Raw genomic sequence first — 281758 nt, forward strand, 5'->3', positions numbered from 1 at the left:
TGCCAGATAAAAATTATAAGGATCTGTTAATTAATTTATAAGACAGCTTGAGAGATTCCCACTCTGTAAATCCAATATGGCTTTTGAGTTGGAAATACACTGTGGGTGACTAATGCCTTGGGGTATATTTTAGAAAATTCAAGGATTCCCTAAATTTTGTCCATTGTAAGAATAAAAAAAAGCTGCCAAGCTCCTAGGGCAGAGAAGGTGAGCCAGTCCCAGCACCCGGAAGGGAGCTCCCCTGCCACCATCCCAGGCTCCTAGAGCAGAGAAGGTGAGTTGCTCGGGTGCCAGAAGCACCCCCCCCCCCCCGTGGAAATGAGAAGACATGTAAACAAGCCTCAGAAACAGACTTCTGGATCACCTACAGCAACCCCAAAGGGAAACGAGTTGTAACAATCTGATACTTAACCACCTGGACTCTCTGAACTGGCAACAAAGGAGGATCTGGGAAAAATGAAATCAGAAATAATTACTCAGATAACACCAAAGGTTGTGCTCATGGTGCAAGACATGATTAATAAATCTAGAGAGGACACAGGTAAAAAAATAGAGGAGCTGAGGAACATGATGGAATCCCAACATAGGAAACAAATGGAATCCATAAAACAGATGCAAACAGATCTCCAGGAGATTAAAAACGCCATCGAAAGTCTGCACAGCAGAATGAACCAATGTGAGAATAGAATTTCACATATAGAAGAGAAGATTGCAATTAGTGACCAGGAAAAGAAAAATTGCTTTAAAATTGTAAAGGAACACGAGAAATCAATCCAGCAGCTGCTAGACGATGCAAAGAAGATTAACATAAGACTGGGGTCAATGAAGAAACAGGAGAGAGTACAGATCACATAAAAAAACTCTTCGCAGAAGTAATGGCAGAAAACTTCCCAAGGAGGGGAAAAGAACTTGACATACAGATAAGTGAGGCATATAGGGCTCCAGCTAGCCTTGATCAAAAAAAATCTACACATAGGCATATAATAGTTAAGATTCCAGAAATCCAACAGAAGAACAAAATTCTACAAGCAGTGAGAGAAAAGAAACAAATCAGGACCTTATGCTTGTGAGGCAGGTGGCGGCACCACTGAGCTAAATCCCTGGCCGGGCTTCTAATGTCATTCTTGTTTTTTGGGTTATTTTTGTACTCGGGATCAAACTCAGGACCTTGTGATTTCGAGGCAGGTGTTGGAACCACTGAGCTAAATCCTGGGCCCCCTCTGTCATTCTTAAAAGCTGTTTGCTGCGTACATAACTGGACAAGACCCTGTGTGTAGAACCTCCTGGGTCATGAAGAATAGGACGATCTCCAGAAATCTATTTAACATTGACAACTTAGGGGAAAAACCTCTGTGATAGCTCCTGTATTATTCAGATCACTCAAGAAAAGTTGTCAACAGTGAAAGTTAAAATAAGTATTTTATTGAGAACTTGCTTTGTTAGTGAGAAAGTAACAGATACAAATATTTTCATTTAATAAAATTAGCACATCCTTAATCCTAAAAATATATCTTAAAACCCTTTATTATCTGAAACTGCAGATCATTCTAATTCAGGATTTTCTTTTTGTGTCTCCTATGGGAAAAAATGTAACAGATTCCATTCATGCAAATAACAGAACATATGTAGTAAGACCTGTTATAAGTCAAAAAATTCCCCACTTGAGTTTGTGTTGCCTGCATGCATGTGAATTACATGTCTTTACTGTAACTATAAAAGTTGCCTGGTATGGCAATGAGGCTTTATGTTTACTCCTGAGCATTTAGAATCAAAATGTGGTCATAATTTTAAAAGTTCTGCAGCAAGACAGTTCTGTTTAAAAACATCCCCATTCCCTAAGCATAACTTAAAATAGTTAATATTTTAGTAGTGTAGTTAGTATTTTAGTAGTGTTTAATAGTATACTAAAGTATAATTTACTTGTTAAATACATAAGGCTTCCATGCAGGTTTTTAAAAAATTATATATTTGTTGCATTAAAATGGCAATGGCACTAACCCTATAAATAATTTTCTAAATGGTTTTATATATTAAACACTAAAAAATGAGATAAAAAAAATCTGAACATGTTTTAAGTTAAACCAGCCTTGACACCTAATAGTTAAGTAGATGTTCAAATGTCATATAAGTAAGTCTCTAGTTTTCTGGAGATAAAGCTTATCTGAGGATGCTGTGGTCTGAATGCTTGTGTTCCTTCCCCAGTTCATGTGTAGCAGCCTAACCCTTAATGTGACAGGACTGGGAGGCCATGAGGATGAGATTAGTGCCCTGCAAGGGGCTGAAGAGACAAGAGCTCTTCCCCTCCACCATATGAGGACTTGGCAAGAAGCTTCCATCAGTGAACCAGGGGTCAGACCCTCACCACATGCTGAATCTGCTGATCCTTTATTTATTTCTTGGTACTGGGACTCGAACTCAGGATCTTGCGCTTCCCAGGCAAGCACTGTGCCACTGAGCTACATCCCTGGCCCATCTGCTGATACTTTAACATGGACTACCCCACCTGCAGACCTGTAAGAAATAAGATTCTGTTGTTGATAAGCTATCCAGTGTATGGTGTTTTGTTATAGCAGCCTTAGTATCAAGAGCAAACCTTAGTATTTTTAAATCTTACCAACTTTTATACATGGACACTTAAAAAACATTAAATTCAAAAGGCAGTGGTAGGAAAATTTTTAAATCTTAGCTTGAACTACATATATAGTCTTTCATTTTCACTTGCAGGCAATAAAGTAGTACAGTTACCCTCCTGTACTTACAATGCTTTGTGAAAATTTCAAAAATCACCCATCACATGGCAATAATTTTATAGCATTTAAATGAATATGCTCAAGTTATTTGTAGTACAAAAGTTAAAAGATCAGATTATACTTCTGTTGAAGGATTATGAAGATAATACTTAAGAAGGTTCTTATTCCCTTTTTAATGGTACAGATTAGTACTTTGGATACAAGAGCAAAAAAAGAGAAAAGAAAAAAGATAAACCTTTTTTAAAAAAGCATTAAGGGATGGGGATTTAGCTCAGTGGTGTCACTGCCTGCATTGCAAACGCAAGGTCCTGAGTTTGATCCCCAGTACCGAAAAAAAAAAAAGCATTGATTCTACTCTTAAATTAGTATTTGTCAAAGAAATGGAAAAAAATAAAAATAAGAACCTTTTATTAGAATCATTAAAATTCATTTTTAGGAAGTGCTATCAATAAATGCAAAGTTAAAAAAAATAAATGCAAAGTTGTCAAAAGCTAAGGTCCATTTCACCAGCAGTACACTGCTAAATTTGGCAGTTTAAAGCAATAGTCAATTGAATGTTGATTTTGAAATTACAGCAAACAGTTGCAGGAAGAAATTGTTTTAAAATGTTCGCATATTAGTATTATTTATAGTCATTACATTTATATTTTGGTTTGATTTCCTCTTTTTCTGATGGGTTTTTGTTTTTTTGAGACAGGGTCTTGCTATGTAGTTCAGGCTGGCCTTGAGCTCACTATGTAGCCCAGGCTGGCCTTAAATTCAAAGCGATCCTCCTGTCTCAGCCTCCTGAGTGCTGGGATCACAAGCGTGCACCACCATGCCTGGCTTTTTCTGATGTGTTTTACACTCACATAGAGTCGCAGAACGTTAGCATGGGGGTAGGGATGCATGTTGTCAGACTGTACAGAAGAGAAAACGGAGGCAGAGAGGTTGTAAGTTGCCCAAAGTCAAACAACTAAAAAGTAATTGATCTGGGGCTAGAATATGATTCCATACAGGGCTCTCTCCTTCATATTTAGGTCTTAGGGGACAGTGAGGATGGTGATGAATGCTCAATTTCTTTATAGCTTTCCTGATTGGGGTCACTTGCATTAATAGCTGGAGGAGACTGGTCAGGACTCTTTTGAAGAAACCTGTAAAACAAGTACTCATCCCGAAATTCGTATTCATTGGTGATATGCTGGATGACTCCTCCTTGCACCAGTCTGTCTCCATATAGCACAGCTTCACCACGGTCCGAGGCAAGGCCGACTTCGATTAGCCAGTTCACCAGGTCACAGCCACAGAAGGTCCCAGCAGAAGTCTTTGCACCACACCTGAATGTCAAAGGAATGATTCACCCAAATGTTCTGTAAATCTGGTATCAGTACTGCATGATAGAGGACAACCAAGGAAAAGTAGAAGGAAACAAGGAAAGACAGCATGGAGGTTAAACACATGGCAGGAATGGAACTGTTGTGAATATTAAGGAGGTGTTAACTTTCCTGATGCTAGAAAGACCCACTAGAGAGAAATAAAATATGCCAATAATGCTTGTGAAAACAAATGCTTAAACATGAAAACAAATGACACGATAATGTAAAGTCATCATCAAAGAAATATTTTTTATAGTAGCATGACCTCTTATCTTTTATGATCAAGTCTATCTTGTAGACAGCTGAATATTATATATTTTCTAATTTATATCCTTAGTTATACTGAGTTATTTAATTATCTCAGAAACATTAAGTATCTTTTGCAAGCTCTTAAGTGATTATTTTGACCAAGCTACTCAAATCAATTTTTATTTTCAGTTTCTAGTGCCCACAAATAGCTCTTCATACTGTTCTCAGAAGCCAAGACAATCATGCTGATATGCATATTAGGAATTTGCTTCATTAGGAAGCAAGGGAAGAATAAGTAAGATCTGTCTTGCTACAAATCAAAGATTTTTAAAATATACTTTATGAATCTACTTCTTATTTAAAATTTATCTTCCTCCAAAAATGTATAATAGAGCCAGGGATTTAGCTCAGTGGTTCCGCCGCCTGCCTTGCAAGCACAAGGTCCTGAGTTTGATCCCCAGCACCAAAAAAAAAAAAAGTATAATAGATAATATGAAATAGAAAGAAACTGTTCAAAAGGAAAGGGAAACTGAAGGGGGGAGGATGAAAAGGAAAGGAAAAAAATCAGAAAAAGAAAAAAATGGAAACAAAGCTTTTGTAAATAAGTGGGGAGGAGGGTTGGAGGGAAGGGAGGGGATTGGGAGAAAAGAGGAATCAAGATATATCATGTACAGGTACAAGTTTCCTTTGATGAATGTGATCGTTACATATATTTAAACTGTGGCAATAAAATTAATTTTAAAAATAAAATTTGTCTTCCTCATGCAAATGTAGGGTGTCTTAAGTATGATAAGGGAAGGAGAAATGTACAGGAAACCCTTAGTTACAGGAAATATGTCCAAATATGCAAGACAGTATCTGTCCAAAAGCATCAGTCAAGCTGTGAAATCTAAAGTGCTTGACAATAGAAAATAGTGGATGCAGATTGAGATGGAAAAAAATAGGTGACAAAAATTTTAAAATGTTTTCACATAAGTAAAATATACATTTGCATTTCATGTAAGAACAAAGGTTAATAGAACAAAGGTTAATAAAGCATTTTCTCAATATGTAAAATCACAATATTTTAAACATCAGTATTTTAATTAGTGATAAGATCTCTTAACTTAGGCTTTGCAATTGCAAACATCACTTTCAATAAAAACCTGAATATTGCAAGCTGTGTCTGGGTCGTATTCCTGCTTATTGACTTTTGATTTACAGCCTAATGCTTTCTGTCTTCAACACCAACTGAATAACATTTGTTTCTGGCTAGCTGTGATCAGGCAGCTCTGAAAGAGGCCCACGGAGTTGTGCAGGACGTCAGAACGTGATGCTGTGCAGGCTGTAGAGGCTGCAAGGGGCTAGGGAACAGGCCAGGACACTACCAGCTGGTGCCCATTCTGCCATCTGGGACCAGGGCAGCCTAGCATTCCTGCAAATGGTAAGAGCCACGCTTCCTGACAGTTGGCAAGCATAGCAGGCCTGACAGGTAAAAGGATTTTCTTTTTTCTTTTTCAATTTTAAAAAGCAGTTTTACATTGTTGAAACTATACATAGATGGTCTCTTGAAATAATAATGCTCAGGGCCAGGGATTTAGCTCAGTGGTTTCGCCACCTGCTGCACAAGCGCAAGGACCTGAGTTTTATCCCCAGTACCAAAAAAAAAAAAAAAAAAAAAACAAAGAAAAGAAATAGTAATGCTCAGCCCTTTAAGGGAGGAAAACTAAATTTTCTTCAGAGGTTACTATTGCCAGAAATTGGGCGAGGATCATCACAGAAATTTTGTCATCTACTTCAAACAACCTGAAGAGTTTTAAAAAGAAAACAAAAACCAAGATTTTCTAGGGAATTGAATTTGCCCAATGCCACACAGATGAGAAGTGACAGTTCAGGAGCTGAGTTCTAGTATTATTCCACGCTCAGTGAGTCCTCTTTCCACAACTTACACCACAGGTTGCCTTCTGATTATAATCATGTATGTTAAATATAGTGGCATATGTAACTAACCCAGCCCAAATAGAAACTTTCATTCATTTTCAAAATTTGATTGATACCTATAAAGGTATTACATTCTTTATGTTTTATTTTCTCTTTCATGACATCCAAAAACACTGGCACTATAACGTTTGTTTATTCAGAGTTCATCATTACTTGCTGCAGCACATCCCATACCTTGGGGATGAGAAGAATAAATATGATGTCACAGACTAAAGATTAGGACTTGAGGTGAAATATAAACAGCAGAATTAAGGGGCAGAACTTTCATTTCATTTTCCTAAGAACAGCATTAGTAATATAAAATAACAGCACTAGGAGGTGGGAATATAAAATCACTTCTAAATTCAATGTATTTCAAAGCTTCATGAGAGACACTAATGGCTAACATGAAGTGAATGTTAATATTCTACTACTACTATGCTCTGGTTTATTCTAAAGTCTTCATATTTTGTATAGAAATCAGAAGCAATAGGAAATTTAACAAATATTAAAATCAAAGTGATATGGCTATGGCTCTTTTATATACTATTTCTCAAACTATAAACTGACTCATAACTATTAGCCTATTAAAACCCCAAATTAATCATCTAAAATACAGTATAATTAGTATCCAGAACTGGTACTGGAGATTGCTTTACCTCCTCTCCTTGACGATGTTTCGGATGCAGAGGTCACGGTGATAGTGGATAAACTGTTGACAAGTCATTTTTATTTCCTCAGAAACAGGAGAATCTCTGTTGTCTGCTGTTTCTTTATTGTTCCACAGGAATTCAAGTCTGAAATACAAAATAAAAGAGGCTACCTCTAAGAGAGGAAAAACACACTGAGAGAGAATCCTTCCTGCCTTACCCCATCAAAATGGCTATTCCAAAGCTCATCACCAAAACTGTAGCTATACACCCAGACACCATCAGTCTCTAGCAGAAACATACTGATACTGCATCTGGCTTCTTACTCAAAGCAGGCTGGGATGAGGGCTTGATGATTTATAAACCCCTCCAGGAAAGTTGAGCCCATTTCAGTTTCCTCTTTTGAAACACAAAGATAACTTGGCTATCAAGTATCTTATTTTATCATCTTTCAATTTCAGAACGACAGAAACAAATACTGGGGTCTGGACCTGGAGCAACAGTTTTGTTTCTGCCCATCCAGACAATAGGACTGTTGACTCTTTGGCCTTGACATTATTAAGCTGACAGCTAAGTGTAATGACTTTCCTATTATGCTTTCCCTTTATGAAATGGTTCTGACCCTAGCAATGACACCTTAGTAAGATGATGATGGTGGTAATGATGACGGTGATGAAGGAGAACTAAGGAAGAAGAACAGATACTGTTTACTGGACACTTCATGTAGCAGGTGGGATGAATTCCATTAGCACTTTTAGTTTCTACTGATTTTGACATGGGAAGCAAATGAGGAATTACAAAGATTTGCAGCCTCAACTTCTTTCTCCCACTGCTAAGTTCAACTATTCCCACTTGTTATTTTTTTATAGAGAAATCTTTGATCTTAATTAAGAGAAATTCTTCACTAAGCCAATAAAGACTCAAAATTTAGAAAGAAAATTTGAGTCTCCTCTAAGTTGTCAGTTTAATAGAAAGAGGAATCCTGTTGTCAAAAGAGAAAGACAATCAAATATAGACCTTTGGGGGCACACCACCTACTACTTCCATTTCTAAAGACATTTTCAAGTTTCATTTAACTTTATGTACTTAATGGCATAGAAATCAGCGTCCATCAGTTCTTGTTAAAATGCAAATTACATTGCTGGATTTATAATAGTTCTAACATTTTCTCTGCAAGCATTTACAAAAAATATGTGAATCAACAGAAAACCTTTGTTGAGGTGTTTTGTGGTCTCTTAGTTACTAAAGGTATAAAATATCAGTATTTTAATAGAATGGCTTTGTTGTCACCTTTAGGAAGATAAATTTATTTCAAAACTAAATTTACCTTCTTTTGAAAGGTAGGATGATTAAATGTTTGTCCAATCCAAAGATTCCAAAGGAAATAAATCCCTAGAGAAGAAAACAAAGTTGTTTTTTTCTCAGTGCAACAATAAAATTTTAAGTTAGAGTGGGCCAGGAATTTAGCTCAATGGCGTTGCACCTGCCTGGCAAGCACAAGGTTCTAAGTTTGATACCTGGTACTGGAAGAAACAAAAACAAAAGGAGCCTATTAAAAAATTTTTTTTTAAGTCAGAGAAATAAGGCAGCCACTGAATTTAGTGCTTGAGGAAGCAAACCTGTAGTGATTCCAGTGACATTTTAAATGGAACCCACAAAGCAGGCTCCCTAAAATTGAATACCTGGAGGCAGATTTAATACTTTGTCACCTCTTTTCCAATCATTTTGTTCTACAAATTATGATGGGTGATACAAACCATTAGCATCATAGGGTACTGAAAAATGAAGGCATTTAAGGGCTGTCTTTGTTTCTCTCTTTTGAAAAGATTTCCCACTTTATTTATCTGTTGAAACTTCATAAATGATGTAAACAGTATCTAATTACAATACAGTAACTGGACAGAATTTCAGTAAAGGGTTACTGGCTAGTGGCTAGGGGAGGGGTTTGAAGGATCTGGGATGATAAGGCACAGATCAGGGCAACTTAGGACTACTTGGGAGAGGGGAGGTGGAAGCTGCCATTTGTCAGGCATACTGAGGTGCAGGTCTGTGGGATGTGGGCTGGGGAATGCAATATAGTGTTTCGTGAAGGGCCTGATTTTCTTCACCTCAAAACTATAAAGAGACAGAGGAAATATGTTACTAATAACCTCCCCAAGAGGAAAATGGGATGGGAGTAGGTTTGTGTCTCTCTCACTCCTTTGAACCACTTGGGACATAAGCTGTGTGGGCAGCATTTTAAGTGCAACATTCCTGGCATTAGCTCCATTCATGACAAAACCCAGCCAGAGAAGCTTTTTCAGTCCCAGTCCTGGGACAGCCTGGCTTGGAGTGGGCTTTCTGAATGTAAAACATTAAGGGAGACTGTGATTTTAAACCTAGTATTTTGTAGTTCTTGGATACAAAGACAGATCTTAAATAGTATTATAAAGTGAAATGGGTAGTAAGTAGCTCTTGGGATGCTCATGTCTGTAATAAACTGATTGAGGTCACTTGGGTCTTTAGCCCCATTTCTCCTACCACAATAATGGCAAAACAAATTGGAAAGTAATGTTAGGAAAGAAACTTACAGGAACATTTATTGAGAACCCATAAGAAACTCTAACAGCAAATTATTTCAGATTTAATAGGCAAACAGTGATTTCAAACAGTATTTTTTTCAACTTGATATCCAACCTATAAACATTCTCTATTTAAAAAGCAAAGGATTGGGCTGAGGCTCAGTAGTAGAACACTTGCCTAGTATGTGCAGGATCTTGGCAACGCAAAAAATTATAAATCAAAACATCAAAAATAAAAAGTAAAGGGTTGGTGAAAAGATCAAATAGTGAAAATTGCACATAAAATATTTCCAAATATGTAAACTCATTTATCATTAAATATCCATTGTAATGGTGACATGAACATACACAACAGCATCTATTACACTACTCTGTGGAATTTTATTTTTCTATTTTATTTATGGTTTTTTTTGGTACTGGGGATCAAACTCAGGACTTTGCTCTTGTGAGGCAGGCACTGTGCCACTGAGCTAAATCCCTGGCCCTCTAATTTTTTAACTGAAGATGAAAATATCTACTTTGTAGGTATTTTATGGCATTTAAATGAGATAATACAAAAATGCTTAACAATATTTGGCACATGGTAGGCTCCAAGGAATAGTAACTATTATCCCTGAACAAAATTTATTTATACACTGCATGATTTCTTAAGAAAGATTTAAATGTTCAGGAAGCAACAAAATGCAAATGGAAGGATGTTCATCATCTTAAGTGGTTAAAATAAGGGTTCAGGTAAGGTAAGTTATGTTCAAAGTGAGTTGTTATAATCACAAAAAGTTTTAAAAGAACTTAGGACATTTTGTCCCTGCTTAAATTATCATTCTTTATCTCAAAACCAAAGCAAAGAGCTGTTTTGTATTTCTGGTTGAAACACTCAGTATACATTCTGATGACTTTAACCAATATAATAATTCATCTCTACTAGAAGACAGGCAGCAGCTGTCAGCTGTCACGTATACCAGCAGCTGGCAAACCAACTAAACCCTGTTGATTTAAAAGAAGACAACAACATCCGTACACACACATCCTCCACTGCCCAATCAACTCATCCAAGCAAACAAAAACCCCTCAAAGTTCTTAGTAAATAAATACCTGACCAAAGTTAAACACTGCACAGAAAAACTGTAACTCAACATAGAGTCTTCCAGGTTCTTGGTTGAATAGCCACCATAAACAACTGGAAAGATTCTGTAAAGGAAGGAGAAAAGAGTACTGTAAAATGAACCACACTAATCATTTCTCTCCATCCAGAGTACAGTACAATAACTTGTCTACTTAATAATTAGGGGGAAAAGACTAAAGGGAAAAATAGTGAGAGAATACAGTCTTTGTCTTTCAAACAAGAGGTTTCAACCTCTCTTCCTGACAGGTGCCATTCAAACAGCATCTATTCTGATCAGATTTGAAGCAAGAAGACATGAGCCATAATACAGAAACTTACATAATACACTAGGACTGCCGACTAGCCTAAGACAGGACTGGTTTTAAAATTACCTCCACACAATGAACACAATTATATCACTAAGCAGCAATTCTTGGCAGCATTTCTTATTTTTTGATTTTTGTTCTTAAACAGCAGCAGTTGAGTGTTGCTGGCTGATATTGTACTACATAAAGAGAATCCCATTGTGAAAAGGTTTATGGGTTATATGTTCCATCTCTTGCTCTACGCAAGTTACACTTGAACCATCTTTAAAAAATTATATGATAACTGACAGTTTACAAAAAAATGGTTATATAATAACTATATAACTATATAATATGGTTGGGGATTTAGTTCAGTGGTTCTGCTGGCTGCCTCGCAAGCGCAAGGACCCGAGTTCGATCCCTGGTACCAAAAGAAAAACAAAACCCACAAAAAAACTATATAATATATAACTATAATAACTATAAAATAGTATATAACATATGATATATACTAATAATCCTTTATTAATTAAAAAATGCATACATTTAAAAAGTGTTGTATTACTAAATTATCAAATTAAAATTTTTATAGTTTCAATCCAGGTGAGTGTACTTTATAAATTTATATTCCCCCTTTGGAAAATAATTTAGTAAAGTGCATCTAAAGTCACAGAAATATTTATACTTTTTGATTGAGGTTTATCAAAATTTTTTTTTTGTACTGGGGATAGAACTCAGGACCTTGCGCTTGTGAGGCAGGCGCCAGAACCACTGAGCTAAATCCCCGGCCCGAGGTTTATCAAATTTGAGAATCCATCACTAGGAAATATAATGTATGGAGGTATTCATTAGAACATTTTGAAAATCTGGAAATAATTCATAAGGAACTGGTCAAGAAAATTATAATGTCCCCTATGGTTTACTCAGGAGCTGTTTGAAGTATGAACACTGTGTAGCCCCATGAAAATGCTTGAAAAAGCAGAAAAAAAGAAAGAAAGAAAAGAAACAGACAAAAAAAAAAGATATAAATCTGAATGCTCAGAACAACAAAAAAATGTATTAAAAAATTAGAAGGCAGGGACTGAGGGTGTAGCTCAGTGGTAAAGCATGTGCTTAGCAAGCACAATTCACTGGGTTTGATCTTCAGTAAAAATAAAGCAGTACTATAGTATGATGCATATTTTTCCTCTTTTCTCTGTTATATTTAGTTATGATATTTTCATAACTAAAATTATTTTAAAAGTTTTATTATCTGAGGAATATCTTCTGAGAGATAATTTAGACATTTATCCACTTTATAGTCAGTCAAGTAATCAGGAATAGTGGCCCTGCACACCGTCTAGTTTTTGCAAATTCTAGGTTCAGAGCATAGGATGAATAAGTGATTCTTTTTTGGGGGGGTACTGGGGATCAAACTCACTATCTTGCGCTTGTGAGGCAGGTACAGTGCCACTGAACTAAATCCCCAGCCCATTCTAATCAGAACAGGCTCTGGCAGCACTTAGGCAACTGAGTAAAATGTAATTCCCTACCCAAAACATTTAGCCCAAGACTAGAATTCAGGTGCTTTTGCTGCCATACCCCTAGAAAGTAAAACTAAGTTTCTTCCAGATGCCTGAATAAGACCTTTGCCAAACATTTAAAGAAATGACCTCCAAACAAAATTAGAAGAAAATTTACAGCAAACAGGCCAATGATGAGAAGTAAACACAGCAAGACATGTCGAGTCATTTGTGGGTCTCCAGTCTGCAGATACTGTTCCTCTTCCTGGACTAATATGCAGCTCTGGGAGTTACAGCGACTCACACAGTGATCATCTATAAAGCAGTAAGCACAACAATTTGTAATCAGAGCTTTTTATTTGAATGCATTTTAAATTTATAATGACTTCCTAAGAGAAACAACAAAAAAGCACATTCAGCTAAGAATCAGTATATAATTTTGACAAAATTGGAGGAGAGCTCCTTCATGTTGTTTTAAGAATTTCAGTTGTAGAGTGTTTTTAATCTGAAAAAGACACAAGTAGGTTGTAATAATTCCCTTTTACACCACTCAACAATGTTTTCTATCTATATAATTTATTCTATATAATTACATATTAATATACATTATAAATTATAATTATGTATATGATTTTTAAAGGCTAAATTAATAACTGAAGTTTCACCTGTGATAAATCTCCCTATTAGTCATAAATACTCTATTTTGGCTAACTGTAAAACAAATTTATTATTAACTTTTGTCTTTTCTGAAAGAGGTTAAAATTTGCCTTTTAAAAGGCTAGTAAGTTATCAAGTAAATATTATACACTACATTTTGTTCACATATGAAACTAAACCCAAATTACAGACATGACTCTTCTGGCCTAAAATAGACATGAGGAATCTTTTATAAAATTTTTTTTTAAATTCCTACTTCAGGTCCACTCTGTCTGTGGCAGCAAAAGGAAAGGAAAACATTTTTTACACAATTAATGACTAATCTAATGTACAGTATTATGGTTAATGTTTAAATCAGTCATTAAAAACCACAATTTTATAGCTCTTTCCCACAGGTTAAAAATAAAAATCTGTATTTTTAAAAAGCTGCTTTTTAAAAAAGGACATATACAACCATGAAGCATGGTCTAGCACAGTGGTGGCAGCCTATAGCACATGTGTTGCAGCAGGCTGTTCGTATCATTGAAAGCTCTAAAAGGTTCACCATCACTACTCTAGCATAATAGTTAATTTCAGGGGAAAGTTCACAATGTCACTAAGTGAAAATAAGCTACCAAACTATCTCTGTAGTACAATCTCATTTTAATAAAAATTATTTGGGAATATAGTATATCTGCTATAGTTTGGATACTAAATGTTCCCCAAAACCCCTTGTGTTTAAGGCTTGGTCCCTAGCCCAAGGCACTATTGGAAGGAGGTAAAATCTTAGGAGATGGGACCTGTTACAAAGATGTTAGGTTACAGGGGTGTGCCCTTCAAGGGGACGTTAGGACCCTCTCCTCTTCTGTCTCTCTTTGGTCACTGGTTGCCATAAGGTCAGCAGTTCCTTCACCATATGTTCCTTCCATGATGTTCTGTGTTACCATAGGCCAGAAGATCATGGAGTGAACCTCTGAAACCGTGAGCTAAAATAAGCTGATAATTTCAGGTACTTGTGATAGCAAGGGAAAGCTGGGTACTACAATGTCTACATGTAGAAAAATTCTAGAAGTATACATAATAAACCTAGTTTAAAATATGTACAGACATTACAAAAATGGATGCAAATCAGTTTTACTATTTTTCTTTTGCCTTTTTCACATACTGTTGCCATTCAGCAATCTGAATTGAATGCAATATTTATTTTGGCTTTGTGCTATGGTACAAAGTGGGGGATGAATTATATTGTTAAGCTCTAAACAATTTCATTTGTCCATGGTTTGATTTCCTTTAGACTTTTAAAAAATTATCCAGACTTAGTAATGATACTAAATTATATGTATAGATGAAGTCTATATCTGATGGCTCTCATTCTATATAATTTTTGAAAAAAGTCAGGAAATTAAAAAAACTCTGTAATTTAAAAGTTCTCAAGAATCAACATTAGTAATAAAGTAAATGACAGATAAGCAAATTCTAAGGCAATTTTGAGAGGCCAGAAAAAAAGGTTGCTAAATCAGATTATATATCGAAGTTGTTAATCACTTTACTTCCATGCCTGCTGTGTAAGGAGAAAAAAATAAAGAAAAGCCTTGGGAATTCTGATATAAAGAAACAGCTTTATAAAAGAAATATGTAACTAAAAACTGAAAGTTTAACTGAATTCCAGAAGGGGTTTCCTACCAGAAAAAATTAATGAAGCCTCTGAATCTGATATATTTTTTACTTCTTTCTATGGAAACATGAATATTATTAAGATTCATTCCTAACCAGCAGATATCTGCCAAACAAATGCCACCTAGACAACAACTTCTGCTGCCAGTATTATATTTGATGAGCATTTACTATGGGGACCATACACAGTGCTAATTAATTTTCATTCACCACAGCATTTTCATATAAAAACATAAGCCTTTAGCAATAATAGAGTTGACAGATGCCTCATTATAAAGAGCACTTTTAGGGGTTGGGTTTCCCTTTTTATTTTTATTATAAATAAGAGCAATCAACTAAAAGTACACTGCAGTTCTATATAAGAATGTTCAGTTTTAAATAATTTTTTTTTTTTGGTACTGGGGATCAAACTTGGGACCTTGCGCTTAGTTTTAAATAATTTTAAATTCAAATCAAACATGATTCAATCTTTTAGTTTACATGCCAAATGTTTATTGTTAAAGCTTTTAAAAAATAATTTTATAAAAAAGGGCATATTTAAGATGAGCAAGATGGGGCAACCCTGTACTCCCAGCACTCAGAAGGCTGGGGCAAGAGAGTGAAAAGTCTGAGGTAAGACCCTGTCTCAAAAAACCCTAAAAAAACAAAAAACCAAAGAAAGAAAGAAAGAAAAAAGGTGGGGGGATATTTAAAGCATAATGATTCAGAGTAATAAGCAGTAATTAACTAATTCTGGTATCCTAGGGGTTAGAGATGGTGGGGGAGCTTCAGTTTCTACAATAAGAAAAAGAAAAAAAAAAAAAAGCTGGGCGTGGTAGCACACACCTGTAATCCCAGCACTCTGAGGGGATGAGGCAGGAGGATTGCATGTTCAAGCCCAAGCCCAACCTGGGTAACTTTGCAACCCTGTCTCAAAAAAATAAAATCAATTAAAAAATAAAAAGATCTAGAGATATAGCTCCCAGCCCTGGGTTCAAACCCCAGGACTGCAGTGTATGCATACATACACAGAGGATGAAAAAAGTCCCACAAAGTAATAGCCCTTAGGATAAGCTTCTTAAATTTATCACTTCAGTTAAATTCATTGGAAAGTGTGTGTATGTATATAATACCACTTACTACTTTCTGGTAAGAACCTAATTTTTTAAAACAAGTATTCTCTGTGCATGATTATTATCCTATTAACATTTTCCCCCTTATTATTGGAGAATCTATATTCCCAGTGTTTGGTAATGTTAAAACATCTACAGAGATCCTACAACGAGTTCTTTTTTTTGGTACCAGGGATCGAACTCAGGACCTTGCACTTGCGAAGCAGGCGGCGGAACCACTGAGCTAAATCCCTGGCTCTACACAGAGCTCTTTTGAGGCATAAGGATAAGGAATCTTTTGTCCCTTCAACCTATTCTCATAGCCGGTGCACTTACTTTTCTCAAAGGAAGGAGTCACAGGCCTACTTGTGCTCGTGTTTGCTACAGGTTCTGCTGATGGGCACTGTAATTCACCATTTCCCATGGAGCAAGAGCAGCAACCTATATCAAGAAAATAACATGTGAGGGTAGAGCCCAACCAGAACAGAAATCAACAAATTCAAGAGATACCATACGAACCAAACTAAACAAGACCTTCTTGGGCATCCTCTGTGGAAACGTTTTCACATGTTATTTATCAGAAAGTAATGAAATGTGCTTAATATTTAAAGAGTGCCAGACAAATGACAGCTCCTTCCATATCATCTCATCGTATGAGACAAGGAAAAATATTCGTATCCATGTTGTTTTATTTCCACTGTGCTTTGGGAACTAAGAATTCAAATATTTTTCCTAAAACACAACTTTCATTTCATCCCTTTTATAAAACACACATTAATGCTCCATTGATTACTGTAGAAAATTCAAACTCATTGGGCTAACTTTGAAAGCTCCATAGGCAGCCACTCCTACTATTCAACAAAAAGTCTTCCCTTCTCTCAAGACAATTCTTTAGAGTCTTCCACAAGCCTCATTTAGGCCTAGGCTGATCAAATCCTCTTTTTCTCTAAGGTCAGCTCAAAATTCACTTCCTTCAAGAACCTGTGTCTTGAAAGATTCAGTAAAAACAATTACAACTTTTTTCTTTTCAAATAGATAACACTAAAAAAATCTCTTGCTAATTTATAGGCAGATTGGTTTACAGAAACTGCACTGAGACATCTGCATAGACCTGATGTTCCTTAACATGGATTATAACAGAATAATAACTTCAGCAATAAACTATTGAAATTTAATATGCTAGAAAAATGAGTAATTCTTAGGATTAACCTTTCATTGATATGTGCTTAAATTCTTTAGTGATGTTCTTAAAAACAAAAAAAAATCTCAAAGTATAAAAACTGCAATCTATGCTAAGCTATTATGAATGCCATTCCAAATTGAAGATAATGATGCCATTTCAAGGTTAAAATAGAACCACAGAATAATAGAAAAGAAAATAAACATTATCTGGCCCAACCCTCTTCAGAAACTTGAAGGTTTAAAGCAGCTAAGATAGAATTATTAAGAAATATATGTGTACATAGCCAGTCATCCCAATGACATACCTATAGGGAATGAACACATACATGTACACATACAAGCATGGGCACACACAAACATGTAATTATGGCCACAATTTAAAAGTGCTATAACAGTTTCTTCCTTAAAATGTAAAGACATATAAGTAGCCATCTGCCTTCTCTTAATTGAACCTCTGATCTTGTATTAAAATAGGTTATTTTTCCTTTCAATCATAATTCTGCCCTTAGGACATGTACAAATCATAGGTCTCTGACAAATGTATAGCAAGGGGCAGAGGTAAGTGAATTATTTTGAATTACCAAGATTGGGGAAGGCCAGGCTGGACATGGAAGGTGCTATGTGTTAATACTACTACCAAAGCAGAAGAGAGCAGGATTTAGGGAAGGAGAACAATAAGACAAGTTTAAAAGTATTTTCCTCAGGAACACTGGTGAGCATGCAAATAAATAAGTACTTTGTCCCAGCAGTTCGCATGTGGTTTCAGAGAATCGTGGCATAACTAACTCATCTACCCACTCATCTACCTATCCATTTAACAAATATTACTAAATATTTACATAAAGCCTGAAAGCATGCTAGGTGTCAAGGCTATAATAGGCAGGTCAGATATGACACTGTAGTTGGGTTATAGAACAACTTAAAAAGTAATTATAGCCAGGGATTTAGCTCAGTGGTTCCACCGCATGCCTCACAAACACAAGGACCCAAGTTCGATCCCCGGTACCAAAAAATATATATATAAAATAGTGAGATAAGGGGAGAGAAGTATAAATATTGCAGAAGTTGTCTTAGGGAGATAAGGGATACCTATCTTCTAGCTCTTACAGGTTTATTTACATTATATTACATTATTTACATTACAGGTTCAAGTTCATTTTCCGGCTAGAGATGATAATGATGGGATTTAAAGAACATGTATGGTACAGTTTATTTGGCATTTTCAGACAGTGAAGAGGTAGCCACAAGTCTCTGGGCTTTTGACCCTTAGGGTAGTACTTCCTGCAGATGATGTCAGGCTTTTGGTAGACAGTTCTGAAACACTCATGGAAGAAGACAGAGAGCCAGCTGGAGCCATCTTTTCAAGCTCCATCTCCCCAAAAACTGGTAGGCTGGTTTACAGGATAAATTCAGGAGTCTGTACACAGTGAGGAACGAAAGGGTGTTAAGCATGATCAGAGAGGTGCTCAAGGCTTAGGGAAAGCAGCTTTTAAATGTAGTGGAGATGTAACCCTTGAGCTTCAGTTTTAAAAAGGAAAAACAGCAGGAAGCTCAAAAGAATGAAATTCTGATGATATCATCCCCAATTTCCTAACAAGGAAATTAATGAGCTTGGGCTTCAAGGCCATGAAATAAAAGCATTAAGAGAAGTGTGACACCAGTTTAGGGCAAAGTGTTGAGAGTTAAGTAGCACAGAGAAGTGGGAGGAGCTGGCTCTGAGCAGGGTCCTGCCAGGCTGGAAGGAGCTGAGCACTAGGGGCAGGGCTCTCTCCATACAAGGCAGACTGCAACAAGAGCCTGATGGGCGGAGCTCCGTGGGAACATCATTTGGTGATTTCACATAAAACAAACTGGACCAGGGAGTGATGGGAGATGGGCAGCCCACTTAGGAAAGAATTACAAAAATCCAGTGGAGAGACTGGAGGCCACAGCAGGTAACAGAGGTCAGGGGCAAATGCAGGACCTCAGAAAGACTTGCTCCGAATGTCTAATTTGCCTCAGAGGGGAACAGAGGTTGTGCCTGGAAGTCTCGAAAAAAAAGAATTGTTAAAATTCAAGTATGCTTGTAAAAGGGAATAAATAAGTGCTAGCTACATAGTCAGAAAGAGATGTAAACTATATGCAGAAAGCAGGAAATCTGGGACTGGACCAATATAGAGGTCAGATTAGAGATACAACTTTGGGAAACATGTACTGAAGTCATGAGAATATATTTGTTGCCTATGACCTGGAATTACCATCCTAGGAACAATCTTGATGAGTACTCAAGGAGAGGTGAGATAATGATGCATCTAATATTGGCAAACACTTTCCATGAAGGGTATAAAATTACAGACATGAAATTTAAATTTCATATAATTTTCAAAAGTCACAAAATATTTATCCTTTAATTTTTCTTCCACCTTTTACAAATGTAAAAACCATTCTTTTTTTTTTTCTGTACTGAGGATCAAACTCAGGACCTTGTGCTTACAAGGCAGGCGCAGCACCACTGAGCTAAATTCTCAACCTATAAAAACCATTCTTAACTGGTAGAGCCTACGAAAACAAGTGGAAGGCCTGATTTGGTCTGTGGACTATAGTCTGTAAATGCGTGACTTCTACTATTGGCCTGCTTCAATTAGGCCTCCTTGAGTTTATTTATTAACAGTGCTTGCCTGATACACTGTTATTAAGTTAACAAATGTACAATGTGCTTTATATGTGCTTCCTTTCCTAGGAAAGATCTTTTCTTTCCACCATTACTTCTAGGTCCCTAGAAGTTCTAGAATTTAACAAATGATTAATCCTTACAAATAGAAAAATGTAATTAATGTAATAAATAAATTTTCAAGTTCTTCCTATTATTAAAGAACTATGATTCAAGTTCTTCATTTGACAAATACCTATGATATTCAGAATAGTCCAAAGAACTTCCCTTAAACAAAACACTAGGTACATACTAGAAAGGTACGTAGGTTTTGTTTTTTATATTTAAGGATCATACTTGTTTCTGGGATAGAAGTTGTAAAAAGTTCTGGTTCATTTGTTGGTGCTGGACTCTCCTCAAAAGCAGTGTTTCCAGGCTCCATTGCTTTGTGACTCTGAGACTGGCCAAAGCCTTCATAGTGGCCCGCATGGCTGGTACGGTTCATGCACATGAGTGCTATGCCAGCTATGAGAATGCTGCAGAACAGGGTGACTGCCGTGGTGATCATCTGCACATGTGAGAAAAAGACACCAGCACACTTTTCACAATCCCATCTGATTAGCACAAGTTAATGTTGATGGAAAATACATCTGTGCAGCTTTATGTACTCTAGAATAGAGCTTCTTAAAAATGGTAAGCGTATGTAAGGAATATAAATTGTAGAGAAACTAAGGTCTTCTTCATATGCATTTTCTAGATGCTTCATTTTACAGCAATTGGTTAACAATACAGCCATTGATTTATTTTACAAGTAATTGCAATAACTTCTTATAGGTTTTATCTTTCCTTCTAAATTTTCACTTGTCTTTCCTTGTTTTTCTATCTTCCTTAATACAAAGTCTCACTAAGTTACCCAGGCTGGCCCCAAACTTGCAGCACTTCCAACTCAGCCTCCCAGTGGTTGAGATGATAGGAATGGGCCACCAAATCCAGCTCTTGACGTTTTTAAGAATCAGTTAAGTTTCAAACATTTAGAATTTTTCAGCTAAAAGTAGACTTAGACATGTAAGATGTTCACCCTATTCTGAAGTGTGACAAAGTTACAGAGGATCACTGGTGTGATATGCAATATTCTACATTAATTTTAATGTAAGTACAGCAAGGTACATTAACAAACTAAAAAGACACGGTCTTGGGAACAGAACTGCCAATAGATTCCTCCCACCTGCTCTTTTCCATAAAAGAAGGCTGAGTCAATGCTGTCTTCATTGTGTTTTCCAGTTATCAAAAGAACACCAACAAGGAGAGCAGGAATTCTATAATAAAAGATTATTGAGAGAGAGAAAAAATGAATAGTAACTGCATATATGGAAACACATAAGGAAAAAGAAAAGTGCCAACTTACCCCCAGCCAGATATTATGATGATTCCAACAGGAATTTGTACACTCTCTCGCTTTTTCAAAAGGAACAAAGAAATTGCTAGAAGGCCTACGAACAAGAAACAAAGATGGAAAGAAAAGTAATAACTCTTGATGTTGATCAGACGCCATAGGACTTTATTTCCATTTTTTTAAAACCAAGCTTATTTCAGTACTAGAATAGTCCAACTTTTGCCCAAGAATTTACTCCTTTCTAAGTAAATGATGTTTCCAATATTTTGTAGCAAATTTTCTTAATTCAAAATCACTTGTGTTTTCCCTCCTATATTGTTTCTTTACCTAAATCTTATTTTATCCAGGATTTTTTTCAAAAGTCCCAATCATTTTATTCTTTTCCCTATGTGACTGGAATCTAAGTACAATTGAAAATAAATTTTTAACTGCATACAGAACAATGCTAAGAACAACCATACTCTGTTGGTGGTGGTTAAGAAGTTATTATAAGCATTTTTTTTCCATACAAATGGCCTCTCTTTTTTTTTTTTTGGTACCAGGGATTGAACTCAGGACCTTGCGTTTGCGAGGCAGGAGCTGGAACCACTGAGCTAAATCCCTGGCCCCTGGCCCCTCTTTTTTTGAGACAAGGTCTTACTTAATTTCTTGGCTGGACTTGAACTTCCTGCCTCAGCCTCCTTGGGTGCTAGCATTACAAGCATAATAAGCAATTTTTACACAGGTTATATCTTTTAAAAATTCTTAAAGTGTAGTGATGGAGCTTGATATAAACATGGTATGAACTTAATACAAACACAAATGTTTTCAAGTTCTTGAACATCATATCCAATCATTTATACAAGTAACATCTGTTTTAATAAAATTCTACAGAACTGTAGCATTGGAAAGGATTTCTGTTTCAAATCAACACCTTCATCCTATAGACATGAAAACAAGGGTTCACCCAAGTCCTATACCCAGCAGAGGGTAGACCCAACCTTGTGACATAAGGTAGGTTCTTCAACTCTCTTTCTCAAATTCAGATCTGTGCACCTCTATGGTTTCTTAGGCATATTCTTCGGGATCTGATAATATATAAAAATTTTAAAGTTGTTTTTGTTTTGTTTTTCAGTGATAATCCTTGTGTACCCACCATATAATCAAGCACAGTCTCATGATTTCAGAGCTTACGTTTGGCTTTATATTATGTTTGAGCCAAGTGAAAGCCAAATGGTATCAACAATACACAATCCAAACAAAGGTTCTGTGGTAGTTTGAAGAAAGAAAAGTAGTGAGGTAACCAGTTTATAACTCTATACCATATATGGAGGTACAGGCTAGCCAAACTTGAAAAGCAAGGGAAGTAATTCCATTTTACATGTTAAGCTATGATTTAAATTAGGTAAAAAAAGATCTTTTGTGATACTAATTAATGCTACTAATTAGAATTACTGGTTTTATAGTTTTGTTTGAAACTAATCTATGAATCTGCTTTCCTTTTATAGTTGGATATAAAGAATTCATATCTAGATGAGACTGTACAGATTAAATAACACCATCCTAAAATTAACATAAATCAGCACTTTGGCCCTTGAGAACTGTTTTTCTTTACACTGCTCCTCCCCTAATACATTTGTATACTCTCTAGTTTCAGGTTTTCAAGTGCCAGGGAAATAAATAACCTATTACAAAAGTATGCCCACTGAATTACAGCAGCAAGGGCACTGTACAATTGTTATAAAAGTACTGTGTGCTGATTATGCCACTGGTATGCCTACTCTTTAAAACTGTCATATTTATCAATCCTGCTCTGTGAAAAAACCTTATACAGTCAGGCAGGATCTAGCCCTGCATGCCTTCCTGATGAAGTTGTGGCACATACTGCGGTTTAACTTTTCAGGCCTGTTTTCCTAATGTGAAAAATGAAGGATTTAAACAAGACCAGCCCAAAGCTGAATTTTTAAAAACTAGTTATGCATTTGATATGCATTTGAAAATTTTAATTAGCACATGAAACTTGGGATCTCATTGATAAAAGGCCCAACTGATTAAAGTTTTTTAAAAATGTGTCAATTTTAAAGGAAAAAACCAAGTGGTAAGTTGGTAGGGCAAAAATTGTGAGAATGATATGCAAATGAATAAAATAAACAATGACTGAACAGGAGATTTAAAAATATAGTAAAATTCTGTTGTACCATAATAATCTGAAGGTTAAAGGGCACCATCATCAGGGTTAGGGAACTCAGAACAATTTCTCTGGATAGATTTTGGCAATGCATGCTTGAAATGGGTTTCTGAGAAAGAGTTTGAGCCTACCGATATACATATCTGCTGTTGTTTTATTCTTATCAATTTTACCTGAATAAACTCAGGTTTTAGAGATTAGACATTAGAATGGCACATCTATATTAGGAAATAAAGTCTCTAGGCTCTTTTAACTTGACATCTGATAAAAATTCTCATGCTATGCAAGGTGTACTTGCTTTTAAGGAGCACAAACCATCTTCTGTTTGCACTGAATTTCTCATTCTGTAATTCCTCACTACACTGTTGCCTCACTTCAAAAGGCTGTTGACTTACATGGAACTTCCTTTTGATCCTGAAAGCATGAAATCAAAGGTCTTTCACAGCGACTTTCTAACACTTGCCTCTTTTTCTTTCCTTTAAATTCTTTTATTGGTATATTTTAGGTATACAATACATTTACATTTATCATTGGGAACTTGTACCTGTACATGATGTATCTTGGTTCCTATTTTTTCCCCATTACCTGTGCGCCCTTCACCCCCTCCACCCTTCCCTATTTACATAGACTTCATTTGCATTTTTTTCTTTTCTCATAGTTTTTCTTTTCCCAGGAAAGAAGGGACACTTGCCTCTTAACCATTGTACAGTTTCCTTTTATGTACCAAATTTTAGTATGAATACAAAAGTCAGAATTTTTCAAACATACCAGAATGTCTCCATCCAAATAAATGTGCTTTTATTTTTGAATGTTCTTTGGATCCAGGTGAAATAAGAAATAGTCTTTCTCACTAGGTCCTCTTGTATGTCCATACTCTTTTATGCACTTACTTTTCTTGCTCTCATGTTACCTCTTTTCCCGCTACTTAATAACTAATATAGTTCATTTGTTGAATGTCTACCGTGTACCAGACATAAATACCCATACTTCATTTCACACTCAAAATGACTCAATGAGGTGCTGCAACCCATTTTTATAGGTAAGGAAACTGAGGGCATAAGGCAGAGTCACAATTTTTTAGTTTTGTAGGCCTCCAGTATGACCCCTGGGATGGACCCCTGCCCATTCTCTCCTTTCTCTACTTCCCTCTAGCACTTGCCCTCTTGTGTCTTCAAAAGGGAGAGGTGCTGACACTGGCTTGGAGTCAGACCCTGAGGAAAAGTGCCATGTGACTACAGAGGGCTCTGGGTTTAGGCAGAAATAGAGTGTGTCAGAAAGAGAACTCAGCTTTGCAGACTGCTTGTGTTGGTGGGTATGAAAGCCTAATCCTGTACTACCAGACTTCACATAGTTGACTAGAAGCTGGAGTGGGGGAGAGGGGAACAGACCTTAATGTCCTTTCGTGATGCAACTTACCTGTCCACAAGTAGGTGCTATACAAGGAGCTGTACAATAGAACAAACACCAAAATCTGTCCAACAAAATTTTTTTCTTTAACAAAATTCCATATCATCATTCCAGCACAGACAATAGACTAAAGAAAAAATTATTAAAAGACTTTGTAAATAGCTAGGAAAATCATATGATTCAATACCATCACAGAAAATAACTATTAAGCTAGTCACATTCATATACGTTTCATTCACAGCAAATACAATTATTCATTTTAAATTAACACTGATTAGTTATGGTTTAGTATTATATAAAACTTCAAGATTTATGATAAAAGCTCATTTTTATGCAAAACCTATAACATATTCACCTGAAAAAGATGATAATCACATTCTAAATACCAACCTCATTTTAGTAATGGTTTACATAGAAAACACTGAAGTTCTTTTTATTATAGTTTGAGATAAGCACAGATTTAACTAGAAAAGACAGACTGTGAGAGTCCAATTTTTCATGATTGCATTATTTCTATTTAAAAAGGAAGATGTTATTACCAACTGCCATTATTAGTCTCAACTTAAAGTTCAAAACCTATTGCAATATTTAATATATTAGGCATAAACTAATTATAATCAAATTACAATTGATTGTATTTGTTAATACTTTTGAGTTTATATTTGGGAACACCTAGAGAAATAAGTTTCCTATACAGAAGAAAAGTTCCTGAGAAAAGCATAGTTTTAAATAGCTATGGGTATACTAACCTGGGCAATAAGCAAATTAGTTGTAAGCATATGAGGAAGCTGTCTATATTTCTTACTTAAGAGAAGAATAGCCAGAGACCAGATCTGAAAGACAAAAATTTCCAAAGTTATTCATGTCTCTTAATCTTTATAATTACTTTAAATAGCACAGTGGTGTTGTGTGTGGTGATGAAGATCAAACACAGGGCCTCACTCGTGCTAGGCAAGTGCTTTACTACTGAGCTACACCCCCAGCACCATGATTAGTATCTTTAAAGAATCTCTTTATCTTGGTTCATAAAAAATTCTAATATTTTATTTACTAGTTCCAAAAATGGTTATTAAGGTAAGTTATTATATCCAAAGTAAAATAAAAAAACAGAGTGATCCCATAGTAAATTAGCTGTTCAAAAATTCCAGTCTTTAAGTACTAATGCCTCGCCCAGGGCCATATTATAACTACACCTACCTTTAGTGGCTGAGGTGGGACACGGACAGGTTCACAGCTAATTATTCAGGAAAGGGATTTTAGTAGGAGATGCAGTTATAATATACTATTCTACGTTTTTATCTTTCGATTTTCATTCTACTAGCTCATGAGGTATCTCAATTTGAGATTGTCCAATACTTTAAAACTCATACACTTACCTTAAGATTAATCTTGCATTCCTCATATTTGATTTTCTTTTTTCCTTCAGCACTAGGAACTGAATCCAGGACCTCATGGATGCTAAGCACATGCTCTACCACTGAGCAGTATCCCCAGCCCCAGGACTGGGTTTCTATTTTATCTACATAGTAGCCAGCTGATTTTCTTCTTTCTCATCTGTTATGGCTTGTGTCTAGAGTCCCCCCAAAGCCTCCTGTAGTCATAGGTCGGGCTTTTTCAGAGGTACCTGGATCTAGTGTGTGATGCTAGAATTGAGCATGGTGCAATGCTAGGATCAAGGGCACTAGGATTAAGGGTGTGAGTGCTACTCACCCTAAGTAGCCTGGATAAGATAGATAGAAAGAGCTGTGGTTGCCCCTTGTTGCTTTGCTACCTTCTGCCCACCATGAACTGTTTCTCCTCTGTGATGCCTCTCTGCCAAGCCACCCGGCCTTGGAGCCAGCCAATTATAGACTGAAACCTCTATAAATTGTGAGGTAAATAAACCTTTCCTCCTTTAACTTTGGGTGTCAGGTATTTTGTCTCAGCAACAAGAAAAGTATCTAAGACATCCCTTTATTGCCACAGAAGTCATATTGTCTCTTTCCCCTAACTTCCCTCTTATCAATGAGCACAGATTTTAAGAATATGTGGCAGATGTGAGATTCCATCCCTTTTCCTTCAATAGTGAACACTGTCTTTTAAAAATCTGGAACAATGCTTGAATTCAATAGGCAACTTAATCTACAAGATATGCAAGTTGTCAAATGCTTAATTATTTAAATTGAGCCAGATAAATCCAATTTGAGAAGTAGCTTTAAGTTTCATTAACATTAAATGGGTGATTGAACTTGATCTCAAAGAGCTCTTCTGAACCTATGATTCTACAACAGCTAGTATTTGTATAGTGATTCATCATTAAAGGATGCTTTTCACATTTATTATCTCATTTAATCCTTAAAATAATTGTATGGGAATAGGTAAAATTATTATCTTTATTTTCCAACTGAGAAAATTGAAGTTTAGAGAAGTTAACTCCACAGACACGCAATTAAACTATCATAGGGCCAGGAGTCAAACCTTGTTCTGACAAAATCTCATTCATGCCTTTCTATTTAACAAATCAAACTCCCAATTGGAGAGACAAAACTCAGTCAACTGGAATGTTGATATTATATTTTATAGACAGGCTTTGGTTTTCTCTATTTCATAAGAAAGTAGATTTTTCAATCCTTTACTATTAACAAGCTATTCTCAAACTCATTCTGTGGTTTCCACTCAACACTGAAACATACTTACCAAGGAGACCAGGCTAATAATACTTATATCAAAACTAACATTCTGGATGGCATATGCCAATGGCTTAGGGTCCATACCGGGAAAGGTCAGTAACCAGGCAGAAACATACATGATTGGAGCAGACACAAATGTGCTTATTACCATCCCCGAAGTTACCTGCAAAAATGAAGTCAAATTGAGATGTCACAATGTCACTTAAACAATTACCTTAGATAGTAAATACCCGCAACACACTAAAACATTCTAAAATAAAAACAAGTCAGTAAAAACACCATGGAATCCAGGCCTGTAGTCTAAACCTTACTCCTCCTCCTGAGAGTCCTTACAAGAAACCACAGGTAAGTTGCCCTGTCTCCTTCTGCAATCTGTGCTCAAGCAATATTTACATATAACTAATATTAAAAATTCCACTGTTGATTATGTTCTAGGTTCTAGAAAGTACACCCTTTGGTTGACCTAATTAAAAATATGAACAGTTTCCTTCCGTACTATTCATAAAATTTAGGGAAAGAAATCACAAAAAGAAAAATTACCAAACATTTTACAGATTAAATAATAGAACTGACCTTCATTAAATAATTTAATTTCTTCATACTATATTCAGAAATTCTTTAATAATATAGATAGTATGAACTTACAAACTGTTAATAATTTGGTGGTAATTGATTTTTGCTATTTGCTGCTATTGATTATGTGGTATTTTACATCTGGTGGTTGAATTATCAATGAAAGCTTTTTCCTCAAAATTTCAAAAGTTACAGTCCTGTAAATAACTTTCAGACTTAAATACAGGTACAAAATCAAAATACTTGGGCTGGGGATTTAGCTCAGTGGCACCACACCTGCCTGGTAAGTGCAAGGTCTTGAGTTTGATTCCTGGTACCAAAAAACAAAACAAAACAAAACAAAAATCAAAATACTTAAAACTTAAAAAAAAAAAACCATGATGAATAAAGATAAGATTAAATAACTGTTGTTACATAATGGTACATAATACCTCTTTATTTACAACAAGGTTGCTTAGAGTCTCAAATTCTCATAGAAAGAATGTTACTTTCTGTGTTTAAAATTTTCACTTTTCTATTAACCACAGAACAGTCAAACTTAGAAAGTAGTGTATACGCACAATCTCTACTTCCATGTTGAACTGTGTGGCAAAGATAGCCACTCCTGGTGCTACAGGAAAGACACCATACAAAAATGCATAGTTTGATAAGCTTGTATGGTTCACTACACTGTCATCCTTGTCCAAGAGTTCCACCATTTCTCTGCACAGAAGTGGCAGCACCAGGCTGAAGAAAGAAAAAATGCATAATTTACTTGACATCAAAACATGCTTGTCACATTCTCCCTTAATATGTGGAATTTTGAAAGATGACATGAAAGAAGGGAGACTATTATTAGATAAGAGGAAGGGAATAAAGGAGAGGGAAAGAAGGGTGTAAAGGAGGTTAATGGGGGATGGATAGAATCAAAATATATGCATTGAAACCCAACTTTTTGTAAAATTAATAATAAAAGGAAAAAAGATATAATGTATATGAAAGAGCATAAGCATTATAAGTCAGTATTATAATGGTAAAGTCCTTTTCTCCTGTATTATTATATAACCAACTATTTAAAGTAAACAAGAAAAAAAATCCTTGTCCCTAAACAGTAGCTTGCTCTAGTGAGCTCAGCATTAGGTTATTTTTCTGTTCTTGCTCAGAAGCTGTATGTATTTGTAGGCATTGTGGACATTTTGGTGAAATAACCAAGAGTTTAGCTTGGAGCATTTAAAGTGTAACAATATTCTGGAAATAGCTCAAATATCAGAGAGTATCAGGGGGAAATAGGTTTGTTTTGTTTGACAAATATTTTTCTTGCAAAAAACAGCCAAAGATGGTGGTGCGTGCCTGCATTTCCAGCACTCCTTCCAGGCTGAAGCAGGAAGATTGCGAGTTCAACTCTGAGAGACCCTGCCTCAAAATTAAAAAGCAGGGCTAAATTGATAATTTGAAATAGGAAGAAAAGGTCCAAAGGGGTAGGGGAAGTGGGAGGGGAAGGGGAAAGGAAAGAAGGGAAAGGAAAAATTATGAGAAAAGGACAAAATGGAAACAAAGTCTTTGTAAATAGGGAAGGGTGCATAGGGAATGGGGAAAATATAAGAACCAAGATACATCATGTACAGGTACAAGCACCCAATGATATACCTAAAATGTACCAATAAAAGAATTTAAGGAAAAAATAAAAAAATAAAAAAAAATATAATCAATCAATCAATCAGTCAATAAAAAGCAGGGCTGCAGATGTAGTTCAGTGCAAAGGCCCTGAGTTTAATAGCCAGTGCTGCTAAAAAAAAAAAAAAAAAAAGGTAAAAGTTGTAATTATAGCTGTTTTCTTGCTTCCTCTATTGGTTCACTGAAGTGTTGAGAGAAAACAAGCTTCTTAAAGAACTTCTTTAAGAAAACTAAACACTTTAAAATTTTTACTTTGATTCAAGATTTAATAACAATATGGCTGAAGAAAATTCTAAAAACCAGTAGAAAAATAGGTATCTTATACTTTGTTCTTTATCGTAAGTAAAAAAAAAAAGGTTTAGCAAAGGGAACTGGAACAACAAAGGTGGAACAGAAAATTAGTGAAACCCAGATCCAGTTAAGAGCCAACTATTAGACAAATTATTCAAGATTCCACAGAAAAAGCACAACACCAGTGCAGACCTAATGCAGCTTTCCTTTGAAACTATCCAGATTGTGCAGATACCTCCTCACAGCAGCACCTACAGATGCCCTGGGGTGGGGGCAACAAGTACTCCTATATGTACATTTTTCATTTAAAAAAGAACTAAATGGCCCAGCGGAGGTGCACGCTTGTAATCCCAGCACTTGGGAGGCTGAGGCAGGAGGGTCACTGTGCGTTCAAGGCCAGCCTGAACTACATAGTGAATTCAAGGCCAGTGCGAACTACATAGTGAGACTGTCTCAAAACAAACAAACAAAAAAAGCCCAACAAACTCTAAAAACTAAATTAAATATCTGATAAGAAACAAAGGCTGAAAAAAAATTTGAATAACTAATTCTACTTATAAGTTGAAGTTCATAATACCATTATTGTTAGAACTATATTACCTTGGCAATAGTAATTAGTATTTTGTTTCTGACGAATATAACAGCACCACAATTTTCAGAACTCATATATTTATTTATTTTGGAAATATAAATAGATATACTATTGCATATGATTCCATAAATTGACCTATAAAAGAGCTGGATTAATACTGCAGTAAAATTATGTCACTTACACTAAGAAGTATATCCTCAGGGCTAAGGAGCCAAGTAACCTGTAAAACTATTAACTAAGGAGCTATAAAGAACTTTTGGACAGGTTAGGATCAGATGTCTAATAACATTCATATTGACTTACCTATAGGAAGTTCAACCAAAGGCAAAATTGCAAAATATTTTCCCCAAATCCATGAAAAAAAGTTTATATTAAAAAGCATTTTTCTCAAGTATTTCCCTTTTGAACACTACTCATTCAGAGTAGCTCTTTTTTTCCCCTTTTGCCACCTTCACATAAATCTTTTATTTTTAAAAAAGTATTTTTCTCATATGACCAAGATGTTTTTGACTAAGTTTTAAATGGATTTAAATATGCTGGAAAATTTGCTGCAAAATTCCTTTAAAATATGATCTGAGACATTAGGAGATACTCAAGAAACTGTATAAAAGTTAGGTAAAAAGAGAAAAAAAGTGAAGGGAAACTGATGGCCTTTATCCTCTGATGGTAAAATGAAATAATTTATATGGAAAAGATTTTCTGCAATCCATCAACATCCCATTTTCCTATAAATCACAACTAACCTATAAGGAAGGTCTAATATTCAAACTCTTGCAGATACACTACATGAGTTGGCTAAATGAGGTTTCTACAAACTACAATTCCCGTGTTAATCAAAACTTACAGTTTAGCTGTGATGAGAAGAATTAGTACGACAAACGCTGACTTCTTCAGTCTCTTTATTTTTCCTACCATTGTAAGACCAAGATAAAACAGGGCTGATCCAGAAAAAGAATTTCCAAGTCCATCGAGAAAATTTTCCATATATACAGGCACCTTTTTATCAAGAATAAAATTGAAGGCAATACCAATGAAGACCATAAATACTATTGGGTTCTGTAAGACACGCAGAAATCCAAGTCCCACAATTTTTATCTTGTTTTGAGAAGCATTTTGAGTGTCTTTCCACTTCTGGATTTCACAGAAGATAAACCCTATAGGGTTTAACATCATAAGAGATATTGGTGCCACCAAATATATGTACTGAAGATATTCTGGGTATGTAGTTTGATATAAAGCTTCAACTGCAAAACAAAAATATTGATTTTAAAATAATTATATAAATATATAAATATGTACACAACATTTTCTATGCTTAATTATAACATGCTGCAAATTAATGTAAATAGTATCAAATATCCACATTAGCCTAGTTGTGGAAAAGTAAATTTTAGCAATAAAGCTAGAAAGGAAGAAAAATTTACTATAGAAAATATCTACTTTATAAAACAACAATCAACTCTAAAATTATTTGTAGTAAAAGCTAAATAATTTTTACTACCCAGGGGCTGTGATTAGTCCCCCAAAAGGGGCAGAGTTTCAAAGTTCAGAGTTTTCAAAGTAAAATATCTGGTAATGATCTAAATTTTAAAGTAGTAATAGCAGCAAGAGGGATGTTTGTACCCATGGAGGAGCAGCTTCATGGGAATGGTAAGGCAGATGTCAGATGACAGAGGGAGGACTGAGGAGAGAGGATAAACAAGGACCTAAGAGTGAGCACTGGAGAGATGGAGCCCACACTGTATAGGAAAGAAGCAAAGGTGGAAGAGGAATGACAGAAAGTAAGAAGGTCAGAGACTGGAGATCCCTGTGAAGTCCTAGAATTAAGTGCAGTTGGAAGTTTGGAGTAAGTCAGATAGTGAATTGTTGAGTTTAATATTTCCCAGATGGCTAGGTCTAGGATGTGGCCATAGGAGTCATGGCTGGAAGGAAGTAAATACATCATGGGAAATGAAGAGGCCAAGGAATCAAGAGGGCAGAGAATTTGATGGGTAGTTCCCGAGGATGCTGAGAGCAAACAAGAGAATGGTAAAATTGGAAATAAATATGACAAGAGAGCTGGACATTAAAGTCTTTGATGAACAAGGGGAAATGTCTAGAAGATGACAGCAATGAGGATCACCAGACTAGTCAGAAGGTATGAATTTCAAAGTAGTTGTTAACACCAGAGCAGAGAGTAAGGGCCTAGCAGTGGAACAAGGTAGCTATGAGGACAAAGTTTGCTGTCCCACCTTCTTTTGCTTATGTAGTATCTAGGATATGGGAAAAGGAGTAACTTCCGTTTGATAGGGATGAAAGGGAGTGGTTATATACAGTGAAGACTAGAAACATTGCTAAAGAAATAGGCATAGAAAATTGAGTTCTAGGAAATGCTTGGTAGGGGAATAGAATAGAATCTCGTAAATGTATATTTAACTATTGCAAATTCAAATACACCTTCTTGGGAAAAGAGAAGCCTCATTTTCTTTCTCACATACCATGTTCCCAAGAATAAACTAATTACTTCACATGTTGACTGAGGAATAACAATGCTCAAGAAAAAAAAGCAGGCTGTGTTAGATGAGAAACGGTCCAACACAAAGTATGTGTGCTGTGGTTTGTGGGTGACTTAAGAGATTTTTTTTTTGTGAATATACATGATGACTCTAGAATCAAGCCACTCACTGCATAAGACATTTCCTTGGAAGAAGATAAGTGGGTTGGGTCAAACTTCTAGAAGTCACCTGGAAGAAGTAAGGGTTGGTAGACTGGTCTGGGGCTGATCAGGGCAACCTAGAGATGGGGATTAAACAATTCAGTTTCCAGGCACATTTTTTGGCAATGGGTTCCAAAATTATCCAATCTAAAGCACTTAATCTGAAGCTGAGATAAAAAGATTAAAAAATGAAGAGACACAATCACAAGGAGAGATGCAATCATGTGAAAAAAAGAGTAAAGATTAAGCTTCTCAACTTACGTTAAGATAGAGTGACACAGGTAGGAAAATATATTTGCTTACCTACTCAGGATACGTAAGTTCAGACAGGAACATGACTGTTAAAGTTATGTAATTAGATTATATAATCTTTAGAAGTTCACCTTGATCTCAATTAAAACTCACTTTTAAAAAGATTTAATTTTTTTTCCAGCTAAGCACATGCAGAAGTCTATAATATCTCCTAATGGGAGGTTAAAACATATTTGATTACATAAAATTTCATAAATTCCTTTCACTGATTTCTAAGTTAAATATCCTAGCTTTATAGTTCTTAGTGGTTTTCTTTGATATTTCATAAGGTTTCACATTCTAAGTGAAACGCAGCACTTTTGATAACTATTCTTATATAGCTACACTTCTCATTAGATGGTCCATCTCAAAGAGAAAGGTAGTCTATACCTGATCAGCACTCAATTTGTAAATAGAGTGTGTATTTTGGAAATATCTTGAGTTTTCAGTCTGATTACTAAAGATATTTGATTTAGCAGTCAAAATACAGGGCAAAGGTGTTTCCTTTGACAACTCACAGCTATACTTCCATAATCTACTCAAAGCCTCTTCTATTCTTTTTTCTGGAAATTTACTTTCCCAGCACATAATCATTACATAATGAATTCTGCTCCCCCCCCCCTTTTCTGGTACCAGGATGGACCTCAGGACCTTGTGCTTAAGGGGCAGCACTGCGCTGCTGAACTATTTCCCTGGCCTGAATTCTGATTGTTTTAAGAGCTTAAGGTCCTGGCATGGTGGCACATGCCTGTAATCCCAGCACTGAGGGAGCCTGAGGCAGGAAGATTGCAAATTTGAGTCCCACCTAGGCAATTTAGCAAGATTCTGTCTCAAAAAAAAAAAAAAAAAGAAAAAGAAAATGGCTGGGGCTGTAGGTCAGTGGTAGAGCCCCTGGGTTCAATCTCTAGCACTGCAAAATAGCTAGCTAGTTAGATTAAAAAATTAAAATTAAATTAAAAGCAGGGCCGGGGATTTAGCTCAGTGGTTTTGCCGCCTGCTGCGCAAGCACAAGGACCCGAGTTCAATTCCCAGTACCAAAAAAAAAAAAATTAAATTAAAAGCTTAATGCAAATTTGAGCAACAGTTTTTATTACCTACAGCTGGCCAGTCATCAAATACAGTAGTACACCCTTATTCTTTGTTTTTGTTTACTGCAGGATCAGTTACACAAGGTCAATAGTAAGAGTGAATATAGTAAGCTATTTTGAAAGAAAAAGAAAAACATATGCCCATAAATTTGATTACAGTACATTGTTATTCTATTATTATTTTACTGTGCCTAATTTATAAATTAAACTTTATCTTCACTATATAGGTATGTACAGATAAAGCAGCACATTCAGGGTTCAATACTAGCAATGGTTTTAGGGTTCTATTGGAGGCCTTGGGACACATTCCCAGCACATAAAGGGCATGGTTGCACCTACTTTCTTCTTTTGCAGGAATTTTTAAATTGTCTCCTCTTGATTTCTACTACTATTAGTCTCAAAATTAGATTACTTAATATGTTTACTAACATATTTTTTGAGTTTTCCCAATTATTCTCTTCATCCATTTTGTTCACTGCTAACAAATTGTAATACCAAAAGTAAAAAATCAAAAGTTAACATTTTCTCTCAGTTCTCACTGCCCACAGGAGTAGCTACAAAATCTTTTTTATTGGCATGCACAGCCCTGTCTCCAGAACTGGTCTCTTGTTTATCTACATCATCTCTTACTATTCCGTGAAGTAAAGGTCCCATCAGCCAGTTTAGTATCATAGTTACACCAAACACCATGTTCATAATTACTAGCTCTACATGCTGATCACACCATTACCTTCTAACTTCTTGAAATCTTTCCTTTCTTACCTGAATCTTGCCTGCTATTTAAGGCCAATCTCTTGCAGTACTTCTATGGACTGCCACGGTACTTTGTTCCATATTAGTGCCACCTTGACAAACCCTAAGTTCCTTGAAGGCATCATTTTTCTTTTGAAGCAAACCCTTTATTGGTACATTTTAGATATACATAATGATAACATTCAGCATAGGGAATTTGTATCTGTGCATGATATATCTTGCTTTTTCCCCACACCCCACTTGGCCCCCCCTTCCCTCCCCTTATTTACAAAAGCTTTGTTTCTTTTTCTTCTATTCTTTTTTTTCCTTGTCCCATCCTTTGCTCCTCCTCCTCCCTTGTTCCCCTTCTCTTCTGAACGTTTTCTTCCCATTTGAAGGCATCATTTTATAACCAGCCTCAAGCACAGTGTTGAGCGAATCTGAAATATTTACTGAATGGAATTAACACATCAGTGAATGCCAAAGGTCTCAGATGTGGTAAAATGATATTTTGTTAACACACAGCATTTTATATCTAATTATCAATCAATTTTTAAAGATTCACTTTTAAAAAATTAATTTTATTTTATCCCATTTCCCCCTCAAGCCCCCTCCTCTCCCTATGTACAAAAGCTTTGTTTCCATTTTTTCCTTCTATTTTCACTTTTCTTGTCCCTTTCTTCCTCCCTCCCTCCTCCCTTGTTCCCCTTCCCATGCAAACACTTTAAAGATTCATTTTTAACTTCATTGCTTTTAAAATTAATCAATTTACATTTAATTGACAAAATTATATATTTATCATGTACATGCTGCTCTGAAATATCTACACAGTGTAGAATGGCTAAATTCAGCTAATAACATACGTATTTCCTCACATACTTATTTTTTTGTGATGAGAATACTTATAATCTACTATTAGCAATTTTCAAGAATACAATATATTGGTAATTGTAGTCACCATGTTGTACAATAGATCTTTTGAACTTATTCCTCCCAACTGAAAATTTGTATCTTTTTAAACTTTTTGCATATTCTCAATATTTATAAAGCAGCTTACAATTGGGGTCTTTTAACTCAGTGGAACAAATCCACTAAGGCAAAAGAAGTATCCTCTAGTGGGAGGGCTAATAATTGTGATTAAATAAATACTTGTTAAATTACAAGAATAGGGCTCAACATGGGAAATTTAGTCTATTTCTGCCATTCATTTGCATAATTACTTAACATTACATCTTTATAAATTGGCAGTGCTTTTCTTTTGTCATCAAAGATTTTTTCAATTTTGAAATGAAAATACATGACCACAGTGACCTATAGCAACTAAAATTAGATTTATAATCATTACATCAACTATTAAGTTCTAATTAATTAATGCCTATAAATAAGGCTCTTGGAGGGAGGGGGAATCCCATCATGAGGAGTTATTATATAGCTTTGAAGAACTAAGATAAAATTAGCCACCCACTGTGGCTCCTATTTTGATTCCTGCAGGGTTTCAATCTCTAGTAAATAACACAAAGACTCCGACAAGATCATTCTATTATTTAATGGCATATAGTTAAATGCTTCATTTCCTTTCTGTTTACAGCTCAAGCACTAGAGCATAATTATGATTAGTCAGGGTACTTATGCTATCAGCATTGTTTGAAGAATAAATTATAGGACTAACTATGCCCTATTAGTATCTTTTAATGATAGAGGCAGGGAACCATTGTGATTTGCTGAAATCAACATTCCAGCTAGGTAGATTCTTGGTTTCTTCTTGCACTTGGATTTTTTAAAGTACCTTTGAAAAGAAGTGTTCTTAAAAATAGTAATTGGTTTGTTTTTTTTTTGGTACCAGGGATTGAACTCGGGACCTTGCCCTTGCGAGGCAGGCGGCGGAACCACTGAGCTAAATCCCTGGCCCCAGTAATCTTTTTTTAAAGTCTGTAATAATAGTGTACTATTCTGTCACTTGAGTAAAGATAAATTACTTTAATGTAGTTTTATAGATTATAATTGTCATAGTATACCGAAGAAACATGGCTGTCCTTTTCTTTCTTAAAATATCTGCCTTTTCCTTGCCAGCATTTCCGGAGTCACTTGTAAACTGACAGATGTGAAATAAATCCTATCTTACAGAGGACATTTCTTATAATCCACAATCGAGGCTCCTCTGTGAACAAGAGAATGGGAATTCCTGGGAGGGGCTACAGAACAAACAGAAAGAGCGCCTCTTGGGAGACAGTCTTTCTGTTCACCCTGTGCCAGGCCAGAAGGCAGATGGGCGGAGACTGCAATAAAAAATAACCTCACCAGGGAGCAGACACACAGCCGTGCTGTTTTGTGCCACACCTTTCAATCAGCGGGCCTATGAGAAAGCTGCCTATATTACTGATTTTTAGTAAAGTTGCAGGCTGCAACCTAATGTTATAAGTTATTATTTGTGGATAAAAACAAGAAAATTATGACTCAAAATTGGCAAACACACTCATCAGGGAAATCCGAGTAGCATACTGCTAGGAACATGATCGTTACCAGATTCACTGACATATCGTGGGACATAAGAAAAGCAGTGATGAAAATGGCTGATTACATTTTTTATTTGGAAACTGCCTTAATATGAAAAGTAATTAACTCATCTAATAGGTTTTTTCCACTATTGCTTATTTTATGGAATGGTTTTAGTATACTATAAGGACAAAAATTTTGATTCTGTGTGAAACTATTACGAGTGGTTGATCTCCTAAGATTAATTTGGCATGTTATATAACTGTGTGGCATAAAAGAGTGCCCAGGATTTAGAACCAGAAAACCTAGGTTTGGATCTCAGTCACTTGTTAGCTGTGTGACCTGAGGTAAAACAATCTTTGTAAGCCTGTCTGTTGTTGGAAAATGAGAATAATGATCCTGCCCTATTCAAAAAGCCTAAGAAAGTACTCTGTAAACTATAAAGTTACAAATGTTAGCTCTATTTAGCAGATAAGCTTACTAATGAATGACAGCATGAAACTACATACTTGCAGTTCATGTCTGAAGATACAGCAGTATTTATTACATATTTAACACGATGGTCCTAACTCACTCTTAAAGTCCTTATGTCACAAATACACTGACCAATCTTACATTATTAATTTTTCTGAGAAAATGGACACATTAAATCCTTTCTCTTTTACTTCCTAACATCTTTCATTTTAAAATTAAGTAACCTTAAAGAACACTTATCTAGTTTCTTACTATTTATAGTTCAGATATCTAAGAGCTTAGTTTTTTTTCCGCTAAGCTTTTTGCTTTACTCATAGTTATTTGATTTCTTTGGTATCTTTCTACTCTGGTAAGCAAGACAGAGGAAGGTCAAAGGAGGAAAAAGGTGAAAAGTATACTTCACTAGAATCTTTTTGATGTCAGTGGTGAAATAAGTTGGGAGTGGGAGAAGTTAAAACTACTGGAAAAGAAACTTGAAAGTTAATGACAGATTTCAATTGTACACTTTAACATTCCATGTAAGTCTCTGCTCAGAAGACATATAATCAGAGAAATCTTAACTCGCCAACCTACCTCAAATACCATTTCCTCATTCCTGCCCCTCTACACTATTTATTTGTACGGCTCTTGTCAGCACCTGGTATGATTTTTTTTTTTACCACCTGGTATGATTTTAATATTATTACTTATTTCCCATTGCAATGTTAATTCAGTATGTGCAAGAACTTCATTACAGGTATATTCCCAACAGCTGCCACATTCACTAGTATTTAACAATTCTCTCTGAATGAATGAATAAACAAACCCAGAGTAGTCAGGTCTTCACATTATGATACATGATCAAAGTGTACAAAACTTGAATTTTAAAACTATAAAGAAATAGGCCCAGGGATTTAGCTCAGTGGTTTCGCCGCCTGCTGCACAAGCGCAAAGGACCTGAGTTCCATCCCCAGTAGCAAAAAATAAAAAAATAAAAAATAGTTACTAGTATACACTTTCTTGGTGAAAGTGTTCTGAAAAATAAGTGTCAAGATATTCCAACATCCTAAGTTTGTATGTTTACTGTTTTATCAGGAAAACATGTACAAAAAACCATAAAATTAGGCTGCTTAAAGGGCTGGAAAGGTAAAAATGTCCTTATCATTTTTGTTCTTAGGAATTTAAGTTCAAAATACATTGAAATTTTGAATAACAAGCTCAGAAACAATTTTTAATGTAAAATAATACATATTCTAGATGATAAGAAAAATAAAAGAGAGGAAAATCACTCATGAAGTCCGATTGCTAACATTTAATAATGACTATTTTTATATGTACATAGCTTGTACTTTTTCATATAATTTAAATCAGAATCTGATCCCTTCTGGAAATTAAATTTCTTCATATGTTATTGAGGAGAAATAAAATACTTTTTGCAAGATTTCACAAAGGTAACTAGGATATGAATACTTGTTTTAGGTAGATGTTTGAAGGATCCCTAATCTCTGAAGTTGAAGACATATTAAGAAAAACAAAGAAGAAAGGTTTCTTACAATAATAATAATCTGCCATTAAGAGATGCTTAGATAAATAAAAGCTTGTATTTGTTACCTTCTAAAATACTTCAATTTTTTAAATACTTGAAAAATAACAAATAACTTACCTATGGGGTATCCCAATGCAAAGTCATTACTCTGAGTAGCAAAAATAGGGAACAGTCCAGCTTTGCTAAATCGACTATCAGGACTGGCAACCAATAAGGTTAATATACAGACAATGAAAAATACAGAAGCTTTGCCAATTAAGATGCTATACAGGAAAGCCCAATCCACATTGGAGAAATTAAGTACCACCATGTTTTTGAATAATAGAGCTGGAAGTGCAAATCTGGAGACAAAGTTTCCCAGTCCTTTGGCCTGTGTTGATGTTATGACATTGGCCCTTCCTGCTATGTAGCCACAAAGGACTATGCCAAAGCATTCTAATAAGGCTGGGAAAAGCCTTGTTATTGACATTGAAGGTGAGTCCTTAGTGGAATTAAATCCATGCGTTACTGTTGTGGAAAAAGTCTCAGTCATATTGACTGCAGTGGTTGAGTTCTTTACAGATAAGTTAGAAAAAGAAGCCATTTTCTCTTTCTTCAACTCCAACTGGATCTCTGGAAAGAGAAGAAAAGAAGATTGAATGTGTTAAGAAGAGTTCTAGTTGAACCACTGCAAATCTAGACTTATTTACTTATTAAATGGCAAAATAAAGATACATACTTTCTTCAACTACCACTAGAGGAAAATGTAATGGAAAAAAAAATGTGTGTGTGGGGGGGGTTGCCAACAATAGTCTCTTTACTCACAAAGGCAGGCCAGCTCAAAATATTTGTGTTGCTATTTTACATTCAGTATGAGATGTGAGTAAAACTAGATCCAGAAATAGTGCAGCCGCAGTGATGCCCTATGTTCTCTCCAGTGACCCACAATTAAGCTCCATCTAGCGGATAAGAGCATGGGGCCCACAAGGTCTCTGCTGAATGCTTACTGCATCTAGATTCTCTGGAAAGATGTTCTCAGGATACATCAGAGTCACTCTGGAACCAGGGCATCCCTTCCACCCTGTGATCATACTTGAGTATAAGGAAAAACAATACAGTAAAGTATCACTTATTAAATTTGAAATAACTAACTTTTCTATGCCTTACTTCATTTGTGAAATGGCAATAGTGGTACTTACCTCATAGAAACTTGAGGTTATTCAAGTAAAGTCCTTAGAATTACATCAGCACACAGTGATCACTTATCCAAAGCTAAATGCAACCTTTGATAGTTTGACAAAGAGAACACAATAGCATTCTACCAACCTACTCTTAGTTCCTTTCAGACAAGCACACGCAATGGCCTGATAGTCCTTTTATGCCACAGGGACTTTGCACATGCAGTTCACTCTAAAATGTTCCTTACCCACCCATCTGCCACCTTCTACACAATAACTATTCATCCTCTTAACCACATAGTTCAGTCATTTTATCAGGTAAGGCTTCTTGAATCCCTTAGCCAGGCTCAAATAGAATCAAAATAGCCACTATTTCTCAATTTGTAATTATACTATGCATTAGAGTGACTATTTGATTTATATCTGTCTCCATCACTAGACTTTAAATGTCACAGAAGTAACAATTCTGTACATTTTTGCTTACTGTTGTGTCCCTAACATTTAGCATAATACTTGGCAAACAGTAGATGCTGAAAAAAAAAATTTAATGAATCACTTAAATAATAACTTGCACTTAACTAGCCTTTCATAGATGAATGTTTTCTTCAGGTATTATCTAGTTCGTGGACAATTATTCCCCCTGAATAATATTCTAAAATTTTCACTATGGCAACAGGTCGAAGAGTACAAAATGTGTCCTAAAATGTTCTAAAGATATTCATAAACTGTTAAAGAACACAAAATATGTTGTAAAATGTTCTAAAGATGTTCAGAAAATGCTAAAGCAAGGAACAAATTCTGTATGTTAATGATGACAGTAATTATCAGATTCCCTTCTCATTGATGAACCTGAGCTTTAAGCAACTCTGAAACTAATCAGCTTTTTTTCTCTCTCTTTTTTAAAAATTCTTGGCGCAGGGGGTGGGAGGGTGAATCAGCTTTTATTAGTAATTTGAAATTCATATGTGACAATTGCCAATTTCTAAGTAATTATTCTTGGTTTACCATCTAAGTGGTTTTATCTAAGGTAGAACATTAAAAATGTTCATTCTTCCTGAAACCTACAATGCCCTGGTTATGTTCTCAAAACACCCACATCACATTAAAAAGACTCAAATGGCTGGCCACAGATACAGGGAGGCATGTAAGAGTCTTCTCTATGCTCCTGATCTAAACCAAACCACTTAAAAACCTTACATGTAATCTGGATTAGGACAAGTATTTTTTTTTAATCAGGATTAGATAGGAGTGGCTACTATAAATAAAACCTACAATACTCACATACTTGAAGCTTACCAAATAAGCATCAAATTATATCCTGGGAAAGCTTCTAGTTGGTACTAATACCTATACCCGAAGAAGCTGGTAAACAATTAAACAAAGGTGTTAAACATTTGGAGCCCTTAGGAAATGTGGCTTTGGAAAGGCAGTGGTAAAGGTGTAAACTGGGTATAGTGGTGCACACCTATAATTCCTGCATTTGGGAGGCTGAGGCAGGAGGATTGCTGTGGAGTTCAAGGCCAGCCTGGACTGCATAGACCATCTCCAAAAAAAGTGATAAACTAGTCTAGCCTTCTGATGTCTTTTTAACCAACAGCTTATTCAATTAGTAATGTCAGTGAAGAGAGTAACAGATTCTGGGCCTTAATGCTTATCAACTCCTTGGGTTAGTTTATTGTGCTGTTTCCTCAGCTGTAAAATTAGAATAGAAATCTCATTACACTGGGAGGCTGAGGCAGGAGGGTCAAAAGTTTTATTTCAGCCAGGGCAACTTAGAAATTTAGTGAGATCTTATCTCAGAAAAAGCAAAGTCGGCCAGGGATGTAGCTCAGTGGTGCCGCACCTGCCTGGCAAGTGCAAGGTCCTGAGTTCGATCCTGGGGTATGTGTGTCGGGGTGGGGGGGTGGGGGGGTGGAGCAGGGTAAGGTGGGGCTGGGGATGTAGCTCAGTACAGAGATCCTAGGATTCAAGCCAGTCATAGTGGTTCGAGGCTGAGGCAGGAGGATCACCAAGAGTTCAAGGCCAGCTTGTAATTATGCAGTGAGACTCTGTCTCAAAAAACTAAAACCCAAACCAAAACAAAACACAGGTCCTGGGATTCAATCACCCAGTACTACAAAGCAAACAAACAAAACAACAAAAACACCCTTACAGGGAGATTGTGTGGATAGGATATGCATAGCATATCACAAATAAGCCTTCAAGAAATAGTAGCAATTGCTATTAGAAGCTGTAGTTCTAATAATGATAAGAATGGTAACAGTAAATAAAATCCATTGTCTTCCCACTAAAATAGAGGGACAAGATGTGTTACAAAGTTATCCATATTTGGTTTATAACAAACAACAGGAGTTGATTTTAATTTAGTTGGCCCCAAAATAGTTTTTTTTTTTTTGGATCGAACTCAGGACCTTGCGCTTGCAAAGCAGACAGCGGAACTACTGAGCTAAATCCCTGGCCCCCCAAAATAGTTGTTAACAGGGAAAGGACAGTTCTTTTCTCCAGGTGATGGTCAAATAGCTGTAGTAATACCCAGGTTTAACTTTCTTTCTTCTTTTTTTTTTATACCAGGGATCGAACTCCGGACCTTGCACTTGCCAGGCAGGCGCTGTGCCACTGAGCTACATCCCTGGCCCAGGTTTAACTTTCAATTAATTGAAAACCGTAAGAAAAACTCTGAAAAGTAATCTGCTCCTTCCTAAGAGGTATCTTTTAATGCTTTTCAGTTTTATGAAAGAAACAACTGCTAATTGAAAGTCAAAATCATCAAAACAAAACTTACAACTTTTACCTCATCCTAGTCTATTTTAAACACACACAAAAATGCTTGTTAAAGCATATTTTCAAATGAACAGGAAGCACGGCAGGGAAGTTAAAAAAATTATATCCAATTTTCATCTTTAAAAATCAGGCTTGATACAGAACAATCTGACCCGTCACAGTAAAAACCGTTCACCGGGGCAGGGACTGGAGAAATGATATATTATAAAAACCATGTCTGGCCACTTCACACTGGGCTAAGATCCTATCAACAAACCACTGACATAAACAACTGCTATTAAGTGAAAATGGGAGGGTGATAACTTTAAAGAAAAATGTTAAATTCTTAGACTGTCTGTTGCTCACAACACCATCTTTTTCACTTATCCCGTGGGAAAAGCCTAATGCAGCGAGACACTACGAAAGCACTCTTCAGCCTCAACAGTCCCCATTCATCCACTCCCACCTGCGCGCTGGGAAACTTGCGTCCTCCCCAGGGACCCGCGGTGGAGAGCGCCCAGCACTGCCTTCTTCCCTGTCTACAGAGGCAGACTTTGGTCTTCTGAGATAAGTAAGGTGCAGATCGCCCCTTAAAGAAATGGATCGCCGGGAGCGGCTGCCACCTGACGCCTGGGAAGGCAGCCGTACAACTGGGAAAGGCAACCTGGGATGAGGGGGAAAGGTCCACTCGGCTTCGTGGGCACGACGGTCACAACATCAGTCACGTAACTCACAGGCTCCAAAAAGGGCCGGGGGGAAACTGGGCGCAACGGTCCAGGTACCTGAGCAGAAGCCCGCGGGAGGGGCAGATGCCGAGGCCACCACGGGGTGAAGCGAAGAGCTCGGAGTTGACAGGTGGACGCACGTGCAGCGAGGAGCTGCCCCTGGGGTGACAGTCCTGGCCCCAGCGCGCCGAGCCTCCCAGGTGCTCCCCGAGTCCCGAAGGCGGGCGCCGCGGGCAGAGGCGGCGGCGGCGCAGGGCTCGGAGGGCGCCAGCGGGACCGGAGGGCAGGGGCGCCGGTGCCCGCCGGGCAGAGAGGGGACCGGTAGGTCCGCGCCCCGGGGGCCTAGCTCATCTGCCTTCTCGGCAGCCCTGGGCAGCGAGGAGAAAGAAGGGAGTGAGTGCTCACCTAGGGCTGAGCTGAGGGGAAATCACCGTCATCTCCCGCCCCAGCCCTCTCAACGGAGCGCGGTGGGGCGCCGGCTGCAGCTGCCCAGTCACGTTCCGAGAAAGGGGGGGAGTAAAGCCGCTGCGGCCCTGTCAGCTCCTCCCCCGCGGGCCCGCCCCTCCCCGCCTCCAAGGCCCGCCCCCAACTTCAACCTGCTCATCCCCGTCCCCATCCTCGGGCCCGCCCCTAGCTTGAGTCAGCCCGGCACAGCCCCTTTCCGGCCCTCAGGCCCCATCCCCAGCCTGGAGTGACACAGCCCGCGCCCCGCCCTATATCTCCGCCCCCAGCCTGCAGCCTTAAGGGCACTCCTTGCCCCTCCCCGCCTCCAGGCCCCGCCCCAGGGCTCCCAGCTGCCGGGCCGCGAGCTTCCAGCTGCGGGACTTCCGGCCCCCTTTCTCGCAAGATGGCGTCCGCTGCAGGGACCTACCAGTCTTGCTTTCCTCTCGCTCTGTTCAGGCATATCCTTGGCTCTGCTTTCTGACCAATCTCAGCCTCATGTGATACACCAATTTCTCTCTTGGTTAGCCTAGGCTTTTCATAACAGAGTATAAAACCAAGGACTTAGAACAAGGACTGGATCTAAATCCTTTCCCAAAGCAGTGTGATCTTGACCTTCCGACCTTCCTGAGTTAAAAGCGATTAAAATGTAAAGCTATAGCCCTGCGCTCGGTTTAGAATGAGGCCATGGTCGGTGACTGCTAGTATTTCTCTAAGGAAACTATGGGCATATCCCTCAGTGTACTTTAAATGGATAGTGGAAAACTTCCAGTTTCTTGAGGTGAAAGTGCCCTAGATATAGTGCTGCACTGTGGAGAACACCTTGGAATAAGATGGAATTGTATAACCCTAAGTGTGCTGCAACCCCAAAGTGTGCTGTGACTTTAAGAGTGCTGTAACCTAAGTATAACACAATAATGAGTGATGTGTAATCATAAGATATGAAAGTAATGAAAGTAGAACCTTAAGTGGTATGGAACTGATAAGGGCGTACCCCCGAAAATTGGGCAGAGTATGCCCCAAGCTGGACAGTGTGATAAGTCTGAACCAATACCACGAACGCCCAGCTAGAATAGTATAAAAGGAGCTGAAGACCCCAAGCAAATCGACGATCCGTCCCACCAACCAGTCGACCAGTCAATCTGATGATCTGACTACCGACCGAGACATCTGCACTCCTGATCCCGCTGGGAGGAGCATCGCCGCCGACCAGACGAGACCAGAGGACGAGGCAAGCGGAGAGGCGGATAGCCTAGCGCTGACTCGACGCCCTTCGTCTACGGATTGGACCCTCTGACCCTGCGGGAGGAAACGTCGCACTCCCATTAAGGACTTGCGCAGTACAGGTACAGGGACGTGGTAATTGGCAGACTTAATATTGTGTGGTAATTGTATTGAAATGAATTAGGATAATATAAGATAAGTGTGTGAATTGCCATCCCAGTCCGAGTCCTCTTTACCCACGGTAACTGCTTGCGACATGCACTTTGAAAACTGCAGAAGCTCAGTAATTGAATTAGCCTTTTGAAATGAAAAGGGCTTCAATTTTTAAAATATCTAATCTCACTTAATATTGCCACAACCGTTAATTTTTTAAAAAACGGTTTGCATCTTTAACTTCGGGTTTTCAGCTTCAGTGTCTTCTTATCGTCTTGGAAGTTTCAGGGCAAAGATAAACTACATAGCTTACTAAGAAAAGTCACAAGCTAAGGGGAAGCTAAAGGATGTGAAACTTAGCAAGAGAAAATGAACAAAATTGAAACTATAGAAAAGGAACACATCCTGCACTTGTGGTCTTTTTTTGTTTATTCTTTGACTTTGCCCTCCTTCCCTCCCCCTTTCCCTGCCCCTGTACTGGAGCTTGAATCCAGAACCTTCCACAATGCTACATTTGCACCCCTTAAATTTCTTTTCTTTTTCTTTAGATAAGGTCTTGCTAAGTTGCCCAGGCTGGCCTAAAACTTGCAGTCCTCTTGTCTTAGCTGCTGGAGTATGGGGGATTACAGGCATGTCCCAGCACATCCAGTTTGTCTTCTTCACTTTTAGCTGCTGCCTTTGTTTTCCTTGAACCTACTCAAAAAAAAAAAAAAAAAATCTGAATATCTGTTATCAAAAAACTAAAAAGGTTTGTTTAGGAAATATTAAGATTAATGGAGTAAATACTAAGCTTTGATTATTAGTGAATTGCTGGAAGATAAACCTAGAAAGGTAAGTTAGGGTCAAACTGTAGGAAGTTCCTGAGGTTGGTTTTAGAGTTTGAACCTTATCCTTTGATCACTGTAAAGCCATTACTCTGCCCCTCCCCATAGGACCATGTCATAATGATCACACTACTTTTGGAAGTGTGATCTGGAAGCTTTCCCAGGAATAACTGAAAGAGACTGAAGGTAAGAGCAACAGTATGGTGCCAGGCATGGTAGTGCATGCCTGGAATCCTAGCCCTTAGGAGGCTGAGGCAAGAGGATTTAGAGTCAGAAGCCAGCCTGGGCTACATAGCTAGTTCAAGGCCAGCCATACAGAGATTCACCTCCAAAAAAAAAAAAAAAGTATGGTGACTTTGGGAAGAACAAGACCTAAGGAAATGTAGACCTCCGGGATGATGGCAATGAAAAGAATGGAATAGGTTGGAGAGATATTACAAAAAAAGAACTGATGAGATTCAATTACTGGTAAAGCCAAAAAAGAGGAAGGAGTTAATCAATCTATATGTGTTTCCTCACTGCAGTAAAGAAAAGCAATTGGAGAGCTTCTAATACCATTTCCAGATCTAAAATTCCATTATTTTCTATCACTATATTATCTGAGGATGAAAGGAAGAAATATTTCAAAGAGGGAAGTAGTTTCACGAAGACTGAATTTAGTTTTAGATCTAAAAGCTAAAATCCTGGGCGATTATCTAGTGTAGCCTCCTCTCTTGAAGAAGTTATCCTCTTCATCTGAGGCCCTGGGTGATTGGCAGTTGGTCTTGAACCACCAGCTAGTCACAGGAAAATAAAAGACCTCACTGTCCTGTGAGCTAACTGCTCATGAAGGCATCAGAACATGCACTAGAGATTTCTGATAGACATCTAGATTAAAGAGGCTCAAGAGAGACCAAAGCTAAAGATGTTGATTTGAAGAGACATCTGAATGAGTTTCTGTGAAGAGCAGCTAGTGGAGAGAACTCTAGAACTAAGTGTATTCAGAGATGGAAGACATGTTTAGATAAGCAATTATTGATTAGTGCTGTAAGAAATCATTTGATCTACTATCATATCTACTAATCATTCTATGAGATACTGACCCCTACTATACTATTAATTGAAGAAAAGTTATCCACACAAGTGGAGGAAATAAATATGAATTAATCTTAACTTCCAGTTACAAATAATTGGACCTATATCCTGCAGGCATACTGAGACTCCCGTGTCCCTCAACTCTATCTGATCAAGATTGATAGGAGGAATAAGCCAAGTATTTTGACATAGTGAAGAGTCATCTAGGGTATATGTTGAGATTGTGATATACATATAGATTCTGGTGAATTTTGCTATTTCCAAAATGAAATAGTTTTGATTGTGAAAATAATAACAATTTAAAAATATTTAGATAATTCAATAAGGAATGGACAGGGAAGAAATCATCCCAATGGATAACTTCTGTTAATATTATAAGTGCTGTATCATTTTTTCTATGACCATATATATTAAGAAAAATAAGATTATATAATACACATTATACTATACAGATGATTTTTAATAACCTTTTTCATTTAATAATACTAATTTTTTCTATAAATATAGACCTATATCATCATTTCTCATCCCTATTGGATATTCCCTGTGAGATTTTTTTTTCCCCTAGTGAAATTTTGAAGATGATCTTTCTTGGGAAAGTGAAAATTCTAGGCTATTCGTGAGGTATAATCAAAATTGAATAAAGAAGAGAAGGGTAAAAGAGTAACCTGTGTTATTTGAATATCTCTAATATGATGTCAAACTTCTTTAAAAATATTTAGTTTCTTTCAAACTACTCTCCTTCCCAACAGCACCTTTTCCACTGGGATCCATATGCTTTGAGAAAAGCTCACTCAACCTTTGGGAATGAAAAGTAACTTAGTCTATCCAATCATTATGTTGGATCTGTTTGGATTTAATGGTTGCATCAGAGTGGGTATTGACCTGAAGGTAATTCAACAGAATGGCTCTTGATATTTTTGCAGAGAATATTGATGTTTTCTTTCTTACTGAGTAAGAGGAAGATGTTGGTAGCCATCTTGGGACCATGAGTAAAGCTACTCTTAGAATGATACAGAGACCAAAATAGGCACAACAGAGAAAAGGAAATAATTGGGGTCCTTGATGACATACTGAGTTGTGGGACTAAGCCTCACCTGAAACAGCCTTATCAGTCTGTGGATTTTTTATTTATGTGAACCAATCAATGTAAAATAGAAAATTTAAGACTTCTCCACTGTAAGAGTTTTACCTAGACCTAGTCACAAAGGCCTGGGCACTAGGTTTGGAGATCATTGTTGTTAAATAAATTTGGTAAAAGTAAGCTTCCCAGTGCACTATTAGTTGAAGTGTAGATTTCCATAGTCTATAGTTAACAGTATGATTAACTGTATTTGGAAGTCTACCTTGTTGTTAGTCCTAATGGCTTAATCCAAGCCTACCACCTAGGATTATTATATACAGATATTTTGGAGCCAGTGTTTATAGTAATGTTGAAATTTGGTAAAATGACTAGGAAAGTCTAAAAATTCATTTCATGTGTTGCTTCAGTAGCTGGTCAAATGTTTTCTTTTTTAATCCACTAGCCTTTGTCAAACTAAAAACTAGTATTGAAAACTCAAGCCCTGCCCTGAGGATGTCAAGCTCAGTGCTTAGCACTTAAAGGCCCTTAGGTTCAATCCTCAGCATATTAAAAAAAAGGAAGGAAAAAAGTTCAAGCCCAATATTTGCCATAGTGGATTGAATTTTTTTCTTGGAGGCAAAAGGAGATTATCCCTGAGGACAATAGAAATATTTTTAGAAATCTTTAAATCACAAGCAAAGATCCCAGTAAAATTAAGAAGCCTCTCTTTGAAGCTCTCTTCCCAACCACAGGAATCTCACTTATCTATTCATGATTGTCAAAAATTAAGAGAGTGAGCTGGATACAGTGGTACATGCCTGGAATTACAAGTACATGGGAGATGAGGCAGAAGGAGTTTGAGGGCAACCTGGGCTACAAAGTGAGACTTCATTAAAAAAAAAAAGTATGGAGGGTGACTCTTAATCCTGATTTGTCAATTTAATTGGGTTAAGAAATGCCCAGTGGAATAATAAAGCATGTTCCTGGGTGTGTCTGGGTAGGACATGGTGGTATAACTTTGAATACTGTATTATGTTCCCTAGTCCATTCTTCTCTGGTACTTTTACCCTGCTTTGCTTCCCAGCCACCATGATGTTATTCCCTGCCACCATAAGCAGCTTTGCTCTACCATGCCCCCCTTTTTTTTGGTACTGGGGATTGAATTTACCATGCCCTTTTAATATGATGTTCCTTCATTGGAGCCAGCTGACCATGACCTGACCCCCTCCCCCAATCATTAGCCAAATGGAGCCTGTCCTCCTTTAAATGTTGGCTATTAGGTACTTTGTCCTAGTGATAGAAAAATAACTAATACAGAAAATTGGTACCAGAGAAGTGGGGTCATTGCTGTGACTGTATCTGACCATGTGGATTAGAAACCTTTAGAGTTAGTTTGCAGAAGGAGTTTAGAAAGGTTTGGAGATGTGGACTAGGTAAGTCCTAGAATGCCATAAACAGAGCCTGATGGGTAATTCTGGTTGGACCTCAGAGAGCAGAAGACTGATAGAAATGTGGAAAGAAAAGGCCACTCTCAGAAGGCTTCAGATAGGAAAAGGACAACATTGGCAGTTGGACTAGAGGCCATGTGTGTTATACTGTTGCATAAATTTTGTCTATATTTTGCCCATGTCCTGAGATTGTGCTTGAGAACTTGAAAGCTTGATATAAAGGGTGATAGACTAATTAATCTGGTGGATGAAATTTCAAAGCAGCCCAAGATTCAGGCTGTGGCATGGTTACTGCTGGCTGATTTTTATCCAGATTTATAGTGAGAATTGGGGGCAAAAAGCAGAGCAGAAAAATTTGAAAAACTTAAATTTTGGTCCATAGGAAAGCACGTGTAAAATTGGAACCAAAGGATGTGTGGCTGCTAAAGAGATTAATGCCATTAAAAAGAAACCAAGCTCTTTGTATGGGAACAAAGAAAGATTCATTTGACTGTGCTCAGCTATCCAAGCTCTCAGAGGGTGCTGTAGCCTTGGTCCAAGGAGCCCTAACTACTGCTTTGGCTGACAGCAGACTGTGGTGTCATCCACATGATGCTGGTTTTACTGGGGTACAGAATGCAGAAGTTGTGGGGTCAGGGAAGCTTCCACTCAGATTTCTAAGGAAGGCCTGGAAGCCCAGGTAAGGATCCACTGAAGGTCAGTGATTGAAGCTGCAGGAATAAAGCCAAAGATGCAGTGAGGACTTCAGAAAGCTGGAGATGTTGAGAATGTAGAATGTTTGCTAAGAAAAGCTGCATTATGAATGGAGTCAGTCCGAGAGAGAGAGAGAGAGGACAAGTGGGCTGCAAAAGACAAGGTCATAGAGACTTCCCAAACCCTTTGGAACTCACAGTTTACCCCCATGCATCCTGGGTGGCAGATATGGAGCTATAGGACTTGATATTTGTGGAACTTAGCAGTGGATACAGCATACTGCAGTGGCTGGTGAGTTATTCAGGTTCAGACATCACCTAGGAGAGGGCAACTGGACAGTAGCCATCATGGAGAGAGGCCAACTGAGCTTGGAACTCAGAGCAGCTGCAGACTGGCTCCATCTAGTGGCACCCAGTGTCAGATTGAGGCAGAACCAAGTTCAAATTGGCAGAGGGTCAAGAAGCTATGTACACAAAGGGAGGAGGCATACGGAGTGTTTCAGGCTGAAAAAATCAGGTTCCATCCTCACAGCCAGAAACCTGCCTGAACTTCAGTAGAACTAAAGATGCAGACTTTCTGGGATTATTCATTATCCTGCCATAAATCTACAGCTGGCTTACTGGGATTAATCAACATGGATCTGGGTTCTGTCTCCCCACTCTGTCTACTAGTGACAGCAGAGACATGCCCTGAAATGGACAATTTTTTCTTCTTTTTCTGTTTTATTTGCTTTATTCCTTGATTGTTTGTTCTTGTTTTTGTATGTGTGAACATTGTTTCTAGTTTTTCTGTTGCTATCATTTTGTTCTGTTCTCGTTTTTATTTCTTCCTTCTCTCTTTCCCTCCTATCTTCTTCACCAGTTTCCCAAAGTTCATGTAATCTTCCTTTGTCCTCCAGCCTTGCTTCTAATCTTTTCCTCTTCTTCTATTTCTCTATTTTCTCCCAACTCTTTTTAAATTTTCTTCCCTGATGGTAAAATCACCATAGTGAGGGCATATTTACTGTATACAGCTTTCTGATTTGTTTTAGATTTTGTTATATAACCACAAATCTAGTTCATATGGTTGAAGGTGGCAAATTTAATAGTTACCACAGTTTATCATTTTCTAGGCTGTGTTTGATGCTATTGTTATTACTGATTGTACTGCTTTAGCCAAGATGACATAATTGTTCTAATCAGTTGTTCTTTCTGGTATGCCAAGACTTATATTGCTGAAAGATCATAATACTATAGCCTGACAGTGCAACAGTGGGTCTGGCTAGTGTCAGGTGGTATGATTCAAAATACACAAATCGATAAATGTAATACACTATAATTACAGAACTAAGGACAAAAACCATATGATCATCTAAATAGATGCAGAAAATGTGTTTGACAAAGTCCAACATGCATTCATGATAAAAACCCTACAGAAAATTGGAATAGGTGGTCTTTATCTCAATCTGATAAAAGCCATCTATGACAATCCAATAGCCAATATCAAACTAAATGAACAAAAACTGAAAGCTTTCATTCTAAAATCAGGAACAAGACAAGGATGTCCACTGTCATCACTCTTACTCAGTACAGTACTGGAAACATTAGCCAGAGAAAGAGAAGGAAATAAAAAAAAAAGAATAGGAAAGAAAGAAGTTAAATTATCATTATTTGTGGATGACATGATACTCTACATAGAAGGCCCCCAAAACTCCACCAAAAGACTTCTAGATTTAATAATCCACACTGTGGATTGTCTCTTCACTCTGTTTGGTGGTTTCTTTTACTGTGAGAAAGGTTTTTCATAAGATAAGATCTCAGTTGTTGATTCTTTGTGATATTTCCTGTGCAATTGAGGTTTTGTTCATAGTCTTTGCCTATACCAATGTCTTCAAGAGTTCTACCTATTCTATCTTCCAGCAGATTTAGTGTTTCTGTTTAATATTTAGATCTTTGATCTATTATGATATTTTGGTAGAGTACCTTAGCTGATACAAAGTCAACACCCCAAAATCAATATGCACAAATAACAAACTCTCTGAGAGAAATTAGAGAAACAACACCTTTCACAATAGCATCCAAAAAAAAAAGAGAAATACCTAGGATATCAATTTAACAAAGGAAGTAAAAGACCTCTACATTGAAAACTACAGTTCTCTGAAAAAGGAGATTGAAGAGGATGTCGGAAAATGGAAAGATATCCCTTGTTCTTGGGTAGGAAGAACCAATAGAGTGAAAATTGCCATACTTCCAAAACTGTTGTACAGATTTAATGTAATCCTAATAAAAATACCAATAACATACCTCACAGAATTAGAGAGAAAAATCCTAAAATTCATTTGGAACCAGAAGAGACCTAGAATGATAAAAGCAATTCTGTGCAACAAAGGCAAGGCAGAGGGTGTCACAATCCTTGACTTGAAATTATACTGCAAAGTTACTGTGATTAAAAACAGCATGATATTGGCAAAAAAAGAGACCTGAGGATCAATGGAACAGATTAGAAGATGGAGAAACAACTTCAAACACACTCACCCTCCTTATCTTTGACAAAGGAGCCAAACACTTTCACTGCAAAGATAGCCTCTTTAATAAATGGTGCTGCAAAAACTGGCTTTCTACATGCCAAAGATTAAAACTTTCACCATGACTAAGCTAATATTGTAATATTAGTGTAATACAGTGTGGGAAAAAATTTGCCAACTGTTCCTCAAAGGGCTAATATCTAGAATATATAAAGAACTAAAAAGAAATTAGAACCCCCAAATTTAAAGACCCAATCCAAAAATGGGCATCTAAAATTAATAGACACTTTCCAGATAAAGCAGTAGAAATGGCAAATAAATATATTAAAAACTGTTCAACATCACTGGTCATTTGGGAGATGCAAATTAAAGCAAAGTAGAAATTCTATCTCACTCCAGAAAGAATGGTTATTCTCAAGAAATTGACCAATAATTGCTGGTGGGGCTGTGGGGAAAAGGAACCCTTTTCCACTGTCGGTGGGAGTGTAGACTGGTGAAACCATTGTGGAAATCAGTGTGGAGATTTCTCAAAAAACTAATACTAGAGATTCCATTTGATCTAGCTATTCCCCTTCTTGGTATCTTCCCGAAAGAATTAAAAACGTCATACTACAGCAATATATGCATACCCGTGTTTATAGTGACACAGTTTTCAATAGCTAAATCTTGGAATCAAAAGCTTCCTCTGCTTATTTTGGAAGGTGGTAATCAGGGAAGGAGCACGAGCCCTGTGATAGAGAGCTTAGCCTTGGTGAGAAGGTTGGAGAGGAAAAAGACTTCATAGGAATAGTTGGACATTTCAAACAATGCAGAACATTAATGAGAGTAATTGAAAAGTAATTGAAGGGAAATTTGTCTATTAGGGTCTTGAAATAGGGAATAAGAGCAGCTTATTGTCAGCCTCAGAGGCTAGGTAACTAATAGGAAGCTATTGGAAAGAGACAGTTGAAGCAGGGATTATGCTGTGGAGAATATTCTATAAAAGGACAAGGGCCTGAGTTTAGGCATTTCCTTCCATTTGACAATAGCTACTCTGCTGCTTCTTGGACCTCAGTTGTGCTTTTCAGTCTTGTCATTTCATTATTAGTGTATGTGCTGCTGAAGTGAGCACTCATTTCACTATTATTACATGGTAGTGATTTGGTACTACAGGCTACCTGCTTAATCTGCTCTTATTTGTTTAATATGATTTGCATGTGTGGTTACTGGTCAAGGGCCTGGGAAGGTCAAGCGAGAAAATACATGGAAAAACGTGGGGGTGGGGAACAGCCAAAAGAATTGAGGGGTGTAATAAGCAGAATTCGTTTGTTTTTTTTTTGAGACGAGGTCTTGCTTTGTAGTTCAGGCTGGCCTGGAACTCACTATGTAGCCCAGACTGACCTCAAACTCATGGCAATCCTCATGCCTCAGCCTCCTCAGTGCTGGGATTACAGGTGTGTGCCACCATGCCTGGCATAAGCAGAATTCTTAATCACAGTCAGGAATCTAAAGATCTGTCACTGTCATTTCCAAGCAGATCTTCATGATAGAATCATATAGGGAATATAATTCTAAAAAATATTTCTGAACATGGTGATATATGCCTGTAATTCCAGGATTCTGGGAGGTAGCAGAATTGAAAATTCTAGCCCAGACTGGGCAACTTAGTGACTTAGCTAGATCCTACAAAATTAAAAACAATTTTTTTGTTTAAAAAGGTCTAGGAATGTAGGTTAGTGCGAAAACTGTGGGTTCAATCCTATACCAAAGTAAACAAACAAGCAAACAAACAAATATAAAAAATAAGTTAGAAAAACTTATACATATACAAAGAGATGCTAGGGTTCCAAGAGATTTTCTAAATCAACATCGGTGTAATCGGGTCCAAGGTATGTTTTTTTGTTCTTGCTTTTGTTTTTGTTTTTTCGGCTTCTACAGATGCTTATAATACCAATTCCTGCTTGAGAGCTACTCATTTAAGTAATAAAGTGGAAATTATAAATATATTTAAGGGCAAGTAAGAATATTTGTATAAGAGGAGAGCAGAAAGTTCTTTAAGCATCTTACTGTTCTATGGGGAGAAATGTGTCCTCATTATAGAAAAAAGGGCACATTGAATCTGGCATCTACCTTCAGAAACCCCTTCCAGTAGCTGTTCCCATTTCTTTTTGATTTGTCCTCTGTGAAGCAAAGCAAAGCAAAACAAAACAAAATTGATCAATGTCTTCATTTCTTGTTATTTATACACCATGTCTTTACTATATGGCCATTTTCAAATCTCAAGAAGAATGTCCATGTCATGGGGGAAACTGGGTACAATACAATAAATCCTCAACTTACAAACATTCAAGCTTCAAACTTTCACAGACGCAAAGGGACCTTCCATTACAAACATTTGGAGACATGAACAAATCGAAGAAGTAGCTCACGTGTCTGCCAGACATTGTCACAGTTGTGCTGCTGTGTCTCACTGTACAGTGCGATGGTGTACAGTAGTGTGCTTAATCAGACCCCAGAGGGTCCGGAAGTGTCCCGGCCCGCGGGTAAGTCAACGAAGACCCTAGAGGGGGAGCGAGGATGAGAAGGGACAGGGGACACGAGAGATGGAGACAAGACAGGTTTCTGATCAAGTCTCGTTTATTGCGGAAGCTGCTACAACATATATACCGTAGGGCTAGAGGGGAGGAGCGAGAGGAGGGTACTGGGGCTACTTCCTTGTTGCCGGGTAGATTTGCAGCAGGCCCGGATATGTCCGTAAAAGGCACTCAAGAGTTCTAGCGGGGGGGCAAGGCCCCCCACAGGTCCTCCCTTTAAAATTATAATTATAAGAAAGGCGTCAGGAGAGCCAAGCCTGCGGGGGCTGAGCCTGTCTTGGGTCAGAGCAACATATGTGTCTGCACCGTGCACCTTACCCGTCATCGGTTAACCAGAGAATCAATGCTCTGGCACCTGTCTTAGGCGGCACACGAGGGCCTTTTTACAGCATGGCACGCTTGCTCAGTTGCCCGTCATTGGCTTGCCAGCCCTCTCACCAGGTACTCATCCTGATCAGCCATGGCTAACCGATTATAATGGACCTGTATGGGCGCTGTTTTTATTGCCTTGATTTGGGCTTTTAGGAAGGCCACGATTTTGTTATAAAGTATGGGCCCTAAAGAAATGAGCAAGAGTAGACCCAATAGAGGCCCCAACAAAGGGAGGAGATAGGGGAGAAAACCACTGAGGCCAGTCCAAAGGGGATTTTGAATGAGTTCTTGTCGTCTTCTGTTTAAATCTTCTTGAAGTTCGCGAATTTTTCCCTGACGATCCCAGATTTGTTGGCATAGAAACAGCAATGTTTATTTAAGGCTATGCAAATCCCTCCTTGTTCCGTTGTGAGGAGGTCCAGACCCCTTCTATTTTGAAGGACCACCTCAGCCAGGGAATCGATCTGATCTTGTATATCTGTAAGAGTGTTGGAGAGAGCTTGAACATCATTAATCAATTGGTTGGATAATTTGGCATAGGAGTGTAACACCACCCCGACGCCAGCAGAGCCAGTGGCAAGGGCACCGGACACCCCTAGCCCCACGAGCAAGGGGACCAGTGAGACGGCCCTTTTATGTCGCCCAGTGATATAGTCAAAGCTGGGCAAGGGCACTGGCTCATCTCCAGGAATAAGGGAGATGCCCGGGAGGACAGTCGCCACCACGCACAGCCCAGTCCAATTAGTGGGGAGGGAGATGAATGCCAAGCTCCCTCCACAGACGAGCACGTGACCCGGGGCAGGGCAAATGGCGGCAGGGCCATTAAGCACTACCGAGCAGAGAGAGAAATTTTGGACTCCAACACATATATCGAAGCTATTGTTGTGGCCCAAATTTAGATAACAAACTGAGGCATTGAACGGTACTGGTTGGACCCTGAAGGGCAGAGAAAAACTGCAATTGTAACTAGAACTGTTGGCATAGTCAGTTTGGTCGACAACTGGCAAGGCGAGGGGCAGGGGTGTGTCAAGAGTCAAGCATAGCCAACAATCCGCAGCAAAGGCGGGGTTGGATGTATTGATCAAATGATAAGTGGCCTCTAGGACACTCAGGGTTTGGGCGTCAGGGTCTGGGCCTCGAGGTTTGGGAAGGACCAGTGGATGATAATTTAGGGAGGGATACATCTCTTGGATGATAGTCTCAAGTTGTTTTTGTACTCGCTCTTCCCTGAGCTGATCTGAAGGCCCACCACCATCAGATATATGGATTGGGGCCTGTGGTGGCCAGGAACAGCAACAGACCATGCAACAGATTCAGGAATGTCATCTCTTTAACCTGTAAGCAAAATTTCGTCCTGCGATGTAAACAAGGCTGGGCTGTAGATAAGAGAGTTAGGCTAACCTGATTAAGCTTTTGAAGATAACCAATGTGGACATACTACAATAACATATTCAGAACTTAACCAATATAAACATTTTGTAACAACATATTCAGTGCTTAAATATCAAGGACAACCAATACAATCAATTTATAACATATTTAGATAATATTCATTGTGATATGTCTCCCATAAGATTATATAATATAAAATTTACTAGGGGGTCCCTTTAATGAATTAAGACCAGAATAATCATTTTCTGGGTGGCCACTTCTATATTCATCAAAGGGAGTCCCCATCTTAAGTCATTTTGACAAACAAGAGTCTATATCTTCCTATTTTGTAACTGTCAATTGCAAATTGATTATTGCTTGTAATGCACATTACTTTCACAACATAAATTCCAATGGTACTTTGATCCATTAACAACCTGGAAAGGAAGGCATGTCTTTAATTCAGTCATATTTATCTGTAAATCAATTTAACAATAGGCGAATATCCTATGAAAGGGAAGGAACATATTGAGCTCAACTGTACGAACACAAACAACAGACAATAGACAAACATATAAGACAGTGTATAAAATTAGGGTGCACCCAAATATAACTAACCAAATTGAATTATACTATACTCTTGATGATTATTAGATTGTAATTGTAGGCGCCGTTGTTAACTGGTTAAGATTGGACAATGTCAGGTCATCGGCATCATCAGCACGCCTATCAACTTGTTTTACTAGGCGTTCTGGGAGCCACCTGGCTGACTTCATTTCCTTGGAGTAAATACACACTGATCCTCGGCCCCAGATAAGTACAGGATCGGGCCCGTGCCATGAGTGGTCCAGGGGGTCTTTCCACATCACCGAGGCAAATTGTCATTGCGTCTCTGGTTGCCAGAAACGATTGGCTGCAGATAAACCTTTGGCATCCAAATTTAAGAAGTTAAGAATAAATAGTGCATGTGATATCAGGTTTCTAGGTGACCCCTTGATAGGGTACCATTCCCCTCTTTTTATTTTATCTAATGTAAGTTTGAGTGTGAGGTTGGCTCTTTTTATAATGCCTTGTCCCTGTGGATTATATGGGATTCCCGTTATGTGTGTTATGTCTAATTGTTTGCAAAACTTTGAGAAGCCAGAACTGGCATAGCCTGGACCATTGTCTGTCTTAATTTGTTGTGGACATCTAAGTACTGAGAAGGCAACTAGAAGGTGGGCAATTACATGTTTAGTAGCCTCCCCGGATTGTAGGGTGGCAAATACAAATCCACTATATGTATTAATGTTGACATGTATATATTTAAAATTTCCAAATTTAGGGTAATGTGTGACATCCATATAGTGTATAACATACATTTGGGCCCAAGATTTACATATGGCCTGAATAGCTGAAGCTACAAAGGACTGGCTCAATGGGCTGTACAATACCTGTAGAGTGTTTACCTAGCCCTTTGCCTGGAATGTACCCATTTTTAAACATCTGTGTAGTGACAATTTTATTAGGGCTAGAAATAATCATCTCCATTTGTGATAATAGGTCTCTCCCCCATAGATTAATGGGTAACCCTGAGATGATATAAGGTTGAATGGTGTCCTGATTACCATCTTGGTCTCTCCAGGTCAGATCTTTGGCACTTTGTTTAGGATTTTGACTCTGACCTATACCCCTGAGATGGGTGAGGGTGTCTTTTAATGGCCATGCCTGAGGCCAATTTTTTCCCTTGATGAGAGTTACATCAGCACCAGTGTCTACCAATCCAGAAAATTGTCTCCCATCCAACCACAAGGTCATGAGAGGCTTCTGGGCTGAAAGCATCTCCGACCAGTAGACATCGGATGAGCCGAATCCCTGGCTGCCTCGGGCGTTGTTAAGAGCCTTATTAGAGGTAGAGAGAAGGGGAAGGAGTAACAATTGAGCAAATCTTCGGCCTGATTGAATGGTGTTAATGACTTTGGGGGAAGAAACCATAACTCTAATCTCTCCGGAATAATCACTATCAATCACCCCCGGGTAGATCAGCAGCCCATCTATAGTGCTGTTGTTTTTGTCTATTACAAGCCCAAAGGTTTCCTTAGGCAGGGGCCCAAAGACCCCTGTCGGAAGGGCCTGTATCCCCATTTCTGGAGTCAATACTGTGTGGGCAGTGGAACTGAGGTCCAGTCCGGCACTTCTCGTTGTTGCTCTGAAGAGGTCTGGAATGGATTGTTGTTTGCTGGAGCAAAATTGAGCGCCCCGTAAATTTGTTTGGGTGTGGGGGCCCAGGGCTGGCCCCCTTTCCCGTTTCCCTGGTCCGGGTTATGGACAAGCGGGAGGGGCCAGCCTTGAGCGTCAGTCATGGACTTGTATTTATTTGTCCAATGTCTCCCTTTATTGCATCGAGGGCAAGGCCCCAGAGGTGTGGCCCTAGGGGCCGACGTCCTAGGGGCCTGACATTCTTTGGCAAAATGACCCGTTGTCTCGCACCGGAAACATTTGTTACCCGGGCGGTGTGACAAAGCGACAAAAACTGTTTGACCGTGTAACCCTGCATGGCGGCAGCCCTGGCAAGTCCCTGTTGGTAGGCAGTCCCAATTTCTGAGCAAAGGCGAATGTAACCTGAGAGATCAGTTTTCTTTTTATAAGGGTGGATGGCGGCCTGGCAAGCAGCATTAGCATTTTTAAAAGCAAGCTGTTTAACAAAATCTGTCCCGGTTTTTGTGTTCCCAAAAATCTGACCCGCTGTTGTGAGCAGGCGGTGAACAAAATCCGCGAAGGGCTCATCAGGCCCCTGTCGGATATTGGTGAGAGAAGTACTCACATCCCCTTTAGAAGGGAGCTTTCTCTAGGCTCTAGTGGCTGCAGTCTGAATCTGGGCATATAACCCCGCATCAAATTGCATCTGTTGATCGTTGGTAGCATAGGCCCCATCCCCTAGAAGCATATCAAGTATCCAACCATTACCCGCCTGAGCATTGTGTCTAGCAGTATCTCGGCAATTTTCAATATATTCAGATTTCCATAATAAATAATCACCTCCTGTAAGGGTGGCACGGGCCAGAGTCTGCCAATCAATTGGGGTGAGCCAATTTTCTGCCACCGATTCTAGAATAGCCATGGTGTAAGGTGCAGTGGCCCCGTATTGAGCTGCGGCCGTTTTAAGTTCTTTAATAACCTTGAAATCAAAACCACTATGGTGTCTCCACGCCTGTCCCTGTGCGTCAGCAGTCTCAGTTACAGGAAAGACTTCCACAGTTTCAAGTTTTAGGGGTACCCTTGATCCAGATGGCACCCTGGGGGTCGCCCCTCTAATGGGGGGTCGTGGCTTAAGGGTGTCTTTTCTACGGACATTTTTATGGGCTTTGCCTGTTCTTAAGCCTTCAAGCTGGGTAATAAGGTCTTGATGTTCCTTTTCTAACCTTATCTGTTTTTTTAGAAATTCTATTTTGTCCCAGAGTTCCTTTTGGGGATCAACAACAGGGCATGTCAAAGCGGGCGCAATGGGAGTGTTGGGTTCTGGAAGATAAGGAGGCGGACATTGAACTACGGGTGGCCAATCAGGATTGTGATATCTGGTTGCCTCCTCCTCAAGATTGGTCCAGTCAGCCTCCCCCGGACCGTTCTGTGGGAAGGGGGGGTTTCTGAAGTGTCGGAGGGAAGGCTACAAGGCTGGTTCCTCCTTAACAGGCGGGGCGGGGTTAGAGGCAGGGGCTGAAAGAGCGGGGGCGGAAGCTGAGGAGCGCCGAAGCTTTTTTTTTAAAAGGCTTGGAAGAGGCAGAGCCCGCCTGTAAGCCCTCATCAATAACATTTTGTTTTTCCTTGTCTAAGTCATCGTCGCTATCAAAAGACATCAAGTCTTCTCCTTCATCCTTTGAAGGAGTCCCGTCCCGCAGGGGCTCGGGCTTCGGCGCCATCTTGGCGTCCCGAAGGGGCTCGGGCCTCGGCGCCATCTTGGCGTCCCGCAGGGTATTTACAAACTCCTCACTCCGAGGGAGAGTGATCAACCCTTCCTCCGATCGGAGAGCTATCTCCCCGACCTGGATGGCTTGAGCCACCACCGGATCTTTGGTTTTCTGAGAGATAATGTCATTAATAAGATTCCAATAAGAAAATGCAGTGATCGGGACCTTTCCTGGTCCGCAAGTAGCATAATAATCTTTAAGGGCCTCCCCTACTCTTTTCCATCACCTCTCGTCAATGGTACCCTCGGCGGGAAATCAAGGGCAGAGATCTCTAATATAATCAAAAAATTTCAGCAATTGTTTGACTGTAACCTTTACCCCTCGTGCCTGTAATGTCTCCTTGAGACCTTGCACGAACAATTCGTGCTGACTAATGCCCTGTCCCATAATCGCTGCTCAACTTACCGAGGTGCGAAAAAGACAGCAGGTTTACGTCAATTGCAAGCCTCTCCTGTGTCGAGTGTGCTCTTTGTTCCTCAATCTTAATCTTAGGGCCCCTGAGCAGCGTCCTTCACTGGATCCCCCGTTCTCTGGCCCCACGTTGGGCGCCACTTGTCCCGGCCCGCGGGTAAGTCAACGAAGACCCTAGAGGGGGAGCGAGGATGAGAAGGGACAGGGGACACGAGAGATGGAGACAAGACAGGTTTCTGATCAAGTCTCGTTTATTGCGGAAGCTGCTACAACATATATACCGTAGGGCTAGAGGGGAGGAGCGAGAGGAGGGTACTGGGGCTACTTCCTTGTTGCCGGGTAGATTTGCAGCAGGCCCGGATATGTCCGTAAAAGGCACTCAAGAGTTCTAGCGGGGGGGGGGCAAGGCCCCCCACACGGAAGCAAGAGGAAAAGCAGTGGAGATGGGAGGGGACTTCTAGGAAGTGCAAAGCAATATCATTGTATATTTGTGTCAAAGGTGTGTAAGACGCACTTTGTTGAACTTATAAACGAAACTGACTTACGAACATTCTCCTGTAAAGGAACTTGTTAGTAAGTCAGAGCCTTACTGTAATTTTTCTGGCATGTACAAGAACCAAGCCAATATACTTAATGTAGTGTGAATTATGTAGCAGAAACCCAGTACATTCTTTTCACCAGCTCTTAAACCCTGTTTTTGAAAAACAATCATAATTCCTCTTATCTTTCTTCAGAGATGTTATTTTCTAAAATATGGCTTTTTACTAATCTTTTCCTTTGTAGTTGTGCATTTGTTATCTTATTTAAGAAATCCTTCCCTCTATCAAAGTCATAGTCACCTACATTTCCTTCTAAAAGTTGGATGTCTTTTAAAATTATTATTCATGGTACCATTTTTCAAATTCCCATTTGTTATTAGAATCCTATTCTAGACCCAAAGTGTAGAAAGTTTCTGCCCAACACAGAGAAGGGATTTCTGTAGCTCCTGCTATAGTCTAGATAAAAAGAACCTCAATGTAAAATCAAATAAAATAGGAATGTACAAAGAGATTTGAACACCTACAAAATGTGTTCAAAGGAGATATAAAATATTTTTAAGTCACTGTATTTTCTCTGATACTGGGGTGATAAGGCCTTAGCCTATGTGGCCAAAAGGCTGTGGGTAAGCATATCGTGTATCTGTCAAAGTCTAGCAGGGATATGCTTATCATATGTTCAAGGCCTTGAAAATGCCCTTGAGCAAAAGTCACTACACAGCTCCACTTTAAGTCTAATAAACTAACCATGGAGGAAGTCTCTTGAAATTCCTGGAAGGCGTTCCCACAGCTGAAGCCTGCTCTGGCCTCTCATACCTACCCGTTCCCTTGGGTCCTTGAACTGGTTGTTGGATTTTGGGCCCTAGCTCTTACTTCACTGCTTTGTGAACATCCCCTGCTATCTTCTACCTGCCCCTAGGGTTACCTTAGGTACTCACTTGTGCCCACCTGGTATTAACTTTGCTCACTTGTGCACTGTGCTCTAGCCCATCAGAATCAGGGGGCACCCATACAGAATCCCCGATACCCTCTAGAGCTGATGAGAATAAGCTTTCAGCTATAACTTTCCAGCTACCTGCTGAAGATGTTTGCTTGTACTAGCAAAGCCAGACTTTTAAGGTACTCTCCACTTATTGTTCTGGTCTGATTGATAATTGTCCTAGCAAAGGAGGCAATTTCAAGGGAATAAATAGTCTGTTTTCAAACTCATGACAAAGGCTCACCTTTGTGAGTGGACCTATATTCCTCTTGGTAACTCTGAGAGTTGGGTGGGACCAAGGGATGATTTTCCTCTTCCCTACCAGCAGCTTTTCCAGCTGTATGCTCTAAGGAGCATCACTGCACCCTGGCCAGGTTACGATGGGCCTCTGGATGTTAAGGTGAACCCACAGGGCTGATTTGGTTGCCTTGTCTGGCAAGGTGTGTGTGTGTGTGTGTGTGTGTGTGTGTGTGTGTGTCTCCTTTACTTCCTACTACTCTATGTACTTTCTTCCCAAGATTGCCTTTTTAGTAAAAAGGCCCAGACTAATACCCTCATTCCATTATACTGGGTTTCTGCTACATAATTCACACTACATTAAGTGTATTGGCTTGGTTCTTGTGCATGACAGAAAAATTACAGTAAGGACCTGACTTACTAACAAGTTCCTTTACAGGAGCATGTTCGTAAGTTAGTTCGCTTTATAAGTTCAACAAAGTGAGTCTTACACACCCTGGAATGGTCCAGAAATCTGATGCCCTAACATCTTAGACACTACTCCAAATTATTGGCTCCATCTGTGCCATGCTGTGAACCCCCAAGTAGTTGGCATTCTAGAAGAGGGCAAGGTTTGTGTTTTGGGAGTTAGCAGGCTGCACATATCTCATCTGTCACCAGGTTCCCTGCAGCAGGTTAAGGCCCTGGCTACCATAGAAGCCACCGAAGCTTAGCTTCAAGAATTGTAGGTCTGAAGTACAAAGAAAATGATAAAGGATGGATAGAAAGGGACAAAGGAATGGGTCTCTTGCAATAGGGAAGTAGTCCAAGGGAACAAGGGTGAGGGGTGAGGAGGAGGGGAAGGGGAATGAGAGAAATAAAGATGTTCCATGTAAAGGAACCTAATAACTGCAATTAATGTAAAAACTATACACCATAACATAAGCTAAGACAAATAATACCAAAAAGTTTTAAAAAGGAGGGGGAGGGGGAGGGAAGGGGAAGACGATTTAAAACAAAGAAATAAACTAATATGTACACATAACCACTCCCCAAGATGATTGTAAACTGTATCAATTGCAAACATGTACTAAACAAAAAGAAATTATAGGTCTGACATTTGCTTCTGCTTTCTTCACAGTCCCAGGTGGGCTATCACAACTCTCAGCATCTTCTCTCTGCAGGTAAATTTAACCCATCCATGCCCTGAGTTATAGTTCTCTGCAAGCCCCATAACACATTTCATCACTGGCAGATTGCAGTTCTGTCCTGGACAAAAAGACTTGATGACTTAGGAGGAGCACCATCATTACTGTGGGGCATCCTCAGGGGTTTTGTGCATCTTATGCCAGAAACCAGCATGAGCCAGTGACCCAGATGAGTGGGTGGCCTTCTACCTCCTTAGAAAACTCCTCAAATCTAGTAGAGAGATACTCATTGAGGCTCCCTCGATAACATTCTCCCTGAGAGGAACCTGGCCTTAGGGTAGCCTTTTATGTACTCTTCAGAGCCACTGAACCCTTTGATAGGCCTTTTGGGTTCCTTGCCATGTGAGAAAAATGCATATATTATGCACATTGTGTTTGTTTCCTATTTTTATGTAATAAGTTCTAACAAACTTAGGGGCTTAAAACCATACAAACCTATTATCTTATAGTCCTGGAAGTCAAAAGTTCAAAATCTGTCTCACTGGGTTATTGTTAAGTGTCAGCAGGCCTAGTTTCTTCTATGCAAGAATTGTGTCTAGAGGCCACCCACATTTCTTGGCTTATTAATCCCTTCCTCTATTTTCAAATGCTGCAACATTGCATCTCCTTGACCTTTCTTCCATACTGACAAGTCTAGAAAAGTTCTTCTATTTTTGGTAGCGGGGATCAAACTTGGGACCTTGCACTTGCGCGGCAGGTGCAGGAACCACTAATCTAAATCCCCGGCCAAGTTCTTCTATTTTAATGATTATATGATTTGATTGAGTCCACCTGGGAAATTCAGAATAATCTATTATTGTTATGGTGGAGGAGGAGGAGTGGTGCTGGAGGTGTAGCTCAGTGCGAAGGCCCTGGGTTCAGTCATCCCCTATCATGTTACTAAATGAAATAACTTAAAAATAACATCTTGTTCCCGAGTTCGATCCCTGGTACCAAAATAAATAAATAAATAAATAACATCTTGTCCAATTTAGTATATCACAGACAGTCAGCAAAATTAGGTCCCCACTATTATCTTGCCCCGCTGAATCCTACATCCTCAAGAAATGGCCTTCTTATGGGTTTATCTCTTTAATGTTTCTTTTGGAAACTTTCCTTGTTTTACAACCTCAGATTTCATGGTCTACTTTAAAATCCTTTCCACAGTTGCCCTTGTCCTTCTTTGAGTACTTTTTCTTTTAAGCCAACAGTCTTTTAAGTTCTCATCTACCTTTCTCATCACTGAAATATGAAAAGGTTCTGAGATTATATGCGAACTGTGGCTGGGCCTCGTTCTTGTAGCAAGTGTTATCTGTTTGCCTCTATGTCCTATTGTTCCATTGGAGAGCCTAGAGTTATATGCCAATGAACTTCATATTCCCTGCCCAAAAGAATGCAAATGCAAATTACTGAAACAGCTCAGTCAGTCCTATCCTGACTTCTAATAATAGTTTCACAATTTGTCATCTAGTCTCCTTACCTCTCTTCATTTTTGTTCTTAATCTGATACCTTTCCCATGCCATGATTCTCAGTAGTCTGTTTTCACGTATACTTGTATTTTTCCTCTCACCATACTTATAGGTTTGCATAGTGCTTTGTGGACCCTAGTTGGAGCTTTTTTATATGTCCTAAGTACTTGGTGCTTTATATCTTGTTGCAAGAGTGAGCTCATATGTTTCACTATAATTGGGCCGAGCCTTCAAATAAGTGCCTCTTTCATCCTGTTCCGTGTTTTATATGTATTTCCTTGTGAATGGGCTCATGTTCCTTACTCCCTTTGTTCCTCAATTTTTTTCTCCTTTGCCTCATATTCAGATGGAAATGCTGGTCATATTGATGTAGATTAACCTAATTAGTTAGCTTCTCCTTACTGTGAGAAAAACGTGCGACATACACAATTTAAAGGTGAAAATATTTATTTTGGCTTATAGTTTTAGAGGTTTTAGTCCATGGTCAGCTGGCTTCAAGGTAGAAACCTCATGACAAGTGTGTGGTAGAGGAAGGCTGCCCAACTCATGGTATTTGAGAAGCAGAGAGAGCGTGAAGAGCCAGAGAAGAAGGGGCTAGGTACCAGATACAGTTCCCAAGGTCATGCTCTCACAACCCACTCTGATACACTTAGAAGTGTGCTTTATTTATCTCCTGGATGTCTCTCAAGCCAATAAAGATGAACTAGCCTACCTCCATATTAGTTGTCCCCTTCCAATGACTCAGGCTGCTCCTCCTCCTCTTCTCACTGTTTCTAATCATTTGAGGCCTAGTCCCCTACCTGAGCTAACTCCCTTCAGTGTGCACCCATTGCATATTATTTTGGCATAACAATGAACACTCGAATTTTGACCAACATAAAACTGAACTCTGATGGATTTTAGCAATGAAAGTGATTTACATGTCCCCCAAACCCTAAAAAGTCCAAGGTAGGCTAGTTTGGGGGTTGGTTTAATTTAGTAGTTCAGCCATGATATCAGAGACCTGGATTCTTTACCTTTCTCTGCCCTGTCTTTAGTCCTATTAGCTTCATTCCAAAATTGGCCTCTTCAGGTTAGCAAAATGAATCCAGAAATCGAGATTCTACTTCTGTGTACCATTTTGCAAGGAGGATAGAGTGTCTCACTTGGTGGCTTTCACCAAGAAGTGAGAAAGTTTCTTCCCCAGATGTCCCAGTAAACTCAGTGGACAAAACTGGGTCAGATACCCTATATGAGCCACCATCCGTGACTGAGATATGACACGCACTAATTGGCTTAGGCCTGGATCACATAAGCGAGGCACTGGGGAAAGGGGGATGGAATAACTTGGGGGAGTTTAAGTCAGAGACCAGTTCTAGAGATGGGTGAGAAATGCACATGTTACCTAAAGCCTGGAAACTGAGCAATGAAGATGGTGGAAATGGATGCTGACTAAGCAAGTAAAAAATGCACACTATCCTTGTACATGGTTATTTCAAAGATTCTAATAAAACACCATTTTAATTTCATTTCCCTATTTCTATAGCCTAAGGGCCTAATCTGCCCTGCCACCTTGTTTCAAAAATAAAGTTTTAATTTAACACAGCCATGCTCATTTTAAACTATTATCTATGGCTGCGTTCACAGTCTAAAGAAAGAACTGAGTAGCCATGTGGCCTATAAAATTTAAACTATTTACTATCTGGCCTGCTCAAAAAAAATTTGCTGACCTCTGGCCTAGAAGATGTCATCTAAACTCATCTTGGATTTTAAAGTCCTCAGTCATTTATCTTCACTTTGCCAACCTAAGTTTATTAGCATTCTTTACTTTATATAGGTGATCTAATCTGATAAGATTAGTTTATTCACCTATCCTAAATATTGCACACTCCTTGTCCACATTTCTCTTTCATTCATGCCCTCGCCAACGTGAATGCTATCCTTCAATTTTACATATCTTCAAAGACCTATCTTAAGTTCATGAAGCCTTTCTTGTTATCTTTACCTGTACTAGAGCCTTTTTTCCTATGCTTATTGCCTCTGTCACACTCGAGGCATTTTGAGTGTGTATGACATACATCACATGTGTATGTCAAAGTTTATATATGATAGGTTCTCCAAGGCGTATTTGTCAGGAGCTTGTTCCCCAATGCAGCAGTATTCAGAGGTGGAGCTCTGGGAAGTGATAGAATCATGAGAGCTCTAACTTCATCAATGGATTAATCCATTACTAATTATTAATGTATAACTCATAGCTCAATGGGATTATTAGGAGGTGGGGCCTAATTGGATGAAGCAGGTCAGTGGGAACATAGCTTTGAAGTGTGTATTTTGTCCCTATCCCCTTCCTACCTGGCTTTTACTCTCTTTCTGCTTTCTGGCACCGTGAGGTGAGCAGCTTTCTTCTGCCACGGTCTTCCACCATGATCCTCTGCTTTACCACAGCTGGCTGACCATGGACTGAAACCTCTGGAACCATGAGCCAGAACAGATCCTTCCTCTTTTAAGTTATTTATGTCAGGTATTTTGCCATAGCAATGAAAAACTGACTAACATGGTATGTACCTTATCTAAATAAATGCAAAGCTCCTGGATATGAGTCTTGGTAATATAATTTCTTTTGTATTTTGTAAATTTTTGTAGAATTTCAAGTAATGATGGACCAAGAGAAGGGAAATAACTAACATTTTACTCATACTGTGAAACTCTACCTCACACATATCCAGAATTAGTTCAGTTCTCTACAACTCCACAAACTAACCTGAGCTCCATTTACTCTCATCTAACCTAAGACTACAGTCAACTAAGCTCCTTATACCTATCTCCCCCTTTTCTGTACCTAGCATCAGACTGACCTTACATGTTTAAGTCAGATAATGTTACTCTTCTACTTAACATCCTTCACTTTCACTGGGCATGGTGGCACACACCTGTAATCTCAGAACTTGGGAGGCTGAGGTGGGAGGATACCATGAGTTCGAGGCCAGCCTGGACTACATAGTGAGATCCTGTCTCACCAAAACAAAAACAAAAACAAAAACAAAATCCTCTACTTTTAGAAAAGAACCTGTGATTGATCTCTGCCTAAACCTCCCAGATTGGCTCCTTCTACTCATCAGTAGTCACTTTTCCCTGGCTCTCTGCATTCCTTCCCTGCAATGCTCTTCCTCCAGATCATGAGTTCCTGGCTTCTTCTCAGGATTCGGCTCTCATCTGTCTCTTCCCTGACTCACCACCCATATAAACCAGCTCCCCACTCCCTCCTCAGTCTATGTCACATAATCCAGTGGTAGTTTCTCTATAACCCTGATCTCAACCTTGATATGTCTTGTTTGCCATTTCCCCTCTGAATGTGAACAGAGACTCATTCTAATTTTTCCAGTCCTAAAAGATTATAGAGCACAGAGGTACTCATCAGCTCCTATGGAATAAATGAAATAAGCCATTCATAGATTTATTTTATTTGGAAATAGAAAAAGAAAGCTTTTGTCTACTGTCTTAAAAATGTGTTTACTAAGAGCTATGGCTTGGATGTGATTTGTCTTCCAAAGGTTCATGTGCTGGGAGCTTGACCCTCAGTGGAATGGAGTTAGATGGGGCCTAGTGGGAGATGCTTAGGTCATAGGTGCTCCACCCTCATGAGTGGGTTAAGGATATCTTGCAGGAGTGGGGCAGGTCTTATGTGACTGGATAGTTCTCTCCAGAATAGATTATTATAAAAGGCGGCCAACCCACAAGCTTGGGCATTATGCATATGGCTCTTTCCCTTTCCACTTCTCTACCATGTTGTGATACAGCTTGGGTGTGAGGATGGGGTACCCTTACCAGATGCCAGGTCCATGCTGTTTGCACCTTCTAGCCACCAGAATTATGAGCCAAATAAACCTTATTTATTTATTTAGTGCCAGGGATTGAACTCAGGACCTTATGCTCGTGAGGCAGGCATGGTGCCACTGAGCTAATTCCCCAGCTCCAAACCTTATTATTTTATAAAGTATTCAGCTTCAGGTATTTTGTTATACCAACATAAAATGAACTAACACTAAACACCTACTCACCACTTTGGGTTTTGAACAAAGAAACTGCTGTTAGGGATTGCATCAGTTTTCAAGAGCTACCATAACAAAGTACTACAAACTGACTGGCGTAAAACAACAAATATATATTCTTTCCATTCTGGAGGTCAGAAATTCAAAATCAAAATGTTTGGCACGGTTTGTTACTTCTACTACTAGAAGGTTAGGGTCTAAGGGAGACATCCTATTTCTCTCTCTTAGCTTCTGGTAGATGCAGGCAGGCCACCACATTCATTGATGTGTAGACACATCACACCAATGTTCATCTCTATCTTCATATTGCCTTTTCCTGTGTGTCTCTGTGTGGTTGTTCTATCTCTTCTAATGAGACTCATTGGACTCTGATCCAATAAGATCTCATCTTGAACCATAACTAATTACATCTGTAGTAATTTTATTTCCAACTAAGGGTATCTTCTAAGGTTCTGCATTTTGGGGGGGGGGCACACTGCTCAACCCACTATAGAGCTTTATAATATAATACAGAAACTTAAAATCTACTTTTGCTGCAGAGTGCACAGAGTTGGTTTTGGGTACTAGCAACCATTCTCCCTTCCCAGGAGCTCTAGATTTCCTGTCCTCCTTCATGGGCAGTCTTGGGAGGATGGAAATCAATATTTCTCATCCCACCAAACAAAGGAGGTACATGTGACTAGGGTAAAGCTATAAATCTGTGAATGCACAAAACATATTAAGCAGTCTGAATGCGTGGAACTTTTCATCTTGAGTAGAAGCACACAAGGTTAGGGGGAAACGGGAATATGTACACTGGAGCAGCAGCACCCAGACCAGACCCTAAAGTTGTTCTTGCTGCCTGGACTCCAGGAGCTGCCTGTCTTCTTGTTCTGTGTCCAGCCTTGGCCCTCCAGGTTCCCATCTATCCTGTGACTTCCTGACTAGCACTCTGTTGAAGTTCAATTTTGCTTAAATTAGCCAGAACCCATTCCTATCATTTGCATCCAAGGAAACCTGACTATTACACAGATTCAGGATTTTTTTCTGCACTGTCGCTGTTTTGCATATTCAGCTCTGCGTTCTGACAAGCTGAGTTTACTACTACATGAGATACTACCTTCAAAATGTCAATTTCATCCCAAACCCACAAATTAGTGCAATTACAAGACAGCACATTAGCATTATTATTAATTTATTTATAACCTATCTTATTCCCAAAGAATTTTGTCATGTTGAATTATCCTGCAAAGGTACAGCAAGAAAAAGTACATTTAAAATAAGAAAAAAATGTGAGACAAAGGAAGAATAGTGATAGAAAAATGAGATAGACCCTCAAGAGAACCTGACCCATAAAACAGTTACTGGGAAGGCTAGACAACAGGTAGAGGAAAGATGCAGTAATGTGAGAGGTCTACAGGCCACAGTTTTTGTCAGAGTATGTTGCAACAGTATTTTCTACTTTAAATAGGACCAGCTCAACCTGCTTTTAAAAGCTTATATTCTCTTTACATTAAAGAGGGACAGTAAGATCATTAAGTAGCCTGCCAAATGAGAACTGGCTGAGTAACAGAAAAGAGAATATATTTGCTTAAAGTCATTTATTACTTTAAAGATGGTGAAACTCCTGCAGTATCTGCTTTAATTTTTATGTCTTTCTCTTTTACCCTTCTCCCCTTTCCCTCCCTCCATTCATTCTTTCCTCCCTTCCTTTGTTAATATTACTCAAAAAGCTTTTAAGCTATTGTGTTTTATTTTATTTTATTTTATTTGGGTCCTGGGGATTGAACTCAGGATCTTGCGCTTACAAGGCAGGCGCCGGAACCACTGAGCTAAATCCCAGGCCCTAGTGTTTTATTTTAAATTAATGATTACTTATGTTGTTTTACACAATAGATGGAGCTTGGAATATACATTTTGTAATCTGCTTTTACAAACTGAAATATTCCACATAGAATAAGGTAACTATTTTTAAAAACACCTATACTTAATCTGTGTATAAATCAAACATTATTTTCTTTTTTGTTGTTTTAGTGATGTGAGGCTTTCATATATTACAGAGATGTTGGTTCTTTCTCATAGCTTTTATAAAGTGAAGCCTAGATTTTAAATGCAAACACTGAATAAAGATATAGCTCATACATAGTAACATAGTAAACACAATCACAAGCTACTGATCATCATTATTGTAATGACAATTTTCCTATTTTAATATTTATTGCATTTCCCTCTATCACACATTTTAGAAAAAGGATTGAGGCAACCATTGAACACATCACAAGTGCCATCTAGTGCTTTCTTTGAAAATAACTTTATTTTTTCCTTCAGAAACAAACGCAAACAAGATGTAGAACATTTGTACTCTTAGGCCAGAACAAGTTAAAGTAGCTCTCCTTGCTTAAAAAAAAAAAAAAGGTCTGTTTTTCATCAAAAACAGTTTTGGAAGAATTTAAGCCTGGGCATGGTGGCTTATTTATGCTGGCCATTATTTATGCTCCATCATTATTTATGCTGGCCTATAATCCTAGCACTCTGGGAGGCTGAGGCAGGAGGATCACAAGTTTGAATTTCATCTGGACAATTTAGCAACTTAGTAAGGCCCTGTTCCAAAATTAAATAAAAATTAAAAATAAATAGCCTAAGGATGCAGCTCAGTGTGAAGGGTTCAATTCCTAGTACTTAAAAAAAAAAAAAGAATTTAGATATGATTTTAAGTGACAGCAGTCAGATTTCCCTACTTGATTTTAATGTTATATGGGTATAGATGAAGTTAGTCAAAAGATACTGAAGAAATAGGAAAATAAAGTAAGGCATTTCACTAAGGAAGATGTAACAGAACTTTTTTCAAGAAGTATTTTCTCTACTGGAGAAGCTGAGGCAGAATGGCAAGGTTGAGGCCAGCCTGGGCAACTTAGAGAGACTTTACCTACAATTAAAAAATAAGAAGGGCTGGGGATGTAGCTTAGTGGTAGAAGGTTCCTAGGTTTGATCCCCAGTACTGTTAAAAGTTTTTTTTTTTTTACAGCTCCCAATAGCAGCTGGCATCTCACTAAGCTCTATTTCCATCATCATTATTTATGCTCCAAATGGGTCCTCCCATCTTCAGGCAGCAAAACAGCAGCTGCAACTGTCAAATGCTTCTGTTGTAGGACTCAGTTCTAGTGTGACGGGAACACATACTTCTGTCCCTGCCATCAGGAAGCTTAAAACCAACCTGGAAATAGGAAGAGGATAAGAAAGAAGATGGGATGAGGAGAAGTATGAGTGCGATAATAAAACAGCAATATTTGATAAAAGCCTTCACCATTTCCCCTGTTCACAGACCCCCCAGGCCTTGGAACCATTGTCTTTTAACCACTCTTGGTTCCTGAGTCCTACAGGGTCCTCCTGGGAAACAGCTTCCTGATTGTTCTCTTCTCCTTCCTTATTGTGGGATTATCTTCCTTCTCCTCGTGCCTGGAAAATTGCAACACACCCTTCAGCTTCCTGCTCTCCTCCTTTTTCTCCTCCTCTTCCTCCAGTCTTTTGGTCATTTGCCTTTGTAATATTTTCAACTTTTTTCAGAAATATCATAGTTATTCTATCACTTACGACTATCCTTCCCCTACCCTTCTTACCTGGTGAACTGCCTCAGTGACATCACATTCTCCTCCAATCTCTTCCGATTCTTCTTTCATCTTGCTGCACAGCAAGTCAAAGTGAAACATCCTTTTCCTGCTTTTAGTGTTTGTTTCACTGTTTCCTGGATCACTAGTCTTCCCCTTTGTTTTCTCTGCTTTGCTGCAGAATATATTCCAGCAACTTCCCCACTTCACACATGGGGAGGTAAATTTACCAAGTCCTTGCATGTCCAAGAATGTTTTTAGGGCCGAGGATTTAGCTCGGTGCCACCGCCTGCCTCGCAAACGCAAGATCCCGAGTTTGATCCCCAGTACCCCCCCCAAAAATGTTTTTAGTCCCTGAAAACACTTTATTGTATTTGTCTGAGCAAATACTATAGTATTCTAGTTTAAAATCATGTTGACTAGGGCTGAGGGTGAGCTCAGTGGCAGTCTTGTCTAGCATGCATGAGCTCCTCAGTTCAATTCCCAGTACCCTCCCAAAAATCTATGTAGCTAAATAGCTTGTGTTTTAGTACTCATGTTGCTGATGAGAATTCTGATATCAATCTGACCCTGTTTTTTGGTAACGTAGATGATTGTTTCTATTTTACCAAGTGTAATCCTAACAACCCATTTTTCATTTCTAAAATTGAGCCCCAGAGGTCTGTGTTTTGTATTTTAATGCCAAAGAATAATACATCAGAGTCTGGTTTTGAAAATACAGAACTTCATTAACTTTTTAAAATCTAATAAAAAGATGAAAAAGACTTTTCTTCTCCACCGCATCTCCAAAAGGAGAGATGTCTACATCTTCAAACTTGGTCAGTGATCCAGCAAGGTAAAATGCCGAGCCTGAAGATAGCCTTTTGCCTACTCCCTACTCCCTTTCTCCTCCATAGATTAGTCAGACAGACACAGACTGTAGATCCTGGATGGCACAGCCCCAGGAGACAGTTGCATTATGTATCCTTGGTCTTTTTCTGCGCATGCCCCGATCACGAGACACTCACGTTCAGCCCAGGGCACGTGGGCCACGTGGTACTAGTTACCCCACCTTCCTACACTATAAATGAAGAGCGCACTGGACGCCAGGCGGCCATTAGCTCATCAGGCTATGGCCCCACCTGGTCCCAGCTATCAGGAATAATCTTGGTCATCTTCATCTTGTCTTCATCTCCCACCACTCTCCCCAGCTTGGACCCTAGCTGTGCAGGTCACGGCAATAAAATCTAAAGGAGAACTCTCTTAAGAGTCCTAGTCTTTTCTTGTATAAATATGCACAGCTGCTCTTCTCTTTAATAGAAATCTACCATTACAATTATTATTTGGACAAAGGAGTCTTTCAGATGTTAGAGATTTTAGAAATTGTTGCCATGTTGTGTGACACCGGCAACCCTGACTTATAGTTTTACTTGTTGATGTGTTGTCCTGGTGATAGTGTTATAAGTGATACTTAGGTTTACAAGTGACATAAACATTAACAGTGTTGCTCAGTCATATCAGAAGAGGATCCTTGTTTCTCTACCCCTTCTGTGTACCTCATGGACAAATAAAAGCCTAAGAGTCCTTAGCATAACAAAGAGTTTAGCAGTGTGCTCTTTGCAATTCCACGGAGATACCCAGTTGCTTCAGCAGCATGAACCATAGTGATGGCATCTCACATCGAAGAGTTTGTTCTATGAAATTTTTCATTCTGACTCCTGACCCCTATTCACATCATGGTGCCTTTTCTGTATGAGTTACAGCATGTTTCTTTTCAATGCCCTTCAGCAATTTTGGGAGTTAGGGAAAGAATATTTGACAACAATATGAAAGCCAAAGTGGCAGTTCCATTAATTAAAAAAGAAAAAAGTTACCCCTCTCCTCCCTTCTTCCAAGGTCCAGTCAGACAATTCCTCAGATATTCGAAGTATGGGAAAAGTCTGCTGCCAAAACCAAAAGTATTTTCTGTATTACCATAGTGTTACATCTTTATTAAAACATATTGCTGTAGGGCCAGGGATTTAGCTCAGTGGATCTGCAGCCTGCCTCTCAAGAGCAAGGTCCCGAGTTCAATCCCCGGTACCAAAAAAAGAAAGAAAGAAAGAAAGAAAAAAAACCATATTGCTGTATAGAGTAACACTAGAAAAAATAATATTGTGGATAGGCAAATTTCCTAGATCCATTGAACCTCCAGGTTATTGCTGAAACTGATCTACCAGATAATAGATAAACAGAATAGAATTGAGTCCAGAAAGAAACCTGCTCCACAGTATCACTTAACTCATCACAAAGATGCCAATGAGATCCAACTGGGAGAAGTAAAGAACCTTTGAATAAATGGCGCTGGTTCAAAGAGTATTTGCATTTTAAAATTGGAGAGAGGCTATCAAATTATTCAGTAGAAAGCTTACACTAATTTAGACTCTCACCAATTTGGTTGAAGAGTGCTTCGTGTTCTCTTCATGTAAACGTTCAAGCGTATTTGTTGTTTTGTTTTGTTTGGTACTGGGGATTGAACTTGGCTCCTTGCACTTGAAAGGCAGGCAGCAGAACCATTGAGCTAAATGCCTGGCTCAAACATGTTTGAAAAGATGAAATGTTTTGTTTCCAGAGCACAAAGTCCTCCTTCTATGTGTGTATATCATGCAATATGTTCATTATTTGAACACGTTATTTATTGAGTGCCCCAGGCATGTTAGGGACTGTTCTTTGCCCTTGGGGTTTGGTTGAAAGCAAAGTACTGTACTTACTTCTCTGGGATTTATATTCTTGTGGGAAAAGATGGACTATGAACAGGTAAAAAATAATAATGTGTTCTATGGTTCTCAGTTGTATGAAGAAAAACCCTATCAGGGGAAGGGCAGAGAAACAGCCTGGGAGGGAGAGTTCAATGGATATGAGATTTACAGTGGGGTGATGAAAATGTTCTGGGACAGATGGTGGAGATGGTTGCCAAAATTATGAGTATACTAAATGCCATGCAACTATAAACAATAAAAAAGAATCTCAGCTGAGTGTGGAGGGCATGCCTACAATCCCACCTTGGGAAGCTGAGGCAGGAGAATTGCAGACCCTGTCTCAAAATAAAACATAAAAAGGGCTGAGGATGTAGCTCAGGGTAGAGTGCTTGCATGAAGCCCTGGGTTCAACCCCAGTTCTGGAAAAAAAAAACCTTACACGTACCAATTTTAATTTCTTTTTTTGTTGTTGTGATATTATATATGTTTTTAATTTAATTTTATTTTTTCTGATGTTTTTGAGACAAGGTCTTGCTATGTAGTTTAGACTGGCCTTGAGCTCACTGTGTAGCTCAGGCTGCCCTTGAACAGTTTGTGACCCTCCTGCCTCATCCTCCTGAGTGCTGGAATTACAGGCATGTGCCACCATGCCAGGCAATTCTTTTACATTATTTCTAACAGTTTTAATTTATTGAATTTTAAAGTTCTATATTAAGGTTCTTGATTCTTGTATCTCGTCAGTGCATTGTGACTTTTATCATTTGGAAAAAACCCTTTCCTTTAATGTTTTAGGTGTCCATTTTTTAAATAGCCCATAACTAGATTATTTTTTGACTCAAAACAGGACTAGGTTTTAAAATAAAAGAACTTTATTTATATTTTTATTGTCAGTGTATTTAAATGTATCCTGTTATCTTGATGTGTGTTTTACATTCAGGTTTTTTTTTCTGTTTCATTTTTCCCCGTTTCTTGTCTTGTATGGGATTGATCAAGCTCTCTTTGTTCCATTTGTTTTCTTTTAAGAGTTGGCAGTTATATCCTGCATTTCAATTTAGATGGTTAACTTAAAATTTTAACTACTGTGCTGTTTTCTATCAACACCTAGAATTAATCCATCTTTGTGTTGTAAAAGAGGTGAAATTTTACCTCCACCATTTTTTAGTTTCAAATTCATATAAGTCTCACATGACACAGGAGTCGTCGTAAGGAAATGAAGCCCCCAAAAGTGCTATACCTAATATGGTTCAATGAAGAGGGGCAATTGGGGAAAAATACTTAAATCGTGTGGGGAGGCTAAAGACAGATAAGAATTATTCTGCCCAGGGCTGTGGCACACACCTGTAACCTAGTACTCTTGAAGCCTGGGGCAGAAGAATTCCAAGTTTGAGCCCAGCCTGGGCATCATAGCAACTTAGCCAGACTCTGTCTCAAAACAAAAAAATTTTTTAAAAGAGGATCTGAGGTTGTAGCTCAGTGTGAAGGCCCTGGATTCAGTCTTCAGCAACAGACACACATACACACGCGTGCGCGCACACACACACACACTTATTTTAATGAGGACTATTTCTACAGAATTCTCTTTGTTATGACTCTTGTCTGAGAATATATCTCTTTTCTCCTGCTATGGGCAGAACATCTTTTACACGTGAGTTTTTCTTATCTCCTGTGTCTGGGAAGAAAAAGAAAGATTAGAATGAGTCTCTTACATTTGTTGTTTTTAAACTCAACAACTCAAAAACACATTGTTTTAAACACTTGAGTTAAAGTGTCTTTAACTTAAAATAATCTGTAAGCCAAAGCAGCATATTATAGGGTGGCTTATCCTGTCATCTTTCAACATCTTTCCATTAAGCAAAAATTTATACTCTCTGACTTTCTCTTTCCTGTACTGCTATCTCTACAAGGGAAACAATTTGCCAGATTTGTTTTATTTTTAAGTAAGGATGAATTTTACTGTTTGGATTTTTTAAAATTTTGGCTTATTCTTTTCTTTGTGTGCTACATTATCTTTTACTTTGGAGTAATTTTTGTCACTGTTGTTTTTTTTTTTCTACTACTTTTTTCGTACAATCTAAAAATTTTTAGTACAATCTAAATTTTAATAAAATCTAAAATTTGTGTGTGCTTTCTTCAGCTTCAAGAGGTGTTATTTAATTTTTTTCTTGATGATTTATTTTACTCTTCATTGATCCTGTGCTTTCCTTCTGGAGCTCCTATTAGATAGATTGTTTCAGAATGTTAATGATGCTGGTTTTCCTCAATAGCTGTTGATCCTGGGTTCAAATGAAGAACTGATTTACAAATGAAGAACTAGGTTGGTGATTATAGGGAAGCGGTGCAGGTTTCACCTACTTTTGGGTGGCTATGTTACCTGAAAGACCTCCCTTTGAATGCAAGATCAGATGTAGGTTCTGTGTAGGTGCATGGGGAATGTCCATGTGAAGCAATTTTGAAGATAAATGGGTGTGGAGCAGGCACGTGGATTATTATCAATCAGAATTCTTCATTTTAAGTCACAGAAACTGACCCTGGCTAATTGATGCAGAAAAATAATTTATAGACAGGGTTCTGTGTTGTGCACAAAACTGACCAGAAGGCTGAGAATCAGGCTTGGAAAACCAACAGGAACCGAGAGGGCCATAGCCAAGTGTACCTTGCAGGAGCGGGCTGGTTAGGCTGCTGCTGCAGCCATGGTAAATACCATTCCAGACTCAGGTGGAAGAGCTAGTGTTCCAACTGTGAAATCAGGATGCAGGGCACCTGCCAGGCACTCCAGGATCACATGTGGTGGGCAGAAGAATGGTTCCTAATCCCTGAGGCCCTAGAACATGATCTTTTACATAGCGAAAGGAGCTTTGAAGATGTGAATAGGTTAAGGGATTAGAGATGGAGAGATGACCCTGGGTTATCCGCAGGGACCCACTCTCAGGACTTCTTGAAAACAGAACATTTCCCAGCTGTAGTCAGAGGGAGACCTGACTATGAGAGAAAGATCAGAGCTGCAGCACAGCTGGCTTTGAAGGTGGAAAGAGAGCACCCACATTACAGAATGTAGATGGACAACAGCTGCTGGAAAATGCTCCTCTAGAGCCTCCAAGAAGGAATGCACCTTCTGGACACCTTGATTCGAGCCTGCTTGTGATCTACAGACTAAGACAATAAATCTGTGCTGTTTTGAGCCACTATGTTTGTGGTGATTTGAGCCACTATGTTTGTGGTGATTTGTTCTGGTAGTGATAGAAAACTGACATCTACACACCTGCAGGTTTTCCCTGCCATGATGCAGAAGTTAGAGGGATTCACTCCTGTGGCTGACAGTGCACATGCCCTTCCGTACAGAGCTGCCTGTCCTCTCCTATCACTCCCCCATCATTTGCCTGCCTTGCCCTCTCCCTGCCCTTCTGCCCTCCCCAGCCAAACCCACACTGATGTTTTTCTTCTGCCAGTTTAGGGCCACAGGGAAGCCACAAACTCCGTGCTTTGAAAATAGCTCTTTAATAAATTATCCTGATGGTCGATTCAGAGCCTTCTTCTGTATCACTGTAAATGTAATGTAAATGTCCTCTTGAGTTTGGAACCTCTCTGGTTTGCTCTTATCTTTTTATTATTTTAATCATTTTTAGGTTCATTTTCTGCTGCTAATTTAGGGATGTGTTTGTATGTGTTGTCACTTGTTGATGTTGATTTTTTTTGGGGGGGGTACCGGGGATTGAACTCAGGTCCTTGCACTTGCAAGGCAGGCAGCAGAACCACTGAGCTAAATCCCTGGCCCTGATGTTCATTTTATTTATTTAGTGTCTACAGGATACTTCAAAAATTTTCTTAAAATGTCTTCCTTTCCTGTTTCCCAGTATTGTGTGTTCTTTAAGAGCAAAACTTTCCCCCTTATATTGCAAAAGGGAAAAAAAAAGTTGGGCTGGAAGGGAACATAATCTTTTGTTTTTTGGTACCGGGGATTGAACTCAGGTCCTTGCACTTGTGTAGCAGGCGGCGAAACCACTGAGCTAAATACCGGGCCCAAGGGAATGTAATCCTATCGGAGCCTTTTTTTTTGGTACCAGAGATCGAACTCAGGACCTTGTGCTTGCGAGGCAGGTGCAGTACCTGGCCCCTAGGGAACATAATCTTATAATCTCAAATCACCATCTCGTGCTAATTATTTATTATTTAGACTGGTTGCTCTGTACCTGCAGCTTAGACAGAATCCAAAGGAGTAGAATGTCCTGGAAGAGTGGGTCACGTGGGGAGGGTTCCACAATGGAAGCAAGGCAGACTAGTGGGGGTTAGCACTAGGGGCAGTCCTGGGGGAAGCAGAGGTTGGGAGGATCCAGGTTATCATTGGGGAAGCCCTTAAACAGGAAAAAAGACAGACCTAGGTTCAAATCTTGATTTTGTCCTTTGCTAACTATGCAAACTTGGTGTCTTTGAGCTTTAGTTTCTTCACTTGTATGAGGGTGATAGTGTCAATATTGCCAGATAGCTTATAGTAGATAAGTGCTTAGTATGGATTTGGTATATAACACTATTGGATGTTCCTGAGTGCATTTACATGGATTAATCTTGTTTAATCCTGATTATTAAGCCTGCTACACAGATCAGGAAACTGAGGAATACCAAATTTAAATAAGCTGCTGACAGTTCTAACCATTAATGGCAGAGCAGGAATTTGAACGGAGACAGACTGGCTCTGACATCTCTACATCTAAGCACTGGGCTCTAGATGCCCCCATGGATAAGGCTCCTGGGCTGAGTGCTCTTCAATTTTCTCTGCACTTTTAGAGTAGGGAGCCATATTCATTTTAGGAATTGGGATGGGATTGAGCCAGCAAGAGGGGCTAAATGGTCCCACTAATAGGCAAGCTGGAGCTGGCAGGTCACTACAGTTTATTGTTTATAATCAATGTGCATTTATTGGTTTATTTGCTTTTATGATTTACTTTTATGGAGTTTAACATTTATATAACAGCAAAGTATACAGATCTTAAGTATACAGCTCAATGGTTCTTACATATGTGTGCACCTGTGTAATTGTACCTGAGCCCCCATAACAAAATTAACATTTTGTTCTTCTTGTAAGAGGCTTGAGTCATTTTCCCTTCCTAGTTAAAATTTTAAAGATCAAAGAGAGTATCCTTTCTTTTAAAATTCATTCAGGGATACATCCATTTACCTACAAATGCACCTTGAAACTGTAATGTTAAGTGAAATAAATCAGACACACAATTTTAAAGATTGCATGGTTTCTCTTATAGGAGAAACCCAAAATATAAGCACAAAATAAAGGATAGATAATAGGAAGTAAGGACATCTTTTTCAAATGAGAAAGGGAAAAATAGATGAGCGGTGGGTAGAAGGAAGGGGAGAAGGATTTTTTAAAAAGAGAATCAAAGAAAAATGGAAATAGAGCTTTTTCAAATGGGAAAGGGCTTAAGAGTTGAAGGGATCAGGGAGGGATGAGAGGGGAAGAGGACAAAAAAAGAATTGAGATGTATTATGCACATGTGTCAACCCCCCATGATAAATGTAATCATTATATACTGTAAACATGTACTAATAAAAATACATTAATTAAAAAACTCACTCAGGGAAAATCTGAATGAACCCTTGCTAGCTTTACCATTAATAACACCTGTAACACATGATTACTTTGATTTCTTGTTTGTTTACTTGAGACAGGGTCTTACTGTAATCCAGAGTGACTTTGACCTTGCTATGTAGCCCAGGCTGGCTTCAACCTTGCAACCCTCCTGCCTTGGCATCTCGAGTCCTAGGACTACAAACTCACATAACCATTCCCCAAGATAACAACTGCACTAAGATCTTTATAGTATTGTATTTATTTGTTTTGTTCGTATGTGTTTGCCGCACATGCTATTTACATTCCTTGTATAGCGTTAGCACATGTATGTGGCTTCTTCATTCCCTTTTTATTCCCTTTTCTTCTCTTCCCTTCCCCTTCCCTCCATCTCCTGATCCCTTTTTGATTTCAGAAAAACCTATAGTATCGCTCTACTTCCTATTATCTTTTATTTTGCTCTTTATTTATAATTTGGATTTCTCATGTATGAGAAACATGATATTTAAGCTTTTTAAAACAGGAAATTTGAAGAAGAAGGCTTATCTGGCTCAGACTGGTTGAAACCATGTCTATCTGCAGGAAGAACAGGCAACATTCTGATGTCAGAGGGCAAAACCTGCCTTCAGGTGAGGCTGATATTGCTGTTTTCCTGAACACATGTCCTGTGAAAAGCCATGAGGTTTGTCTGCACGTGTGCAGACCCTGGTTTTCTCCACCCTACAAATATCCCTAGACCCTGAGGTTGGGGGTGTGGATTTTGAGGCCAGGGACTCTCCCCTTGAACATGGCTGCCTTGTAAATTAAAACTCTTGCAAAACTCTTCACTTCTAGGCACCATCTTTGTTTTCCGGGCAGCAGGCTGAGACAAGCCTGTTTGGGTAGCATAATCACCATCCAGGCTGAAATACAGACAGTTTCCACCACCAACACCCCCTCATCCTCTTTCCCAGTCAGTACCTAGCCAAAGATAATTGCTCAAGTAACCTCTATTGCTATACATGACTTTAGTCTGTTTTTAAATTTCATGTAAATGGAACATAATTTGTGTCCTTTCGCATATGGTTTCTTCCACTCATTCTGTTTGTTTCTTATTTTGATGCAGAGGAAGATGCTCAACAGCCCATGGTGTGTAAGCCAATGTCCACACTTTATGAGCAGAGAGCTAAGATGGACCCCGAGGGTGCTGGACACAACAGCAGGAAATAGGGGTGAGGAGGAAAAACCGGACCAGGGAGAGCTGCCTGCTGTCTGGACACTCCTTGAAGGCCCTCGGGACTCCCCAGGCCCCAGGGGAAAGATCCTGGAGCATTACAGGTGTGCAGGGAATGTTAGTTCTTTTCTCTTGCTCTGGTTCTCCAGGAGTCAGATTTTAAGAAGGAACAAGTGGCGAGGTTTGGCCAAGGGTGGCACAGTCCTCGCCCTTTTGCAGCTATGGCAGGGAAAATTCTGAATTGCTCTATACACTGGGGCAGTAGATGTCCTGCCTCCCTGCAGCCAGGGAACCTCATCTCTCGGGGGAGAGGCCTATCTTCACCATCGGAAGCAGTGGCTTCCATTCCCTCACTTTTAGAGATAATCTCAGTTTTGTTTGTTTCTTTGTTTTCTTGTAAGAGCCAAGAACTCTCAAAGGTCCTTCTTGGGCTTTTTCCAGGAGTGCCTTTGAAACACAAAAAAATTCTTAAAATTCTTACACCTGAACACAGAGGGTCCTAAACTGCTAAACAAAAGGCTACATTCCCTTCCAGAGAGGAAAAAAGGGGAATATCGCACGTTCTTTCTATCAATAAATCTCTAATAGGAAGAAGAACAGGCCACAAATAACTACCTTGATTATCTAGCCTGCCCCACTGCCCTGGATTTTGTTTGTTTTGTTTTTCTGGCCCCAGGGATCAAACTTGGGACCTTGCACTTGTGAGACAGGTGGGAGGACCGCTGAGCTAAATCCGCGGCCCTTGCCCTGGATTCTGAATCCTTGCTTCGTGACTACAAGGCTAGGGGAACCTGACTAAATTCTCCGTGGGCTCTCTGGCTCATTTCTTGAACTATAGACTGGAGCTGGTATTCAGCTTACAAGGATATTTTGAATAGTAAATGAAATTAGCTACTTGTGAAGCTTGTACTTAGGATCCTAATAAGTGTATTTCCTCTGTTAATTTCTCCTCTACCGAAGGAATCACCTGCTTTTGTGGAAGTACCAACATCTGCATTGGATGGCCCAGACTGTAGTGGTCTGAGAACAGGCAGTGTGTGGGGCTGGGTAGGGTGAGGTGGAGAGGGGAAGCCGCACTGGCTCACAAAGGCTTTTCTCCCTCTGTTATGGTCTGAGAGGCTCAGAGTGTAACTTCATAGACCCCAGAGACACTTCTGTGCTCTCAACAGTGGTGCTCAAACCTGACTGATCATTAGAATTATCTGAAGAATTAAAAGAAATTCTCCAGACCTTATATATAGCCCCTTCTCCCACCCTGGCTAAGAATGTGATTCAGCAGAACTGGAAGAGATACAAAAGCTTATTAAAATAAGACTCCCAGGTGATTCTGATGGGCAGTAAGCTATAAAATATTTTCCTGCCCCAAAGCCTAATATTTAAAAGTACCTAGGAGGGTGAGTCGGTCCCAGCACCCGGAAGGAAGCTCCCCCACCGCCATCCCAGGCTCCTAGGGCAGTGAAGCTCAGCCAGTCCCAGCACCCGGAAGGAAGCTGGGACAGAGGCGTCAGGGCCCTGAGCAGCGGACCAAGGCAGTATGTCCAGAGTGCGGCCTCAGAAGATTCGCCTGAGTCGGTGCTCACTTTCTGTGCCGGGTATTGGGAGTGTGGGCTCGCTGTCTCCCCCAAGGCTGTGTGAGCTGCTTCTGGGGTTGCTGGGCAGCCAGTGCCCAGCAAGCTCCCCATGTGTTTGCACCCGGCCGTGCACTGAGCAAAGGGCTCCGACATTTCGCATCGCTGTTGTCCCAAGCTTGGCCACAGAGATCCCAGCAGATGCGCTTGGCTTCCGAGGTTGCCGCTTGGTTCCCTGGGCTCGCCTCACCTGTCGCACCCCGGCTGGCAGCTGGAGGGCCGCGTGGCCCTGAAGAGTTTTGCTTCACTTCCCTCTGTTTTGGATTTGCCGTCAGGGCCTCATTTCCTCTTATTGCTTATAATTCGCTGTGTTATTTCATCAGTGCATAGTGGTTACATTCATGGTGAGGTCGGTACATTTAAAGCGTGGAATGCAAATCAGGCCCCACCTGGGGCTTTGTGGGGAAATCTGTAAACTGTGGATTGCTCTCAAAGTCACTTCTATGGAGCACACAGTCCCTGTACCCTGGCATTGCCAGCTCAAGGCCCGGCTCTGTCTGGATGATCCTTTCTTTGTGGCCGGTGCAGTTGGCCGTGGGGCACAGTGTGAGGGCCCAGCAGCATCTGGCCAGGATGGGGTGCGTGTGTGCGGTCAGGGAGGGATTCCAGGACAGTCTGGTGCAGTCAGGAGCCACAGCTGTTGGTGGACACCGGAAAGATGGTTCCTGCAGCTTGGCAGGCGCAGCTCCGGCGTGGGGCTGTGTGCAGCTTGCAGCCTGGTGCAGGATTTGGGGCCCCAGGAGTGAGGTCACCCAGGGACAGACTTACCCTGCTCTCTGCCCAGCTCACTGTGTGGAGAGGAGGAAAGCACTCGGGGACTGCGGACACCAGGGCAGTGTGGGAGGGAGGTCAGGTCTCAGCCTGTGGTCACCCGCTCAGAATGACGTCACTCACCTGGCACGAGGCAGCGACTCACTGGCCTCTCAGGGAGCAGCACCCCTTCTGGTGGAGCCCATAGCCCGAGCCAGAGATGCTGAGCTGAACCAACCATTAATGGTGGACACCCAGCCATCGGGATCCATTCGTTTTTCAGAGCCGCTCAGTGAAGCCAGGTGAGGTGGTGCAGCTCTGCTACCCAGCACTCTGGGAGGCCCAGGCTGGGTGACAGCATCTTAGTGAGAAGACTCTGACAATCACAATCACACATTAAATGGGCTGCTGATGTGGCTTAGTGAGAAGGTCCTGAATTTAATCCCCAGTACTGAAAATAAGTTTTACTGATTTGTAAAGACCTCAGTCCACGGGCAGGGCTGGACCATACATCCCCAGGAACCTCCAGCCTCTGCTGTCCAGGATGCTCTGTGGTTTCATATTTTAAAAGTAAAATTTAATAGAGATGGAGAGAATGTTCGTCCATCTCCAAGTAGGCAGGCTGGGGCTGTGCTGTCCTGTCCCTCTGTCCTCTGAGCGGAGACAGACAGCAGCCAGAGCAAACTGTCCCCAGGTGAGCCCAAAGGCCTGTGGAGCTGATGTCCGGGAGGTCACCTGGAGCTCAGCCAGGATGGCATGCTCTGCCCTGCGAACTCCGCAGAAGGAGCCCATTGATGGCCCTGCTCCTGTGACTATGACCGAGTCTCCGCTGCCAGGCTTCCACCCTAAAAAGCAGCATTGATGACACAGACACTGGGGACCCTGGAACCAGGAGGGCAGAGGCTGCTGAGCCAACCGTGTCACTGGGGCCCTGAATGTGTGGGGTTGAGCTTGACAGGCCAGGTCCCCACGCCCATAATGAGATGGTAGGAGAGCTGAGGCCTGGCACACCCCCTCCCAGCAGGGAAGACACAGCCCGAACCCCGAGATGCAGACAGGGATGGGGCACCTAGGGGAGGCCACGGCCCAGTGGGTTTCCTGCAACGGTGCCCTTCGCCTGTCCTTCATTCAGACTGCACATGTTATCTTACTGTGATAAATACATCCTGTCTGGCAACACAACCTGGATTACCTACTGAAGAAGCCAATGAAAAATGGCCGGGATCTTTCTAGGGTTTCCCTTTCTGCATAGCGCAAGATTCATCAGCCCCTCCCACGGCTGTGTGGCCAAAGGCAAGTCTGACAGCACTGGTGTGAACCCTGCAGGCCAGGTGCCCGTGGGGACATGAGAGGAGCAGTGGCCAGGGGCATGGGTGGGAGCCACCAAGCACAGTGCTCTGGGGATGGGTGCACACAGGGCGAAGGCACTTGAGGCTGCCACGCTGACCCTTTTAAACACTGAAATTTTAGGTTTTATTAAAAGCTAGTTCTATTATTTACATAAATCCAAGAAATAAGGGCAAGTGTAAATACCAAAACAAGAGGCAGCATAAGTGAGGGCAACAGTGGGAGGGGGCCAGGAGCTGGCCCCAGGTGGAGCTCAGGAGGTGACACCGACCGCCGTGCAACCACCGGGTGCCCCAGCACTGCAGCAGGTGAAGGGGCTGCCTTGGACTCTGGCTGTGGTCCCAGCGCTGGGCAGGAAGCTGCAGGTGGAGCTGGCTTGGGCTCCGCACGTGGGACTTCAGCTGGGGCTGGAGCTGGTCCTGTAGTTCCAAGAGAAGAAAAAGTCACCAACTGTCCATGTTCCCTCCCAGGGCAAAACCTCCCCACTGCCCATCAGACAGCTCTGCGCACAAAGCCTCCCCAGGAAGTCCTCCCAGACCGTGACGGCTGAGGTCTCAGTGACCCCAGGTCACCCCAGCACCCAGAAGCTGGCTCTGTGTCTAAAGGCCCATCCCTCCCCTCATGCCCACAGGCCCACACCCCGTCCTCCTCACCTGTGGGCTGTGCCTCAGTGGGCTCAGCTTGCTCCAGCTGGGCCAGGAGTTCAGCTGGTGGATTCTCCTGGGAGTGCAGCTCCACCAAGAAGTGGAGGACAAAAAAGGAGGACCTGGAAAGGCAGGTAGGAGGCAGAGTGAGAGGCCTGGCCTTTCCTCCCATGCTGCCTGCCCAGGGAACATGCGGAGATGGACAAGTAGGCCTCCTGCCCCAGCTAGGCGTGCTCCAGCCCCACCCTCTCCATGCCCAGTGGGGCAGTGCTGGCCCAGGCAGCCCAAGAGCCTAACAGGAGGCTCCGTGCTCTGTGGTGTGACCGCCCCCGCCTTGTTCAGGGCAGCCCAACACACTGTCTGCCCACCCGTCCCCACTGTCAGCTGCATGAGGACAGAGTCTGGTGTCTGCTGCGTGTTACACTCAAGGGCACAGGGTCACTGCTCTGTAAGGATCTGAGACATGGGGGACAGTGGGCATCTGTCCCGCCCACCTCTCCTCAGGCTTCAGCTCTGCAGTGCTGTGCTGCCCGGAGTCTATGCCGCTCCTGGGCTCCTCTTGTACTGCTGCGGATCCACACCTAGGGAGCCTGGGAAAGTGCCATCTACTGCAGTGCGAGGAATGCTTGCTAGGCTGTCCAGGGTGACTGAGGACTCCAAACAGCACTGAAGCCCCAGAGGGCAGGGGTTGCATCTGCTCTGGCTACTGGCGATCACAGCCGAGCCCTGGGAAGGGTCTGCACAGTGTGTCTTCACATACGTCCATGGAATGGGGACCCCACCTGCTCTTCCCTGATGTCAGTGGGCCTGGGCCCTTTGCTTCCCCACAGACTCCTGCTCTGGGAAGACCAGAGGCCTGCCGAGTCACTCTCTGGTCTCCTTTACAGGGAATGGACAGCCTTCCCCTGTGCAGGGCTCCTGCTGTGTTATCACAGTGCTTGAGTCCTAGTTACCCTTATTTTACATAATAGCCCCAAAGCACAAAAATTGTGATGCTGGAAATTTGATTATGCCAAAAAGAAGCCATAATGTGCTTCCTTTAAGTAGAAAGATGAAAGTTTATCATAAGTATATATGTATAGGAATAAATAGGGTTTAGAATGATCATGGTTTCAGGGTCTTGGACTGTATCCTCTGGGGACAGTGGGGACGATGGCTTTCTCAACTACTAGGTTAGATCAGCACACTGAAAGAATAGGGATTAGCATTGTGATGGATGGAGATGTAGAGAGGAATAAACAGAAGAATTCGGAGTCATTGAACATTTAGAGAGAGGGCAAAAATTTAAAAAGCTCAAGAAAGCCAGAGAACACGAGAGCCCTGTACACCTACATAGCAGATGAAGAATGTCAGAGTCAGATAGTAGAAAAATACCAAAAGTATCATTTCCTTCGGCCTCTTATGGTCCTTTCTGGGCTGTTCCCATCCCACCTTTTCCTCAACCCTTTGCAATCTCATCAAGGTAGAAGTAAAAACCAAATTAGTTTTTGAGCTAGTTTGAAAGTGCCTCACAGTAGAAATCTAGGAAATGCTTAGATAAAATTAGGAAAATACCTACCTGTATCAGACTACCTTCTGGTGCTTTATTGTTTAGATGATCAGAGATTTTTGCAAGCAGCCAGGAGCTTGGAGGAAATATTTATCACTCATATTTTTTAGAAGTTTGAATATTGTCTGTCTATGCTCTTTGGGATGTGTGTGGTTTGGCATTTTCTTTTCTCTGGAAAGCATGAATTAGGAGGACATAATGGGTGCAAAGCTGGATTACTGCTTTTAAGAGGTCTGATTATTTGAGGGGAGCCATGGGGGAATGATTAAAGTATGTTATGTGCATTTACAAATCTGCCAGAATGGAACTCTTTAATCTGTGTGACCAACATACACTAATAAAAAGTGTGGGGGAAAAAGTTTTGATTTTTTAAAAATTTGCTCACATTTGTGGCAAACAAAATATAAAAATTAGGCTTATTGGCTGTAGATACACCATGCTCACATCTTCTCAAAATGTGCAGAGTTTATTTAAATAAATAAATGCTTGTAAGGGGTCAGGTACTAACTTTAACAACAATATGTAGCAAAACAGTACTAGACTTTATTTTTGTCTAAAACAAGTTTGCTTAGGACCTCATAGGGCTAACACTCTATAACTCGATAGCATGTATGTCAATAGGATTACATTACTTTATTTGGGAATCTTAAAATAGTTGGGAGGCTTTTTTGCCATTTCTTCTAATAATGCTTCAGCCTGCTGTTGTGAGTATGGAGATCCTGGCCCGGCCGCTGAGAGAAACAGACAGCCCATCTGGAGCAGGCCTGGGCGCATGAACTGGCACTGTCAGTTCCTCCCCTGGACCATGAAATTCCAATAGAAGTCCCTTTGTCTAGATAGGGGACTGACTCAGAATAGTTTCCCTGTTCTTCCCTCTTTTCTTATTTTTACTCTTTTCTCATCTCTTATTTTAAAAGGCCAAATATATAAAAAGTATTGTTTCAAAGTAAATAAAAACAAGGAAAATTGTAGTCTGAACCCCCATGTACACGTCACCCAACCATGAAATTATTGTTCATAGACAGACATTACCCCACCCTCACTCCCCTACTTCTACCAAATTATTTTGAGGCATTTGAGGTAAATCTCAGATGTCATATCATTTCTGCTATAATTATTTCAGCATGTGTCTCTAAAAGACAGGAACTTTTTTTGGTGGTATGTGGTATAGGGTATAGGCTTTGCATATGCTAGGCAAGTGCTCTACAAGTAAGCTACATCTCCAGTCCTATTTTAAGTTTTAATATGAGACAAAGTTTCAATAAGTTGCCCACACTGGCCATGAACTTGCCATTTTCCTGCCTCAGCCTCCCAAGTAGCTGGATTATCGGTATGTGCCACTGTGCCTGGCTAGATATGATGGGTTTTTTCTTTTTTTCCAGTACCGGGGATTGAACTCAAGACCTTGCACTTGTGAGGCAGGCACAGTGCCACTGAGCTAAATCCCTGGCCTTGATAGATATGACTTCTTAAAAATCATAATGACCATAGATTTACCACTTCTAAAAATACCGACACTTCCTTAATAGTATCACATATCCAGTCAGGTTTAAATTTCCTCAATTATTTCATAAGTATCCTTTTACAATTAAGGATATGACTTGACATTCAAACAAGGTCTAAACATTGCATTTCTTAAATATATTTTGACCTATAAATGTCCTCATCCTATTTTATTTACTAAAAACAGATCACTTGTTGTATTGGGTGTAGATTTTGTTGGCGATGTCTTTGCAGTGCTGTTTAACAAATTCTTCTGTTCCCCCATGCTTCCTGTAACCTGGGTGTTAGATCTAGAGATTTAATCTGATTGGGTTTGGCTTTTTTTTCCAAGAACATTTCATAGGAGGCATTATAAACTCCCAAAGGAAAGAATTTAATATTTGGTTTCCTCTATTTTTGTGATATTAGCAACTACTTATTTTCTTGAAGATTTTCTTTCCTTACTTTTGCCTACTCCTTCCTGTGACCATCAAGCTACATTCCCCTCAACTCCACCTTCTCACACATCCCTCTCCTTGTTACTGTTTTAAGTGAAGAGAAAACGATTACTTGGTTCTAAGCTCATTTCAAAGATGTCTCCTGGGAAAATAATCAGAAAGTTCCGTTAACCTTCAGTATATGTAAGTGAAAATTTCAAACTTCCCACTAATGGGGGACATGGTTGCTGTGCCTATTTAATCACAGAGCCCACCTCCCACCGTAGAGCCTGGCCAGCTACTCACCTTTTGAAGCTCTTTCTCTTCATGAGTATATTCTCATCTTGTGCCTTTAGATGATGTGTGGAGGAGTTCTTTGGAGGTGCAGTGGCCATCTTCTGACCATAGAGGGCAAGCTTGAAGATTAAAACCAATGTGCTCAGGATGAAGATTTGGGAATGTGGAAAGAGTCCAGTCCTCAGGAAGTCATGGAGCCATGGAAGTGCTAAGTAGGAGAATGGGAACTCCTGAATCTGAACCTCCTCCTTTGCAGCAAAACAGTCCCCAGGTTTCCAAGTGACTGTAGAAGATTAGCAGGCAGAGCCAACCTGCAAATGTGCTACCCCCAGACTTCTTATTATGGTTGATTGTGAGTGTAGTCCACTTTTAGTTGATCACTTGCAGCTACAAACAACCTAACAGACATAGTGGGCATGTTTAAATAAATCTCTTTTGTGTTTCTGTTTGCTATTTTTAAGCCCTTGATGTAGTGGGGAAAAAAGGTCTATTAAGTCCTGACCCAACATTTCGCATAAAATTGAACTCACTTATGCACTTGAATAGAATGAAAATGATGATTCAGTTAGCACAAAGCCATGAATCATGAAAACTAAATTATTATGGTAGCTTATTTTACATAAAATCAGCTTTTGATAGGATATAAATTGAAAAGCACACAATATAAGTAGTAGAGGTAGAGGCTTTAAAATATCTATGTTGATGATAGGAAATGAAATTAAAATATTTTGCAAGGATTATTCTCAAAGCACATAACTGAGAACTGACTGAGTGTTGGCAACAAAGGAAAATTTATCTCCTGTTACATGATGTGGGACATAACATTCTTATTAAGTAGAATTGGAATTTTCTGAATCTCCTTTGCAACAAAACAGCTCCCAAGTTGCAAATTGAATCACAAGATTAGTAGGCAGACTGATGAGGATTTAATTTTTAAAATATGCTGTAATGTTTGATGTCTAAGAAGCAGCCATAAAACTGAAGAAGTAAAGGACAGCTGATGATCTGCCCTGTCCTTGCTCCTGCTTGTTCTCTTTGCATTCCCAGACTGTGTTGTTTGGAAGCAAAGCTCTGTTGTTTTCTGGTCAGAAGATTGCACCTTTGTGCCTGTAGACAAGGTGATGACAGCCCCGGTTCCAGGAACCCTTGCTCACAAGCCTTCTTTGTGCTGGGCGAGGAAGTTCTAGCTTGGGATTGCATGACATCACCATGCTCCCACCCACTTCTCTGGATCCCTCAACTCACAGAGAGTCATTGTTTGTGGCTTTCGATCTGAACAGCTGCTGGCTTTTCCTGGCTTCATCACTGTGAAGATGGTGATCGTGCAATGCTGATATCAAGAGATCTGTGCTGCAGTCGGCCATGGATCAGACCATCAGCCCTGGGCTCTGTTTAGGAAAGTCTGATCACCATAGCTGTAGCACAATGCCTCCCAGCTTCCCTAGCTGGTCAGAGGTTTCCCCCACACATTTCATTGTTTTGGGTGCCTTCTTAGGTCGGATCTCATCTCTGCCCAATAAGCAAAATTCCCCATGTGTCTTTAGAAGGATCCTTCTGAAAAGGGATTTCAATTTAGGTAATACTAAAATTAGGCAAAGTAAGTCAGGAGTCTAACTATGAAAAGGTACCTAATGAGAATTCCAGCTTCACAATAAAGTTCAAAATTTTTTAAAATGCATGAAGTATTGCATTTAAACAGTTGAATAGAACTTGTTTTGGACAAGCCACTGAAGGGAACACTGCAAAGCTAGCATTCAGCTTTCAAGATTAAAGAAGAGCAAAGAGCAACTTCAAAGCCCATTGGGGAATCTATCATGCTTCCCAAGGTGGCAAGGCAGGTAGTGGACTCACTGCTTCTTCTGACACTGGGGGCTTGGATGCTGAGTCCAAGGGGCATGCTTGAATCTCCAGTAACTTCTGTGGTACTTGATGGAGGTAGCCAGGTACACCAGAGGAGTTCAGGAGATATTCATGGGCCTTACCTGGATAACTCTTACCTGGATCTAATGTGTCTTCCACACTAGATCAATGCATCTGTAACCATCTTTCTGTCCAGAGCAGGAAAGCACGCCTGAAATGCTGTGGAGGATGTGTATACTTGAGATAATTTTTCAGGAATGTAGAGCTTTGATTTCTCAGATTTTCTTTTTAAAACTATGAGCAAGAATAAAATAAAATATAGGAGAGGACAGACAATCCTTGAGTGTAAGGAGATGGATAATGGCTTGGGGCAGCTGAATAAATAATGTATATTTATCTGGCTCTCTTGACCTTACCCAAGCCTTTTTACAACTACCAGGTGTGTTATGGACACATTTTTCTATGAAGTCATCAAACTAAATAGAGTGGATCCTGAATGACAATCAAACCTCTAAAAAAGGAAAGCAAGAAGAAAAGCATCACCATCATTTCCTCTCTGAGATGTCCTTTGTCTTTGTCGTGGAAGCATAGACTCAGGGGTGTGAGATCAGATTCGAGACTGTGCACTGTCACATGGCATTTTGTGCTTTCCGCCCATCCTCATTATGGGCTGCTTGGGTTTGTCCTACACAAGTAACCCTGGTGCTCACTACACCCCAGGAACAATTCAATGATGCTACCACAGTGTTTTGTACCTGGAATGGGAAGGGCTCGGAAAATGCTTGATAAGTAAATAAAGCATGTTTTGTTTAAGCAATATTTATGAACAGTGAAGCTTCCTCTTTATGTTTTTTAGTTTCTTGGGTCAAGGATTACATCGCAAACACCCTTGTAACATCTTAGTATACAAACGTAGGCATCCATTTGTGGCTGCTGGTGGCTAAGGGAGTGGAGGAGGGCCACACTTCTGCAGGCCACAGGGGCCCAAACATCTGTATCACCAGCCTTGCCTACTTGGCATCAGAAATGGTCTCCCACTTCCTTTCCTGGTCTCGCAGATTCATGGGAAGAATTGGAAAAGGACCTGAGAGATTGTTCTGTCTAAACCCTTTATCTTATAAATGACAAAATTAGGGTCTAACAAGATAGAGTGTCTTTGGCAGAACCAAGAAAAAAATTTGAGCCTCCTTGAAAGTCATTTTTCTTCTTGAAGTATTTTTAAATTTTATCTAAAATATCTTCATTTCACTGCTCTATATCTGTCTTCAAATAGTTGCTATAATCAGTTACTTCACAAGAAAACTTTAAAAGCTTTTTAGCTAGTTATTTCTCACATGACACATTTCAGAATCTTAAATAAGAAGTTCTCACCAAGTCACCAAGGTAGACTATATATGAAAAACCAAAGATAGGTGTCATAAAAAGATAAGACATTTTCAAAGGGGTTATCCAAAAACTAGTAACAAATCTTCCCTGCCTACTTCAAGGTAAAAAGATGTTGGAGCTATGAAGGGGCTCAACAAGCAGCACCTCTCTTCCCCTTGCAAGTTCTGGACAAATTGCAAAACAAAATGAAAGAAAGCAGATGGAATAAAAATATCAGCTTCAGGTGATGAGGAGGCCAAGCGTGGTGAGGAGGGTGCTCCTGGGGACCTGAGGATTAGGCTGCTTGGCAGCCAGTGTCTGAGGCGGGCTCTGGGCAGGAGTGGGAAGGGCAGGGCCCGTTGAGGGCCAAGGAGAAGCCTGCAGTGTTAGAGCTCGGGCTGGACTTTCCTGTGGACCCCAGAGGCAAGGCTGGGAAGAGCTACTCTCCAGCACACAGTTGGGGAGATTGGGTGTGAAGAGGCTTTCCCTGGAAGAGGATGAGCTGCAAGCCACCCCACCAAAGTGGACAGGCTACCTGCAGATCCTCAGTCCTACAGTTGCTTCTTGGAGAATGAGCACGGTGCTGGTGTGCTACTTGGATCTGGAGAGGAGAGTTTCTTACCTTGGAAAATTCCAGGCTAACAGGAGAGAGGCGGCTGGGCTGGATGGGCCAGCAGGGTAGGTGGTGAGGGAGAGAGATGGGGGAAGCTCTTGTCTAACAGGGCCACTGAGAGGGGCTATTAGCCTTCAGCAGGGAGAACCTAGAGTTTTGCCACAGAGCTGTGGAAGTTCTAGAAATTGAGATGACAAAAGGAACATCAGGTGAGAGGTCCCAGAAATGGAGGTGGTGGTGTAGGCGTCTGTGAAGATCCCATGAGATTATGCCACACAAAGAAGAGGATGCTGTAAATATCATAGCCTAGCCCGGAAAGGCAGAAGCCACCTTCCAAAGCAATCAGTTACTGAAGAGCTCCCCTCACCTTTCCCTCTTCAGGCTTTGAGCCTTTTTATTTTGAGACAGAGGCACACTAATTTGCCTAGGCTGGCCTCAAACTTCCAATCCTCCCACCTCAGCCTCCTGAGTACCTGAGATTACTGGCATGTACCACCACGCCTGGTGCTATAGGGCTTTTATTACCTAACAGCAATAAAAACAACTCACAGGAGATGGAGGTTTTCACTTGGGAGCAAGGAAAGGACCTTCTCCTACTGAATAATTTGAAAAGATACAGTGAGAATCAAAAATAGAGTTGCTTCCTCATTTGAATACATTATTTTCTTGTTCAAATTGGAATGCCTATTCACTTCATTTTGTTGACCTATTTCTCTAACTCACCAACATGTGATTGCTTCTGATATCTCTAAATTTATGAAGGATGGGACATTAAGAGCGCTGAACATTCCAACAAAGGCCTGCATCTCAAAGGCAACATTGCTACATTTTCCTCAGGTGGAAACTCCAGGGCTGTTCCTCCAGCAAGTGGTGAACTGAGAAAGGAAAGTGAGCCAGTGTGGTGGTGCCCGCCTGAAATCCCAACTTGAGGGGCTGAAGCAGGAGGATGGAAAGCTTGAGGCCAGCCAAGCCTAGTGAGACTCGGTCTGAAAATAAAAACAGAGAGGGCTGGGGATGTAGCTCAGCACTCCTTGGGTTCAGTGACAGAAAAAAGTAAAACAGGAAAGTGATAAATATATTAATCAATAATGTTTTTCAGTTCATTGCAAGGCAGTCTGTGATCTCCTTCTCCAAGCACCTCCCAGCAAAAAGCACTGCTATGAAACCTGCTGGTGGGTAAAGCAAGCCAAGGATGTTCAAAATCTCTGTCCAGTCCTGCCCAGAGCCAGCAGAGGAGTCAACTAACCGGAGGTCTGATGAGCAGCCCACAGCACTCTTTGTCGTTCGATCATAATAGTTTCCCTCTGTCAGACATTAATGATTCCAAGGCTGCTTTTTCCTTTATTATATGGGAAGTGATTGAAAACTGCCAATCATGAATCTGGCAGTCCCTGCTCATGAGTTTAAAGACTGTTCTGATTACAGTAATTACATTTTTATGAATATCCTACCTAGAGAGTAACAATTTTACTATGTCAGGCTACACCACACAAAGATACCTCAATTTCATCTGCAATGAAAAAATAGAGCCTAATAGCACAGTTATATTTGTATGATAGTCAAACATCAAGATGCAACATAAGTACTTCAACTGAAAGAATTCTGATCATTATTTAACCTTGAGATGATTAAGGGTGAAGGCTTGTCAGCTTTCCTGAATTACTTTTTTCGTGATTTTTGCTGTTTTGATTTGATTTTTTAAAATCCATAATTAACATTTATTAACATTTGGATTCCACTTCAGCCCCCATCATATAAGGGAAAGGCAAAAACAACAACAAAAAGATCAATAGATATGATTAATGGTCAAAGAGCATTAGGTAATTTATAAGGCATAATTAGCTTTCATTTTCAATAATGCATGGCAACTGGTTTTCTCCTTTAATCAGCTGTTTCTTCAACAATTATGCCAATTACAGACAACGTTTTTAGGTTTGGTGGCATACAAACATATTAGTTTAACGCAGAGAATATTTAATTATTATAGATAGAGACCAGAGCTACTTAAAGTGTGGTTGGTGGTCTGAGAGCCTGTTGGAAATGCAAATTCTCTGGCCCTGCCCTGGACCTGTTGAATCAGAATTTCTAGCTGAGGGCACAGAGCACCAAGCCTCCCCGGTGGTCCTCTGGCATCTTGGCATAATGCAGGGGAAGCTGTCTCTGCAGAGGGACCCCGAATGAGCCAGCTGTTTTGGCAAGTCTTCGAGACCAATTCTTCTTCAGTTTTTGATCTCTTTTCTTTAAATCTCCTGACTCAGTGTTCCTCAGGGCATAGTTTTTTCCCATGACCAATCATAATTGTTAATCCGTCATCCCTGATGGAAGGGATGTTTATGATTCTCTTCATCATAATGTGAACAGATTTCTACCACCTGGGTTCTCGGTTGATCCTTCCCATTTGTTAACGACCATTTCTTTGAAGTCTAATAAACGACCATGTATGTATAGCACCACACCTTAAAATTTTTCACCATCTGATATGATACTGTTCTATATTTCCTTATGGCAGGATCCATACTCTATCACCTTTTGAAAGCACCGTGGGTCATATATGCTTACCAGAACTCATTAGAAAGTGGCCTGGACAGAGAGCATACTTTGTAGGCACTTCATTGACAAAAAAAAAAAATCACAGTAGAACATGTGCAGTACAGAAGGCTGATGCCCACTGTTCGAGTCTGAACTGTGCTGTTGCTACTCAGTTTTTCTTTGGCAGAGACAGAAAGGTGGCCCTTAGCATGTGGGAAGTGTATCAGAGAGTTTGAAGATGGATATGATTTTTTTAATATGTGATAAAAAGCACACAATGTAAAATTTGCTGTTTAACCCTTTTTAAGTGTGCAGTGAGTAGTGTTAAATATATTCACATTATTGTCCCCAAACTGTTTCATCTTGCAAAATTGAAACTCTATCTCCATCTTTTAAACCAATAAACCCCCTTCCCTCTGTACGCCTAGCTCCTGGAAGCCACCATTCTGCTTTCTGTTTCGATGAATTTGATTCCTTTAGATATCTCATAAAAGTGGAATCCCACAGTGCAAACATTTTTCTTTGGTTTATTTCACTTAGGATAATAAGGCTTATCTGGTAGATAGTTTTTAAGAAAAATATTTTAGAGACAAATAGCATCCTGATGCATTAGCACACAAGGGCCAATGTTAAGTGGAGTAAAGAAGTATGACAAAAAGTGAAGGCTACCTTAGGGATTTAATCTTCACATCATATCATGAATCTGTCTATATGAATACAACTTTAAAAGCCCAGTGCACGGACGAAACCTTTAGAACAGTGATTCTGAATGAAGCACATTGAGGCTACCAATACCAGTTCTCTGGGCTCTAAGGATTCTCATTTTGGTGGGTGAGGCAGGCCCTGGGACTCTGGCCGCTTCCATGCAGGTGGCTCTTCACTTTCCTTGTGAATGACACTGAAGATTGGAGCCAGGAGCTGAGGGCAACACACGTGAGTGCAGTGCAGTGAGAAAGCTCAACCACTTTCTCAGGGGTTGGCCCTTCTTGCATTCTCATGATTTATCATTTCAAGCTTTTGAATAACATTGCATTCTGCCTGGTTCTAGAGTTTTTTGTGCCCTGGCCTCAAGAGCTCCTCACCCTCAGACTGTAAGCTCCTTGAGACACACTCTACCAGCCCTCATCCCGTCAGCTGAGCTCACCCTGTGCCTTCTCACTATTGAGCAGATGCTGTATAGTATTTGTCACATGGATGAAAACAACAGGGTGACAGTGCAACGAGAAGAGTGTGACTGAACTAGTCAGAGGGTTACTCTTGGCCCACTTCCCAACCTGAAAACTGTGAGACCTTGATCAAATCACTTTATGTCCTGGTGCTGTTAGCCCTGCATCTGCAGTATGGGGATTGGTTTCTTCCCCCCTCAGATGATCGCACAGGGTACAAATGAGGTAATGCATGGAAAACCTTTGAAAAGTGGAGGCTTATTTCAGTTTTGTCGAATATGAATGTGACTGTCTTTCTGCTCTAACCTCATTTCCCCTGTGATTAAGTGCTAGATTATATGACTGAGGAATGTAAGATCTACTTCTGGATTTTACAGGAAAGCAAATTCTATTATTTGGTATTTAAAAGAGCCACATGGCTTTTTTTAAAGGTTTTTGTGAGCCAGGATCTGACTCTGTCATTCAGGCTGGCTTTGAACTCACAGTGATCCTCCTGCCGCAGCCTCCCCAGTGCTGGATTTACAGGCGGGCATCACCATGCCCAGTAGCCACATGACTTTTCCAACTCCAAGGAGAGCAAAAAATAAATCCAGTGCTATAAATTTATGATATGGATGATAGAAATACCTCATAAATAATGGACACTACTAATAAGGGAGATACACAAGACAGAAATTAACTATTTACCTTGCAGTATGACCCTGCCATGGGGACTTTCAGAAATCTGAAACTATTTAATGAAATAATACCTGAATTTTAGCATCTCTCTCAGATCACCTTGAACTAGCAGGTATTTGATAAGATGAACTGAAAAGTGCAGGCATAAGGGCCGAGGATTTAGCTCAGTGGTTTCGCCGCCTGCTGTGCAAGCGCAAGGGCCCGAGTTCGATCCCCGATACCAAAACAAAACAAAACAGTGCAGGTGTATAATGTCCCTGTTAGAACCTCAGAGCAGGGATTATAACCACTCCCTACTGTAAAGAACCAAAGAAGTTAGACACAGCCGAGAAGCAACATGTCTCAGGTGGTAACCACTGGTGTAGGACTAGAGTCACTCTATGGCCCATGGATGCAAATAATTCTACATGAACCTACATTCATTCAATGGAGCTTGCTTCCTTTTCCTCTCAGATTAGGTCTTCCCTTGACTTGGCTTATTAAAATGTCCTTGCTTTTATGAAACATCAGCAATTTTGAGTTTGAATTCTAGATCTACTCAAGGCAGATAGCGTTAGGCAGATTGCTAGTCCATTTGGGCCTTAATTTCTTTATGTGCAGACACATAAAGATTACCAATAATACCTGCAAAGACTCTGTGGTAGTTATATGACAAATAAAGACAGTATTAGTTAATTAGGTAGGTAAATTAGGTAGAGTGTTTTGATGGTGTAAGATTACTGTTATGTTAGGTCTTTTTTTTTTTTTTTTTTGGTACCGGGATTGAACTTGGGTCCTTGCACTTGCAAGGCAGGCGGCGAAACCACTGAGCTAAATCCCCAGCCTGGTCTTTTTAATTATGTTAGATCTTTCTCCCTTTTTACCTGATGCTCCCATCTGGTGCCTATCCATGCCTTTGCTCTAGGAGTAAATCTCTAAGGAGCGAGCAAGAATGGAAATTTCCTTTTCATGTGCACAACCAACGAAGCACAGACCCATGTCAGGGGCCAGGAGGATTCTAGAGCTGTGGCACAGTGGGGATGTACCTACTGGCTGGAGCTTTTGTTAGATGTTGAAATGAAACCCACACCCTTGATTTTAGCACTAGCACAACTTTGTATTGTGTAATATATACCCTTCTAATCCCAGTGCTTAATGAATCAGTTTCTCAGCTAGTGTTTGTTGATGATTTGAATGAATAAATATACAATTGCTCCATAAAACACTTGAGTCTTCCCAATTGTCTGTTGCTCAGGGACCTAGAATTTTGATGAGTGACCTTCAACTTTCTACGAAAGGCAGAAAACTGGGAAAGTGTGAGATTTCCTCAAGCCTGAGTATATTTATGTGAAGTCCATGATGGCTATTCCAGGTGTTCTGGCATCCATATTCCTGGTCAAAACTTAAGCTAAACTTGAATTCTGTGTCTAACACCCTCCAGACTTGTTTCCCAGGCACCTCAAAGGTCAAACATATTTTCCTAGATTGGTCACATGTAGTTCTACTGCAACTGTGGGCAGCTCAATGACCAAATTATTTTAGAATATTTATAGGCCACTGTGGGAGTACAAAGGAGGCAAACACTTTTGCCATCGCATATCTCCCAGAGTATTTATGTCACGCATGGGAAGTTGGTGACTTAAGAAAGTTTTCAAGACTGAGTTCTGTGTCAGAAGCTAAGGAGGACAGTAATGTAAGGACAGAATCAGGCTTTGTGAGGCTTGAAGCTATAGGCAGTTTAAGATGCTTTAAGAGAAATAATAAAAGGTCGCAAATAAAAAAGTAGATATAACATTTCTTAATTAGAAGGATTTCCCTTAACGTTGAGGGATCCCAAAGTTTGAATTTAGTTCACTTCTTGAGAATGCACCTTTGTAATAATGGAAGCAGCATTTGAAGACACAGGACTTTGTTCTGTAATGTTGATGGGTTGGACATTTCTAAAGACCAGCAGGAAATACGGATATGCTAACTGGAGCTGCAGAGATGACAAGTGTTCAGAGTGGAGGTTGTAAAGATTTCAGGGGAAGAAAGGGCAACTCTGAACTGCTGACAACTGTGTGTCTAGGTAAACTCCAGTTATTGGGATATTTAAGGAGATGGGAATCCTTGAATCTACTTTTCAAATTAATCAAAACCAAAAAGACACCTATTGGCCATCAAAAATCTCACTACATACTGTCCCCTTCCCCATTTGCCTGTAGGTTAAACACATTTTTAAAAATCATTGTGATTTTTATCCACCCATTGAGATGATAGGAAAAAAAGAAATTACCTAAGGGGGCGTCATGGGTGGACACACAACTATGAAGCGTTTGCTTCCTTAGCAGAAAGCCCCACGCTGGCGGGGCAAGTGGTTGCAGCCACACACGTGGGTCAGGTGGTGGCCTCCTACCTGCTGCTTAGAGATCTCTGCATCAGTGTAGACAGGGGGTTGCCACTTTGTTCTCGGAGTGGCTGCCACACAGCAAGTGCTCTCTAACGATTTAGTGACTGGATGAGTGAACCATGTAAGTGATTTCAGTTTCAACAAATGAGTCCGGGTTTCAAATCAATTTTTCCTTGGAGGTTGTCAGACTTTTTTTGCACTGAGAATTCCTTCCTCAATATGACCTAGGTTAGTGGTGGAAGGACTAGGAAATGAAAGAGAGTTAACTTTCACTAAGCGCCTAAACTATGGTAGCTATTTTGCCTGGTGTTTGTGTATTTAAGCTTTGTAACCATTTTTGCTGTTGAAAAAGAGATCAGATTAATAAAGAAAATGTGTTATTTATACACAATCGAGTACCACTCAGCCATAAAGAAAGATAAACTTGAGGCATTCGTAGGTAAATGGATGCATCTTGAGACCATAATATTAAGTGAAATAAGTCAGACACACAAGCTCAAATATTGCATGGTTTTCTTATACAAGAATATGTATAAGAAGATAAATAGAAGAGCTAGAAGATAAATAGAATAAATAGGAAGTAGGGAGATCTTTTTCAAATTGATGGAGGAACCAGAGATGGAGAAGGTACGGAAGGAAGGGAAAGGGGATAGAAAAATAAAGAATTGAAGAAGAAAAATAATGAGAATAGACCTTTTGCAAATGGGAAGGGGACCTAGAGTTGGAAGGAACAGGGAGGGAGAGGAAGAGTAGGAGATGAAAAAAATGAATTAAAATGTATCATGTAGATGTGTCAACTCCCCGTGATAAATGTAATCATTACCTACTAATAAAAAATATAAATAAAATGTACTAATAAAAAGATATGTACTAATAAAATGTACTAATAAATATGTACTAATAAAAATATATAAATTTAAAAAAAGAAAAGAGATCAGAGAGCATAAATAACTTGTCCATGGCTTTGCAGGGAGCAAGCAGCAGAGCCAGGATTCAAATTCAGGTCTGAGTATACAGGGCACATCCTCTGACCCTGCAGCTACTCCTTTGGCCTTTTATTTCCAGAAAGTGTGAAAGTCACAGAAAATGATACAAATGGGCACACGTGTGTGTGTGAAGATGGTAGTGTGGGGTAGTGAAACAACAAACTGTGTCTGTTTGCAGGATGTCATTTGCGGCTTTGAACTGCCCATCTTTAAGACAACAGTGCTGGACTGGATACCTTGGAGTGGGGTGACCACATGGCTGGTCCCACTGTACACCTGTAGTCATGGAAACTCTAAGGAATGCTCCTACCCTTCTCAGAAGTGCCCCACTGTGGAGCAGTTCTATGACTGGCCTATTGCAAGCTTCTCTGGCTCTTCTGTGACTTCAAATTGAACATAAATATTTCTTTCATGACAGAAGGAATGAGCTTCATTTTCCAGGCAATGATATGTAGGCACTGATAGCACCTTTTCTAGGGGTTACACTGCATTTTTTTCTCCCAGTGCTCCATTCCTTTAAAAATATATCAGTAAATCCTCTTCTATCCGATCTGATTCCAGGGAATGTGGGAAGGTGCCTAAGTATTTTTCCTTCATACTGGTGGCTACCACTTACTGTGAATGCTTATAGTCAGTGAGTGCTGACACACCATCTCAGGAATGCACGCATTGATACTGCTGGATATTCCTCACGTTGTAGCTATAGTCACAGGGTAAAAGCGACTTGCAAGAAAGGGATGGAGCCAGGTCTTCCTAGGTTCCTAACTATTGTGCTTTGCTGAGATAATGCGGACATGGTACACACATATAGGGCAGATAATTTAAGAAATTATCAGGCTTCCTAAATTCCCCATGGCTTTTCCAAGATTTCTCAATGTCTGCACCAGTCTTCGTAGCTTCCATTATCCATTTTACAGACAGAGATGCAGGTTCTCAGGAAATCAGACAAGAAGGGATTAGTAAGGAGGCACGATGAATGTTTACTTGTGTGGACCTTTGCAGGCTTTTTTTTTGTATGTGTGTTTTGTTTTTTAGTTTGTCTTTCTTTACCACAGTATAAAATGGAAAACAAGCATTTGCTTTTTGGTTTTTTTTTTTTGGTACCAGGGATTGAACTCAGGTCCTTGCGCAAGCATTTGCTTTTTCATTCATGTTTACATAGACAGTACTTGAAGAAAAACCACCAGTTGACACTGTATCATTCTGCTTTTATTTATTGTCTGGCTAACTTACAAAGACGTAGATGTCTAGGGTAGATTCTACCCTACCATTTAAACTATCCTGATGACACAGATACCAAGATGTGTCTGTTTACACAGTGCAATGATATGAAAAAAATATTTTTATTCTTCTATAGTCCCTGACTATAAACAGGGGAAAATTAATTTCATACCAAAATGTTAGGGCACTTTAATAACTATTTCATTTCGGCTACTAAAATAACAAAATTGGTATTACAAGTTAAAAGATAAAGGTCTAACAGTTTTTACAAATATGCAAATAATCTGCTACTTAGACATAAAAAGTTGATTTCTTTCAAATCACAAAGTAAGGCACCATTGGATTAAATATTTTTCTTGGCTTTTGCTAAATAAAATGCATAGTGAAATAAATACAGAACACTGAATTTTAATACTGTAATACATTTCAATATAAAATGATATGTGAATGTTAAAATACTGTATTGCCTCTTGAATATATTTATTTGGAAGTCTTACGGAAAAACACACGTGAGCTCTGATTTCAAGGGAAGGAAATGCTCATTTTCATGATTTTCCACAGTTAAAGATTTTAGTATAGAACTTGTTCAAAGTTGTGGATGTAATTAGTTGCTAACTTTCAAAGAAAGGGTGTAGGTGTATTCATGAAACATTCTCTTAAAATATGTTCTGAAACATCTCTATTCTGGATGAAAGGCAACTTTGAGCTGTTACTCTGTTTCATACTTTAGAAAGGTACCTGCAAAGTTGAGATATACAAAGACTTGTCCAATTCCCTCTACAAATTTTACCCTTTATAAAATTCAGACCTGCTTTCTTTGGGTCAGACTTTTCTCTGTCAATTTGTTAGGAAGGCCCAATGGTATTTTTTTGGGTCATTAGGCTTTATCATACAGGTATTAGTCACTGTTGACATCTGGACAAAGAACCCAAAATAAAATCATGCTGCTAAATTACCAAATTAGGAACAAAAAATAAAAAAATATTTTGGCCAAGCTTGTTATATCCCTTTATATTTTTTGATTCTAAGTAACAGCCCCTAGTGAATGTAGCCATAAGATAGAGGAATGGCAATAGAGGGGGAAGAAAACAAGTTCTCCAATGTACTAAGCCCAGGACTTTGGCAAGGGAAGTTATAAAAGTACAATATATTCAAATTGGTAACTTCATAATTTATTACACATTCCATTTATTAGAACTGTTAAGTTCTTCTGCTTTTATATAAATGAAAGTTATTTATTCTATAAATAGGAATGCATCTTTCAATTTTTTCTTTGGATTGATTTCTTATTAGCATCTCCCAGTAACACATGATCAATACACTGAATTCGATAAACTGATACAAAGTTTAGGTAGATATACATATATATATATATGTAGTCATGTGCTTTTAAAAAACGAGTAATGGCAATTTTAAACATAACCATATAAAACATCAAAGTGGAAGTATTTTTTCCAACTCTATAGCTAGATTTAAAAGTCCCAGTAAAATTTTGTAAACAAAATCACATTAAAAAAAGGCAAGGTTGGCTCCTCCTCCTGGTCCTTTAGTGGAGCTCTATTTGCATAGATCTAAGTTAAATGATTCTACTGGATAGATTCAAAGTAACCCCCTAATTCTAGTAGCAAGCTCCCTAATTCAGTCAACCCCATAAGCATCAGATTTAGATTTTTGAGAGTTTTGCCCATCAACTCAAATCTGTCATGCACTTCTGTGCTTCTGTCTTGATACCTTTCTCTTTCCTCCCCTCCCACCTAGCTAGCTTCCTTGCCATTCCTGGCCCTGAGGAGCTTACTCAGTGGGAAGGAAACAAAGGCCACTTCAAATCTGCAAGGCAGGCATCTGACTGACAAGTGAATGCACAAGGCAGCTGGTGCTGAGCCTGGAAGCCCCAACTGGCTTTCAGTTTCTTTCTGATGGCTTTATTCCATGTCACTGTAAACCGTATAAGATCCATTTCTGACCTTGATACTGTGAAGCAACACTTGTACACAGACATGAAGGGAAGAGGAAAAGGAAGGGACCAAAATCTAGGGTCAAGCTGCCTGCCAAATAAAGTGTTGGGTCCTAACTTTATTTTTAGGTATGTCTTGAATTGCTAAAGCTCATTTAGCTATTTTTGCTTTTTAAACAAGAGGTTTTTGAACTAACTTCCATCTTCCCGACCTGTGCTGTCCAAGAGAGTGGCCACTCAGCACATGTGGCCACTGACCACTTGTCATGTAATTAGTCCAAATGGAAATGTGCTCTAAGTACAGAAACACCCTGGGTCTGGAGCACTTAGTACCAAAAAGAATGTAAAATATCTCATTAATAATTCTTATATGGATTAGAGGTTGAAATGATATTTTGGATGTGTAGGTATAAGTGAAATATATTAAAATTAATTTCTCCTGTTTCTTTTTACCTTTACAAAAATGTGCCTAGTAGAAATTTTAAAACTGTATACAGGGCTCACATTATATTTCTATTGGACAGCTCTGTCCTCCAGCCTACCTCAGAATGCCCACGACCGGGCATCCTGTAACTGCAAAAGCTTTGTGTGAGCCCTTGCTCGGCAACTTATCTCAGTGGTCTGGGTTCCTGAACACAGACTCACAGGAGGCCAAGCATTCGAAAAAAGCATAGGCGATAACAGTTCTCGGGGGCTTTCATAATTATAGCCTGTAGCAAATGCAGTGAAGGTTGGGTTGAGGGCAGGGATACAATGCATCTCTGCCTATCTGCACAAAAGGCTATGGATCTCAAAGCCAGCACGAGCAGGCTGTAGCTGAAGCAAGCGAAAGCTGTGAAAATATACAGGATATAAAAAGCTAGGTGCATTTCTCTACTGGATCCTCACCCTCCTCACACAGAAATTCCCCTCACCCTCTCTTTTTCCTTCTTGCCATAAATGAAGAGGACAAGGGACAGGGGAGGAAGGTGTGTAATTCTCAGACAGCAAACAAGAGAAGGTGCTCTGGAGTCTGGAGAGAGAAGAGCAGGCAAGGATCACCTCGGGATGGGAGGGAGGGGTGGGGCACCCCTTTCTCTTCGGTTGGATCCACCTTGATGAAAAAACAGACAGAATATAATTTTGGTTAGAAAGCTTATATTCTTACTGTGGAAACTAGGGATGGTCACAAAGTACCCACTACCTCAACCCCTATGACCAAGGCTAACTAGCATGCGTGGATGAGGAAGGAAGAACACGGAATGATGGGAATAAATGCTCCCAGATGGTGACCACCACTCACTCGCTACTGACGAGGTGCACAGGGCTCAGCAAAAACACATGCTTTTCTTCTTACCACATAGATGTTGATTATAGATTTAGAAAATATGAACAAAAGCAAAATAAAAAATTCCCCCATGCTTGCACCACCCAGAGATAACCAATAGCAATTATGTGTATATTTTCCAGTTAGAAATAGTTCCTTTTCTTCTAGAAATAGGATCACACAGCATCCAAAGTCAATACTCTTTGCAAATATGACTATTAATGACACACTGCATTCTACTGAATAGACTGTAATATAATTTAATCACTTCTGTTGGATAAGGTAGGTTATCTGGTATGAAACTGTATCTCATTGTAGTTTTATTTACATTTCCCTAATGATTAGTGATGTTGAGGATCTTTTCATGTGCTTATTGGCCATTTATACAAATGGCCATTTATACAAAAATTTCTTTTTCAGAGAAATGTCTATTCAAGTATTCATTGTCTAGTTGGTATTTTTGTTTTTGTTTATTGTAGGAATTCTTTATATATTCTGAATATTAATCCCTTATCAAATATATAACTTCCAAATATTTCCTCCCATTCTGTGGGTTCCCTTTCACTCTGTTGATGGGCTCTTTTTAAAGCTATGCACATTAATGGGCTATCAGAGCATTTCAAACCAGGTCTAAAATCCATTCACATTTTGAGGCTCTAACAGGTATGAGCATGAAGTCAGGGGCTGGGCTGTGGCCAGGTCTCCCAGAGGCACCAGGCAGGTGAGTAGGTCTGCTCTGAGTTTCATAGGGCTGGTGTGGGGGTTCTTCAGAAGGCATCTTGACAGTGACCCTGCAGACTGAGGGACTTTTCTGAGACAGAAGCAAATCTCTGAGCAAGCAGAGGAGATGCTGGAAAACACTGGGAGTCCACTGCATTATCAAGTCCTCTCACCATCCCAGCCCAGTCTTTTCTTAAGCAGGCCCCTGAGCAAAGACTCATCTGAGCAGAAACCAGCTTTCTGTCATGGAGCCTTGATTGTCAACTGACATACCACAACTGCTTAGCGAAATAAGAGCCTGCCTTGAGCGATGCTGCTGTGAGGTAGCATTCATAGCGTGCTCTACCAAGTCAGGGATGCCTGGGTACCCTACCAGGCTCTGGCCTTGGACACTGAGGCAGTTACAGTAGCAAAATAAAACTTGGTACTTGATAGTGTCTTATTTACTTTTGTTAGATGATCTGTTATCTAAAGCAAATCTTCAAAAAATGTTTTGGGGGGCAGTGGAAATTTACCAGTTTAAAACTATTTTAAAATGCTTGTTACATGTCAGGTTCTATGTCACTCAGGGAAGATACAATAGTGAATATTGTTCTAGCTCTCAGGTTGTTCATTCCAGTCTTAAGCCAGGTATCGTGGTACACACTTGTAATTCCAGCAGTCTGGGAAGCCAGGATAGGAGGACTGCAAATTTAAGCCCAACCTGGGCAATTTGGCAATTTAGGGAGACCCTCAAAAAAAAACTTTTAAAACGTGTGAAGGCCCTGGGTTTGATGCCAAATACAGAAAGGAAAGGAAGGAAGGGAGGAAGAAAATGTTTTTAGCTATAAAATTAAAACTTTAGAGGGTATGGGAAAGATGGTTCTGTTACTGACTTAAAATGCAAATAATTTTTAAATTAGATTAAAAATGCCTATCATGAGTGCCAAAAAATGTTTAGAATCTAAATGAACAACTCCTTAAAGAGAACTCAGTTATTAGTGCCCAAGACAGAAGGAAAGCAGGCTACATTCTTATCAGATACAAGCCACTTTCTGATGAAGACCCATATAAAACACTCAAAAGAGTATCTGTTCCACATGAAAACTTACTTTTCATCAAAAATTTCGATCACTAATTCTTTTTTTTGTTTTTTTTGAGACAGTCTCACTATGTAACCCAGACTGGCCTCGAATTTGCAATCAGGCCTTGGCCTCCTGAGTGCTGGGATTAGAGGTGTATGTACTACCAGCTACTCATATGATAATTTTATTCTAGTTCTACCATTTTATTATGCTTTTTTAGGAATGTAGTATTGCAACTAAATGAATTTTCCTAGGAATTAAAGAGTTTTCCCTTCAAGCAGCAATGTTCTGTTTCCTTCTGCAATTTGTTCATGGAAATCTCCCCGAAGTATTTTTTAACTCTTTGAACTCTCTTCAACAGAGTCACAAAATCCAGTCTGAGTCCCTGGTGTGGTCCTGCGCTTTACCACGTGGTACAGCTCTGTGTCCCTCATCCTTCTTTGACTTGAGACTGACATCTATCAGTTCTCTCCAGTGTCAGTGTTTTTGATTCTAATCATCCTTAACTTCAGCTGATATTAACCTGCTCTAGGACTGGGAGCCACCAGCAAAAACCGTTTAAGAACTGTGTGTTCAGAGAGAATCAGGGTGTGTAAGGTGCTCTGCTGGAGAGTAAGGACATGGCTAGGGATGCTGTGACAGTTATTTGATTTACTTAGTCTGGTCCTGGGGCTAAGACTGGTCTGGTACAAGTCTGAGCCTCATCAGTGCTCTTTGTATATTTCATGCTAATTATTTCTTGGTCCTGTACATTGTTGTGAAATTGCAGTATGTGTATTTCCCTTTTCAGTTCACATTTATTTTTGAATGGGGAAGTGATTTCCTTCTTTATGGCAGCATTACACATATTATCAAACAACTAGAAACAATCTAAATGTTCAGGAATGTTAAACTACTGCATGCTGAGTTGACAGACTCCCGTGGAATAAAAACCATGTGATAAAATGGGAAGTGTTTACTAAGCAACGTTCTGTAAACCCTCCCACCAAAAAACCATACACTGTCATTATAACTATATAAAAACATCTGAATTGTATGGAGAAGTTTTTTTTTGAGGCAGGATCTTACCATGTCGTCTAAGCTGGCCTTGAACTCACTATGTATCCAAAGCTGGCCTCAAACTAACAGTGATCATCCTGCCTCAGCCTTCCCAGCACTGGGATTAAAGCCGAGTACTACCATACCTGGCTGAATTGTATGGATAAGAATAGAAGAGAGCCTGGTAAAATCTGTTTTTTAGAGAGGTTGTGGATATATTTAACATTTACACAGAATGCTACATAAGGCTATGGTTATAATACATTTAAAAGATCAAGGCAGTTATAGTGAGTTTTTGTGATAATTAATAAGACATTCTGTCAGTCTCAAAACTAGTAGGAATAAAAGATGGCTCTATTTTTGCTGTCTTAGAAAGATCAAAATGGGGGCAGATTGTTCACATTAGCATAGTTGCCCATGCTGGCTTCAAACTTATGATCTTTCTGCCCTAGCCTCCTACAGTGTTAGGATTACAGGTGTGCTCTACCATGCCCAGCTAAAATAACAGTTTCTCATCTATACTCCGTACCTGCAATCTCCTCACTGCACACGGAAGGGAAATTTGCCAGGATTTAGATAACTCCAAATGGGGTTCTCCACCTGACTCCAGGTGAGAAGCCTGGATTCCTATACACCTTGAACATAACTCAGGTTATTCAAGTACAAATCTGTCAAAATCCCCGGCAGAAATACTCACTCCGGCTTTCGTTTCTTGCCAATTTGCTGGGATAACTTTTGGTCGTTGGTACATATGGCTCTGGAGGTGGCAAATCAGAAATTGGATGGAAGTAAAATCTGCTTTCCCACTCATCTAGGGGAGAAACAAACAGTATGTTCAGCAACAGGCAATCTGCTACCGAGACTTATGTAATGAAAGGCACAGAATGAAATACAGACAGAACTACAGAAACCAGTTCTAGTTTTATGCCTACAGAAAAGCTGGATGTGCTACAAATGTCACTGATTGCTGCACTGATAAAATGTACTGGCAAAATCCAAATGATTTCTCCCCCAGTGCTGCAGATGGAACACAGGGGTAGTTAGGATACAGCCAGTCCCTCAGGAGTGAACATGTGGGAGACCTTCCTTCCCGGAAGTGGCCCTGGGATGACTGGGACCACTCGGACACATAGCAGAGGGAGGTGGCTCCACATCTGTGGGCTGCGGAGTCTGTTACCCATAGCCAACTTTTTAGAGATATAGATAATAAGAAGGTAAGCTGCAAAAATGGATCCTTCTAGAATTCTACACTCTCTGGAAAGTTCACCGAAATAAGACTTAAACCATGAACAAGTCTGAGAAAACAGATCTGTTTTTGTGGCAGGTGCGAGAAGGGGTTGCTATTTTTAACTTGAAGTCCAAGTGGACGCTCAAATGATAGTTTAGATCAGTGCAGTCAGAGTGCTGACAACGAGGGAAGAGAAAGGCTAATGCTGCACCCACTACACACCTTCACCTGAGTTGTCTTGGAAGCCGTTTCTAATGGATGTCGATGGTGGAGGTGGGGGCGGTGCCCCAGCGCCAGGCCTATCCGGAGGAAGAGGAGGCCTGGGCCCACTCCTGGGACTATCTACTCCACTCCTGGCCGGCAACTGAGGGGTGGCAGGCAGGGCCCGATTCGTGCTGCCATTTCTGCTCACTGGCGGTGGCGGTGGGAGGGGCCCTGGGCAAAGGAAAGGACGACATTTAGTGCAGTACTACTGTATAACCCACACTGCCATTGTGGCCATCATCAGTGTGCAACTACTGAGTGCCTGCTGGATACTTGGCCTTTCTCCAGGGAATGCGGAGACTTTCCAGAATATGGGAAATGACTGCACATATAAACAGGAGTGGCTGAGTGCCTTTGAGTTAGCACAGAGGCCAGAGATGGTACAGTGAAATTGAAAACAGGTGATAATCTGTTTATACTAACAACCATATAATTTAAAAAACATTTATAATCCTTTTAAAGAGATAATGAACCTAATTATTGTGACATCATGAAAAAAACTTTTTAAAAAGAGTAAGACATTTATGAAGTTATTTTAGGCTTCAGAAGAACTAAGTTCTTTGATGGCACAGTCTTACTGCAAATTGTACACACATGTTTCTGCGATGCACATGAGCTGCTTCCACGTGAAAGTGGCATCAGGAGACCAAATGCAAGTCATCCTGAAAGCAGGAGTTCCCTCTTGGTTCTTCCTCCAGGGGAGGCAGATGAGCACAGGGAGTGACAAATCGCTAATCAATGTTCCCAGCTGTAGATGCAGTGTGGGTACCAGCCCTGAGAAAGCTGCTGCCTGGTGGACCTTGGTCCTTGTCTACAATGGGTGTCAGATAGTCACCTTTCTGAGTGCTGCTGCCAGGAATAATATGCCAGAAAATAAGTTAAAAGTACTACAGAAGTATTAGAAACCATTTAAAAAATGCAATGGTGAGGTACAACCAGAACATTTTTAGTTATCAGAATAGAATTCAAAGTAAATTATTTTTAAAAAGAATATAAAAGAGGGCCGGGGGAGTGGTTCCAGCACCTGCCTGGCAAGCACAAGGTCCCAAGTTCGATCCCCAGTACCAAAAAAGAAAAAAAAAAGAATATAAAAGAAACCCATGTTGCTCTTCCCTTTCTCCATATGCAGAGGATATTTGTGTAGTGTAGTCAGTTAAATTTAAAAAAACAAAAACTAAAACAAAAACTTGAGCATTTCCCCACGTAAATCCAAAGGACCTTAGTAATTAGTCCTGATTTCAGCAGTGTGCTCCACTTGTAACATGCTGACGTTACATGTAAACACAATGTCTTATGGCACCATAAATACAAATATTTCATTACCTATAGTTCAGAATCCAATTAAAAGACTTTAAATGGAAGCACCTGCCCTTTGCAGATTTGCCTGACAGAATGCTGGCTCAAACACTTGAGGGGGTGGGAGACACTGCCCAGCGCTGGCTGATGTCTCAGGAGACTGCAGTGTCTTGTAGTATTTACTGCAACTTCTCTTGTCACTGCTGGAGTCTGGAGCAGCAAGACTAGATTTACAGGCGGAAATGAGTCTCATGCACCGTGAGTTTAATGTCACTGGTAATACCTCCACCTAACTGTCACTAAATGCAAACTAGACTTACAATATCATGGGGGCTGGGAGTATGGAACTTGATCAACTTCATCTCATTTTTGTTTTTAAAGTAAATGTTCAAGTTTCTTACTCTCTAACATCATGGACCCAGCTCCACACTAAGGCTGACACAATAGAAAACAGGTTTCTATTTCTCATTGGCAGGATAATAATAAATATGATCATTTATTGAATAATATAACTACAAGCAGAAAATAAAATAACCTCTATACACACTTGTCTCATTCAGTTTTTACAGTAATCCTGAGAAGTACAGGGTCAGCAGACAAGGCCTGAGGTATTTGAAGCTTAAAATACCCAAGTCAGGAAGCTAATGAATGAGACAGGATTTAATTTCAAATCCATCAAATTCTACAGCCCACTCCCCTAACAATGAAGCCAAAGCACATTTCAAAATACACATGGCCTTTGATATGTAAATGGTAGGAAAGTTCTGGAAGGCAACTTGGCAGTACCTATGAAACCCATAGTTTTCCTATGTATAACTTTAGAAATTCTGTCTCTAGAAATTCATTCAAAGGAAACACAGAGTTGTGCACAAATATTTAGCAGCCAGGATGTATCAGTGCATTATCTGCAATAGGTTAAATCTGGAGATGGCCTATATAACCAAAGGAGGGGACTGGTTAAAGAAACAAAGGTACGTTTGTAGAATCTAATATTATGCAGCCATTAAAAATTAGGTTGTAGGGGCCGGGGATTTAGCTCAGTGTTTCCGGCACCTGCTGCGCAAGTGCAAGTTCCCAAGTTCGATCCCTGCTACCAAAAAAAAAAATTAGGTTGTAGAAGAATATCTACTCATATCAGAAAATGTTAATAAGATATTGTTAAATAAAAGGCAAGTTACCACACACTATATTTAGTGTGATATGAGTGTTACAAACATATGTGTCTGTAAACAGATTGAAAAGATACATGAATGTTAAATAGACGTGTAAAAAGACGTGCAAAAATGTTATCAATGATTATTTCTGGGTAGTGATGGTAGAATTAAAATGATTTTTATTTTCTGTATCCTTCTCTCCATTTCTAAATGAAACAGGTATGACTTATGTAATCCAAAGAAAGAATACATTGTTATATGTCACTATCTATAATATTTTGGGGGAAGATTTACTATGCTCATCCATCCATTTGGTAGTCATGTAAAAGGGTCCTCCATCATTTTGTGGGAAAATTCCTACATGTTGGATGAAAAGAAATATGCCATATTTCATTCACCTGAAAACCCAGTCTCATTTGTTCACTGAAGAAAACTTAATGAGAGGCCACTATGTCTATGGATTGCATTTAATGGACTAGTAAGTTTTTACTGTTCGTAGTCCATCCTCCATGGCATAGTGGTTTGAAGGAGTGGTTCTCAAACTCTGCTGTACATTACTAATACCAGGGAACCTTCAAATACCCTGACACCTAGTCTGCATCGCAGACCAGTTCTACCAGAAATCCCCGGGAAGCAGTGCAGGCTTCCATGGTAATTCTAGTGTATGATTAAGTTTGAGGACCACTGATTTAAAGAATGGTGTTTATTAGGTTCCTAGGGTCAAAAGTCAGTTAACTTCCAAAGAAAAAGTGCCCAATTTCCAGATATGATGAGGTATTCAAGGTGAGGTGGAATTTGAAAAGTAGATGGTTGTATTAAGTCCATCAATAGTGACTGTAAAAATAAGACTACCAAAAATGCTTATTATAATTAGGAGAAAGAGCCCAAACTCCATGGAATCCTCACATTTCATTTCATACTCTGAAAGTTCTTCTCTTAGATAAGTCTCTCAGCCTGGGCTGGGGCACAGATGGGCCTGTCAGGCCATAAAAGAGCATGGAGTTTCTTGTTGTTTTGGGGTTGTTGTTGTTGTTGGGGTTTTTTGTTCTGTTTTTTTCCCCAGTGCTAGAGATCGAACACAGGGCCTCATGCATGCTAGGTCAAGTGCTCTACCACTGAGCTACATCCCTAGGCCAAAAGACAAATTTTCAGCTTATGACTATGAGCACTTTTATAAAGAGAAGGTCTATAGACTCTACCTTTGGTTCACCAAAAGATTTATGTACCAGAAAAGTTAACAAAGAACAAAACGGACATTTTTTTTTTTTTGGTACTGGGGATCAAACTCGGATCCTTGCCCTTGTGCAGCAGGTGGCTAAACCACTGAGCTAAATCCCCGGCCCCAAAATGGACTTTTAAACATTTGTATTTAATAAGCAAGGAAGTGGCCTCAAGGCCTGGCAAACAGGTATAGAAGTTCATTTGCTCTGACATAACTGCTGTTCTTGCTGGAATCGTGGGCTCTCCTGCAGGAGATGAGAATTTATTCCCAAGGAGGGCAGCTAAGCTCCCTGTTTGTGGTTAATTTGCTTGTGACCGGTTACCTGCTGGTTACCTCTTAAAAAAGAAAACTGAAACCTCAGAGGTTTGCAGGCCGTCTTAGGGACAGCAGACTCCAATGTCACTTCAGGTGTAAGGCAGTCTGAGGGTTTACTTATGCTTTTGTTTGTATGCACGACTGGATTTGGGTGACTTTGGGGGTGCTGGGCTTGAGGGAGCCACCCACCCGTGTCTGGCCTTACCTGATCTGCCTGGTGGGTCCCTCACCGGAGGAGGGGGTCTCTCGCTGGGCGGGGGAGGCAAGGGGCCCGACCGCCCGGGTGACGGTAAGGGAGGTGCGGACGAGGTGAGGGACACGTTCCGCTGCGGGAGCCTGGGGATCTCGTCGGCGCCGCCGGAGCCCCCGGGAGGCAGGGGCGGGGGGCCGGGCCGGCAGGGGGGCGGCGGCGGGGGCGGTGCCTGCGAGGCGGCGGAGGGCGCGGGCCGCGGCGTGGAGGGCACCGGGGGTTTGCTGTTCTGCGGGGGCGGCGGGGGCCCGGCCTCCCGGTGCAGGGCCGGCCTGTTGCCCACCGGGGGCGGCGGGGGCGGCGGCTTGTCCTCCGCGGCCCTGCTCGGGGTGGGGGGCAGGGGCGGCCGGCTGGAGAACGGGGAGGGGGAGCCCGAGGGTGTCTGCCGCAGGGAGCCCCCGCCGAACGCCGCAGCTCGGCTTCCAGGGAAGGGCGGAGGAGTAGGCCCGGGGCCGGGAGGCCTGGGGGCTCCGGGCACTGGGGGGGACCCCCGGCTTTGCAGGCTCGATTGATTGGGCCTCGGCGTGTTCGGTACTGGCGGGGGAAGGCTCTCGGGCTTTGAGCCCACGTCGGGCCTGGGCGGAGGCATTCGGTTCCTGGGAGGCTCCGGGGGGCCGCTGCGGTGGCCCGGAGAAGGGACAGGAAACCTCCCCGGACCGCTGGGGGGCGAGAAGGGCTTGGCAGACGCCGATCTTCCTCCGGGTGGCAAAATTGGCGCTCGGCTTCCTCCAGAATCTACAGAACAGGCGGACAGATACCCAGTTAGAACACTGGAAACCCCAAAGGCCTCAGCGAGCTGGCTTACTGCAAGACCCTTCCCAGTGTGGTTTAAAACATAGGTTACTATTCTTTCTATAAACTGAGTTTTGTGCGGTCTTTCCTAAAGGAAGAGGAACGTTCCAGCTCTGTTTCCTTTCTAATCCCAGGTTGTACACCCCATCAGCTTTCAAAAGGATTGTGGAGAGATCTGTTGGCGATAAGTATGGAGAGAAACTTGGCATTAAGTATGGAGAGGATAGGAACAAGATGGCCCGGGGATATGGGATTTCTGCTAATGATTTTCATTTATCCCCACTGCCAATCCTAAATAATTCAGCTGCCTTAAGTGAAAAAATTAGTTATCTCAGATGACTCTCCATATGTACAGGCTCCTCTAGTACCTTTACAAAGAGGTGTCCAAGAACTAGGGAGAATTTAATGGGAGAGTTATGATTGCATTAAGAAAGACCCATCAAAGGAAAAAGAAACGTTTGGACAAAGTTTAATTAAAAGAATCATCACCAGTGGAAGGAATTCATTTGCAAAGATGTAGGCAGCTATACAACTTTTTTCCTTCCTGAGTCAACTTCCAGTTTGATACTGGCAGGAGAGAAGAACCCTATACCTGCTTTGGTTGAGCCAAATTTGCTTTAACTAGTAAACCAAAGTTTAGGGAGAAACTACAGGAGGAAACAAAAGATACCAACAATCTCCCTCTCTTCCTCAATCTCCTAAAACCCAAGATATGTTCTTGAAAAAATGGTTAAGCCTTAAAACTCTACCACTTTAATCACAAGCTAATGAATGTGTCAAATATTTATTGAGCACCTGATATTCATCAGCCATTATTCTAGATCAATGATGATGAACCGTTTAGAGCTTTACACAGTACTACTGCAGCACCTGTGCCATAGGTTCACCACCACTGTTCTAGATCTTAGAGATAGAGACATTATAAAAATAAAAAAGATCCTGCTCTCCTGAAGTTTATATTCTTGGGAGGGGGGTGATAGTAAGACAGCCAATACATACTTTCAGATAGTTTTAGGTACTAAAAAAAAAGCTAAAGTAGGCTAATGAATCAGGAATGCTTGGAAAAGCCAGCACAGGTGGGATGGCTAAGACCGCTCTTCTGAGGTGACACTTCTACTAAGAGGTGACAAGAAGAGGCCAGCCATGGGACGATAAGGCAGAGAGGCACTTCAAGCAGACGGCCAGCAGGTGCAGAGGCCCTCTCTTGGGTATAAGCTTCAAGTTCATAAAAGCAGCTGTGTGCCCAGCACACAGTGGGCACAGGAACTCACAGGACTGGAAATGAACCTGGTAGCCAGCCTGCTAGGCCGGAAAGGGTTCCAATTTTATTCCAGACCCAATATGAAGCAGTTGGGCAAATTTATTCAGTGTAGTAACATGAACTCTAGAGAGAATTTTTTATTTAGACATTTAGGAGAAAAAGCTGTATCTTCCTTGGCTAGGTGCAATCCTACATCATCAGCTTGTGGCAAGCTGTATCTTCCAAGCTCAGATCAGCACTGAGCTACCACCCACCTAATGCAGGCAGAGGTCTTCTGCACAACAGCCTGTACCTACTTGGATTCCATCTTTATCTTACTATTTTACTTTCTATCTTTTACCATACCTTTTCACCTACTGCTAAAGTACTGAATGTATGCATTTGTCAGCTCCCTCAACCCCTTTTGGTGGGTTCTAAATAACTAAATTTAAATTTAGACACAAGTATGGCAAGATAGGCTCTCTCATGTCACTGGGCCTCCTTCTAGATTTTGACCATCCAGTGCTAAAATGAGTCAAGTAACCCTGAGGATTCAGTGGATTTATTTTCAGAGGAATGTGAGAATTTCACACTTTTCCAGAGGACATTTTTTAACAGATCACAGAAATTGGAATAAAATCCTTCTAACATGAGAAACATTACAAACCACCCCCTCAAACACACACAACGTTTCACAGTAAATTTGAGCTTGTAGTAGTCAAGAAAGAGCCCTGTGTACTCTGCAGGGTTTTTCATGTAGGCAATGACCAGGTTCACAGAAAATCCTACAGGACTCATTTACATGGCTCCTTGCAGAGAACACAGGTTGAAGATCCCTAAATCTGAAAATCTAAAAGGCTCCAAAATCTGAAGCTTTTGTGTGTATGTGGTACTAAGATTCAAACCAAGGGCCTTGTGCATGCTAGGCAAGCACACTGCTACTGAGCCACACCCCAGCCCTAGAATCTGAAACTTTTTGAGTGCTGACATGGTACCAACAGTGGAAAATTCCATAATTCCAAAATTCCATGAAATTTTGTTTTATGTGCAAAATTATTAAAGATATTGTATAAAATTAGCTTCAGGCATATGTATAAGGTCTATACAAAATATAATGAATTTTGTGTTTATAGTTGGGTTCTATTCCAAAGGTATCTCAATATGCATATGCAAACATTCCAAAATCTGGAATACAAAATGCTTCTGTTCTCAGCCTGGCTCTGAAATATCAAATGTCTGTCATACAAAATTCCTTTTCAGATTTCCTAGTGTGTTTGAAAAGTGGCTCACAAGAATTTTTGCTATGCTAGACAGCTGAGGCAGGCTACCTTGAAAAGAAAGATGCACTTGCTAGGCCAAGGGGCAGAGTTCGAGGGGTGCCAAGTTCCATGTGCTCCTTCCTTTTCTTCCCACTCTAGCTCACGCTTCAGAAAAGTACAGGAAAGGACAGGTTACCCCCAAGGATGTGGGCAAATATTTCACAGGATATTTCTATGGATGATCCTGAATGATGTGATTTGATTGAGGGAAGAAGGAAGGGAGGAAGGGAAGAAGAGAGGAAGAGCAAGCTAAGTAGCTTTTCTTATAAAACAGGGATAGCATCTTAACTAATGTAAAATGTTCTAAAGGGCACAGAGCCCTGGTCAATCAGCCAAGCCTAAAAACTCTGCCTCTTCCTCAGTTACTCAGAGAAGGAAACTTGTTACCATTCTCTCTACTGGCCGTGGATCTCAGCCTGGGCATTCCAGCCTGGAACAGTCCTCCCAAGCCGGGAGGTCCGCCGCCTCCAAAACTGCCACCACCGCCGCTGCTTCCTCCTCCACCGCTGCCCCCTCCTCCGCCAAACCCGCTGCTTCCACCAAAGCCTCCACCACCGCCAGCACCGGCTCCTTTGGGCTCTGCAAAAGGAAGAAAATACATCTATGAAAATGCCCACCTGAGTACTGCACCAGTCCTTGCCCAAGGAAACCCTAAAACAATGATAAGAGAGGGCGCAGGCTAAACAGCAGGGATTTCTCCCCTCAGCTGCAGGGTTTTAGGAATTTGTCTCACCCCTGGGCAGAACAGAGGGGTTTTCTTTCAGCTGCAGGTCGGGCCCAGCCTAGTAGTGGAAGAAACAGCAAGAGATGACGTTCTGTCCTCATACCAACTTGACTGGCTGTCCTATATGTTGATATCTATTTGTCCTCTAGCCTAAGATTTAGCAAATAAAAGGATCTACAAAGGGAGAGAGATGCAATAAAAGTGAGAAAAAAGCAAACAGTAAAAAGAATAAAGGGGAAATAGTAAAAAAGAAAAAAATATCTCATAGTTTACTCCTTGAAAGTATCCAGTATTGAAGTTATTTTTTCCTGTATTTTTCACTTTATGATTTTTCTTTTGATACCGGGGATCGAACTCAGGTCCTTCTGCCTTCGAGGCAGGCAGCGGAACCACTGAGCTAAATCCCTGGCCCTACTTTATGTTTTTTCTTAAAATTAAGAACAAATTCATCTGTGCTTGGTGGCACACACATGTAACCCCAGCACTCTGGAAGGCCGGAGCAGGGGGATAACAAGTTTGAGCAGAGTCTGGCCAACTTAGTGAGACTGTCTCAAAAAAAAAGTGTGATGGTACTGGGTTCAATGTCTAGTACAAAAAAAAGGAAAATAAAAGAATAAAAGAACAGAACATAAAAAAATCACTAACCTCTTTATTGTTAGCATTTCCCATGTCATTCTTTGAAGACATGAGATTAAAGGACATTATATTTTAAAACATTAATGTATTATAATTTAATTATCCACTCATATGATGGCCTTTTAGGTTGATTTTATTTTTACTTTTTAATATCATAAAACCCAATAGTAGGCTCTAACAATTTAAAAAGTTTTGGCAAATTAAGAAGGTGTAAGATTTTATTTTGCCTTTATTTGCAAAAAATTATGAAAGATTTTGAAATGGGAAAAAAAAGAGAAAAGATTACTGAATAACCTGTCTTGGCTTCTGAGTTATTCCCCATTATCTTTGTGCTATTTTGTTTTGCTTTGATTGAGGCAAGTTCACACTATGTAGTTCAGGCTGGCCTTGAACTTGAAGTGATTCTCCTGCCTCAGTCTCCCCAGTACTGAGGATTAAAGGCATGGCCACCACGCCCAACTTGTTTTTGTTTTTCTTTTTGCTTTTGAGACAGTGTCTTGCTATGTTACGCATGTGGGCCTTGAACTCACAATTCTCCTGTCTCAGCCCCCAAATGCTGGGATTACACGTGTGCCACCACACCCAGCTGAGCTATTTTATAACTCTGTAAATTGGAGAAAACTGCTAGTAATGCAAATTATATTTGTCTAAAGAAATGCAAATTATGTCGTTCAGTTCAATGGAATTGATTACTGACCTGCTTTCCACCTAATTATAAGTTTGTTTCAGTACTTACATGTGTGATACTTTGTACTGACTTTGTACTGTATTTTCCTTTGAACTAATAATATCATATTGGTTCCTTCATTAGTTAATGAGTTAAATAAAATGCTAACATGTTCATTTTCTATTTCTGTGAGAGCCATGATTATACCCTCTTTAAAAAATTAATCACTTAATTATTCATGTATGTATGTGTTATGGCTTTTATCTAGATGTCCTCCCAAAGCCTCATGCACTTGGGGAGGTGATTGGAACATGGGTGTGTGATACTGCATTAGTTCACTGATAGGTTTACAGATGGGTGTGATGCTGGGATGGTGGGAGGTGAAGCCTGGTGGGAAGAGGTGGGTGGTGGTGGGTGTGGCCTGGAAGGATATATATGAGATATCTATCTATCTATCTATCTATCTATCTATCTCCCACCTCTTACTTTGATGGCTCTCTGGTTCCTGCCTGATATGCCATGAGCTGTTTCTCTTCTGCAATGTCCCTCCTGCCTTGGAGCCAGCCAACTATGGACTGAAACCTCTACAGACTGTGAGCCAAAATAAACCTTTCCTCCTTTAACTTGTGGGTGTCAGGTATTTTGTCCCTGCAATGAGAAAGTGACTAAGACAGTATGTATGTTTGTATTTATGAGGTTAAATATTGCTTTAAAAAAGTATTGCTCTAAAACCAGATTGAGTCTGTGGTCAGTAAATGATATTTATAAATTAATCTCAGAGAACTGTATATTTACACTTCACATTTAGAAATGTGGCATATTGTCCTATTTATTCACATCATTTGGATTTCTGAAAAGTTTTTAAACTATGAATACATTTTTGTTAAAATTGTGAAAGAGGCATTTTCCTGTTATATTTTATAACTGGTTATTATTGGCATAGGAAATTTCACTTGATAACTAGTACGCCACCTTGCTGTATATTCTAAGTTAAAATTTACAAAAACTTTATGACCTTGCATTTTCTGGCACACAGATGGTCTGCAAATCGTAACACCTTTGAACCCCTCTTCTAAGAGGTGTATATCTTCTGTTTTACACAGATAATTACTTTGATGGATGGACTTCATAATAAAATGAATTATTAATGCTGCTAAAGGTAACTGTATTCTGATTTTAATGAGATTGCCTCCTGTAATATTAACTACTGGTATGAAATAGGCTTTTTAAAAATATTTACAGTCAGGAAGGATTCTATTTTAGATTTTTAAGACTTTCTTATAGCATGGAATTTTATCAAATGTTGATCTAGTGTCTACTAATTTGATTATATGTTTTTTTCTTATTTGATATGATGGATAAACAAGTTTTCAATCTAGTCTTAAAAATAGGATAAACCTTGGGCTTAGTGAATTATTTTTGTAACATTAGGTTTTTGGTTTTTTTTACCGTAGTATTCTCTCATCTTGATCATAAGTTATATGAGGTGGGTTTTCCTAATTTTGGAACTACTGTACTCTCATTTAGTTTTGGATAATTCCCTGTTGTTGGTAGCTATCCTGCTCTTTATAGGTTTACTAAGGTTTACTGCATCTCTGTCTTCTGCCCACTAGGTGTCCCCTACCCCTACCAAAGTTGTAAGAACTGCAAATGTCTTCAGGACTAGGGATGCAGCTCAAGGGTAGAGCCCTTGCCTAGTGTACATGAAGCCTTGGGTTTGATCCCCAGCACCGCAAACAAACAAAACACATACACTAAAACATGGAAAAATGTCTTCAGACATTGCCACGTCTCCTGGGGGGCAAAAATCACCATAAAAAAACACTTATGAACAACTTTCTCTTTTGTGTGTGCTGTCTTCGCCAAATTTTGATATTAGGAGTATGACAGTTTCTTATACCTAACAGTTTTCCATCTCTTCCTGTTTGGGAATAATTTATACAACATTTGAATTAGTTGGTATTTTGTTATAGTAACAGAAAATAGAATAATACAAAAAGCTGAAATTAAGAATAGCTAACTGGCTACAGATAATTTTGTATAAACTATAGGACTGCAGGACAGGGCTGAATTCAAGAGCTATCATGCATAATCATGGGCAACATTTTAATACAGAGCCCACAAGAGTTCACATGCAGTCAAATACAATACCATGGACAAACTTTGCCACCTGCAAAGAGCTTGTGAGAGCAGTAAAGCTGCCCAGTGAAGTGCACGGGCCACAAGGACACACACTGGGTTCATTTTCTACATCCTGCTTCCATTGAGTGAAGCTTTTTTTTTTTTTTTCTTTTTTTGAGACAGGGTATTGCTAAGTTGCACAGGCTGGGCCTGAACTTAATAATTCTCTTGTCTCAGCCTCCCAAGTAGCAGGGATTACAGGCATCTAGGGGACAAGGACTAATACCATTTCCTTATAATGGGACAAGTGGAACTTCAAGAATTCAGTGAGTTCCACTGGACTGAGGAATAGGCTCAGAATGTCCCATTTCCTTCAACATTGATAGGGAATTTACCCTGCCTGTCCAGGGCAGTGGGCTCTTTTCATAGTGGAGAGAGCTGCTGGCTTCTTATCCCCACGCCAGGGGTTATGACTCAGATGGCTGTTGGACCACAGCTTGCCAGATATAACTGACTGTGCTGGGTCCATCCCAGGGAAAATCCTGTGACACTGATGGGTGTTTTGACCCAGAGGTCACACTGTTTCAAATCAAGAGTCAAAAACCCCACAGTTCCCTTTTTTGAGGAATGGTATGCTCTCATTTGCACCACCTTGCCCGGTAGCAGAGCCGGTGTTCAAAGACATTATCTTAATCTTCCTCTTTTTCATTTCCTTCCCACACCCATGTTCCCCTCTAACTCTGATCCTTCTTCTTCTTTCTCTACCCATAGACATTTTTCCCTGTGACCGCCCCCAAGCACTACTAATCTACTCTGCTAAAGTCCTGCATCTTTATTCACTCATCTACAAAACTCCACGTGGTGATTTGTGGAAGGTCAGTGGATTTCCTCTGCATCCAAGCACAGTCTAGGATGAGTCTTGGTAATATCTGGTGGGCAATGGGAAGGTCTGTGAATGTGAAAGGCCAGTCTCAAGGCCTGATTATTAATGATCAGTGGATTCCAGTCATGGATAATTCTTTATTCTGTTGAAAATGCTAATAAGTAGTCTTGTGTTATGGGTACTTGTTTGTTATACACACAACAAAGTTATCTCACGCTCAGATGGGTAGATAAGTGATCTCATTTCCACTCTCTCCAAGTTCCTGCTAATCACATCTTACACCTGAATTACACTGTCAGACATCAAAACACTTTTACAAGCTCATTTGAATCTCACAACAAACTTACAATGTCAGCAGAACAGGTATCCATCTCCGCTTCACAAATGAAGACAAGGGGACTCGGAGATGGCACACAATGGATGTGCCCACATCCTTTGACCCCACAGCTAGGGGACTTTCCATATTTCATGCCCACCTCCTAATCTGTGGTCCCAGAAGCAATGGGTTAAACTACAGAAAAGTGTTGTGAATAATTCAGAGAATTGCTTCTGTGTATGTTTCGGACAAAGAATTATTATACTGGCTTCCTGCTGCATTAGAGGGGAACCCAAGCCAAAGCTGTAGCCTACAATGAGTGGTACAATCCCTTATTTTGTTAGCTTTGCAGCTGTTGTGAAACAAAAAAACAAATTTTTTTTTGGAGGAGGTGTAGAGTTGATTGTTAGGCCAAAACCATTTATCTCCATGGAAAATAGCTTTTTCACTTACTGTCCAATATTGGTGCACTTCTGTCGTTGGTGATTGTCTTCTTTAGTTTCTTCCCTTTGCTGATATCAGACAGAAGAGCATTTCTCCCAGCCTGCTCTGACTTATTCAAGGTAGGCTTCTCTGTATTGGCCTGAAAGGAAACCACACAAACTTGTTTGCAGCTCCTGGATTAAAATTATGCACTACACTACTTAGCTGTACAGGCAAGATACTGGAAGCTTGCTATTAAGGTTCTCAGCGATAGGCTATAAATCCTCCCACAAGTTTTGGACTCCATGTTATGCTTTTTATGACCTGGACATTTGAGAGCAGATGCAGCAATAAATTGCATTCATTTTCAAGGCAGGAAGTCAGCTTCTGCTAAGTCTCCGAAAATTCAGATCACCATCTGCCTGTAACTAGCAGAGCCAGGTGAGGGTTGATGGCTACACATAACAAGGGAACCTGCAGTTTCAGGGTTCTGCAGGACAGTTTAGCCTTCATTCTTCTCTGAAGGATTGGATCCCTTTTCCAACTTGTAGAACTAACCCGGTGCAAGGTAAAAATGGTCTCTAATAAATAACAGTGGGTTTAATAACACCGAAATTTCAGAAAACAACTTTCTCTCAGTACCTTGACAAAGATGCTTAATATTTAAATGAGATTTATTGAGGTATAATTTACATATGGTGAAATAATCTTTTTAGTTTACAGTTTTGTGAGTTTTGACAAACATGTACAGTGGTGTAACCACACCACAATCAAAATACAGAACATTTTCATTATTCTCAAAGTCCCCTGGCATTCCTTTGGCCTACTTGTTTCTGATGTTTAATCCATTTGAAAATGTAGCTCAGAGAACCTGCAGAGTGGACAAAAGTACTGCTTTAAAATGTTTGGGTATGTTCCTGTATTCCTAGAGTTCCTGGAAATCAATCTTGTTTCTTCAGGGTCATTTAGGAGCAGAGACAGTAAGAGCCCAGCATGTGGACTTGGAAGTAGGCATTGCCTGTGTCCTTCATACTTGGAAACTGGCTTGGGCTCGTCTGGTCCTGGAGGTCCTTCCAGAGACCTGAAAGTCCTCCTAAGCTGCCCTAGCCCTCCTGGATGGAATGTGCTTTCAGATGCACCAGCAAGGGCCATGACAGGGAAAGCTGCAGGAGGGTGTGACTTGCCGTCTCACACACCCTCCTGATATTAGAGCCCAGAAAAACCCTGAAGTAGGCTACATGGAATCACTGTATGTTAAGTTGGAAGTGTCTTGAAATAATTAAATTGTAAAAGATTACTTGCTCATGATAATGATAATAAGATAGCTTTTATGCTGAGCCAGGCACTGTTTTCAGCACCTTATATATTTATTTCATTTAGTCCTCATCAACTGTGAGTTGTTTTCATTTCACAGACAAGGAAACTGAGGCATAGGAAGATTATATCATTTCCTCCATTGCCAGATAGTAAAAGGAGGAGCTAGGATTCAAACCCTGACAGTCTGACTCCAAGGCCTTACCTATAAGGGGACAAAGTGGGCTGGAAAATGCCTATTCTCCGTCAGCTCTCAGCGAGCCCAGAAGAGGCCTGCTTAGAGCTTCTCAGTTGGCCTTCCAGAAGCGCCCTGCATATACAGCTTGCATTTGCTAGTGGGTTATCCTCTATTGCTCTGAAACTTGTTTTTTCTGATTAACAGCATACCTTGGACATCCAGGAAAGAGCTTTAAAAATTAACCTCTGTCTTCATTTTAAGAATGAAAATGAACTAAGACCTATGGAGGTTAACTGAAATGCCACGTTGGATCTCTAACAATTTGAGGTCAACAACCTTCAGTGGCTTCCTGTTCGGCTTCAGAATTTATTTCTACACCTGACCTCCTTGGTGTTAGCCTCTCTCATGTGGCAGATCAGAGCCCTTAACAATGTCCCATGATGGCCACCAACCCTCCTCTCCTTTTCCTCCTCTCTGTATCCTATTTCTATAGGATCTTGCTTTGAGTTAGAAATTACTTGATAGGATAAACAAGGGTTCCTCAAACTTTAACCATTCTCGTGCAATCTTCTTATGCCAACTGTGCTAGTATTTAATATTTTAACCACACTAACTCAATGTATTACTTATTATACTATTTTTTCAATGAACATATTAAATTAATTCACTGTTAAACCCTAAATTTGATGTGCTAATCATAATTTTAGAACACATATTAAAATAAATACATAAGCATTATAATTCAAAAACTTAATCCATTACTATCCAGCAGTGGTATACAACTCACATTTTGGGAGAAACAGAAACCAATCTTGCTATGTCAGCCAGATCAGAACTCCTCAAACTTATCCATGCAAAAGGCCAGTTTTTAAAAACTTTTTTCAATCCATAATAGACTTTGTAAAATAACAATGAAATTTTGTACAATAAAAAGGGCTGGGGATGTAGCTCAGAGGTAAAGCATTTGCCCTACATGTGTGAGGCCCTGATGCAATGCCTAGTATGGAAAAATAAATGAATAAAAATGACTCTGTCCCCACAAGCCTCAGTTTCCCTATATGAAAATGAGGGGAGCACCAGTATGAGGCTCCTCAGTAGTGCAGATGAACAAGGGGAGGCCCTGATAAGGGAGGGTGTCTTAGGGTCATTTCATACCACCATGTGGCTCCCCGGAACAGGCTGTACTAATCTTCCCACAGGCCTCTAGAGGACCAGGGTGATTGCACCTGAAGAAATTCCCTTGGGAAGTAAACATTTAAATGCAAGGACAGGCTAAAAGGGGGATGTGAGTGTAGGTGGAAAGGTGGTGGTGGGGTGATAGGTCAAAAACAGTGGAAAGAAAAGGGAGAACACAGAGAAACAGAAAGAAGAATGGATGACACATACTGGATGCATTGCACACAGTGACCTGGGTTTCCGGTCTACCCAGTAGTGAAAGGCTGGATGCTGAGTGGACACAGTACATGCTGTCCTTAGAACGGCTTCTGCAAACCCTGTCCCGGGCCACCAAGTTTCCCTGAATGGGCACGTCAAAGGAAACCTAAGGATCCCCATTCCATGCTCACACCATGCATGGCAGCAGACATTAACTAAACAAACCCATCATGGTATGTTGATTCTTGAGGTCTCAGGTTGGGTTATGCTGAGCCCTCGCATAGCCTGCTATATCACACCTGTGCCAGAATGCAGACTCACTAAAACTGCACACCTGTGTGCCAAATTTTGACTTCTTTTGGCTTGCATTAGGGATAGAAAGCAAATGGAGAGGAGACACTCACCAGCGCCAGTGTGGGTGGCGGTGGGGGTGCCGGTGGGGGAGGGACGGGCATCTCGGATGGTTATACTTTCAACAGTCTTGACAATAAATCTGTAAAGACAAAAAGACCATCTCAGTCACTATCTCATTGCTGAGATTCAATACCCAACACCAACAAATTAAAAGAGGAGAGGTTTATTCTGGCTCATTTGTTTTAGAAGTTTCAGTCCATAGTTGGCTGGCTCCAGGGCAGAAGCAGAATGGGGAAGGACCTGCTGTGGAGGAAAGTTGCTCACCTCCTTGCAGCTGGGAAGGGAGATATATTCTTCCAGGCTATGCCCCAGTGACCTGCCTCTTCTGAACAGAACCCCTCTTCTTTTTCTTTTCAGAACCCCTCTTCTAACAGCAAGTTGACTTTAGCACCCCTATAATCCAGGCTTCTTCTAAAAGCCCCATGTATGAACACATGAAGCTGTTGTGCAGGGGCATCTAGATTTAAACCATAACACTCTGTCCAAGACTCACGGACATCTCTTTATGCAAACTGCATTTAACTGGTGCCAAAGTCTTAACAGTTCCAGCACTGCTGGAAAGTCCAAGACCAAAGTTTCCTTGAGACTTAACCCAAACTCTTAGCTGTGAGCCCCTGTAAAAATCAAAAAGAAGTTAAACACTGCTGACATACAATGGCACAGGGTAAAGAATCCCATTCCAAAAAGGAGGAACCGGGGGATAGGAAGGAATGAGACCAAAGCAAAACTGAAACCCAGCAGGGCAAACATAAAATCCTACAAGTCCGTGTCCAGCACCGGGGGGGGGGGGAAGTTATGGTGAGATGAGAACTCCAAAGGACTTGGGCGGCCCTGCTGTAGCATGGCTGGTTCGGCTACCATGGGCTCCCTCTGGCTCACAGCCTGCTGCTTTCCTCAGCTGACGTTCCACATGCCTGGCTCCTTCAACTTTTTAAAGGGATGGAATTGCTTTTCTCTTCCTTGCTTAGACGAAATTGTTGTGTCTGGAAGGTCCCTCGAAGGGGAGCTTCTGAGCTGAGTAGTTGAAGAGACTGAGCTAAGCCCAGTGCTGTGTTGCGCAGTTCTGCCCCCACCACAGCAGGCCACAGCAGAGTGAGATGGCCCTGGGTCTGTGGCCTGGTAAGTAGAGGGTTTTCATGAAACTACGAGAAGTGAATCCTAGCCGAATCTGATGGAGAACAAATGCTCTTCAAATGGTTCCTCCTTTTCACTCATCCCCAAGACAAAATCCTTTCTTCCTCTCCCACCTCTCAGCAGTCCCTGAGCTGGTTTCACTAAAATCTGAGACTCCCTGTTGTAGAGTTTGAGCCTTGAACCACAGGGCAGCCTGAGACCACTGAGTGACATAATCTCTATGCAACACGTGTCCCAAAGCTCAAACAGCAGAATTCTTTTTCTTTTTTTTTGTTGTTTTTTTTTTGTTTTTTTTTCTTTTATTCTTAATAGTCTCCTAATTGCAGAAAACAACTTCTTATAACTTAAAATAGTGAGCTCAACCACCAAAAGTTAAGGTGGAAAATGTACGCCTTGAAATAAATACTTTCTATTAAAATAATGCTGGATAGCTTGCTTTCTGTGCGCAGAAATGGAAGGGAAAAGCTAAAAGGATAGTGCTGAACTTGTCACAGCTGTTGGAAAACAAGAATTAAGACAGCTGGAAGCAGTTCCGTTCCAAAGTGGGCTGTCTGAAAAAAAAAATTTTTTTAAACATTCCACCACTGCAACAGTAGCTATTCAGAGAATCAAGGGGATCCAGGTTTGTTACTTGGTTGTCACTGATGCCTGCAGCACTCAGGCTAGCACAACTATACTGAGGACGGTGAGCCCTGGAGAAAGTGAGGCACTCACCAACAGGCCCATGGCAATTGCCTTGAATCATGTCCTCTTGGTCTCTGCTCTTCCACTGGACTACACTGCCTTACGCCCTGCTCTTTTAAGCATTGTCAGGGAGGCTAACTAGTGTTGCTAACTAGGCTGAACTCTTTACGTAAAAGACTGTTTTAGACAAAGATTCACTTCAAATGTGTCCTTTAAATGGTCTTTCCTGCATGTCACCAGTCCTTCCCCCATGGGGCCAACTGGACACTGTGAGGGGGCTTGGGTGCCCCCTGTGAAGAGGACTCATCAGCTGCAGAAGGACCTTCAGAGGCCTTGGAGCTGGACATCTCCCAGGACCAGAAGGAGGGGAAAGCTCCGAAGCTGAATGCAGGTCCAACTGTGAGACAGGCTGGAGCCAAGTCAATGGTATTAATTGAACTGGAGAAGGTGGCTTGTCGAGGCAGGGATAGCCTGGTCTGCCCGGCAGGCCCGAGAGGTGGGCTCCATGGCACAGTTCCTCCATGTGTTCAGTGGATGCAATGTCCCTCAAGACTCTAATCTATCCTGTTTGCTTCCACATTCACCAACCAACCTTCTCTCATCCTGCTATCTCTGTATCTAGGAAGGAGTGGATTCTGGTCAACTAACAAGAATCCCCTGTGGGCTTGGTTCTCATGAGTTCTCAAAGATAAAACTGAACTTCTTTTGCCCTGCACGTCTCAGGGGCCACACAGGAATGGGAACCCTTTCAGGGGACTGTGCCCTGCAAGGCCTTAATTATTCTACAGTTCTCTGCTGTTGATGTTTTAGTGCTGTCTGTGCCTTACCTGGCTTACAAATAAACTTCTGGACCACAACTCAAGGGGGACTGTGCTGACTGTGGGATCCAGACGGCTAGTGGGGGAGAAACAGTAATGGTCTTGGCTGGGGCCAGAGCCAATCCTAAGGTCATGGCCAGCACAGAAACAAGCAAGCAAAACCAAGTCCAGGAACAAGAAGCTATCAAAGGCTTCGGGGTCTTGAGAGAAGCAGGGATTTCCTCTCTGGGCCAAATTAGATAAACAGGGAGAGGATCTTCGGGTGAGCGCTCTCACTTTCTGAGTGCCACGCAGCAGTAAGCTTTCTTCTTTTCTCTCCACTTCTGAGGATGAATGTTGTAACCCTCCCTGCTGCAATCTTCCACTGCCTTACAGATAAATGATTTCTATGCCCACCTCCATGCTACAAGGCTGCCTTGTACCCCTTGCTCCTTCCTAGCTGAACTGGTGGGCATGGCCTGGACTTCTCCAGGCTGGCCCTGGAAGGAAGTGTGTGAGCAACCCCAGACTACCATCTTGCTCCCCCACACACAGATGAAAGGAGATCTGCCACCAGTCCCACTTCTTGGCTGCCTTTCTACTAGACCGTGGACCCTACCAAGTCTCCCCAATACCTGGCAAAAAGCAAGGTTCTCACCAAATATGTGTGGAGTGAGAACCAGTGACCACATCAACAGGCATGGTGTCTGTCATTGGAATGGCTCTTAGCATCCCTCCTTGTGCACTGTGAGGTTTAGGCAAAGAATCATCCACACCCCAGTGTTAAGTACTGGGACTTGTTTTTCTAGTAGCCCCAGATTTCCCCAAAGAAGCAAAACCCCACGGCCTGGGGAGAGTAGCGATTTCTCTTCTCCCAGAGTTAACAGCCCCACTCAGAGCCAGAGGGGGACCTCTTGGCAGAGGCCAGACCACAGACCCAACAGACCAGGAATTCTTGCCTGGATCCTTATGCCCACAGTGTCTATGGATAGAATCAGGGTCTTATGAACTTGGATGAAGAAAGTACTTATTATTTAGCGTTTCCTTTTGATTTCAAATGCAGACCACCAATCAGTTCCCAAGCCGCCTTTACCAATAGTTTTTCAGAAGAGACTTTCCCATCATCTTACAATTGCTGCAGCTCTCCTTTGAAATTCGGACAACATTGAGATCTGCTACTAGATCCTGTCGCTTAAACTATTAACCAAGTATATATTTCAAAGTAATTAGTTTCCTTGGAATTCCTCTGTATTGTATTTTATACACTTAAAAACAATCACAGAAGGAGTCCTTTGGATTTCCCCAGACACCAGGGTGGGTTTGGGAATGAAAAAGTGAACACGAGATCTGGGTCAGGAGAATTTGGTTCTGAATCCTTGCTCTGCCCCTCATGGCCTGAGACGAGAATTTAACCTCTTGGAGCTTCCCCTTCCCATCTGTTACAAGGCCTTCCTGGATGGGCTCGGATCTGACCTCGTGGGTGAGGACCGGCCCTGCTGGCGCTCATGCTGCTGAGCAACTGGCAGACCAGGGGTGGACCTGGGGCTGAGCAGAGGGGCCGGCTTTGCCTGTGTGGCTCGGGGTAGAGCCGTGTGGGGTGGGAGTGAGGTGGTCTGGCCACTGGGCCCTGAGAGAGAGATGCATTTGAAAGTGCCTCTGTCCTGGGGCAGCAGGGCCCTGGAGCAAGGGAAGGCCCAGGGTGGCAGGTCGCAAAGTGCACTCTATCATTTCCTGCCTCAGAATCCACTCTGCTGTCTGCTCTCACTCCTTCAGGCTCCTTACAACTGGCAGATCACAGACCTACATATTTGCAGAGCCCTGCCCTCCTGCCCAGCCCAGCCCAGCCCAGCACTGAACTTTTAGGAATACATACTTTGAAGATTAACTTCTTTGCATGAATTAGTTCAGGGTTTAAATAATTTTCATCAGGGCCAGGGATTTAGCTCAATAGTTCCAGCCTGGCTTGCAAGTGGAAGGTCCCTAGTTCGATCCCTGGGACTGAAAAATCCTTTCATCATGGAGGGGTGTAGTTTTTCAAACTTTCACCTGGTATGCAGAGAAAACCCTAGGGGTGGAAAAGGCTCTTGTTTTCAGACAGTGTTAGGGGACTGAATTGTGACTGCAGATTCCCATTTGCTGAAGCCCCAACCTCTAGTACCTCGGAATGCAGCAGTTTGGAGATAGGGCCCTAAGAGGTGACTGAGCTAAAAAAGAGACTATTACGGTGGAGACTCCCGTATGGCTGGCAACCTTGTAAGAAGAAGAGACATCAGGGATGAGTGCACAGAGGAAAGACTTTTGCAGACACAGTAAGGAAGCGCCACCTGTAAGCCAAGGGGAGGCCTGAGAAGAGGACAACCCCACTGACACCTTGATTTTGAATTTTTACTATTTGTACTATTTAGGCCATGCAGTCTGTGGGATTTTGTTATGGCAGCACTAGAAATTAATACACAAAGTTCTTACAATATACATTTGTTTACTGTCCATCATGGAAATAGGATAATGGCTTCTGAATAAAATATCTGTCAATTAGTTGATTTCCCACCCAAGATATAGCTGGATTATCACACATTAAGTAGTAAAACATCAGCCTGGACCCTAACATGTGAGCGACTGTTAAAGTATTATTCAATAATTGAATGAATCATCAAGAAATTATCAGATTTTAGGTGAAAAACTGTGGAGAGGAGGGGAAGGACCTGCCAATAAACCTTTTATAAAGGAGTTGGCTCTATGAGTTGAGAAAACAGAGCACAATATTTTGCATAAATGACTTGAAAACTTCAGCTATTGGTTTTTCTTTGTTGTATGTGCATGCGCACATGCACAAACACACACACACACACACACACACAGAGTATACATCAATATTTAGAAATTCTAGGATGTCCTAGTTCTGTGAATGAAACAACTGGCGTCACTAGTTTTACTATAACACTATTAGCAACATCATGGCTTAATATGTTAAACAACATCACACACTGATTCCAGACCAACAAGGGCAGTAATGGCGAACCTTTTAGAGCTTTCAATGATACAAACAGCCCATGGTGGCATGTGTACCATAGGTTCGCCACCACTGAACTAGGGCATCATACAGTCTGGACCCATTTGCTAACCATGAAATGTCAGTTAGCAGAAACACCTCGCAAGGAAGAGAATTGGTAACCCCCGGCCCCAGAGGGGACATATTCTCCCTAACCATGTGGACGGCAGGCTCAACCACAGCCCACGGTTACTCCACACTGGCTCGAAGACGCTCACACTCCAATATGCTAGGAAAGTAGAACTAACTTTAAATGTAAAATGATTGATCTTAGAACCAAGAGAACTGCTAGTTATTTAAATAAAGTGCTTCTTAGTTTTCACAGGCAATTTATATTCATTCTAGAGCTAACTGGAGAATGACCTGAAGCGGGAAGAGATTTCCAATAGCCCCCAGTAGAAAGAGGGCCTCAGAAGGCAGGATTCTAACCCTGTGGTGGTGGAGTTCTATTAGTGTAGACAAGACTCGGCTTTATGGAGTTATGTTTTATCATTACTATGGGTTATTTGAAAATGTAAAGCATTTTGTTCTATAAATCCTGCCAAAAGTCATCCTTAAGTACTTAAAATGGATGGAGTAGAAGTAAGCTCCCCACAAAAAGTTGACTCAGTAGAGGGGTATTTTATTTGCTCTGTATGAGGGGGGATGGGAGAGGGTGTCACAGAAATAATACAATGGGACAGAGCCAAGGGTCCAACTGCTCTCTTGCCCTCTTTGTTTTCTATTCCTTGTTTTATTTTTATTTACACTCATTTATATTTTACTTTATATATAGTGTAGCCTTCTAGTTTATAAATACGTGCACACATGCCCACACACACACCCTGTTGTTCACTTCCCCCATATACACATTTGTTTGACCAAACAATAGTAATAGAAATAAATTTATACTACATGTTACTCAACAGTGTTTTAATAAAGTCATACTGAGTTATTATAACCACAAAAACAATTGCAATGGCATTCATTACAAAGACAAAGAATCCACTGCAAGGTACATTGCAAAAATAAAATCACTTAGCAAACTCAAGTTGCTACTAAAATCTTGAATGTTAAAAATCACATAATTTGGGATTCCTACTCAAAATTATTCTTTTTGTTTTTGGTACTGGGGATCAAACTCGGGACCTTGTGCTTGTGAGGCAGGCGGCGGGACCACTGAGCTGAATCCCCGGCCCTCAAAATTATTCTTGATTCTATTCTTTAAAGACTACAGGATGCAAACTTAGTTGGCTATCTTTAAGACCTGAGAGCCATTAGAGCTAATTATGATGAATTTGGCTTTGTTCTTCAACTTCCTGTAAAAATACTCAACAGGAAAATTGATGCTCACAGTAAACCACAGCCATCCTGTTTCTTTAACACGATCTTTTCACAGCTGTACTTGCCAGTAGCTTCTATTTTATTAGTCATTGCAATACCCCTCATCACCACCAAGGAAGCCTGTCTTGCTTGGCCATTTAGAAACTCTCAGTACCTCTGCAGAAAAGCTTGTTGCTGTTACTGTCCTCTCCTCAGTTTGAAGGCTGCTGCTCAGAGCAATGAGGCGATCGAGCCAAACAAGAAAGGAACAGAAAAGGCAGCTAGACCCAAGAGGAAGCTGCTTTCCTTTATAAGCAAATCAACTGCCTCGTTACAGATCATTGTTGCTCTCCGTGTGCACTACATGTGGAACATTTTTCAAAATATACTTGCTCTTTTCTTGGATGGTTACCATTTAAAACAACAGCTTAAGTATCTTCTCATTGGTAATGGCTTATGTCTCTGCTGACTTGACGTAGCTGACTCTGATACTCGATATGCTCCTTTTGGAGCTCTTTTATTACAGTTGATTTATTTAGGAGGAGGGTAGAAAGGGCATTTTTCAAAGAATTTTTCTTTTCATTTGCAGTACTGAGGATTGAAGTCAGGGCCTTCACACTGAGCTACATCCCCAGCCTCCCTCCTCCCTTTTTAAACAAATATTTTGAGACAGGAGTTTGCTCCGTCACTAAATTGCCCAGGCTGGGCTCCAACATGCAAGCCTCTTCCCAGAGTGCTGGGATTATAGATGCGTGCCACCATGCCTGGCTTTATCCAAGAAGATATTCCAAAGCACCTATAACGTCATTAAGATTGGCCAGGAGCTTGAACACAAAATCCCAATTTTAATCTAAGAGTGACTGCAAGAGAAATAAAGGTTACTATGAAATATTTTTAATTCACTATGAAGTATATTTAAAATTTAATACAAACTGATAGACATCCAAGACCCTTTTGGCAGTAAGAAAATGACGTTTAGCTGAGCAACTCACCTACCTGTCATTAAACCAAGGGACAGGAAAAGGAAACTTTTAAAAAGTGTCAGTTTTCCTCCCACTACCTCCCCGTCTCCTTGAAGTACTTTCTTTTAGGGGCACAAATGTCAAAGATAAAGTTTTCCTACATTGTCACCACCACGCTTAGTTTACCCAGAAGAATGAGATTTGTCCCTGTTCCTAGGTAAACACATACACACACACACCATTACCACTGCCACATTTGCTCATTTGATCATTAAAATGTACCCTCCTAAGATAAGCAGAAGTGTCACCAAATTTACTTCCTAGAAAGGAAGAGATCTGAATTTGAGACTAATCATTTTAAAGATATTTACTGTTGCTGTGATAATTAAAGCACTGGTAATCCCAGATTCCCAGGACCAGGAAAAGGACCTCAGGGACTTGCATGGTTTATCACGTTGCCTTTAGACTGCACTTAATGAAAAAAATTCTTGAAATTCAGAAAACTTCCTCCATCCCATCCTTAGCTGTTAGATGGCCTGGAGCAAATTACTTAGTTTAAGTCCAGTTCCTGCAATTAAATGTAGAAAATAGTACTGTATCTACTTACTAGGGTTATTTAAAAGTTAAATGAGGCAGTGCCTAATATGTATTTGCCCTCTGTTAAAAATACAATAAGCAAAAGTAAAGTGTATAGCATATACTACGTGGTCAGTAAATGTTACTATCTTTCCCTCTATTTAACCATGAGAAAGATAAATATTGGCTGATTTAAAACTCAGCCTATGCTTGCCAACCCATGCAAGCCTCTGTATCACACACAGGGAAGGGACACGAGTATAAAGTATGGTTTTAATTTCTCAGAGAAGTATATTTATGAAGGCATTTCTTATTCTAGTATTTTTTTTCAGTTTTAATTTTCAGGACTGATAGTCACAGAACAGAAAGAGGTATTTATGGCAGTCCAGGGGAAGCATTCTTTTCAAGAAGAAGCACATATATGACAATTTGGAAAGATAAAACAACTCAAACCTTAAAAGCAGAACTGTATTACAAGTTAAAAGGCCAGAAACTTCCAAAGTAAATGATGTGTTCATTAAACGTTAAGCAGACTTCACAAGGGCAAAAAAGGCAAAGGGTCCAGGAATTAGGGAGCTCACTTTCGCTTACATCTTAGCACCGGTTGGAGAACTTCCACTTATACGCAAGATCTAGAATGTGATTCCTTAAAAATCAGAGTGAAACAACTGCTGGAATCCAGGGAATAATGTTCACCATTGGGACTTTTCTGAATAGTACAATTTATCCAGAGTATGCGTCAACCTTCAAAGTTTAGATATCAGAGTAGCTGAAGAGCCGTAAACAAGCAACCTGTGAACCCACTGATAAACTTTCAAAGAGCATTAGAAAAGCTGACTATGATTTAAGGTAAATCATCCAGTGATGGTGAACTTTCAATGACACAAACAGCCTGCTGTGGCACATGCGCTGTAGGTTCGCCACCACTGACCCTCTTCAGACCTATAATAAGGAAAGTTTTGACTACATCAGATTCTAATTCAGAAGAAACAAAACTGTATGAAGCTAACACATAATACTCTAAGCCCCAGAATTCAAGTGAACCCTAAGAGCAGAGCTTCCACACTAGCAGACCCTAAACCTTACCCCAGCTTCTTTTCTTCCTCCCTTGCCATCCTGTCTTAGTCTTTCCCTGCCACCAGTCTTTCTCTCTACCAAGCTGTCCTACTGTTCTTAACTCGAATCTTTCTGCAGCCCTTTTTTCATTTACCACACCGCCATCTCTCACTGTACACGCTGGTTATGCCATTACATTATTGAAAAGAATTTGTATTTGTTTGACTCCAGTTGTACGTGCTCTCCTAATTTTTTAAACCTTTACTGAATATTTCTTTAAGGGGAAAAATGAATATAAGTCAAGTTACTTTTAAATACATATCCTAGAGAATTTTTTAAAATAGAAAACATTTCCTTAATCCTGCTCTGTGGCTCTCTGAGTACATAGCTTGAAATTTTAAATTATAGCATTCATGCCAAAATTTAATCATAGTAAATGTAAACAGAATTTGATTTACAATAGTAGTTTTACTGCAGTGCTTCAGTGGCGAGAGAATTATTCTAAAACACCATCTGTTTTCTTCCTCACAGACTCTACTTAGAAATGGTTTAGTTTGGGAGTTGAACTTAACACATCTATAGCAATAGGACAACAATGGTTTTGCTCCAAGTACAATGCTCAGTATCTTACTTTGGTATGAAGCTGCCAAGAACTCCTTCTACTTTAAAGTATTACTGTTGTTGGCCAAACTGAGGATTCAAAGGTAGCTGTGTGGACACCTGTACCTTATACTAATAGGACATGTTTCCCGATCTGAACTCCCATCTCAAATGGGAAAGTAGGGAAAGAAATTCCTATGGGACCAAATTTGCCCAATGGCCAAAAAATTCTACCTAAAACACTTCATAGATCTTACCTCAAAACACAAGTTATGAATCATTCACAATCACCATAGTGGGCAACAGGATTGATATATGTGCTGCTGATGTGAGCACAAGCAACAGGATTAAATCATATGGTTTTTCTAACTAATAACTTAAACAGCTTTATCTCGACATAGTATGGCCCATCTAAAGCCACTTAGTTCCTCCTTCTCTCTGATAAAGGAAATAAATTTAGTTTTAATACCATTTTTCTTACCGTTAAAGGGTACTGTAAGAAGGCATGATCAGGAACACAGGCAGACAGAGAGCAAACGACACATGAGCCAAGAGAGAAAACCTGAAAAAGGCATCATCTTCTAAGGCAAACGTGGGGTCGTTTCTAGGCAGCCATTTTGGACAAGCTCTGGTCTCTTCTTCAGTGTGACATACTGAGTCAGAGGCAGATGCGGACGTCCTTCTGTGGTATTTGCTTCCTGTCTGATTAATTTGTTGTTTGTTCCTTCCTCCTTTGCTACAGAAAAAGAAACTAGATCGGTTTTACTTAGGAAGCAAGCAAAGAAAAAAACCTAAATTAAAAAAATTAATGTTTCTCTTTCCCACAAGGTATAATATAGCCATTTGGTATGGTGACAAGAGGTTCAGCATCTCTATCCAGTCAATAGCCTGACTTTATTTTAGTCACCTCTACAAAAATAATTGTTCATGGGACTTGAGATTCTTCAAAAAAATTCTGTGTGAAAGCATCATTCTCAATTCCATTTAGTAATAAGGAGAAGAGTCACTCAAGAAATAAAAGCTCTTAAGTATACTGATAATTAGTCTAAGTGATCCTTCCTCATTTACAGAGCATTCAAGTATGTGGGGAGAAAGTTACAAATGCAGATGAAGAGAGTAGGTCAGGTGTATGAAGGCAAATGAGTTCTGAAATGTGGTTTGGGTGCCGAAGTCAGGATAAATGACATACAGCTCAAGTCAGCAGCAGATTCATAGCTCTCTAGGTCAACATGTTTTGTTTCTACCCTCTGTACTTAATGGGGTAACAATAACTCTCCCAAGATGCTTGACATAAGCATACAGGAAATGAGGACAGAAGGAGGAGTCAGATAGGGTCTTTAAAGAGGTGGGTGGCAATGGAATATACGGAGACAATACCATGTAAGAAGCTTGACTTATGTACAGCGTAGAGCAATCTGAAAATGCCCATATTTTTCTTGACACATCTGAAAGATTTAGACTTATAACTGAAACATATACAATGTAACTCTGAAAGAGTATCACTGGAAGAATGAAAAACAGACACATATTTCAAAAACTAACTTTACTGTCAAACGTGCTCATTGGTTCCTGATTCTGCCAAGTTCAGGGCAAAGAGGCATGTTAGCAAACCTTCCCTTCCCTGTAAATGCCTGCACTGGGTAGACCAGTGTTCTCAACCCAGGCTGCTGTTGGAAATGTGTGGAAGCAGTTTCAACTGAGGGTGAGATGGAGGGAGGGCCCGTGGGAGTCAGTGGGAGGGCCCTGGAACCTGGTGCTCAGGACAGACACTGGAAGAACTCCTATTGAGGAGTACTGGGGTAGATGATGTCTAAAATTCTTTCAAACTCTAAATTCTCTGAGATCTGAATTGAATTGCATGAGCAGTCTCATGTCATGGATACAATTCCTGAAAGTGAAGCATGCAGGGATTGGTAGTCACTAGAAGTAGCAGTATTAGTAGAATGTCCCCTAATGTACCTGGAGCCATTTGAAGGACTGCATTCCTAACACAGGGCTTAGAATCTCAAAGACAATTAATACAGGAATAAATACAACATGAGTTTAGACAGAGGCAAAGGCCTGTCCTTTTTCATCTGCAAACCCTTGGGACAAGAAAGGATTTGATCAATTCAAAATGTCTGAGTGAATCTTTAGAGGAAGTCTAACCGCAATTGGGTCTAAAAAGAGAACATGGGCCATGTGATGATTTTTCTATGTGTTTACAGAATTATTTTTGAAGTTCACTAAGTGAGGCAGCACACACACACATGCACACACACACACACGAATGCGGATACGGAGTACACCGTTAGTGACAGCTCAGTAAGAAAGCAGTGTGTCACCTAGCAGGCAGGCTTCAAGAATTCAAGCTTTTAGTTGTGAAAAGCCTGGGTCTGGTCCAGTGATGGCAAACCTTTTAGAAATTTCAGTGATAACAAACAGCCTGCTGCGGCATACATGAAGGAGGTTTGCCACCACTGGTCTAGCCCATCTTTAACGAAAACTTGTAAATGCAGTCAACATTGGGCACATTTATTAGGTATCTATTATGCACAAGAGGACGTGAATTAGACAATACTTCCTCTTTGTTTAACTCCCTCCAATGTTTTCTCATTTCACTTACAAAGTCCAAATTCTTTCCCTATAGGGCCACAAGGACCCACACAATCTGCCTCCCCGGTGCTCTGACTCCATCTTAGTATTCCCTCTTGCTATTTTACCTCCCAGCCCTTTGTGTTCCTTAACTGCACAAAGCTCATTTGTGTCTTGGAAGTTCTCTTGCCTAGGACACTCCTCTCTTGGTTTCTTCACAGTCTTTAAATCTCAGCAAACAATGTCTCATCTCTCCTGTTCTCTTTTCTTCATAGCACATGTCACCACTTGACAGTTTCTTATTTATTTGTATGTCTCTCCTCACCAGAGTCCAAGCTCCACAAGAGCAGGGACTAGGTCTGTCTTATCTCTTGCTCTTGTCCCAGCATCTAACATAATATACTGTCTTAACACCTGGTCGGTGCTGAATAAAGTGCTTATTGAATGAAAAAAAATCAGTATCTCATACAAATTCTACTATAACATTCCTTTACAAGCTTAAGACTGTTCCTCCTGAAATAATGCCAAGATTAGACTTAAGCTTTCTTGGGAAAAGCCATTACAGGGCTACTTTCCAGAGGAAAGGTCAGTAGGTAACCAGGTGGGCTCAGCAGTGTGTGCAAAGTCATGCGGCATGAGTGGCTTCTATCATGGGACAGTGGGCAGGGGGCCTAAGAAAGTTAAAACAAACCAATCAGGAAGGAAAGAGAGGAAAGAAAAGAGAGACAAGGCAGGAAAAGATGGAGGCTCGAGGTCACACAGCAGGCTGGCTGCCACCTGGCTGAGCTCAGTGGCCTAGGACGCCACCTCTGCAGTGAACAAAACACAGGTGCTGGATGTATCAGTGCTTTTGGCTCTTAGAGTGGAAAGCAATATTCCCAGGTCAGTGTCAGCTTTTCCTGCAGGCAAGTTCTTTAAAAAAGGAATTTTAGGGCTGAAAGAGACCACAGAGATGCAAGCCCAGATTATCACTGACAGATGAGGAAATGGGGACCAAGAGCTGCAGTCTGCAATCTGCCCACTCATCACACGAACAGCAGCACCACAGTGTGGCTAGAATCCAAGCTCCCGCAACGGGGCACCGGACTAGTACTGCCGAGACCTTGTGTTAGGGTCAGCAGGGCAATACCACCTAACCACGATATACAGAAGAGGCAGAAGGAAGAGGAGTAGGAAAAAGGGGTGGAGGAGCAGAGGGTAGCATTTGTGTCATCGTGGCTGCTGTAATCAAAGCCCCAGGATAAGCAGGGATTAAGAATTAAGGTGACAGGGGCCAGGGATTTAGCTCAGTGGTTTCACCTCCTGTCTTGCAAGCACAAGGTCCCGAGTTTGATCCCCGGTACCAAAAAAGAAGAAGAAGAAAAAAAAGGATTAAGGTGACAATCACAAATGTGGACTTGAAGAATTTTAGAGGCCTATACCTTCCCCATCAATACATAGACCAGTCTGAGCTTATGATAGATAAAACAATAATCAATAGGCCCTACACCAACCAGGTAATGAATTTTCCATATTAATCTACAGAAATAAAAACCAAGGGCAGACACAAGATTAGATCCCAACTGTATAGGTCTCATCAGTCTTGGGAAAGCAGTAAAAAAACCACAGCCAACAACTCTCCTGCAGTGGCCCCAAATCAATACCTACTGCGTCAGTGCACTAGAGACACGTATAAAATACGAGAACATTCTTTTTTAAATAATTCTGGCTTGTCAGACTGGGTTTCCATGACTACCTGCTATAATGCTGTTTACTTTGATAATGCAAAGATGCTTATAATACTGTATTCCCTAAAATCTAAAGCACCTTCTTCAACAGCAAAAAAGTTCCTCTTATAGCTTTGCGGGGGAAGAAAAGAAACACTACCAGATTAAATGTATGCATCTATTATAACAGGAATCTACTTTCAAAATGTTAAAATATGAGGGCTGGAAGGGTAGCTCAGTGGTACAGCACTTGCCTACCATGCTCAAAGACGTGTTTCCCATCCCAGCACCTCCCAAAAAAGAGAGAGAGAGAGAGAGAGAGTATTAAAACAGGAGAATCATGTAATTTTAAAAAGCAGATACAGGGCTGGGGATTTAGCTCAGTGGTGCCACCACCTGCCTCGCAAGCACAAGGTCCTGAGTTTGATCCCTAGTACCAAAAAAAAAAGTAGATGCAAAGGAAATAATCCTTTGTGCCACATAATTATCATTACAGTTTTACTGAGGGTAGATTATTTAAAAATAATCTCAAAAATATAGAGAAATTAAAAAAATAATTTTGTAGAAGTCCATGCCCTGTCAACATAAACTGGTCTAATCTTACTTGGGAAAAATGTGCAATATATCTCACCCTCTTTGTCTTTTTCTTTGGTTTTATGTGGGGCCTCCTCCCCGCCTCAGACCACATGGACTCAGAGGCATTCACTCCCCCTGCAGACACAGGAAAGGACGTGATTCAGGGTCGGCTCGCTGGACCCTCGCCTTCACTTGGCTCTATCTGGTTTGGGGGATGGCCTATGATATGTTCAGAACAAAGGAAACCTGTGGCTAGAGGCGAGCACTCTTTCTGAAGATAGGGCTGGAATGAGATCTGTGATTCTGAAGGGGTTGGACCCGCTACTCTGTCCTTTGACCACACTGGGTTGGAAACCAAGACCAACACCCTGGGGGACTGGGACGGACGAAAACGAAGTACTGATCTTGTTGGTTGAGCTCTGAACCAACCTATACTCAGTGCTAGCCCTACTTCTAGACTTCTTATTTATTCAAGCAAATAAATCCTCTATTTTGTTTAAGCTGCACAGTCAGGTTTTCTATCACAAACGATACAGAGAATCTTAAGTGATATAGGACTAGTACTACAAGTGAGTGCTGAATGTGACTAACCAGCTCTAAAATGTGCAACTGGCTGGCTGCGATTGGGGGAAGACTAGCTCTGGCTCCCCTGAGCTCAAAGGTGCTAATCCTTGTTTTGTGACAGCAAACTTGCTGGTTATGCTGCCACCTATTGAACCCTTGGTCTAAGGCCATGGGGCTGCTCAGGGAACACCATTAAAGGATTCCACAGACAAAATTTAGAACGTCCCAGTGTCCTCTAGGAAGATCCACAGGAAAGAGATTAACGTAGGCTGAAAACCACCTAGAAGCACAGAGGGGAAAATATAGCTTTGTTAGCAGAGGCTCCTTTTAGCTTGTGATCTGTAATCAAGATGGGTGAGGGTCAAATCATCTGGTCAAATAATAATCAAATAGTCTTGTGGGGTGGAAAACTCCAATTTTTTCCTGCTAGGCTAACAATAGAGAAAGCTGGGACAGGATGGTAAGAACCATACCAGGAAATAAGTCTGGAACACAGAAGCCTGATCCCTCATTGTCTCTCCAAAGATGTTCCATTGTCTTCTTTCATCTGAATGAAAAAGGACGGTTACTTTCACTGTGACATTGGGTTCCACCTCATGAGCCACAAGTAAATAATCAAATATCAAATGAAGAGTTTGGATTGATTGGAGGTAGACTTGGGTCTGCATTAGCTGTCTTTTTTTTTTTTTTTTTTTTTGAGTTATTGGGGACTGAACTCCAGGGTCTTCACACTGAGCTATGCCCCTAGCCCTTTTCGATTTTTAGTTTGAGACAGGGTCTCACAAGTTGCTCAGGCTGGGTTCACACTTGTGATCCTCCTGCCTCTGCATAGGTGGTGAAGGTAATTTATTACCTGGAGGCCTTTTAAAAACTGTAAATATCTAAAGATCTCCCTACTTCATATCATCTACCTTTTATTTTGCTCTATATTTATATTTTGGGTTTCTCATATAAGGGAGACCATGCAGTATTTAAGCTTGAGTATGTGATTTATTTCACTTAATATTATGGTCTCAAGGTGTATCCATTTACTTATGAATGCCTCAAGTTTATCATTCTCTATGGCAGAGTACTACTCTATTGTGTATAAATACTACATTTCCTTTTTCCACTCATCTGTTGATGGGCATATAGGCTGTGAGATGGAAGGAGTGAAGAGGGAGGAGAGGGAAGGGAATGAAAAAAAAAAAAGGAAGAAAAAAAACCCCAGAACTAGAGCTTTTGCAAACAGGAAGGGGACCAGAAGTTGGAGGGAGCAGGGAAGGATGGGAGGAGTGGAGGATGAAAAAAGGTAAGATGTGTTATGCACACGTACCAACACCCCACAATACATATCATCCTAATATATTGCAAACATGTACTAACAAAAATAAATAGATAAAAAGTATGGAAAGGTACATGTGTGAAGTACGCATCTTTTGCTCTAGGACTGTCCAGCATCCAGCCCCTCTGAAGTGCAGTAACAAGTTCAGGTCTGGGGAGATCAACTGATCTATTCTGATCTTCTCATCCTAGCTGGGCTAACTCTACTCAAACCCCGCGATGGAAAGTGCCCAGCCTAGGGGTTCCCTGGCTGCAGCACCAGCTCCCAGATGAACCAAGAAGATGCACTGAGACTCAGTCCAAGACTCCTGGGCCTGGGGCTTGGCCCCATTAGGGACTGGGGCTGAGAGGAAGCTCAGTTTCCTCTCAAGCACAAGAAGAGCTCGAAGGGAGACTGAGATTTAAGCAGTGCATCGACTGAACTCCACACGTGGATATTATCAGGCCCTGAATCCAAATTAAAAAGTGGGAATTTGAATATTGATTGGATATTTAACACAAGATATTATTGCTAAATTTTTTTTTTTTTTTTTGTACCAGAGATCGAACTCGGGTCCTTGGGCTTGCGCATCAGGTGGCGAAACCACTGAGCTAAATCCCCGGCCCTATTGCTAATTTTTAAGTTTGAGAATTTTACTGCAGGTTTGCTGCATTTTACAAAGAATACTTAATTTTTAGAGATCCCTCCTGCCATGTTTCTGGATAAAGTGACTCGATGTGGGAGTCTGCTTCAAGATAACTTGGAAAAGGGGAGTGGTGCAAATGAAACAGAGTGGTCACAAGAAGACCACTTACAGCTGCGTGAGGAGTCCTTGTGTGTTTGGATATAATCTACTTTCCATATGGCTTTGAAATGTTTCTACAATGAAAAGCTTTAAAAAAAACCCTTGTGACTCATTCCCTTTCCATCCAATAGAGGCTGCTGGAGAGGTTTTCTCACTTGATTATAAACCTGCTAAGACTTGGGAGTTAGAAGTCAGAAGTTACTTTATACTTCTCAAAACAGATCTACGCCTGTGGACACAATGAGATAGAGACTGAGGGCCCCCTTCATGTGGCTCAGAAGCCAAGTGGCTCTTCCCGGAGAGGACTTAACTCCCAACATCTGAGACTCATTAATAGTGGTTAACGCGGCGGCAGCAACAACATCCAATCAGCCAACCAGGAAACAAGAGAAAACAATCACCTTTCTGGATTAGGACTGTCCAATCAAAATAGGAAATATATTTTGAGCCACACGAATATTTTATATTTTATATTGGCCAAACTACAAACAGCAAAAAGAAACAGGTGAAAGTGTAATGATGTATTTTATTTAACAGGCTTTTTCAAAAAGAATATCAGTACAACTTGTACTAAAGTTACTAGGTATTTTACATTTCTTTTTCACACATGGTCTTCAGAAACAGTGCAAATCTTATTACTGGTGGCATTTCAAGTGTTCCGGAGTTGCTACCATACTGGGCAGCACAATTCTAGTTGGCCTGGGTCTGATGGGAAGGGGCTCATCTCACTAATATTTTCCCTTGGCAAGAGGCCTGATAATACTTCACAGATGCTCAGTCAGTGTTAGTTGTGGATCAGTCTCAGTCTCAGCCAACTCGGAGCTATAGCTCCAAAATCTTACGACTATCCTGCTTGGAGCCATCTCCAGGGCACTGACCAGGTATTCTCAGGTTTGCAGCCAGCAAGGCTAATGGCCTACATTGGCTTCTCCTTCTGGAGCTTTACTGCTAACACTCCCAGCACCTGCCTGAATCCTCAGCCAAGAGATTCTGTGTGTCGTATATAATGGTTTCAAACTGGCAGAACAAGAAATTCATGGGCTCCAAAACCACTTTACACCAAATGAAATCTAAAGTCTTTCCACATCTGTGAAACCCTCCTGGAGCTGACCCTTTGCTGCCTGTCCTCTCCTGCGTTGCGCTCTTCTGCCCCCTCCATCTTCTCTCTGCCTCACTGTCTGAGCCTGCTGTTCCCTGTCTCCTGGCTGTCCACACTGCCTGCTCCCTTGGTCTGATAATGTCTGGTCTTACTTGTGCATGATCTGCTTTTCCCACTGGAGAGGTGGCTGCATGATGGCAGGGACTTTGTCTGGTTTGCTCCTATCTCCCCAGCTGCTTAGAACGGTACCCAACACACCATAGTGCTTAGAGTTTGTAAATGAATTTGTCATTGAATTTTAAAAGCTTTCAGCTCTTAGCCAGGTGTGGTGGTGCATCCTTGTAGTCCCAGCATTCTGGGAGGCTGAGGGAGGAGGACTGCAAGTTTGAACTCAGCCTAGCAACTAAATGACTTAGCAAAATCCTGTCTTAAAATGCAAAATAAAGGTTGAAGATGTAGCTCAGTGTGAAGGCCCTGGGTTCAATCCCCAGTACTACCAACATCAAAATAAGTTTCCAGCTCCAGGTTTAGTTTCATTACTCACCTTACCTGCGGGCCTGACTACGCTGCCACACTGGTCTCTAGGCAGAGGGGTGCTGGGTTTGCTCTTCCAAAAAGACCCAGGAAACCCTTGTTCCTCCTGATATATGGTGATACAGGACAGCTATTCAAAAAGGCAACGTGGAAACCTGCCAACATACGTGGTAACTGTCTTTTTCGAGCAGAGACTAGCCAGTGTGTGGGACTGAACAAGGTCTCTTATTAAGTCAGACAGTGGTGAGGTGACTAGCTTGGAAGGAGAAAAGGGGAACCAACCCAGGGTGGGAAAAAGAGGCCCCAGGATTATCTATTTTTTTTCCTTTTTTCCTTTTTTTTGGTACCGGGGATTGAACTCGGGACCTTGCGCTTTCGAGGCAGGCGGTGGAACCACTGAGCTAAATCCCCGGCCCTGCCCCAGGATTATCTAGAAAGAACATTTCCATGATGGGTTCATATGCTCATTGTTATCGTCTGGGTCTAGAACGTCTCCCAAAAGTCACATGTGTTTGGAAGGTGACTGGATCACAGGGAGCTATACTCAGAGGGTCAACATACTGATGAGTTCAGAGTTGAATGTGTTTTAGGAAGTGAAGCCTGATCAGATGGGTGGGTCACTGAGGGGTGACCTGGAAGGGCTCCTCCCTTCTCTCCCTACTTCCTGGGTGCCATGGGTTGAGTACCTTTTCTTCTGCCATCTGTTTCTGCCTCAGAGCCAGCTGACCATGGACTAAAACCATAAGCCAAAGTAAACGTCTCCATCTTTAGGTTGCGAGTGTTGGGCACTGTGTCCCAGCAATGGGAAAGTGATTAAGATACTCTCATACAACAAGTCTGCTTTTATGTCTGTGGTGCATTTGATGCCCTCTACTCCAGGTGTGGAGTTAGTTGGGAGGGTTGTCTCTGCATGCTGAAAACGTAGCAGTGGAGTAAAAAAACAAAACAAAAGATTTCTGAAGTCAGAATATCACTACCCTTATTTATTTGTGGAAAAGCGCACTTCACAGGTGGAAGGATCATTCATGTTTCTTCTGAAAGCATTGTCTTAAGTAATCTAACTGTAAAAATTTTCCAGTTGGTCACCAATATCCAATATAAACAGTCCCCAGGGGAAAACCCACATGGAATACAGAGTGGTTTCCTACAACCTGAGGGGTACACTGGTGGAAAGTCCCTTTTCACATCCTGCCACGCACATTTTTGTGCACACACTCAGGGAGAAGGTACCAGCAGCATGCAGAATGCTGTGCCTGCCTTTTGGTGGCTTTTCAATTAGGCCTGAAGGCCAGGAAGGGCCTTTACAATCATTTCTCAGTTGGGGGTGATGGCCATCTGTGTCCTTAGGCATTTCTGTAGCGCAGTGGTTACTCAATGTCTCCTGCTGCAGGACAGACCACAAGGACACTGAAAGCCTCCCCAGGCTCTCAGGAAACAAGGTCAGCTACAGCTCTGCAGGAGGGGCTCAGAGACTGAAGACATCCCTGACGCCTGGCCCCTAAGCCAGGCCTGGCTGGCGACACCACGTGGGAGGGGCAGACCCAGCGGCTCTGCTAGTGGACTGGAAATGCGGGGCATCTGTGGGTGTTACAATAATGAGAGGCTTTCCTGGGATTCAGACTATGTGTATATACCATACCAGACTGTTCCATGCAGTATTGTCCCAATGTCCTTCAAAGGTCCCGATGGACATCAGTGTCCGTGAAGAAACAGTTTATAGTTCTCTAAGCCTAGACCTTAACTCCATTGTACATATAAACTCAATATAATTACAGATATTCCTTGACTTACAATGGGTTACCTTCTAATGAACTCACTGTAAGTTCAAAATGTGAGTTGGTACTAAGTTACAGTTAGGTAAGAGTAAGTTCTAATGCTAGGCGTGTCGGTGCATGTAATCCAGCAATTGGGAGGCTGAGGCAGGCGGTTCATCAAGAATTCAAGGCCAGCATGGGCTACATAGTGAGTTTAAGGCCAGCCTGAACTATACAGCAAGACCCTGTCTCAAAAAACTTGAGAGAGAGAGAGAGAGGGAAGTGGTTCTGGTGTGCTATTCCACAATATGTGACAGTAAGCAATAATTATGTACTATATATCTCAAAAAGCTAGAAGGAAGGATTTTGAATGTTTTTACCATAAAGAAATGATCAGTATTTGAGGAGAGTGATATCTTAACATGATTTAAACATTACAAAAGCATAAATATATAAAAACTCACTCACTGATATGTATAATTTTAATGTTTTTATATGTTAGAAAATATATTTAAGCCAGGCATGGTGACACATGCCTGTAATCTCAGCACTCAGGAGGCTGAGGCAGGAGGATTACTATGAGTTCAAGGCTAGCCGTAGTGAGACCCTTTCTGAAAAAACAAAAAGAAAATATATTTATTTAAAAATGAAAAAAAGCAGAAAATGCATTTAATGCCTCTAACTTGCCAAACGTCCTAGCTTCGCAGCTCCATGTGCCATAGAGCATGGGCTGTTTCCCCTCACACTGTGGGGCCGACTGGGGCTGTGGTCACTGCTCCCACCAAGCACTGTGAGAAAGCACCAGGGCCAGGCCCAGGTACAAACCAACTTTCCACATCTGAAGTGGAGTTTCTATGCAGTGCACTTTACTTTACACCATCATAAAGTTGCTAAACCATAAGCTGAACCATCCTAAGTCTGGGAACAGCCCTGTCACACCACTGTATTTACTCCTTGGATATTTCAATAATGTGCATGTCCTATCAGTGGAATATTTATTTTGTTCAGATTGTGAAAGAAATATGAAAGCTGTCAGAATCAAAATGTAGTTGCTGTGTAAACCCTAACCATGAGAGAGAGAGAGAGAGAGAGAGAGAGAGAGAGAGAGAGAGAGAGAGAGAGAGAGAGAGAGAGAGAATAAAGCCAGGAGGCTATGAAGCGAGGATTTTTATGCATGACTGCCTAATAGCGTCTATCACACAAGCCTGCCCAGAACCACAAGCTTGCTTCTAGACCACCACAACCCACCTTATACCAAAAGTACTTCTCCAAGGACATCTGCCCAGCAACTGTTTGTTCAACCACTCCTGCTATTAATCACTGTGGCCAAGAATTACTGCTCAAAAACATCTGATGTAAATCCTCATTTTTGCCTTTAAAAACTTCCCCTTACCTCAACTGCTTTAGATACACCCGTGGTTTACATGGCACATGTATTTCCCCTGCAATGCTCTGCTAGTCCCAAATAAATATCAGTGTCCTTTAAAGAATTTCTCTGATTTTTGTTTTAAGGATTAACATGATTTTTACCAAGAGTTGTTCATCTGTTCTGGAAAATCATGTGTCCAAGAACATGGCCAAGTGTGGTATTTAAGTCTCTAGAGGTAATCTGCACTGTGAATTTATGGATAGATGCAAACATCTCACCTTTTACTTTGTTTTGTTTTCTACTGAGATGTACCTGGTCACTTATAAATTGAAGTTCTTTTCTAAAAATCATTGGCATTTTTGGAAATTATATGTGAGGTCAGATATTTTACTTATAAAGTTCTTTAAGGGTTGTGGAAGAGGCATCAGAAAATACCTTTATTAAAAGTGGCTATGAAGTCAGACAAGGCCAAGAGCCACTGCTTCTGATAGTGCTGGGAGGCTGAGCTTCATTTGGTGACTCTGCTCCCCCAGCCTGGGAAGTGGACAGAGCCAAGGACACCAACCAGCTCACCTCTAATCCTGGGAGGGATTTTGCACTCCGCCCCCCGATGTGTCACGGAGGCCTATGTGCTTCTTTCTCCTGTTCTTAGCACACTCTGCTTTTCTCAGTGGCTTGGCCAAAACAGAATTTGTTGTACCCAAATGACCCCAGATTCCCTCCAAGAACTTTCCCCTCCCATGTGGCGGCCCTGGATTGTCCAAATGACTGACTGGGAAAACAGATTGTTGGAAAAACACTTCCAGGTTGTCTCTAATGGGGTCAACACCATATCAGGACACAGGAAAGACAATGAAAAATGCTTCCTATTTCCAAGTTGGTATTCAGAGGACAGAAAAGGCACAATCACAGGGTGGTCAGCTCAGCCATTTGTGTGGATTTTTTTCCTTTGGTTTTCTCAGGGCTGACCGAATGACTCCTTCCCTTGCCACACCGAAGCTGCTTAATCCAAAATCTTGGACCATTCTGTCTATTTCACATCCATCCCAACAGAATGATCAGCTGGTGACTTATGCAAAAAGCAGCTCCATGACTACATTTAAATATTGACTAGTCTGAGGATAACAAACCACCAAGATTTGAGGTATAAAAATCACATGGTTTATGCTTTGTGTGACACTCTCAGGAAGATAAATGGACAGAGTTTCAAAACTATCAAAATGCTCTCTCCCTGCCTCCCCTCCCCTTACCACAAAATAAAGAACCAAAATAAAATGAAACAACAACTAAAATCCAACTTGGGTCCCACTCTTGGCTTTGGGGTGGAATTGTGTCCTGGCAAGGAACATAGGGCACCGTGGCCAAGGCCATCATGTCAGAATAATGTGATATAGGGCCGGGGATTTAGCTCAGTGGTTCCGGTGCCTGCCTTGCAAGGACACGGACCCGAGTTCAATCCCTGATACCAAAAAAAAAAAAAAAAAAAAGAATAATGTGATATAACCACACTCTGTCCAGCCCCTGAACATGGCTTCTCTCTGTCTCACAGCTTCCTCCTTCTGGATTAGTTTCTCCAGCCTTGAGGTTCCTGTCATTCCTGCTTATCCTCCTTGACCTGGTCCTATACTCAACTCCTGTCTTCTCTGGCCAGAAAGCACACCACAGAAAGCTAGGTTACTTTCTAGAACTAGAAGTACCACATGTTCTGTGATCATTTCTATCACTTATCCTATCTCTGTGTCTCTAACTGCACTGTTAATAGTGAGCAATGTTGCTAGGGCTCCACGCACAGCAGCTTTTCAGCAAATGGGAAGCACCTCTCCCATGCCCAGTACTGTTAGGTGCTGGGGACATTACAGTGATGAAATAAAACTCTCCACCTTCAAGGAGCTTCCACTCATCTGACCTGATGATGTGATAGAAGTTAGATAAATTCAAGCCCTGGCCTGTGGAGCACAGGTGTTCATTTTGGCCCAGCTCATATCCTCTTCTACAGAGTTGCTTGCCAGGTTCACCACCAGAAGAGCTAATTCCGGTCGACTGATGTAAATGTATGGTCATTTCTATTTAAGAACTGTATGCATGAGTTGTTTTAATTTTCATTTCAATGATTCTCGTATTTTTTACAAACATTCTTGATGGTATGCTTCTAGGCCAGCAGCAAACAAAACGTCTATTTAATTCATAAGGTCACTAAAATGAAGGTTTAGTTCCCAGTCCTCCAAGGAAAAGACTTAGAGGTGACGGAGGGAAGAGGAAGGGTTCATTCATTTTTGGTGTTCCCAACCCCCAGCTGCCTAAGCTCCGCCCTTGATCCCATTCAGGGCCCAAAGGTGCTCCTGTCCCTAAATACTTTTATTCCCAGATCATAATTCTCTTTCCTCAAATAAAATGATCTCACTGAGCTGTAAGAAGGAAATCAAGTTATGGTCTTTATTTGAAAAGAGAAGGGCAATGTTAACCCAAATGAGACTGAGTTTTGTTGGAGGGAAGCACACTATTTGGTAGACTTACACTAGCTGGGCTCAGTATCTGTTTCTCTCATTTTTTACAGTTTTTGTCTTTAGTGTAAACAATATTTTCTCTTTTTAAAAAGTCAGACATGGAAAAGTTTAGAAAATATTAATAATATATTTTAAGCTGCTCATTAGTACCCAAAGAAAAGCAGTTAGTATTTTGGAATTTCCTCTCAGTATTTTTTCCCTCAGCTTTTTTTTTGGTATCAGGGATCAAACTCCGGACCTTGCACTTGCAAGGTGGGAACCACTAAGCTAAATCCCTGGCCCTTCCCTCTATTTTATTTTTACAGTGCTGGGATAGAACTCAGGCCTCATGTATGTGAGGCCAGAGGTCTACTACTGAGCTACATCCCCACCCGCCTCTGGGTATACTTGAAAAGAGATCATACTGGCTGTGTATATCCTTCTTATTCACATTTTCCCCATACTACTATTCTCAATATAATTTTAATAGTTGAATGTCTCATTTTCAGTGTTCTATTTATGTAAATGTAAAAAATTTAGACATTTAAATTGCATTCAACTTCATTACAAATCCTATGATTTAATATACTAGTATCTACATGTGTGTGGTCTAACAATAATTTCAGATTATTTCCTTAGGATGCATTATAATACAATGACAGGAACAGAAGGTATGGACAGATTTTTAAGTATCTCAACACACCCTGTTATACTGTTTTCTCAAGATGTTAGCTGCCATATTCCCATCAGTGCCCATGTCATATCTTTGCAATACAAGATTACCACTTTTCAAAATCTTTGCCAGTTTGGTAGATTAAAAAGTGCACATAAGGGCTGTTGTAATTTTCATTTATTGGTGAGGTTGACAATGTTTCATACATTTACTGTCTTCTCTATTTTAGTACATCTTTCTCTATTAATGGTGTGTTATCCAGAATTTTAAAAAAATCACAGAGTTTGAGTCTTTCCTTATTTCCTCCTATTTGAACCAAAAGACCTTAAGGCTCCAAGAATTTTTGGGGGGTTGCTGGGGATTGAACTGAGGACCTCACACATGCTAGGCAAGCACCCTAAGGGCCACATAGCTACACCTCCAGTCCACTTCTTGAGTCCTAAAAACAGAAATGTTTAATCCCTGGAGGAATGGGTGGACTGAGAGACCATTTCTGTGAGTATGTAAAGGAAATGTTAATAAACCAAGGACTGCCTTTGTTTTGCGGCTGTGGCTAATTTTGTGCAGTGTATGAGAACTGTTTCCATGCTGGGAGGAAGGGACAGAACTTCTAGGTCTACTCACCAGATCTCTTCCTATCTCAAAAACAAAAGCGGGAATGTTTGGGTTTATGCCACAGATATGCAAAGAGGAAACAACCATATGACCCCGAGTCACTTTTGTCTATCCTTCACAAGACCAATTCCCAGGAACTAAGGAGTAATTTAGGCTGACCTAATGAGTATCCAACGTTCCTTTATCTTCACTGTCTTCATTAACTATTATGGAATATCTTGGAAAAAAATAAAATCTAGTTTAGATTATTTTTTAAATGGTTGAAAACTTAGCAGCTGAAGCCTCTTTCTGGGCATAGGTCATGAAAGCAACTCCAGTGATCTACACAATGACTGATGGGGGACTTGGGCTGGAGTGACCCCTCTGGTCTCCTTTCCACCTGGCTTTTCCCAAGTAAAGACCTGAGACAGGGAGTTGCTTACTTTTTACAGTTCTCCTAGATAAGGAAGATGTTCAATACATCCAAATTAGACTGGCAGATGCTTCCAGGTGAAATGCTTAGCACATACCAAACAACGTTAGCTACCATTACTATTGTTTTAGTGCTACTTGGTAAAGGAGGAAACAAGTGGGGTTGGGAGGGAGGAAAAGACTGAAGGCAAAGAAGGGGATATATCAGGTTTAGGGCTCTTTTGTTTACAGAGGGATAATTCAATGCAATATAAGAATGAACAATTTGCTGTATTTGATACGTGAAAAATGTTAAGCACTGTTTTTCAGTGTCTGTTTATATCCTTTACCTATAGGTGTTTCTCTGATGTACTTGGCTCTATTTTGAGCTAGTGCCAACCAGCTTGACCTGTCCTAATGTTATTCTCATTCACTGAGGGCTATGCACTTCTGTGTGATTCCAAAAATCACTAGACTTGAACACACTTTCAGAAGAAAAAATGCTTCACAAACTTCATAAAAACACAACTTCTCCTAAAGGTTAAGATGAACAAGAGACCAGCAAATTGATATCATGTTCACTGACTTGTTCTCATGTCTCCTAGAGCAGGCTGTGGTCCATAAGGTAAGACAAAGTTCCAGGAGAGGAACGAGGAGCCACTTGTCTCCAAATCTTTCAGTGTAAAGAACAGGACCTCTCTTCAGTCCTCTAAGCAAGAAGCCCTTTTGGGGTATCTCCTCCAATTGCAGAATGGAACACAATGCTTTTTTCAAGGCTGCTTTATTCTATTGGCTGACGGGTTGACAAAGAGAACAGTAACACTTTGTGATGTTTCCAGAGGTGGCTCATAATGAACTGAGAGAAAACAGGCCTTTAGGCAAGATCTGGTTTCTCTGAGCAAGTGAGAAAACAAAACCACAATTCCTATCATTATGCCCAAGTTCAGCCACCACAAGATGATGGCACTCTGACGTGAAAGGTATCAGTGCCAAGAGTTGAATAAAGCTGCAGCAAAGTTGAACACCACGCAGCAAACACTCAGGATATCCAATTCTCCTTGGTGGGGCACACATGGAAAACCAGTGTGAAGATCAATCTGAAATTTTATTTTCCAAAGGATAAAGGTTTCTGTATACAGAATTTCCTATTCATCCCAGTTTACTCTTTCCGAATGCAAAGCACTCTGGAGGCACATTTCCAATCCTCTTCACTGTCACCCCCTACTGTACTTCTCCTTGACTCTGATGGCCCAAGGTTGGGAGAGTTTTCTTCTATTGCTTCTTTTGTCTCGATATCTTGAAAACAATAGAAAGCTCTTTAGAAATGCTCAGAGATACACAAAGATGAGAATAACTCAAAAGTACTATAGTATAAGCAGCATCTAGAAGTTCAGACAATGAAGAATAATAATATATATTCTACTCTGATGACTGTCTGATGATAATCAGTTACAGAATCAGTCTTTAAAAATGTGGTTTTAAAAACACTTTAAAATTATAATGTGACTTTATGCTAAAATGTTCCAAAACAATATAAAAGAGAGTATATATTATTCCAGAAAGTGAATACCTGTTATCATTTTGTTAGAATTTGGACTTTTACAAAGATAAAGTTCATGAAGGACTAGATTGACTCAGTAGTGATTTTACTTAGGGGCCCTTCTCCTACCTCCTACACAAAATAAGCAATTATAGCCTTAAAAATATAAAATCAGAATTTTATAAAAATATAAAATCAGTTTTTAAATGTATAAATCTGAGAATATATCAATCGCTATCAATTTAATGTCTGTGGTATTTTAAAGTCTCTGGTTCTATTTTCCTCAGCATACATATAGAATACTTAAAAGTTTAGAATTTATTCTTGTTATACATAAAATGTTACTATCTTCCTGGAGAAATCAGTTTATGAACTTATTAAAAAGGGGATGATACTTACAAAATATGTTAGTAAAAGCACTGTTTAGTGCATGCCTATAATCCCAGCTACTCAGAAGACTGAAGGAGGATTGCAAGTTTAAGACCAGCCTGGGCAACTTAGTGACACTCTCCCCATAGATACATAGAGAGGTAGATAGATGAGAGTAGCTTATATTATTGCAGGACGCAAATCAGTGTTCCCTGAGTTCAATCTCCACTACTAAATAAAGAAGGGGAGAAAAACACTGTTTATGTTTGTATATCAACATTTGAAAGTATGCAAAGGTCATACACTGTTAAGAATATTTAAAGCATAATAAAAGGAAGGTTAAGAATAGCTTTACTCAAACTTGCAGTTTTAAAATTCACCAGGGCCAGAGACACTGAAAGTATCAAAGATTAAGCAAAAATCTGCATTCAAGAGTCCTGTGGAATTCTCATATGGAGCGAAGATCATCCAAGGACATTATTTTAGCCTGAACTTTGAGTATCACTCAAGTAGGGGAGCTGACGCTAGGTATTCACAAAATGCAGTTTTCTACTGGTGAGCTTGGATGAAGGCAGGAAACCTTATTTCCAAAAATAAGTGCATCAGAAGTCATTTTGTGAACTCAGCCCAAAGCATGAAATGCACAGTAAAGTGTTCTGCCCTCCCTCAGTCATTGCTTCAACTAGTGGGGCTGGCAGGAGAATCACCCTCTGCAAAGCTGTTGCTAACTCCTGACTTGGAGGAAGTGGTGTGCTGATGCCATGAAAAAAAGCCCTCAAACACAAAGATACTTCAAAATGCATCTGTGTATAGCTCAGAGGAAACAAACAGCTCAGCTAATTTCAACTCAAAATAAACCCAAGAGACCAGTTTACCTTGGCCGCAGCTATACACATGAAGGAAGTGAAGGTCAGCGTTTACCCAGTGATTTTGTTCTGTGCCAAAAGGGATGGAAGGGCAAGGTTATGTATCGTAAGGTCAGGAGTGAGAGGAGATACATCCAACCAATGTGGTTTCAGAAGACAAAATTACGTGCACCTATGAGGGTTTACAACTTTGCCCTAGGAGACAGGTGGCTCTCGGTCACCTTACTCTCCATGACGCAGGTGGAATGACAAGTTGGATGCCCCTTCCTGAAACCACATTCTGAGCCTCAAACCCATGGTCTTTCCCTTGTGGAGGCCCTTCCATGGGTCTTCCTTCCACATCATTGTCCTGACGGGTAAGAATGGAGGGGGCCTCCTGAAACACTCATCTCTTTTGTTACCTTTGGGCTGAAATACATCCATAATCTTTAAAATGACCCATACTGAATTTTCAATTTTTGCTCCTTTATTTTTCTCTGTTTAACATTTATTAAAAATTTTATTAGTACATGTTCATGGTGCATAGTGAATATGTTCATCATGGGAAATTGGTACGAATATATAGCACATCTTGATACCCTTCTCCCCACTGTCTGCCCCACCCCAGGATCCCCATCTATCTCCACAAAGTCTATCTCCCTGTTTCCTATCATCTTTCTTTTATTTTGCTCTTTAAATTATTTTAAAATATTTTTTAAACTACATGAACACCTTAGGGATAAAGGTCATATTTTACTTGGCTTTGAAAATCAGAGTTTTCTCTTAAAGCTGTTACTTTCTGAAAGAACAGGGGAAACAGATATCAAACTTTCAAAAAGAGCCATTATTTTTTATTTTCAAATGACTTTCGTTGCTTTTTGTTTGTCTGAGACAGGGTCTCACACTGGCCTAGAACTTGCAATCCTCCTGCCTCAGCCTCTCAAGTGCTGGGATCTCACACGTGCACACTATCTCTTTTAGTATTCATTTTGAAACAGGGTCTTACTAAATTGCTTAGGCTGGCCTTGAACTTGTGATGATCCTGCCTCAGCCCTTCAAGGGGCTGAGATCATAGAAGTGCACTACAGGCCGGGTTTGGGAAGATCTCTGTCATTAATCTTTATATTGTTTTAACTCTATGGCTTGCTGAGGGTGGACTCAATGGGCCGTTTCAAGCCCCACAGTTCTTGCCGCTTTAGCGTCTTTCTAGGTGGTCCACCACTGGTGATCCTCCGCAGCTCGCAAAAGCCAATATAACCTTTTGGGCTGCCTGGAAAAAACACACTGAGTAATAAGGGATAGAATGCTTTGTGGTCAGTGTTTCCAGTGCTGTTGTACGGCCAGGAGAAATAACTCATAGGAATCTGGAACAGAGATGGTCTGGAAGGAACAAGGATCTTCGAGGCCTGTGAACACAGCCCTCCTAAAGTTCGCCTGTCTGGTCCCCATGGTCTCTGCAGACTGAGCCACAGCCACGTAAGGAAGCGGAGCCGCAGACACAACTCAAGTGCCAGTGTGGTCTAAAGTGGCAACAGGGTGTATTCCTGGGAATGAAACATTGTTCTGATCGCCCTGACAATAAGGACTGGTGGAAAGCTGGGGGTCTTGGGAAGCACCAGGGAAGCGGGAGATGTAGTTTATGGGCATTTGCACCTGTGGTGTTTGTGTCTCCACTGGAGCTTTCCTGACGGCCTTGCTCATCTACAGCAAAGTATTCAAAGGCCCATAGTGTCTCTGTGTGGTGTGCACTCCGTATTATGTGCTCTTGGCTGGTCTGTGCCTGCCAGATACTGAACAAAGATACCAGAGTGAGTCAGGCGGCAAGGCGAACAGCAGTGTGGTGGAAAGGGCATGGCCTGGAGATGCAGGGGTTCAGTAGAGGCCTCTGAGGTTTGCTTTCATTTCCACAGGCCTGAGTCACATAGTTTCCCTTGTGGATTTTCACAGTAACTAGTGAGCCTTAGAAAATGAATTGCCTGCCTAGCATGGGCAGGGCTCTGGGTTCAACCCCCTGCACTGGAAAAGCAGAAACAAACCAGAAAATGAGTGTGTGTGTGTGTGTGTGTGTGTGTGTGTGTGTGTGTGTGGAATGCCAAAGGTCATCTTGTCTCTTCTGCAGGGGGTTAAGTCCTTTTAACCTCTCTCTTATACTCTACAAGTCCTTTTTTCAGAACAATTCAAATTCCATATTTTCAAGAGCTTCCTTTATGCCTACCTTCCTCTTGAGAGAGCAACAAAGGGGCCTACTCCAGCCATGGTCACTTAGACAAGAGCAGGCCCTGGCCCAGGGGAGCCCATGATCGAGGTGGAGCACGTATAGTGAGCGAACTGGCCTAGCCTGGAAATGCCTGTGCCAATGAGGAGGAAGGAACCTACCTGCAACTCCAGCCTCTCCTTGGCTCCGAAGTAGGAACTGGGAACCATGGACAGGGACACTGGAGGTGATGAGGAGCTGCTGAGCCAGCAAATCAGTAGGCACAGAGCAGAGAATACAGAATCCACCTCCTGGAGCTGTGGGCACACGCAAGCTTTTCAGGCACCTGAGCTCCATTCTTGTCTTTAATAATTCTAACCATATTAATACTACAAATAACAATAACTAACATTATGGAGCTCTCATTGTATGTCAAGTGGTGTTCCAGGCACTTTCAGAAGTATTATCAACTCATTGAAAAATCACAACAATTCAAGAAGATGCATATAATGATGATGATAAGATTGAAGCACAGAAAAGTTAAATAACTTGACCAAGGCCATACCGTTTATAAGTGACAGAAATAATCTGAACTTGAATGGTCCAGCTTCAGAGTCCTGTCTTCTAGCCAGTATGTACCTCCCTCTGGGTTTCCTGTTTCCTATACTACTCATCCTTATATAAACCCCCTCTACTAAGGACGCCTGACAGAGGACGTGTTTATTATTCTCCAACTGTCTCACAATTAGCATTTTTCTAGTTCCACTCATTATGAATGTTACTGACTTATGTATCTATTAACTCAAGAACTACTTAATGCTTTTGTGTGTCAACAACTGCTGGGAGCTTTGGAAAGGAACTCATCCTTCAAACAACAAAGGAGATCCACCTTGTTCTAGTCCCTGGGAACCTTCTATTAAGCAGGAAAAGACTCAGTCTGTATACACCATGCTAGAAATGGGACGTACAGGGTTTAAACTGTGAGGTCACATGTGACCTGGTATGTACTGCATCCTATCTTTGTACATATTGTGTTCTGGTCACACAACCATACATTATATCCCGAGCTCACTGTTACAACAATTTCTAAAAAGAACTTATAAAAACACACCATGACAAGAGGAGCTATGGTGAAGACGGTGTCCTTTGAGGTCTTCCTAAGATTCAGGACCAGAGCGAGGCCAAGGGGATAGCAACATGTCCTATTTGTGGTGGCTGGCACCAGCTCTGATAGAGTATGGCTTGCTGGCAGTGAGTGTAGTAGTGTTCCTATGTGTGCTGCAGAGCAGAGGTACTCTGGCCAGGCAACACCTGATGGGAGACGCCATGGCCACTTCATGGCTCATCACAGACAATTTGTTCACTCATGGATCCCCATTGCCTCAAACACGTATTTCTTTATGTTTATAGCTCTGCAACATGGTGCTCGCAGGCATCAGTGTCATATCCTCTCATCTTTCCACCCTCACAGCACCCAGCACACTGTTTTGCATTTGACAGTGATTTCATACAGTTTAAATAATTCTTTTACCAAATTATTCCAGTAGCACAAGTCTACTCTGGAAAATGGGGAACATAAATATATTTAAAGAAGATTAAGTTACTCATAATGCTACTGTGCAGAAATATATGGTGTTAACTGTTGAGAATATTTCATTTTAGTCCTTACATATCTTTAAAATATTTTAAAATTAGGATTATAATGTATATAGTTTTGAATCTAGCTTTTGTTATTCTTTCATGACACTGAACGCTCTTTGAAAACATGATGACTGTGGGATATTCTTTTATTTAACATTCTTCTACTGACAGTCATTTAGTTCTTTCTAGGCTCTTATAATTATGCTGATGTCAGTATCCTTATGTATAAATTCTTGTGGGCATCTAAGATTATGCTGTAGAATAAATTACAGAAACAGTTACAGTGAATCAAAGAGTTTGAACAATTATCACTTGATACATAGTGTAAATGGCCTGCTGGGTAGGTGTTACGGTTTATATCCAGATTTCCTCCCAAAGCTCCAAGTGCTCATAGGCAGGGTTTTTGGGAGGTAAGTGGATCATGGAGGTGTGATACTTAGCAGTGGACTAGTCCACTGATGAGTTTAGAGGTAAGTGTGATTTGGGAGATGAAGCCTGGTTAGAGAAGGAAGGTGACTGGGTCATAGCTTGGAAGGGTCTATCTCACCCTCCTCCCTTGAATTCTCTATCTGCTTCCTGCCTACCATACTGTGAGGTGCTCTCTTCTGCTGTGCCCCTGTACCATGCCACCTTCCCTTGGGCCAGCCAACTATGGACTGAAATCCCTACAAACTGGGCCAAATAAACCTTTCCTACTATAAGTTCTGGGTTTGGGGTATTGTGTCTCAGTGATGAGAAATTAAGACAGATTTTGGTGCCAGAAGTGGGGTTGTTGTTGTGACTATCTGACCATGTGGTTCAGAGGCCTTTAGAACTGGTTCATACTAGGAGTTTTGAAAGGTTTGGAGATGCTGGCTAGAGAAGCAGTCCTAGCATGCTGTGAGCCAAGCTTGATGGGAGATTCTGGTCAGAACTCAGATGACCAGAATGCTGATAGAAAAAGGAGATGGAAAAGACCAGACTCAGGAGGTTTCTGTTAGGAATGAGGATTCCATTGGCAGTTGGATTCTCGGCCATGTGTGTCATGCTCTGGTAGAAAAATCTGTCTACATTTTGCTCCTGTCCTGAGACTTTTAGAGAGATTAAAGTTAGGAGCGATGGATTAACCCAGCACAGGAAATGTCAAAGCAGCCAAACATTTGACCTGTGGCTTGGGTACTGTTGGGGGCTTTTAGTCAGCTCTACACTGAACATTAAGTCAAACAGCCAGCTGAGTGATTTAAAAAGTTTTGAGTTTGGCCAGAAAGGAAGTTCTGGTAAAGTTGAGTCCCACAAAGATGGAGCAGCGGATTTTGCCTCTAAAAAGATTAACATTAAAAAAGAAGCCAAGTACTTTATTATTGGACAATAGGAAAGATCCATACTACTGCACAATAGGAAGGTATGTAAAGAATCAGGAAGGCCCCACCCTTTGCAGGCTCAAAATCAGCGAAAGTGAAAGATTTTGCTTTGAAAAGAGAGGCCCAGGGCACTCTGCTTCATAATGGCATCTACCTAGGGAATCTGTTCCTCAGGATTCAGTTTATAGTGCTCAGTCATCCAGGCACTCAGAGACCCCTACAGCCATGATAGTAGGAAGCCTGGCTACTGCTCCGGCCAACAGAGACCTTAGTGTCATCCACATAATGCTGGTTTTAGGTACATGCAAAATGCAAGAGTTGTATGGTCGGGAGGGTTTCCACCAAGATTTCAGAAGTTCTGGGAGGCCAGGCAATGTGCTCAAGAGAGGGCAGTGTGTGAAGCTGTGAGACTGAAGCTGAAAGTGTAGTGGAGACCTCAGGATGTTGGACAAGCCAAAAATGTGGAAAGTCTGAGGAAAGCCTCAAGGAGTGAGCAAAACCAGCCCAAGGGAGAAGCCATGAGGGGTACAACCACTAGCAGTGCCATGGAGGTAGGGGCCCCAAGCCCTTTGGAATTCACATATCATCACAATTTGGCCAGGGTGCTGGATATAGAACTATATGATTTAATGTTCGCCCTGCTGGATTTTGGTATTGCTTTGGTCCCATTTCTGTCTCTACTCATATTTTACCTTTTGGAATTGGAATGTTTACTCTGAGCCTTTGTATGTTGGCATGTGTAGCCTGTGGAGCATAACACTGGGTTCCACAAACCTATCTCTTACTTTTCTACTGAAATTTCTACTTCAGCATTACAGTGGCCAGCTGTACATCTCAGTACCTCTGCCTGAAGGATACAGGAAACAATCTTTGTATTTACCCACTTGGTACAATGAAAGGCAAAGTGTGTGCACCTGTACAAAAGTGTCAAACCAGGATTTATATCCACATTATGCTCCACCTAACAGGTTTTGTGTGTTTACCTGAGCATCACAGAGGGTATAATACAGTCATAACGCTCTAGGATTTATTTTTTACAAAGTTTTCTTTTGATTTTTCTGGTAGAAGTAGCCCAATTCAGTACAATGGCAAGTGAAAAACCAGATTTACAAGTTTTGGAGGTCAAAGGTGAATCATCAGATTACTTATGCATGGGTGATGTAGATGATCCATTATGGTAAAATACATGTTTTCATAACAGAAGAGTGCTGTGGGTAGATGATGATGATGACTTTGATGTTGGCCATTTGAGCCAAAGTTCCTGTAACAGTGAAATGGAGCAAGAATCAACTAATACAGACACAGGAAATGCAGACCTCCTTGATTCAGATGATGAAGAAAACAGCAATATAAGTACATATCTGACTAGTCAAAATGTTGCAGAATGGTCATGTAACCAAAGGAAATGATCCAATGTTATTTGAATTAGGTCTGAAAATATAGACCTAGGGTCTTGTCAAGGGTGAAACATATTGGACAGAATATCAGCACTGTCATTCAATGTTGGAAATTGTAACAGATGAAATGCTACAAGATGCTGTGAAATACACAAAGGCTAAAATACAAGTAAAACATTCTATATGCACCAATAGCCATATTAAAAAATGTATTTATTATGACACCTCACTAGCTGAACTGAAATCATTCATAGGTCTGCTGTACTTAGCAGGGATTTCTCATGATAATCACAGGAATGCAAAAGTCTTATAGAAAAGTAATGGGTTAAAATATGGCATAAAAAATATGCCCTTGTAGATGCAAAGACTTTCCATGCTTTCAATTTAGAAACTTATCCTGGAACGCAGCCATGAGGTCCTTATTTGCATAGTAATAAACTAAATGACTAATAGACTTGTTGCTCCCATCTCCCAGACCAATCAAAATGTGACATTGGACAATTGGTTTACCAGTTTCCAATTAGGTTACATTTGCTAACTGAGCACAAGTTGACCAGCCCAGGAACTGTACACAAGAAGAAAGCAGAAATTCCAAATGAAATTTTGCAATTTCAAAAGAGAACTGTATAGTATGATCTTTGGATTTCAGAAAGATTTACACTGGCCTTGTATATGACAAAAAACAAACAAACTGGTACTGCTGATGTCAATATTGCACCACGATGGAAATATTGATAGGGAAACCTTGACAAAACAGAAGCCAGAGATGGAAACTTTCCACAACAAAACCAAAGGTGGAGTAGATGTTGTTGATGAGTTATGCAGCAACTATGATGTAATTTGAAACACAAAGCATTGGCCAATAGTTGTTTTACTAGATCCTAAACATGTGTAGCATAAGTAGTTGGATAGTTTACAAAGAAAATAAGAAGTGCAAAATACCACAGAGAAACTTTCTTAGCGGATTGGGACTGGAACTCATAAGAGACCATGTATAGCAGAGGAGAAACAAAATGTTTCTGCCTAGGGAACTGTGCAAAAAAAACTGTGGAGCACACTGGTGAGCTGACAGGTGAACAAGCAGGTGTAGCATCCCAAATACCTCCTATGAAAACAGGAAAACAAAAAAGATATTAACTGTGCCCTATAAAAAAAGGACCAGAAAACAAAATATATGTGCTATCAGTGTGATACTTGTGTATGGAACATGCAATTTTCACTTGTGAAGATGGCCTTGGGTGTGACAGTTAAAGCAAAGATTATATCTGTAGCAAACTTTTGTTTGTATTTATATTGTACTTCACATAGATTTTTATTTCTGATGTTATTTCTTAGGTTTTGTAAGCAAGTAAACAGCTAATGTAAAATGCTGATGTCTATTCTAAGCACTCATTACACATTTGGTATTTTATTTTATTGATATCTTATTTTCCTGCTGAGTGCATGTTGTACAACATAGTAGAAAGCTCCTAATGAAACAGGAAGAGAGGACAGGTGACAAGAATGGTCTGCCACACAGGAAAAGAAAGCTAAGCACATGTGCTGTCAGTGTGGATGGAACATGCAGTTGTCATGTGTGAAGACTGCCTTGGGCATGACAAGTGAAGCAAAGATTATTTTTGTTGTAGAGTTCTATTGGTACTTTCATTGTAGTTCACATAGGTTTTTATTTTTGGTGTTACCTTTTAGGTTTTGTAAACAAGTACACAGCTGATGTGAAAATGTTGATGTTTATTCTAAGTGCACAATACATATTAATAATTTAACACTTTATTGATATTTTATATTACTGTTAACTACACACTGTAAAATATAAGAACCTCCTGGCAAAACACCAATACCAGCAAGCACTGTCCTACAAAAAGGCCAGGAAAGCAAAACACATGTGCTGTCAGTGTAAGCGCTATGTATGCATGGAACATGCCATTGTCATGGGTGAAGACTGGTGTGATAATTGAAGTAGAGATTTTTTTTTTGTAGAGTTCCATTGCTATTTTCATTGTAGTTCATATAGGAATTTATTTCTGTTCTTTTTTAGACTTTGTACACCAAAAAACAGTCAATGTTGAAATTTTGATGCTTTTTCATAAACAATAAATATTAAAAATTTAGTATTTTTTGTGATTTTTTTCCCTAAGTACTCATTGTTTAATATAATAAAACTCATAAAATTAAAATTGATAATTTATTAACAGAAATATTCTAAAGAATAAATGTGGGTGTGACACACCATGTTTATGCCCCTTTATGATAAAATTAGTGTTATGCTCTGTGGGTTAAGTTTCTTTTGATTTTTACAGATACTCACAGCTAAGAGTTTGCTTTAAATCTCAGAGGAGATTCTGGATTTGGACTTTTCAGCAATGCTGAAACTATTAGGGCTTTGGCCATTCTTAGAGATGAACTAACTGGATTTTACATAAAGGGACTGGTATTGTAGTCAGCTAAGTTAGTTAGAAATATAGGCAGTCAGACAGGTCTGGGCCCTAGAAGAAGTCAATGCAGAAGGTAAGAACACATAATAACTGTGGCTGGAGGCACATTCCTTGAAGGCCAGGTTTCCAGGCAAAGAAAATTGGCTACAGCTACACTACTTTTCCTAGGAATTGAAAACAGTGACTGATATTCTAAATAGGCATCAATCACTTTGGGTGGGGAATCAAAATCTCCCTAGCCCATTCCTTCCAGGAGTCCTTGTTTGTTCCATGTACACTTGCTATGTGACTTTCTCCCCCATTTGATGCCTGTTTAATCAATATTACCTAAGTGATTATACTTGTAATCTTATTGGTTACACCTCATGAGTTTTGTCCCACTTCATACCCACCTGGTGACTTCCCATTGTATCAATAATTCCTAAGCAATCATACTTGTAATCTTACCAGTTGACTATAGTTTTGTCCCACCTTACACTTCCCTCACCTTGTGGTTTTGCTCTATAAAATTCCCTTGAGAAGTGGGGCTTTGGGGCAACCCACTTTCCAGGCCTCTTCTGTCTCTCTTAGACAGAAGCTATCTTTCTCTCAATAAATTCTATCATTAATGTCCATTGTTCCTAGTATGTATTCTTCAGTTTTAGAGAACACAAACTCAGTGTGTTGGACATCTAGCAGCTTGGGAGTTACAATATTTCCCTTAGGTTATTTGGAAGTCCATATATCATCGGTGTATCATATGCCCTGTATCATTTGGAGATCCCACTGAGATAACTGGACAGAGGTAAGTTTCCTTTTGTTTCATAAATTCTGGATTGTGACTCACTTAGGTAATCAAAATTGTCTTGAACTTTTATGCCTTATGATTTAAATTTTTGTCAATTGCATATTCCTTGAGGTTTTATGCCTTGTTTCTCTTTTATTAAAATGATAGCAAATTTAAGTTGAGAACATGGGAATATATGTTCTATCAAAGAAAATGACATTTTGCATTTTATTCCTGTTTTGTATATATTCTATTTGGACTTAGTTGCTGAATTTATTGGTGCTCTTGACTTGATCTGTTTGACTTTGACTACTGTGGTTTGTTATCTCAGACAACAGCACTAGGGAAAAAGTAGTGCCTTTGATATAAAATACTGTAAAATGAGCTTTTTAAATGAAGTCTAGTCTATACTTAAGAAATATACATGCCTATTAATAAATCATGGGATATCTTCTGCCAATTAATAAGGCAATAGGCCTGCAGTCATTCTCAAGACTTGGGGGACAGGTTTCACTGAGATATTCTGGCCCAATTCCTCTCTACGCTCAAGAGAAAATGTTGAGCCTGTCCTGCTTCAGTTTCCTTTCTGGCCTGATCTTCCATTGGTGAAGTGGCAATCTTAGTTCTAGAGATTCCCCATTCTCGCCTTTCCAGGCTGAGAATGATGACTCATGCGCAAGTTGTCTCAATAACTCACCATAAGCATAAGAAAAGATTTCCTTTTGCTGATCTCCTTTCCGATCTTTTTCTACCATTTTATATTTTCCTTTTTAGAGGGATGTAAGATTGGAGAAAAAATGGGCCAGGGATTTAGCTCAGTGGTTCTACCTCCTGCCTCACAAGCACAAGGTCCAGAGTTCAATCCCTGGTACCAAAGGGGAAAAAAAAAAGATTAGAGAAAAAAGAACCCTATAGTGTCCCATCCTTTCCCTCCTATCTAACTAAGAATCTTTGAGTTGAACCCATAGAAAATGAGCATTTGCTAATGCTGAAGACAGGAAAGTCATCTTAGATGAGGAACATATACTCCATCCAGGAAAACACACATGAAAGTGATATTCCCATTTAGTGTTCTGGGCAACAGTCTTCCTTGGGAGACAACCTGAGACCCTGTGGAAAGAACCAACTTCTGGGTGAGACTAGAAGGAGCTATTTCCTAAGCATGACATTAAAGGGACCAAAACACATTTAGTTCAAGAGAGAGTCCTCAACCTCCTGGCTGTATCTCTCTCCCCTCCTAAGTCTGTTTCTCATCATTTATATGTATAGAGGAGGAAAATACTTTTGCTAATAAATTGTGAACTGAATGTTGACCAGATAGGAATCTAGATTCCTTTCTGGAGACAGATCTCTCATTGCATGGGCCAATAAAAGCTGAGAGGACAACTGAGGGGTCATGGTCAAGGCTACTCTCTGGCAGACACCCAAAAGTTCCTCAGTGGAAGCTGGGTCACAACAGCCTAACTGGGCAACCAGCAGAAAAAAAAATCTCCATTTATCTATCATCCCTACTTGTACTCCTCAGGTTTTTCTCTCTGCTAGTAAGTTAGAAATTGCCCCCTATGCTTTTCTCCAACTCACTGAGAATTAACTTTAGAGCCACCTTGTAGCTAATCTGCCCTTCCCTCCAAGAGGTTAAGATGAGGCAGCTTGCAATATCTGCTTGCCCTTCTCGGAAGAAAAACAGCTACCAGAGAAGTGATCCCCATTTGTACCTTATATATGCAAACTAAGAGTAAAAATGGTTTTAGTCAGTCTTTCTCATCTTTCATGTGCATACAGAAAACTGGTATGTGTGCCTTTACTAATACATGAATTGTGGTTGCTAGGCAATGAGTATGTACTTATTAGGGTTGTCTGAAAACTTCAGAGCTTCAGAGACAGTAATTTTAGACCTTGAATAAAGAGTAACCTTGTCTTGGCACTAAGGAAGGTTGCCTAGGTTACTAGGTAGATAACAGGAATATCTTAGAGGCTTCTCTACTCTAGGGCCCAGGGCAAGATTTCTCCAAGCCATTCAGTTGACTCATTCTTCTCTAGTGATGATCTCTTTTGCAAGCTGAAAAGTGCTGTAATTTGCCTATTGATCTAGTTTCCTCATTCTCTTTCAAAGAATTAGAAAACAATGGTTTAGATCTCTTGATCATTGGTTTTGCTAGCAATGCTTCGTTCTTTAAAATATGACTGTTGAGGCCGGGGATTTAGCTCAGTGGTTCCACCGCCTGCCCTGCAAGCGCAAGGACCTGAGTTCGATCCCTCGTGCCAAAAAAATAAATAAATAAAATAAAATATGACTGTTATAACTAAAATCAATTGTAACTCCTGCTAGAGTAAAATACAAGTTCCCAGAGAAGACAGGGTTGCACACCAGTAAACGAGTGGATAGTCCAGCCCAAACTATCTTCTGATCATTCCCAGACATCTGCTCTGGAACTCAGTCACCTCAGGGACACCTTGAGGATATGGAAATCAAGTAGAAGTTAAAAGGGACACCAATTTTTTTCTCTTGTTTCAGCTGGGGGACTCAATGTCAAAGACTTTTACTCCTTTGGAATTTATTCTTAAGCACTGGAAGATGTTTGACCTTTGCACGTTGAAAAAGAACTGTTTAGTATTTTTCTACACCCGCACATGGCCTGACTACCCCCTAAAGCCAAAATGGAATGCAGAGGGAAGTACTGATTATGATACTATTTTACAACTGGAATTGTACTGTAAGAAAGAGGAAAAATGGTCAGAATTACCTTATGTTCAGACTTTCTTTACATTAAGAAATAATTCTTGTGGTAAAAATATAAATATAAGCCATACAGGACTACCCACATTCATATGTTCTTTCCTCTCAGTGACCTAAGACAGATCAAATAAGATTTAAGAAAGTTTTCAGACAACCCTAATAAGTACATTGAGGTCTTTAAAAGACCCAGATCTATGAATTGGACTAGAAAGATGTAATGCTACTCTTAAATCAAACATTGACTTCTTTTTTTTTTTTCTAATGAGAGACAAGCAGCATTATAAGCTGCTATTACATTTGGAAACAAATATTTTCATAAGTTTAGAAGGTCAGAAGACAATACCCAGGGGAACAGCCAATTTCTACCAGAGCACAAGCAGTCCCTATACAAGAGCCCGACTGGCCTGCCAACCAGATGGAATACTGGAATAGAGACATTCTCAGACATGTATTTTTAAAACTTTTAAAAGGATGAGAACTAAGCCCTTCAATTGCTTTAAACTGTCAACTATTCATCAGGAGAAAAATGAGAACCCCTCTGCCTTCTTAATGCATTTACAAAAGGCATTGGTGGAATATACACACCTGGCTCCTGATTCGACAGATAGACAGGTTATTCTTTTTTTTTTTTTGGTACCAGGGTTCAAATTCAGGACCTTGCGCTTGTGAGGCAGGTGGTGGAACCAATGAGCTAAATCCCCCTCCCCAGGCCAGGTTATTCTTTTTTTTTTGGTACCGGGGGATCGAACTCGGGACTTTGCACTTGCCAGGCAGGCACCAGAACCACTGAGCTAAATCACTGGCCCTGGGACAGGTTATTCTTAAAAACAAGTTTATTACCCATTCAGCCCCAGATACTAGGAAAAAGTTTCAAAAGATGGATTTTTCTCCAGAGAGCTCACTTGATACTTCAGTGAACACTGCCTCTTCAATATTTTATAAGAGAAACTTGGAGGACGCCAAGGGGAGAAAACAGAGACCAAAAGGAAGCAGCTGCTTTAAATGTGGCCTTAAAAGGAAAAAACAGCCTATTGCTGGACACTGATGAATATTTCTTGGTCCTTCTTTTCAACCCTTTCATCTGTCATACCTCAGTGAGAGAGTCACTGCAGAGGAAGTAACTCACTCTTTTTCACAACCCTTAGGCTGTAACTGGGATGATTTTCTTTTTACACATTCCTTTTTAATTATGCCTGAAAGTCCAGTTCCTCTCCTGAGGGAGATATTTTATCTTGTTTAAATACTGTAATATATATGCACCCAGGTCAGGTATGCTGCCTTCCCCTCATAGAGACAGAAATAAATTCTGAAGTATGGGCAACTAAAGGTAGGACAGGTAGAGCAATAAAAGCTACTCCTGTACAAATACATCTCAAAGATCCTACTATTTTTCCTCACCAGAGACAATACCCTCTAAGACCTGAAGTTAAGAGGATTATTGCCTATAATCAATAATTTAAGAGCACAGGTTTACTTAAAGTTTGTAACAGCCTGTACAACACTCTAATTTTAGGAGTTCAAAAACCCAATGGGAAACAGAGGTTGATACAAGACCTTATATTGATAAATGAGGCAGTAGTGCCAGTCCACCCAGTGGTACCTAATTGGTACACTCATCTCTCAAATCCCAGAAGATGCCAGTTGGTTCTCAGTGTTAAATTTAAAAGATGCCTTTTTTTGGATTCCTTTACATACAGATTCTCAGTTTCTTTTTCCCTTTAAAAATCTTCACAACCAGGCCTCTCAACTGGTGTGGACTGTGCTTCCTCAAGGGTTCAGAGTCAGTCCTCATCTTTTGGGACAAGTGCTTTCCCATGACTTGGCATTTTCGAAATGTTCCCAGGTCATAGTCTTATGATATGTAGATAAGGCAGGAGGATCACAAGTTTGAGTCAACTTAGCAATGTAGTGAGATCCCATCTCAAAATAATTTTTAAAAAGGAAGGACGGGCAAGTAGCTCAGTGTAAAGGCCTTGAGTTCAATCTCCAACAGCAAAAGAAAAAAAATTATATAACCTAAAAATCTAAAATATATCAAAATTAATATAAAAATTTCTAATGAGTTATTCTTCTTTCTGTACTAAGTCTTCAAAACCCAGTGGGTCTTTTGTACTTACAGCCCAACTCCTCTCAGTGTAGCCTGAACTCATTTTAAGTGGCCACTACACTAGATTGTTCAGGATTAGATTGTGGCCTACACCAGGGTGATTTTGACAGCAATAAGAAAAATTTTTAGAGCTTAGAATTTATGGAATTAAATTAAATGGAACTGAATCTTAATGACTAGAGCACAATGAGGAAGTCTATTGGGCCCCTCAAGTCACTTCCATCCTTTGGCATGTTCTGGGAAGGAGGGCAAAGGGGAGGTGCTGTTACATGTTACTGGAAGTTTGGGAGGCCTGAAGCATGGAAATCTTTTCCTTTACCCCTGGCCCTCAAGGCTATCAAACACAATCAAACATCAAACAGCAATCCGATTAAACCTAGGTCTCAATGTACATATATGTCTGGTCTCCTGATAAATTTCCCAAGGTAGTGGTTGCCAAACTTCAAACACTGGCAACTGACTTCGTAATACTATGATACCTGCAGGATACCAAAATAATATACAGTCAGGCAAGGCATAGTGAGTCCACAACAGACCACATAAATGGCAGTAGTCGCATAAGATTTTACTGCTGTGCACCATTGCAGTTTGTGAAAGTACACTCTATAATATTCACATGATGACAAAATTGCTTAATGATGCATTTCTCAGAACATATCTCTGCTGAAAAGTGACATATGACTGTAATTTAATTAATATTTTTATTTAGGCAATTGAAAAAAACCTGAATACATACTTGAGTGTCATCCTATGACACTATTTTCCCAAAGTCATACAGTGTTATTAATTTTTTGTGTGTATAATTAATAATTATTCAGATAATGAATATTTATCCATATGTCTCCTGAAATCATCTCACAGACCACCAATGCTAGGACTGCTGAACTTCCTCGTCCCTTAAGGGACAGAAAGTAGCTCTGGCCGATGCCCCTCAGGCCAGGAGAGCTCATGGAGTACACCATCCCACTGCTCTCCTACAAGCCGATGCTCTTTGACACCTGATGCTTGTCTCTGAAGCTGGCATTAATTCTGGCATATTAGCGCCTTTGCCCACCAGTTCTTAGACACTTTGGGCATCAGCCCTATCTATACGGAAATAATCATTTTCATTTTCATTTTCCAGAGGTTCCAGAGCTAAGTTTGGGAATTGAGCTTTCAACTATAACCCCACAAGACAGAGACAACTACTCCTATCATAATCCCCTCTGAATATTTCTTCTTGTTACCAGATTGATTTTGATAATGAATTATCTGTAAAGCCTGAAGACCTTAAGAAATGAGAGTTGGTAAATTTCTATGGGCATCAAAACGGTTTAAGTCAAATTTGATATACATTAATATATGTGTCCTTGTGCATTAAATAACAAGATCCAGTTGTCAGCATAATAATTACTGTAATTTCAGAACTGTGATGAGCACAAAAATATTTGGAGATATCTGCAACTGCAACATATATTAATTTAGTGTTGTATAATAAATTACCCTAGAACTGAGTAGTTGAAACAACAAGCATTAACTATATCACAGTGTCTGTGAGGCAAGGTGCTGTCATAAGGCTGCAACAGCAGTGTGAGCTGGGGCCCTTTTAAGGTATGACGGAGGGAGAATCTGCTTCCCCAAGTACCCTGAGCCTGCTAGGAGGATGCAGGTCCCCACTGGCTGCTGCCCCAGAATTTCCCTCAGCTCTGTAACACATGGGTCTCGCTCTAGGCAGAACCTAACATGGAAATGGCTTCGCTCGGGGTGAGCAAGATAGAGAGAAAGTCAAAATGGAAGCTGCAGTCTTTATAGCAGGTCTCAGAAGTGATGCCTCATCCTCTCTGTTGCCCTTCTTTCACCAAAACAGAACCATGAAACCCAGTCCATGATCAGGGGGCAAGCGTGAATCTCAGGAGGCAGGGATCACGGGCACCATCTTCTAGGCTGCCTACCACATCTTGACATAAACCACCTATGATTTCTGTTGGTGATGATGTCACAAGTACTGCTAATGCTACTGCAGCATGGTGGCCACATTCCTAGTCAAGGGGCATGCAAAATTTCAGTTAGGGATTAGTGAAAATTAAGTAGTACTATTTTTCCCACACAGCTCACAGACTTCAGGTTAAAAGAAAGCTTCTGTGTTAAAATATGTAGTGTATCTTTCACGATTTAAAAATCAGCCTCGTGCTTTCAGGATGGGCACAAGGATTCCTCACACAGCCCTGGAATCTCCCAGCTGTGGGCATTTACTGTGTATGTGAAAGATTTTTTAAAAAAATAAACCATGTGGTACTACTGATCCACTCAGAAATAAATCAACTTTGAGAACTTCCCTCACAGCTGCAAAAGGCAAGTTTTTGGCCCCAATAAATCAGGATTAATGGAGCTCGGCTTATAATGAAGCTTTCACCTCCTCTGGGCAGGTGGCCACAACTGAGCTATGAGAGCAAACAAGCCATGGTTTGAAGCAATAACCACTTTTGTAATGACAAGTAGGACTGGAATAGAAAGCAAGTACAGGGAAGATGTTTTCCTGTGAAATGCAAATCTTCTACAACTTGGGGTCTTCTGAAAACATGAATCAAAATTTTGCTTCTAGGGGCCCTGTGTCAACTCTGCTTGTCACTTTTCTGGTTATAATGCTGCAGCCACCTTCCTTCTAGGTAGTGAAGAATAAAGTGGGATGGGTCAACAACCCTGTATCACAGAATCAGTGAATGAGGAGCCTACAATCATAGGTTTCAATGTTGCCCCCCATGCATCTCAATCAAAATTTCCCATCACTCACTCACAGAAATGTTTTCTGCATTTCATTTTACCAGGGTGCAACAGGGGCAGTCTTCAAGATATTTAACAACCACAAAGCAGGGCACTAAGTAATCGGGACCATGTGTGATGTTAGAGCAGGGTCCTGGGGCAGCTGCACTGTGCCTGGCACTAACCCTTCAGCTGTGAGTTGAGGGGGAAGTCTTAGGGATCCCGAGCTGTGCTCAGGGGACGAAGGGTGCTGACAGTTCACAAGCTGGTTTTGAAACATTTCAATAGTTAACAACCAGTACATGTGCGTCAGGGGCAACAAGACTGAATGTCAACCTCGGAGGGCTCCTGGTGTGGGAGCCGACCTGGCTGCCCCACGGGACCCTCAGTGACCAGCACAGTCAGGACAGAGCCCTGTCCTCCCTAAGCTCAAAGCTGAGGCCTCCAGGTCTTGAACCACTTCCAAGGCTCACAGAACCCCTCTCTTCAGTCTCCCTGGGATGCTGGCTGGCAGTCTCCCTACCAAGCGCCTTCTGAAAGCAGCCTGGGCCAGCTGCTGCTGGCTGGCACCAAGGGGCTTCTGCAGAAGCATCCTCTCTATCTGATTTCAGTCCTAGAAACCGAGCAATGAGTAAGATACTATGCAGTCTCATTCCATGCTTTTTTATGGGACTTTCAAGATACTAAATCAGTAAGACCATTATGAAAAATTAATTTTTACTCCTACATCCAGAAATGTCTAACTCCACTTGACATCTTTACACTGGATATCTCACAGACAGCTCAAACTTAATTATCCCAAATCAAACTCCTTATATACCTCCTTTCCATTCCAAAGAATTCTGCTGACAGCCTTCCCCATCTCAGTCCGGCGATACTCCCACTCTTCCTGTGCTTAGGCCAAAACCCTCGGACTCTTCCTTGACTCCCCTCTTCTACATATTATTGCTCAATCCGATAGTTAATTTTGTTGGTTCTACCTTCAAAATATCTAAATTCTACCTGTGCCTCACCACCTGTATTGCTGCCATCCTGGGCCACGGCCCCATGGTTTCCCATGGGAGTGCAGCAGTAGCCTCCTAAATGGTTCCTCTTCCTCACTCCTGCACTCCTACTGATACAGCAGCCAGACAGAGCATTAGAATGCAAAATCAATCATTGACTCTCTTGTGCTCTAAGTGAAACCCAGGTCCTACACCAGCCTACCAGGACCTCTAGGGTCTTGTCTTCAACGTTTTCCTCCTCATTTAGGTTGTCCAAGTCATACTGGCTCCTTGTTATTCCCCAAGTACACTAGATATGTTCCTGCCTCATCGTCCAGTGCCTTCTCCCAGTCTCTGCACAGCAAGTTCTCTCCCCATTCCGAGTCTTCACCATCTCCATGACAGTCGCCCTAACCACCCCACTGAAATCCATATGCCCACCCAGTGCTCTTCTTTATCCTGCTGTTCTCCTTCATAGCAGTCTTCACCTTCTAACCTTCTAAGACAATACATCAAGTAGTATGTCTTGGGTCTACAGGTTATTTCTCACATTCCCCAGGTAATACAGAAGAGCCAATTTCTGAATTGAGGAGAGAGAGACAGGGAGATTGGGGGGTGAGGGCCGGAGCAGAGGGAAAGGAGAAGAAGAGGGAAAGAAAGAGAGAGACCTATTAAAAACATCCAATGGCTGGGCCGGGGATTTAGCTCAGTGGTTCCAGCACCTGCTGCTCAAGCGCAAGGTCCCGAGTTCCATCCCCGGTACCAAAAAAACAAAAACAAAGACAAAAACATCCAATCACAGGACCCAAACACTATGTCTCATTTTCTTCTTTTAATGATGCTTGTTGCATTCTGCAGAGGAACAAAAAAGAAGACTGACACTGAGGCAGGAAAGAATCTTAATCTGTGATATTATGATACATATATTTTGGATTTTGTTCATGGTTCCTGGCTCATAACCCTTCCCCAAAGTAGGCTATAAAACCAGAATTTCTCAAAAAAAAAAAAAAAAACAACCCAGAATTTCTCTTCACTCAGGCAGGTCATGAAAATTCTCATCTGCCCTGGCTTTTGTCTTGGAGCAAGCCTTAAATACATGCTCTGACTTATTCCATCTGACAGAAGGTCATGAGGTCACTCCCACACTGTGCCTTAGAGGGAGGAATGCTACACAGAGAGGCCAAGAAGATTTCCCCACATAGTTGTTAGCATTAGATGTGCAATGAGGTAGGGCTCCACAAAAGGACAGGGTTGGAGAGCTTCTTGATAGCTGAACGATAAGTACCAGAGTTTCTGGGGGCAATACCAGTCCCTTCTCCCATACCTCATCCTGTGCATCTCTTCATTTGTAGCCTTTGTAATACCATTTTTGTTTGTTCGTTTGAAACAGGGTCTCACATTGGTCAAGTGGGCTACCCACGATTTTTATATCTTCTTTTCCTTTTATTTTTGGTTTATTTGAGACAGGGTCTTGTATGTAGTTCAGGCTAGACTTGAACTCACTATGTAGCTCAGGCTGCCTTCCAACTCATGGCTAAGGTCCTCCTGTCTCTGCCTCCTAGGTCCTGGGATTATAGACATGTACCATCACACTGGCTTTGTAATACCTTTTATAATAAACCAATAAGCGTGCTTCCTGAGTTCCCTGAGCTGCTCTAGCACATTAGTTGAACCTAAGGAGGAGCTTGTAGGAAGGGCAATTTAAAGCCAGTTGGTCAGATGCACAGAAAGAACCACCTGGGGCTGCTGGGGTGGAAAGCAATCTTGGGGACTGAGCCCTCCACCTGCAGGGTGTGCCTCTATCTCCAGGAGGCAGTGTCAGAGCTGAATCAGATTGAGGGACACTCGCTGGTGTCCACTGCAGAATTAACTGCCTGGTTGCTGGTGGAGAAATACACACCCTGATGTTCATGTGTACTTCACAACAGATCTTTATCCATACTTCTCACATCCACAAGACCTAGGGTCTCTTTTTCTGGCTTACCCTGGGCCTACTGGTAATTCTTCCTCTCTGGGCCTGTCCTTCTTTGCTCCTTAAGGACCAGGGCATTGCACACAAACCTTTTCCAAGTGAGAAGGATTCAGTTTCTGCCTATAAAATTACAACTACTTCACTGGGGCTCCCAAGAATTAAGCTGAGGTTACCCTTCCAAATCACCAGTCTCAGTCTACTCCCATTAGGCATGGGTCTGGCTTCTGTGGATCCTGGAAGGACATCTATATCCAGATTCTAAGTCCTGGGGACCCATAAGCATTGCTCGTGTTGTGTCACCAGTGGTGCAGTCAGGGGTTTACTTTATGGCCACTACTACCACCAATTAGCTGTTTGACTACAGAAAAATCACCTGATCTTTCTGGACTCTAGTTTCCAAACTGGAAACTGAGGAGATGGGGCCAGCGATTTAGCCCAATGGCTCCCCACCTGCCTTCTAAGTGCAAGGTCCTGAATTTGATCCCCAGTACCGCAAATAAATAATTAAAAATAAAACTGAGGAGATGGAACTCTCCTAAGGTCCTTTCCATTTAAAAAACAAACAAACAAAAAAACCACAAAATAATTCTATTTTTTTAACCTACTACTTTAAGTTTTAAATAATGACAATGGCATCTGAAAGCCTCTTCCCTAAACTTTTCCCAAGGCCGGATGTTCCTGGCACTGAAACCGAGGGGGGAAAATACTTTTTAAATAACCTGACATTTTTGTCTTTTAGAGCAAATTATCTTTGGCCTTTTTCAATTCTTTTTCCTTTACTGCTACTTCCTTAAGAATTCTTTTTTTTTTTTTTTTTGGTACTGGGGATCAAACTCAGGACCTTGCACTTTCGAGGCTGGCTGTGGCACCACTGAGCTAAATCCCCAGCCTACTTCCTTAAGAATTCTTAAAAGAAGCCTTTAAAAAGTAAACCATCTTTCCTGATTCATCAGGGTCTATCTTATAACATTATGCTTTACAAATTATTTTTCTTTTATGAAACCTCTCAAATACATTTATTTGGGTAACTATGCTCATCACCATTGACCTGTCTGTTTTGCAGGGAAGGTTATTAAATCATCTGGGGAAGAAGCATGCTGTCCAATTACCTCCAGCCTGAATTTTCAGAAGGCAAAGGACAAGCAATGGCAGACGTGAGAAGTGGGAAAGAAAGAAGAAAAGCAGTGGAAAGAAGAGAAGAAGTGAAGACATTCATCTGTTTGCTTTGAAAGAGGTTCTGAGAGAAGCCTTAGTGGCAGTTCATCCCATTTAAATGATCTATAGAACTGCGACTTTCCTATGAGTGACACTGACAAGAGAAGCATTGTTGGGACATCAATTCTCTTGACACTCCCTCTGTGCAGCCTTCTGGACAGTAGGCTGGAGAGGTAATGGAAGACCCTCTCTTGGGCCAACCCCTGGGCCTTAGGAGTCAGGATCTTTACAGTCTTTAAAGAAGACCAAATCTTTCCATTGCTGGCCTGGAAATCAAAGAAGATGCTCTGAATCACCACCATTCACAAATCAGTGATTTAGTGAAAGCACAGTTCAGTAGCAAACACTCCAAATAAACCCATATGTATAATATGTGCTTAATCTTCTAGTCTGAGGTTGGCAGCATATTCCAAATAATTTAGGCTCCAAGATACTATCTAATGACTTTTAGCTGAGGAAATACCCCCAAATTTCCCCCTTTATTACATATGTGTTTTTATGTGTGTGTGCACAATTATGAGTCCTACTATATAACAACTCTCTTGTTTTCAGCCATGATAGTATTATAAATGAATTAACTTAAAATATAATATTTAAATCTAAGCATGAGCACAAGTAGAAAAAAGTCTCATTCATACCAAAAAATATCAAACCGGACACTAAGTATCCAGCTGGTTAGCCTCAAAGCAGTAACTTCTCACTAGCATTGAGAAATTACAGTGTTAGAGGCATATGAACACCTCCTGGTAGAAGTGGTATCGAATGTCATATAATCGAAGAATAGGTGCCTCTTACATCTAGTTTGTCATACCATGTCAGGGTTCCACTTCAAGGACTATCTTTTCCCAGTTTATTCTTTTCCAGGAAATACATTCTATGTCCTTTCATAAACAAATGCATCTGTTCCTGTCATTACTGATGGGGGGTTGGTTTTAAACAGTACCAACCTTCCAATAATGAAGAAATGGGGAAACTGAAATGACAGAGTGGAAAATCAATCAGGCATACAATAGTGTCACAAAGTCTACATTAGCATTCAGAATACTTTACAAAAGACAGCACCTCCAGCAAAAGAATCACCACCCAGCAACGCGTCAGGCTGCCCATCACATATTCCCAACATTTGCTTCTAGAAAATCTGTAATCTAAATACCTACCGGGTATATCTGGCCACCCCACCAGAACAACCCCACTGGGGATTGCTCACCTTCCTGGAACAACAGCCCAAGTCCTGTTTGGATCCTTACTACCAAGAAGCACAACATGAACATTTTGTTGGAGGCACACATGAAGGAAAATGATAATGATCTTGTACTCTGAGATATTTTTGAGTCTTGGTGTTTGGAAGCAGGGTCGTATAAGAGGATGGGATGAACCCTGAAAGCTAAACTCAGAAGCATCACATGATCCAACAACAAATATCAGTTCTGGGTATAGATTTGCAAACTCATATTCATAGCCACATTATGCACAACACCCAAAAGGTGGAAATAGCCACATCGGTGTATTTACGGATATAGAAAATGCAATATACACATACAGTGGGATACTTGGTCTTAAAAAGAAAGAAAACTGTGAGATGCTATACAACATGGATGAACCTTAAAGATATTATGCTAATTAAAATAAGAAGTCACAGGAAGACAAATATTGTATGATTCCACTTATATGAGATAACTAGAGGAGTCAAACTCAGAAACAGAAAATAGAATGGCGGTAGCCAGAGGTTGGTGGGAAAGGAAAAATGAAGTCGTTTAATAGGTAAAGTTTTGGATTTGCAAGATGGAAAAATTCTGGAGACTGGCTGCACAACATTGTGAATATACTTAACACGACTGAATGCTACACTAATTTTATGTTATGGATATTTTACCACAATTACAAACAAAACCAAAACCAAATGTATTGTTCCGAGTAATTCCCTATGTGATGGTGATACCAATAACGTCTTACTCAAGCCCAGTATGTGGGGTTCAATCCCCAGTATACCAAAAAATTAAATAAAATTTGTACTCCAGGTACTCTCCACCAGCCAGGATGATCTACTACCTTCTGCCTGCCTTGTCCTCTCTTTTTCAGGACACTTCCAGGTCTGGAGAGCAGAGGTGCTGCAGAATGATGACCCTCCAATAAATCTTTCCCTGTATCTCAAACACAAAGGAACACGGCAGAAGCAGACAGTTGGAAAGGGGGCCCAGAAATGGTTAAGGAGAGAAGAAATGGAAATAGCTTTTGGAAGGATGCAGTCACAAAAAAAGACAGAAGGTCCATCTGGAAAGTATTTAATCAAAGTAAAAAGCCCCTTTCTACTATGAGCAACAGATTAACATAATACAAAACTCCCTGAACAGCAAAGCACTATGACCAATTTAAAAAGCAAAACAAAACTGAAAGAAGCGCTCCTTCGAGGGATGTCCAGCCACTGCCAAGCTGTAAGACTCTTCCTGGTGCTCAAGGGCAGTGCATGCCCGAGGTGCTGAGGAGCTTAGGGGCCATGCTACTGCAGTTTCCCTCTGGGTGTCTCCTCCAGGAATTTGTGCAAAGGGCTCCAATCTGTCCCCATCCCACACTCCATCAAACCATGCACTGAGAGCTAGTGAAGAAAAGGTTTCTGAAACCATGAGGGCTGAGATCCCTCACTTAGAACCCTCCCTCATTGCCAGCTTCCTCTCCATTTTCTTGCACAAGATGGTAGTAAAAAATGAAAAATGTGTGGCAATCTGAGGCCATAACTAACAATGATTTTTCTTTCTCATCACTCTCCTGGTTAGTTTATATTAATGAGACATAAACAAAGCATGAGTCCACTAAGCCTTCACCCCTTTGTTGTTTTTCAATACAGACAAATTTTAAGCCTGGACTGTAGAGATGAAACAGGAAGCTCTGAATCCTAATGTACTCTCCTTACCTCCCTGCCTCCACTAAGGCATTATCATAGCCTTCAGGGAAGCAATCTAGGCTGTTTTCTAAAATATCCAGAAAGACCCCAGCAACCACTCTGGTGCTAGCAACAGTTCAAGAATAAAGAAACTTCCTTCTCCTAACTCATATTCATATTTGAGACATTTTCCTGTTTTATTATAGGTCTGAAAGCAGCAATTCACTGTGTCAGAACCTTTTACTGACTTGCCTTTTTTTTTTTTTTTTTTAAATGAAACTGTCCCTCAGCCACAGGCTGAATAGTCTTGGGCACTTTAGATGTTTCTAAGCTCTTCTTTTCCCACCCATTAGCCATCTTTCTGGGTTTTGGATAGACTCTTCATATCTTCCTCTCTATCAAAAACACAAGGCCAAGGACAGAAAGCCCTAGTAACAGCTAAGCCAGGCTTCTCCCAACCCTGCTCAGCTTCAGCGACACTTCGTTGGCTTCTTAAACAGGAGCAGGCAAAGGACTTCCTCTTCTCACATTCAGAACCCCTACCCCTTCTTGTCTACTCTCATTTTGTGTGAGAGAAAGAAGAGGAGAAAAGGCAAGAAAACAGAAAAAAAGAGAGAATTTATAGACATTAAAAATTATTTAACACGAAGTACGAGCCAAAAGATGTGTCTGATGAGATGAAAAGTACATAAAAACAAAGAACTTTCTTTGTGGCACGTTTTCACACACAGCACTTCTGTGCTCTGTAGTGCCCTTTGAACACCCCACATATGACTGCAAACACAAGCTGATCTGTCCGCTTCACATTTACACTGATAAAAAATGAGAAGAGGCTTAGCTGCATTCCACAAAATAAAGTTATTTAATGAGCAGCTGAAGTTGTTTTTCTTTTTTTAAGGCACAGAAGTTCCAAATGGGGAAGCAGGAGATTCTGAGAATTTCATTTTCACCATAATAGCTCAATGTTTGTTCCTCTAACAATGTGCAGTTACCAGATATGCACTGGCACTTACAATCAAAGCCAGAGCAATTCCTTCTCATTAGAGAAGTAGTTAAAGGACAGTCCAAGGAGTGAAAATCAATTAAATATTTTAGAGCAGCTATGAGAGGGTTTTTCGAGAAAAAAAAAAGAAGCACTAACCTGTATTGTTCCAATCTGCTGAAACCGACCAAGAGCTGAGTCTCCTGCTGTCTTCTGGCTAGCTTCCTGAAACAATGCATATGACATCGTACTTCCTCACCGCACCTTCTTCCACTTGCCTCTCTAAACGCTCCGAGCATGTGATAATATCGGCTGGCTGCTTTTTCACACGGGGTAACCCTGTGTTTACAGAAATGGCTGCCTCCCCACAAAGGTACTCCAGCTTTTTTAGGTGTTCCTAGGACACAGGTATAGAGATGAGCCCATGGGGAGTACTTTCCAGACTTCTGGCACTTCTGATTCCATTTGGAGGGAGAGGGGGGAAGGGAGAGTCTTGAACCCTAAAGTCTCCCTCCTAGGGTTGGGGGTCTGCAGCAGAGAGGCAGCAGGCCACTACAGTGGGGCTTCGGGCGTGGGCACTCTCCTATACCAGCTCAGCCCTGGGTGAGCCCGCCCTGGGAACTGCTAAGGAAGGGCCCTCGATGGTGCTGTTCCCAGAATGTCTCCACGCTCCTCTCTGGAGGGCACTACCACCAATGGAGCACACCCAGGTCTTGGCTCACACACGTTTCTGATTTCTGCAGCCACAGCCACTCACCCTGGATTTCCTAGGTCAGTGTTAAGTTCACATGCAGTGTATTTAGTCATGCTGTCAGACAGTGTACCCTAATTCTTGGTTTAGAAAACAAAACCACAGTATTATCAGTCTCCCTGGGCTAAATAACTCTGCTGTCAGCCTGGCAGGACAGTCAGGGACAATACCTGCTGTGTCCCTCTCTGCCCTGGACAGGAAAGAGATGGAAGAGAGCTGTGGGCAGGGACTAAGCAAAAAGCCCAAGGACACCATCTCTAGCTTTCTTGTCCCTGTAGTCATTGCCTTCCTCTTTCCCTTGATAATTCCCCCAGCTCTCAGGAGGGTCCAAACACAGCAGAATTTGTGGATATGGGAAGTGGTATGTGGGAGTAAAACCACGTCCTGCACCAAAGGGAATACTTTGCAATTTGTACAATTTGACTCAGGACAGAACCCCCAAAATTGTTTATGTTTGGCTACACTGGCATAATTCTTTTTTTTTTTTTTAATGCTTTTTAAAGGGTGTTTTGGTTTTTAGCAAGGTAGCAGTGAACATGTTTCAAGTCTCCAAAATATTACCCTGTAATTCCCCAACAGGTTTTTCCATGTGAGGGCACTGAGTAAGAAAACAAGTTCCAAGAGTCAGAGTTATGGACAACAGCCCAACTCTGAAGCCTCACCACATGATTACAGCTCTGGCCTTAAAAACACCCATAACTGCTTTACCATCTTGACAGTGGACGGCTGGTTTTTGGACGGAACTGCACACTTAGTTAGCCAGTTAAGCCAACATGGCTGCTGAAGCTATAGACACGGTATTAGCTTTTAAATGAGAATAATGATAAACTTTGCCATCTTGGACTCAGATTTTGGAAAGAACTTAAAACAAATTATTATATGGAGGAAAAATAATGACATCTCTATCTGAATGTATTTGTTAAGTGTCACATTCTGGGTTAAGCTTTCAATTTCATTTTTCAACTAAGCAGTTAAGTTTGTTCTGCTTAAGCCGTGCCCTGTGTAGAATTATAAAGGTCTTAACAAAATGCTTTATAATGCTCCTTTAAAATCTCTAACCTGATTTTCTGTCTATGAATTATTTTTTCTGATTAGGCATTTACATTTTTCAATAGATTTTATTTTTTGGAGCAATTTTAGATTTATAGAAAATTTGAGACAATAAATACAGAAAGTACCCAGACTCTCCTATTATTAACATTTTATATAATGTTAATATGTAAGAATTAGTTAATATGTAAGAATTAGTAAACCAATATTAAAACATTACGGTTAACTGAAGTCCACAGTTTATTTCGATTTCCTTAATTTTCACCGAGTGTACTTTTTCTGTCCCAGGATCCCATTCGGGATACCACATAACAGTCAGTCATCGGGTCTACTTTGGCTCCACTTGGCTGTGACAATTCTCAGCCTTTCCTTGTCTCTGATAACTGTGATGGTTTTGAAGAGTAGAATGTGCCAAAACAGGATCTGTCTGATGACTTTCTCATGACAATACTAAGGGTTATGGGTTATTTGGAAGAGGACCACACAGGTAAAATACCATTGAAATCACACCACATCAAGTATACATACTATCAGTATGATTTAATACTGTCAATGTTGGCCCTCCCACCTTTCTATAACATAGTTTGGAAGGACATTCTTGATAGTAGAGTATCCATATACATGATGTGGGATTCTACTGCATAGAAGATCTATCTCTTCTGCACATTTATTAATTTATTCAATTATTTATTTCTATCACTATGGCCTCATGGATATTTACTTTATACATTGGGTTATATCTCAACACTACTTCATTTATTTTGTTATTCAAATTGTTCCTGTTTTGGCCACAGGGAGCTCTTCCAGTTGGTTTCTGTGTTCCTTAGACATACCCTATTGGTATTACATTTTTTGGTGGGTTTTTTTTTAGCACTTCCTTTTTGGCACTACAAAATGTTCCAGGTCCATTATGGATAACACCTCTCCAACTGTCCATGTGTTTTGTTTTGTTATTGTTGGTGGTGGTGGTGTTGGTGTTGCTGCTGCTGCTTTTTAAAAGAAGAAAAAAAGTCTATGGGCCCAAGAAAACTTTTATTTACCTTCAGTTCTCATTAGTTCTGTTCATGCATATTAATAAAAATCTTTTCTTGAAAACTGCTTCATAAAATTAGTTGTAGTATCTACCACCAGCAAAATATCAAAGTCGACACCAACTGAATGACATGCTGCATTTCCTTAATTCCAAGATGCATGTCTGCATTGGTATCATCTTTTCTTTCACATTTTAACATGCCTAGAATCAAAATGTACACTTAATTTTGTGTTGTTTTTCGCCTTCCCTTACCTGTCATTAATTTGATGGTACACCTACAATCAGTGGTGCCTTGTGAGTGGAGAAAGTACAGCAATCAATGAACTCTGGTTTAACAGATATCATTTAAATATTTCCACTGATTTTTTTCCAGTTGGACAAATATTTTGATTGAAGTTGTTTGATGTGTAGCACATACAGATGCTAAAAAACCCCAAGATTTTTAACTACTCCCAGACACATTCTAACTTTACTTCAAACAATAAATTCTCATGAAGTTGTAAATACAGATTCAAAAGTAGAGAAGTTAAATTCTTTTCTGGGCGTACTGTGGATCACTCCCCAGGATCTCAGGGATCCATTATCATGGCTGAGTTGCCTCACGGTGATGCCAAAGGAGAGGTAAGGAGTTCCAGTCCGGCTGATGAGGAGTGGGTGTGCCAACTGGTCAGGTGGCAGATGGGAAGGCCTCCCTGCTTCTTCTGCCTTCCCAATCAGGGCAGCTGAACAACTGCAAAGTGGTAGAGCCAACCGTCCTGGCTTGGTGGCCAGGAGCTGTATGTCAGCTAATAAACCACTGTTGCTTTGGGAGCATCATACTTTATAGAGGTTTTTTTGGGGGTTCTGTTTTGTTTTGTTTTAATGAATAGAGACCAATTCAATCATTCACAAATGGTCATAGAAAAAAGTGCTCAATCTTTTCATGGAGGTAGGAGAACTTGGCTTCTCTGAACACTACTTCCTGTTTTGCTCCTGTGTAAAATTACCAGGGTCCTGATAATTCCCTAAGCATCTCGAGAGCATCCTGAAAGGACCAGAAGAGCTGCTGCATTGGCTTTTTTCAGCAGTTACCAAACTTACTACATGCAGACACTGAGCTAAGTGCTTTACCCACATACTTCCATTTAATTCTCATTACAATGCTGTGAGGTAGGTTTTGTGATCTCCACATTACAAATAAAGAAACCAGGGTTAGAGAGATTAACCTGTCCAGGGTTCCTTGATAAGTTTGAAGCCAACCTGCAAGTGAAGCTCTGTCTGACCATTAAGAAAATGCAAAGCAAAATCACCATGAGATATCATCTCACCCCATCTAGAAGGGACATAATTGAAATAATAATAAATGCTGGATGCAGAGAAAAGGGAACTCTCATACAGTGTTAGTGACTATCTAAATTAGTACAGTCATTATGCAAAACAGGATGGAGGCTCCTCAAAAAACTAGACAGAGAACTATAATATGATCCAGCAATCCCACTACTAGAATATATCCAAAGAAAATGAAATAAGTATGTTAAAGAGACACCTGACACCTAATAGCAAACACATGGGATTAACCTAGGTGTCTACTGATGGATGAATGGATAAAGAAAATGTGAGATCCACAGACATAAAAAAGAATGAAATCCTGTAACTTGTGGTAGCATGAATGAAACTGAAGGGTATTATGTTAAATGAAATAAGCCTGACAGAAAGATAAATACTATCTGTTCTCACTTGTATGTGAAAGCTAAAAGAAGGTGATCTCTCAGGAGAGAACACAACAGTGGTTACAGCCGGGGATTTAGCTCAGTGGTTCCGGTGCCTGCCTCAAAAAAAAGAGCGCAAGGTCCCAAATTTGACCCCCAGTACCAAAAAAAAAATAACACAATAGTGGTTACAGGATAGAAAGGTAGGGAGGAGGAACAGGATGGAGAGACAGTGGACAGAGGGCACAGGGGTGCAGTTGGGTGTGAGGAGGAACCTTTAATGTCCTACAGTACAGGAGGATAACTATGGTTGGCAACAATTACTTGCATATTTGAAGAGAGCTACTAGAGAGGATTTTAATGTTCCCAATATAAAAAAGGATAAATATTTGGGAATGGATATACCAATTACCCTAATCTGATCTTTATACATTGAAACATCACACTACACTCCATAAATTATGTTATACGTTAGTTAAAATAATATAACTAAAGCCCACAAAACAAGATGAATCTTCAATATTATTGTGGTTATGTGTGGCCAATACATGTCTATATTTTTTTAATTGAAAATTTTCTTTGTCATCTATTATTCAATTTTTATAAATATCTTTTTTAAAAATTGCATTTCCTACTTAAGTCAATAATGAAACATTGATGCTACTTAAATATTCTGTTCCACTCATTTTGTCTACTTGATCAAAATCTAAAAGCATTTTGTTAAAGTCTCTCAATATGATTATGGGAAACTATTTGTATTGCTAAAATTTTATTTGTATTATTTTATTTGCATGTTCTAACAGGTTTCTAATTCAGTGATAGGATGCTCACTGCATAAAGGCTCATTTTCTTCTTTAAGTTAACACATGCTAATGGCACAAACTAGTGGGTTTCAATGTGACATTTCCATATATTGTGGATTGACTACATCCCCACCCTCCCTTCTGCGCTTTCTTGCCCAGCCAATTCTGACCCTTTCCCCGCTTCCCTTCATACCTCCTCCCTCTTATACTTTCAGGGTTTTTTGTTTCCATATATGAGATAAAATATACAATACTTGTCTTTCTGTGTCTGACTTATTTCAACAATTTAATCCATTTTTCCTGCCAATGACAGGATTTCATTCTTCTTTATGGCTGAATAATACTTCATTGTGTATATATAAAAAGTTCACTGATAAATCTTCTTGTTGGATTTATATCTTATTCTTCAATACCTCAAAGTTTTTTTACATTTAATCCTAAATTTAAAAATTAACATTATCATCCCTATTTTTGTTTTGTTACCATTCACTAACTACTTCTTAATTTTCATCCTTTCGGTGTAGTGTTGGTATACATACAACTCCTGAAGACAGCATATAACTAGACCATCTTTTTAATGGATATGAGAGTCACTGACTTTTTATTAGACGATTTGAACCCAGTCATGTTTATTGTATATGTTTATCTTATTCCTGCCACTATATTATGTTTTGCCATATTGCTTCTTCTTGGTCTTCCCTTTTCTTGATCTTTGATGACTGACTGCGCTGACAGTTTAGAAATGTGACCTATACTTTTTTCTAGGTATCAAATACATACAACCCTTTTTGTGTGAAGCTCAGAGAACTGTATAGTAGGATCCTGGTAACTGGCAAGCTCTCGCCATTATTTTGGGAGGTGATGACAGCCTCGTGTTAATGCTAATAGTCATATATTGAGAGGTGACATCACTCAGGCATTCTAAACCCTTTTGAAAGGGGTAGGCTGCCAGGTCTCCACGCACTCCTCAACCCTGCCACAAAGACAGCTGGCTGTGTACTTTCCACAATAACGTGACTGGGAATTTTCAGTCACCTCAGTCCCAGTCACTAAAAGTCATCATCATCTGAGGAATTCTGTTCTAGAATTGGGCATGCCTGTAAGAATGTAAACATATCCTCTAAAGGGTTAAGGAACTCAACTGAGAAAATAACATTGCTAGACCTGCAACAGGCTAGAATTGAGTTTTCTAACATCCAGCTAAGAAGACTCAACAAAAATCCATAGCCTTTTCTTTTCTAAAACTCAGATTATCATTTTGTTTAAAGCTTTGGTATCATTGCAAAGGGGAGGATTCTGGCCATAAAATACAAATACTGGTTGTGTGGTTTTTAAAATATGTGTATGCAGGGCTGGGGATTTAGCTCAGCGGTTTCGCCGCCTGCTTTGGAAGCACAAGATCCCAAGTTGGATCTCCAGTACCAAAAAAAAAAAATCTTTTGGGCTAGGGATTTAGCTCAGTGGTTCCAGCACCTGCCTCGCAAGTGCAAGGTCCCGAGTTTGATCCCCGGTACCAACAACAACAACAAAAAAAAGTGTATGTGCTTAAATGAAGATTAACATTTAAATTCTGAATTTGATTTTTCTCAGAGAATCCTGGTGTGGTGGTGTTAGGGGAATAGGGATAAAGGTTTAACAACCATTTAAATATCTGTCAGTAACTCAATTAACTTGCCTTAAATCTTGGTTTGGACCACAAAGATGCAGTAAAATATCTTTAAAAGGTATTTCTGTTTAATGTACTTTATAACACTGAGTTTAAATTATTTTAAATCATTCTCATTACAAGTGAAAAGAGTAAGGTTCTAAGATTTAGAGAGATTCAGGCAAACTAGTAAATAAGTAAGTGATAGAACTAAGATTGAACTTGAAGTTACTGCCAAGAAGTCTAGTGTCACTTTCAGGATGCACAAAAACTGTCTCTTTTGGTCTCTGTGAGAAACTTAACCATGAGCATTGCAGGGCTGTACAGGAAGAAACTGTTGTGAAGCATGCCCTTAGTCAGTGTTTCACAATGCAGGTCAGACGGTTCAGCCAGACTCCAGAGCAACTATTTCTACACTGTTTTGGGGGGTGGGGGGCTGGGGATATAGAAGATTATGTCATGCAAAGGCTTTCCTCACTAGCAATCATGCAAATAGACCCCATCCACCACATTTCTGAGCCCTTGCAGCTGCTAAAGGGAAGCTGAAAGGTCAAGAAAGTTCTCTTGTTGGTGCACCACACACTGGTACATTGTTTATGCGGTTGTAATGTGATTTAAGTCAGAATTATGGAGCCCTTCTAAGCCAGGGCCCTACCTAGTGGGGTCATTCTTTTTCATACCACAGGGCCTGATGCCAAAAACGAAACTGGCCCTTTTCAATATCACGCAATTGAATTCCAAATAAGCAGGCCCTTCATTCATCTTTATTGTTGATCAAAACATTGAAAGGAAATGGCCAGGAACACATAGGAAAGCCTTGCCATTCATCCGGGGTGAGCTATAAGAAGGCTCATAAATACAGATCTCCAGAGGTAATAGAGACAGTACTAAGAACTGAGGTGCCCCACACATTGGCTGCTTCTTTCTCTTAGGTTGAATAGAAAACAGGCAAATACAGGGCAATGCAAACAATTCAAAAGTCCGTCACAGGTGTTGGTGAGGATCCTGGATGGTAAGAGGGCTCTCATTCAGCACACTGGTGGTTTTGACTCAGAATTTGTATCTTCCTTACACACATATGGATCGTGGGACCAAGAGAACATCTAATTAATTGTCTATTTACGATCATCTTACTCAGGCACACCCATATCTCTCTTACATATTTAAGAGTACATGTAATAGGGCAGAACTGGTGGATTCACAGCACTTCTAAAAGGAAGGATTCTGGAATCAAACTGCCTTGGTTCAAATAACAGATCCATTACTTATTAGGTGTAGCAAATTGCTTTATTATTTGGGGGCCACAGTCTTCTCATCTGTAATGTGGGAAAAATTTTATGAATATTAAATGTTATGCTGCATTCAAAATGCTTAGCCTGTGCAGTGCAAAAATGGTGGTTACTGATACCACTAGTAGACAGAGAATTTTATTCTCAGGAAATTCTAGATTAGAATTTCTCACAAGAAAAACAATTAACCAAAGAATCTCATTTCTGAGGGTGCTCTGCATATAGGAAATAAAGGATGCTAAGGAATCAGGGGAAATGAAGCTGTAGGTCATCTGAGAGAGGCAACATCCAGCCAGGAAGTAGGAAAGGAAATCCATGAGGGTACTTGGAGCCTGGAGGTGGTATAGCATTTTTGTTCCTAAATTTGGAAGAGTGGAAAGAATTTGTGTCTGATCAAAAACAGGGAAGAAGATAGAATGTGAATTACATCTCCAGGCAAGGAAAGCTGCATGACAAGTGAGAAGCTATGTGAATGAGAGAGACAAAGAGAGTTTAGTTGGGCTGGGGATTTAGCTCAGTGGTTTCTGCCGCCGCCTGCTGCTCAGGCGCAATGACCAGAGTTGGATCCCCAGTACCAAAAAAAAAAAAAAAAGAGAGAGTTTAGTTGCAGCCATGAGTGTAGGCAGAAGAACACAGAACTTTGGAGAAGCTGTTCATGCAAACTGTAAAACTCTTAAGCCATGCCTTCTGGAAAATCAGGTGAAAGAGATATGTTCTTCTGGTATTAGAATGTGTTTTCTTTCACTGATATTTTAGGAAAATACGGCTGCATGGGGCCTCAGGATTTATTCAGGTTACAATTAATGTGGGTCATATCCAGCTGAGCAACAGCAAACCCAATGTCATGTGTCTGTCATACTCCTTGGACTATGATTTGGATTTTGAAGTAACTGCAGACAGGCTGAATTACATAATTCTGTAAAGGAAGTAAATTCACAAAACATAAACAACTGTCAAGAGTTTATTAATCAGTAACAGTCATAATGGATGGGAAACTCTACATTTTGTACATTAGTACCTATCATTTTCTTTGCCTTCAATCAACTTCTAGAAAGTTGGTGCTCTGAGCAATACCTAAAATAAAACCACGAGTGCTACTTACTAAGTTACTGTTGCATGCCACCCAATGACAGGTACTGAAAGTAATATAATATCCACCAATTTACTTCCTGGGACAAATTTATATATAAAAACAATCAGCCATTTTTGATATTGACATTAGGTGTGTTTACTAAAATGTGTCTGCAGAACATTGTATATAAGCTGCATTTTAACTTTAGGGGCACTGTGGAGCATTAACAGCACTGGTGGTAGTGGGGCCAGCATAGAAGTTAATGGAACATCACAATGAGTTGATTGTGGTTTTGTTTTTAATAAACTCTACTTCCCTTATTATTGTTAAGTTACTATCATGAACTATAATGTTGATCAAATCATGCTTAAGTTTCTAGTAACTAGGCTTTATGGGTGTGAAACACTCCCAAGCCATAAGGAATACGCAGGGGAAATAGGTTGTGATCAAGTACAGTGGGACACTGAATATGAAATTAGATGTATAAATTAAGCCTTAAGAAATGCATCTAGCCTGATAAAGACAAGGATTTAAAGTTACAAAAACAAAAATAAACAAAGCAAAGTTACACCACCCACGCTGAATTGTCCTTAATGACAAACTGGCTTGGGCTGTCCAAATTTAAAAAGAAAAATCCAAGATACCACCCCTCCACATACACTTCTATCTGTAGACTAACACACTAGAGGGTTGTATTTTTCATTGGTACAGTTTGCATAAAAGCACATTTCACATAGCTAAATCCAATTCTTCACACCAGAAGGAAAAAGAAAGAGGGGAATTTTATTGTTTTGTTCTTTGCTTTGTTTTGCTTGAGACGAGGTCTCACTTTGTAGTTCAGGCTGGCCTTGAACTCATCAAGATCCACCTGCCTCAGCCTCCCAAGTGCTGGGATTATAGGCATGTGCCACTATTCCTGGCAAGAGAGGGTAATTTTATTCTTTTTTTTTGGTACCTAGGATCGAACTTGGGACCTTGCACTTTTGAGGCAGGCACTGGAACCACTGAACTAAATCCCTGGCCCCTAGAGAGGATAATTTTAGCAGTGACAGCCATTTCATCCACTCCTCAAAGGGTCCTGAAATAAGACACCAATCTGCAGTTTCCTTTCCCAGGCTCTTGTTGTCACCATCATGCTGCACTAGGTATGATTCCAGTCTTTACAAATACGTATTTTTCACAGCCAGGTGTGGTGGTGCACACTTTTAATACCAGCATTTGGGAGGCTGAGGCAGGAGGATCACCATAAGTTTGAGGCCTGCCTAGGCTATATAGTAAGTTTAAGTTCAGGATGAATTGCATAGTAAGACTTGTGTTTAAAAAAAAATCCTTATTGTTCACACACTAAGACCCATAATGTCAGCCAGGACTTCACCTGTACACACACACACACACACACACACACACACACACACACACACACACATGCATTTTAACATCTTAAAAAGCATTTCCAGCTGGGGAGAGACAACCTGCCCTGGGCTAGCCAACTCTTAGAGATAGCAAGGCCTCAGCCAGGAGCAGGCCTTTGATGCAAACTCACCAACCCAGAGCCACAATACCTCCTCCATCTGGTGGAACACCAGGAGGAAAAACCTCCTCGGCCTTAGTCATCCCAGGGCCAGGTACAGGCAACTACGGACCACCTGTGCAGCTTGGAGTTACCTAAATTATTCCAAATTCATTCTACCTCTCCCTGCCTTTCCTATGGAGAGTCCAGTAAAGGTCTGGCCCTCCCTTCTGCCCAGCTGTCTTTCCCATGTGGCCCTGTGTGGCTCACCATGCCTCCTCATCAGGAGGTATAACCAATGTTGCTTTCTGAGCCACCCCTGAATCTCCTTTGGGGCCACATCTGACAAACCAGCACATAAAAGAATGTCAAACAATCTGAAGGCAACCAAGGAAACAGTGATGAGTAAATTCTGGACAGATGCATTCCTACCTCACCCTGACTGTCAACCTTACCTTCACTGAAGGGCTCTGGACCAGGAGAGTCTATCTCCACACGGTCCCTCTGTCCTGACAATAGTGCAGAAACTCAGCTGGGGCAGTGACTTTAAGGCTGAGTTATAACCCACCCTTCCTTCTGCGTAGCCCCTCCAAATTGAGGTGAAGAATTAAAGCTTGGTATCTGGGGCCCATCAGCACTTATGATGATTAAGCACCTCAGAGAGCCGTGTTGTGTGTCCTGAGGTGTCAATCTTGGCCTCAGTTCAGGGGTCAGCCTTTAGGATGTGCCCAGGTAGGGTCCTGCCCCTGTGCTCCACCACTGCACTCTGTCCCTCCTCCTCTTCCAGTCTGTCTCCTGTGACAGAATGAGGGCTGGCACCTTACAGGCATCTTCCCGGCAACAGAAAACAGAGGAATACCTCATTTTCAAAATCAACAGTTCTAGTTCTCCAGTTATACCAGTGGTCTGTTCTGTGTGCACACCAAGTATAAGAGCTTCAAAAATAAACAGTGCTGATTCAGAGTCTAAACTAACCTGCCTCGTAATTTACAGTTTTAAGGCAGACACTGAAATGTAATATTGTTTCCTAGACTCACTTTTTCTGAATCTTAAGGCCATCCTAACTACTCTTCTTAAAAATGATGAAGTCTTTTTAACTTTTCGGTTTCCTTCTTAGTATTAAACTTCAAAAGTACACCTGATGATATTCTTAACACAGAGAGAGGTTTTGCATCTGAACAAGACAGAAAGTCTTTAACAAACAGAAAGTACCCAGTCTACCCGGGCCAAGGACTCTTGGTCTGGCCCAGTGCATCCTATGTGCCCTATGTTTTGGCTATTTTCAGAAGGATGGGCAATGAAGAGTCTTCCACAAGCACCTGAGTGACCACCATGCAGCCTGAATGACCAATAACATGTCAGACTGAGGTCTGCCGAAGCAACTTGGCATCATCTGTGCGCTGTTACTGCTATCCTTGACCCAGGCACACAACTGTCGACCCACAGGGAGCTGGCTTTCCACACTGCTTGTTGGGCTGAAGCATCAGTGAACAGAAAGAATAAAAAGATTTCTCCACACAGCCTCTCAGAAATGATCTACCACACCCTGACTTTCAAACTTCTGACTCAATAATCTGTTCATAAACAAGATCACTCAACCGATTCCAAATGGAAGGATTGACACTGTCATTACAGTTCAGCTGCTTCTAAAGCATCAGCCACCTCAGCCCCAAGAGCCTAGTCTTCCTTTATGGGCTCCGGTTACTTTGCAAATACTTTTAATAGCACAAACTATTGGCATTATTCATTAACTTCAAATAATTATTACATTGTTTATATGTATCAGCAGTATTATTTTTTTTAAAGCCCAAAGTGCTTTTTCATGCGCTAATTCATCGTCACTGAGGATTCTACTTTAGAAGCAATGACACCGAGTTACTGCTAAGTGAAAAAAAACAGTCACACATCTCTCCAAGCAAGCTATAAAACTGCAGGAGAGATTGGCCTTGTGTTTCACCTTGGTGCCACTTCAACAGACATCTGTTAACTGACTTAGCAGTGTCAGTCAGCTTTCTGTTATGTAACAAATACCTGAGCTAATGAATACAGGGAAAGATTTATCATGGTTCACAGTTCGGGAGGGTACAGTCTCCAACTAGTTGGCCCTTGCTCTGGGTCTGCATGTCATGAGCAGGGGTGTGGTGGGGGTGCTGCTCACCTCGAAGTCAGGAAGTAAAAGAAAGTGAGAAAGGGGCAGAGTGCGGCAAACCCCTTGGACAGCAGGTTCCACTATGACCTATAGGTCTCCCAGCCCCAGTACTCAAGGGCTCCACCACCTCCCAAAGGCACCACACCAAGAGGAGACCATGCCTTTAACACAAAGGCTTTGGAGTACATTCTAGATTCAAAACATCTGAAGGGTACCTTGTAAGGAAAAAACTAGCAGTGATGTGAGACAAGTTTGTTTTTCATAGTAAAGGTCTTACAGACATGAGCCAGGCATGGTGGCACACACCTGTAATCCCAGCATTCTGGGAGGCTGAGGCAGGAGGATCGGGAGATTGAGCCCAGCTCGGGCAACTCAGCAACTCAGTCAGACCTGTCTCAAAAACTACAAAGGGCTGGGGTTATAGCTCAGTGCAAAGGTCCTGGGTTCAATCCTCACTACGGCAAAAAACAAAACAAAACAAAAACAAGCAACCACACACAACGATGTCTTATGGTAACTACCAAAGCTATATAAAGCAAGCAACTACATAAAACTACCACCATTTCCTTATCCTCACAATTCTGTGGGCCAGGACTTTAGAAATGGCACCGTGGAGTCAGCTGTTCCCTCTCTTCCACATCTGAGGATCACTTGATGAACTGGGGACTAAAACACAGGGGCTGGAAAACCCACTTCCAAGAAGGCTTCCTCATTCATATGTATGGCACAAAGCAAGAAAGGCTAAAGAATGGGTTCTACCAAGACTCCCGGCCAGAGCACTCAGGTGAGGCCTTTCTGACAGGTTAGCTGGACTTTTTACATGGTGGCTCAAATCTCTAAAAGCAAACATTAACAATGAACAAGGCAAGAGGATGACCTTTTAGGACCTATGGTTGGAAAGGACAGGGTAACTTCTGCCACATTTCAATGGTCCATGTAACCACAGCCTTCAACATCACCAGATTTAAGCAGAAAAGCCAGATTCACCTCCTGGTGGGAAGAAAGGCAACATATCTCCAGTCATGTTTCAAACACCTGCAGTGAGTCTTTACTGTTGTCTGGGATACCAACACTTTGAACTTGAACTTTTATTGATAAGCACATGTGCCTATAGAATGTCGACCATGAATGGCTGGAACAATACTTCTAGATAATCACTTTCAGACTGTGAGAGGTCACAGTCCCAGGGAAGAGAATGCCTATACGGGTGTTAGGCAAATATTTGAAATAATGACAAAGGAAGCAACTAGTGGAAAATCTGCTGTCCTCTTTGGCTCTTTAATTTTACTAACACTATTGAGGGCAAAAAATTATTTTCCGCATCTCTATTAAGGCTATATAGCAATTAGATGTCCTGAGTTAAATTAAAGCATTTAAGGAGCTAAGAAACATAGAGGAAATGACTTTATCTCATAGAGATAACTATTTTGCTTGAAATAATAAACTCAAGCTCCTGTCAGAACCATGCAGGCAGAGAAGTAAAAGCAGGCTGGGGTATACCAATGGAAATACTGGGGCCTGGGCTTAACTGGAGACCATATGTCTTTGCCTTAAGGTATTTTTCAAAATTGGCCTTTAGATCCCAATGTAAGATTTTTGATTTAGCTTTAGTGGTGGTATTTCCTAGATTTATGGCATTTTGCCCTAGTTCTATTGGTCTATTCTGCAATCCTCTATAAGATCAGAAACTAAACATTCAATGTGCAATTCTGAAGCTAATAATAAACATGTATTGAGAATCTACTCTGTTTCAGGCACTGAGGTAAGCAATTGCATTTGTATCATATTTAGTGTGCAATAGTCCTTGGGGATGTGCATTTTCTTATAAGGAAACTGAGCTTCAGGGAATAAAATTAACTGACAAAGGTCACAAAGCTAGAAAAGGGCAGAAATCGGGTTCACAGGGTATATATTTGACCCCAACAACTGTGCCCTGAACTACTGCATATCATAATATGTTATCTTTGGTGAATGTGGCTATGCTAAGGTGAGAGGCCAACAAGAGGGCGGCGTGCCACTGGCGGCACTTTGGGTATAATCGACTCAGCTTTGCTAATTTGGCATAGAAATGGGAGCTTACCTGAGACAATGAGGTGCAGGGCCAGGCCTCATACTAGGACATGGACGAGACGATAAGAAACTGCTCACTGTCCTCCTGACCCTGACAATTTCTCTCCATAGGTGGAAAGAGCTTTCAGGGCTGCACCATTAGTCACCTGGCAGAATCTTAGCATCCACCAGCAAAATGCCTCACACATATATATCGGAGAAAGCCCAAGACAATGGACCACAGAAGTCAGGCATTTCTGTGCCCTACAACATCACTTGGCAGACATGATTTTCCTTTTAACAAATTTGTTTTGAAAAAGCCCCCTTTAAAAATCCTGCTCTGTTTCCTTGAAGAGAAAATTCAAATAGAGTTATCATACATCAAACATATGACAGATGTAATTTTTAATCATTTAAATTATTTATTCTCCATTGTTTAATGCTTTATACCATTCCTCCATGCATAATTTATTATACCATTTATGTTTATTAAAAATTGATCACAGGGACATGCTCCCTCTCTATTCTCCAAGGCTACAGATATTTCTCTGTCAGATCACTTGGGAATAGACAACAAAGTATTCCACTCAAGTTCTTTTTAATTCACTTTAACTGTTTGCAGTTTCTTTTCCTAGGAGTCCTCTTCTACTACAAAGGACAAGTGTATCTTAGTGTAATAACTGCTCATTTCCTTTTACATATAATGAGAAAGCTTATCCGAAGGCTGCTTTTCTACCTACCGAGGCCTTCAAAAAAAATTGTTATTAAACTCATCTAATTTTTAAAATACCATGTTATAAAAAGGCACAAAGGAACAAGATTCTAGAGTTTTCTATGACAGAAGCCATAGCTGTGGAACCCACCACTTTCTCTTTGTCTTTTCTATTATGTTCTCTTCTTTCTCCTTAAATGGCTCCTTTTCCTTGCCTTTATTATGTCTTCAGTCTTTTGTTAACTTTCTTCTGCCTCCCACTCCCATCTTCAATTTCTGTCTACATCCCCTTACCAGTGAACTTCTTAACCCTGTGACCCAAGCTGCTCTCTTCAACCCACCAATCCCAAATCCTGTGACTCTCTCCATCACCAGAGCCTCCAACCCACTGCCCTGGACACTCCTGCTCAGACCTTGTCCTTCCATGATTCTCTGAGGTAGCATGGGGAAGAGGCAGAAAAGAACAATGTGTGAGAGACAAGTGGAAGGTTAAGCAGCACCAAGAAGGTCAGGACACATTAGTGTGAAAAAGGTCTGTGGTGGACTACTATACTCAGAGGCATCCAACTTGGAGAGTCTCTAGCTGGCTCTTCTTGGCACATCCAGCCCGCTGCCACAGGGGCCAGGATGAGACCATCACTCTCTGTAGGGTCTGCCTTGCCTCTTCATGCTCACCTTCACAACCAACCAGCCAATCACCTACCCTTGTGGAGTTTACTGGAATGCATAGCCTGAGGTACCCCCTGGCAACATGCTCCCTCGCCTGGCCTCTTGCAGCAGTTTCCTGAGGGTCTCCAGGCCCAGCTCCCTCCATCCTGTCTGTAGCAGCCAGTGTGATCTCTCTAAAACACAGATCTGCTTAAAATCTCCATCACTACTGGGATCAAGGCCAGTGTTCTTAACATGCTTACCCAACCCTTAACATGTGCTGAGGCCCTTTGCTCAGTTTGCATCACAAACCTCAGATGTGATGACTCCTCTCCCCCACCCAACATACCTGCACAGTTCTACTCACCAGCCACATGAAACTTCTTTCATTTCCATGAAAGGGCCATGTTTTCTCATCTCTTGCCCTGAAAGCGTGCTGTTCTGCCAGCAACCTTCCTCGCTTATCTCCACCAGATGCCTCCTCTATCCTTCCTTCCACAAAGTCAGGGCCTGGGTTACACATCCTTGCTAATGTGCCTCTAGAGCACCTGACACCTCCCATTCCAGACTCTTGGTGCTGTATGGTGGTTTTCTGATTACTCAGTTGTGCTCCCCCCAGGTGATAAGATCCATGAGGGGAAAGGTCAGGTGCTGCTGGTTCACCATTGTATGCTCAGTGCCTGACATAAGACATGCTTTCAATAAAAATCAGTTGATTAAAGAATGGCTGTGTTTGTCTGTTCCACTGGTGGCCTCCAATGAACTGTGTCTTCTGGTATTCACATTGTGTATGGTCCCCTCCCCTTGAATTTGGACCGTACTCAAGGCTAGTGCTTTAACCACTAGCAGGCTACAAACATGACTGACACCCTGCTACTTCTGCTCTCGTGATCCTGACTCTACCGGAAAAACAGAGAAGCCACCCCTGCTTCCCAGCTGGGTGCTGCCCCAGTTAACCTCTCACCTGAACAACCAGATTAACTCTTAGCAAGCACAGCGGAAGAACTGCCTGGCTGAACCCAGACCAGACTTCAGAATTGTGAGCAAGTGAAATGACTAATGTTCTTAGTCACTGACATTTAAAACTGATGCTGTAATTCTAGGGTGGTTTGTTACAAAGCAATATATAAATCTAATATACCAAATCTATAATTAAAGGGAACAAGAAATTAATGCACAGAATGAATTTCATGCAAAGGCAAGTCAATGTTCTAAGAAATATTTACATACACAGCATGACTTATCAGTGAGCTAATAAAAATAAACAAAAACCCAATGTCTTTAACCCAAGTATCCAATCAGTTACACACACCAAAGAGACAGCTGATGTACACTATGACATAATCTAGAATACGGAGGGTTATTTCAACCATATTCTGTAGGGAGATGGGCACCCCATTAAGCCCTTCACAGAACACCAGAAAAGGTGTACTCTACAGCATCCAGAAAAACTCTGTTTCTGCTTGAAAAAGAATAAGCTTTTGCTTACAAGAATCATAAGCAAAATGAAAATTACAGGTACTGAAGAAAGACCACTGGATAAGGGTCCTGCAGACGTGAACTTGAATTGCAGTCCCCCCACTAACTAGCTGTGTGTCCTCACACAAGTTACTTCATCCCTTGGGCTTCTGTTTCAGTATCTGAAAAATAAAGATAAAACTACCTACCTCCTTACACGCCATTTTAAGGGTCTAATGAGGTAAGTTATATGAAAAAATGGTTTGAAATTATTTCACAGATACAGGTTTTGGGAAGCCGGAAAGGAAAATCTTTCAATTAAGAAATTTCTCAGTATATCAATAGTTTCAAAAGAGACTCAATTTTGTTTCCTGTTTGTTGTACCAACAAAATCCCTGGGTATCTATCTCAAGGAAAAGTATTATTTAAAGAAGAGACTTTGTGTTTAGGACAATTTCACTAACATCCCAAATCCATGCTGGATAGAGGGGATCTTGCTGGTCCCCTAAACACCTAGTTTTAGAGGTTGGCAATTAATGGCTGAACTGCTAAATTAACAGAAAATGGGTACATTCCAGACAAGAATGTAAACCACTGCTTGGAAGGTGCTTTTCAGGAAGTGAGAACTCAGGGTGGGAGGTAACTCACCCGAGATCACAGAAGCCATGGTGAGACGTGATTTTTCATCTAGCATTTTTCTCCTGCACTTAGTCTGACTGATGGCAGACTCCTAAAACCTAATGATTTCATATCCATACTGTATTTGTTCCAGTCCATTGGAACATAGTGTTCAGAAGCCATTCCCATCATGGCCTGGGGACAGAGTGAACCATATCCTGGTTTGCCCAGGACAGTGACCATTTATAGTCATTGTCCCAGCATAATTATTAATAATGCTCCCTTCCTCTCACAAGTACCTGGATGTGGACAGTAAATTCTGAAGCATTCTTCATGCTTTTCAGAGAGGAAGAGAGATCCAGGATAGCTTGGCAAGGTGATTTGGAACCAAAAAAGAAGTGATAACTACCTTCGAGTATTTACAGGTCTGCCCTGTGTTGATACACTCAGACCATTCTGTGGTGACAGGGATTAGAACCTGCACCGCCACGTGGAAACCAGGCAGGCAGAATTCTTCAGTGTAAACGAGTATCTCTTGACAGCCACTCTGAGGCCAGACTACCTGGGTTAAAGTCCTGATTTTGCTACCTACTAGCTCCATGACCCTAAACGTTTTATGCTTCAGTCTCTCAAGGTATAAAATAAGAGTAATAAAAAGAGAGTCTGGTACACAGCACTCTTGCAACATTTGCTATTGTTACTATTATTACTCAGTGCTATGCAGCAGATGGTGTTCTCAGAGTACAAGTTTTCACACCTGGACCAGAACACTCAGCTGGGGAGGACAGTTAGCAGGGGCTCAGACGCCATCTCGATGCTGAGCTTACTGAGTATGCCTGGGAAAATATCCTCTGTATGCTCACTGCTTGGGTCAGTGTGTGGCCCAGGTTAAGATGCAATGTCCCTGGGGCCCGAGATTTAGCTCAGTGGTTTTGCCGCCTGCTGCACAAGTGCAAGGACCAGAGTTTGATCCCCAGTACCAAAAAAAAAAAAACACAATGTCCCTGATGGGGGCTGCACATTGGCTGAGCAATCTGGAAAAGGGACCTGCCCAATTCAGGGATGTCAGGGTAGAAGAGGAAAGCCATTCCCACTGCACAGGGGCCAGAAGAGAATGAGGGTGAAGTGAATCGGACTGTCTGCCTTGAATCCCAGCTCAACCAAATTCAAGTTGTGAACTCGAGATGCTGCACCTCTTTGTGCCTTAGTTTCCTCTGCTCTAACATGGAATAAATGGCACTGCCCATCTCACAGCATTGAGAGGGATGACAGTAATACAGGCAAAGCCCAGCACAGAACAAGTGCTCCATAAATACGCTGCTGCTGATGCCATGAAGCTCAAGGCCGGGAGGCACCTGAGTAGGGTCTGCGCTGAAGTCAAGAGAGCAGAGGGGCCTGGCCGTCTTCCAGTCTAGTGAGCAGCCCCTGTCCTCTCTGCCTCAAGATGCACCCCAGCCATGCTGTGAATCTGAGTCCCTTGGCTAGGGCTGCAAAAAGGACCTGACCTGGGACAGCTGCAATGGGAGGACCGGTGTCTGGCAGGCAGAGCTGAGGGGCAACCAACTGAGCAGGCAGGTGTGAACAGGAAGTGGGATCGTGAGTCAGAGCTGGCACAGGTGGGGTTAAGGTGGGAGTGACTTCATTCAAGCCTGGGCCCAGTGCCACTGTCCCATGGCTACTCCAACAGGAGCAGTCTGCAGAGAGCACCTGCCCGCTGCCTCTCTGACTCAGCCTCAGCCCCTCTGCCACACGCTCCTTTCCTGGGACTTGTTCAGCTTATTCTCCACCTCAAGGCCGCTCCCTGTGTTCCATGCATGCTTTCCCCCGGAAACCATGCGCCTAGCCCCTTGTCGCTCTCATCTGCACTCTCCAGTCACCTCATCTTAAGCAAGATCCATGGTGAGCATTCAGCAAAGGCCTGCTGAATGGACAGAGGAAGCAAGCACAGGCTGCAGGGGAGTGAGAAGGTACAGGAGTGACCACTGGGAGCTCTGGGCTCAACTCCACAGGTCCATGGGCCCTGGGTGTCTACCGAGGGTAGCTCCCTCAAAGCCCAAAGGCAGGACAGGGCACCTGCCTGGTGAGAAGATCCCTGCAGGAAAAGAACAGATGGTATGAGCCTTCCTTCCTCAGAGAACCGTGGGCTGCATCAGCTCCCTAAATTCTTCCAGCATCTGGGGCAAGTAGGGTCCTGCACCCCAAGACAGTCCCTTGGATGGTGTTGGAGACTATTGGCCTCAAGAGAACAGGAAGCAGGTAGGCTGGACGTCCTCTGACTAGCACTGGAGAGGATGTAGCACAGAGCCCCACAGAGCTGGGATTCTGATTATGGCTCTACAGAGGGAGAACTCGTGTACAGAATTACAACCATGTATCGACCCAGCAGAGCTGAGCTGAGCACCCTGATGTAGGGGACTGGCCACGTGAAGTTCAAATAAGTGCTTCTGTCTTCACGTCCAGTTTGATTTCCAGCCTCCAGGGCAGCAGCCCCAGACAAGCAAGCCAATTGTAAACAGGCTCCCTCAGAAGGGATTCAGGGCCGCCTGGACCAGGAGGCACTGCGTTGGCGACTCAGAAACAAAACAAATAAAGAATGCGGTCCCTGCTAAGAGTCTTCTGGCATCCATCAGCCTACTGTCTTGATTTGGAGAGATTTTTCCAGTAAGTACTTGTAAAAAATATCCTGGGTCTTTATGAGAACATTAATTCAATACCTTTACCAAATGTTGGTAAAAGCATTTATAGATTCCTAATTACTCAGATTTAATTTCTAGGAAAAACATCTCTGCTTTACCAAATTAATATTTAAATCTTAACATCAGTGGGGGATTAGGCAGTAGAGAAGTTAGAGACAGACTGAAAAGGGAACAAGAACCATATAACCTCTATAAACATGCCCTTTTCAGTAATCTCCTTTCCCAGGAATTAAGGTCAGGAGTTTGAAGCGAGGGTGGGAGGAAATAAGTAAGGTCTGCAGGACCATTTATGGGGACCAGGGTGACAGCGAAGGCTTTGCTAGGAAAGCAGTGCTCTGGAAAAAGCCGCTCCTTACTGGCCCTGGGAGTAAATGTCCTGATGCTGACGGTATACACGTTACTGGAAAACCTCTACCAAACCCCAGGGGCCTCAGCAGAGGAACATTTGTAACCGTGGGGCTCACTTGTCAGAGAAGGAGCTAGTAAAGTATTTTCCCCTCCAAAGCTCTTGGCTGATGTTTCCCAAGTCAACTTTACAGAGAACCTTGCAGCCAGCCATTAATAGTCCTTATTTTAACTAACCAGAGAGAAAGATTACAATAAATGTGGAAACAAAATTCAGGAATGCATGGCCCCCACCCTCATCCCCAGCCTTTGGCCTCCAGGGAGAGGCACTCAGCTCCACATTCACTTTATTTATGAGGATTTTCCTGCGGAACACCCCAACCTCACTGCCACACCCCTGACTGCACATGGAAAAGCAGACTGCACGAGCCACTCCACATATGAAAGTCAACATGGTAGAAAACACATGCAGGCTTCCTCTCTTTTTCAACCACCACCAAGCTCTTCTGCTTCGGGGGAGCTCAGCAGCACAAGTGGCTTGGATAATCTAGAAATTGCTTCCATATTCGGCACAGGAAAGAATGTCCTCACTGGCTACCTGGGAAGGAAGTGCTTGGCAGCCTCTCCTTCCTGCCAGAAAACATCTCCCAGGCCAGAGAGAGCTGCAAGTGTTTGAGCCAAGATCAGAGGGAGCATCTCCAACTTCCCCAGTTTATGGATAAGGAAACTGTGGCCCACGGTCACAGACAGTGGTGGAGCTGCAGAGAAAAACCCCATGCATTGACTTTCCCCTCCTTCCTTCAAATCTTGCCTCCCTACACACACACACACACACACACACACACATACACAGATAGACAGCTGGAAAGAATGGCCTGCAGTGGAGTAGCAAGCTGGAATCCAGAGCACCAGGCCCTGGGCTGCAGGCCACACTTGGGCTGGCACAATGAACACAGCTTACTTGTGGCAGGGCCAGCTCCTGGGGTGCAGAGGCGCTCGATCCATTCCCTGCATGTGTCCATGCCAAGTCTCCAGGGCCTGAGACCACTCCTCAGCCTCAGTGCCCCCTTAGCGCTGGGGTGGCCCAGGACTTGGAACAAAGTCTCCATTTAGGATCCAGCCAGACCCTCTCCTCTATGGAACCCTAGCACACAGAAACAGGGTGGCTGGAAGCTGAATCACGTCATCCTGAACTGCTGACCCGAGAGGGGAAACTCAGGCAGTCTCAGATGAGTGGCAGTGGGCAGTCAGAATGTCCTGTGTCCCCTGGGCAGCCAGTGTCGGGCCTGCCATGCACTACTGACTGACTCCTCATCCCTAAGCCCAGAGTCAGAGCGTGCTGTCCCAAGGCCCACCCATGAGTCAACCCGCACAACCCTTGGCTCTTAAAGACCTGCTATGCAGAAGACCTAGAACCAGGTGAAGTTTGGTAGTTCTGCTGTATAACCTGAGCTTTTCTGGGTCTTCTTATTGAACCTGCCCCAGCCTAAGCCATATTATGGGTCAATGGATCGACTGTGTTAAAATGCCCTTGAAATAATGCTTAATAACAATACCATCATCAAGGATTAGGATAACTACTAGCCTAGGTGCAAGTCCCCTCCGCTCCCCTGCCTCCTTCCTTCCTTCCTTCATTTCTGTGATGCTGAGGATTGAACCCAGGCCTCACACATAGTAGGCAAGTGCTCTACCTCTGAGCCACATCCCCAGCTCAAAGTGGTCTTTCAATAAACATCTATTAAATACTTACATGGGAGACACTGAACTAGGGCTATAACACAGTATATATCCCTGTAACATGGTTGTTCCTCCTTATAGGGTACTCAGAATGAAGGGGCCTCAGGTTGACTGCATCATTCTATTCATGTTTCTATTTCTCTATAAAACATACTATTTTCATACATAATACCATGGTAATTAAAACACACCCATTAGACTATGGTAGCCATGTACTATGAGCAAGCTCTGCCTTATCTGTACCAGGACAATCCATGCCAAACAAGCAAATGTTTCCTGTCTAGGGAGATTTAGGATAGCCTCCTACTCGCTCCATCACCAGCACCACCTTACCAATTTTTAGTGATTGAATGAGAGGAAAACTCTTCTAGGACCACAAAGCCTGTGTCACTTGATCTCCTTCTGAGAAACCTGCCAGAGCCACTATGAGATTTTCTACATGCCTGTCACATTTCTGTTTAAATCAGTATTTTTCAAACTGCAAGTTGCTGTTCATTCTCTAGTCATCAAATCACATTAGTGGGTTCCAATCAGCTTTAAAAAAAAAAAAAAAGAATAGAATAGGATAGGATAGGATAGAAAATGTGTTGCATTTGGTAAACATGGGAATTGTTTTTTAGAACTTTTGTTTTCATTTCTGTCTATCCTCTATTGCCAGTGAAAAACATACCTCTTACTGCGGAGTATGGACAGAAAAGGTTTTCAATAAATGATTTAGTCGATGCTTCTTTATAAGCTGGACTATGTTCACATAGGATTTTTTTTCAGGATTGCTCAACACTGTCCCCTTTGACATCTGTCATTCCGGTGTAGGAAAGGGCTCCACTCCTTTATGTTGTTGTTTAAACTCTAAACTATGTGAGGTTTCTTAGATTTACATTCTCTTTCTTAAAAATACTTCGACTCTGGGAAGAGTTGAAGGAATCCCCTACCTTCTGTTTTCCCAGCCTCAGAAATCTACATAGTGCAAGGTTCCCTGCAGGTGGCCTCTAAATTAGGGCTGGGTTTATTCCTACAGCTTTGCTTTAAGCCCTTTTGGTTTACCTCATGGGAAAAAAAGGAGGAAGTCCCCAGGCAGTCTTATGCAACAGAGTGGGTTACAGAGCACTCTGCCCTCTAGTTCCTCCAAGCAAGCAAGCCATCACTTGTTTCAAGAAAGTTCACTGGTTAATCTGGAGCTGGGTGGTAAATACAGGGGAAGGTGGGGGCCAGCCTGGTGCTAGGCCCTGCATACTTCAGACCACTCAGGGAGACAACAGAAGTGCTTTCTGCACCACCCAGGTCTAAGGCAGTGGCCTGCACGTGCTCAGGGGCCTGGTTTTCCAGGGGCTGGCTGATATAGCACAGCACATGCAAAGGTGGGACTCAGATTGTCATTCTAATCAGGGCCAAGCCAAGGAGACCACAGACACAGGATTCAGAAACTTCTCAATTTGAATCCTAGCTTGGCTTCTAGTTTCTTGCTTAAAAGAGATTCCACTGCTCTCTGACCAAGAAAAATGCCCCCTGGATTTGAGGCCAGACCCCATATCAGACTAGGTGGAAGAGCACAGGCGGCTTTGCTTGATCTTCTGCTTTCAAGATTTTTATTGTGTCCTTCCTGAGTTTGAAAAGATGAGCAGATAAACTCCCCACAGAGGAGTCCCCACACAGGCCGACAGGAAGGAGTGGAGCATCCTGGGACAGTCCAGAAAGAGCAGGGCTCTGCAAGAGCTGTGGAGAATTCCCTTTAAGTCTCTTCTCTGGCCTTTCAGCTCCAGCCCCTCTACCCTGCCATGCCCCAGTGTTCTTCCTTTGAGGGAAATCATCAAGAGCAGCCTGGAATCAGCTCAGGCCTCTCTCACCCATCCCGCTGCCTGGGCCTGTTCTGAGCCATCTGCTCCAAGGAGGGCCACAGGCAACTGATTATCTGATAAAGAGCCGACCTCCACCCCATTCTTGCATTGGGCCATTATCCTGCAAGCGCAAAGGTAGCCTGTTGTCAACCTGTGGTTCTGAGGGTCTGAGCCCAAAAGGGGCTGACCAGACCATGGTGCTGGGGCCTGGGAATCTACGCCTCTTCCAGGAGGGGCTTTAAAGCTCCTCATCCCAGCGGCATAGGAAGAGCTTACAGTTTGCTGGTCTCTCTGACCCCAAGGCCAGCATGGCAAGAGCTTGCCCAGCCCAAGCTGAGGAACAATTGCTCTCTGCGGCAGGGCTTTGATATGCATTTCTCTTTCTGGAAAGGAATTGTTCATTTCCCTCTTTTCCCTGCCCCCTCACTCAACTCTGCTATAAATTGAGCCACTTTGCCAGATTCCCTCATGCCTAAAACCACAACTTGAGCCAGAGGGTGCTGGGGACAGGCCTGTCTCTCCTCCCCGGGACTCTCTAGAAGGCAGAGGCTGCCAGCGCAAACTCCACAGCTCTGCTGCCCCTGCTCCCTGCCTGCACTTCCTGCTTTCTGTACCTGAAGGAGCTTCCTAGCTGCATCTCTCACATCTTTAAGGCGACGTTAACTTTGTTCCTGCCAGTACAGAATCAGAGCAGTCTATGTTTCACCTGTAACTAGGGAAATCATTTATAGAATATTGAAGCAATTGCAAGCAGGGGCAAGAGCACTGGCCTGGAACTCAGCAGGCCCATATTCTCTGTCTCAATTCTCTAACCACCTGGCCACTATCGCCCTGGGCAGGTCACCTGACTTCTCAGGGGTTGTTTCTTCACCTGCCAAAGGGCAAAATGATCTTCATGTGGGCTTCCTGGCTCTAACATTCTAGGGGGTTATATTTTTCAGTAAAAAAAGTTCTGCATTTTTTTTCAGTGAGCACCTGTGTGTTGAGCTCCTGTATGTTCTTCACCTGTTCCTAAGAATGCAATGTGACACTAGTTAATGACGATGGTCTTAGATAGCAATGTGATGCTCTGGGAAGATTTCCTTCTCATTAGGGACTGCTGAAGTCATAGGGGGTGTTCAGAATGTGTGTCTGTGATGAGTGTCAGGTGTTAACATGAACGATCCAGAGCGAGGTTCACTTGTAACCCAAAACTCCAACAAGGACCAGGTGGGCCAGCAGCTGGTCTCCAGCTCACCTGGCTGCGTTCTTCACAGTGGGGTGGTGGCCCCAACCCTGAGGCATGCTGGACAATAATGGAACAGAAAGCACAGGTCGCAGCCCCAGAGCACTGTGCCAGTGGTTAGCCAGCTGCCTGATGAAGCACAGCCCTGTAGGCCCTTTAAAACTGAACGTCTCTTCCTGGAGAGACAGTACAGCCCCACAGCTCAGACGGGGCCTGGATTGAATCTCAACCCTGCCAAGTTCACTGAGTGTAACTGGGCAAGTTGCTTAACCTCACATTCCTCACCCATAAATGGAGATACTAACAGTGCCTGCCTCGTGAGATGGTTGTGTGGGTTCAATGAATTAGAGTGTTTAAAACATATATATAAATATATATAGTAATATTATTGGATTATCATGACTTCTCAAAAAACGATCCCTGGAAATATGCACACAAATAATTCACCCCCTCACCAAGTGTGGTGGCACATGCCTGTAAACTCAGCACTTGTGAGGCTGAGGCAGGAGTATCACTGAGAATTTGAGAACATCCTAGGGTACATAGCGAGTTCAAGGCCAGTCTGAACTACATAGGGAGGCCCTGTCTCAAAAAAAATTTACCAGGCTGGGGATTTAGCTCAGTGGCACTGCACCAGCCTGGCAAGCTCAAGGTCCTGAGTTTGAAAAAAAAAAAAAAAATTTACTCTTGATTTCTGTGACCTGGGCAAGAGATTGCTGAGTGACCCAGACAGACCAGAAATTCATAGCCAACTCCAGTGTAGATGTGTTATGTTACCGATGCATTTCTGAGAAATAAAACTTTGGTAAATTTTATAATTGCATCCACTTCTCATGCAACTGAAAAAGTGTTCTATTCCTACACCTCTTTAATTATTGTTAATTGTTTTTAACATTCCAGTGTTCCAGAGTTCTTAGAGTAGTTAATATACCATGGAAACCAAACCGAGAGATGAAAGCTCTGGAACACACAATTTCATTCAGCTAGTATGTGTTAGGCACCTCATATACACCAAGCATTGTGCTTGGCACTGGGGAGAAAGGATGAAAAGTTGCAATTTTCTGCTATTGAGTTATGACAATCTAATGGGGAGACAGATGTTTAACACACCATTAAAGAAACCAACTGGTAAACTGGAAAGGGGTGAGAAAGGTTTCAAAACAGGTGAGAAGTGAACTAAGATGTAAAGATGGTGAGGATTTTAAGGTAGGAAGGGGAGGGCATTCTCATCAGAGAAGAGGAAGCCGAGATGGGCATCTTCTGTTCTGAATTTCCTAATGAGATTTTTCCTAGGGTCAGGCTTCAGTTTAGTGCAGCTCTCCAGTTCTGGCACTTCCTGGGCCCACCCAGCCCAGGGGCTTAACACCCTTGTAGAAGATTAGGGTCCCAGTCTTCATTCCTGATCCCCAGCTGAGCTCTCTCTAAAGCTCAACAGCACTGGATTCTTTTCCTTAGTTCACTGCTGGCCTCAGCTCCCTCCCCATCACAAGGAACTTCCTCCCTTTTGCTGTCCTCTGTGGTAACCAGACCCAGCTGACAGGGAGCATGGGGAATGCTCCTAGGATTCCATCTGAGTGGGAAGTTGGAAAGCATTTTCTCCTGGTCACAACCTTATCTGTAAAAGGAGTCTGGGCTGTATAAGGCAACAGTCCACAGGAGGACAAGTCTGCCTCACTGTCAGGCAGGAAGTCCACAGAAGCATCATGTACCAGTGAGTTCATCCAGGGCCTTTCCATGCACAACTGGCATATTAGTACCAGTCTTGAGAAGCAAGAGCAGCACAGTTTCTGATGGCTGGCTGCCATCCGAGATGGTCTGAGTTGAGCCAAAACAGCTATGTGTTAGCTCCTCAGACCCAGAATAAGAATTATAAGCAAGAGATCCATTCAGTAATGGCCAGTCACCAACCAACGGGGGATCAAAACTCTCAGTACATCACTTCACCCCCAGAAATCACCACCATCATACCAAAGAGTCCTCAGAATGCACAGTTCAAATCACCTGCATGTAGTGTTTTGACTGGAACTGAACAAAGCATTCATGAGCAGTGACCTTTTGGTCACAAGCAATGACATCTGCCTTGTAAGCAACTCCAGAACCCGACACACAGAGAGCTACAGAAATATGGGCTTTACCAAGGAGTCTGGAAGTGATGCGAAGCGCTCCTTCAAAGGGGTAAGACAGTGGTGCATGTGTGCACATGGACCTGCATATGGATGAAGACAGATGGTCTCAGGTAGTGTACCTGTGTGCACTAACACAGAAGAATGAGGGTGAATATAAAGAGACACATGGATGCATAGTGAAGGAGTGTGTGATTTTTACTGCATTTAGGTAAAACAAAATCTGGATAGCATTTGGCTCAATGTCATCTCTACACATATTAGTTAAAAACCCTTGGTGTAACAAAAGAGGTCAGTGTTTCAGCTAATATTCTTTCTTCAGTAAGTATACAAGGAAATTCGAGTATTAACGAAGACTCCAGTTTACTAAAACATCATTTGATAGTTTTTGCAGTGCTGGATATTGAACCCTCAACCTCACACATGCCAGGCAAGTGTTCCAGCACTGAGCTATATCCCCAGCCCATAATTTGATTGTCATATATTATGCATACACTATTTCAGTTAAGTGAGAAGTTGGTAGACACATACTTTTCACCCTTATTTTTTAAATACTCAAAAACAGATAGGGTTGAGGATTTAGCTCAGTGGTTCCGCCTCCTGCCTCCAAAGCACCAGGTCCCGAGTTCGATCCCCAGTACCAAAAAAACCAGATAAATTAAAACTTTGGACTCCTCAGACCTCTCTGGCTGATCAATTACGATGTTAATGACTTGTTCAGGGAGCACTTATTAATGGACTTTCCCATCTCTGGCATCACAGATATTCAAGCTTCTGTCCTTTCTCTATTGCTGCAGATTCCTCTCCTCTAGTGGGATACTGAGAGATTTGAGTCAGATGCTGTCCAGTGCCTGGCAGATTTTGTTTTACTCTTATGAGTAAAAATCACTCTACCTCACGATACGCGCACACGCGTCCTTTACATTCTCCTTTATTTTTCTATATTAGTGTACACGAGTGCTGTCAAGGTCATCTGACTACTAGGCAACAAAGCTGGAACTAGAATACAAGTGGGCTAGTTTGCTGTGCTTTTTTCTTCACCACTCTGCCTTAGCAGAAGACGCCATGTGAAAAGAATTATGGAAATGAGACAGAAAATATTCAGGTCTTAATTTCAAAGCGACTTAAGTGCCAAGAGTCCACACTATCTGTGAGGATTCGTAAACATCAAGAACCAGGGACAGAGTTAGAGTGGCAATGGAGACATCTACCTTCAGGCATCAGCATTTGGGGGCCCAAGAGGATGAAAGCTTTTGCAAATTCTAGTGCCAAAATTGTGGTCTATAGCAAGAGAAAGCGTGCCAACTCCCCTGGCAGCACATTCTCTCACTATGCCGTTCACTGGCTAAAACCTAACCCAGCCTAACACCATGTCAGAGCCAGCCAGGCACTTGGAGACTTAGGTCCTCCAGGCTTAGGACTCTGGCTAATGGGAGCAAGGTCTCTGGCCTTGAGAGTGGCCTATGGTTTTAAGTGGTAGAGAATTCCAAGTCCCTCAGAACTGGGGAACATGTGGAGAGTCCGGGTCTATAGAGATTTTCATCAGACCTCCTGTCCTATGTACTGACACGTCCATTAACACTGATTGCTTGGGGTCATGGGAGCAGGGCCACCTTCTGGGAACTCACTGAGTTCTCACGGGCCTTTGAGGCTTTGTACAGGGACTCATCATGCTGAGGAATCCCCTTTACTATGCCACATCGAGATGTCAGCCCAGTCTCACCTGGGAATGTGTGTCTTCCTCCTGATCTAACAGTTCCTCTGGTCAGATCTGTCGTTTGCCTGCCTGGTCTGTGGCATCTCCCCAGCACAAGGCCTCAGCTTGCTTCAGTCCCAGCAGTTTGGCAGAATGTACAGACTTCTCTTTCAGGGCACACTGATCTAGACAACTCAGCCTCATTCAGGGGACCTAGCCCTTAGAGAATGTGTTCTTTTTTTAAACAGGATGTTCCTTTATGAGTCTTCCTAGCCCTTAAAATGCTAACATTAAAAATAGAGTACCACTTTATTGTTATCAAGGACTCACAGAGTTTCTTAATTGTCAGTTCCAACTTCTGCTGCCCAAACACAATCTTTTTGCCATCTGTGTCAGGTTAGTTACAAAGCGCTGTTATTATTCTGGGCTACACAATGTTGGCCTGACCTACCCAAACATAAGAAATTCTGCTGATTGATTTAGTTATTCTGTTCTTATAAACGACTCCAGTTATACAGCTGTTTCTGATTAGCCAATGTACTGCTGGAGTTATATACAAATAATTTTATAATGAACTCAGCAACTCCAAGGACATGAGAAGTGGAATCCAGTCTCACCTCCTGGAAAAATAAGCAAGATCCATGAGGACAGAGACTTTCAACCACAGTCCAGGTCTAAATTCCTATCTGCTATGATTCACTTTTTCCTGTGTGTATTTCAGCAGAACTTATAACTAATGCTCTCAAAGAATCTTTGTGTTCAGACTTTTGGATTCAAGACGGAAACTCAATTAGCTCTGCAGGCTTTCGCCTTTCAAATTTCCCATCTTTGTATTTTCTAAGTTTCTGTTTTTCCTACTAAAACATTTATATTTCCTGAGACAACATCTTAAATATTATACTTTTAGAAGAGGAAATTAGGATTGAAAGGTCAAGTATTTTATTTCATTTCAATACAGAAGAATTAAGCTCTGTGAGCTTAAATAACTTTTTTTTTCTAGAATACCAATCATACGCACATTAAGAAAATTAAGAAAAAGACAGGGCATGAATAATTCAAAGGAGTGAATTTTTTTTAAAAAGGTAGAGATAGTGACAAGTGTTCCCTAAAGAAATCATTTGAAACAAAACAGGAAAAAAAGATTAGAAAGTTTATGCTTCTAAATGAATTATGCTGGCAAGGATGTGGGGAAATAGATATTTTCAAATACTGTTAGCAAGACTGAATTAACAGCTTTTGGAAAGTAATACCACTGTGGGGACTCTGATGGAAATAAACGCTTCTGTGTGTTGGCATGTTCCACATACACAGAGGTATGCTCTACTGTAGTAGAAAAAACTTGAAACATGAATGGTTAATTTATGAAATATTAAGCATCCATGACATTAGTGAGGTTTTTTTTTTAATCTGGAGAGAATTTTTATGATCTTTGATTATACTAAAAAAATTGTAGCCTAAGGCTGGGAGTGTAGCTCAGTGGTAAAGACCTTCCCTAGCATGTATGAGGCCTTGAGTTCAATTCCCAGAATCACAAAAGGGAAAAAAAAGATAGCTTAGTGTGTAGAAATTTTTAATATTAAAAGCTATTTGTGCATATATATTTATATATTTATAAGCAAAGAAAGTGGTGGGACTGATAATATTATCTTGCAGTATGACAATTTGGGGAATATAGGAGAAAAATATTAACTTTTTCAAGCCAAACATGATGGTGCATGCCTATAATCCCAGCATTCAGGAGGATGAGGCAGGAATATTGCCACATGTTCAAGGCCAGCCTAGCCTACATTGTGAATTCAAAGCTAGCCTGAACTACATTGCAAGACATTGTCTAAAAAAAGACAGACAAACAAATTAACTTTTTCTTTATATATTTCTACCACTTCATCTTTTTATAGCAAGCGCATAATACTTTTATAATCTGAATAAGTTCAAAACTATAGTGTAAATTTTTAAAAGTGGGAGAATAACATTGTCTTAGTTACTTTTCGCATTGTTGAGACAAAATACCCAACACCCAAAGTTAAAGGAAGAGAAGTTTAACTGGCTCACAGTTTGTAGAAGTTTTAGTTCACAGTTGGCTGGCTCCAAGGCAGGGAGCATGGTGGAGGGGCACTGCAGAGTAGGCAGGCAGAAGGCAGCAAGTGACAAGCAACTACAGCAGACTTCTTTCTGTCCTTTAGGGCAGGTAGCACTTACACCCAGGGAGGATCTTCCCATTACCCACTCCCAGAACTATTCCAAACCAATCAGTGAACTAATTCAGTAATCACACACCCTTGATCCCAGCATCGCACACTCTAGATCCAGCCACCTCTGAAAAGCCCCTCCTACGACCACATGAGGCTTTGGGAGAAATCTAGATACAAGCCATAACATACACTGTCAGCAAAAACAAGGAAGCAAAGACTATGAGTTACAAATACTGAACACATCCTGATACTTAACAAAAACATCTAAGCTGCAAGAGACATGTTTTATCACAGAAAATTGGAGATGATGTCTGAGAATTCTGTATAGAAATGAATTTTACAGTTAAAATACCATAAACCCACTTTGCAGTTCTTTTAACCATATGAGATTTTTTTTTCTTTTACTCCTAGCTTCTCATAAAAAAAGAGAAGATTAAGGGAAGAGGGGTTATGAATCTAAATAATGAAGTTCTGGCCCTGAAATCATGTAAAATATTACTGAAACCCAGTCTCAATTTTAACAACTTAAATTTTGTATTTGTCTCAAACAACACGTGAGACTTAAAAAAAAAGTGGTAAAGCTAGGGAAAAGAACAGCGTGAAAATTTACTCATAAAACCCAAGATTACTGAAACTGACATTCTATATTCTTTTTAAAACTATGCATTGCAACCAAATTCTGGCTCTAATGGACAAGCATAGCCCCTGCTTAAAGTAAACTGCTTACTGCTTTAAAAAATATATATATTTCTTCCCTTTTTCTAGGCCCTCAAAAATCTCATTTGGTCATTTCAATACCACCTGAATGCTTGCCCTACTGTCCCTCAGCCCGTCTTCTGAGACCTGGGAAAGAACATTTTTGGTCGACCCTACCCCCAATCCATCCCTTCTTGGAAGTCCCTCCCCCAGCATGCCTAGCAGTATGAGCTTCCTATGGGGTGTGGGTGGGTCTGTTTAAGATCGGTCCAGTTTCATGCCTTTGTATCTCAGGGCTGATCTGTCCCCATTAACCATCCATCTCTATAACACTAGACTACTGTGGTCAAGACACTGATGTCACTATTGGTATGTTTAGAAAATAAATAGCTAGGGTACTTGTTTTCTCAAGATCTTCAAGGTCTAATGTAACGGTTCTGTACTTTCAAAATCTATTCTGCTGGAAGAGGGCAAGTCTTGGGGTTTCTTGAACATTATTTGACAGCATGTTCAATATTTCAATATTCCATAGCTGTAAGACATGGTCTAATTTCTCACTTGGACTCTCCCAGGCCTAACTTCTTTGATCAATATTCAAGATCTCTTGCATATGCCAACAGAAAAATGCTTGGGAAGTTTCAGGAATAGGCTAAGGTGACTTAACGTCAAGTAATTGAAAAGCAAGAAATTCAACCAACTTCCCATTTGGTTTAAATAGCACCAACTAATAAATGAAAACATTTATTCAGTCACTGAATAAATGGCTGGTTGTTTGGTCATCATTAGCAAGAGCTAACAGGTAAGCTGATGGTCACTGAACTAGAAGTGTCTAATGGGTACCTGCACAACCAACAGTGGACTAGTTAAATACATCCCTATATAAGAATGCTAACTATACAATTATTTAAAATCATATTTAGGGTAGGACCTTGGGTACAGGTCAGTGGTACAGAGTATGCTTAGCATGTCCAAGGTCCTGAGTTCAATCATAACATGGTAGCAGTACATCCAGGAAAGCAAGCAAAATACAAACATCTTCTATATAGCACAACTTCAACTATGTGAGAACAGTGGGTGGGTTGGAGGAGGGAGAGAGAGAGAGAGAAAGAGAGAGAGAGAGAGGAATTGGTGAATGGAGAAGAGAGCTTTTCAGCTCTTCTTAAGCAGCCAGTTCTCACAATGTGAACCATGTCTATCACCGCACTAAAGTAGTGATATTTGTAGGTAATGGGTCTCCCTCTATGTTAACTATTTTCTTTACTGAGTATGAGCAAAGTCTATTGTTTTTAGCCATTCAACAAATATTTGTGAGCACTTTGAAGATTCTATACATTTCAACACACAAATGAGCAGAGGGGACAGTGTGGAGGGAAGGCACACAGGTGGGAACGGGGAAGCAGCTCAGTTGGAGCCCAGAGCATGCAAAATTGTGCACAATAAAGCTGGTGATGAAACGAAGGGTTAAAAGAGCAGTGTTTGGCATCAGATCACCACAGATTTGAGCCATAGCTCTGTCACCGTGCATCCTTGGGCAAGTTACCCAGCTTCTCTCAGCCATAGGGTCCATACCTATAAACAAATACTCCTGTGAACCTCTGGAAGACTTGAGATTTCTCTTCAAGAAGCACCTCTGCATATAGATAAGTACACTGAATCTTTCTACGGCCGTGGTTCCCAGGCTCTGGATAATATATCTAACATCCTTTTGTGCCATACGCTCTCCTCCATAGGAAGCATGAATCTGACCTGCTCCTCATATTGGACATCCCAAACTTAATGGTAAGATTCATTAACTCTTTTCTCATTGTGTTCTTACAGGTTTTTCTTTTTTCAACCCCACCAGTGAGCCACAGCACCCCAACATCGTTGGAAAGCACATAATCCCCAGTAGGTAAGGTCTACCACCCCTTCCAGCAGAAAGTAGATATACAAAGACAGGGACCTCCTCCACCCCTTTGGCACCCTATGAAGAATTATGGGGTTATGCGTCTCTCAGGGGAAATGAGGCAGGAAGGTAGGGCGTGGCTAAAACTAGCTGGGAAAGTGAGTGAGGAAATCCTGGGGACACGTGCAGAACCATTCATTCTCAAATCCCTGCACATGGACTTCTTGCAAGAACTAGAGCAGGTTTTTGATAGGATGACCTGGACTGTGATGGCAGAGGGGAAATATAAAAAAGGGACCATCACCATTGAGTGCTATCATGTTTCTTCAAGGTAGCCCACCCTATCCTGTAAGGTGCTTCTCTCCCTTTTCCCTACTTTTACTTGACCCAAACTCACTCTGCAGGGCCTGTTTCTTACTACCTTTAATAAATGTGAAACTTTGCCATTATTTTTGAAAAGTCTCCTGACTTCTGCTACAAGACACAGCAATGACTCACTCACACACTGGGCTCGGGCACTACACCCACAATGAAAGCAGCTTAGCCTGGGACAAGTGGTCTCAGCCACCAGTCACCCCCACATGGATGCCGGCCACTTGTGTGACTACTACAATGTGCTAACTTGGTATTTCTTCGCTCCAAAAGCCAGGAAAGTGAGATGGCCTATCTTTGCCTCCCTGTCCTTATCTGTCCTGATAACCCCAGCAGAGTAGGCTTTGCTGGGTAAGCACATCCTTCAGCTGCAGCTGCAGTACCACACCCCTTCTCTGTGAGTCTCCCTCTCAGGACTACAAGAGATGATTGATGTGAAACGTGATAAACTGGACAGCTTAGGGATTAATTTATATATATAAAAAAGCAGTTCCTAGGTTTAGGCTTTTTTTACCAACAGTGTTTTACATACAAACTGATAATACTACTAATAATAGCCCAAATAATCAAGCAGTAGCACTGCAGCAGATAATTGGTCAAGTGACTCACATACATGACTACATCTGAGCCTCATTACAATCCTTTGAGGTAGGGGTTGCTTTCATTTAAAAGGTAGAAAAACAAAGGCCCTGTAAGAGAACACTGGGACAGGTGCTGGGGTCTGTAGCTCAGTGGTAGAGTGCTTACCCAGCAAACAGGAGACTCTGAGAGCCCCAGCACAGCAGGGGGGAAAAATCAACCTGAGTATGGGGCCTGTGCTGTAACCATCAGGCAGCTCTGCACTCAGCAGCACGCTGGCATAACCAGGGCTCTCAGAAACTAGATCCCTGGGCTTTGCCTCACACTTCCAGAATAAGTCTTGATAAACTTTTAGTCACACCTATGGCTGAAGACCAGCATGCTTCAGTATTAGCCTACGTATGTTAAGTAGATAGCCTTCCTTAACTAATTGAAGGTATTCCAGGGACTTTGGCGAGCCTAGAATCTCTATTATTCAAAAGTATACAAGAGATAGAGTTAATTATTTCAACCTGACCATAATACCTTCAGGGTGAGAACAATTACAAATGTCAGAGCTGGCCAACTAAGGAGGTGAGGGAGAAAGTCCTCCTTTGCCACAGGAAGGGAAACCTCAAGTGTCCCTCCTTTGGAGAAGACACAGTGGGACACAATCTAAATGCACCTATTAATCTTCCTGTGCCTGACAGCAGAACAAATAATAAATATTTGTTGAATGGACAAACCAGTGAGGAAGAGACTTCCTCCAGCTGGAAATAATCTCACTGTCCTCAAAATTCCATGTATCTGGTCTGCACCTTTTTCACCTTATTTTCCACATTCTGTCTTGCATTCCTGCTATCTGAACTGGGCCTCACCTCTACCCGAAGGTAAGCATGCAGGGGCAGACTCCATCTCTCTGAAAGAAGGCTCCCTGCTACCCCCAGCACAGAGCACAGCTACAACCTCTAGCAGGGACCCTCAATGCGTGTTTGGCTTGATTCCAACTGCAACCCAATTCACATCTGTAGGCCCTGGTTAGTCACAAGGCACAAAGGAGCCTGCCAAGAACCATGGCCCAATTGTGTACGGCTGGGAAACAGCAGCAGGGAGATCTCTGGGTGAAAGTCATTAGGAATCTGGTAGACCACTTTGGAGGACAGCCTCAGGAAGACCACAGCTCTGGGAGGTAGAATCCCAGATACTTGGAAATGAAGAAATTATATTAACAAATGAAAAAATGCTTTTATTTAGTTTTGTTCTCCCAGTTCCCTTGTGGAAGCCACATGTTCCAAAAATTACAGCCATAGTTAGGAACACCTTGAAGTACGAGTCAGTGACACAGACCCAACAACAAATACCACCCGCAAATAAGACTCACAGCTGGCCAAAGTGCCAGAGACAGTCAGTTTAAAAGACGAGGAGCACAAGGTCCAGAGTTCGATCTCTGGTACCAAAAAAAAAAGATGAGGAATACATTTTCCCTTCACCACCAACCCATCAGCTCTTGTCTCTTGGTGCCACCCATTGCACAGTATCTGTGTGGCCCTTGTGTCAAGCTGCTTCCTGCTGTTTCACACCCCACCTTGAGCCTCACAGCCTGTGACAAAGGAAGCTCAAAGATTACTGAATGCAGCAAGTGACCTCAGGCTGCACGGCATGCTGGAAGGCACCAGAAAGTGGCTAAATAGGCGGTAGACACGTATTTGTGAACGAATGAATGAAGAAGGCAAGAATCCCTCCAACAAGAAACAAACTCATTCTGTCTCAGTTTCACCTTACCTGGCTTGCAAATCTCTTTGATGTACATCACCTAATTAGGTTCCCCAGAGAAGACAATGTGATGAGCTGTTTTAAGATCATCCACAAAGCCTTCTTTGCAAGCTTCTATTCAACAGGTAAAGGGCTGTGCCAAGAGCTTGGGGATTTGTAGACTGTCACACTTCCAGGTCCCTGAGAAACTCAAGTTTGTGGAGACACAGGCAGGTACATACACAGAGCAAGAAGATATATTGGGGGGCAGTGTTGTGAGCACTGTAAGAGAGATTAGGCAGCAGAGTGCTGATAGCATATGGAGGGGTTTCTCTCTTGAAGAAGTCAAAAGGCAATTTACAAACTAAAGAAAATTTCTTGGAGTTATTTTGTCCTTTTAGAGATAGGCATTTTTGAGGTGGCAAGATCTACCAATGACCCCAAACGAGGCTACAGTATTGTTTTGAAATTGCTTTGGAAAACTGGGGGGGGGGGGGGGCACCCAGGGTGTGCGTCTGTCCCCGGGTCTTGCAGCTGCACTGCACCCGGGACCTGGGGTCTGAAGGGTACACGCAGCCTGGGAGGGAGTGGGGAGGGTAAGAGGAGCACGGTGGGACCCAGATCCAGGAGGCAGAATTAATTACTTTCAGAACAGGGGACCTAGTCCACTCACTGCTACAACCTGAGAGGCTCCTCAGGGAACTGAGATAAGGCCAGGAGCCCACGGCCAAGGCGTGATATTCCGTGAGGATTAAGTAGGTCAGGAAGACCCGGCCAGGCTGGGCTGCTAGCACAGACACATGCTTTGTTAATCTCCGAGTTCAAAATCGATCTAGGCACAGATTGAAGATCTGGGTCACCTCTACTGGGTCAACTGGTTTCCCTTACACTTACAACTTTCTTAAATATGCACACTGAAAATGGAAAGGGGAGTGAGACTGAAATGAAGCTGTATGGAGACCTAGAGGCCTCGGGAGGACAAGGCGCTGATGGGGACTTGCCCGCCTCTCAGGGCAGCGCGGTTCTCCAGCGCGCGCGTCTACGCGGACCACTGCTCCGGCTGTCCTGGCTCCTCGGGAGAGGCTCTCTCCGGGACCCCAGATGCAGGAAGGGCGCGCCTCCCTCTACTGGGAAGGCGAGGCGGTGCCAAAGCAGGATCTGGCCCCAGGGGTGTCCGAAAGTCCCCCTCCGACCGGGTCGGGTGTGGCCGTGGCCCCGGGGCATCATCCAGCCCCGCAGCGCCCGCGCCCTGGGCTCCGGCCCCTTCCTCCCGGTCCCCGAGAGCGGGCAGGACACGGGGCCGCTGGACAGGGACCGCGCCCCTCCCGAGGCCAGGGGAAGCGGCCTCGCCATCCCCGGCCTCCCGGTCTCCGCGCCCGGCGCCCCGGGACCCACCGTCCAGCCCAGCCGCTCCCCGCGTTCCCCGAACTCGGGACTCCGACCCGGTCGCGTCCCGGGGGCGCGGCGGCGTGTCCTTACCGCGCGGCGGCTCCGGGCGGCTTCTGGGGCCCGCGGCGCGCCGAGCATGTTTCCAAGAAACTTCTGCAGGTCCGCAGGGCCGGGCCGGGCCGGGCGGGCAGGAACCGCGCTCCGCGCCGGAGGCTGCGACCATCCGGGAACTTGGCCGGGACGGGAACCCTCCCTCGCCCCCCCGCCCACCGCGGACGCCTCGCCCTCGCCCTCCGCGCGCGCCCCGAGCTCCGGTCCGGCGTACTCGGGGCTGCGGGAGAGTCGGGGACGCGCTCTCCTCGGAGCTCCCGGGCCTGGGACCGGCGCTGGCAGAGGAGCGGGACCTGGAAAGGGTGTCTGCTGTAAGGCACCCCCGCGGCTACTGGGGTCCCCCTTCGCCCGCCAGGAAGGAAAGTCCTTTCCCATCGCCTTCCTCTCAGCTGTCAAACAAGAGGGTCCCGCTTTGAGCCCCCTTCAATTCGAATGCATTTAAGAGACATGTTTATGAATGGAGTGGAACCCGCAGGGGCCTACGGTCTCAGGCATCTCACTGCTCACCCACCGTGTGAGTGGGTGGCCGCCGCTGCCGCCGCTCCTCTGGGAAGAAGCCTTTCCCTCCGGTCGGCTGGGATTCTTGGAGTTCTTTTGCTTCTGCAGCAAGTGGGGACAGAGTTATCATCAGCCGCCCACATCCTAAATCTGATAAGATCAACGGCTAACAATTGGAGAAAGCAGAGGCTCAACTCTCACCAGCTCTGAACGCCACCACCTCTAGGTCCCCAGAGAAAGCTAGCACTGTGACCACAGGTATTAGAATGTGTACTTGAAAGGACACGCTATGGTCAGTGTAGTAACCATTGGTTCATATGTTCAAGTACCAAGGCTGCTCATCCCCTGAGTAGAAGCAGACAAGGTGGGAATAGTGCACCTCAGAATTTGGTGTTCCGTGCTGAGGAGACTTTGGTTTGAGGAGCTCTCTGTCCCTGAACCATTCTCACCGGTACATTTGTATCTTGACACGTTTTTAGCACATACAGTAACCCTTCTAGGAAAGGTAACATGGGTCAGCTCTTCCCATGGGCAATTTTTTGTCCCTAAATGTATTTTTCTTTTTAAAGTTCATTATATATTTGCCTTTCTTTTAAAACAATTTCTGCGGTAATATACACATGTCCTGTTTTAGGTAAAATGAAGACAAGTGATTTCATATATGAATATGTAATTCCAGACTTCAAAACATATCAATAACACTTACTGTGATGTGGTGCAGAATTAAAACTAAGAACTACCTGATTTCCTTAGTAGCCCTCCAAGCCTGTTGTTACTTGAGGTAAGTCAGGATAGCAATAGTTCCTACCTCCAGGACTGATGTGAGGATTCAAAGGGATAACCTCTCTGAGCATAGGAGTGTATTTGTTGGGTTCAGAACTCTCTTGAGTTTATGTCTCTTGGGAATCTGGTAAAGTTAGTGTTAATCTACACAAAAGAAAATTAAGAAGGTGTATGATTTGAATGTCCCTACCAAAACTCATGTTGAGATTTAATCTCCATTGTGAGGTCTTAAGAGGTGGGAGATTGAAGAGGTGATTAGGTTATTAATGGATTAATTTGAGAGTTAATGATTGATGGTCTATAGGTTATCTTGAGTGGACCAGTTAGAAAAGCTTTATATTCACAGACTTGCCATGTGACGTCAGGACCCAGCGGGACGGTCCTCACCAGATGCAGCCCCTTCCCTTGATTTTCAACTTCTTAGCCTCCAGAACTGTGAGTTCAGCAAAACTTTATTCTTTATAAATTATCTGGTCTGTGGTTTACACTTGTAGCAACAGAAAATAGACTAATACAGAAGGTAAAATACATATTCCTCTTCATTTCAGCATTGGGAGCCAAAAATAAATGGTGTTCTGAGTTGTCCACTGTTTTAAATCCTAAGGCCAGTGATTAGTTGTGTAGAATGCCCCAGGCTCTCTCCCTTCAAACCCTAACACTTCCCTCAATAAGATCAAACCCCAAATAGTAGTTTATCAATGATAATTTTTTTATTTCAATACGTGGCCTAAGGTCACACAAGAGTTTTACATAAGGGAAGGTGGGTGAAATGCCTATGAAAATATTTTTATGGGTTTTTTTCTTTCAACTTAATTGTAAGTTTGAAATTATTTTAAATGGAGAAGTTTAAAAAATTCTAGATGAAAACTATCAGAGCTTAAAACAGATCCTTTGTTCCTTTGTGTGATGCTAAATTATAGTTTAAAATAAAGGTGTTGGATATACTAGTAGTAAGAGTTCTTAATGCTAATCCTCTGCAGTCATGTACACTTTGATATGAATGAGTTAATAAGGAAAAAAAATGCTTGAAGCTAGGTCACAAATATAGTGACTTTGGTAAAGAGAGAGGAAGGAAGGAAATAAAAGGATGTTGAGGCTGGCAAAACTAAGATAAATTTTCCAAAGCACAAAGTTGTTGAACACAGATGGTCTTACTATGACTTACTATGTTTCAGCTTTTAATTCTTTGACTTGACAATGGTGCAGCTAGCAATATGTAGTACAATACTGACTGGGCAGCAACTGGGAATCACAAAAGTGTATCAAAATTAATACTCTGCAGTGTACTGTGTTGCTAAGCAATGAAGTCCAATAGGTAGGTTACGTGCATTTGTAACTTAAGATGTTTTTAACTTATACCAAGTTAATCAGGCCATGACCCCTTTGTAAATCAAGGACCATCTCTGTACATACATTTGTGTTCCAATTCATAATTACTCACTCTGACCCTGTACTAGTTCACTGGTACCTCAGAACTCCCCTCTTAAAACAATGACTCGTTCAGAGGGGCAGAGGGGCCTTCCTGCCTCCTCACAGAATTCTCACAGCAACTTTGTGAAATAGGTAATTGTCTCCCTTTACTCATGAGCAAGCTGTGACTCAGAGAGTGCAGGTAACCTGCCCAAGATCACTCCACTTCTAAACTTCCAGTCCAAATTATTAGGAGGCTGGTGACCTTGCTCTAACCACTACGCGATACTGTTTCTTGGCTTTACTTCCTGTGTTTGCTGCACCCTGAGCTTCTGCTGATGTGAATGACATGAACAGATAATATCCAGATTCCTTGAGGTCAAAAAGCAAAAGAGGAAAATACTGTTACTTACCTTTGTGAAGAATTGTTGGTGCTCTGGCAGATCTGGTTGAAGGCTCTGTGTCCACTTGGGCTCTCTTGGGACTTAATGCAGAGAGGAAATGGAGTCCTGCGGAGGACAAGTGCACCATGCCAGGCCGGGAACGCTGTGCAGTCAGGACGTGTAGGGAGGAAAGTGGCTCCGGGCTGCTCTGCACTTAGAGGTGCTCAGCATATATTTAATAGCAGTAACCAGAACTGAAGGGACTGAGCTCTTGAGCACTGTGTATAAATTTTACATATTTATACCATGTCTGATTCCAAAAAAGTCTTAAGACAGTAAGAATTAAATATGATAAAATCTAAACTTTATTGTGGACTAGCAAACTTAGTAAATATTTTTACTCTACCATTTTCTTTCCTTACTAAAAATGTTCTCTCATTCTAAACAATTCATATATTCATGAGCACAAAATATAGAAAGTAAAAGATGCTTGTAATCCCGTTCTCCAGAGAGAACCATTGGTAGGATATTCTCCATAGTTTTTTTTTCCCTAGGAATCCTTATTTTTTGAAAAAGGTCAACAAATATTTAATGAAAGCAAGGTAAATAGGATCAGCTAACATCTTCTATAATTCATAGTTTTTTCCCAGTAAATAATCCATTGTGTTAGTTTTCTGTTGCTGTGTAATAAATTACCATAAATCTAGCCACTCAGAACAACATCCATATTATTTCAGGCTCTGTAGAAGTCTGAACATGGTATTATTAGGTTTTCTGTTCAAGGTGTCACGGGCCAGGCTGTTCTTGACTACAGGCACTGGGGTGGGGGGTGGGGGGGGTGTCCACTTCAACATCATTCAGGTCCTTAGCAGCTTTAAGTTCCTTTTAGCCTGGGACTCGAGGAACCTGGTTCTTTGCTGACTGTTAGCTGGGAGGCTGCTCTCCACTCTGAGAGGCCACCACATCCCTGGCCACATGGCTTGCCTCTATCTTCAAAGCCAGCAGTGGAGAATCTACTCATACTAAATCTCTCTCATACTTCTGGTCTCTTTTGCCAAGAGGAACTTGATCCCTTTTAAGGCCTTAGCTGATGACCTTAACCCACTGAAGATAATCTCCCTATCTTAATCCTAATTACATCATCCTTTCATGGCAGCATCTAGGTTAGGACTTGGTTGACCAACTGGGAGAAAGTATGTGTACACTAAGGGATAGAAATCTTACTGTTCTACCCTCCAGATATCAAAGGTTATCTTCCCATTTCTCTAAATATAGATCTACCATCTTCATTTTTAAGAATAACATAGTCTTCACTATATGATGTACCATATGCAGCCAAATATTCAGTAGTGGGTATTTATGTTACTTCCAATGATTTGCCTTTTTAAAACACACAACAAGCATTCATGCTCCTGAGTGCTCATATGTTTCGAAACTAGCATTCTAACTTACAGAAATTAGTAACTTCCACTAGCTAAGTGGAACTGCAAGGTGGGAAGGGTTTGTACTTTTTGGTAGATATTGCCAAATTGCTCTCCAAAAATGTTAGCATCAATTTATACTTCCAATGACTGAATATAAGAACCTAAATAGCTAATTCTTATAAACAAATTCCTTTTATAGACTGTTACTTCAGGAGGCTGTATATGTAGTGATTAAGTGCATTGACTCTCAGTCAGCTTGACTGGCAAATAATCTTAGCTCTTTGGTCTCCAGAAGGGTATGTATATCAGCAAGCACTGGTCACTGGGATCATTTTGGAGGCTGCCTACAATGCTCCCCATAGAAGTGTTCATGCAGTAAAATAATATACATGGTGTCTAAGTTTAGTAAGCACTCATGAAAGGTTTATTATTAGTAGAAATAGTTATTGTTGTTACCATCATCCTCATTGTCACCTGTTACACTCATTTTCCTATTTGACTCAGTATCACATTAAGAACCAAAGAATGCATTTAAAATAAAGGTATATTTGCATTATGTAGGAGGCACTTACTACCAGTAAATGGAAACCTGCCCAAATGAGGTAATATAGGAAAGTTTAAAAGAGGACTTGCTTACAAAGGTGCTTAGGCGAAGGAGCTAGGGATAGGGCCATGCTCCAGAAACAGATCAGCAGGGAAGTAGTGGCCACTACTGTCACTAGGTGTGAGGGGAGCAATTAATCAGGTCTGGGAAAGGGTGGGGGGGACTTCTGGCAAGAGTCATGACCTTTAGCAGAAGAATAGTGCCAGAATGCAGTGATCCACCAGGGTAAGAGCTGAGCAGGGTGGAGAACGGAGACCATGGACTGGAGGAGTGGATGGAAAATGTACAGCATGGGCAATCACAGCTGTTCACTAGTGGGACATTTCCTGTGATGAGACACCATGTTTCGTCACATAAAAGAGGAACTGAAAGGCAGTTAATCCTGACTTTCCAAGATAGGGGTGAGGCAGGGGAGGCACTAGGGAACACACCTTCAGAGGCATCGATCTAGCCTTGGTTCACAAGACTCCTACAGTAGCTTGCATTTCGGCCAGAGCGGAAGCTCTGGGGATTAAATTCACAGATGGCAGACTGGTCCAATAGAAGTGCCTCAGGGAGCTCCTATGGACTGCAGGTTTGATTTTAACCAAGAGGACCTAATGACGTGAAAGGCACTCATTCTTCTGTGTTTTCTGATTGTACAGCCTTGTGACTCTGGCTAATAGTGACGCCTTGCTTCATTGGTCAGGAACCCACAAAGGTACCTGAAGAAGACCTCTGGGGCTACCAAAGCCACAAGGTTTCCCAAACATCCTTCTCAACCCATCACAGGGATCTGGGAGCTGTAGTATGGGGAGAGAAAGCAGTGTAGCTGCAGGGCCAGGAGAAGTGTGAGCTTAATACAATGACCAAGAAAGGATGTGAGACCAATGGACTCAAGGAGGGGTCTGTGCTTTCACAGGCAGTCCCTGTGGAAATCTCAGCTGGGGTTTTGTTTTGTTAGTAGTGCTGGGGATCCAGCCCTCTTTATTTTTTATTTTGAGACAAATCTTGCTAAGGTGCTCAGGCTCATCTCGAACTTACAGTCCTCCTGCCTCTGCCTTCTGAGTAACTCAGATTATAGATATGTGCCACTACTCCTGGCTTCCCTGTTTTTTTTAAATTAATTTTATTGGTGCATTTTAGGTATACAATATAATGACATTCATCATTGGAAATTTGCACCTTTACATAGTCTCTCTTGGTTCTTATTTTTTCCCCCTTCCCCTGCCCTCCCTCCAACCCCTCCATCCCTCCTTATTTACAAAGACTTTGTTTCCATTTTTTCATTTTCTCATATTAATTCCATTCCCTTCTTTCCTCTGGCTTCCCTGTTTTTGTTTTTGTTTTTTGGTACCGGGGATCAAACTCGGGACCTCACACTTTTGAGGCAGGTACCAGAACCACTGAGCTAAATCCCCAGCCCCTGCTTCCCTGTTTTTTGAATAATTATTTCCATGCTTTGAACTGTGAAATTGGAAGTCATTGCAGAGGCCAGGGAAGGTTGAATTTGTTTACATTATTTATTTATTGTGGCAATTGATATTTGTTTTTAAAATGCTATTCAAATATGAACAATCTGGAGACAACTCTTTAAAAGGTGAAGAGGGCACTTGCTAAAATATCCTAAGAGTATTTTTGAAGAGTTAGGGATAATAGGAATGTTACAGGATAAAGAAGACATCATAGTAAGGCTGTTGATTAGCAATGACTGAAATGAACTCATCCTCAGGAAGGCCCACGACGTAAATATTAACAGAGCCCTCCTGGTGGACATTGAGGAGATAAAAAATTAAACCCATAAGTAAAGAAACACCAGGAAGGCCCCTTTTAAAAAAAATTGCACATTTCTATGTAAATATATGCACAGAACTAGCAGTCCTTTGTACTTTGTTTTCATTGCAGTTAACTCAGTAGTCAGGAGGACAGAATCCCCCTTGTCCTGCTTCTTCCTTGTGTTAATTTACTTTCCTCATTTTCAGTGATTTTTACCAGCTTCACCAGCTCAGGGAAAGCACAAGGAGATTGTTCTGGTTCTTTTTTGAGATGGTCAGTCAGGTGCGATCTGTGGGGAAACAGGAGAGGCTCAGGAAAACAATTCATTATACTCAGTGTTCCTAAAGACTGGAGGGCCTGCCATTCGGGACCACCTGGGAAAGCACAAGGGTGGTCAGGAGGCAGGAGAGACCAGGTGAGGGGAGAGCTAGGCCCGAGCTGTTATTAGAGTTTCTCCAGGAGAAGGCTGGTCAGGGCAGGGTGGGCCATTTAGGATTGGCTAGTCTGCTTAACTTAAAAGGGTGGTAACAATAGGGGTGGTACCTGGCCCTGGGATAACTAAGGCAAAGGGAATTGCCTCCTAGGTGTATGGGACAGATAGAGAGGTTTGGTTAGTTAACACATCAGAAGCCTGGGCTGTGTGTGTGGCTCCTGATAGAAGCTTGCCTAGCATTCCAGGCCTGGGGTTCCATTCCCCTTAGGGGAGGAAAGGAGGGAGGGAAGAGCGGTAAAGAGAAAGGAAAAGGAGAGGGGGAGGGGGAGAGAGAGAAAACTCTATTTATCAAATGTCTGCTCCTGACTGAGCCCTTGGCTATATCTAAGAATTGGCTAGACCTGGAAGAGGCAGTCTCTCTCCAGTCAGAAAGATTTTTAAGATGCCAAATCAGAATAGTAAGACTACAATGTGGAGATAGAAAGAAGTATGAATTGGAGATGGTCCTAGGAAAGCGAATAAGAAAGAAGAAAGAACACATGTGGGGCTTAATCTCTAGAAAAAAAATGAGGGGGTAGGGAGAAACTTCTGAGTGCTATTGTTACAGGAAATAATACTAGAGATGAAATATGAAATATTATATCTCCCAACCTGTTAACTGTATGATACACCAAGTTCTTGTTCTCTAGAAACTGAAGAATGAGTCCTAGGAACAACGGAGGTTAAGAGTAGGAAGATAGTTATTGATAGGAAAGCTCCTGAGGGGCAAGAGGGTCCTGAGTGGGTAGCCCGGGGAACCCCACTTTACAGAAGACTTTTATAGGGTGCGACCCATGTGGGTACGACGTGGGCCACAGCCATGAAGTCCAGTAAGGTTACAAGTATAGTCACTTAGTAATGGTGGTCCAGTTGGGAAACAGGTCACGTAACAAGTGTGGATGGAAAGAACAAAGATTCTCCTAGGAAGTGGTGGGTCCAGAGGTCTCTGCTCACCCACTGGGGTGGTTGATGTCTATCTAGACTTCATTAGGCCAAGTGTTTGTTCGTTGAGGAAGTATGTAGACCTGGTCAGCTTGTCTTTATCTTGAGGCCTGGTTTTCAGCCGATGTGTCTCCGGTGCAGCTGTGGTATGTTTCACCTTTGTCCTGACCCTCTCCAGGACCTGGCCCTATCTGACTGTCTGTAATATTTCTACCTAACTCATCTATCTGTAATACTATCTGCTTCCTTCCTCTCTCTTTCCAGATGAAGAAACTGAGGCCCGTGGGTGCAGCATTGCTCATCTGCAGACCCAGCTACTCAGGAAGCTGGGGCAAGAGGATCACTTGAGAGCAGGAGTTTGGGGCCAGGCTGGGGAACTTAGCAAGGCTGAATCTCAGAAAGAAACTGAGTCCCAAAAGCAGTAGACTACTCATTTCAAAATGGTTTTAGAAAAACATGGAATGTATTGAATTGGCTCATGTAAATCAAGAGTCCAGAGGAAAGGTCAAATGGAGCCAAATGCACTTCAGGATTTGGTGGCTCCAGCTTGCTGGTTCTGAATGGGGTCCACTGTGAGCCACTCCTCTTCTTGTGTGACTGCAGTACCCGTTAGAAATCACCATGGAAAGACCATGTGTCCATTCCAGGAGGAATGGGGTAGGCAGATCAGGCCAGCCCCATCTCATGCTTACTGGAGCTGGAGGGTGTGCCTGCCCCACCCAAATATGAAGATGCTTACTGCAGCATTATTTATGTGGCTTCTACTCCTGGGAGAGTAGAGGTAAAGAGTGGCGGATGCAGCAGCAACTTGGGTAAATCTTCAATCCCAGGGCGTAGTGCAAAAAGTAAGAAATTAAATGTGATACACAATCTATTACCATTTATGCAAAGTAAAAATACATACAAAATAATAATACTATTCTGCACATACAAACAAAAGATTTACATTAAATCACTAGAGTGGTTATCCATGCTAGGATAAAAGTCAACCAGTACAAGCCCACTACACACACACTGGAAAGAGAGATACTTGCAGGGAACCATGATGCCTAGGTGTCATGGCCCAGAGAGTGATAAACTCAACCCCCTGAAATGGGCTTTAAAAATTACAATTTTAAATATACACTAAAATACTAAAAATATTTAAATATAGATAATAAAAGTAATACAGTAGAATCTATGAGATTGGGGCAATTACTAAAATCTGTGATTTGAAAAAATTTATTATCTGTGTTAAAGTACTTACAAATATTACTAAGTCTAAAGATCTTGTAAACTTAAAACCTTCATTCTGCTTTTTCAAGAAGGCGGGAGTTCTAAATTTGTACCTGTGATGATAATTGGTTGTTATCAGTGTGCTACCTATTCAGTAGCCTAGAAAAAGAGTTCTTTTTGTCTGTCCCTTTAACGCACAGAGACATTTTAACAATGAGAAAGAAATGCCTTTTGAAAATAATCTCAACTGTGGAGAGGGTATTTTTGACGATAGATGTTTAGAAAAATTGTCATTATCTTGTGATTTTGTTTTTTTAAAAAAAAGTTTACTATCTATGAAAGCTCTTATGTCTATATATACTTAAAAACTCAGAAGAATTTTAAATCTTTCAGAATATCTTTCAAATGGATAAAGAAAATTTGGTGTATATATATATACACACACAATGGAGTATTATTCGATTTCATTTCAAAAAGAATGAAATTATGTCATTTGCAGGAAGATGGATGGAACTGGAGATCATTATGTTAAGAGAAATAAGCCAAGTATCATGTGTTTTCCCTAATACATGGAATCTAAAAAGAATTTTTGAAAAATTCTTCTAAAAATAAATTTTGAAAAATCTAAAAAGAATTTTTGAAAAAAAATTTCAAATTTTGAAAAATATGTGGAATCTAAAAAGAATTTTTGACATGAAAGTAGAAGGAAACTATTATTAGACAAAAGAAAGGGAATAAGGGGAGGAGGCAGGAGGTGTAAGGGAAGATAATAGAGGGAATAGAAATGATCAAAAATATGTTATATGCATGTAAGAAAATAGCACAGCAAAACCTAATATTTTGTAAAATTAATACACACTAATAAAAAAAGCACATTAAAAATCATCCAGTGTATTTTAGAAGGGGAGGTATATCTATAGTCTATGTTAAAATATAAAATACAGGCTGGGGGCATAGCTCAGTGGTAGAACACTTGCCTAACGTGTGAGGGCCTGGGTTTGATCCCCAATACACACACGCACAAACTTGTGTGCGCACACACAAGCACACAACACGCATACCCACAATTCACCAGCTTCTTATAAGCTTGCAAGAACAAATGACTGATTTCAGCAAAGGGAAAAATTTACCAACCAAATATCAGTCAAGACCCTGTGACTTCCTGTAGGTGAGATTGAAAACAAGTCTTGTGATTTCCTAAGCCTGCTCAGTGCCGTCGTTCCCCGTCTGGGGCCAGGAAATGCTGTGCAGCCTCTTCTATTATGCCAGCTATATGGTCCAAAAGCAAATAGTAAACTTAGAGTTGGACCATCGAATCCCTTTACAACAAAGGGTTAAACCAAGTTTCAAAAAAATAGCGAAACAGTGAAAAGGTCATCAGGGATTGAGGTTAGGGAATTAGTAGATGTAACACAGAAATTTTAGAACAGTGGGACTATTCTGTACAATACAGTAGCATAATGGTTTATGATACTATAATAGCAAGTGCATTTGTTATACACTTGTCAAAAGTCATAGAATATACAACACAAATAGTGGCCCCTAATGTAAAGTATGGACCTTAGTTAATAATAATAATATATATCATGAAAACAGTCCCAAGAAGGAGACAGCAATACTACCTCACTACTATATCTTCAGTGACTGGTTGTTCAGATGCGATAGAATGTGTAAGCTACATGTTTTATTATACAGAGACCATCTCAATCATGAAGGAATACTTTTGAGATTTTATTTTCCTTCAGAATATCTTAGTGCTAAATTTTTAAACTGCCTTTTTGTTGAGCTGAGTGATAGGGCTTTGATTTGTATTGAAATTATAAGCTCACACTGGTATACTATTTTACTGGAGGGGTGTCATGTGTCTGACGAAGAGTGTGTGTCTATGTAAGAGATGCTACCTTTGTAGTATATGAAGAATGTCTATACCTTCATGTCTTGATAAGATAGTTTGTGATCCTTGTAAAAAAATAATAAAATGTATCAGTATTGGCTCATCAACTGTAGCAAGTGTATCCCACCAATATGAGATGTTATTAATAGAAGCTTGGTGAGCGGGTGCTGAGGGGGCATGAGGTATCTCTGTACTTTCTGTCCAATATTATTTCTGTAAACCTAAAACTGCCTCCCAAAGTAAAGTTCTACAGGGTTTTTATTTGTTTGTTTTTGTTTGCGTTTGTGGCCCTGAGAATTGAACCCACTGAGCTACATCACCAGCACTGTTTTCGAGACAGGGTTTCGCTAAGTTGCTAAAGTTGTCCAGGCTGAACTTGAACTTGCAATCCTCCTGAGCTATGATTACAGGCATGCACCATGACTGACATTTTTGTGTCTGTTTGTTTGTTTGTTTGTGACAGGGTCTCGTTATGTAGCCCAAGCTGGCCTCAAATACACAATCCTCCTGTCTCACATTCTGAAGTACTGAGATTACAATACATATGCAAGGCATATGCAACAATGCCTGGCTAATAAACTCTGTCTTTTAAAAATTAAAGCTTATTCAATCATTGTCCTCTTAGGAAGAATATTTTCATTTTATTTTTTATACAGAAGAAACATTTTGTACCATTAAAACATTTTAAAAATATTCTTTATCTTTAATTTATATTTTCATGTATGTTTAACAATGTATAAAATGATTATAACAGTTATACATGATTGCAATTTATAAGTGAATCAGTATTGTATTGGTCAGCTTTCCTGTTGCTGGGACAAAATACACATACACAATTTAAAGGAAATGGTTTGTTTGGCTCATGGTTGCAGAAATTCAGTCTATGGTCAGCTGGCTCCAAATAAAAACAAGTTACATAATCCCAAAGTACGATGGCATGGGATACATATTTAATTCCAAAAAGGAGGAATAAGGGGATAGAAAACAACTGGACCAAAGCAAAACCAAAACTTAGTAGGGCAACATGAAGTCCTATAGTTCCATGTCTGACATCCATATATATATATGCATGCATGATGTGAGCTCCAAATGGCTGGGCAGCCCCACCCCTGTGGGACTTGTTGGTTGCAGACCACATGGTGTCTCTCTTGTTCTGGCTCTACTCACTGCCTGTGTCTTTCCCCAGCATATGTTCCGTGTTCTTGGCATCTACAACTTCATGGGGTCTCCCCTGCAGCTTCAGCTTCATTCCTACAACTTCACACATCCCCAGCCTCAGGCCCTACTTGACTGGCCTCCCAGACTTTGCTTTAAAATATGGGTGTAAACCTTCATGGTCCCACAATTCCTGAATTCTGCATACTTGAAAAACCAGAATCATGTGGATGATGCAAGGTCTGCTGCCAGCTCAAGCAATAGCCAGGCCCCCTTGGACCATGGCTACAGCATCCTCTGAGTGCTTGGATGGCTGAGGACAATGAAATGAATCCTGGGGACTCCATTTCTCCAGCAGGGGCCCAGGGGCTTTCTTTTCAAATAAAATGTTTCCATTTTTGCACACTTGAGCCTGCCATTGTTGAGGTCTTCCTGATTCCTGAGATGCCCTCAAGATATCTTTCCTCTTGCCCTGGTGTAAGTACTTGGTTTCTCTTCAATGGCACGAAACTCTTCAGTAACCACAGCTTCTTTGCTCCACCATTACACATGGTTCTTTCTGGCCAAAATTTACATTTTTAAGTTCTTTCTGCTCTGATTTTTGCTCTTAATTCTCACCATAAATTTGACTAAAAGCAGTGCACATGCTGTCTTGAAATTTCCTCCATGAGATCAGTTAGTCTGCAACCTTTCAATTTAGCCTTCTACAAAGCTTCAGGACATGTACATACGTAGCACATTATTAACAAGTGTGTAATATGCATGTCCTCTAGTCCAATTCCCAATAGAGTTCTTATTTCTGACTGAAACCTCATGAGCTTGGCCTTTGCTCTCCACATTCCTATCACCACTCTGGCCTTCTGAGCTCTGACCAGAATTACCCATCAAGCTCTACTTACAGCATTCTAGGGCCTCTCTAGCCTGCTTCTCCAAACTTTTCCAAACTCTTTCCACAAGCCAGTTCCAAAGGCTTCTGAACCAAATGGTTAGATAAAGTTATAACAATGTCCCTACTTCTCTGGTACCAATTTTCTGTATTGGCCACTTCTCCCATTGCTGAGACAAAATGCCTGACATACATCTTAAAGGAGAAAACAGTTTATTTGCCTCATGGTTTCATTCAGCCCAAGCTTAGCTGGCTCCAAATCAGAAACATCATGGTAGCAGGGCATGGTGGAGCAAAGCTCACTTCATAGTGGCCAAGAATCAGAGCACAGGGAAAGAATGTCTCCAAGAGATGTACCCTCCAAAGGCTTGCCCCTAGTGACTCACCTCCTCAACTGTCCCCACCTCCTAATAGCACATTTCAGCTATTAACATCAGTGGCTTACTCCACTAATGAATATAGGGCCCCCATGATCCTCCACTCCCTGGGAGTCTTAATCCAGTCAAGCTGACCATTAAGATGAACTGGCACAAATATCAGTCTATGAAGATGCATCCTTAAAAAGTTTTGCTGATACTGTGCATATCGAAATGTGTGGTTCACTCTGCACTAATGCGTTCCTGTGGAGAAAGTAGATTTTGTAGGGCTCAGTGATGAGCTCTTTGGAAGGTGGTGCCAGAGGATGCATTACTGAGGCTGTAGCAACACCAGCCAGGTGGCACTGCATGAAGAAGTCTTGCAGAGGAGCAGTCACGATTTGGGGTTGAGGGATTTGGCTTCCGTGCACAGTGCAGAAAGTGGGACATTTGTGATCTGAACAAATGATAGGCAGGCCAGGGCAACAAATGAGGAGCCCTGGTTCACTTAGGTCTTCTTGCTGGAAAGGAAGAGCATATTGGCCTAAAGGAACTATTAGTAAATGAGGTAAGGAATGGTGGGCTTTAAAATGGGTAGATGTTGTCAGCAAGATGATTCCAGCAGCACAGTGGGACCTGCCACACCTGCATTCCCTGGCTTTGTATGCCTTCATACTCTCCAGAGTAATAAGACCCCAAGGATTGAACTGAGGAGAAAGATTCAGAGAGCTGGTAAAGAAGGAAGCAGAAGCCCTGGCTTCCTCTGAGATGACATCCTGTCATATATAGCAGTGTTTCTGTGCCTTTGGGTATCAAAACGCGTTCTCCCCACACTATCATGCAGAACACCAAGATATGAGCACAGACAGCTAAAGGCCAAACTGCCCTTGGAAGGACACTTAAGGCTGAGGGTGGAGCTCAGTTGTCCTCACATCTGATCTTCCGATGGGGATCCTATGGCATGGTTTGAGAGCCACTGCTGGAGAAGCAAGTCCAAGCTCCTTGATGTGGCATTTGGACCCTTCCTTGACATCACCTTTAATTGCTTTCATACCATCTTGTCCTTGGCCACTCCCTGCTTTTATCTTATCACCCAGAGTGTAGAATGGCTTCCCCTCCTACTGAAGCTGTCTTCTCACATTCTGCTCCTGCCTCCCCTCTGCTTGGTATGCCTTTCTGCTGGCTGCCTCTAGCCCAGGCTTTGGAGTTCACCTGTGACATCATCTCTGATAAGTGCTCTGGGCTCTCTTCATGCCCTTGACCTGTCCGCCTCTGCACAGTGCTTCTCTCCACTGGAATTCTTTCTGTATCTCTTTTTCTCAGTAGGCTATGAACTCCCCAAGGGCAAGGCTGTTGGTGATCTCTGAGTCCTCTATTCTGGGTCACAGCATCTAGAGAACTGGCTGCTATTGTTGAGGAATTACCAGACACCTGTTCAGTAGACAAGGGATCTTTCCTGAAAAGTAAGTTTGAAGAATGGGGAGAACAGTGTGCAATAAAGAAGGGAGAGACACAGTGCCAGAGAGAACTGGGGAAGAGAAGAGCTGAGAAATAAGGAACTGAGAAATAAGGGACAGGAAAACTATTAGCTTTGTTTATTTTGGCACAGTCACTGGGAGTCCAAATCAGGTCTTGGACTTGTCAGAATAGGATGCACTGCTGCTGGCTGCAGTGGTGAACAGTAACAAGAAGATACACACACACACACACACACACACACACTGCTGCAACAGAGGATCTTCTAGGAGTTGGGCTGCAAGTCTCAGGGCTCCAATCAGCAGAGTGGACTTTGGAAAGGAGATCTGCTCCACCAGGAAAGTCAGTTCCCAAGAATGTTGATTAAGGACTCTGCCAGCTCCAACTGCAACTACCAGCTTGGGAAGAAACTTCTTACTGGAATTGTTTGGCCATGGTTAGGGAGGGGCAATGGAACAGGTTTTGTATGATGAAAACCAGATGGATTCCAGGCAATGCTTTAAAATGTTGGACAATCTCTCCATCGTGCTATTCTCCACGTAGAAAGTGAGCTGGCAAAACACTCACTTCCCTGCTTCACAGGCACATGGCAAATGGGACCAGTGCTGGCTCTGCTGGTTTTGTGACCTTGAGCAAATTCTTTAACATGTCTTTGAGTCCCAGTTTTCTTGTGCATAAAATGGGGGCAATAATTACATCCCCCCTCAATAACCAGTGACATAGGCCATCTGTGTAAAGCCCTTACTACAGGGCCTGTGTTATGGTTTGTATCTAGATGTCCCCCAAAGCCTCATGCAGTCATCAGTGGGGCTTTTTCAGAGGTGGCTGGATCTAGGGTGTGTGATGCTGGAATTGATTCATGGTGCAGGGCTAGGAACAAGGGCAGTGGGATTAAGGGTGTGAGTGCTACTCATCCTAAGTGGTCTGGATAAGATAGAGGGGCCGGAAGACCCTGTTAAGGTCTCTCATTTTTGCTATTGTGTGGACACTAGGAACTGTTTCTCCTCTGCAGTGTCCATCTGCCAAGCCACCCTGCCTTGGAGCCAACTGATTATGGACTGAAACCTCTACAACCGTGAGCTATAATAAACCTTTCCCCCATTAACTTTGGGTGTCGAGTATTTTGTCTCAGTAACGAGAGAAAAGTAACTGAGACACCCTGGTTGTCAGCACTCAGTACACATTTGCTAAAATCATAACTGCTACCATGCTGAGCCATTTGGGAAAACTTAATTGAAAACAAATAAAGCCGGCTGAACTTACCGAGAGGCAACATAGATAAAGTCTGCCACTCCACACATGGCCCACAGCATTGGCCTCACATGGGAGGTTTCAGAAATACAGTCTTGGGCAGGATCCAACCCACTGAGCGTGCACCTGCACTCGACAGGATTTCTGAGGTGGTTATGCGCCCACCTGACGTGCAAGAAGCCCGACATGACATCATGGTGACACCGAGGAATAACAATACATTGGTCTGGGGGTGTACCTCAGTGGTAGACCACTTGATTAGCATGCACCAAGGGCCCAGCACCACAATGGAAATACTTGAAATATTTCAAGACAATACTTGAAAATTCTGACATAGTGGGTTTTAGTGTTCTCAACACACACCCAGCCACACACACACACACCCCAAAGTAAGCACATGAGGCAAATACACCTGTAAAATGGCTTAATTTAGCACCTCTAGGTCACTCCCCAAGTGACCTGCCCCTTGTGACCGGGCCCTACCCCTAACAGCAAGATTAATCCATGGATGAGAATAGAGGTTTCATAATCCAATCGCATCCAAAAAGCCCCACCTCTCAACACATGAGGCTTTGGGGGCATATTCTAGATCTAAACTATACCACAAAAAATGCCCGGAAAGTGATTATCCTCTAGAAACACCCCATTTCTTGTGTTTTTTTGTCAATCATTGGGAATTTTTTTTTAGCAAAACTTTTTTTGGTACGTTTTAGATATATATAATGGTCACATTCATCATAGGGAATCTGCTTCTTTGTCCCCCCCCCCATTCCCCTCCTCCCTTATGTACCAAAGCTTTGTTTCCATTTTTTCCTTCGATTTTCTCTTTTCTTCTTGTCCCTTCTTTCCTCCTCCCCCGCCCCTTGTTCCCCTTCTCATTTGGACATGTTCTAATCATTGGGAATATTTTGAAGCTGGCCTGCAGAGAAGAGGGGGAAGGATTGGATGAGTTGAAGGAAGCTGGGGGAAAGGCCTGGGGTCCCTGTGACTCAGAGGTCTGCTGAGAACAAAGGAGACACCCTTAAGACCCTTCAGGACCTGGAGGTTTACGTGAGAGATTAGGGACAGAATGACCCCTAGCTAGCAGGGAAGGTGGCGAGTTACAGGCTCAGTGTCCTGACAATGGGACGACTGTCATTGGTCACTGGTATTAAGGTGTTGGTGCTGTGGGTCTCCCTCCTGACTTTTATAATATGAGTTCTTCATCCAGAATGTTCAGAGACTGCCCGGGCAGAAGATTTAGCAGAAGACAAAGGCTAGGAAGTCTGTCTCTCTGTCTCTCTGTCTCTGTCTCTCTCTCTCTCTTCCAGTTCGAATGTGATTAAGAGTTTTCTCTCTCCTATTGGTATGAAAAAAGATGGTAAGAGGAGGGAGAGGAAGCCTGGCCCCCTAGGCCTTCCCAGGACTGTGTGTAGGAAGGAGTGGTGAGTGGGGAGGCCCCCGTGAGCCGCTGGGGAGTCTCCAAAGCTGACTGCCTTATTCTGGGTCAGAGGGATGCTGTTGTTGGGGACCAGGGTGGACTCTGCAAAGCCAGGACTAGTGTGAGCGCTGAGGCTGCCATCTCCTCAGGAGAGTGCCCCCAGGACGACTGGCCTCTCAGGGGGAGGTGACCTCTCAGACAGAGATGGCATCTTAGGTGAGGGTGGCCTCTCAGACAGCAGGCCTAGGCGGGGTTCCTTCTCTTTGGGAGAGAGTGGTGATATAAGGGGACTTAAGGTGTGAAGGGAGGGGTACGTAGTTTAGGGTCCTTTGGCTCTGCTCAGTGGGTGGGTGTCTTTCCCATTATTGCCGGCAGACAGTGAAGGATCCTTAAGCTGCTGTGAACAATCCCCTACCCCCAACCATCCTTTCTCCTGGGAAGTCCTGAAGTGGGAAGGAGGGAGTTCAACCTCAGCACCTTCCTGTTTCTTTTCATTTGCTGACTCCCTCACTCAGGTTTGGGCACTAGCTGGCTTCCACCCTAGCCCCTAGCCCCCAGATCTAATTTCTTAATCATTCTCACATACAACAAAGCAACAAACAGCTGACTTGTTCTAGGGCATGCTCAGTGTTTGGGCCAGGATGCTTCTTTGTTGTGGGCCTGCTCTGTGCACTATGGGGCATTTTAGGCATCTGTGGCCTCCATCTACTACCAGTTAGTAGCATTCCTACTACTAACATTCCTACAGCAGATTATAATTATCCAAATTATCCCCAACTGAGTCGCTGGGATCGGGGTCATAAAAGAATCTGGGGCTCAATAATGGCTCCAGGAGGCTCCAACATCTCCTAGCCAATCTATAAGCAGCTTTGTTTCCTAGTGTTTTTCTTATTCCCCCAACCAAGGCCAGCACTTGGGATATCTATCAGTGCCACAAAACTAGGACCTGTGCAGAATTGTGTAAAAATAAGGCTTTCCTTCAGAGAGGTAAGTAAGGCTGCTGCTGTTCTTTCCTCTTAAGGCCAGGAGGTGAGTGACCAAGGCCTGGCCCCACAAAGAGACTCTGTGTGTTGCCAACCCTAGTGAGGGCCTGAGGGTGGGGATAGGTATACAAGGAGGCCAGGTGTACTAGCTGGAGTCCCCAATTCTAGGTCGGCTTTGCCAGTTAGCTGTCACAGTGACCCAGGACAGAACACCTACCTGCAGAGTTAAGTAGCTTGCCCTGGTTCCCACATTTCAACCCCAATCTCTCATTTGCAAAATGAAGAGCCTGAATCTGAGATTTCATGGGGGATTTGGACCAGCCAGTAGACCACTGGTGTTTGGGGAAAATCTAGAATTAAATGTGTTCAGCGGGAAAAAAAATGGTTTTTTATTCTGAGATTATGACCTCTCTATTGTTTGGTTTATAGTTAACAAAGTTAGATACAGGCAACCTCATGTTGGTCATTCAAAAAATTACCTTAGATATTTTACATAAAATCCCACAGTCTGGAATCACTGACTAGAATCCTGACCATCTTGAGGGCAGCTGGGTGGACAGGGCACATTCCCATTCAGATGCCTGACAGGTAACCAAGGCAACACCTCTAGGATCCTTTCAGGACAGGCAGAATTTCTCTGACACCACAGATTCTAGCATTAAATACATCTTACCTTCCACTGACGATTATACCACAAAAACTGACCAAAAAAACTCATCATGCATTTTGGCAACAACAGAGCAATAACTATGATCTCCATTTTTGACAAGCAGCAAAATAACAGTTCTGCATGAGAATCACTTTTTTAAACTTTTAAATTTTATTTGTACATGTTTGCAGTTTGTGTAGAGAACCTGTTTTTAATTAGGTGTGGAGCTCTGTTGCTTTTTGATTTGGTTAGATTAAATTAAATCAAACAAATATGCACTTGAACACTAACTGGACAAAGTTAGGGGCTGTGGGAAAACTAAGAGTGGATTAGACACGGTTGCTGCCTTCAAAGGGTTACTTTACAATTAGAAGGGAAGTGAGAAAACACCTGGCTATGGTCAGGAAGACAGCGGGGAGAGGCTCAGGATGGACACTGTCACAGTGTGGAGGAAGCAGAGGTCACTGGGAACAGGGGCAAGATTATGAGAAAACCAGACCTTGTGAGGGATTCAGGGGTAACAACTGTGGTTGCCCCGATACACCTGATTCCTGGCACCCAGTAAGTGCTCAATAAATGTGAGAAGAATTAATCAGTACAGGTTAAGAGTGGTGGAAGTGTTATTTAAAATAGTTACTGAGCACTAAGCTTTTCTTGGATTTAAAGCTATTTGGGACAAGCTCTCAGTTTAAGCAAATTTTTTGCATGCACTCTGGGATGTTTTCCTGCTTTTTAATTCACTAGCTGTAGTACTTTTTTTCCAGCACAAGAGGGGGCTGCTTCCTAGTTTATTTAACTAAAATAGCCTTTTTTCTGTTTTTTTGGTTTGCCTCAGCTTTTCCCTCAAACTTCAGTATAATACTCTAATGTGCTGTTTAACCATCATCCCAAAAAATAGTCCACCAAAAATATCCTGTCATACTTCAATAAAATGTGTACCCACAATACATTATTTTCTAAAATGAATTTCTCCTAAATTACACAATTAGTAGGAAAAAAGTAAACACCAACATTTAAAATGTTTTTATAACCCCCCTAGGCCAACCTGGAGGTTTGTCCGAACCTTAGGTAAACCCAGGGGTTCCCAGTAAGAGAAGCTAGGTTTGTCAAGTACCTCAGGGTGTCACATGAGGGTTTCGAGGCTGAGACAAAAGCCATTTGTAAGGGCCAAGGCTTTCATCTTGCTGAGATGTTGGCCAGGTCCAGGCTTCGAACTTAGGATGTGCGATTTCTTTTACAAAAGGCTGCAAAGAATAGACAATGAAGTGGCCCATGTTCAGGTAAGCCTTGAGTCAAGGCCATCTGATATTATATTATATTATATTATATGTAGTAATTAGAAATTGGGAGGTGGGTAGCAAGTAATTATATGATTTTGAAGGCTTTCTTGCTTTACTAACAGACGTCGTACAGGGCTTCATCCATAGCAAGCTCCCTAGTGCTGTACATTAAAACTAAAACCTGGGGCTGGGGTGTGTAGCTCAGTGGCAGAGCAATTCCCTGGTATGTGAGAGGCCCTGAGTTCCCTCCCCAACACAGCAACAAAACGAGCAAACAAACAAAAGTGTCTTGAATTACCAAAGTCAAATCTGCACGCTATTTGTCAAAGACATCATTTCTAGCCAATGAAGAATGTCCTGTATGCTGTGAGCGGAAAGCTAGGAGTTAGAAAGGGAAACTATACCGCAAGGACAGGAAGAGAGCAAGAGCTCCAAGAATCAGGAAAGAGGTGACAGGAAAGCTATAAAGCACAGAGAAACAGAAAGGCAACTCAGAGAAATGCACAAAACAGTAGGCCACGCCAAGCCTGGCTCCTCAGGAGTGAAACTGACTCCAAAACCACAAAGTAAGCCCAGAGAGGGCCTGATGAGCAATGGACTGGCAGCCCTGGCCACAGGAGAAACCACAGTTATTGCCAGCTGCAAGTCCAGTATGGAGATTTAGTCTGAAAGTGACTACTGCATGGTTGCTAGCTTTGGAGAAGAAATCCAGGGCAGTGCTTGCCATATCTTGAAGTGCTGCAACCGGGTGCATTCGTGAGAGGGGACCTATTGTTTGGGACTGAGGTCCTTAGCAAATTGGAATTCCCAGAGCAATGTCCTGTCCTGGTGACTAGGTAGGAGACAGCTGTGGGGAGGCGAGGGTCAGCCGCAGACCTGCTGAGAAGTTTAAGCAGGGAGTTTGGGGGAATGGAAGGCCCAGTGGTCAGCAGCACCACCTTCCATGGTGAGGAGCAGGACCTGTCCTGTGGAGTTTTCTGAGGGGCTTGAGTCTGAATGCATGGGAATCCAGGCCCACGGATTGCTTTACTCCCAGAATGGCTTCCCTCCAGCACTGAACTCCCTGACACATTCAGAGATGTGCCTGTGCCTGGACATTTGCCATGGCCCCAGGCACATAGACAGGGGCACTAAACCAGCCCACATGGCACAAAGAGAACTGGGAGCAGTGGAAACAAGCAACGCCTCTGGCATGAACGTAGGCCTGAGGCAGGCACACCATTGACCTGCCCCTCTCGTGGTAAAGGAGCTGCTGGGTTTTGTTTGTTTCCGTGGATTGGTTGTTAGATCTTAATGCTTTAGTCAACTGAAAGCAGGGAGCGGTGAACAATGTAGACTCGGATGTCTTGGGTTCAAATCCAAACTTTGCCACTTCTAGCTATGATCTTGGCAGGATTTTCTGTCTTTTCAGTGTCAGTTTCTGCATGGTAATGTGATGATGATGATGGTAATGATGATGGTGATGATTATGACGACGATGATGATGTATGATTGTTTATCTGAGACAGGGTCTCACCATGGTCACAGGCTGGGACTGTGAGCAGGCACCACCACACCTGGCTACCACATAGGGTATGTGACCTGTGAAGTACACAGAACAGTGCCTGACACATAGTAAGTACCATTAGTGTCTATGAAATGGAATTGTTACATCTAGTGAGATGTAGTCAGGGTGTATTTTGAGTGATTAAAAACCAAATAAAGCTTTAGAAAGTGTATGAGGAATGGGGTGAGGACAATATTTTGGGATTGTGCAGTAGGGATGATTGTGCACCCTGTGAATATACTGAAAACCATGGAATTGTACACTTTCAAGTTGTAAGTTTTATGGCGTGTGAATTATATCTCAATAAAAAGGTATGGAGAAAAGTTCAACTCAATAAATGTTCATGGAGGTACTTACCCCCTCCTGGGTTCAGTGAGGAATAGAGAAGTCTAGGGTATAATTCTCACTCTGGAGGGTATTGTTTAGGGACCCCCGCTCACAGTGGAGGACATTGGTACAAACACTGGTTATTGCCAGACTCAACAGCGCTAAGTAACCCCAGGTCCCACAGGAAGTATGGGAAGCTACTTCCACCAAACTGTCTTCTTTAGGCAGGCACAGTCTTGATGAGGACAGAGGATTCATATTCATAAAGTGATCGGCGTTGTAAACATCCCAGAAGACCATCAGGCGCAGCAGGGTGTGTGGCAAGGATGTGCACAAAGGTGGGCTCCAGCTGGGCATGGCGGTGCATGCTTGTAATCTCAGAACTGTGGAAGGCTGAGGCAGGAGGATCAAAAGTTTAAGTCCAGCCTAGGTAACTTAGTAACTTAGCAAGATCCTATCTCAAAATTTAAAAAAAAACTTTATTACTTTTTTTAATTAAAAAAATGTTTTTGGACAGAGTCTTGCTTAATAGCATAAGCTGGCCTTGAATTCACAGCAATCCTCCTGCCTCAGCCTTCTGAGTGCTGGGGAGGCTGGGATTACAGGTATGCATCACCACACTCAGCTAAAATTAAAAACTTTAAAAAGAGCTGGGGATCTAGGTGACGCAGATGCCTTTGGTCAGAGTTGATGTGTTCAGAGATGTTAGGAAATGCTCCCAACAGCTATGCCTAGAATTATGCATGTCCTGGGGTTGAAAACCCTCATAGCAATCGTATTAACACACAGGGATGTATATGAGTTTCATCATCATATCAGAATTCAGAGCAACACAGCTGAAGCCATATGCATTCACCGTGACCACTTATACAAGAGTAGCATGTGAGACAACGAGAACAATCTAAAGACAATTTAGGCTGCTTGGTCATCCATTCACTTATCTCTTCATTCAACAAGTTACTTTTAGCATCTACCTGACTAGTACCTGAAAATATAAATAAAATGCAGGCTTTGTCCTTTGCGAAGATTCCAAGCTAAGAGCTCAAATCAAATATGTAGGAAAATACTACCGAGTGATAATTGGCATACAGTAAAGGGCTATGAAAGTGAGAGCAGATACACTGGCTCAAAAACACTGATACGCTGAGATTCAAAAAAAGAGATTGCTCAAGAGGTTTATCTTCCTGGCTACACAGAAATACTCTTAAAAATTACCTTAACCTCACTCTGCAGGACCTTCACAGGCTGACAGAAGCTGAAGCAGGATTGAGGGAAGAGAAATGATGGGAGAGGGATGGCCATTCCCAGGCTACTTCCCAGCATCTCCTTGGAGTAGTTCCTGGGTAGTAAATGAGAGACACTCATTTTAAAATATTTCTTTAAATTATTACGTGTGTGTAGTACACAGCGATTACGTTCATTGTGTGGAGCTGGACCATGTACATGACACATCTTCATTCTCTTTCATCCCTTCCTGTCCCTCCTCTCCTGCCCCCTCCCTCCATTTATTGCTTCCCTTCCTTTTTGCAAAAGTTCTATCTTCCGTATTCCTATTGTCTCTGTTTTATTTTGCTTTATTTAGACAGTGGGTTTATCATGTAAGAGAAGCCACAGGATATTTAAGCTTGGGTTATGGTCTCAAAGTGTATCCATTTTCCTACAAATGGCTCAAATTTATCCCTTTTTATGGCAGAGTAGTACTCCATTGTGTGTAAATGCTATATTTTCTTTATCCATTCATCTGTTATATTGAATTGGCTCAATATTCCTGCTCCACCTTTCAAGCTAATTTCCTGAGGAAAAAAAACTGTCAGTGTTTGGTTAGAGGAGAAAGCCAGACTCTAGCATATGTGCAGAGACAGATGATGTTTCCCTCAAGAGGAAGTTAGTTTCTTTGTCCCATTTTGACCCAGTCCACACCCAAGAACGCTTTTCAGGATAAGAAAGAAGCATTTTTTTTTAGGTTTTTGGAGACAGGGTCTCACTCTAATTCAGGCTGGCCTTGAACTTACTAGGTAGCCCAGGATGGCCTCGAACTCACAGCAATCCTCCTGCCTCAGCCTCCCAAGTGCTGAGATTATAGGCACACACCACCACACCCAGCAGAAAAGAGCATTTTGTAATTTGAAAAAGAAAAAACTTTCTATTGTGACAAAATATACATAAAGCTTACCACTGGAACCGTTTCTAAGTGTGTGGCTCTGTGGCATTATGTCTGCTCACAAGTTGTGCGGTCATGACCACTGCCCATCTCAGACCTTTCTCATCATCTCAAACGGAAACTCTGGACCTACTAACACCTCCATCCCACCCCTGGTAACTTCTAGTCTCCTTTCTGTTTCTACGAACCCGACTCCTCCAGGTAGAACACACAAGCAGAATCGTACCATACCTGTAACCCTTCACATTAGCATATTTCACTTAGCATAATGTCTTTAAGAACTCTCCATGTCAAAATCTCAGTCCTTTTGAAGGCCGATACTCCATGATATGTATATTACATTTCCTTTATCCGCCGTGTGCTGATGGGTTCCTGGGTTGCTTCCTTCTTTTGGCTGTTGTGAATAATGCTGCTATGTACATTGCGTTCAAATATCTGTGCAAGTCCCTGCTTTCAGTTCCTTTCGACATACACCTAGAAGCGCAATGCTGGACCATTCGTGTGTAATTTCTTGGGAAACTGCCAAAGTATTTTGCATAGCAGCTGCACTATTTTACATTCCCACCAGCAAGACCCGGGTTTCCAATTTCTCCACATCCTCTCCATTTCTGCCTTTTTCTTTCCACTCCTCTGCCTTCCCAGCTCTGACTGTTAATAAGCTCTGGGGGAAGGATGATATTAGATTGACAGATTGAAAATAGAGTTCCCATGTATTCGCCCGCCAGCTCCCCCTACTGTTGGCACAGCCGCCGTACATTTGTAAACACGAGGCGATCCTGGTTGTGCGGCTGCGGATGTGGCTGAGGGTACAGCGCCTGCCCACCGTCAGCACCTCAGCAAAAAGACAGGTTCAGTACCAGTGACTAAAGTGCTCACTGATTCAGATGTCACCAGATGTCCCTTTGGGTTCCTCAGTCACTGTCCTGGTCACTGGGACACAATATCCCATGCTTAAAGGAGGGGAGGCTTATTTTGGTTCACGGTTTCAGCCAGGGGTTTGCGCTGCGGGTCTCCAGGGAGAAGGAGGCTGGCACAGGGGCAGGGCGGAGGCAAAGGAGCTCTCGAGGCCAGAAGCAGAGTGGGAAGGGAGGAGCGGGGGAGGGAGGCCCCCAGTGGGGCCTTGTTCCCACCTCCTAACAGCACACTGGGCTGTGGCCCCCACCATCCAAGCACCTTCCAAAGGCCCTCTCTTTGGCGCAGGAGGGCTTGGGGGACAGTTTCCTGCTGACCTGGCTGCAGGGGACTGAGGCTCTGGGCCCAGGCCGCCCTGGCTCCGGGCCCTGGAGGTTCGTGATGAGTCAGTACTGCCCTCCTTCGTGGCCCCGCCAGGCTCCTCCCAGCTCTTTGAGTGTGTTTGAAAATCTCCAGGCGCTGGTGGCCTCAAGCTGCGGGGAACTGGAGGTTACGGGCTTCGGCTTCTCCCAGCCCGGAAATGTCGCGGGGCCCACAGTGAGAGGCGTGGCCCGAGCTGCCCGTCCGTTTCCTTTCCGTCCAGGTGGGCTAAGGGAAGGGCGGAGCTCCGGGCGAGTCCGAGGTGAGCTCAGGGCGCTCTGCCCTCCGGCTCTCTTCAGGGCTTCTGGAAAGATGATGTCTGCCCACAGCTTCTCTCAGGACTCCATTTGGTTTTCGTTTTTGCAGTACTAGGGATTGAACCCAGGGCCTTCACATTGAGCTACATCCTCAGCCTTTTTAAAATTTTTCATTTTGAGACAGGGTCTTGCTGTGTCACTAAGTCGTTGATCAGGCAGGCCAGATCAAACTTTTGATCCTTCTGTCTCAGGCTCCCAGAGGGCTGAGATTACAGGCATGCACCTGGCTGCAGATGAATTAAGCTCAGGATCTTGTGATGAGATCATCCTGGATTGCGAGTTGACCCTAAATCCAACGACAAAGGTCCTTATAGAGACAGAAAAGGAGGCAACATAAAGACACAGGGACAAAGGCTGTGAAGATGGGACAGAGACTGGAGTTACGCTGCCATGGCCGAGGAATGGCAACAGGTGCTAGAAGCAAGGCATGGAAGAGCATCTTTCTCAGAGCCTCTGGCGAGAAGAAACTCTGTCAGCACTAATTTTGGGCTTCCAGCTCTGCCTTAGCCAGTCTGGACTTTCATGACAAAACCAAGGGCTGGACTGCTTAAACAGCAGAACTTTACTCTCTCACGTGCTGGTCCTGGCTTGAAGATGGCTACTTTCTTATTGTGTCCTCAAGTAGGAGAGGGAGAGAGGGAAGGACGGAGGGAGAGACAGAGGGAGAGAGGGATTTATATCCTCAGATCCCATGATGAAGGCTCACCTGGTGAACTCATCAAAGTATCATCTATTTTATCAAAATAAAATAAGCTCATCCATCCACTGGGCCACACAGGGCCAGCTGGGCCTAGTCCCTCACTGGACACCTCTAGGTGAGGATGGATCCCAGCACCGCTGTTCTCAGTCCTGCTTCCTTGGTGGCTGTCTGGAAACCAGGCCTTCACTAAGGGAAGAGGCTGAAGGGAAATCTTCAAAGATGGTGGAACGGATATTGGGCTGAGGACGGGTGACTGTGGCATCACTACATCCACTCACAGCCTTGTGCTGGCCTCCTGCATTGGGGGCAGTGGGGACATGTGGGAGGGCATCACGTCAGGGAGAAATGGATTCTCCAGTGTAATGGAAGCAGCAGGAGAGCGGGAGTTAGGGCAGGCTTGTCACTAACCAGCTCTGTGACCTGGGGAGGCACTTCCGTGGGTCCTGGTTCCCTTGTTAATAAAAGGAGGTGAGTAGATGAAGTGATTTGTCACTCTCTTCTCTGACTCTACAGTCAGTGCTTGGGTGCTGGATTTGCTCTTTTCTTAAAAATATAACAAAACACAAAATGCACTACTTTAACGATTTTTAAGTGTATAGCTCAGTGGCACAGTGCATACATGATGTGGCACCATCACCCCATCCATCTCTAGAGCTTTTCTATCTTCCCATAGTGAAACCCAAACCTTGCAAACACTAACCCCATCCCCCTCTGCCCCAGCTCCCCACAGCCTCTACTGTTTCTGCCTCTATGAATTTCCAGGCACCTCCCATAAGAGGAATCATATTTTGTCCTTTGCATCATGCTTATTCCTCCCAGCATGACATTTTTGGAGGTTTATCTATGTTGTAGCATGGATTCCTTCCACTTTAAGGCTAAAATCCCATCATGTGTGTATATACCGTGTTTTGTTTATTTGCCCATTAGGGGACATAAGGGGTGTTTCCTCCTTTTCGCTGTTTGCTGCTATGAACATTGGTGTGCAAATACCTATTCAAGTCCCTGCTCTCAATTCCTCTGGATGTGTACCTAGGAGTGGAATTATTGGATCATATGGTAACTCTCCATGTAAGTTTTTTTAGGAACTGCCAAACTGTTTTCTCTTTAAAATGGGAAAACTAGCTTATATCTTATTTTGGTACTGGGGGTGGAACCTAGGACCTTACACATGCTAGGCAAGGGCTGAACCACTGAGATACATTCCCAGATATTTTATTTTTATTTTCTATACAGGGCTCATTCTGCAGTGCAGGCCAGCCTTGAACTCATGGTCTTCCAGCCTTAGCCTCCCATGCAGCTGGAATTACAGGTATACACCATCTTGGCTGGCAGAACATGTGCGACAGGTGTGTGTGTGGTGTGCAACAGAGAAGTGCACTGACCACGCCTGTGCTGAGACTGCCCCTCCCCAGTGGTACCACTTACTGCTGCGCCCTGGGGCTGACCCAGGTTAGATGTAGTCTGATAATTTGAAGGTCTTTCTGAGCCCCGACCCACATGGTTTCTCATTGTGGGGTGAACTATGTTGAAGTTTAAGGTTTACTATGGAGAGAAGAAATAATTTCCTCTCTTATTTCTTCAGAATTTTCTGAAATGGCGGTGATATGTACATGTATTTCTGGTTTTGTTTATTGGACTTGAACCCCAAGCATGATTGGTGTAAGGACTGAGAACAAAAGGCAGGAGGTGAATGGGAGGGAGAAAGATGGCTGACACCAAGACTGAGGCTCTTAGAAACACTGGCCAGAGCCCCAAGTGGCCCCTGTAAGCCGGGGGACCAGGGGGGCAAGTGAGAGGGCTCACCCAGCCCAGAGTCAGTTGAAATCTCAGGGTCTGGCTCCGAAGCCCAGTTCTTCCACTTCTAACTTGAGCAAAGAACTTAACCTCCCTGGATTCAGTTTCCCTATTCATAAAATGGGACATTATGGGATGGGATGAAAAGTACAGGGCTGAAATAAAACCGTATAGGTGAGATGATCCCCGTGGTACCTGATGCTCATGTCAATGCTATGACCTGTTTCCTTCAAACCCTAAAAATCAAACCCAGGTGGCCTGTAAAGGTGCAGGTTATAGATCAGCAATACGGTGCACACTTAGTGCTCTTAAGGCCCTGGATTCAAGCCTCAGCATTCCCACCCCCCACCAAAAAAACCCACCTGAGATAACTTTCCCTACCTCCCACTTCTAGAAATTTACTTTAAAACATGGGCTTCTGATGCTGTTGGTATTTTGGTGGCCATTCTGAAGTTACTTTATTTCCTTTTTACTGCTTCTTCTCTCCCCAAAGCAAATGCTTTATCTTTTGGGGCCTGATAGTTAGGCTTTCGTAGTACATACAAAACCGGCTCTTCCGCAAAAGACCCTGCTTTAGCGATTAGCAATGACTGCAACAGAAAACCTTGGTTATTTGGGCAAAACTCCCCAGAGCCATTTAGAAAAGAACACTTCTTTTGAAGATGCAGTTTCAGTTACTAAAAAGGGCTCATTCTCCAGGGAGACACAGCAGGATTGATGGAAAAAGCAAAGGGGAAAACACTTCAAGGCCACAACCTTAGGTAAATACAAGTCATCATCATTAATAATGCAGAAAATTGGGAGTTTGGTAAGGGAGAGTGTATCAAAGCAGGCAGATCCTCCTCCTTTCCCGCCTTGGTCTGCTCTGGCCGGTCCTGAGCCACTTGCTTATCCTTGCTGATTTAATTCAATGAGCCGGCCTGCAAACACAGCCAGGGTTCCGATGAGACAGACCAGCATGAAGACCGCAAGGAGAATATGGTCCATCACCATCGCCACGTATTTCCACTCCTCGGCTGCCTGGTGGGGAGGAGAGTGTTAGACAGAGGCCCGGAGGCGGTCATCAGCCTGCCGTGTTCGTGTTATGCATCCTCTGTGGCCCAAAGTGGTGATCTTTAGTGTTTAGGATAATTATTCACATCATGATCAGTTACTGGTGTGGCCCAGAGGCGGTCACTCGAGCCCATGTGAGCTCAGTAGCTGTGCCCTGAAGCTCCCCTACCTGACAAACCAAACCCTCCCATCCAGGCTCCTGTGTTTGATCACTGAAACCCAGAGTGAGATTTCCAGCCACAAAGCTTACGTTATTGGACTCCTGGTCTGACTTCATGGTCTCTGCGATGTATTTGACACCTTCGATGGCACTTTTCACCTCGGGGTGTTTGATCAAGGGAGAGTGGAATCCCATGGGAGGAGGCCCTGGCTTCCCAGAAATGTCAGAAATATCAATGTCTTCTGTGAAAATCTTTTTTTCTTGTTTGTCTCTGGATCGTCTTTTCATCGTGGAGAAAAACATTATATTTGGGATCGTGTCGATAAAAACCTAACAAAAAAAGAAATCCATGAGTGAGAATTGTCGTCATCATAGACAAGTATCAAACCATCTCTGATTATCAGTGTGATGTTGGGCAAGTCATTCTGCATCTCAAGGCCTCTTCCTTGTCCTTAAAACAAAAGGATTGCACTAGTTGTTCTCAGTGATTCCCTGGGGCATGTGAAGTTACCGTGGGCCTGTGACGATTCTGCAATGTGAGCAGTTTGCCACTGGAGGGAGCCCGTGCACAGCCAGGGACCTGACAAGACACCAAGGCGCTTAAACTACTTAAGCTTCAAAAGCCCCCATAGGTAACAGAAAAGTCCTACCAATGCGTTCTCAGGAACATGTGATTAAAGAAAGGACCCCTACACTGTTCTCTGTTTCTTGTGCCTGAAGAAAATGCAGCAAAAAGGCACTGCCAGGAGTCATCCAACAGTCCTTATAGAAATAGGGACTGTTAATCTAGGAAAAACGACATTGCCAGCTGCAGTTTAGTGTTTGCCTAGCATGTGTGAGGCCCTAGGTTCTATCCTCCGACCCCCAGCACCACCACAGAAAGAAAAAAAGAAAGGAGTAAAAGGGGGAACATATTTGAAATGTTAGCACATTTTAAAATTCAACAATGTAAATGTTTGAGGCCTAATTCCTCACTGACATTCACTTCCTGACATTCTCTACTCAAGCCTCCTCCTCCTCCATCTTTAGTCCTTATTCTGTTCTCAAATGATGATCTTACCAGCAAAAATAAGCCAGTCTCTTCACAAATTGGAAGACACACAAAAAGAAATCTGAAGAATGGCACAGCATAAAAAGGGATTTATTCATCTCCAATCAAAGATATTCTTTGAGCTTGAATTTGGAATGGGTGTTATTTATTCTGTTTTCTTCTTTCTCCCTGGGAAAGCTACATAAGTTATCCCTGGAAAGAAGCCAAGGGATAACAGGGCTTCCCCAGACCCACTGAAGCCCTGAAAGGAATTTGAGTCCCTCAGGATGCCTCAGTATGCCTTGGCTGTGTCCAAGGCAAGACCCGGTGTCCTCACTGTTGAGGTTGGCACTCACCTTCCGCACCCACTCGGGCATGATGTGCGTGCTGGGAGAGCGGTGATGCGTGTTGATGACGATGACAGTGACGATGATGGACGCGATGACAAACACCATGGTGAACAACATGTATTTCCCGATCAAGGGCACAGCACTGGAGGTGGAAGGGATCAGCTCCACGATGACCAGAAGAAACACGGTCAAGGACAGCAAGACAGAGATGCTCAGTGTCATCTTCTCCCCTGAAGAGACAAAGAGAAGAAACGCAACAACCCACCCATTGAAGTGTTGAAAGGCTAAATCCCAGAACCTCAGAATGTGACCTATTTGGAGACAGAAGCTTTAAAGATGTAGTTAAGATAAAATGAGGTCAGGCGGGGGTCCTTCATCCAATATGACTGGTGTCCTTATGAGAGGAAACAGGGACACAGAGGTGCACAAAAAAGACCGTGTGAGAACACAGGAAGAAGCTGGTCATCTGCAGGCCAAGGCCAGAAGAAACCAACCCTGTCCCCACCTTGATCTCCACTTACAGCCTCCAGGAAGTGTGAGAAAGTAAATTTCTTTGTTTAAGCCACTTAAACTGTGCTCCTTTGTTAGGGCAGCTCTTCACACCCATTTACCACTGAGACCCTGAGTGGCATGATCTCAAAATATTATTCTGAAGACTCTTTTCCTGCAGAATTTCCTGCATGACCTCAGCACCTTTATTCACAACGATGGCGGCAAACATCTCTATTAGAAACGGACAGCTACTTCATCTCATGGCCTAGAATTTTGTTTCTTGGTGGAACTCAGGGAACCAAGCGGAGTTCTGGGTTGGCAAGCTAGACCATTCTGCATCAGAATGGTATTAAAACTTGTAAAGCTCGACCACAGCCTGGTCTGTTCCACAGCAGGTGGACGGGCAGCCTGGAGGTAACATATTTCTCTCAGTAAGGGAGCAAGCTGCAGGACCAAAACCAAGAACAAGATCTGCCAAGCCAAGGAGTTGCCCTGGGCTTCTTGAGTAATCTGATCTCCTTGCTCCCTTTTCACTTTTATCTAAGAGGAAGCTTGTTTTCTCACTTATTCCTTGCTTTGTTTTGTTTTCATATTAATGGAACAGGGATCCCTGCCACCCCTTTTTGTTCAGGCCCTGGCTTTCAGGAGTCCTGGCTGAGCAAGCATGGCTGCAGGAAGGTTGGGGCTGAAGGGTACTGGGGTGTCCTTGTGGGATTTGACTACTTAGGATGTGGTAGAGAACCCTTGGAAGTCACTGTTCTTGGGCCAGTCTTGCTGCTGGTGTTCCTGGGAAACCCTTGTGTTGGCTTGCTTTCTGGAGTGGAACTTTCTGGAGTGGTCCTGGGTCGAGTCCCCCGAGGATACTGCAGGTGACTGTGAACGCAGGACACAAAGTGGATGCAAACAAGAAGTCGTCAGTTTTCACCTGGTGGGTGGGAGCCCCTCAAGCACGCTCTTGCCATGTTCTCCGCTGTATTCCTGTCGCACAACACTTGCCTCAACGCATATTTTTTGAATGATTGAGCAATTTTTTTCCTTGACGGAAAGTTGGATATAAACTTTTGTGGCTTTTTAAAATCATTTTGATAAAATTGCTACCTGTCATGAATTTTCAGGCTGTCTTTCTTTTTCCCCTCCTTGTCTGCCATAAACTGTTTATGAGTAGGGACCTGCTGGCAGGCATATGGGTCCCCGTCCTCCCTTCCGCTAGCTTGTTGGTGTCTGATGCAATTATATCACAGGTGTGAGTCCTCAGTAGGAGGTAAGTAAGTTGTCCAGGCTGACATGTGAGGAAGAATTGCCCCTTGGGAAGCATGGTCTCAGGCGTACAGTCACTGCCATCTGGAAAACAGATAGCAGAAGCTCTTTTCAAGTGACAGGCAGCGAGTAAAGGAGCAAGAGCCAGATTAGTCAGTGTACAGAAAGTGACATCATAGGAAAGGGACAGCAAGAGAGTCTGGTCACATGGGCACACACGTGGTGCTGAGCAAACAGGTGTTAGGAGTGAATTCCTTTGAACTGGACTGAGCTAGGGTGGGCATCTTTAGGGGGTCCACTCTTGAGGTCTGTCCGGCTGTGAGCTCTGCCCATATAACTTTCACCCCTCACATGCCACCCAGTGAGGGTGTCCTTCCCGTGATGATGACAGGGTCCATGTGCCCCTGATTGTTAGCACACGATTATATCTGGCTCATCCTAAAACAGCAGCAGCAGCCATGGCAACTGCACCCACCTGAGTCTGTGGGCAGGTAGAACACCAGGCTGGTTAAGAAGGAGAAGAGCAGGCAGGGAATGATGACGTTGACGATGAAGTAGAGGGGCAGGCGCTGCATGACGAAGTGGTAGGTGATGTCCAGGTAGGGGGTGTTGGGGCAGCAGGAGTAGAACACCCAGTGCTTCCAGCCCCGGGACTCCTTGATCACCCATTCCCCGCTCTCCATGAAGTTGCTCAGGTCTGGCTGGTCGCTTTCCTGAGAATGAAAGGAGGTTGGGAAACCCTGAGTCACCCTGAGGAGAGCAGGATTTTGTAAGCAGCAGCAACAAGGCAACAGTCTAAAGTCCAGTGGGTCACATACCAGAAGGGACCCCCAGGCCACTACTGATTTGGGGTCTTAGGTTCCTTTTGTATAACACAAGAGGGGTTGGACTATTGACAGTCTTCATTTTGGCCCCATATTTGAGTCACCTGGGAGGATTAAAATATATTGGTGCCCTAGTGCCACCCTGGGCAGATCAAATCTGAATTTTTGAGGCAGTGCTGAACATAGAAAATTCATTTAAATTCCTCGTTCTCATGTGTACCATATAAAGAACCTTTCCCACCCATTAAGAACTGTCAAACTAGGTGATTCTAACTGGTACTGAGAGCTGACAGGAGCAGAATTGGACCCAAATCACACATTCCCTGAGAGCAGCTCATCGTGCAGTCACCACTCACCGGGTAGATGGCCACCACAGAGCCGTCATAGGTCCACGTGCCCAGTTTCATGCTGCAGTTCTGCTCATCAAAGGGAAAGTGAGTGACGATGATCTCACAGTAGCTTTTAAAGATGGCTGGAGGTGTCCACGTGACGTGGCCTGAGTAGTCCAGGAGCACTTTGGTGAACTTGACAATGGCGAAGTCACCATCAGCACTACAATGGAGATAAGAGGAAAATGGCTCCAAGTGCCTGAGGAGCCTTCCCTTCTGCTTGGAGATGTTAGCAAGACAGCTGTTAATTATTCAGGTGCTATTGATAGAAGCTCTCTCTTGAGTGGTATTATTGAATCTATGGCAGTTTTTCCCAAACTTGCTTGGTACTAAGAATCGCTGGGGTGCTGGTTAAAAATACAGACTCCTGAGCACTGTCTAAGCCCTGCTGTTGGAGCAGCTGGAGTGGAAAGTGGGACTCTACAGGTATCAAGAAATAGCAGGTAACAGGGTCCTCTCAGCTTTTCTTTTTTTTTTTTGTACCAGGGATCGAACTCAGGACCTTGCGTACTCTCAGCTTTTCTTTTCCAGTCCTAGTGGTATTTGTAATGTTACCCTTTCCCAGTATGCTTTGAGTGTCAGCTGGGGAAATCCAGGATTTTGAAATAAAAACACCTCCAGCGGTTCAGTACTGTGACAAGCAGACTAGGAAGGGGCCTTTTACCTTTTAAAGAATGGCTTAGAACTCAGTGGGGTAGGGCCACAAACCCAGGTGTCTCCAGGGCCAGGCAGGTGAGGAATGCACGCAGGTGCGACTGGGAAGCAGGCAGTAGCCCCACTGCCCCCAGATACTTGGATTCTTGCTCAGGGACTGGAAATCAAGATTTCTGTAATTAAATATTTCCTTCCTCTTCTTTTTTTTTTTGTAAATTCTGGAGGTCAAACCCAGGGCTTCAACATGTTCAAGGCAAGTGCTCTACCACTAAGCCACATCCCCAGCCTGAAAATTTCCAAAGTTTTGAGTGTTGGACTTTTCTAGAGAGGCCGTAAGTCCAGATTTTAATGTGATATTTCCTGATTTTCCAATGTTGGCAATAGTATCTCAGTTTTTACAAAAGTACTAATGTGCTGCTTCCATAGCCCTTATTCAGTGGGCTGTTCTCTCTCCCGTGAACAACCTTGTTCCAGGGACTTTACAAAGAGCATCGCAATTAGTAGGATAGGTATCGCGGCTGGGGCTGCATGCAGCTCGGTGGTGGAGGGAGTGCTTACCTAGCACGCACACGGAGTGCTGGGCTCTGTCCCGGCACCACAAAAGGAAAAAAAATTAGAATATGTGTTGAATCAGTAGGGGGGGATTTCCTCTGTGGGATTTCAGGGACAAAATAGCATATACTGGTCCCTCCTATCAAAAACCAGGAAATTTTCTTCCTCTTGATTTTTCCTTGGGACTAAAGTGGGGCTCTTTGTCTGGAATATTGTAGGCATCCGATGCTCCCAAAAGCACAAAAGGTCCTGGAAAGTGGGGTTCCCGCCCCACCAAGGTGACCCTGAGTGAGCCACTCAGAGAGACCAGAAGCCTTTACTTGCTTCCCCCAGTTTCTTACTGAAAGAGGAGTGTAACCCAGACACTGCTCTGTCAGCATATCTGCCCATATTTACACCACTGATTGGGTAATTTTCTCAGGGTTGAATCCTGAGCGTAACTGGGCAGTTTGGGTAGAAAATCAGAGCTGGACAGGCCGCCGTCCAGAGTTTTATTTCCAGCCTCTGCCCCTCCCCCAGCCGCTGGGAGGTGTATCCGCTCCCGCACATGTGTGACGTCAGACCGTAAATCCTCTCTGCTGGCGAAGAGCGAACGCCCCTGCCTGGAAAAGATGCCCTCTGAAATGAACATTCCCTGACAAATGAAGGGCATATGATAATGAACGTGTCATTAAACCGGAGTGTCTTGAATCGCATGATAATTTCACAACATGCAGTCTGTCACTGGGCCCATTGTCTGGGCAGCGGAGACATGGGGGAGCCCATCAGTGTCGGGGTGGCATTCAGGGTGTGATGAATTGCACCCTCCGGGCCAGACCTGTTTAGTAGCGAGGACTTTTGATTCCAAGGACTCAGGGATAGGAGCCTGGGTGCCTTGGTAGTAGCACACATCCCCCCGGAGCCCTCGGGATCAAATGGCCCCCACCCACAGCCGTGACTCCATTTGGCTCATAATTGTTTCTATTCATGCCACGAGGCACCATATGGGCCCCCTTGCCTGTCAGTCTGGCTCTGGGTTTTAAGAGTTATTTAATATTAACAGCGGCGCCCTCCCTGAGCCCCAGTCCCTCCTTGCCTGTCCCTCTGCTTACTTGTTATACAGAACAAGGTCTGGCCGCCAGATCTTTTCTGAAGGAATGTGGATTTTTTTCACGCCGCCATAGTCATCTGGATTCCATTTTAGGTTGTAATCCACCCATTGCTAGAAATGAAGACACTTGTGAATTAAAAAGCCAAATGCGTTTTTTAAAAATCTAGGATGGGCCAAGGATTTAGCTCAGTGGCACCACACCTGCCTCGAAAGCACAAGGTCCTGAGTTCAATCCCGGCACCAATAAATAAATAAATATTAAAATCTAGAGTGATCAAGAGCCCTGGTGGGCATGGTAAGTCAGTGTCAGAAATGGTGCTTTGGTAAGACAAGATTGGTTCAGAATTCAGCCTTCACTGTAGTTTAACAACAAGCTTAGAGGCCTACATCACAGGTACTGTTCTAAGCTCTTGATTTGCTCAGTTAGACCTCACAACAATCCCACGGGGTGAGGGATTAGTGCCTCCATTTTACAGATGAGGGAACAAGGGACCCCTGGGTTACACAACTGGGAGATGGCGGATCCACCAGGCCACTCTCATGGAAGAAGGATGACCTTAGTGTGGACATTTTCCTCAAGCAGCAATACCATTTAAAAAAAATACTATATGTTTTCCTTTATTATAAAAATAATATATGCCCAGGCTGGGGATTTAGCTCAGTGGCACTGAACCTGCCTCACAAGGTCCTGAGTTTGATCCCTGGTACTGAAAAAATAAAAATTAATAATAATACATGCCCAATGTAGTAAATTTGAAAAAAAATATTATGGGTTGAGCTGTGTTCCCCTAAAATTCATATGTTGAAGTGCTAATCCCCAGTACTTCAAATTATGACCTGACTTGGAGAAAGGGTCTTTATGGAGAAATTAAGTTAAAATTAAGTCAGTAAGGTAGGCCCTAATCCATATGACTGGTGTCCTTGCAAAAGGGGACATTCACAGACATGTGTATGCCTGTCTCACACAAGAAGAACACCATGTGAACATGAAGACAGCCATGGACAAGCCAAGGAGAAAGTTCTGTACAGATGCTGCCCTCACAGCCCTCAGAAGGAACTGATCACAGCTGATCTCTTGGCTTTGGACTTCCAGCCTCCAGAACCATGAGATGCTAACTTTCTGTTGTTTAAGTCACCTGGTTTGTGGTACTTTGTTACGGCAGCCCTAGCAAAATAATACACATAGGAAAAGCCCAAAGTGAAAAAACAGAAACAAACTGGATCTATAGTCCCAAATATAGTATCTGCTGTCAACATTTTGGTATGTATCCCTGTTATCCAAATTGTTTTCCTCTGGGCCCAGGCTTAATTTCAGGGTATATAAAGACAACACCAGGCTGAATGTGATTACACCTGTAATCCCAGGACTCTGGGAGGGTGAGGCAGGACGATGCAAGTTTGAGCCCAACCTGGGTAACTTAGAGCATGTCTCAAAATAGAAAGTAGTTTTAAAAAGGGCTGGGGATGTAGCTCAGTGCAAGGGTCCTAGATTGAGTCACCAGTTTGGGGAAAAAAAAGAAAAAGGCAATTACAGTATCTAGTTGAATTACCTGTTTCAGACGAACATTGGTTGTCACAATTTGGTTCACTTCATCCTGAAAAATGAGAAGACATCCCCTTCAGGAAGTGGAAAGGAGAACCAAGGAGGGAGTGCTGGGGAGTGGGGGAAGGGTGAGGGGGTCCCCAAGTGCTGCTCACCACGTTGATGAGCTGTATGAGCTGCAGGCCCACAGTGACCTCCACTACATGGCGGTGGTCCTCCACTGGCCGTACCACGCTGCTGTAGTTATGAAATAGCTTTGCCATCAGACGGGTCTCATGTTCGGAGCCCAGGACGAGGCCAGCTGGACAGCAAATGACACATCCCCTGTCAGACTTTGCTTCCTGCTCTCCACTCCCTCACAGGAGGAACTGAGGGGGAACCAGCTAACAGAAGGCCAAGGCCCCTGCTGCAGGGCTCTAGAGCACAGCTTTTGCTGTCTCAAGTTCCTTTCCAAGCACAGTTGTTGGTCCATTCCCAGCCACCAGTGGGGACTTGGCTTTTGAACAGATGAATTCCTTAAAACAGGACCTGGCTGAATCAAATTAGCCAGAACACACACACACACACACACACACACACACACACACACACACACACACAGACCCACAGGAAAGTCAGCATCAGCATTACAGAGTATGGTCACAATGTTATGAAATCTTGGATGGGCTGGCCTCAGATCTCATGGTGCCATGAAGAGTCAAAACTGAACGCTGGTTTCCACACCCTGGGGTGGCCATAGTTGACGAAATGGAAAGTAACAAATTCTGGTGAAGTTATGGAGAGACTGAGATCTCAGGTCTGTTGCTGATGGGAGTGAAATAAGGCTATTTCTCTGCAAGTTAAACAGAGTTACCATGCAACCCAGCAATCCCACTCCTAGGTGCATACCCAAAAGAATAACAGCATATTTACAACACTCAAAAGGAAGAAATAACTCAAATGTCCATCAGCAGATAAATGGATGAACAAATTGTGCTATATCCACACAATGGAATATTATTTGGCCACAAAGAGGAATGAAATACTGACACATGCTACAACATGAATAAACCTTGAAAACATTATGCTAAGTGAAAAACCTAAACAAAAAGAGGCACATATTGTATGATTCCATCTATATGAGGTTTCCAGAATAGGCACATCTATAGAGATTTAAAGATAAGTGGATTAGTAGTTGCTAGGGACTGGGTGCAGAGAACAATGGCTTAATATTTTCAGAGTTTCCTTTCAGGGGATGAAAAAATGAAAAATTCTGGAATTCAGTAGTGGTAATAGTCAACTAACATAGTAAATGTCCTTATTACCATGAACCATATACCTCAAAATGCTTAAAATAATAATAACTTTTATGTGATTTTAATATAATTTTTTTTAAACTGCTGGTGGATCAATGTCCCAGTTAAATGGTTTAAATAGAATGAAAGCCCTGTGCTTTGTCAACCTGGGTACAGGGCTCCTATTTGGAACCTGAGTGATTCCAGGGAATCCTGTGTACCTCTCCCTTCGGGACAGAGAGCAGTTCGCCTGAGTACAGCCTTCTCCTTCCAGCCTGGTATGTGACTCTGCCCAGCTCAGGGGAGGTGGGCCGCTTGGCGAAGGCCATGTGGCTGGAAGGCAAAACTCTGAAAAGAACCCTGTCATTCTGAGCTGTGTCCACACCACCTCCTGCAGTTACCAGTGTGCCACTGGGTCTCGTGGAGCCCACAACTGTGTGTGCCTTTACTTGTGGAGAAAATGTGTTCCACCTCCTAACAAGTGCCCTCTGAGGACCTGTGTAACCCAAGCTGTAGCACACACACCATCAGCGGAAGTAGACATGCCGACCCATCTGCCTGGATTCCTGTAACCTGACCTCCCCTTCCACAGGCTAAGCGGAGGCCGTGACTTCTCTATGGGCCAGGAAAACTCTAAACGTTGAATGAATGAGGTGCTTTCTCTTTTTTGCCCAGTAATGTTAACTGATCACCTCTAAGACAGGTTATCATTTTTCTCAATAACTTTTCTCCTTTGGTCCTAAGTTTGGAAGTTTATAAATAAAATATTACATAAAAAGTAATTATTTTTTCTATTTTTAGTCAATTAAATTAATTGTCAACACAATAACACAACTTGAGTGCCAGATACCTATATTTCTTTTTTCTTTTGTGTGTGTATGTGTGTGTGAGAGAGTGTGAGAGTGAGAGAGAGAGAGAGAGAGAGAGAGAGAGAGGCTTGAACCCAGGGCCTTTGCGTTATTTTTTTATTTTGAATCAAAGCTTTGCTAAATTGCTCACACTGAGCTGGAACACATGATCTTCCTTCCTCAGCCTCCAGAGTGCTGGGATCACAGGTGTATGCCAGATACTCTTGTAGGTGTTTCAGGTACATGTACTCAATCCTCACAACTGTGTAAGATGAATACTAAACTTGTCCCTACTTACAGAGGAGAAAACTGAGATTCAGAGAGATGAGCAATATGTTCATGGTTCCCCTGGCAGTTGAAGGTAGGATTACAAATAGAGACAGTTTACCTGCTCCTTAAAGGTAAATATCTCATTTTCAGTCAGAGTTTGGAAGCTTTCAACCTAGCTTAAATATCTTTGTTTTTACCCTCATGGACTCCGTTATGGTTGAGCTCTAAGATGCCCCTCTAAAGGCTCATGTGTTCCAAGGTGGGGCTTTGGAAGTGACTGGATGATGAGGCACTAACTTCATTAGCCCATTACTGAGTTCAGAGCTGAATGTGCTCTGAATAGGAGGTGGGGGGCTCACTGAAAGGGGTGGTCATGGGGCTGCCCCTGGGGACTATTTGGTGTCCCTGGCCCCTTCCTGGGGTTCTTCCTGTCTCTCTCCTCTCTGGCCACTAGAAGGTGATCTGCTTTGCTCCACCCCATGTTCTCTGTCATGATGTTTGGCCTCACCTCAGGCCCAAGAGAAACGGAGCCAAGTGACCATGGACTAATCTCTGAAACCATGAGCCAAAATAAACCTTTGCTTCTTTAGGTTGGTTTTCCCAGAAATTTATTCACAGTAATGAAAAGCTGAAGAACACAGACTCTATGTAGGAAACCCTTGACCTCGCCCAACTCTTCATTTCTGGTTTCCCATGTTTTCTGAATGACAAAGCTTCCTAGGATACCAAAGGTGCCCAGCCATGCAGAGCTTTCACAGGATACCTCCCCAAGCCACCCCACATTCAGTGGCCCTTCAAGGGAGTGTGTTGCTAAAGACCCAATTTTAGGGGTGCCCGACTAACCCCTTGGGCCATAGCTGTCCTGTTCTCCCCACCTTGCCCATCCCTGGCTACACCCACATCACCATGGGGACTGGGACCTGGTGAGGACCACTGAGTGCCCTGACTGTTGTTCTGGCATTGACCTGGGCTGTGTATTTTAAATTTTTTTAATTTATTTTTTATTTTTTATTTTTGTACCGGGGATTGAACTTGGGACCTTGCACTTGTGAGGCAGGCGGCAAAACCACTGAGCTAAATCCCCAGCCCTGGGCTGTGTATTTTAAAAGACTGCTTATTCCAGTTTGATGGGAAGAACATACCAGAAAACAATCGATAGAGGAGATGGTTAGAATTATGTTGCAGAAAAACTATCAGGAAACTATCCCGCCAAGCTATGGTCCACTAAGGAAATGGGGAGGACTTGGGGAACAAGCATCTCAGCATTGTAGTGACATTTACCTCCTCCTGTCCTGCCTAGCCAATGACAAGATGCCTTGTTGCTCCCATAAGGAATTTCCAAATATGTCTCCTTTTCTTTTCTTGTATTTTCACTTCCTTTCTCTTTTTCTTTCTTTTTCTATTCTTTTCTTTCAGTACTGGGGGATTAAACCCAGAAACACTCTGCTGCTGAGTTATATCTCCAGCCTTTTATTTTTTTTAGACAGGGTCATTCATGCTAGTTTGCTCAGGCAGGACTTGAATTTGCAATCCTCCTGCCTCAGCCTACCTGAGTGCCAGAAGTACAGATATGCACCACCACACCTAGCTATGAGTCTCTGTCTCCATTTCTTAGATTGGTTTCATTGGTGCAGGCTAAGGGGATAGAAAATTTACAGGACTGGAAGTCAGATTCTATGATTCCCTTTCCAACTCCAATATGGTTTGGAGAGTTGGACCAGTTCTTCATGGATTCAGTGAAGCACAGTAACTTTTGTAAAAAGACCAGTGGAAATAAACAGACAAATACGTCATATAAAAGTTTCCCCTTTTTGAAAAATTATATTGGTAATATTTATTCAGATGGTAACATTGTTCATTTGTCAAATATTTGTTGAGTGTTTGCTGTATGTAAATATTGTTTTAGGAGCTTTGAGATTTTGAAGGCAAATCTGGCATGAATCCTGTCTCTACCCTCACAGTGACTAACATTTGTCTTTTACATAAATAACTGTGAACAAGTTGGAAAATAATATGCATGAAGTACTTAGGACTCCGGAGGCGGAAGAGAGGAAAAGGTTGAAAGGAAAGGTGCTCTATAAATAGAACAGGGAAGGTGGTGTGTTAAGCTAACGCAAGAAAAAGTGTACCTGAAATGAATGAGAATTTTGCCCATAAAGAACTCATTCTAACTAGGGGAATTCAGCCACAGTTTCAAAATGTGCTTTTTGTACCACACTGGTTCAATCTATATTTTTATGTAGGAAAGAGCCACCTGGATTAGGAAAAAGGAAATTTGAAATGTTAATAGCCACCTTAGGTAATTCTTATCTTAGCCTGATGCTGTATCTCGTGCTGCTTTGGCAATTTCAGGCTTTCTGACAATGCATGTAACAAACCAAATCTCTAGTTGATCACAATTCAAAATTTATAAATAAAATGACTTGGGCAGGTCATTCTGTATCTTTAAACCTCAGGTTCCTTACAGTCAAACACTGAGCATGTTGGAGTATTTGGTCTGGATCTAAACTCCCATGAGTCACCCATGGCAATCAATACCAGCAAACCCAAGGTTTGATCAAAATATATATCATACACTTTTTAAATAGCTAAATATGCATTTTTAGAGGTCTTTGGAATCCTAAGAGACCCCTTAAGTATTTTTATAGAAGCATATAACTGAAGGATTTTCATTGAGCATGGTGTTTGCAAACACACACACACACACATACACACGTATGGACACACCCATGTGCACACACACGCGCATACCAGGCTAGCTTTGGTTGGATCAAGTCCAAATCCCACAGGATATAACTTATCTGAGTTTAGCCTATTTCCCTCAACTTTATTATTGCAAAAAATTAATAATGCAGCTCTTTACATCTTTCCCAGGAGGCCTGTGTTTGTCAGGACAATATGAGAGAAGCAAAATCACAGGATGTCTGCTACCTTGTTTCTCAGCTGGGATGACATCACCAGTAAACTTTTCCATGAAGCAATCAGAAAACATCTCCTGTTTCCCTCTACCGGAAGTTTGGGATTCAGGATAGTGTTTCAGTTGCTGCGTGGTGACACATTCCAGAGCAGAGTTAAGCACATGGGCTGTGCAAGTTTTTATAGTTTCAGTTCAAACCCACACCTACATATAGTAACGTCCTTAAAAGGAAGTAGACAAGAATGCATTCAGATGGACTTTGTTTTAACTTCCGAAGTTAAAAAAAATTGCAAACTATTTCATCTCCATGGAGTGTAGTTACAGTTATTAACAAGTTTCTCTTTCCAACACTTGTAGCTGTCAATCAGTCCTCTTCATTATCTGAACTCTCCTAGAGCAGCAAAATGCCTTGTTAAGTTGGTTATTTGTATTGTAAATTCCCGCCCCAAGTCCCTCTGGTTGTTTAGATATGAAAGCTGCCCAGGATGCTGCTATGGTCCAGCAGTGGTCCAGATTCCACAAGTGCCCTAAGGCTATTCATGTGGCTGAGTTGGACACCAGGCTTGGACAGGTCTGAATGTCTACCTTGTGGCCTTTGACCAGGCAGCTCCCATGTTAAGTGGGTGACATAAAGTGGAAATCTTCAAAAACCCAGTCAAGCCAACATCAGGAAGAAACTGTCTGAGTAGCCTCTGACCAGCAAGACCCTACCATTCCGTGTTCCCATCAAAGAAGCAATACTGTGGTCTGGGGGTTGCACTTACCAGAGCAGAGGCCGAGGATCAGGAGGAGAAGCCGGGCCTCCATGAGCTGCGGGTGCTGGCGGGGACCTGGAGCAGCGTGGCAGCCTGTGTGACTCCCTGGCACTCTCTGGCTGGACACTTGGCTGCTAGGGGGTATGGGAAGCAAGAGGAGTAGTGGAGCTATTGTCTTACACCACCTGTTAGTGGCTGTGACAGCTGAGCTGTCCCCACCCTGAAGCCCAGGAAGCTTCTGGAGCCTGCTGATCCAGGTGTGTCTCACTTCACAATCGCCATGCTTTTGACAATAAGTGTGAGCTGGGTTATATTTTGAATGCATCACAAGCCAGGTTTTTTTGTTTTTGTTTTTGTGGTATTGAGGATCAAGCCCAGGGCCTCACACCCTAAATACTCTACCACTGAGTTACAACCCTAGCTCCATGAGCAGTTCTTAATGAAAAAACCTACAGGAAAGAAATCTTTTGAAGCTAGGCATGGTGATGCACACCTGCAATCCCAGGACACTGGGAAGCTGAGACAAGAGGATTGCAAGTTCGAGCCCAGCCTGAGCAACTTAGTGAGACTCTATCTCAAAGTAAGAGGAAAAACAAAAAGGTGGGAGCTGGGCATGTGGCTCAAGGCAAAGGCCCCAAGTTCATTTCCCAGTAGTGCAAAAAAATTTTTTTCTTTTGAATGGTGAACAGCCCTCACCCTTTTGTGTAGACCAGAGCCACATGGATGTGTGCAGATTCAATTAGGTCTTTTGGGCTGAGCAGACATCAGCTGCTTGTGCAGTCCTCCTAGGTCACACAAGTCCACAGTCTCCAGACAGCCAGATGCATCTCCTCTGGTTCCGAGAGAGCTGAGGGCCTGGAGTTCTGTGGCTGCATGAGCTTGAGAAGGTGTTGAATCTGCAGTAGGAAGCGTCTCCATATTTGATTGTGTTTGGCTTTTAACACAGCTTCTTCCATAAAACCGGTTTCAGTGGCCCCAGAGTGGCTGTTCCAAGCCCTGGCCCTGTATCAGGCAGTGCCCATCCCACAGGAGCCACCAGGCAGGGCAAACTGCCATCCCCTGTGTGCCTTATTCAGCGGAGAGTAATTGTGGGGAAAGTGTCCCGAGGTGGCTGCAGTTGTTTCCAGTTCCTGCTTCCTTCCACCCATTCTCTGCCTACTCTCACTCGGGGAGGCCAGGAACAGAGTGGTTCAGCTTTTCAAATCCTTTGTTTAAAAGTTCCTGAAAACCAGCAGTTCATAATTGCTCAGAGAAGTATTTTGACCAAATTGAGCTGCTTGGCAGGGCTGTGGTGGGTTCTAGAAGAAAGTAGTTACGTAAAGATCTCCTGCTTGCTCCTTCCCTACCTCCTTCCCAGACCCAGTCAGGTGAGAGAGTCTGTCACCTCCAGCCCAAAGACAGGGACCCCACAGATTGCCCTGTGCCAATGGGTCCAAGCCAATATTACAGAAGGGTCTTGCAGAGTAGCAGTAAAAGTTGCAAGGTCACATTTATATCTTTCCATTTAAATTGCAGGAGATGGGCTAACTGTCCACTAAAAACATTGGTTCTCTGCCTTCCAGAGCATAGCAATGTGACAACTAGCCAGGAAATGTTGATCCCATGCCCACCCCCACCAATGGGCAGTGTGACTAAGCTCTGGTCAGTGAGACAAGAAGACCTACTAACCTCAGAGCAAAGCCATCCACTCCTTGCTAGCCTTCGGGAGGGGGCTGGAATGGATAGGATCCCCGGGGCCACCTTGGAAACCATCTTCGGATGATGGCTCTGTGTGGGACATCCTGGGTCCTTGAGTGACTTTGTGGAGGAAGCATCCCACTAACCCAGCACTGTTTCATAAGTGAGAGCAAAATTTATTGTGTGAAGCCATTGAAATTCTGGCTTTTTTGTACAGAATCTAGTGTTATGCTTAATAGAAAAGTTAGCCCCTTGTACACTGGAGTCCTATGGTTAAAAATAAACTCTAAAATATGTATCATTGCAGGGGAAGGCAAGAAAATTAGTATTGGAGACTGAAAAGATGATGAACCTGGTTCTATAGTAGTGAATTGTTTAATAAAATATTGTCCTCAATTACTTGGTGAGCTGAGTGTTTTCTGGGGCTGTGACCTAGGGGAAAGGCTGGTAGACACAAAATTGGTGCTCATTGGCTCGTACTCACTTTACTTGGCAAGTTGGTACAAGAAAGAGTTGAATGAAAAGGAATTGAATGAAACCTGGAGCCTTCTGCTCTAAGCTCAAAGAGTAAGTAATAACATAAAAAAAAAAGGCTTGGAGCAATAAAAAGCCCATTAAGACATTTCAGTAAATAGTTCCCCCCTGCCAGCAAAGATCAGATTGTGGGTGCTTTCTTCCCACCAAAGCCTGGTTTCTTCACATGGCTTCAGGATGGCTTCTATTTAGGCGAAAGAGAAAGGCATAGACCTTAGGGTACAAAACAATAAATCTGGAGTGAAGCTCAGCCGGTCCCAGCACCTGGAAGGAAGCTCCCCTGCTGCCATCCCAAGCTCCTAGGGCAGAGAAGGTGAGCCACGTGGGTGCCAGAAGCACCCCCACCCCGTGGAAATGAGAAGACATGTAAACAAGCCTCAAAAACAGACTTCCAGATCACCTACAGCAACCCCAAAGGGAAACGAGATGGAACAATCTGATACTCAAGCACCTGGACTCTCTGAACTGGCAACAAAGGAGAATCTGGGAAAAATGAAATCAGAAATAATTACTCAGATAACAGCAAAGATTGTGCTCGTGGTGTAAGACATGATTAATAAATCTAGAGAGGACACAGATAATAAAATAGAGGATCTGAGGAACATGATGGAATCCCAACATAGGAAACAAATGGAATCCATAAAACAGATACAAACAGATTTCCAAGAGATTAAAAACTCCATCGAAAGTCTGCACAGCAGAATGAACCAATGTGAGGATAGAATTTCACATATAGAAGATGAGATTGCAGTTAGTGAGGAGGAAAAGAAAAATTGCTTTAAAATTGTAAGGGAACATGAGAAATCAATCCAGCAGCTGCTAGACGATGCAAAGAAGAATAACATAAGACTGATTGGAGTCAATGAAGAAAGAGGAGAGAGTGTAGATGACATAAAAAAACTGTTCACAGAAGTGATGGCAGAAAACTTCCCAAGGAGGGGAAAAGAACTTGACATACAGATAAGTGAGGCATATAGGACTCCAGCTAGCCTTAATCAAAAAAAATCTACACATAGGCATATAATAGTTAGGATTCCAGAAATCCAACAGAAAAATAAAATTCTACAAGCAGTGAGAGAAAAGAAACAAATCACATACAAAGGAAAGCCCATCAGAATCACAGCAGACTACTCAATGCAAACCCTCAAGGCAAGAAGAGCTTGGAGTGATGTATTTCAAGCCCTAAAGGAAAACAGCCTCCAACCCAGATTGATGTACCCTGCAAAACTCTCTTTCAAAATTGATGGAGAAATAAGATACTTTCATGATAAAGAGCACCTCAGGAACTTCATGAATACCAAACCGGCACTCCAAAAAATTTTAGACAATACCCTAGGAAAAGACAATGAGGATCACAACCCCAGGAAACCCAGCAGAATGATTCCACTGGGCGTGACAAATTAAACGCAAAGGGGGAGAATCCAACAAAAAGAAAAAGTCATGACAAGGCTTTTAAAACTTTTGACTTCATCTCCCTAATGAGTGTATAATTCAATCTTGTTATTGTACTGATTAGTATTTTTCTGATTCTAGAGTTGCACACCTTTCCTTGTGCTATACTGGCTATTTATCATCTTCTTATGTCTACATTTTAATTGGGTTGTCTATTAATGAGCTCTAAGAATTTTTTATATATTCTTGTCATAGGTTATATGCATTGTAAATATGGTCTGTTTAAGGACTACTTTTCATTTTAATGATGTCATTTAAAGTTCTAAATTTTCGGGGGCCGGGGTTTTAGCTCAGTGGTTTCATCGCTTGCTGCGCAAGCACAAGAACCTAAGTTCAATCCCCGGTACCCCGCCCCCCCCCAAAAAAGAACAACATTGTAAATTTTGATGGAATCTCATTTATCAATTTTTTTCTTTTATACATCATGTGTTTTGTATCCTAGGTCGTTCTTGCCTACCCTGAAATCATATTTTCCCTTATAATTTCTTCTTAAAATTTTATAGTTTTAGGCTTTCTTATTTGGGTTTATAGATCCCTTCAAGTTATTTTCATGTATGGAAAAAAAGGGTTGACGTTAATTTTTTATATACGGATACCAGGTGTTCTAGTGCCATTTGCTGAAGACGCTATCTCTTCCTTGGCTCTTGAATCGAGTTTATAGTCTATAAAATGCTAATGTTAAATAATCTTTCAAAACTCAGTGGACCATATATGTGTGGTTCTATTTCTAGATTCTCTGTTTTATTCCAATGCTCTATATGTCTTTCCTTACACCAACACTGCCTTGATTACTGTAGCTTTAGAAGAAGTCTTAAAATTGGGTGCTAAATGTCTTCCAACACTGTTTTTGTTTTTGTTTTTGTCTTTTCTGGGTCCTTTTTATGCCTACATAACTTTTAAATTTCAATATCCAGTTCTTCATTTATAGCAAGTATACACAGACCTGAATTTTTATATACCTTGTGTTTTCTAATCCTGCTAAATTCAAGTACAAGTTCTAGGGGCTCCTAGAGATTTCTTAGTATTTTCTCTGTAGATGATCACTTCATCTACATATAAAGATTTTGCTTCTGCTGTGCCAATCCTATCCTAGTTGTGTCATTTTATTGCCAGACTATTTTGGTTTAGACCTATGTTTCAAAGTCTAATGGACAGATGAAGAGTAGGCATATATGCCCTTGTTCCCCACTTTAGGGAGAAAGCATTGTATCGTCTCCATTCATAGAAGGAATTTTTGTTGGAAGTATGGAGTACATGTCTTTGATTTGTTGAGAAGGTTCTGTTCTACTTCTAGTCTCCTGATAGCTTTTACCATGAACAGCTGTAGAATTTAGTCCAATACTCTTTCTCCAACTAGTGACAGGATCATATGGCTTTCTCCTTTCCTCTGTTTAAATGATGACTTTTGGGGGTGGATCTTCTAATGGTGAACCAACACTGCCATCCCTATAATAAAACCACTTTCTACATCCTGCCAGATCTGACTTCTAAGAGTTTGTTTTGTTAAACAAATTTCTATCTATGTTCATACTTTTTCTTCTATTATGTTTATCAAGTTTTAGGACTAGTACAATGTTGAGTTCCTAAAATGAGGGGAGAAATGTTCCTTATTTTTTCTGCTTTAAATGTTTGATATAATTTATCAGTTAAAATGTTTATGAGCCTGCTATTGTCATATAGGTAGGTTTTCAAGCTAGGAATATACTTTCTTTAATAGGTGCTATTCAAATTTTATATTTCCTCCAGAGTTAGTTTCATTAATTTGTCTTCCAAGTTACTTCTTAGAAATTGTCAAATTTATTTCAAAAAAGACTTTTGTAATATGCTTTCTATATCCTTTTAAATTCTGTGAAATCTGTGGTAATGTCTCGTAGATCTTAGTATTGTAATTTTTAAAATGTATAACTGTTATTGTGTAACAGGAAGAAAAGGTCTAAAAGAGCAGGGGAATTGGGAGGGGTAGGGGAAGGGAAAAAAGGGAAAGGAAAAAATATGAGAAGAGGAAAAAAATGGAAACAAGGTCTTTGCAAATAGGGAAGGGTGGAGGGGGTGAAGGGAGGGCAAGGGAAGGGGGAAAAAAAATAAGAACCAAGAGACTTATGTAATGGTACAAGACCCCAATGATGAATGAAATTGTATTTTATACCAAAAATGTACCAATAAAGTTAATGGGGGAAAAACCCCCAATAAATCTGTTTAGCAAAGAACCCTGTGTGTGCACAGGGAGGGGCACATGGAAAAGACTGGAAACAAAGGTTTGAGAGGCTTACGAAGCACTTGAAGGCATCGTGTTGACTAAGAATTCACAAACCCAGACTACAAAAGCTCTTGGGTGCCCAAACGTGCACCAGCAGAAAGCAGATCACAAAGTCTGCAGTCTCCCAAGGAAGGCTCTGTCCCTTGTCCACTTCAATGTGACGGTGGAGGATAAGGATCATGAAAGAGCCTCCCAGGGGGGATAGCTAGGAACCATGAGAGCAGAAAGCAAACTTCCAAATCAAAGAGTCTGTTGCAGACCCTCCTGGTGCCCACCAGGTCCCCTCGGTGGCCGCCTCCTCTCTGAGAATCATGCTGAGTGCCAATACCTGCAGCCCTCTTCTGCCTAGGAAATTGTTTTTTCCTGGCTGTAGGAACATAAGAGACAAGCCAGAAGGGCAGAAGTGTGTTCCTGCTTCCAGAAACAGCCCTCTACCAATGTCCTCAGATGGATACCCTGGCTTCCTCCCCCTCCTTCTTCCAGCATCAGCTTCTGGGAACCTCAGAACAAGACAATTTCTCCCACTGCCTGGGCAGAGAGTCTTCATAGTAATGTCAGCAGGGATTTCCCATATTTCCACCATCTTACTTAATCTTATCTTTTTTTGGGGTACCGGGGATCGAACTCGGGTCCTTGCGCTTACGCAGCAGGCAGCGAAACCACTGAGCTAAATCCCCGGCCCTACTTAATCTTATCTTAATCTAGGTGAACAGCTGAAACAGTAGTCTAAAAAAAAAAGAATAAAACTAGAATTATCCTCGAGAGTAAGCCTGTTTTTTCATTTAAAACTTTATTATTTAGAAAAAATTAGAAAAACAGATGATCAAAAAGAAATATGTTTACCATTGTTATCTAACCCAGAAATATCCATGCTCAGCACAAACAATCAAGAAGTGGGATCTCTTCTTACTAAAAAGCTTGTGCAGGGCCAGGGATTTAGCTCAGTGGTTCTGCCACCTGCTTTGCAAGCACAAGGTCCCAAGTTTGATCCCTGGTACCAAAAAAAAAAAAAAAAAACAACCTCGTGCACAGCAAGAGAAACCACCAACAGTGTGAAGAAACAACCCACAATGTGGGAAAAAATTTTTACTTGCTGTCCCTCAGACAAAGGTCTACTATCTAGAATCTATAAAGAACTTAAAAAAAAATCAGACCTCCCATATTTAAAGACCCAGTCCAAAAATGGGCATCTAAAATGAACAGACATTTCTCAGACAAAGAAGTAGAAATAGCAAATAAATACATGAAAAAATGTTCAACATCACTGGTCATTGGAGAGATGCAGATGAGAACAATACTGAGATTCCACCTCACCCCAGAAAAATGGCTGCTATCATGAAATCAACCAATAACAAATGCTGGCAGGGCTGTGGAGAAAGAGGAACACTGCTCCTCTGCTGGTGGAAGTGTTAACTGGTGCAACCACTGTGGAAATCGGTATGGAGATACCTCAAAGAACTAGGACTGGAAGTCTCATTTGACCCAGCTATTCCCCTGCTGGGTATCTTCCCCAAAGAATTAAAAGAGTCATACCACAGTGATATATGTGCACCAATGTTTATAGCAGCACAGTTTATAATAGCTAAAGCTTGGAAGCAGCCCAATTGCCCATCAACTGGAGACTGGATAAAGAAAATGTGGTTTTTTTAATAAAATGGAGTACTACTCAGTCATAAAAAATGAGAAATTAGAGACATTTATAACTAAGTGGATGCACATTGAGACGATACTCTTAAGTGAAATAAATAGGACACACATGTGTAAATACCGAATAGTTTCTCTAGTGTGAGAAACTGAAAGTGTAAATAAGGACTAAAAGGTATAATAGATAATGTGAAATAGGAAGAAAAGGGGCAAAGGGGAAGGGGAAGTGGGTGGGGTATGGGAAAGGAAAGAAGGGAATGGAATTAATATGAGAAAATGGAAAAATGGAAACAAAGTCTTTGTAAATAGGGAGGGATGGAGGGGTTGAAGGGAGGGCAGGGGAATGGGGGATAAATAAGAACCAAGACAGTTTATGTAAAGGTGCAAATTTCCAGTGATGAATGTCATTATATTGTATACCTAAAATGTACCAATAAAATAAAATTTTTTTTAAAAATCCATGTTCAGTGGTTCAGTTTATGCCCTTTCAGACCTTTTCAATGCATTCATTAAAACTTCATTTCTTTGGGTTTTACTATGTTTCACCTTTCCGAGCATTTGGGATACATCAATAAACAAAAAAGGCAATGATTCGCATTCCTCAGAAAAAATGTATTCTAACTGAAGTCAGATGGACAAAAATATATATTTTTATGTAATGTATGTAAAATAAGCAAATTGTTTCATGTCTTATCAGGTGAAAACACTACAGAAGAAAGACAAAGGGGTCTGGGGCAAAGGGGATCAGGACAGCTGGGGGGTTGCAATTTCAACCCCTATGTGAAGAGCGGGCTTCCCTGGACACCGGGCATTGAGTAAAGACTCTAAGGAGGTGCAGCTATCTGTCTGGTGTACGTTCAGGCAGAGGGAACCCAGAGATGATCCCTGGGGGACTGGCTGGAGCAGCTGGAGAGGAAGTCAGAGAGCTGCCCAGGAAGAGGGACACAGCTCACAGTTCTTATTCCCTGTGAGGAAGGAGCCTGGCAGGTGTCAGGCCCTGACTGCTGTGGTGACCAGAGGGCTGAGGGGCGTATTAGGAGCAGTAATCCAGGCGGTGGATGGTGGTGGATTGGACCAGAGTAGTTGCAGCGATGAAGGGGAGAAGTCATCGGACATGGGAAATATATTTCGACACTAGGGCTAACAGGATTTCCTGAGGGATGAAGAGTGCAAGAAAAGGAGTGCATTCCAGATGATTTGCAGTGTTTGGTTTGAGCATTTGGGAGGATTTAGGTGCCAACAAGTGGATTAAAAAAGCCTGGATGGAGCAGGTTTAAAGGGGAAAAATCAGGAGTTGGAGAGGAACATGACAAGTTTGAGATGCCCATTAGAAATCTGAATGGGAGCTGGATTTATAAGTCTTAAGTTTAGAAGATCTGGGTTAGATGAGATGGTGTTTAAAGCCGCAACTGGAAAAGGTCAAATGGGTGTAGGCAGAGGGAAGAACGAACATGAAAAAGTTTGGAAGAGGAGGATGCAGCACAGAAGCCTGGGAAGGAGGAAGTGCTGAGGCAGGGGCCCCTGGAGGGGCAGTTCTGGCAGGGAAGGACTGGGCCAGGGCGGAGGAGCCGGCTGGTTTGCCCACACCTGGGGGACAGAAATGACCATGGAGATTAGCAATACAGAGGTCATGGTGACCTTGGCATTTACCAAACCTAGCTGAATAGGGCTTTTGCTATTGTTGTTCTTTTGCTTTGTTTTTATTTTGTTTTGCAGTACTGGGGACTGAACCCAAGGTCTTCCCATTGAGCTACAACCCCAACCCTCTTATTCTTATTTTTATTTTAGATCTTAATTTTCATTTTTTAAAATTTTTATTTTTATTAGTACATTTTTGCAGTGCATACTGCAAAATTCCTATAACACATCTTAATTCTTTTTATGCCCCTTTCCCTTCCCCCCTCTCCTCCACCCCCTTCATTTTTGATTCTTTACTTTGAGTCGAGGTCTGGCTAAGTTGCCCGGGCTGGACTCAAATTTGCAATCCTCTTGCCTCAGCCTCTGAGAGTGTGGGGATTACAGATATGTGCCACAATGCCTGGTCCATTATTTTAAAAGCCTACTCCAAGCCAGTGTGGGGGCACACACCTGTAATCCCTGCACTCTGAGAGGCTAAGGGAGGGGCACTGTGAATTCAAGCCCAGCCTGGACTATACAGCAAGATTCTGTCACAAAACAAAAAACAAGAATGATGGAATTAGAGGGGCTTTATTGCAAAGAACGACAAAGAAATAAAGCAGTAGCAGAGGGGAGAAAGTAGAGTGAAAAGAATTTTGGGGGCTTGGGGATGTGGCTCAGAGGTAGTGTGGTTGCCTAAATTGCACAAGGCCTTGGGCATGAGCCCCAGTATCACCCAGAAAAAAAGAATTATTTTTTTGTGCCCATTTCCTTGGATGAGAGAAATAACAGCATAATTTATATGATAGTCATAATGATCCAACTGTAACGATTAAAAAGTTGATTATGTAACAGCAGGAAGAAAACACCCATAAAATATTTTTAAAAATGAGATGTACTGTAGATAACTTTCTAAAACTTACAAAACATATAATAAATATACTCCTAGTCAAATAATGTCCTACATTTTAATTTTTAATGGCAGCAGGATATTTTATTTTGTTTGTTTAATGTACTATAATTTGTTCAACCAATTCCTTATCATAGGACCCTTGAGCAGTTTGGTTTTTTTTTTTTTTCCACCTTTTTTTTTAGTACCAGGGATCAAACTTGGGTCCTTGCGCTTGCGCAGCAGGCGACGAAACCACTGAGCTAAATCCCTGGCCCAAGGTTACCTTTTTTTATTTTTATGAACAATCATGCAGTGGACATTCTTTGTTTTTAAAGTTTATTCTTTTATTAGTACGTATTTGTCATACATATTGATCACATTCATCATAGGGAATTAATACATCTCAATTCTTTTTTTCCCATCACCCTCCTCTCCCTTCAACCCTTCTTCCCAGGAGACTTTTTTTTTTGTATCAGGGATCGAACTCAGGACCTTGTGCTTGCGTTGGCACTACTGAGCTAAATACCTGGTCTGCAGGGGACATTTTTAAACATATAAATTATCCCATTTTTCTGATAGTTGCCTTTGTGACAAAAAAGGTTAATATTTAAATTTTAAAATGTATTACAGTTAAAGACACATTGCCATCAATCCCCCTCAAAATATTGCCCCTTGTTTCAAACACACTTCTCCCTTTGCTCTTGTCATTTTCTGAAGCAGCTCTGGAGTCCTCTTTCGTGAGTGTCTTTAGCTGTGCTATTGTTGGCTGCCTTGGTGTCCTGATTTGATTCAAAAGATTTACCTTTTGTGGTCATTTTGACTTTGGGGAAGAGCCAGAAGTCACACAGTGCTAGGTCCAGTGAATAAGGTGGATGAAGACACACCGTAAGGTTTTTACTTCACAGAAACTGCCATAAATATTTTGAATCCATTCAGGACATGGAGGCAGCCATGAAAGAAGACTTACAGAGCTGCTTCAGAAAGTGGCAAGAATGACGGGATAAATGTGTTGGAAGCAAGGGGGAGCAACCAAAGACTTTTAGGCCTGCTCCTATCACAGTTATACTTCTCTATTGTCCTGTCACCTTTGTGTGCTGTGAAGTTTATTTACATGATTTTCTGATCATCTGTCTCACCCACTAGACTACAGACCAGGGAGTGCGCTGATTATGCCTGTTTTTGTTCATTGTTGTTTGCCCAGCTTTCAGCTAACAGGTGGGTATGTAGGAGGCATTCAGTAAATCACTACTGATAAAGGAATGAGCAAAGTTAAGCTTAATCCAAGAATGGGGTAGATGACACTGGGCAATGTTATTTGGGGACAAATGAGGTATGACTGTCAATCATTACTAGTGCCAGGCAGTATAGCTCCAAAAGTGTTTATAATTGGCTAACTAAATAAAGCAGGAATGAAGTGTCAGTTTTTATAAAAGTCCGCCTTGTGTGCATGATGAAGGGACTAACCGTGGATCTTCCCAAGGTCATCTTGGAGAAACCCTCAGCTAGCCTGCCGGCCATGCCCTTCGTTCCTTAGGCCAAGGCTCCAGTTTGCAGAGCTAAGTGCTGCAGTCCAGCGGCCAGCAGGTGGCAACAGACTGTTATTAAAGTGCTGGTGAGCCTCTGAGCCCTCTGGGGAAGGTGGCTCTCCAGCTGCTGCAATACCACCTGCTGTGTCCCAGGCCGGGTCTCTAGGAGACGCCCTGTGGGCTGCCAGCCCAGCAGGCTCTTTCCCTGGAGGAAGGCTGCGCAGCAATCTTCCTCTTCCTGGGCCCCCTGGAGCAAAGGCTTCCCCTTAGAAGAGTCCAGAAAGGGAGTGGAGCTCAGTGGGAGAGCTCACCTAGCATGCACAGCACCCTGGCTCCATCCCTAGCACCACAACCAACAAGATAGTGGAGACAGCTCTCAGCCTGAGAGTCCAATCCTGCTTCTGCATGGCACAGTTCCAGTTCAGGAACTTAGGGGCCAGAGGAATCCACCTAAAGATCCAGGCTTCTTCAGCCTGAGAGTTTATCCAGTTGCATTGCTGACCTGCCTCGGTTGAGGCCTCTGTATGCCTGAAGTGCTCAGGTTTTTTATTCTGCTTTTTTCCAGCCAACCTCCATGCCATGCAGTTCAGGTTGATGGTTCTGTGGTCATTACTGGCTTTGTCATTGCTGGATTGAACTGGTGGCTTGGCCATGTCCAGCTGTACTCTCTTTTTCCCCCTTGAAATGAACGGGAGGGAGGAAATCACTACTGGTGGAGAATCCTGTTGTCTCCATTTATTCTCTCAGCAACTCAGTGAGCTGGTGTGAGCTATGTTGTGGCCATGCACACTGAGGTCTGTGGTAGCAGAGCTGACCACGATAGGAATTGATATTTCTTTTTTTTTTGGTACCGGGGATCGAACTCGGGACCTTGTGCTTGTGAGGCAGGGGCAGAACTACTGAGCTAAATCCCTGGCCCAGGAATTGATCTTTCTGATCCCAAATACAGTGCTCTGTCCACCGCCTCATGGTTCACATGATGCCAACTAGCCCCTTCTGCAGTGGCAACCAGAGATACAGAGGAGGAGGGAAGGGGACAAGGTGACCAAAGGGTTGCGCTTCCTCCTTCCCACCCTCGCTTCAGCAAGGACAACTATGATGTACATTTAAAAATATATATGGTTTCCACTTAGACCTTCCTTTTAGAAGGAGAAAATTAGTGGGATATATGGTCTCTGGGGCACATTCTGACCCAGCTGAGTTGCGGCAATGTATGTACCTGCGGCTGTCAGACAACTTGAAGCGAAGGCCTGGCCACTGCCACCCTGCTATCCCTGATTAGTGCAGGAAATGGTTTGATGGCAAAATTCTTCTCTGGCTGGCTCCTCATATTCCCTGGGACAGACATAAACCAAGAAAAATGAGTCTGATGTAAAATGCCAACAAAGAGTAGGTGGAACTTTTCTTCAGTAGGCAGAGTCTGAGCAGCAGCAGTCTGAAGTAAACTAAAGAAGCCTGCAAGGCCAAATGGAGCGACGATGACCAGAGGCAGAGAGAGAAGAGGCTCAGGCCTGTGTCTGGAGGGACTGAGAGAATTGGAAAGAGGAAGAAGAGGAGGAGATGGGGAGGAGAAGGGGAGAGAGAGAAGAAAAGATAATTGGCCAGAGACTTGAGAGGGAGAGAAGTCCAAACATTATCTCTAAGGAGCTTTGTTGGATATTTACAACACATTCCTACCTTTGGCATTTTCGCAAGAAACAGAGATCTGTTTTCAATTCCATTTTTCTGCAAAACTGGAGCAGTGCCAAGACCAGACCATGCAGGAGCCTCTTTGTGGGAGTCACATAAGCCAGCTTGAGTCTTTGCTGTGCTTTAGAAGTCAGTGCTTTTCCATTTTGTCAGCTGCCTGATTTCTATTCTGAGAGGTGCTAACTGCTAAACATTGTTATTCACTTATGTTCCCTAAATAACTTTTAATTGGTTTTAATTTGGACTAAGAATGTTCTACTCTTGACACTATGACAGGAATTATCAAAAATAAAATTAATGAAGAATTCACTTCAGAAAAGAGCACACTAATATAGTATTTTAAAATATCTATCTCAGCAGAAATGCAGATAATTTGAGATGTTTAATTTTTTAAAGGTTTTTCTCAAAGCAATAATTGCATTGGTAAAGAGGTCACTTAAACATTTTTTCGCCCTTGTATGCATTTTTACAATGCGATCTTTCCCTTTCTTTTCCAGTGGAATTAATTGCATTCATGCAAGAAATGCAATCAAATCACTTACGTGCTTTGCCTAGATGATCTAGATGATCACTATATTCATCGCACATTAGAAAGCCGTGAGCAATATCTGCTCCTCTGAAACACTGCCAGAGATAAAATCTGTCAGGGCTCTCAGGCTATGTAAAGCAAACAATACAAGGAATTTAAAAGTATTGGAGTTTTTAGTGGGATCAGCCACTCTGTTTTCCTCCTATTCTTTAAAACAACGGTGTTAGTTGTCCACCTGTCTGTCACAGCCTGGTTCTAACAGAGACTTACACATCCCTTTGGCTAAAACACAGCCAAATATCAAAGAGCTAGGAAGCTGGGGGTCAGCCCAAGGCATGAATCCCTTTGAGTAAAACCTGGCAAAGACAAAAGAGATTCATACAGGTTTTCCGATACACAGCGAAACACATTTGTGAGGCCTCTGCATGCCCACGGTGCTCTCGTTTAGTCCCCAGGCCTCTCTTTCCTTTAGAGAAAGCCTGCAGCCTGCAGGGTAAATTCAATTAATACTGCCATTGACTGTGATATGGTTTGCCTTCTCCTTTCCAGAATTTTCTCAAATCCTATTTAATTTGGCTTAGGGGCTGCTTAGCTTATTATAGATGAGGAAGATGGGCCTTGTATGTGACCACACAGC

General features: G+C 41.8%; 3 protein-coding genes and 2 long non-coding RNA genes across 13 annotated transcripts; 1 reads left to right on the plus strand and 4 right to left on the minus strand.

Moving 5' to 3' along the window:
* Positions 1 to 1400: 1400 nt before the first annotated feature.
* On the minus strand, positions 1401 to 44899 carry Gpr155 (G protein-coupled receptor 155). Of its 2 annotated transcripts, none has more exons than XM_013076986.3 (16): positions 44736 to 44899; positions 39806 to 40300; positions 31235 to 31634; positions 28415 to 28580; positions 27289 to 27444; positions 25362 to 25445; positions 24622 to 24739; positions 21051 to 21135; positions 20871 to 20961; positions 20003 to 20213; positions 16171 to 16275; positions 12612 to 12748; positions 10617 to 10712; positions 8291 to 8355; positions 6973 to 7110; positions 1401 to 4066 (listed from the first exon to the last, which is right to left on the minus strand). In XM_013076986.3, the coding sequence occupies exons 2-16, from the start codon at positions 40269 to 40271 to the stop codon at positions 3766 to 3768; spliced, it is 2619 nt and encodes an 872-aa protein (XP_012932440.1). In that variant the 5' UTR covers positions 40272 to 40300; positions 44736 to 44899; the 3' UTR covers positions 1401 to 3765. The 2 variants fall into 2 exon arrangements, with proteins under 2 accessions (XP_012932440.1, XP_004857756.1); XM_004857699.3 differs by having other exon boundaries at positions 44388 to 44835.
* A 28-nt stretch (positions 44900 to 44927) lies between these two features.
* Positions 44928 to 183972, plus strand: LOC101715499 (uncharacterized). 3 transcript variants are annotated; one of them, XR_015447139.1, is made up of 6 exons: positions 44928 to 46117; positions 83822 to 84033; positions 92123 to 116719; positions 120374 to 123197; positions 124931 to 125034; positions 179795 to 183972. It is a non-coding gene; the product is annotated as an uncharacterized LOC101715499 (long non-coding RNA). The 3 variants fall into 3 exon arrangements; XR_015447140.1 differs by lacking the exon at positions 179795 to 183972 and having other exon boundaries at positions 120374 to 122631; positions 123142 to 123197; positions 124931 to 125818; XR_205766.4 differs by lacking the exons at positions 124931 to 125034; positions 179795 to 183972 and adding an exon at positions 83240 to 83345 and having other exon boundaries at positions 120374 to 120499.
* Wipf1 (WAS/WASL interacting protein family member 1) lies at positions 104816 to 223543 on the minus strand. 6 transcript variants are annotated; one of them, XM_087200569.1, is made up of 9 exons: positions 183966 to 184054; positions 139703 to 139957; positions 129052 to 129140; positions 125812 to 125941; positions 120399 to 120590; positions 116616 to 117395; positions 112382 to 112594; positions 111629 to 111742; positions 104816 to 107896 (listed from the first exon to the last, which is right to left on the minus strand). In XM_087200569.1, the coding sequence occupies exons 3-9, from the start codon at positions 129100 to 129102 to the stop codon at positions 107841 to 107843; spliced, it is 1536 nt and encodes a 511-aa protein (XP_087056695.1). In that variant the 5' UTR covers positions 129103 to 129140; positions 139703 to 139957; positions 183966 to 184054; the 3' UTR covers positions 104816 to 107840. The 6 variants fall into 6 exon arrangements, with proteins under 6 accessions (XP_087056695.1, XP_021094200.2, XP_087056704.1 ...); XM_021238541.2 differs by lacking the exons at positions 139703 to 139957; positions 183966 to 184054 and adding an exon at positions 223405 to 223543; XM_087200578.1 differs by lacking the exons at positions 139703 to 139957; positions 183966 to 184054 and adding an exon at positions 222873 to 223010 and having other exon boundaries at positions 112388 to 112594.
* Positions 223544 to 232730: 9187 nt separating this feature from the next.
* Positions 232731 to 249252, minus strand: LOC110344465 (uncharacterized). The gene is made up of 3 exons (XR_015447141.1): positions 247995 to 249252; positions 246818 to 246941; positions 232731 to 245995 (listed from the first exon to the last, which is right to left on the minus strand). It is a non-coding gene; the product is annotated as an uncharacterized LOC110344465 (long non-coding RNA).
* A 3013-nt stretch (positions 249253 to 252265) lies between these two features.
* Positions 252266 to 267415, minus strand: Chrna1 (cholinergic receptor nicotinic alpha 1 subunit). The gene is made up of 9 exons (XM_004857704.3): positions 267314 to 267415; positions 261396 to 261541; positions 261248 to 261292; positions 259699 to 259808; positions 257369 to 257564; positions 256664 to 256901; positions 254446 to 254669; positions 253150 to 253389; positions 252266 to 252866 (listed from the first exon to the last, which is right to left on the minus strand). The coding sequence occupies exons 1-9, from the start codon at positions 267354 to 267356 to the stop codon at positions 252735 to 252737; spliced, it is 1374 nt and encodes a 457-aa protein (XP_004857761.2). The 5' UTR covers positions 267357 to 267415; the 3' UTR covers positions 252266 to 252734.
* Between the last annotated feature and the right edge of the window lie 14343 nt (positions 267416 to 281758).

The sequence above is a fragment of the Heterocephalus glaber genome, unplaced genomic scaffold (genome assembly GCF_053883595.1).
Source record: "Heterocephalus glaber isolate CG9 unplaced genomic scaffold, H.glaber_assembly_v1.0 deba00000347, whole genome shotgun sequence".
NCBI classification, from domain to species: Eukaryota; Metazoa; Chordata; class Mammalia; order Rodentia; family Bathyergidae; genus Heterocephalus; species Heterocephalus glaber.

What these genes read in the sequence shown, in the direction of transcription:
- Gpr155 (XM_013076986.3), bottom strand. Translation starts at nt 40,271, where the DNA reads ATGGCTTCTTTTTCTAACTTATCTGTAAAGAACTCAACCACTGCAGTC. An exon ending in TTATTAGCCTGGTCTCCTTG is followed by an intron (nt 25,446 to 27,288) that starts GTAAGTATGTTT and finishes TTTGTCTTTCAG; the next exon opens with ATCTGGTCTCTGGCTATTCT. An exon ending in TCTTTTATGGAAAAGAGCAG is followed by an intron (nt 20,214 to 20,870) that starts GTGGGAGGAATC and finishes TCACATGTGCAG; the next exon opens with ATGATCACCACGGCAGTCAC.
- Chrna1 (XM_004857704.3), bottom strand. Translation starts at nt 267,356, where the DNA reads ATGGAGGCCCGGCTTCTCCTCCTGATCCTCGGCCTCTGCTCTG. An exon ending in TCATACAGCTCATCAACGTG is followed by an intron (nt 261,293 to 261,395) that starts GTGAGCAGCACT and finishes CTCATTTTTCAG; the next exon opens with GATGAAGTGAACCAAATTGT. An exon ending in GACCTTGTTCTGTATAACAA is followed by an intron (nt 257,565 to 259,698) that starts GTAAGCAGAGGG and finishes TCTCCATTGTAG; the next exon opens with TGCTGATGGTGACTTCGCCA.
- Wipf1 (XM_021238541.2), bottom strand. Translation starts at nt 129,102, where the DNA reads ATGCCCGTCCCTCCCCCACCGGCACCCCCACCGCCACCCACACTGGCG. An exon ending in GGACCCACCAGGCAGATCAG is followed by an intron (nt 112,595 to 116,615) that starts GTAAGGCCAGAC and finishes TCCTTTGCCCAG; the next exon opens with GGCCCCTCCCACCGCCACCG. An exon ending in GGCAAGAAACGAAAGCCGGA is followed by an intron (nt 107,897 to 111,628) that starts GTGAGTATTTCT and finishes TTTTTCATCAAG; the next exon opens with GTGGATCCAACCGAAGAGAA.